Source organism: Sus scrofa, chromosome 7 (genome assembly GCF_000003025.6).
Source record: "Sus scrofa isolate TJ Tabasco breed Duroc chromosome 7, Sscrofa11.1, whole genome shotgun sequence".
Lineage (NCBI taxonomy): Eukaryota > Metazoa > Chordata > Mammalia > Artiodactyla > Suidae > Sus > Sus scrofa.
Genome location: NC_010449.5, coordinates 25,079,616 through 25,342,484, shown reverse-complemented (window position 1 = coordinate 25,342,484; position 262,869 = coordinate 25,079,616). Strand labels below are relative to the sequence as shown.

The 262,869-nt window shown below is 46.2% G+C and overlaps 9 protein-coding genes, 3 long non-coding RNA genes and 1 other non-coding gene across 51 annotated transcripts; 6 read left to right on the top strand and 7 right to left on the bottom strand.

Annotated features, from left to right (window-relative positions):
* LOC106504373 lies at positions 43,191-72,724 on the bottom strand. Its single transcript, XR_002345634.1, has 3 exons — positions 71,192-72,724; positions 68,745-68,821; positions 43,191-45,669 (listed from the first exon to the last, which is right to left on the bottom strand). It is a non-coding gene; the product is annotated as an uncharacterized LOC106504373 (long non-coding RNA).
* Positions 86,959-90,978, bottom strand: RING1 (ring finger protein 1). Its single transcript, NM_001190235.1, is given in 7 exon segments — positions 86,959-87,378; positions 87,667-87,940; positions 88,122-88,511; positions 89,420-89,635; positions 89,732-89,892; positions 90,588-90,720; positions 90,842-90,978. Coding segments are annotated over 6 exon segments (1,221 nt in total). The 5' UTR covers positions 90,666-90,720; positions 90,842-90,978; the 3' UTR covers positions 86,959-87,276.
* MIR219A (microRNA 219a) lies at positions 91,564-91,646 on the bottom strand. Its single transcript, NR_038605.1, has one exon. It is a non-coding gene; the product is annotated as a microRNA 219a (primary transcript).
* HSD17B8 (hydroxysteroid 17-beta dehydrogenase 8) lies at positions 92,699-94,908 on the bottom strand. 2 transcript variants are annotated; one of them, NM_001130730.1, is given in 9 exon segments: positions 92,699-92,892; positions 93,087-93,161; positions 93,336-93,378; positions 93,583-93,667; positions 93,780-93,865; positions 93,968-94,060; positions 94,178-94,294; positions 94,395-94,612; positions 94,800-94,865. In NM_001130730.1, coding segments are annotated over 9 exon segments (780 nt in total). In that variant the 5' UTR covers positions 94,846-94,865; the 3' UTR covers positions 92,699-92,875.
* On the bottom strand, positions 95,078-99,623 carry SLC39A7 (solute carrier family 39 member 7). Of its 3 annotated transcripts, XM_005665856.3 has the most exons (8): positions 99,370-99,623; positions 98,645-99,059; positions 98,388-98,556; positions 98,187-98,240; positions 97,890-98,054; positions 97,599-97,739; positions 97,196-97,392; positions 95,078-95,920 (listed from the first exon to the last, which is right to left on the bottom strand). In XM_005665856.3, exons 2-8 carry the CDS (start codon positions 99,053-99,055, stop codon positions 95,648-95,650), a joined length of 1,410 nt encoding a protein of 469 aa, XP_005665913.1. In that variant the 5' UTR covers positions 99,056-99,059; positions 99,370-99,623; the 3' UTR covers positions 95,078-95,647.
* RXRB (retinoid X receptor beta) lies at positions 99,643-106,480 on the top strand. Of its 4 annotated transcripts, none has more exons than XM_005665857.2 (10): positions 99,643-100,062; positions 100,741-100,988; positions 101,512-101,668; positions 102,029-102,208; positions 103,427-103,599; positions 103,971-104,100; positions 104,302-104,434; positions 104,538-104,641; positions 104,962-105,067; positions 105,207-106,480. In XM_005665857.2, the coding sequence occupies exons 1-10, from the start codon at positions 99,831-99,833 to the stop codon at positions 105,352-105,354; spliced, it is 1,611 nt and encodes a 536-aa protein (XP_005665914.1). In that variant the 5' UTR covers positions 99,643-99,830; the 3' UTR covers positions 105,355-106,480.
* On the top strand, positions 107,605-137,989 carry COL11A2 (collagen type XI alpha 2 chain). 8 transcript variants are annotated; one of them, XM_021098504.1, is made up of 66 exons: positions 107,612-107,930; positions 110,479-110,628; positions 110,777-110,987; positions 111,444-111,606; positions 113,054-113,245; positions 114,301-114,555; positions 114,801-114,863; positions 115,604-115,783; positions 118,322-118,381; positions 118,466-118,507; positions 118,996-119,058; positions 119,387-119,461; positions 120,260-120,346; positions 120,605-120,661; positions 120,827-120,880; positions 120,973-121,026; positions 121,132-121,185; positions 121,383-121,436; positions 121,637-121,690; positions 121,770-121,814; positions 121,991-122,044; positions 122,482-122,526; positions 122,702-122,755; positions 122,951-122,995; positions 123,132-123,185; positions 123,404-123,448; positions 123,669-123,722; positions 123,853-123,897; positions 124,083-124,136; positions 124,488-124,595; positions 125,619-125,672; positions 125,958-126,011; positions 126,106-126,150; positions 126,237-126,290; positions 126,389-126,433; positions 126,572-126,625; positions 126,728-126,781; positions 126,997-127,050; positions 127,438-127,545; positions 127,692-127,781; positions 127,944-127,997; positions 128,220-128,327; positions 128,480-128,587; positions 128,723-128,776; positions 128,884-128,937; positions 129,119-129,226; positions 129,443-129,496; positions 129,749-129,802; positions 130,024-130,077; positions 130,220-130,273; positions 130,875-130,982; positions 131,349-131,402; positions 131,592-131,645; positions 131,761-131,814; positions 132,417-132,470; positions 132,737-132,844; positions 132,939-132,992; positions 133,134-133,187; positions 133,410-133,517; positions 133,648-133,701; positions 134,000-134,035; positions 134,203-134,256; positions 134,348-134,615; positions 135,211-135,323; positions 135,628-135,837; positions 136,842-137,989. In XM_021098504.1, the coding sequence occupies exons 1-66, from the start codon at positions 107,849-107,851 to the stop codon at positions 136,980-136,982; spliced, it is 5,391 nt and encodes a 1,796-aa protein (XP_020954163.1). In that variant the 5' UTR covers positions 107,612-107,848; the 3' UTR covers positions 136,983-137,989. The 8 variants fall into 8 exon arrangements, with proteins under 8 accessions (XP_020954166.1, XP_020954167.1, XP_020954163.1 ...); XM_003128331.4 differs by lacking the exon at positions 114,301-114,555 and adding an exon at positions 114,064-114,141 and having other exon boundaries at positions 107,613-107,930; XM_021098506.1 differs by lacking the exon at positions 115,604-115,783.
* Positions 138,375-159,688, bottom strand: LOC106504375. Of its 2 annotated transcripts, XR_002345633.1 has the most exons (4): positions 159,516-159,688; positions 140,852-140,993; positions 139,073-139,236; positions 138,375-138,850 (listed from the first exon to the last, which is right to left on the bottom strand). It is a non-coding gene; the product is annotated as an uncharacterized LOC106504375 (long non-coding RNA). The 2 variants fall into 2 exon arrangements; XR_001297803.2 differs by having other exon boundaries at positions 138,375-139,236.
* SLA-DOA (major histocompatibility complex, class II, DO alpha) lies at positions 159,820-163,619 on the top strand. Its single transcript, NM_001185143.1, is given in 5 exon segments — positions 159,820-159,942; positions 161,074-161,322; positions 161,756-162,037; positions 162,114-162,249; positions 162,477-163,619. Coding segments are annotated over 5 exon segments (753 nt in total). The 5' UTR covers positions 159,820-159,860; the 3' UTR covers positions 162,481-163,619.
* BRD2 (bromodomain containing 2) lies at positions 179,894-245,906 on the bottom strand. 24 transcript variants are annotated; one of them, XM_021097901.1, is made up of 15 exons: positions 190,023-191,140; positions 189,825-189,905; positions 187,562-188,885; positions 185,635-185,938; positions 185,297-185,388; positions 184,852-184,989; positions 184,290-184,428; positions 183,992-184,206; positions 183,521-183,895; positions 182,907-183,035; positions 182,467-182,718; positions 182,084-182,349; positions 181,122-181,426; positions 180,757-180,879; positions 179,909-180,646 (listed from the first exon to the last, which is right to left on the bottom strand). In XM_021097901.1, exons 6-15 carry the CDS (start codon positions 184,960-184,962, stop codon positions 180,510-180,512), a joined length of 2,052 nt encoding a protein of 683 aa, XP_020953560.1. In that variant the 5' UTR covers positions 184,963-184,989; positions 185,297-185,388; positions 185,635-185,938; positions 187,562-188,885; positions 189,825-189,905; positions 190,023-191,140; the 3' UTR covers positions 179,909-180,509.
* On the top strand, positions 204,557-208,991 carry SLA-DMA (SLA-DM alpha chain). Of its 2 annotated transcripts, none has more exon segments than NM_001113705.1 (5): positions 204,557-204,699; positions 206,855-207,139; positions 207,707-207,985; positions 208,272-208,397; positions 208,762-208,991. In NM_001113705.1, coding segments are annotated over 5 exon segments (783 nt in total). In that variant the 5' UTR covers positions 204,557-204,611; the 3' UTR covers positions 208,767-208,991.
* On the top strand, positions 217,396-223,207 carry SLA-DMB (MHC class II, DM beta). The gene is made up of 6 exons (NM_001113707.1): positions 217,396-217,684; positions 218,359-218,640; positions 219,955-220,239; positions 222,186-222,302; positions 222,455-222,490; positions 222,836-223,207. Exons 1-6 carry the CDS (start codon positions 217,603-217,605, stop codon positions 222,850-222,852), a joined length of 819 nt encoding a protein of 272 aa, NP_001107179.1. The 5' UTR covers positions 217,396-217,602; the 3' UTR covers positions 222,853-223,207.
* On the top strand, positions 245,961-260,401 carry LOC110261500. Its single transcript, XR_002345632.1, has 2 exons — positions 245,961-246,359; positions 259,438-260,401. It is a non-coding gene; the product is annotated as an uncharacterized LOC110261500 (long non-coding RNA).

Below are 262,869 nucleotides of genomic sequence, written 5' to 3'. Positions count from 1 at the left end.
CTAGTCAGAACTCCTAGTATTCACCCTACCCCCACCTTCCCTTCCATCTCAGACTAGATTTGGCAAACATTCATTTCTTCAAAAGGATCAACATGTGCAAAGAGAAAAAGAAAAGAAAAACCTGCCAGGAAGAGAGGGGAAATGCTTACCACCAAATGAAAAGGCAGTCATTTTTAATTAAAAGTAAAGGTATTTTACCGTATCATTGGGATTCCCAGGCTACTGTGTATCTAAGTATGTAAGAGCAATTTAGAAGATAAAGCATTTTGCAACTGCAAGGTATAAATATTCCAAACTTCAGAGCATGTATTTATAAGTTGTATAAGTCATTGAACAGACTGAATAAATATATTCCATATGAAAGAAGTTGGGACAGGAGAAACATCCAGGGCATCACAAGAATTGTTCCTAAAGATAAGCACATTCCAAGAAGATGAATCCTCATTAAAAATCCACCTCTCACAGTATAGAGTTTGCCTGGGGTATAGACTAATACAAGTGACCTCCTGGTGGGAAACAGAGACAACAGAATGCCTGGAGAAGTACTCCCCCACTGTCATTCCTCTTGCCCATTTTTCTTTTTCCCTACAAAAAGTGGATACACTTAGCCCACGGATATATAAACCAACAACATCCAAAAGACGATTCCATTTTCCCCAGCCTTTCAAAAGAAACTAGATCTAAAAAGATGAAGCATTTGTAAATCTGTTTTGTTCTGGAAGAGTCTTTCTATTTCACTTCTGGCTCTGTTGTTCTTGTCGTCATTGTTGTTGTTACACATTGCTCCTTGAAAAAAAAATCTTAATTGAAAGATAAGACTGCAGGGGAAGACAGATACCCAATGTTAGCGGTATCTGCGCTCCTAAATTAGCTCTCAAGTTGAAAACAATCCAAAATCATGTACACAGGATCCCAAAATTCTTCAACAGAAGCTACCGTAGATTGCATTGGAAGGAGCAGGGGAAGGCGGGGGGAGGGGGGGGGGTGAGACCACGCAGGAGTCTGGAGAGTCCAGGGCAGGCAGCCCCTTCTAGAACCTTCTTGGTGAATACCTGCACAAGTGCTAAACAGAGCAGCGTCTGTGATATTAAATTGCTTTCAGTTCACGCTTTCTGAGCCCCAAACATAGCGTATACATAAACAGAGACGATGGTGTGCATAGGAGAGGCCCGGAGGCAGGCAGAATGGTGCTACAACACCACCATCTGACAGACTTGCCTGCACAAACCAGAAAGGGACTGAAATCGTGGACACGTAGCCTACACTTGCTGTCTGGTTAATAGTTGTTAAAGAAACCTTGGACACGAATAATGATAGTGATCCAAAATGTTTGAAATAAAATGGTCTTATTTTTAATGAATGGTGACATCATTGAATATCTTTAAGTGAACAGGGGATGTCAATATGCTTTGTATTATTAAATGCTCCTCAGATTGTTTTCTATTATTTCATGAGTGAGTACGCTAACAGTTGCTTACGGGAGACTAAATCAACATTCAATCATTAAAAAGTAAACACCATTAATGAAGTACTGATCTAAGGATTTATCCGGCAAAGACTCCAATTAACTAACCCCAAGACAGGTGGTAAGTCAAATTATCAGGACAGACGTTTTCTTCGTCATCCAAATGGATGGACTATTTAAAATAGGTCGGTTGACCATTCAGCAGTTACATAGTTAACCATGAAAAAATAATTTCATTTGTAGAGCACTTCATCATTTTAAAAACTCAGGAGTTCCTATTGTGGTGCAGCAGAAATGAATCCGACTAGTATCTGTGAGGATCTGGGTTCGATCCCTGGCCTCACTCAATGGGTTAAAGGATCCAGGGTTGCCTGTGAGCTGTGGTGTAGGTCACAGATGCAGCCTAGATCTGGCGTTACTGTGACTGTGGTGTAGGCCGGCAGCTGTAGCTCAAATTCAGCCCTTAGCCTAGGAACCTCCATATGCCAAGAGTGTGGCCCTAAAAAGCAAAAAAGAAAAAGATTTTTTTTTAATTAAAAAAAAAAAAACCTCATTCATAACTACTCAGCTTTTGGAATTGTTTATTCATTCAATGAGCATTTATTGACTGACCACTGTGTGACTACTATGTGCAATATGCTTCACCTTAAAAAAAAAAATGATTCTTGTCCTCACAGAGTTTACAATCACATATTATCATTTCAGTTAATTTCAGGACATAAAATTATTATTTAAAAGTGGTTGTTACTCAAGAGATATTTCCACTTTTTTCTTCAGAGTTAAGCTCGAATGTAAGCAACATAAAAGTAGGGACTGAGTTTAGTTTATTCATCAGCGTCAAGCAGTACATATTAGCAGCTCAATTAGTATTTGTTGAACAACCACCCTTTTTAACAAAGATGAACAATATTCCAGGGATTTTTTTTTTTAAACAGCGTATTCTCTGGAAACACTATAAAGATTCATCAGACCTTCATTGACAAATCGCGGTATCTCTTAAGAGATAGGCTCACTGACACTACTAAAGGTTCCTTTCATGCAGAAACTGGCCGATCGCACGCTTCATCCCATGGCTGTGAATCAAAGTGCAAATTTTTGTCAATATAAAGCAACTGTGATGACTCAGAAGGAAAAACATCATGGAATGAGTTGCATGAGCATTACAGAGTATCTTTAGTCTGTCATTACAGGGAGTACTGATTAGGTGACTGCCCACTGATTTGTTTGTTTGTTTGTATAATGATTTTTACTTTTTTCCATTATAGCTGGTTTACAGTGTTCTATCAATTTTCTACTGTAAAGCATGGTGACCCAGTTACACATACATGTATACATTCTTTTTGTCCATTGAATTAAAGTGGCCCTTGACCACTACAAAAGATGAAATTCTGTTGCTATCAGTTAATACCTCCTTGGCTTTGAACTGTAACAGTTTATTTGTTTAGTTTAGTTTGGAGTTTTGGTGCTGTTCCTATGACCCATATGGCAAGGCAAGAAGCCCTGGAATGGACCACTTTGTCTTAACAGTCATTAGCAACGAACACCACACCTGCCAAGGCTGGGGCGGGTATATACAGAGTTGAGACACACACCAGGAGGAGATGAGTCTGAAAATGCCCGGAGCAAGGGAAAAGGCATTTGATAAAACGAGTTGCAGAGTCCCAAAGTCCAAGTCTTTCAACCCACGTTTTTCCTACTTCACACTTAAGCAAATGGAGGACTCTAGAAGTACCTTACCTAATACTAACCAGCTCACAATTTGTAGGAGTCTTACAGATCAATGCAAGGCACAGCTGCTGATGTATCCCCATCATTCTCATGAACAAGTTAGTCCTCGGTGGAAAATACAGTCTACAAATGTCACCAGTCATGATATGTTCAAAACAGGACAATTCAAAGGAAATTTTAAAATTTTCTGATGCAAAGCTGCCTTGATGGCATACTATTATTTGCAATGCTTTAATTATCAGCCCTACTTTTCCATATCATTTTTTTTTTTAAGGAAACAGACACTATTTCATAGAGTCCTCATCCAAAGTTTTAGGGTAAAGCTTTAGGATAAATTTAGAGCCTAACAAATTAGCTCCAATTGTACCACAAAAACTGTCCAGCAGCAACGGAAAAACTCCCGTGTGTGTCACTCAAGACCCAATAATGTTCTGCAACATGGGAGGATACGAACTCTGTTTCTTAAGACATGCTGAGGAAATATAACTAATAATGAAGACAAGGGACAATAATTATTAATATTCAAGCGGTAAGCATACAATACTATCCTTCTAACACAAAGGTTCTGAAAGGTTACAATCACAAATGGGGAGCAGGGAGAGCATTTAAGAAATACTAATGATGTTGCTAAGAAAGTAGGTCTTCTGAGACCAGACGTTTATGTTGATCATTTTGCAATATTAGCAAATATTGAATCATGTTGTATATCTGAAGCTAATATAATGTTGTATCCAGTTATACCTCAATTAAAAAAAAAAAAACTAATGGCTGGGCCACAGAGAAGACTAATTTTAATTCTGATTAATAAGCAGACAAAGTTGAGAACCCCTAGCAAATAGTCTTGGCAACATCCAAACCACTGCACAAGAAATATGAGTAATGTTTCAGTATAACAGAGTTTCTAAATTAGAACAAGACCTTTGATTTTTTTTCTTGATTGCTGCTAAGACCCCCTGGTATGCAATAAATTGTTTAAACAAGTACATACTGTTTACCTCCAGAAAACCATTTATACACTAAGTACAGCTTATTCAGCACCTACTGTAGCAATGAATAAAACACACAGCACTTGCTCTTTCCAAATTTAGAGATCAGGTGTTTCTAGAACAATTTCCTTAGATATTTGTATTTGAATGCTAAGTTTGCCACCCCCCCTCCACCCACCCCAGGCATGAGGAAGTTCCTGGGCCAGGGATGGAACCTGCACTACAGCAGGGACCCTAACTGCTGCAGTGATGACACTGGATCCTTAACCCACTGCACCACAAGGGAACTTCTCAAATGCAAGTTCTCAGACACAAAATGCTCTTGAATCACAGAAAGAATAAGATACATTCCTCAACATGGCATCCATTTATCACACGGTCCTCTTTGCACTCATTTCCGGCTCCTTGGATTACGATGCAAGGTGTATCTCAAGGCCTGCTCCATTACATAACCTTCAAAATTCAATTTAAAAAAATAGTCATCTTAGCCCACATAGCAGGTGCCCTTCACGCCTATGCACACGTGCGTGTTTCTGAAGTTCCCGTTGGCACTGGGTCTTCCCTCCATTTTCATTTCTAGGTACTTTATTTATTCAAAAGCTATTGATTTTCTAGTCTTGATCCTTCATTCTCTTGATATCTTTGGTTCTTCCATTTTCCAATAAACTCTTTATCTCCATGTTTCCATTTTTAAAAGCCTTATCTAGAACTCTCTTTCAAGCTGTAACTGTTTTCTCTCTCACCTTTCACCACCTCTCTCTCCCTGCAGGGTAGTCCCACCCTCCCCCTCCCTAATCTCCAGTTCCTTCTTTCGTCTAGAATAGTGTATTTTCTACTACTGCAAGTTCATTAGTAAGGCAGTGATATCAAGTTGCAATATAATAATATTCTTCCCATCCGATAAATTCATTTTACTTTTAAACTGCTTCAAGAGAAATGGATGCAAATATTGTAGCTAAACAATCCAACTCTAGATCAGTGTTTTCAGATACAGATATAAATGTTTGAAACGTTCATAACTTTTTAATGTTTCTAGCCAATATGTCAAAAATAACAGTGATAATAACTCTCAATTTGCAGTGTTATAGCAAAAAACAAGAATATAACCTAAATAGCTACTGAAATTATATCCTGATGCCAGTCCACACCTAGCATAATGGATAATTATCTTTGAGTCCAAAGTATTAACTTCTTACTCTCCATGTTTTTATATTCTGACATGGGATACGTTTCTTCTAATAGGAGGCCCTAACTATATATGCAGTATGGTTTAATACTGTCTTCTAAAATGTTTTTTAAGACTTCCTAGAAAATTCTCTAGATATAATGCTTATCAATTATATGTTATCTTCCAGTTATTTTAGGGAAATAAAGTTAAGCCAAATCATCTACAATTTCTAACATAACCCAGGAATTCCTCATATGTGAATATGCTGCTTATTTACATATATTTTCAATATACTGCTCATTTACATATATATGCTTCTTAGGATATATCGGTGAAAAACTCATTAGATAAAGACCAGTCTGATAAGGTCCCTTAAACAGAGTGGTTTCAATGCAGCATTCAGGACTGCTCAAGTTTTTCAAGCACTTTCTAGATGGCGAAAGTTATTTCCGTGGAATTCTGGGGCAGTTCAGTTACCCTGAGCTTTTCCTTTCCACATCTATAGGTGCTTGATTCTATAAGAATTTGCTGGCATGATCCCTCTACCAGAATGAAGGGCTGAATTATTCATATACATGAAATCAAGACCACTTAGAAGGATGAAATCAATAACCATAGGGCAGGAGATTAGAGCTCATTGCTCTGTAGTTTATACACTGTTTTCTTTTCAAGTGCTTTCTTTTCCAGCAACCATCTGGATGCTTGAATCTTCTCCTAGGCACCCACTACCCTTCATCACTTAACACGTGCTCAGAGAATGTTGGCCAGGAAGTTAGATTTATATCTTGGTTTTGCCACTTAACTGTTCAAGTGACCTTGGAAAAGTCATTTTGGAATCATACAACTAGAGAATAAACAGGAAAGAGTCACTTTGTTGACTCTAAGTTTCTTCAGTTGTGAAGTAGGGGGGAAAAAAGGCCTTACCATGGAGCGACTGAGTCCCTTAAAATCAAGAGAATACACAAGAAAATGCTTTGTTAAAGTCAGCGCATCTCATAACTCATCATGGGCACATGGCCCCGGAGAATTCAATCTATGTAAGTTTTTCCATTGGCTGGTGCATATTGACAAAGGGAGACAATGTTTTTATTCCTGTCTAACGACTTAATGGGGAGAAAAACACTTCAGAATCGCTAAGAAAAGATCATTCTGCAAAAGAAGGTTGTTATGTCTACAAATAGACAAAGATAGACAGAGCCAGGAATTTTATGCTGTTATCTTTATGGACAATCTCCTAACATTTGAAGGACACAGAGCCTCTCTCTCCTTGGTGATATTCCCTCCTTGTTTTCTCAGCCCACCTCTATTCTGGTCTGATAGTATCTCAGTGCAGTGGCAAAAAAAAAAAAAAAAAAAAAAAATTGATTAGCTCACTGCTCCTCCACTGCAGAAGAAACTCTAAAATGCACATCTACCCCTAGATTTTCCATTAGTGTCCATGGAAGCGTGGTGAGTGAAAAGAGTTCGCTTGCTTAGCTTTAACTCAAGTAAGCAACCCTTGACCAAGGACTGGGCAAAGGGATTGTCCAACACAAATGGGCACATGTGCAGGCAGTGGAAGAGTTTACACAATTTAGAGCATTGGGTTTGGGACCAGAATTGATTCAGACAGAAGTCCCGGTACTGCCTACTTTGTTCCACTTGAGAAAGGTCATTTAGCACTTCAGCCTCAGTTACCTCATCTTAAAAAAAACGGGGGGGGGGGGGGCGCCACATTTATGACTCAGAACACTGTCACTGAGAGGTATAGTGCACTATTCTCACACCTTTACAGATTACCCAATGCACTTAGATGCTGGTGCACACTGACAGTAAACAAGGGTATTTTAATGGTGGGGTGATGAAGAGGAGCTTTAGCGTGTAGTATTTTCCAGACAAATTTTACCATTTATCTAGGGAGCTGGTGGCTGTTTTGCAAAACACATCCTAGGACTAATCTGCAACGAGCACATGTTGGGAAAGAGGTCATCTGTGTCTTGTTAAAATTAGAGAGGCAAGATAAAACAGTGATTAGGAGTCTAGGCTTGGGAAGGAGACTAAATCTGAGTCCTGGCTCCACTGTTTCACAGCTGCGTAACCAGGCTTTGCCTCAGCTTCCCAATCTATAAAATGGGGTTAATCACGGTCCCTCCCACGTAGGGTTTAATAAAGATTAAATGAGTTAATAAGTGTAAAAAGACATAACACGGGGCCTGGCACATAATAAATAATAACTGTCAGGTACTATAAGATTTCACTAGTGACCAATTCCTGGAGGACAGGACTTTCTTCTGATGTCTCACTAGACAACACCCCTCCCCACTCGCCACCACCATGTCTTACATGGAACATAAATGCTCAACAGAATGAATGTCCATTCATTTGTTGCAAAAAATGTTTATTAAGCATTTATGCATAGCTAAACAACAGCGACTATTAAACAAATCAGTAAGTATTTACATGTCTTACTCCCTGACTCACACAGCATCAAGGTCTAAGAAAAGTAGTCCACAATGGTGACTGGTCCACCCAACTGCGTTCACATTAAGAGATAAACAAAATCCAAAATGCTTCTCTCCTAAAAGGGCAGTTTCTCGTGCCCCTGTGACCTTTAGCAACATTCGCCAAGGGCAGTAGATGAGCTCTAACAAGGGAACCTAGAAAGAGGTGCTTTTAGGAGTCGTTTTCTTGAACTGTAAGGACAGTTTCACTTTTTCGAGTTGTATAAATACTTTGAGAAATATTCCATGAAAAAAACCAATCATAACACGAGTCCAAGGTATAAACATCAGTTCATGATTTAAACTCCTCTTCCTCTCAATGACCAACTGGAGACAATTTTACTGTCATTTGCATTCTTTCAATTGCGAGGCAAGGAAGCAGAAGAAAGATGAAATTAAAACTAGTCAAACCTGCTCAGTCCTAGAAATTTTTCTTAGGTTAGGTGGTAAAGGAGCTTTAAGGGAATAAGTAAAGTCATTTAAAAGACTTTGCCATTAACGCAGACAACTGAAGAATATGTTTGCTCATTTTGATAAAATCAGTTATAAAAAGTTACTTTGGTTCACCAGCTAAAAATAGCCATCATTCCAATACAGAAAGGCTGTCTTCAAAAGTCTTTTTAAAATGAAAAGTACTATGAATGGTTCATGAATTTATATATAGTATTATTTGTCAAATATAGCCAATTATAATTTTTATATATGGTAAGTGAACAGAGATAAAAATCCCCAAGTCCAAAAATGTAACCATAATAAATGGAAGAGTTTACTTTTTCCCACATTTATGAGAATAAAAATGAAAGTCTTCTGGTGTTCAGGCCAAACTCAAAACAAAATTCCTAAACTTCTGCTTGAGAATTTTGATGCCAAGCTTTAGCTAAGGCAGTAACAATCCACAGCACTGTTGCGAAGCTCTAAAAAAGGGGGTTTTATACAAACAGGCTCTGACCACCAGTGGCAACAGAAGGCGCCACCATAATTGCAGTCTTCTTAAGACATAACTTATTTCAGGCTAAGTAGGAGAGCCAATATTTTGTATTTTAATTAAGAAACCTGGACTTTGTTTATAATAATTGACTGTTAGATCAACTCTTGCCAGGATACACTTATAAAAGAGGATTTTTTTCCTCATGTAAGCTCTCATTTAAAATTTTGGAGCAGATTTAGGATTTGGGATTGAAATTATTTATTTTAGGTGCCTTCACTGTAACATTAATAGCTTAAGAATATATTCGTGGGAGTTCCCTGGTGGCCTAGCTTGGGTTAAAGATCCGTTGTTGTCATGGCTGTGGCTCTGGTTGCTGTTGTCATTCCCTGGTCCAGGAACTTCTGTATGACATGGGTGCAGCCAAAAAAAAAAAAAAAAAAAGAATATATTTGTGTATACTTTCAATCTACTTATCAATGGCCATAAATACTTATTATTTGCTTCTTAAAGAAAACTTTCAATCATAGTGATAAAAATACATTGTCTCCTATGACACAAAAGCCAAACTGTTTCCCTTTTTAACTAGTTAGACCTCAAAATAAATCAAAGCTTGCATGGTGTTATAAAATGAATCAGTCAGTATTCAAGAATGAGTAGAAAACCAAAAAGATAATAGAATAACAAATAAAATATCTTAGATGTGAAACATTTATATGATGATTTTGAAAACGTCTGTGGGGGTGCTGTTCAGATTAAAGAATTCTATACAGTAAGTCCTTTAAAGCTCCTGTTGTCAAAAAAACCCTTTTTTCTTCGCAGTCATAATTATCTTTTGGCACATGTGTTAATAATAATATTGCTTAATGTTTGTTTTAAAAGTAAATTAGAGGCAGAATACCTCTGAAAATTATACCTCTAGAAATTGAAGTTCCAAAGGAAACCAAATGGAACACTGCCACCTTTTGGTTACATAAATTGTAAAGTTGCAGAAGTTCAGGGTAGGCCTTTTTAATGAAAGTGTCTAGACATACTTTCAGCTTTTAGAAATAGTAATCCTATCTCTGTTGGTAAGAAAACATCCACCTTTATATTTCTATTGTGATCCTTTAAGTATCCTTTTAGTTTCCATTTTATAAGTTTGTCCTCAAACTCTTGAACTTTAGAACCTGGAAACAATTCTTCCTGTTTATTTTGTAAAGAAAGGCAAATAATGATCCAGTAATGAAAAACACAAAGGGACTTTTTTATACCCTAGGGCTCTTTTGTGAATATTTCTATTACTTCTCTTTACACCAAACCACACCACCACGCTACAGAGCAGGATGTTGCAATGACACCCTCAAATTCCTCAAATTACTAACTGCATTTCTTTCACCTAGAAGGATTTATGTCTTCTCACCCATAATTGTTTTATGTATACAGTTTTAAATTATAGGGTAAAAGAAATGGTACAGTAGGTGCCTAGGTGCATATAGGGTCTAATTGGTGGGTAAGAAGAAATGAAGGGCTATATATAGACATAGATTTCATTTAGAGAAGGATTTAAAATTATGTTTTTTCTAATCATGGGAACAAAAAAAAAAAGGAAAATAAAGACTGGAAGAGTAGACAGACTCAACAATATGGTTGAACAGCACATTATACTCCAATTCCTACAACCTGGCCCTCTGGCTATACAAGTAGAAGAACAGTAAATATCATACAATCAAAATAATAATAAATATATATACATAAATTTAAAGGAAAGAAAGAGAAATTCCTAGGAGCCAGCAACAAAGAAAAAACGTAGAACAAAAGCTTTCTAAAATGACTCAGTAGATGTTGAGGATGTTATTAGACTCAAGTAAGCCTCATTCCCAGGGGCCACATATTAAATGTCCATATGGGATAAGAACACAAACTTGGACATGTGTGAGGTTAGGGATAGGACCTGAGATCCCTGCAAAAATCTAGGAAAATGAAAGAGTGATTCTTGAGTGATAGAGGAGAGGGATGAACTCACTGGGAGTGTAACAGGATATTTGAGTTGGCCTGAGGGTCTAAGCAGGAAAAACAAAATTCTCCTTCAAAAACTAAAGCAAAGACTTCATCATACTAGACTATCTTCAAGGATGAGAGTAAAATCTTCAATCTAGAAATTTAAAAAAAAAAAACTAGTCCTAAACCAATTAAACAAACATGAGTACATAGCATACTCATCTTACAGTACACAGTAGTCCAAAAGGGGTGAGGGGGAGGAATCCTACTGAAGAGAAATTCAAAATCACAAATTGCAAACTGCACAAGGAAACACTCTAACAATAACAGGAGTCATCAAATAAAATAGCAAGAGGTGTCACCTATGCCAACCTGGAGGTAGTGAAACCATCTGAAGTAAACTGTTTTAAAATATGCTTAAAATGGTGAAAGAGGCAACAGAAGGAAGAGAAACCATAATAATAAACAAAAAAAAAAGCAGGACACTGATAAAAAGAATAGGATGATTTGGGAAAAAAATAGCAGAAATGTTTACAAATTATTACCAAAGTTTAAAAAAATCAATGAATGGTTTAAACAACCAACTAGACACAACTGAAGGAAAAATTAATGAACTAGAAGATTAATCTGGGAAGTTAATTCAAATGCATTACAGAAAAATAAAGTGAAAGACATATGAAAAGGAAGTGTTAAATTTCTGCAAAACATGATGGCAGGTTTTTCTTCAACAAACTTATGGTATTTGTCTCAATGTACTATTTATAAAGAGATTTCGGGAACAACCACCCTGGTGATCATCACTGTTGTGCTCTCAAATGTTGCTTAAATAATCACAGAAAAGAATTCTATGTGCAAGTTGCCAAATAGTCAAAGTGGCTTTTAAATTATTGAAGTTGGGAATTTTCTCATGTCCCACAATGTAGAAATTTGGATTCTTCAAGACAATTCTAGTTCTGGCATTAGGTACCCATGAGTATGACAGGCAGCCTCTAAAATAGGTTCCCAGTGTTAGTGCCCTAATGTAATTGCCTCCCCTTGAATGTGAGTTGCACTTATTGACTCGATTCTATGAGGAAAAGAAGTAAGGGGATCTTACTTCCAACATTATGTTGTAAAAAGACTGTGGCTCCATCTCAAGTTCTCTCTCTTTCTCACTCTGGCTCTCTCTTCTGAATCACCAGCTGTCCTGTTGTAGGACATTCCTCAGTCTATGGGGAGGGCCATGCTGTGAGAAACTGAGGCCTTCTAGAAACCACCTAAGAGTAAGCTTAGAAGCAGATCTCTCCTCTCATCCACCTCCGTCAAACTATCACATGATATCACAGCCGCCACCACCAGCTTAACTGCAGCCTTGTGGGAAAGCATGCGCTACAGGTACCTATTTATGCTGAAGTCAGATTCCTGACCCACAGAACTATGAAATAATAAATGTTTATTGTTCTAATCTTCCAAGTTTGGGGGTTATTTGTTATGCAGCAATGGTCAGTTTCTTACATGAATGAGATGCCTGTTAATTTAGGAAAAGGTTGTTACCAGTGGAGTTCCCATCATGGCTCAGTGGTTAATGAATCTGACTAGCAACCATGAGGATGCAAGTTCGATCCCTGGCCTTGCTCAGTGGGTTAAGGATCTGTTGCTGCTGTGAGCTGTGGTGTAGGTTGCAGATGTGGCTTGGATCCTGCACTGCTGTGGCTGTGGCATTTGACCCCTAGCCTGGGAACTCCATGTGCCATGGGTGTGGTCCTGAAAAAGCAAAAAAAAAAAAAAAAAAAAAAAAAGGATTTCTACCACTATCTCAGCATTCATAATGGAAGGTGAATTAATATCACCTGATAGTTCAGTTTCTAAAGAATATGGATCGGCCATCAATCAACTTTACAGACATCAACTCATCAAAAAAATGAATGTCAAAATTAATATTTTGATTTCTGATTTCTTTAAATGGCTGAGAAACAAACTATTTAGAAAAGATAATCTAATGGACATGCCATTCACTCACTCCCTGAGAAAACTTGATCTGAGGATAAGGTGTAAAAGAGCTATACCGGCTTAACAATTCTTGGTGAAAACATTGTCCATGTCTAAAAATATCCATATTAAAGCATCACATGAAATTTTTATTTTCAAACTTAATACTAGGGGGAAAATGTTTCTTCTGTAATTTCATTCATTCATTCAATAAATCTTTTATTTATTTTCTTACCATAAGTTAGTATTTAAGTTGGTACTAATGTGCCTTTTTGACTACTTTGTTGTCTTCCACTGCTCCTCTAAACACACTCATATATATGTGATTATATATAAATTTTTTTTGTCTTTTTAAGGCCGAACCTGGGTGTGTGGAAGTTCCCAGCCTAGGGGTAGAATCGGAGCTGTAGCTGCTGGCCTACACCACAGCCACAGCAATTCGGGATCCAAGCCACGTCTGCAACCTACACCACAGCTCATGGCAATGCGCCAGATCTGTAACCCACTAAGCAGGACCAGGGATCGTACCCATGTCCTCATGGATCCTAGTCAGGTTCGTTACTGCTGAGCCATGATGGGAACTCCTAAATATAATTTTATAAAAGAACATGTTATACATACACACATATGGAAATGTGATTATTTCTAATTTAAACACTTTCTACCGCAAACTTCCCTTTCTTCCACTCTCCCTTCTCTTCAGGGATATTTAATTTTATGTAATGAAAAGAAGACATCCAGTCTCCGGCCACTGGTGTCTGTCCATGCATCATTTACTGAAAAGCAGAGTCAGGTATGGCTCCTGGGGTCCTACCTGGGTCTTCTGGCGACTGGATGAGCAATGCTATCATTCATCAAGAAAAAGGATAAAGGAATAAGAGCAGGTCTCAGGAGGGATCAGAATGGAGAAGGCTATCTCTGCAGGGCTGGTGCGACAATCAAGAGGTTAACTCAAGCAGGCAGATGAGGATCTGGGGTCTGGAGCTCAGACGAAAGAGCTGAGCTAGAGTTGGTGATGTGGGACTCATCAATGTCATTCCTGGGGAAGGTAGATGCTCAATAAACACTTGTCTTAAAAGCTCTAAAAATGACAGTGAAATCGGGAATGCAAATACAGAGTAATAAGGTCTTGTTATTCTCTACTTGAACAATATAAAATTCAAACATTGAAAAAAAATGAAATAATGCCATTAGCAGCAACATGGATGGACCTAGAGATTATCGCACTAATCAAAGCAAGACAGAAAGAGAAAGACAAATGCCACATGATATCACTTTACATGGAATCTAAACTATGACACAAATCAACACATATACGAAACAAAAACAGACTCACAGACATAGAGAACAGACATGTGGTTGCCAGGGAGAGTGGGAGGGAAGGACTGGGAATTTGGGATTAGCAGACTCGAACTATTAAACACAGGATAGATAAACAGCAAGGTCCTCAAAGTCCTACTGTAGAGCACAGAGAACTATTTTCAATACCCTGTGATGAAACAGAATGGAAAAGAATATGAAAAAGAATGTGTGTATACACACACACTTCAATAAATTATTTAAAGGAAAGAAAAAAATAAGATATAATGGCTGAAAGCAGAAGGTTAGGAAACACCAATATTTGTGAAACAGGTTAAAGAAGCATTGCTCTATTTTTTATGGAAGTACAGTTGATTTATAATATTGTGTTAATTTCTGCTGTACAGCAAAATGATTCATATATATGTATATAGATACAGAGATACTGAGATACATCCATACATCCTTTAAGAAACAACAATATCATGAGGTCACAGAACCCAAGACAGCAGAGCATGCAAAAGGGTGGATTAGTTACAATTCTCAGACAGTTTCAGGAGGTCAAGCAAGATAAGAGCTAGAAATCATCTGTCATTTTAAGCCTCAGATTGATCATCAAAGACCTTTACCTAAAAAATTTTGGTGGGGCAGCCTTGATGGAAACCAGATTTCAAAGTGTATAGAAAGTAAAATAATAGAGATAATCAATGAAAACAACTATTTTATTAAAAAATCTGAGAAGTAAAAGGAAGGGGAGAGAGAGATTTGCTGCTAAAGGACTGTTTGGAGTAAAAGAAAGTTGCATGGTTGGTTGCATTTAGAATTGCAAAAAAGAATTTTTTCACTAGACGGTTTGTTTGTCTCAGATCTCTGGTGATTACCTCTTCTTCATTCTCTATCTACATCACCTCTATCAAAATCACTTGCTAAATGCTGTGAATTCTTTCTGGGTAGCAGCTTCCAAATTTGCTGATTTCATTCTCCTATCCACACCTCTCTGAAGCTTGAAGCTTTCTCAGCCTTCCTTAGTCATCTTATATAACAACTGCACATTTTTTTTTTTAACTGAAAGTATTGCTTTGGACAAATCACACACTTTCATAAACTTTTTTTTTCAACCTTTTTTTTTTTCACTGCTTTCCTATCACCTATCAAATACAGCAAATACTACTTTTATTTGTGGAGGAAAAAAACCTCAAAATTGTTGCTCAGTTCATACGATTAAGCATTTTTACAGGAGGACACCATTTTCCCATGCCATTGCCTCTGCCTAGAGATAATATCCTCTCCATTTTCTCCACTTATCCAAATTCCGCTCACATCTAAGGCTCAGTTCTGAGGTCGTCTCAACAGGGATATCTGCTTTGATCTCAAGTGGAAGCCATCCCGCTTTCCCCAGGCAATCTGGCAGTCCTGACTCTTGACAGCTTCTATCACACTTTTCACACACCATGTGTGCAAAGCGATTGGTACATTTACCCCTCCTATCAGAGAGAAAGAGCCTGAAGATAGAGAACATGGTTTGTGTATTTCTCAGCTCTCACAGAACCTTCTACAGGAGATGTTCAATAACACCAGTAAATATGATGTGGATCCATTTGTCAGCAATGCTAATGCGAGAAGAGTGAGGAAAAAGACCAGGTGCAGAAGAATAAAATATAATTATTTCACTATCCGTTTAGTAACTGCAACATTCAAACACCTCTATTACTGTTGTTACTATTTTGAAATTTCAAAGATCGTCATATGTACAAAGACTTCTATAAATGAGCTTAAAAAAGGAATTCTTCTTTTTTTCTTTTCCTTTTTTTTTTCTTTTTTTCTTTTTTTTTTTTTTCAGGGCCACGCCTGCGGCATATGTAAGTTTCCAGGCTAGGGGTCAAATAGAAGCTGCAACTGCCAGCCTATGTCACAGCCACAGCAACGCCAGATCCGACCCACGTCTATGACCTACACTGCAGCTCACAGCAATGCTGGATCCTTAACCCACGAGTGAGGCCAGGGATCGAACCCACGTCCTCATGGATATTAGTCCAGTTCATAATCTGCTGAGCCACAATGGGAACTCCAAAAAAGGAATTCAATGTACACAATAATAATGTTATTAATAGTAGGGTCTCTAATATATATTTTTTTAAAAAACCGTGGAACTGTGCACTGTGAAGGGATTCTACGCCTTCCGGGAAGTGCCGGGGTTTTATCTTGAGGGAGTGTAGTTGCAAATGAGAAGATGAAGAATAGCAGTCCCTTGGAAAGTTTTGAACTAACACATAATTCCACTTTGATTCAGAAAATAAGTTGGTAGTATTATTTTATGTCCAAAACACCTTGGATCAACACAATACGTAATAGAAACATAATAAGCCATAGGACTTCCTCAAGAATCTTACAGATTAATAAGAGCGAGAGAAAGTTGTTAACAGTGTGAGTTTATTTCTCCAGCCTCAAAGGCCCAGCACCAAACTTGAGATGTCCATGACAGGGAGTTCCTGCCATGGCTCAGCGGAAACAAATCTGACTAGCATTCATGAGGATGTAGGTTTGATCCCTGGCCTCATTCTGTGGGTTAAGGATCTGGTGTTGCCATGAGTTGTGGTGTAGGTCACAGACATGGATAGGATCTGGCATTGCTGTGGCTGTGGTACAGGTCACTGGCTATAGCTCTGATGCTTTGACCCCTAGCCTGGGAAGGGTGCAGCCCTAAAAAAGAAAAAAGATGTCCAAGGTAGTTACCAGGGATCACAGTCATGGCCCTGCTGTGTCCCCAAGTGGCTGCCATCTGGGGCAGCCATGACGACAGTGCCCTGGCCAACACAGACCAGAATCAGAAATTCCCCACTGTACAAACTGCAGCTCCAGGTCTGGCCTCTCCCTCTGTGGAGCTGGGGCCTGCCAGATGTGATGGCTGCAGCCTGGGGCAGAGGGAGAGCTGGACTGCTCCTCCCCCATCCTGCCTGCCTTTATGCTATCTCCTCCCCTCCCATCCCAAACAAATGCCCTTTAACTCGGATTTATTGTAGATCACAGCTGTCCAAAAGAAAGAGAATGCAACTCAGTGACCCAGATAGATAATTTTTAATTTTCTACTAGCTACAGTTTTAAAGGGCACCATGAAACTAGTGAAATTAATTTTAATAATACATCCATTTAACCCAATATAGCCAACACATTAGCATTTCCTCATGTTATCAAAAAAGTATTAAAAGGAGGAGTTCCCGGAGTTCCCAGAATTCCCATCGTGGTGCAGGGGAAACGAATCTGACTAGGAACCATGAGGTTGCAGGTTTGATCCCTGACCTTGCTCAGTGGGTTAAGGATCCAGCATTGCTGTGAGCTGTGGTGTAGGTCACAGCGCATCTCCGATCTGGGGTTGCTGTAGCTGTGGCATAGGCCAGCAGCTACAGCTCCGATTCAACCCCCAACGTGGGTACCTCCATATGCTATGAGTGCAGCCCTAAAAAATCAAAAAGACTAAATAAATAAATAAAAGAAGTTCCCATCGTGGCTCACTGGAAACAAATCTGACTAGCATCCATGAAGATGCAGGTTCCATCCCTGGCCTCATTCAGCGGGTTAAGGATCGGTGCTGCTGTGAGCTGTGGTGTAAGTTGCAGACAAAGCTCTGATCTGGTGTTGCTGTAGCTGTGGCATTGGCCAGCAGCTACAGCTCCAATTCAACACCTAACCTGGGAACCTCCATATGCCAAAGGTGCAGCCTTAAAAAAAAAAATATATATATATATATATATATATATATATATATGTATGTATATATACACACACACACACATAAAGGTATTTTACTCTTTTTATACTGTCTGTGAAGTATGTTTTACGGTTACAATACATTTCAACGAAGACTGCATTTCAGCCACATGTACACAGTAGCCACCATACTGCAAAGCCCAGCTACAGATATGTGATATCTATAGGGAGACTGAGGTAAGAAAAGACATTCAACACAATGCACTTGGAATGTCTGCCTTGTCCCTCCTCGACTACGGAATCCAGCAGGGGCGTGTGGTCCTCTGAGGCCTGACAGTGGGCATTATCACCTACACTTACCTTCAGCACCTGGAGAACCTAAAAAATGTGGAATATAAAAGGTGATACTGAGCATTCCTCTTATCCCTGATTCAAAAGGGAGTGTAACATTTTCCTGTTAAGCATAAAGTTTTCTTTAGATTGTCAGTATATGCTGTCTCATTTTCCTAATTTGCTAAGGTCTTTTTTTTTTTAATTTATCAAATGACTCATGTATTTCTGTTAAGAAAAGCATCTAGATGTTTCCCTTCCTTCCTTAATCTATTAATATGGCAAATTCATTAACTGACCTTCTAACTTAAGGCAAACTTGAATTTCTAGAAAATTAGAATTTCAGGAGTTCCCGTCGTAGCGCAGTGGTTAATGAATCCGACTAGGAATCATGACGTTGCGGGCTCGGTCCCTGCCCTTGCTCAGTGGGTTAAGGATCCGGCGTTGCCGTGAGCTGTGGTGTAGATTGCAGACACGGCTCAGATCCCGCGTTGCTGTGGCTCTGGCGCAGGTCGGTGGCTACAGCTCCGATTGGACCCCTAGCCTGGGAACCTCCATATGCCGCGGGGAGCAGCCCAAGAAATAGCAAAAAGACGAAAAAAAAAAAAAAAAAAATTCGAATTTCAGGGGTGGGGCATGTCTCTCTATACATATATATTTATTTATATATATAACATATATAACCTAAATTCAGTTTGCCAATATTTTTGCTTAGAATTTTTTGCATATATGTTAGGATTAGATTGACCTATAATTAACTTTTATTGTCTTTATCTAATATTGATATCAAGGTTATTTTAGTACTATAAAATGTGGAGGGAAATGTTCCCTGGTTTTCTATCATTTGGTAAGTTTTACACGACTAAAATGATCTATTCACTTCAGTCTGTAGACCTCACTTTACAAAATTGCCTAGATCTAAAGTTTTCTTTTTTGGAAAAATTAACTAATGATTCCATTACTTTAAATGTTATAAACTACTCAGATTTCCTATTTTTTATATAAAAAAATAGAAAAGACAGACTCAAATAAATGCTCTGCTAGAGATATTGACCCAACTGCTGTAGAAACAACAAATTGAGATGGCTAAAGAGAAATGGAAGAGGTTGCAGCCCTGATCTGTGGTTTGAAAGAGGAGGGGATGGGACAGAAGACTATCTCTAGTGGTTCTCTGAGGTGGGCAGGAGAAGGGGTGGAGACCTTACACAGCACATCACAGGAGCCAAGTTTCCAAAAGCATCAACTTCAACTTAGGCCATCCATTCATGGAAGAGTAAGCGGTCCAGTCTGGGTGTGCTGTGTGGGAAAATATAGACAATATGAAAAGCAAGCTGGAGATTTGAATTTCGAGCTGAAGTGTTTAGACCTGCTCTTGATAATTATACATAGGATGTCAGAATAATAGAACCGCTTCCTTATCTTTGTGCTGTGGCAGATTAGAGTTGCCTGAGGCCATTATGAATCAGCAGGTACTACACTTTCCTAGGCTACTTCTCTCAAATTTTTCTAAGCTAACAGCTCTCTTCTTTTATTGTGTTCTGAGAAGGATAACACTTGGAGTTATGTATAGTTATAACTGATAGCCAATAGTTATATCAGGTCTTGAGTGCCTTTGCCTTCTAAATTTTTATCTGAGAGATTTAGGCCACAATTAACCACTTATTTCCTTGGAAAATATGATTTTATTTCATATTATCATTTTATCAGAAAAATAATGATTTTATCTGGGAAATGAAAAACAAAGTGGAAAAGTGTAAAAATTAGAAGTTGCTTTAAAGCTGATATATCTAAATTGTTTTTCATTTTATTATGACTTCATGTTATTTCTACCCTAGCCAGTTTCTAACATTAGTTAGAAACTGTTTATGAAATATTGTCATATGTAAAGAATGAGCTCCTGGCAGACTCCTGGACCCAGGAATTTAGCAGCTTGATAACTACTGGGGGAGAGGGAGAGAGATAGAGTTTATTGACAACTAGTATGTGCCAGGCACTAAGCTAAGTGCTTTGCATGTAGAACTTTATTCATGTCCCACAATAACTCTCTGAATTAGATATTATAATTTTCTTGGGTTAATGATGTAGCTAAGTTCTAAAACATACACATTCAACCGATAATTTTAAATTTTAAAATTAACTTAAAAAATGGCATATAGGTTTTCAAAAATATTTGTTGGATAAAACAACATTTACTAACATACACAAGGTCATACACATACTACTTAACAGACACAGAATCAAACTCGAGTCTTTGATCCAAGGACCACAATCCTAAATATTGCAATATGGTTCCTAAAACACAATACTGACTCAAATGAAGGGCTTGTTGTTATTTGATAAATCTAGATTTCTTATTTGTCTGTAAACTAGTTAACTCAATACTAGGCACATAAAAACAATCAGTTGATATTGGTTATCATTACTAACATAATTAATAATTTTGACTAAGATAAGCCTACACAAAATATTAAGCAGTAAAATTTCTCTTTAAGAAATTGAATTACTCTGTTGGAATTCACCAGATGACTGTAAATTCTTCGCTGTACTTTGGAATAAAAGAGCTCTGGGGAGAAGGATCTATGTGAAATGGATACAGAGGCTTTGTGTCTGCTGCAGAGACACAGAAAGGATAAGAGCCCAGGCATTCTTAGGAAACATTCAGAGTATTTGTTTTTCTTTTCCTCAGTCTCAGATTTCCAGAGGCCCCAAACATCAGCAAAAGAAGAAGAAGGAAAAAAAAGAGTTGAAGGTAAGGTTTAGATAAACGTGACTCATTTGTTCAGAGAAAGAGTTGAATTCCAAAGAGATAATAGGAAAGAAGCAGTCCTAAGGACCAGGGCAGTCAGAGAAGAGGCCTGGGCTGGGCCAGGGTTTTGAAGAACCATGGAAGCAAGTGTCTAGTATATCAGAAGAGCCAAATAGAGATTTTGATAGCAGAGAGAGCTCATAAACCAAGAAATAATTCAGAATTGGTCAGGGAGTGCATGATAGCAGAGAAGGATACAGTCACATTTTCCAACTCAGTAGTGGTCAAACTTGAGTATTCAACATTTGGCCAAAAGACATCAAGATGCAGGATGTAAAGGTACACAAACCAAAATAAACAGTATTTAAGATAAAAATCCTTGTGGTCTTAGGAGGTGATTTTTTAAAAGGGGGCGGGGGACAAAGCACAGAAGCAAGGCTGTATCTTGGCATGACTCTCTAAGTGTCTATCAGCAGAAGAGGAAGCAAATGAGAGGTAGAAAATAAATACAGTTAATGAAGAGGAAAGATGCCACAAGCTTTGCCTTTAGGAAAAGTGACTTCAGTGCCTAATTCACAAGGAATGGTGATAAATGCAAGCAATGAAAACATTTTATGAAGAAAACTATTACTGTTAAAAACATTTAGTAGTAAAGAACTAGTAAGTAACAGCGTATCTAAAGCGAATTCATTTTTCAAAGCAATTTATTAGGGGACCCAAGGAAAAGGTCCCCTATTTAGTTAATCTTGCTCCAACTGAAATTTCAAATAGAACATTTCCCATTTGGAATAGGCTAGAAATAATCTATTCCAATAATAATAATAATAAATAAGCATCTTTCAAATGTAAGACACCTATTCATTTTTGTCCCACTTAGAAAATACCCAGGCATTGGGCTCAGCCTCCAGGGACTAATGAAGAGCAATGACCCCAGAAGCACCCCAAGCCTGTAAGGTCCTGGCCAATAGGAAGAAGCAGGTACATTTAAACTTTTCTCTAGACGCTCTTTTTTTTTTTTTTGGAGTGGGGAAGGGGGTTGAATTTGGAAGGGAACACTTTCTGAGTGGTGTTTTGTACATGTGTTAACACTAATCATTGTTGGAGCTCAAATATATTATCAATAATTTTTCCTAGTTTCAGATTACCAGGAGGATATAAAGAGAGGTATGATGCTATTTCCCGTTTCTTTATTCAAAGTCTATTGCTGCCTCCTCCAGGAACTCAGAAGTCATTTTTTTCCTGATTAATTAAACTTTAAAAAGTATTTCCTTCATTTGAATTGTCACTAAAATGCATGAAAAAGGAATCCTCCCCAGCCCAAACAGTAGGGATGGAATTTGTGACCATTACAATCAAAGAATGTTACTAGCCATCACTGGGGTTGATGTGAACTGGAGAAAAATATACGGCTAAGAACAGAACGTGCATCAGGCCAAGGAATGGAGGTGAATTTGTGACCATTTCAGACACGGTGATACTTGGTCTGAGTCTTCAAGGAAGACTTTCCTCTTTATTAGAGAATGATCTTTCTTTACCTGAAAAGGTCACTCTTTTCAACTTTGTGCTTGAGCCAAAATTGCAACAGGGAGGAGAATCAGTAAACAGACTTAGCCATTAGATAAAGGAATGGTCACAACAGATCAGCAGATTAGTTAGTTTTCCTGACTCAAAGCGGGTCTATAAGAATTGGAGAAGGTCAAGAAGGTATGGGATCATTGCACAACCATAAAAAAAAAAACAAATAAAAAACAATAAATATATTTTTCTGAAAAAAAAAAAAAAAGTATGGGAAAGAAGTTCCCAGCTTGTCCACAAAAGTTTTAAGACAAGAAAAGTCACTTCATTCCACTTTGACGACTTTTGAGAGGCTAAACTGTAGGGCATGTTTAGAAGCTTAGCGGGAAATGAAATAAAGCAAGGGGATGGGGCCAAAATGTGGAGGATCTTGCTTTCCACGCAAGAACGTTGAGTCTGTCAGGAGGGAGAGTGAAGGTTTTTTTAGTAGAGAATTTACATAACCAGCTACCTACCGATATGGAAGAGAAGTTGAAATAGGGGGACAATGAGAAGTTGAAATAGGGGAGACCAAGCAGATAAAATAATCCAGGGGAAATGTTAGGACTTGAACTAGAAGAAGGATGGAGAAGCATGGATAGTCTTTCACTAAACTGCAGAGATAGATTAAAACAATTTTAGAAATAAACAGTTTTTTTTTTAAATCTCCCTTTCGGTTGCTTTAAATTTGTGACCAAATTTCCTACCTGAGAAACTGAAACATCTTGGTCAACAGGATTTATCAAGTTTTTATGCCAACTATAAATACATTAGATGAATTCCCATATTGTTATGATAAATAAAAGGCTTTTAATCTTTTTTTTTTTTAAAAAAAGCAAATTGTTGGGAATTTTTAAAAAGTCAAAACTTCAAGTTTGGAAACTAACTGGAGAATATTCTATTCAAGGTTTGCCTGGAAAAATGGTTTGGGAGGAACTGAAAATACTGAAGGGATTTTTATTCAACTGTGGAATTTAATTAAAACACTCCCTTAGATGTCATAAACAGTGACCAACAGGATCATTACTTAATTAGACAATGTATTTCTTTAAAATGTATAGCCCACTCAATTTATGAGGGATTTCAAATATATGGTAAATGTAATTATATAATAAAATGGGGGGCAGGTGAGAAGAAAGTTAAACCCCACGAAGAAAAGAGGCTAATAAATACTACCAAAATATGGGCTTATATCCTTCTCTACCTAAGTATTTAAAATATAGTACCAGGAGTTCCTGTACTATAGTGGTTAACGAATTCTACTAGAAACCATGAGGTTTGCAGGTTCGATCCCTGGCCTTGCTCAGTGGGTTAAGGATCCAGCATTGCCGTGAGCTGTGGTGTAGGTTGCAGACATGCCTCGGAACCCCAGTTGCTGTGGCTCTGGTGTAGGCCGGCGGCTACAGCTCCAATTCGACTCCTAGCCTGGGAACCTCCATATGCCGTGGGAGCAGCCCAAGAAATGGCAAAAAAAAAAAAAAAATAGTACCAAACTTCCTGGAAGCATTAATTTTTTTAATATCAGGAAAAATTCTGCATCAGCCTTTTAATCTTAAATTCTTAAAAAGTCTACCATCAGCCATTGCATTTTGAATTCTCTATAGTCAGACTCTTTCAAACTGATATTCAGATACATCCAATTGGATCTGCAGCCTCAAGCAGCCTCTAACTCATCATCTTCCCCAGTAAACCAGTAGCCCAGATTGGGTTCTTTGAAGTGCCTGTTAACGGCGTCATTTTTCCAAAACATAATAGCCCATATACATTATCAAAATATAAGGCAATAGAGAAAAATACTGACATAAGCATTGTTAAATTATATAGACATTTTCAAATATGTTCTATACCACATACATATTATTATTTTTTAAATGGTACAATTTTTTACATACTGTCCTATGACCTACTTTATTGTTTAGATAGTATATTTTCCAAGTTCAACTATGTGGATTTATATCTTCATTTTTGGTGACTCTATTCCACTTTGCTCAATGAATTACAGATTTTTTCAAAATTTCTAACTCAAAAACAAAGCTGCAGTAAAAACCTTCACTCATACACTTCAACATGTTTGTCTGAATTGTCCTTGAGTTATCACTAAAGGTAGAATTTCTGGGAAATGATACACTATTATACTTTTGTTTTTTGTTTTTTGGGGTTTGAGGTTTTGGTTGCTTGGAGGGGGGGTAATTTTATGGCCACACAGAAGTTTCTAGGCTAGGGGTCAAATCAGAGCTGCAACTGCAGGACTATGCCACACCCACAGCAACACCGGATCCGAGCTGCATCTGCGACCTACGTGGTAGCTGGGCACAATGCTATCTAAGCAAGGCCAGGGATCAAACCCACATCCTCATGGACACTCTGTTGGGTTTTTAATCCACTAAGCCACAATGGGAACTCCTGTACTTTTGTTTTTATAGTTTCTTGAACATATTATCAAATTCCCCATTTAGAGAATTGGATAACATATCATTCTACCTACAATGAATGAAAAGTTCCTCTTTACAAAAATGTGGGTCTTTGACCAATGGTATTTTTGTTCTTTTTGCTTCTACTTGTGTGGATGTTAACTGCAAAGGCACTTTGTCTCTATGAGTCATTGTATCCTTTCTCATCATCACCATTATTGGACCTGCCTTACCCTCACCAAGGTGACTGTACACTATCCTAGCTGATCCCCAACTTCCAACTATTTACCCAAAGCATCTTACATGCTCTTTTCCTCTCTTTTTCTTTTTAATATCAGAAATCTAACAATGTTGTTTTCACATTTAAACTTCTCAGTGTCTCCCTTTGCTTAGCAAATTAAGTACAAACTCCAGTACATCACACCATTCATTAGAAATGTTTTTAAGTTAGCCTAAGGCTGTTGACACACATAGGCACATGGCAGAAAAATATCAATTCTCATGAGCAAAGCATAACCTCATTCCCCTCTTGCCCCCGCCCTGGCCTCTCCAAACACAGATACATGAAGAAACCATGGGAGAGAATCAGCATGGAGGGGGAAAAAATCAGATTTGAAATCACAACACTTCAAATATTGAAGTCTGGAACACACAAAAAATGTTCTTGGCCACATCTGTAGTATGCAGAAGTTCCTGGGCCAGGGATTGAACCTGTGCCACAGCAGTGACCCAAGCCACAGCAGTGACAATGCTGGATCCTTAACCCAATGAGCCACCAGGGAACTCCTTGAATACAAAATATTAACTTTTTTTTTTTTTTGCTTTTTAGGGCCACTTTCTTGGCATATGGAGGTTCCCAGGCTAGGGGTAAAATTAGAGCTACAGCTTCTAGCCTACACCACAGTCACAGCAACGCAGGATCCGAGCAGCGTCAGCGATCTACACCACAGCTCATGGCAATGCCAGATCCTTAACCCACTGAGTGAGGCCAGGGATCCAGGGATCAAACCCACAACCTCATGGTTCCTAATCAGATTCATTTCCACTGCGCCATGACACGAACTCCCAAAATACTAACATCTTTAAATGTTTAAAGAAATAAAAAGAAGAAATTAAAAAGTATACTCAAAACGGACCAAGTATATTTGGAAAGAACTAAATAGATTTTCTAGAAATATAAGACCACATTGTTATTAAAATTACAAAGTCAGTATGTGAAAGTAAATATTTGCAACATGTATTACTTATGAAGGTCATATATCCAAAATAAAAGAATGTCTCCTCAAATCAATGAGAGAAAGCCCAACAACTCAGTGACTTCAACAGACATTTTGCAAAAGGTGACAACCAAATGGTTAGTAACCATACGAAAATCATCAAAGGAATGAGCATTATCATTTCAACGCTATCCCACTACCCGCTTCCCAGAATTATTAGTGTTGAGTCCAGGCACTCTCATAAACTTAATGTGAAAGCATAGTTGATGTAATACTTTGGAAAACAGTTTCATATTATCTACTAAAGTCAAAGAGGATTATTAATACATGAATTCCACTACTTGGTACAAACCCAAAAGAAGTACCTGCACGCATACACTGAGAGATATGATGCGAAGGTTGATAGCATTATTTGCAATAGCTTTAAGCTAAAAATCACTCAAACGTCCACCAAAGGAATAATGTGGTTTATTCATATGATTTCATGCTATCCTGAAAATTAACCAGTTGTAGCTATGTGCAACGTTCAATGAGAAAAGACAAAGACATATACGTACTGTGTAATTACATTTATATAAAGCCTGAAAAATAAATAAGCAAAGCTTATCTCATTCCTATGAAATGAGAATTCAGAATGATGGTTATCCTTGGGGAAGGTAGAGACTGAATAGACTTCCAACGAAGCTGGGGACGAGGAAATTTCAGCCCCTCACTTGCATGGGCTGCTTCAAGGTCCTAAGGAAACCTGTTCAATGTGCCAACATGATCCTACATTTTGGTAAAATGTTTAAAAGACATACACTCGGAGTTCCTGCCATAGAACAGCGGAAATGAATCCGACTAGGAACCATGAGGTTGCGGGTTTGATCCCTGGCCTCGCTCAGTGGATTAAGCATCCGGTGGTGCCGTGAGCTGTGGTGTATGTTACAGAGGAGGCTTGGATCCTCTGTTGCTGTGGCTCTGGTGCAGGCAGGCAGCTACAGTTCTGATTTGACCCCTAACCTGGGAATCTCCATATGCCGCAGGTATGGCCCTAAAAAGACAAAAGACAAAAATAAAATAAATAAACTGCAACTGGTTAAGACAGGTGGCTCATTCCTGTCCATGTTCCCCTCTGTCACATTTGCCCTTTCACTGGATGCCTCAAGAGATGTAATGAGCATTCAAGGGAACCATCTAAAAGTTGGCTGTTCATTTGGTTTGGCTCTAGTGTCAAACCTGAGTGTCCACTGGTCCAATGTGGTTCACAAGTATTTTTGTGTACAGTTAAGTTATTGCTACCATTCCAGCACAGAACTGGCTTCTAGGCACACTTCTGCCACTCACTGTGTTGACTCCTTAGCTTTGCGACACTGTAGAGCCAGAAGTCATATGGCAATAGATGTGTATCCTACAGGGCCAGGCTCTGGAAATATTTGGGTAATAAGAAGAAACAAGGTAAAATGAACTAGTCCATGGGAACTCTTCCAATCATGATGGATAAAATTATAGGCAGAGAATTTCTCAGTGGTGCCTAGTCAAAACAGAAGTTTCCTCTAGACATGAATATACTAGATAATGCAACATAAACAATTATAAATGCACCATTAATAGGTTTTTTTCCCTTTGTGCTGGGAATTAAGAGAAATAGAATTTATTAAAATTCTCAGATGTGAGACACTGGGTAAATCCAAAGCAGAATTTAAAAGAAAAAAAGCAAAGGAAACTCACTATTAGAAACATTGTGGCCAAAATAAACAGAATTTAAAAGCAGTTAGAAATAAAAGATTACCTACAAAGGAACAAAACTAACCTTTCATCTAAAATGTTCAACAGGAACTCAGGAAACAATAAAATATTGAAATCCCTTCAAAATTAGGAAGAAATGTGTCTGGGTATCTTGGTCCACCACTGTGTTTCCAACAAAACTATTTTTCAATAACAATAGGGGGGAAAGGCTTTTCAAAATAAAACAGAATTTTATGGAAAAAAAATCTTGAGAGCGATTTGAAAGGAAAGGATTCCAGAAGGAAGATTTGAGATATAGGGAGGAATAGAGAAACTGGTAAAAGTGTAAATATATCTCAATAAACCTGCTTCTGGAAAGAAAGAAAGAGAGAAAGGGAGGAAAGAAGAAAGAAAGGAAGAAAGGAAGAAAGAAAGAAAGGAAGAAAGGAAGAAAGAAAGAAAGAAAGAAAGAAAGAAAGAGAGAGAGAGAGAGAGAGGGAGGGAGGGAGGGAGGGAGGGAGGGAGGGAGGGAGGAAGGAAGGAAGGAAGGGAGGAAGGAAGGAAGGAAAGAAGGGGAAGGAAGGAAAATAAAGGAACAAAAAAGGAAGGAAGGAAGAAAGAGAGAGAGAGGGAGGGAGGGTGGGAGGAAGGAAAGAGAGGAAAAAAAGAACTAATACTAGACAATGGTAGTCTGAGAGAGTAAAGATGATGCACTCTGCCTGGATCTCTGTTCCTCAAAATATCAAGATGATGAAAATTTTCATCTGCTTCCAGTGTTTGCCCAAATGTCATTTTCCTACCTAGAACTTTCAGACCATCCAATTTGTGGTTGTAACTTGTAATTCCAATCACCCTTTCCTTACTTGATGTTTTCTCTTCCCCAAAGCATATGTGTATGTCATTTCCTAATACATTTTACTTATTTATTATGATCACTTCATAACAATACATGATATAGTCTCCACCAGGGCATAGATCTGTGTCCATTTAGTACATTGATAAATCTTCTAGAACAGTGTGTGGCACAGACCAGGTACTCAGCAGCTAGTTTGCAGTAAATATTATAAAAAATGGTTATGATCTCATGGCTATCATCTTTGACTTTAAGCTTCTTATATGTCATTTCTCAGGAGTGTGACGTTTTAAGCATGATTAAAGTTTTATGTATTTTGCATATGGAAAGCAATTCATTTTACTTATTATTTCTCATTTTTAATGATTTCTGCTTACTCATTTCTGATTTTTATGCTTCTGAAAAGTGCCATCATATTTTCTCATTTTTTAATATTTTTAAGTTTTTATTTCAGTATTTAATTATCTGTTAGTCATTTATTTTCATGCTTGCATAGTCCTTCATCCATTACTCCTTCCAAATCCCTATTACACTATCAATAATTCATTGGAGATTTTAAACTCAGTTTATTATTGTTATTTTTCAGTGTATTTCACATTTTTAGTATTCTCATGACATTTGCATTTTGTACACAATTACAATTATTCTCATTTTTAATAACATTTATTGCTTTCAATTTTACTAGCAATGCATGTTCACTGCAGAGAACTAGCAATAAGCAATACATAAAATCATAAAATAAAAAAGAGCAATCACCTATAATCCCCACCCGCTAGATATAACTACCATTAGCATTTTGATACATTTCCTCCCAATGTCTAAATATTTTTTAATTGACCTGCAACACTGTATTAGCTCCAGGTGTAAAACATAGTGATTTGATATTTCTCTATATTGCAAAATGATCACCATGATAAGCCTGGGTACCATCTGTCATCATACAAAGATATTATAAATGACTATATTCTTCATGCTGTACATTTCACTCCCATGGCTCATTTATTCTGTAACTGGAAGTTTGTAACACTTAATCTCCCTCACCTATTTCCCTTCTCTCCCAACCCCTCCCATCTGTCAACTACATATTAGCTCTCTGTATATATGAGTCTGTTTCTGTTTTGTTATCTTTGTTCATTTGTTTTGGTAGGTGAAATCATACACTATTAGTCTCTCTGATTTATTTCACTTAGCATAATACCCTATAGATCCATCCATGTAGTCCAAATGGCAAGATATCATTCTTACTTATGGCTGAGTAAAAGTCCATTGTATGTATACATATACCACATCTTCTTTATCCATTCATCTGTGAGTAGGCATCCATTAGGTTGCACCCATGTTTTGGCTATTATAAATAATGCTACCATAAATGCTGGGATGCATATAGCTTTTCGAATTAGCATTTTTGTTCTCCTTGAAAAAGTACCCAGAAGTGGAATTTCTGGGTCTTATGGTAGTTCTATTTTTTAATTATTTGAGGAACTGTCATACTGCTTTCCATAGTGGCTCAATTTGCATCTCCACCAACAGTGCGCAAGGGTTCTCTTTTCTCTACATCCTCATCAATACCTGTTATTTGTTGTCTTTTTGATAATAACCATTCTGACATGTATGATGTGATACCTCACTGTGGATTTGATTTGCATTTCCCTGATGAGTAGTGATGTTGAGCATCTTTTCATGTTGGCAATCTCTACATCTTCTTTGGAAAAAGATAATTACAGTGATTTAAACTTCATTTTACTTTTTTGTTTCAATTTTCACTGCTTACTTTTAATAAAAAGATATGTTTACAACATAAATAAAAACCAATTCAGCTGGTAGAGAAATTCTAGATCACAAGTTTTCCCTTAAAAACATAGATGTTGTTTCGCTATCTCCTTGATTTAAAGTGTGGTGGATTTGGGGTTGAGCAAGTTTAATGTTGCTTGAAGCTGATAGATTTATTTCATCTCCTGACTGAACGCTATGGGACTGTTTCTCTGACTTCCAAATTCAAATATTTCACTAGATTTTGCCTTAATGTTAGTGCCTTTTCATTTATACTTTTCTTATTCCAAGAAAGATCTGTCAATGTGTAGATTCAAGTCTGACTCCGGCTCGCAAAATGTACTTCCTTTATTTCTTTATTCCTTACTATCTTCTTTTAAAAATTATTTTATGAAAACAACAATCTATATTCAAGTTCTACTCTCAGTTCATTTTTTTAATCCCCAACCACCAAACCTTTCATGGAAATTTTAATTGCCTTCATTAGATTGATCTCACACTATAACCTTTATACTTTATAATGTAGGTTTTTATTATGTTACTGTATGCTTAATTTTTGTAGATCACACAACTAATTTCCTTTGTGTGTCTGCCTATTTCTAAACAGGTTTTCATTCTTCCTCTATTCTTTTTATTAACTTTTGTCTTTCCTTTTAAAGTTATCTTAGAAGCACAAATCTGTAAATAAGGTAGCTGTCTCACATCTACAGCTACATGGGGTCCACGGGTCCTGCGATGCAGGTCATTTTAAATGCCTTAAAATTTTAGTAGTAAGAGCCCAAGTGGAATGTATCTTTCTCTTCCAAGAGTGGTCTCACCTTCTGAAGGAGTTTACCAGAATTCCCTATGCTAACCTACTTCATCAAAAAAAGCTTTCAAATTTGGCTCTTAGAGAGCCCATCAATCTATATACCATATCAAGCATAAATTCCTGAAATGTTATGGAAAACTTACAGTATTTTTTCCTAGTTGCCGGCATTAATTCTGGGTTTCTCTATTATTTTGTCATTCAATCATAATGTAAGAGGTAAAACTAGAAATCAATGTTTAGGTAATCGCTTTATCTGAAAGTCCTTCAAACAGATTTTCAATGAAATGTTTTGCAAAGCTGGGAAGAGTAAAGTTAAATTTACAGAGATTTCATGTCATTGATATTGATCTATTTGTCTTATCTGTGTAACTCTAGCATCAAAAAATACCACTGTCACCAAGAATCTGTTTTTTTAAGGGGTATCATCCCCCTTTTGGCTACATTTTTCACTCAAAAAATTTGGGAATTCAGCCCATCTAAATAAATAAGCTCAATCTCTCCCACTTGCCATGATGATTTTAGGAATGAGCCACACAAATATTTATTAATAGTTAACAAGCAAGTCTCACTTCTTTCACTGGTGACAAGGAAAGCAACCTCCTCAAAGTCAAGTACAGTCACTGACTACAGAATCTTCTCTCTAGGGCTCACTCTACTCTCTGTTATACAGTTTTCCAGAGGGAAGTCCCTTTCTCCCTTCTCATGGGGTCTGCTCACCATTCTGTACCTGCAGGAACACTGGACTCCTGCCACTTAGGCTGTTCCTACAACTGACATCCATCATTCTCTGCCATAGACAGACTCAAGATAATATGAGATCTTTACTTAGTTAATTAGACATCCTTCCTCCATTCAAACGTTTCCCAACATAATCCACTGAAGCTGCCTCTACCTGACAAAGCTCAGTTTTCAGCAGTTTTGTTTCAAACACCTTCACACACAAAGAATATAAAAGGACAACTGAAATTGCCTCAGATGATGTGACTTTCCATCTGGTTAGCTCCATAATCTAGTGTAATGTCATATTCCTGGATGACATTATTACTGGATAATTCTCAAAAATTATCCAGAATCCACACCATCACAGTTGTTTCCTCTACCAAAGACACAGTTAATTCCATTTTTCTTCGAAGTGCTATATCTTAAGTGTCCTTCAATGCTGCTTAGGACAGGGGAGAATGTCTTCACACCCAGGTCTAACCTTGATTCTACAAAAACATCCATTTTGATTTTTCTTCATTTATACATAACCATACAGCACTTAGGAACATTTCTTAAATTTAAAAGAAAAAAAGAATAACTTTAGCTTGAACAAAATGAATCTAATTATCATTAACTAATTATAAAGAAAAAGTCAAGGGCCCATTGAAATCCTTTCTCCCAAACGACATACACCTTCTTAAAAAGGCTAATTTTAGAAGATTTTCCATTGTATTATAAATTGAAAACGTTTATACATGCAAATAAACTGCATCAGCCTTTAATGGTAGTTTTAACTCCAACTGAACATGACGATATCTATGAGATTTAAATGGTGAAAAAATTAGTCATTATATCACATTACATGCACACAGTATCTTTATTTCTAGATAGCTTCAAACTGTAAAACTGGGTCAGAACAGAGAAAATGGGTATTATTGAACAGGAATATATAAATAGGTTTGCTGAGAGAAGTAAGCCTTACTGCTAGTACAACAGTACCAGCTGTTACTGTAATTTTCCACTCTGGTTCCTTAATATCTCATGGCAGAATGGTATTATGAAGTCCTATGCTTTCATTTTTAAGAATCTTTATCAAGGAGTTCCAGTCATGGCGCAGTGGTTAACGAATCCGACTAGGAACCATGAGGTTGCAGGTTCTATCCCTGCCCTTGCTCAGAGGGTTAACGATCCGCCGTTGCCATGAGCTGTGGTGTAGGTCGCAGACGTGGCTCGGACCCCGCGTTGCTGTGGCTGTGGTGTAGGCCAGCGGCTACAGCTCCAATTCGACCCCCCTAGCCTGGGAACCTCCATATGCTACGGGAATGACCCAAGAAATGGCAAAAAGACAAAAAAAAAAAGAATCTTTATTAAAAAGTAACAAAAGGAGTAGCTTTCAGTCCATCAGCATCAAATTCTTCATGAAAGTTCTAATCTTACAATGCTATAAAATTCTAATCTTACTTTACACTTTGATTATGTATGATATATCCTCTGCAAAATACAGAAGACATTGGGGATAGAGTCAATATACCAGTGCTGTGCTAAGAAATGTTTAAAACCAGTTTTCTGGAGGGAGAAGGGGAGGGAAGCTCTGATATAAATTGTTTGCCAATTGTTGTGGTGTAAATATTTCTGGATCTATCTTTCAGCTAGAGTTCTGGGTGCAAAATAGATGCCACTAATTAGATGTACTTGCAAAATATTTAGAATGGGAAAAGTGAGCCACAGTTTCCTCCACTGTAAAGATAAGTTGTAAGGATATGAGATATTCCTGCAAATGATCCCACTCTTCCCACTCCAGGTCACTGGATGCCCAGAGTCAATTATGACAACAGCAGGTGCAGCTCCCTAGTGTCTGGATCCCAGATTCCTAGGCTGTTCATGAATGTAGTAGTGCCCACAGCAATCCTAGAGGAAGCATGAGAAGATTCTGGTGAGTCAATTCTGTGATGCTCTGGGAGTTTTTCCTGAAGAGCATAGAATCCACGCCCTTCAGCCCCTCCACGCATTGTGTAAATCCTTAATTCCCTGTTTTAAGCTTTTTTGGCTTAAAACTTGCCACACAAAGTGGATTTTTGCTGTTGTTGTTGTTGTTGTTCCCGTTTTAGGATTTAGACAAGTTCAGGACAGATGAGGAAGACACAAGTGATATATCTTTATATTATAAAGACAATAATCTGTGGGAATGTGATAAATTAATTTGAGTAATAAAAAAAATAATCTGTGGGAAAGATGCTAATCCAAAGTAAGGGTCAATACACAAGACTGGTTCAAGACAACACATTGATTAGAGAGGATCCCAGTGATTCTCACAGAGCCTTTCTTCCCTATCACTGAGGATTGTTGTCTGAACCCAGGGAGAGAGGGAGCTACCGGCAAGCAAAGGTAAATGACTGCATCACTGAAATTCTGAGTATTACTGGTGTACACACCAGAAAGGTAGAGAAGAAGAACCTTCCGAGTTTTAGGTTACACACTGTAGCTGTAGAGTCTGTGGACCATTGGCTCTCCCGGCGCAGGAAGGGTTTTCCCAGCTCACAGGGCAGCTGCCGCTGTGCCAGCTCTTTGGCACTGAATTTTCAGTAGGGTGGTTAAATAGCATGTTTGGCAAACCCAGAAAAACCCTGTAGCCATCATATCGATGGCTTTGCTGCTTAGAGTTAGAGTGCTGGGGGGAGCAGGGTAAAGTCATCCCAAGGCAGAAAAAGAGTCTGGTATCTTTGAGAAAGAAAAGAGGCAATGAGGTCCATGCACAAATGCCCACGCATGCACACACACGCGTGTGCACACACACACACACACACAGTCACTCAGATGAGTCGCCAACAGTTTGTTTGTTTTGTTTGTTTTGGTTTGTTTTTTTGTTTTTGAGCATATGTAACCAAATCATTTCAAGAGAAAAAGAAAAAAATGGCAGATGGTTACTGGACCAAAACATCCCACTCTTAGATGGTGTTTAGCCACCTAAAGAATCCAAGTAATAGTTTTAGTATTGGGAAACACAGTCAAATAAAATATGTTTGTTAAAAATACAATCCTATAAAGAAGATGTGGAAAGTATACAATAGAATACTACAGCCATAAAAAAGAACAAAATAATGCCATTTGCAGCAACATGGATAGAACTAGAGATTTTCATACTAAGGGAAGTAAATCAGAAAGAGAAAGACAAATACCATATGATATCACTTATATGTGGAATCTAAAATATGGTACATATGAACTTATCTAAGAAACAGAAACAGACTCACAGACATAGAGAACAGACTTGTGGTTGCCAAGAGGGAAGGTGGGTGGGATGGAGTGGGAGTTTGGGATTAGCAGATGCAAACTATTATATATAGAATGGATAAACAACCAGGTCCTATTGTACAGCACAGGGAACTATACTCAATATCCTGAGATAAACCATTATGAAAAAATCTGAAAAAGAATGCACTACAGGATCACTTTGCTGTACAGCAGACATTAACACAACATTGTAAATCAACTACACCTCAATAAAATAATTTTTTAAAGTATGATTCTATACTTACGTCCAGGCTTACGTGGCCTGGTATTAAGATTATATAAAGCAGGTAATGAGTGTCCTGCGGTGATATGAATGTGTGTTATCTTCCCATCTAATCTGGCCTATAAACTCCTTCAAGTTCAGTTAAGAATTCTACACAATATCTAGCACAGTGCCTCTTCCATAATAGACAACAAGATATGTGGTAAAGGAGTGAATAACTTTTACCTTTATACATTTTCTCTTCTACCAAACACTCACACATATACAAACGCTGCCAACACCATAAATTACATTAGTTCAAGTTTGACTAGTGTCGAAATCATAACAACAGGATTTCATAAGCTCTTTGATATCAACGCTTTGTCCTGAACAAACCCAAAGAACTTTCAAATTTATCTTCCTATTTAAAATCACAATACTTGCGTCAGGTAGTAAAAGCAAGGTTGGTTAATTCCACATTACACACGAAAATTTGGTATAATATTTTAAATGATTTTTTCAATTTGTGTAGTTATTTCACTCCTGGAATAGAATTAGAGAAAAAAATTAAATAACTTGACAGTAGATTATATGCTGATTTCTCTAAAATATGCTACAGTTTGAGTGTCTACAATACTTCTGATTATGGTTTCTTTTGAAAAATATTTAGAGAGGTTAAAACGATTTTAAAGTGTGTACGTATGGATGTAGCAGAGGTCCTTTTTTCCTTTGGTAGAGTAATTAGAGTTCCCTTTTGGAAAATAAAAAACTGAGTAAATACATCAGCAATTCCAACGAGTGTCTTTAAATATTAGCTCTGCTGATTTCAAAAGAAACCAATGGTGCTGTATTTCGCCTTTATGCTCTCTAGAGAGAACAGCCTCATATAAGACATGTCTACCTTGAAGACCACCTAATGTTTTACAGCTATAATTTCTAAAGAAAAACATGACAAAAACACAGCCTAAGGCAGTACTATAAGAACAAATGTTCCTAAGTCACAATGAAAACCCTACACTTGACCAAATTTGCATTCTTTTTATATTTGCCAATAACAGTAGCCATTTAATACTGTGGGAAAATGTATATACATATATACACACATTTCTCCTTAAAATCATGTCCTAAGAAGTTCTTAAAAATAATGTTCTCTCCAAAGGGGGACTTCTGATGAGTTAGAGTCCGAGTGACAGAAAAATCTGCTAATCTCCTATCAGGCAGAGTTAAATAACAGTGCTATTAGAGACTTTGATGATTTTGGAGGAAATTTTAATAATGATATAAATCAAATGTTAGAATAATCCTCTAAGGAAACTTACTTCATTTGGGAGAAAAATAAAGTTTCACCAGTCACCATAGTGAGTTGATATTACTACAGTTGTTTTTATAAGTTGTTGCCATGACTTTTTTGACTTTGGGGCTAGATTTTACTTCAAATACAACAGATGGCAACGATTACACTTCTGTAACTTCTTTTTTTCTTGAATAACTAAACAGAGCACAATAAAATAAACAGTCTTATACACTGGAGAGTTTTATTTTGTTTCACATTTTATTAAAACTAAAAGTGAACAAAGTAACTACACCAAATATAAAGCAAGACCTCCATGTATCCCAAACTTTACCCACAAATTTTAAAATATTAAATATTCTATTTTTTACTTCTCTCATGGTTTCAAAAGGACTGAAATAAAATGGAACAAAAATATTGTAAGGAAGAACATTTGAAACGTTGACAGCTCAAATCGGAAGCAAATGTTAAAAGCCTAGGAGAAAGTTCCTCTGTATCTGTCTCACGCAATACAAAATTCAAAAAACCAGATTTTTATAGAATTAAAATCTGGAAAAAAAATCTTATAATGGAATTTTTATTCCAAAGATTTTCAAATTTATTTCTTAGTATTATATGCTATCTGTCAATAGCTTGAATTTTCCTTTTCACAACCTCTCCAAAAAAAAAAAAAAAAAGATTTGGGTAATTTTCAAAATTCAAACTAAAGCATACAAATAAAGCCAAATTTTGATTACAGTTCACAGAGCATATTTTAAATAAATTAATTCTATAAGGATTATTTAATAAAACTGGTATCATTAATGGGAAATATGTTCTAATGAATAGAGCACTAATTTAATGTCAGGGACCAGATTCCCATTTCTAGATGTTTAAAATGTTGGTATGTGTCTTTGAGTAAATAATTTAACTTTCATTCTTTATTTTCCCCATCCTGATAAATTAAGACAAATGTTGACATATTACAATTAGATAGGGACTTTAAAGCAACATAATAATATCAATGTTAAAACTATTAGTCATGATGATTTCATCGGCATAGATAAAAGTCTTTCTTAAATAGTGTATCGAATGGTTTCTCAAGTGCCAAATTGCCTTTTTAATGATCTCATCATGATTTCATCCTTTGGTTAAGAGCTTGAGAATTTGGTAAAATAAAATGTTCTGACTGAGCAATACCCAAAGTATTTGCCTATAAAATTTTTATTTTAAAAAGAAATCCTGCAAAAATTCAGCAAAATGACTAAGGAGATGAGCAAAACCAATCTTAGTAATGCTTAAAGATTTAATCCTTCTAGTAATAATCATTGAGACTACAAATTAATTAACAAATTTTTAAGTATTTCAGACCAGAAGCCACTGATCTTAGACTGAAGTTTCATATTCATGGCATGTCTCCTGACTATAAAAATAATACTTGATGACTATTTTTTTGTCTTTTTAGGGCTGTACCCATGGCATATGGAGGTTCCCAGGCTAGGGGTTGAATCAGAGCTACAGCTGCTGGCCTACACCACAGCCACAGCAACTTGGGACCCAAGCCGCATCTGCGACCTACACCACAGCTCATGGCAACACCAGATCCTTAACCCACTGAGCGGGGCCAGGGATAGAACCTGAATCTTCATGGATGCTATGCAGGTTTTTTTTCCTCTGAGCCACGATGGGAACGCCTGATGACTATTTTTCAAAAATTCATAAAAATAGAAAGAGTAAAAGAAAATAATAAGCATGAACAATGTTCCAAAACAAACTGCTACATTTTTACTGCATATTCTTTCAGGATTTTTTAATTTATTTAATTTATTTTTATTTTATTTATTTATTTCATTTCTATTTACAATAGCCAAGACATGGAAGCAAACTACATGTCCATCAACAGATGAATGGATAATGAAGATGTAGTAGATACATACAGATATATACATATACAATGGACTCATCCATTTAAAAAAGAATAAAATAATGTCATTTGTAGCAACACGGATGAAATTAAAGAGTATCAAACTAAGTGAACTAAGTCAGAAAGACAAGGACACATACCATATGATATCACTTATATATGGAATCTAAAATATGATACAAATAAAGTTATTTATAAAACAGAACCAGATACACAGACATAGAAAATAAATTTATGGCTACCAAAGGGGAAAGGGGGTGGGGGAGGAATCAGTTAGGAGTTTGAGATTAACAGATACAAACTACTATACATGAAACAGATAAACAACAAGGTCCTACTGTGTAGCACAGGGAACTCTATTCAATATCCTGTAAAAAATCATAACAGAAAAGAGCATAAAAAGGTATATCTGAATCATTTTTCTGTACACCATAAGCCAACACAACATTGTAGATCAACTATACTTCAGTTTTAAAAATTAATTTTAAAAAGAATTTTATCTTTGCATCATCACAGCATCCGGGGGGGGGCAGATTTTACTTCTAAAGGTGATCATAAATATCACATTTTTTAAAAGCTTGGAGAGCTACTGGAGGAAGATGAAAGTGTCCACTTAAATACTCCTGATATAACATTGCATAGGAACTAAGGATTGCATAGGAGCCCTTGGATGGGATTTGGAGTTAGGAAATCCAGGGTAAGTTCAGGATCCTTCTAGCTCTTATTAGACATGAGATCTTGGAAATGACACTTAGGTTCCCCTTTCCTAAGTTTCCTTAAGGTTGTGAATTAATTCAATCTTTAATCCACTCCTTCCTTGATACTTTTTAAATGTGTGTGAGAGTAGTCACAGAAGAAGATAAAACAGGTCGGGGAAACAAGGAAACTTAAACAGGGCAGAGAAAACAGAGACAAGTCCACAAACAATCTGTGGGGAAAAGCAACCTGAGAGATGGCAGAGGCAAAAAATGCAGTTGGGGAGAAAAGGGTTTCAGGAGGGACAGAGGATGTCTCTGAAAAGTCAAGACAAGAAGAACACAGAAAATCATCTGTTGTCCTTTTAGTTCATTAAAGAGAGAAGCCTGATGCAGTGGAGGTGAAAATCCTACACTACTCTTTCCTGAATCTTAAAAGGAAAGAGGAAGGATGGCATCTGTTAGCCAACTGACATCTACAGTTTTCTTCTGAAGATTGGAAGAGGATCTGGGATCTTCACTTCATTTATTAGCCAGGTCTTCCTTTATTCAAAGATTCTCCAACAGAATTTGGGAAAGGTGCCCCAACCTGCATGAAGCTCCATTTTTAAGCAGTGATGTCTATCAGACCCAGAGCTCTAAGAACACAGAAGGACAGTGGTAAACCGCCTCAAAGATACGTGACTTATTCATCTACGCAGCTCCAGAAACTGTTATCTTGCCATTTTGAGTGTTCGATAAATGCTGAGAGCTTAACGTGATCACAACTCCTTTATGTCACTGTGATCAGAAAAGCTCAAAGAAAGGGTTTGGGGTTTGTTTATTTTGTTTCCATTTTAGGCAGATGGAACTGTAACTTGCTTATATTCAGAGGAAAATGAAACAACAAAAAGAAACAAACAGGAAGAAAGGGGAGATTGCGGACAGATGGAAGATTGCCAAGGAGGTGATGGAGGATGGGATCTGGGACCCAGATAGAAGAGGAATTCTTTCCACTGAAGGGGGCGTGATGGAGATAAGGATGCCTGGAGATGCAGATAAGGGTCTACGTGACTGAGGGGGAAGAGTGGAGGAGTGGAACAGGAAGGAATCTGAAGGAGTTTCAGTCCATGAAGTAGTCAGGTTATCTGCTGAGAGGAAGGAGAGGAAGTGACACAGTCTGACTCGAGCAGAGCCTCAATGGCTTGGAGTAGCTGTTGGGGGTGATAGGCTGTTTCAGATAAGTAAGTGAAAGGACCTTCTATATTATGGAGCCAGAGAGATGCACAAACTTAGGTTCTTAAGACTATATCTGTAAAGCTGGTTACAACTGCATTTGTAACTTAAATGCAATTGTAACGAGAAATCAAGTTTATTCATTTAAATATATAAAGACTTCTAAATTGCACAAGAAAGGGAAAAACTAAAATAATAAACTCGTAAAACCAGTGTGCATACAATATAACCAAAGGAAAAATGGAAACAAATACTGGGGAAAATTCTCCAACTGCATCAGAAATCAAATTTTAAGTTAACAATGTCATCATTTCTGCCTTTCAAATCAGTAAGTTGTTTTCTTCCATAAAATTTGTCATGTGGGTGATACATGATCATCTAATAAAAGAAATATTAAAAATAAAAATGCCCCAGAGGAAAAAAATAATTCAAAATCACTTAAAATTCGAACGGGCAGAGATATTCACTGTTTAAATTTTGCTATTTTTGCTTTAAAATTTTTCCTATACGCACACATACACACATGTATAAATGCGTGCCCACATTTAGAAATACATAGAAATATCATATATATTTTCCTAAAACTTGCTTTTTTTACTTAATACACCAGAAATATCTGTGTGTTAATACCCATACAATTATTGTTAATAGACATTTACTATCCCAACATAATAAAATCTATTTAATAAAACCTCTTTGAGATATTTTAATCATTTATAATTGCTACAATTTGTTCCTGTTACAAAGAATCCTTCAAGGAACAGTTTTCTATATAACATCTTTGTGCATCTGTATAAATATTTCCTAAGGGCAATTTTTTAAACTGAAATTTCTGAGTCAGAGACTTTGCCCGTTAAACCCTGTGAAAACAACACTTTTCCTCCAGAAAAGTTAGGATAATTTCTGCCCTGAGAGCAGTGAGTACAGTTTTTCATTTCCCTACATCTATACCAACACCGGGTACCACCATTTAACTCTTGCCAACCAAGTAAATAAAATACGCTGCTACTTAATTTGCATTCCTTTAAAAACAAGAGATTGTAACTTCTTAACTTTTTTTACTGGTCATATATATTCCTTCCTTTTCTAAATTTCTAATTTTCCTATGTCTACATATGGTAAATATTTTAATTGTAATAATATTCAGTGCCAGCATCACTATACCTTTACGTTGGTAAAGTTGTAAGTTCAATAATTCTTGCCTTAGCTAGGCCTTAGCTACACCTTAACACTGTTTAATCCATTCATTAAATTTCAACGTCAAAAATAACAATAATAAAATCATGAATTCCCCACCCAGAAACAATAATTGAGACAGTCTCAAGTGGGCACCCATTCAGTGGCAAGGAAGGCAGGTAAGGAAGCAAAGAATTAAATCAGCTGGAGAATTGTCAGAGAGGAGAGCTGTGGATCTGGTGATGGGCAGATGGAAAAGGCCTGGAAGCAAAGAGCTCAGAAGCCCACCAAGCTTTTGACCAAAATGTGTTATCTAAACAGCCAAGAATCCAGATGACAGAATTCCAGTCATGGCTCAGCAGTTAATGAACCCAACTAGCCTTCCAGAGGATGTGGGTTCCATCCCTGGCCTCACTCAGAGGGTTAAGGATCCAGCGTTGCCATGAGCTGTGTTATAGGTCGCAGGCGTGCTTAGGATCCTGCGTGGCTGTGGCTGTGGCAATTGGAGGAATTGGACCTCTAGCCTAGGCACCTCCATATGTCGCTGGTACAGCCCCAAAAAGACCAAAAAAAAAAAAAAAATCCAGATGACAAAAAAAAGTAATTGATTGAGACTTAAAAGTTCCTATGGGACCCTAAATTTTCACTAGCAAGAGGCAGGTTTTTAAGGTATACAAGCACCCTTAAAACAGCCATCTCAGGCATGGGCAAGGAGGATGTAGAAAAGGAAAATCAATTCAGAGGGCAAAGCAAAGAGGCACCAAAAATACCGCATAAGAGGTTTCGTCCTAGAAAAGAGATCAGGAGACCAAGAGCTTTCCTCATCACCCCACATGGCAGCCTTTACGGAGAACTTCCTGCACAGATGCCAGCACTGGCAATGACCAGTGACTCTGAGGTCTTCCTGCCTTCCTTCCCTTTCCCAGTAAGACCTTTACTGAGTTTATCCTGTCCTGATCACTACTGTTTATCAGGTACAGGGAGCAGGGGGCGGTAAGGACCCAAAGGGACGACTTGTTATGTGAGCATGTAGCTTAAAGGATCAAGAGGAGGCACAGGTGGACCTGATGGAAAGGACCACAGAGCCCTGCGGTCCTGGGCTCTGGGCAGATGCAGTGACTACCTGGGATTCCACCCTGTCCCCTGAAGGAAAGGGTGAGTGTGTTCTGTGTTGCAGAGGGGAGCCCCCTGCTCTTTGGTGTTCAGAGGACAGACAGTGGCAGGCTTACCCAAAGACAGGCATTACCATCTATTTCCTACCCTTTCTTTAGGCATGGACTTTCTTTAAAAAGTTTTATCACCTCTTGAGACAGAAGGCAGGGCCCCCTGCCCAGGCAGGTGGGATTGATGTATGCTACTCCTAAGCATCACCCTAAATGTCTCTCTCTCTCCCTCTCTCCCTCTTTTTTTTTTTTTTTTTTTTTTTTTTTTTTTTTTTTTTTTGCTTTTTAGGCTGCACTTGCAGCATATGAAAGTTCCCAGGCTAGGGGTTGAATCAGAGCTACAGCCACCAGCTTACATCACAGCCACAGAAAGGTGAGATCCGAGCTGCATCTGCCACCTACACCACAACTGAAGGCAATGCCAGATCCCGATCCACTGAGCAAGGCCGGGGATCAAATCCACATCTTCATGGATACTAGTCGTATTCATTTCTGCTGTGCCACAATGGGAACTCCCTCACCCTAAATGTCTCTTGAACCCACTCTCCTTTCTTTTCATGGCTGGGACCAAAGGATTCTGAGATAGTCTCTTTTCTGGAAGGAGGCACAGTACCTGAGTGACTGCTGTGAAGAGAGCAGCTCCACCCACTACAGACTGCAGTGAGGAATAAACAGCTACGATTTGACACAACAGCTAATGTTCTTTACTCTGAATAATGCAAAGCAGACTGTTAGCTGCTCCCAAACTAAGTCATACCCTGTAATGAACCAAGGAAGTACATTCTACCAGAGACACTAAACTTTTAGAAGATTGTTTCTGGGGGGCAAAAGTGAGAGTAGCAAAAGGAGTAATGGACTTACAACCTTGTCCTGGAGGACCAGTCACCTGTTAAAAGCAAATGACGTGTCAGCCCTGGAGAAGGAGGAGTGAGGTGGGGAATGCAGGGGGCAGCCCTCTAACACATGGGGGGCTGTCCCAGACTGGATGTGGAACATGAGCTCATGTCTTCAGACATGCACTTTTTTCTAAAAGTTAGCCCGTGCTTTGAGAGGAAAGGCAGGTCCATGGATGATATATTGATACTGGTTGGGATACTGGTTATGATACGTAGGAGGTGACCTCAGCATCCAGGACTGCTGAGCTGGGCAGACATTAGAGAAGCCAGGCAACCAATGTAGATGCTGCTAGATTCTGGAAACTTAAGGATTTACAAAGATGGATTCAGGATACCCTGGGAGGAATCTGCACCATGATTTGATCACACGATGGGGGAGGGGAGGGGAAATTTTCAGAGACATAAAAATAAAGAAGAATTGTGGAAATTTCGTAAATCTCCTCTCAAGGATTGCTTGTGGTTTAAAGCTACAAACTCATCCATTTGGGCTCGTGGCAGCTTGTCTGCCTTATGATAAGTCCTTTACTGTGTGGAATGCCAAACAGACTAATACGGCAAGAGTTGAAATGTGCACACTCTAACTCAGATATACACACACAAAATGCACTTTTAAAACCCAAAGATGATGTCATGTGTCTCAAGTTTCCATTTCTACTCAGTAGATAAAAAAAATCTCAAATGCTTTCAAGGGACTTCGGTCCTTTTAGATTCAACAGACTCTCTGGGCTATTAGGAACTCAGGCTTTTTTCATTAGACAAACTCATTGAGTTTTTAATTATTCTCTTCCTCATTCTTCCGGTTTCCCTCCTAAGGGAACCTATGGTTTCAGAGGGTTAAGCTACCTTCCCCTGTAATCACCCTTAGTCATTTAGTCACTGCTTAGTCAATTAGTCACTGAGAATATTCTGCTGAGCTGTGCTTGGTCCCATCCGGTACATTTGGTCTCTGTGCTGGCATCAGCTGCTGAAGCCAACTGCTCCTCCACAGCCCCAAAACAAATTATCTGCAGCCCCCTCATATAATCTGGCTCTTTTAAGCACCTCTGTGTCAGCCAGCAGGGCCCAGGGAGCACAGGGAACTTCCAGGTGGCTGAGACAACACACTCAGTTTGTGAAGCTGTCAGACTACCATCTCAGGTTGATTTACTTAGACCTCTGCCTTAACCAGACTAAGGCACTGCCCTGCCTCGTCCTTCTCACATCACACTGATTAGGAGGTTGGGATGAACGTCTACATGCTACTATATATAAAATAAACAAGTAACAAAGACCTACTATATAGCTAGCACAGGGAAATCTACTCTATGCTCTGTAATAACCTCTGCGGGAAAAGAATCTGAAAAAGCATGGATATATAACTGATACATAATTGATTCCCTTTGTTGTACACTGGGAATTAACCCAACATTTTAGGTCAACCATACTCCAATAATTTTTTTTTTTTTTTTTTTTTTTTTTTTTTTTTTTTTTTAACGGCTGCGGCATTTGGAAGTTCCTAGGCTAGGGGTGGGACTGGGCCGCAACTACAGGCCTTCACCTCAGACACAGCAACATGGGATCCAAGCCACATCTGTGACCTACACCAGAGCCCATGACAACACTAGACCCTTAACCCACTGAGCGAGGCCAGGGATCAAACTCGCATCCTCGCAGTTTTAACCCACAGAGCCATAAGGGGAACTCCCAATAAAACTTAAAAAAAAAAAAAAAATACAGTGTAGAGAGCTCGAAATTTCCCAAAGTCTATCCAGAGATGAACAGCAAATTTGCTTTCCCAAGGTTTTCCTGTACCTTGTCTCCTCCCCCAGGGAGAGGAAGCACAGACCCTCACTTCTTATCCCTGACTTAATCCCCACTCTCCCTGTCTTCCTCTCCAGCCCCACCACCCCGCGGGGGATGGGATTTCCATTTTCTGTGCCTGTAAGACAATGATTTCCCTGATGGTATATTCTTCTTAGATGAAAATGAGCCTCCGTGTCAGAACAGCTTGAAGGGCTTCAGAAGAAACAAGGTAATGAACAATGAGTAAGCCCTAGAAAAAGGCAAAAAGAAAAAAAAATATTCAGATAAGAAATGTTATAGAATGTAAGCAGGCTTGGAAGTCCCCAAATAATTGATATTACCTATCTGCACTTAATGAATTATCTGCCCTTTTCCTTCACTCATCAGGATAAAACTTCCATTAACATCTCCTACTTTCTTCTGTTTCTCAGTACCTCAGAGAGACTTTTAATTACTTCCTAGAGCATATAGTCTCCAAATTACTCCCATAAGAATGTGAGTCATGTATAAAGACAAACCAGAAATAAATTCTATTTGGAGTTCCCATCATGGCTCAGTGAAAACAAATCCAACTAGTGACCACAAGGTTACGGGTTCAATCCCTGGCCTCCCTCACTGGGTTAAGGATCCAGCATTGCGTGAGCTGTGGTGTAGGTTGCAGATGCAGCTCGGATCCCGCGTTGCTGTGGCTCTGGCGTAGGCTGGCGGCTACCGCTCCGATTTGACCCCTAGCCGGGGAACCTGCATATGCCACAAGTGCAGCCCTACAAAAAAAGAGAAAGAAAAGAAAGAAAGAAAGAAATATATTCTATTAAATATTGAGACTTGTAAATTTAATTAAGCCATACTGGGGAACATAGGAAATCTTTTTAGACCATATTTGTATTGTATTATATTGTATTGCATTTTGGCCACACATTTGGCATATGGAAGCTCCCAAGCCAGGGATCAAATGCACACTACGCAGCAGTGAATGGACCCACTGCAGTGACAATGCCAGATCCTTAACCCACTGCACCACAAGGGAACTTCAAGATCACGTATTTTAAGAAGAAACAAAAACCCTGCTTTTATAACTAATGACAAAGTAATGCTCAAAATATTAACAATGATATTGACATTGATGTCTAATGCATTGAATCAAAGAACAGACCAAAATATCAGATGAGACAACACATTAGAGAGACAGAACGCTTTGCTCTACTTCATTCATGACTCCCCAAGGTTGGAAGCAACCCCTAAAATTGAACAACTTTTCTAAAATTTTCGGCAGTTTCACATCACCTTAACACTTCTTATTTTATATTTAGGTAAATATTTTTCCTTCTTCGGTTTCCATATCTTTTGAACACACAGGCCTCCTCCAAGAATACTTTAAACAACAGCTGTAAAATTCATTACAGTATCATTTATGGCTTTGAACTCAAGCCCATAAACCCAAGAAACCTAAAAGTAGACATTATTTCTTAGAAATACAGGCTTACTCCTACAAAAAGATAGGATAAGTAGCACAATCTACCATGAGATATGCCAATGATCTAAAAACAACCAAGTAAATATTTTGTCGTAGCATTGTTTTTATAAGTACCTGGTATTCTAGTTAGGGACTATTGGACCAATCAACAAGGTGTTTAATGGGCTTAGTGAAGTGCCAATTATGTGATAAAATGCACATGGTGGAAAAGCTTCTACAGACCCTCCTTCCTCCTGGACAGACACACAAATCTTGAGCTCATGCATTTGTATCTAATATTATTTACTGAATGACTGACTTGTCTTTTGCTTGTTTTTTCCTCTTTACAAAGTTAGCACATGTTTATTGTAGAAAACGCAAATAATGTAAACAGTATTGCATATCAATACATATAAAAATATGAGTATCTGCATCTCTAAAACAGGGGTTTTAATGGGACCTACTTCAAAGATAGCTGAGAAGATTTGATGAATTAAAACATATGAAGCACTTTCAACAGTCTAGAGTTTAGTAATTGTTCAATAAATGCTAACTGTGATCAATATTATCAATATTATTGTTAATATCATTACATCCAGAGTACCTAGGGTAGTTCCTAAATAAAATAGGCACTTAATAAATATTCAGTGGGGGTTGGGGAGGGAGGGTCTGGGAGTCTGACATTAGCAGATGCAAACTATTACATATTGAATGGATAAAAAACAAGGTCCTACTATATAGCACTATATTCAGTAGGAAATATAGCACTATATTCAGTATCCTGAGTACTGGAAAAGAATATTTTAAAAGAATATATATATGTGTGTGTGTGTATAACTGAATCACTTTGCTGTACAGCAAAAATTAACACAACATTGTAAATCAACTATACTTCAAGTGGAAAAAAAAATGTTCTGTGAATTCACGGTTGAATGAAAAATGGGCTGGTCATGAGCCATTTGGCTCTTTATCAATGATGACAATTCCCAAGAGTGTCAGGATGGCTCCCAGCTTGGTCCAGAATTCCAACCATCCAGAGGTCAAGTTTGAGTAATTCAGCTTCTAGCTCTGTACACTTGTGTTCTAAGACAGTTTGAGTGATTCTCAAGGCATCCAAGAAACTCAGGTTTTACTTGAATACTGTATGTTTGCCCAGGATGCATGAGAATAAACAAGGGTGCCATTCCAGCTCTGCGACCTCACAGCCCAGGCCTCGGAAGAACTGACGCCCGATGATCTGTTTCCTTATGCGTAAAATAACGGAGGTAACACAAGAGATTCAAAGTACAGGGATTGCAATGGATGTAAAAGCGAGGATTTCCTCCTTTTACGTGCATCATAGAAAGTAACAATTCTCATCCCTAAACAGGTGGGGACCAGGCAGAACCAGAATGGATCTGTTCACAGTCACACTCTGCCAAACCTCTCAACTGCCAATCAAGGGGAGGTGTCTAATTCAATCCAGTCACAAGAATACTTGATTAAACCAAGCTTCTGCGCCAGGAGGGAAGGGAAGTCTGCAGTGACAGGACACCAAGGCTCATACTGTCAGGCTGTCATCAAAATGCACCCACCTTGTCCTCAGCCTGGGCTGTCTGGAAGTGCCTTCATATCAGACCTCTGCTGACCCTGGGTCGCTGCCAAACACTCACCTCTCGGACCATCCTTCCTCTTCCTGTATGGTCATCTCTACACTGTTATATACAATCAATTTTTCCACAATTCTCTTCACAATCAACTACAGTTGACCCTTGAACAACACAGGTTTGAACTGCACTGAGTCCACTGATATGCACTTTTTTTTTGCCAAATACATACTACAGCATCACCCATGTGAGATTGGCTGAATCTGAGGATGCAGAAAGGTGTGTACAGAGGGCCAGCTGTAAAGTTATATGCAAATTTTGGACTACACAAACCCCCATGTTGTTCAAGGGTCAACCGTATTTGTTTACTGGAGATCTTCATTCTATTTTTTTAAGACATTTTATTGGAGTATAGGTGACTTACAATGTTGTATTAGTTTCAGGTGTACAGCAAAGTGAATTGGCCATACATATACATACATATCCAGTCTTTTTCAGATTCCTTCCCCCAAATAGGCTATTACAGAGTATTGTATAGATTTCCCCAGGCTATATAGTAGGTCCTTGTAATTGATCAACTTTGTATGTAGTAGTGTGTACCTATCATTCCCAACCTCTCAATTTCATTCTATTTAAACCAAACTCATCTTCACCGTCAGCCCTTCCCAATGTGCTCAGCACCTGCATTCTCTAAGGAAAATCCAGCTCCCCAGAGACAGTTCCTGCCACAGCCTCCCTGGGTGGTGACTTCCCTCCCACAACCTTGTCCGTCACTACTCCACGTTTACGTACAAAGTCTTTGCTCCTATAAAGTTTACTGCTGCTCTTCCAGTCACTTGACCAGGATAGTCCTATATTCTCCTAGATATTTTGACAGTAAATTCCTGGACTTCCTTCCTTCCCACCTGCCAAGTGCCGAGCTGGCCACACTGTAAAGGTAGATCTCCTAACTGTGCTTGGATTTACTCAGTACCCTCACTCAGTACCCTCATCCTACTATCACATCCTCCTCCCAGGGCTCCAGTTATCACCGCCATGCCCAAACTCCCAAGCCTATTTCTCTGTTCCATATGTTGTGATTCCCAGCCCCATAGATGTTTCCACTGAAACATTCTACAGGCAGCTCACATTCAAAGGCTGAGAAATGAATTTATGCAGCCCCATACCTTTAGTCCTGCATCTCAGTGACTGGCCTCACCACCACTCAGCTGCCAAGTCTAGTCAGTAAATGTCTATCATCCTGGCAGGTCCCCTCTTAGCTCACTTTCCAAATCTGAGCAGCCACCAAGCTCTGAGAACTGCATTTCTCAATTCTACCCACTTCACTGAATCACCTGACACTGCCTTAGCCTGAACTCAAATTCTCCATATGCACTGCTAGAATATCCCCACGACCAGCCTCCTTATGTCCAATCCCTTCAAACCTTTTCCCCGCAGTGCTAGGAGGATGCTAAAACTCACATTGGCTCTTTCCATTTTCCTGCTTAAAATCTCCAATGGCTCTTCTAAGTTATATAGAAAATTCCAAACTCTTTAGGATGGACTAAAAGAGTTGGCCACCTCCATCCCTCACTAGCCTCATGGATTCACTTACATCTTCCAAACATGCCAAACACTTCTCACCTCTAGACCTTCCAACAGGCTACCATGAATTCCTCTTCCTCTTCCACCAATGTCTTGCTAATTCCTGAAAGGTGTTTCAGTGTTCAGGCTGATTCAGATTTTACCTCTTCAGAAAACTTTTCCCACGGCCATCATCTTCTCCCACATCTTAGACCACTTCCCCACTCTGGGTCAGATGCCTCTCACAGCAGCCCCCTAGAATCCTGTGCTTAATTCTAGTACAGCAATACCAGATTGTAATGAAACTGTCTCTTTGGTTGTCCTTACCACAAACTCTGTCCCCTTTTCAACCTAAAGTGTCAGTTCCTTGAAGTCAGGATTTGGCTTGACTCATGTATCCTTAGCATCCAGCCTAACACTTGGTACCTAAATATTTGGTGATGAAGAAAGAACAGAGGAAAAAGGGAAGGAGGGAAGAAGGAGCCTGGGTCTCTGGAGCAGCTGGGTCTGGAGATACTCCCAGAAGTCCCTGCAGACGGATCAGACCCACACAGGCCCTGATCAAAACCATCAGGAGAGATCAGGGGCATCATCAATAGTTAGGATATGAATCAAAAAAAATCCTTTTAGGATAGCTAATTATAGGTACTTTATTGGGCAAACAGTGCTACCCCTTCTATCATGTTCACAGTGTGATAAATGCTACTCCAAGTTTCCTACATGTATTACTCAGTTCGATTCTTACAACCACCCAAGGCAAGCCACACTATTATGATATTTGTTTTGCAGAGGATGAAATGGAGGCAAGGGGGCTCAGGATGACATTGGCAGGTGAGAGTCTCACTTGGCAGCCCATACCCCTCACCTCCTCATGGCCATGCCTGGATGTATCGTTTAATGACAGTCATTCAGGTGGCATCACTATATATTACTGATGTCCACAACTCTTTGTGAAAACTGTTTTATTTATTTTTTTGTTTTCTGGCTGTGGTGTGCTTGATATAGGCATCTCAGTTTCGAGACTAAGAACTGAACCCAAGCAGTGGTGAAAGTGCCAAGCCCTAACCACTAAATCACCAAGGAACTGCCTCATATTTGTTTTATAACATGAGCAAAATAGCACACACACACAAATACACAAAATCAAAAACCAGCTTAGAATTGCAATGATGGTGAAAGAATTTTTCATACTTAGAGCAGCCAGGGCCAGGAGTTAAAGTTAGGAGTGTCTAAGAATTAAGGATGAAGTATTCAATAGGGAGCTGTGGCTGGCCCCTTCCTCGCCCACCAGCTAACAGACTAATTGTATGTTATAATTTAGAGCCCTCCAAGAGCACAGATGAATCCTCACCCATGGCTCCTCCCTGCACATGAGCCAAAGCATGAGACATCAGTACTCTTAGAAAGCCAACAAGTACACACAGCCTTTCCAAGCAGCTAGTCCAACCTCTAAGAGTCTATGTTAATTTTCCTTTAGTTCAAATTGCTTTCTTTACTGCTACAAGCAATCAAGAAGTGCTATGTAAAAGAAATGGCATTTAACCAATATTTTTACCTCCAAGTATAAGCAAGCTCATCTGATTTTTTCCCAGAACTACATTTAATGACTGATTACACGGTAAATGCTCCATTTTTATAGCAGATTTGTAAAATCTATATTGCATTAATAATTGCCTTTAAATTGTCTTTCTATAATGAATGGAAAATATTATATTCCTCAAATGTTTGTCATGTGCTTTGTAGGGAAAACTACTAAAGATTTTGGAGATTATAAAGCACTTCTTATAACTTCTCAGGGTCACCTTACACAGCCTGGTGGCTCAGTATAAACTCATCCACTGTCAGACCATTAGCAATTTTAATGGCAGATTGCATGGAATAATTTTTGAGAAAGCTTGAAATAAATCTTTAAAAATAAATACTTCTACAGGTAAATAAACATTAAATATGCAAACCGATGAAAAACAAAACTTATTTCAACTTTAAACTGTCTATCACATGGGAAGTACTACATGATTTTTGTCTGCCTCCTTTTCAGAAAACATTTTTGTTTTTTCTAAGTTGTTCTTTGGTTTCCAAAACTTTGGATTTCTCTCTCACTGCATGCACTCCTGCAAGGATCCTGTAGAGACCCATAAAAACATTCTCTTGTATCCCAGATGGCCCTCTCTTTTTGTTTTTCATTTTTTTTTTCTAGAGGCAATACTACTTAATAGCTGATGGTTAGCAGTCCCTCCACCGAGTGGACTGTTTTTGGTATTTCACAGAGTATAATTCTCCAAGGAACCATGTTTAAAGAGAAACACAATAGCTACCTACATGTATTTTAGTAGAAAACTCCATATTCGCTCAAGTCCAAATCATGTTTATTAATGAACATCCAAGAAATATTCAGTTTAGAAGCTCTACACACACACACACACACACACACACACACACACACACACACTCGCACACATTTAATCCATGACATTAATTAGGTTTGTCATTAATTTTTACATATGGAAGGATTAAGAAATAAATTTTAAACTGCGAGTTAAAACAGGGCCAGATCTTAGAAAAACCAATAATCCCAAACAGCTTCAAAGCCTGAGTCCAGGCCTGAGTAACCACAGCTCCAGTCACTGACTCTCTTTTTAATGTAGCAACAGGACAGGGCTGGCCTACAGGATTCCTCTCCCAGAGCACATCACATGACCAGCTTCACTAACCTGTTTTCTTTAATCACCCACCTGCTATCACCTATAGATGGCAGTGTAGCTAAGTGCCCACTATGGACTGACCTGTGTCCCCCCCACCCCAAATTCATATGTGGAAGTCCTTACCCCCAGGACCTCAGAATGTAACTGAATTTGAAAGTAATTAAGATAAAAGGAGGTCCCTTCAGTGGGCCCTCATCTAACAATGACCAGTGTCCTTGTAGGAAGAGGAGACTGGGATACAGACATCAGACAGCACAGAGGGAAGGGCATGTGAAAACACAGGGAGAAGATGCCATCTACAAGCCAAGGAGAGACTCAGGAGAAATCAACCCTGCCAACACCTTGATCTCAGACTTCCAACCCCCAGAACTGTGAGAAAATCCATTTATGTTGTGTAAGCTACTCAGCGTCTAGTATTTTGTTATGGCAGCCTGAGCAGAATGACACTGAAATAAATCTGTTTGACTGGATTCCCAGAGCATCACATAACAAGTCTCATTACCTATTTTCACCTACCCAGCTAGTCATCTGCAAAAGGCAACAAAGTTAAGCCGGACTTGAGTCCAGAGCACACGTACAGCTTCAAACAATAGGAGCTAACTGATTAAGAGGAATCCACAAAATATTTTTGAAAATCAAAGACTGGGCTCTCTCTTCAGTAGTTAAGAATTTCACATAACCCCATATGAAGAGAAAAAATAGTAAAATAATTCATCGTATTTCCAGTGAGAATATTGTCAACAGTAATACTGGCAACACCTCCATTTTCATCTATGTTTTCTGTTTCTTACAGATTATTTGTTCTTAGTCTTGATGAGTACCTTGTGTGAGAGAGTCTCTTGTTTTAACAGTGCCTTCTAGCTCCCCATGTGTCTACTGCAATCCCGTCAATAACTGAGATGACTGTTCTGATAACTCTGTATTTGCAATGGAAACTTCAACTCTTCAATTACTAAGAAAATATCTTCATAATTGTACGGGATCAGAAAAGCTGTTTTAGCACTGTAAAGTCAAATCCATCTCATTTACTCATATACAGTTGCTTAGCATAACCTATTCCCAAGATCATGAAAAGAAAGTCCATTAAATACTCAGTGCTTTCCAAGGCAGAGTGAAAAGTGGTTCAGTGAATCGTGAGAGACCCCTAGTGGCCTTTTCAGGTATTATGAGAAATCCATCACTGAGATAACACTTTGTATCCCCTGGTGCTTGTTAGCATTTGTGTTAACCAAGGGATACCAAGCACCAGGGGATACAAAGTGTTATCTCAGTGATGGATTTCTCATAATACTGGTAAATGCCACTAGGGGCCTGGTGCTTGTTAGCATTTGTGTTAATCAAAGGCACTTGAAACCCACAGCAAATATAATACTTAATGGAGACAAGGTGAAAGCCTTCCGGCTAAAATCTGGAACAAGACAAGGATGCCTACTCTCACCACTTTTACTCAACAGAGTATTGGAAGTCCTAGCCACAGCAATCAGACAAACCAAAGAAATAAAAGGTATCCAAATTGGAAGAGGTAAAATTTTCACTGTATGCAGATGACACGATACTATATACAGAAAACCCTAAGGACTCCACACAAAAACTACTCAAACTGATCAACGAATTCAGCAAAGTAGCAAGATATAAGATTAACATTCAGAAATAAGGGAGTTCCCGTCATGGCTCAGTGGTTAACGAATCCTTCTAGGAACCATGAGCTTTCAGGTTCGATCCCTGGCCTTGCTCAGTGGGTAAAGGATCTGGCATTGCCGTGAGCTGTGGTGTAGGTCACAGACACGGCTCAGATACTGCATTGCTGTGGCTCTGGTGTAGGCCAGTGGCTACAGCTCCAATTAGACCCCTAACCTGGGAACCTCCATAAGCTGCAGAAGCAGCCCTAGAAAAGGCAAAAAGAAAAAAAAAAGAAAGAAAGAAAGAAAAGAAAAGAAAAAGAAAAAAAGAAATCAGTTGCATTTCTCTATACTAAAAATAAAATATTAGAAAAGGAATGTAAAAACACAATATCTTTTAAAATCACACCCCAAAAAATTAAATGCCTAGGAATAAACCTGACCAAGGAGGTGAAAGACTATAAAATATTAATCAAGGAAATTAAAGAGGATTCAAAGAAATGGAATGATATCCCATGCTCCTGGGTTGGAAGAATTAGCATCATAAAAATGGCCATACTACCCAAAGCAATCTACAGATTCAATGCAACCCCTATCAAATTACCCATGACATTTTTCACAGAACTGGAACAAACAATCCAAAGATTTATATGGAACCATAAAAGACTCATAATTGTCACAGCAATCCTGAAGAACAAAAACCAAGCAGTACTTCAGGCAATATTTCAAAGCTACAGTAATCAAGACAGTGTGGTACTGGTATCAAAACAGACATACAGACCAATGGAACAGAACAGAGAACATAGAAATAAACTCAGACACCTACAGTCAATTAATCTTCAACAAAGGAGGCAAGAATATAAAATGGGGAAAAGACAGTCTTTTCAATAAGTGGTGCGGGAAAATTGGACAGCTGCATGTAAATCAATGAAGCTAGAACACACCCTCACACCATGCACAAAAATAAACTCAAAATGGCTTAAAGACTTAAACGTAAGACAAGATACCTAGAAGAGAACACAGACAGAACATTCTCTGACATCAACCACACAAATGTTTTCTTAGGTCGCTCTCCCAAGGCAACAGAAATAAAAGCAAAAATAAACCAATGGGGCCTAATCAAACTGACAAGCTTTTGCACAGCAAAGGAAACCATTAAAAAAAAAAAAGACACCTACAGAATGGAAGAAAATAGTTTCAAATGATGCAGCTGACAAGGGCTTAATCTCTAAAATATACAAACAACTTATACAGCAAAAAACAACTTAACAGCAAAAAAACCAACAACCTAATTGAAAAAATGGGCAAAAGACCTGACTAGACATTTCTTCTCCAAAGAAGATATACAGATGGCCAACAAGCACATGAAAAAATTCTCAACATCCCTGATTATTAGAGAAATGCACATCAAAACTACTATGAGGTACAACTTCTCACCTGTCAGAATGGCCATCATTAACAAGCCAACAAGTAACAAATGCTGGAGAAGTTGTGGAGAAAAGAGAACCCTCCTACACTGTTGGTGGGACTGTAAATTAATACAACCACTATGGAAAACAGTATGGAAGTAACTCAGAAAACTAAATATAGAACTACTATACGACCCAGTAATCCCACTCTTGGGCATATATCCAGACAAAACTTTCCTTGAAAAAGACACATGCACCCATATGTTCATTGCAGCACTATTCACAATAACCAAGACATGGAAACAACCTAAATGTCCATCGACAGATAAATGGATTAAGAAGATGTGTTATATATACACAATGGAATACTACTCAGCCATAAAAAAGAACAAAATAATGTCATTTGCAGCAACATGGATGGAACTAGAGACTCATACTAAGCGAAGTAAGTGAGGAAGAGAAAGATAAATATCACGTGATATCACTAATATCTGGAATCTAATATATGGCACGGATAAGTGAACTGTTTACAAGTAAGAGGCTCACCAGTGACACCAGATTAAATGCAAGGGAATTTATAGAAAGGATGCAGGAACCTCTCACAACTCTAAGAGTAGGACTAGAATCAGCGTCTTAGATACAACTGGAACCTGTCATCTGAATGCAGTCAACCTGTCCGTCCATCTCTTTGCTTGGTCCCTCTCTGGCCATCTCTTTCACTTCTTCCCTCTCTATTCACTTCTCCAGCCCAGACAAAAGAAAACAAAACCACTGAGGGTTTGGGATGGAAATGCTATTAAATTTGATTGTGATGGTCATTATACAACTACCAAAAAAAAAGCAAGGAGTCTATAAAAACTTTTTTTTTTTTCATTTTAGGGCTACTCCTGCGGCATATGGAAGTTCCCAGGCTAGGGCTTGAATCGGAGCTGCAGCTGCCAGCCTAAGCCACAACAACACCAAATGTGAGTGAGGCCTGTGTCCTACACCACAGCTCATCGCAAGAGGGGATCCTTAACCCACTCAGTGGGGATCAAACCTGCGTCCTCATGTTTGCTAGTCGGGTTCGTTACCACGGAGCCACAAAAGGAACTCCAGAAACATTTGCTTTTTAGGTCCGCACTAGCAGCATGTGGAGGTTCCCAGGCTACAGCTGCCGACCTAAACCCCAGCCAAAGCAATATGGGATCAGAGCAGCGTCTGGGACGCTGCTCACAGTAAGGCCGGATCCTTAACCCACTGAGCAAGGTCAGGTATCGAACCCACAACCTCATAGTTCCTAGTTGGATTCGCAGAAACAACATTGTAAATGTTGTAAATGTTGCACTTTTTCACTATGTTTGGAAAACCTGTTTTGATGGGTCCTTAGTCTTCTAGTGGAGTATCAGCAGAGGAAGCTGCAAGTCTTAGAAGAAAATAAAAAGCAGACATTCTCAATGGAGTCTATTCAGTAGAAGAATGAATGAATGAACAAACGAACAAATGAATAGTCGTCAGTACCAAAATATTATCACAGCCTGAGACTACAAGAACATAGAAAAGAACCAATGTTGATTCTCTGTGTCAGATGGCTGTGAAGTGTTACTGCAGTCAATTAATTTGGCAAACGATATATTATCAATATGGTGGGGGAAAAATCGTTAGTAGTGGGAAGTGCCAGAAATACTAAACAAACCCAAATCCCATTCATAAACAATGATGTGATGGGAAAGCTGAATTGCATAAAAATTTTTAAAGTGTGAACATTCTCGTTCTTTCCAAAACAAGCTGACAGGAAAGTGTGAGGTGAGGCCAAGGGATAGAGCCGCTGCCCTGGCGGCCCTGGGGAGGAGCCTGACAATTTTGGTGCTTCTTTCTTGTGAGCTCTGAGTCAGGGACGAGAGGGGGTGAGGGGTGACTCACCAGGCCTGGGTTCGCTGGGTGTCACGGGTGGACGCTCAAGTCCGAGATGGCAGCGCAGCCAGGACAGAACCGACAGATAGGTCTGCAGCTGGGAGTTTCCGGGAACCCGTTTGCAGGCGCCCACGAAACTGCGCAGGCGCACACGATACCATCGGGTCCTCTGCTTTGGGTACCACACGGTTCTCCGCGTCCCGGCCCAGGGTGTGTGCTCACCTCCTACACAGATGCACGCGTGCCACGTATAGAGGCGCCCGCTTCCGGTTGTTGCCTCATTTAGACAATAAGGCCCACGTAGAGCAGCCAACTGTGTTTTGCTCAGGGGGTGAATGAGGAATCTCTCACATACAAACCCAGCCTGGATATACTTGGAGCACTGATAAAACACGCATATCTGCCCAATATTCATATTCATTGGGAGTCTGGCCCTGAGTTCCTTTTAAGAGTTATCTGCAGTCTGTAAAGTCATCTTTCCTCAGTAAAACATACCAATCAGGCAGACCTGGGGCTCTGGGTAAGAATAGGCCTGTATCGACGGCAAACAAACAGTAGGGACTTTTTGGTGTGATGGAAATGCTTCAAAAATGGATTGTGCTCATGGCTGTGCTGTAATTTTACTAAAAATCATTGTGCACTTAAAACAGGTAAATTTTATAGTATGCACATTATCTCAATAAAGCTGTTTAAAAATCTTTTTAAAGGCTGACAGATTTTTTTTTTAACATGTACTGGTTAGACGACAATATTGGAACATTGGAAAACAGAGCAAAAATCCCCTTTCTGTTAGCCATCTAATAAGTTTTAGACATTGCCACTGTTTTCCCCTACCAAAAAGAATTAGCCAGATTGGGAGTTACCTTTATGACTCAGTGGTAGCAAACCCAAGTAGCATCCACGAGGACCAGAAGGTTTGATCCCTGGCCCTGCTCAGTGGGCTAAAAATCCAACATTGCCGTGAGCTGTGGTGTAGGTCGCAGACACGGCTTGGACACTGTGTTGCTGTGGCTGTGGTGCAGGCTGGCAGCTGCAGCTCTGATTAGAACCCTAACCTGGGAGCTTCCATATGACGTGGGTACAGCCCTAAAAAAGACAAAAATAAAATAAAACAATAAAAAAAATTTTTTAATTAAAAAAAAAAAAAGAATTAGCCAGATTGGATATGGATTTCATTCCTCTCTCTGTCACAAATCTTTGAGGAATGCCTTCTAGAAGTTTTCTGAAGAATTAAAACAATATCTCAGCATCATCCTATCACCTGCCACATAGGTGTTTCGTAAACATTTGCTGACGTTGTGAATCTCCTCTGCTTACTTTCTCAACTCTCTGACAGCAAACTCTGCAGTTTTGAAAGTGGAAAAAGAAGGGAGTGACTAGTGAAATGTAAAGAGCAGAAATGAGAGGGTTTATATGATTCTGAAAGTGAGAGAATTCTATATTAAAATTCTAGATGGTTATGGGGTGGATACTTGGTCTGCACTTTAGAATAAATTAGGTTTCCCTGGCGGCACTGACTTCATAGGATGGGTATCTATAGGTGTGGATGATTCGACAGCAGCTGAGTGATTCCCTGGCCCTCTATGTCACCTAGAACAAGCAAACATTCAAACTACAGCATTGTGTCAGCAGAGATCAAATCATCAGGAAATTTCATGAAATAGCATCAGTTCTTTCAACCATTGACAGCCTGATAATCTCCAAGAATTTCTAGAAAGTATCTAAGGTAATGAAACAACCTCTGGGAAATTTCCAAAGACCAGCCTGCTAACTCACCCTCATCCTAATGAAATATAGGTGAGACATCTGCAAGGTGACCCAAAAAAAATGCCATCACTTGGTTAGCGTTTTCCATTTCTCCTGTGTATTCCTAGATTGAATGTGATCAGACGAAAATGTACCTCTCTCCACCCCTCCTCCCCCTTCTCTTAGAGTTCTTGCTAAAACTTCTGCTTCTCCTCCTTGTCTTCCACACAATGGTCTCTTTAAGCAAATAATCTCTCGCTTATCCAAGAAAAATCCTGGATTATGATTTGCATTTTCCTTGTTTTTACTGAATAATAGGATTGAGGTCTTACAAATCCTTCTAGTTTTTCCTGTATGGTTGAAGCGTTATTAATGGGGGCATGATTTGTTTATGTAGAGATAGATTTCACTCCATTTCTCCGTCTCTATTTCATCTGGAAACTGGGAATTCAATAACCTTTCTCTGACTAAAGCTTACATGGGTCTACCAACACAATTCAAAGCAGGAATTAGGTTTAAAGATCCTATATAATAAATTTTAGTTCTCAGTTTCCAAATCCCATGAACCACCCAAATAAACTTTAGATGATGTGCTCAAATGTTCCCTTTCTGGGTATTTATTTTAAATGAACAAGAGCTAATGTGTTCTGTTATACTTGATTAATGCCCAATTAAGCACTTCAAATTATAAATACCCATGGGTTAATTTTCCTTATAAAATAAGGTATATAGTCTCAGTCAATGTTTTCCATGGATTTTTATCTTTGAAGTATATTATCAAATTGCACATTTTTACGAAGATGCCCTTGAGCTGCTACATTTCCATTACCAAGTCAGAGATGAAGTCACCATTAACACTCAGCTTAAACTCTCGGCTTCCACAAACATACCGATTACTCATTTTTATTTTGCCTTCTCTCAATGTGCTGCTGCTTTATTCTTCTTCAAGGGGGATTTTAAACGATTTTCATTCCACTCACCATATCCACTCAACACTCACAATATTGTACTGACAATCTAGTGGGCTTAGGGTATCGTCTTTAGTTGCTTTGTTTTCCTATGTAAACATAAGAATTCAGGGCAAGTTGATTTATTTGATAATATATTTTAAGTGCCTTAATAATTTAAGCTGCTATTTTCACTTCATTTTGAACTAATCCCAAATGAATCAGGCCCACATTCAAACATTCATCTTGTATATTAGGACTCAGGAAAGGTGTTATTTAAGAAGACTGCCACTATCTCTTACCTTGATAACAAAAAAAAAAAAAGGCAGATAATGTTCTCAAATGACTGAATTAAATCTTTTGAATGTAGATGTAGATTTAATTAATACACTAGGATACCTACCATGCCCTTGAGTGATTTGTTAATGGATTTAGATTTCATCTAAGTATTATAATCAAAGCTAAACTCACTCATTTATAAAGTCACATGATTTAATTACTAAATTAGGAACTTTATTACATACAATTTCATACCAAAGGGTCTTCTAAAATTCCTACCCTTTTTTTTTTGACTCTGTACATTCTTTTAAAACTCCTTTCTAAATGTTAAAACAATACTTTTATCATTTTAATAAACATATGTTGTAGAATTGGCTTTTGAGATAGTTTCTGCAATTAAATCCAGCCTGTTTCAGTTCTCCAGAGTCCATCTGCAAGAACACGTTATAAGACCAAAGTCAATAAAACTAATGAAGTTATAAAGGAACTCTACTCGTTTTCTAGAACTTGCATAACAAATTACCATCAACTTACTGGCTTAAAACAAGAGAAATTAGTTCTCTCACAGTTCTGGAGGCAGAGAGGGCCACTGCCTCTAAAGTTTCTAGGGAAGAATCCTTCTCTGTTTCTTCCAGCTTCTGGTAGCTCTGGCATGCCATGGCTTGTAGCGAGTGGTATCATTTCGGTCTCAACTCCTGTCTTCACATCTTCATGGTCTTCTTTCTGTCTCTTCTCCTTTCCTGTCTTTTTTTTTTTTTTTTTTTTCATTTTATGGTCTCACCCACTGCATATGGAAATTCCCGGGCCAGGGATTGAATCTGAGTTACCACAGCTGCAGTCTACACTGCACTTGTGGCAACATCAGATCCTTTAACCCACTGCGCTGGGAGGGGGATGGAACCCACACCTCTGCACAGCCCAGAGTCGCTGCAGTCAGATTCCCAACCCACGGCACCAAGGGGGAAACTCTGCATCTGTTTCTTTTACTTTAACCCTTGTAGTCTATTGCTTTTGCTACAAGTTAATCACTAAAGGGATATTGTCTATAGCTTAAAGTATACATAATAGCCCATCTCCTGGAACCCTGCCTCCCATGCCTGAGCCTTCAGCTAAAACGCTTTTGTTCAGCTCATGGGAAATGTCTTGACCAGGACCACCTGGGAATGGCTGCATCCCCTCTGGAGTTTGGCCGGGTCCAGGAAATACTTGCAACAACTTACTATCTTTTTTACTTTAACTCCTCACCTCTCCCTCTTTGTTCTGTGAAAGAAACCAGCACCCAAACCTGGGTGAGATGGTCCTTTGGAACACTAGTCCACTATCTTCTCCGTCTGCTGCCTTTCTGAGCGGCTGCTCTTCCTTGCCCTAACAACCCATCTCTCAATGTATCGGCGTGTCGTGCGACAAGCAGTATGAGCTTGGACTCAGTTACACTACAAGTGCACATGAAGAGCCTGGAGGTACAAGGGCAGAACTGAGAGCATTCCTTTTTTTTTTTTTTTTTTTTTTTTCTTGTCTTTTTAGGGCCACACCTGTGGCATATGGAAGTTCCCAGGCTAGGGGTCAAGTCGGAGCCGCAGCTGCCAGCCTAGGCCACAGCCACAGCCACAGCAACTCAGATCCTAGCCATGCCTGCAACCTACAACACTGCTCACGAAGCAAGGCCGGGGATCGAACCTGCTTGCTCATGGATACTTGTCGGGTTTGTTACCACTCAGCCACAACAGGAACTCCCAGAACTGAGAGCATTTCAGATCACAAACATGTCAAAGAGAGATGGGCATCCTAGCAGAAGAAAGACTATCTGAAAGAACATAACAGATTCGAGGAATGTTGAATAAATCCCTGTACCCAAGGATAGGAGAGCAACACAAATTGAAGCCAAAAAGCCAGACAGGAAAGGTTTTGAATTAATTTCAGCTTCACCCTAAAGTGGTAGAGTACCACTGAAGGATTTTTAAAAGATATTCTCTTTTTAATATTACTTATGTAGTGTACATAAAGTAATGTCTAAAAATACATCCCTTAGCCCCTAGAGCCATCTTCCAGAAAGGATTCTTATATATCCTTCCTATGAAGAGGTCGCATAAAATATAAATTCAGAGTAAACACTAATAGGAGTTCCTGCTGTGACAGAGCGGAAACAAATCCGACTAGGAACCATGAGGTTGTGGGTTCTATCCCTGGCCTCTCTCAGTGCATTAAGGATCCAGCACTGCCATCAGCTGTGGTGTAGGTTGCAGCTGTAGCTCCAATTCAGCCCCTAGCCTGGGAACCTCCATATGCCATGGGTGAGGCCCTAAAAAAAAAAAAAAAAAACAGAGTAAACACTAATATAGATTGTATATGCCAGATGCTGTCCAAAGTAAGGCATATTAACCCATTTAATCCTTACAACAACCTTATTAAGGAGTTACTGTTATCATTTCCATTTTACAAAGAAGAAATTGTGGCCCAGAAAGACTAACCAAGTTGCCCAGGATCATGAAACTAATAAGTGGTAGAGTTAAGCTTTGGACCCAACAAGTACAGCTCAACAATCTATGCCATTAACATGTTACATTGTCTCCAATATATGAGTTGTATGTGTGTATGCAAAAAACAGGAAATAAGTATTCTAACACAAATGACTCCCACGCTTACATCTCCCTCTGTACCTTGTTCTTTCAATTAGTAATATACCCTGAAAGTAGTTCCTTGTCAACACATTCTTTTTTTTTTTTTGTCTTTTTGTTGTTGTTGTTGTTGTTGCTATTTCTTGGGCCGCTCCCGCGGCATATGGAGGTTCCCAGGCTAGGGGTCGAATCGGAGCTGTAACCACCGGCCTACGCCAGAGCCACAGCAACGAGGGATCCGAGCCGAGTCTGCAACCTACACCACAGCTCACGGCAACGCCGGATCGTTAACCCACTGAGCAAGGGCAGGGACCGAACCCGCAACCTCATGGTTCCTAGTCGGATTCGTTAACCACTGCGCCACGACGGGAACTCCTGTCAACACATTTTGATCCACTTTATTCGTCAGGACTGCACAGAATTCCTTTATGTTGACATTCCAAACTGTACCTAAAAGTATCTATATTGATGAATATTAACATTCATTACAGGTTTGAGTCTCAGAAATAATGCCGCAATACAATAACAGCAGAGGGACTGTTCAAAGAAAATATTTATTTTTAATATTAAAAATAGGACACAGAGGGGGAGGGAGTGGGATGGACTGGGAGTTTCGGGTTAGTAGATGCAAACTACTGCATTTGGAGTGGATAAGCAATGAGATCCTGATGTATAGCACAGGGAACTCTATCTAGTCACTTATGATGGAGCATAAAGGAGGATAATGTGAGAAAAAGAATGATGGAGGATAGGAGTTCCCGTCGTGGCGCAGTGGTTAACGAATCCGACTAGGAACCATGAGGTTGCGGGTTCGGTCCCTGCCCTTGCTCAGTGGGTTAACGATCCGGCGTTGCCGTGAGCTGTGGTGTAGGTTGCAGACTCGGCTCGGATCCCGCGTTGCTGTGGCTCTGGTGTAGGCCGGTGGCTACAGCTCCGATTGGACCCCTAGCCTGGGAACCTCCATATGCCGCGGGAGCGGCCCAAGAAATAGCAACAACAACAACAACAAAAAAAAAAAAAAAGACAAAAGACAAAAAGAATGATGGAGGATAATACATATGTATGACTGGGTCACTTTGCTGTAGAGCAGAAATTGACAGAACACCGTAAATCAACTATAATAAAAAAAAAATTTTAGGAGTCCTCATCATATGTGAAATCTAAAATACAGTACAGGAGTTCCCGTCGTGGCGCAGTGGTTAACGAATCCGACTAGGAACCATGAGGTTGCAGGTTCGATCCCTGGCCTCGCTCAGTGGATTAAGGATCCAGCTGTGGTGTAGTTCACATAAGTGGCTTGGATCTGGTGTTGCTGCAGCTCTGGCATAGCAACAGCTCCGATTGGACCCCTAGCCTGGGAACCTCCATATGCTGCAGGTGTGGTCCTAAAAAGACCAAAAAAAATTTTTTTAATTAAAAAAAATATATATAAGGCACAGAGAGTTCCCATTGTGGCTCAGCAGGTTAAGAACCTGACGTAGTGTCTGTGAGGATGTGTTTAATCCCTGTCCTCTCAGTGGGTTAAGGATCTGACGTTGCTGCAAGCTGTGGCATAGGTCACAGATACAACTTGGGTCCAGGGTTGTCATGGCTGTGGCGTTGGACTGTTGCTGCAGCTCTGATTCAACCCCTAACACGGGAACTGCCATATGCCACAGGTGTAAATGTAGAAAGAAAAAAATTAGGGCACAGTTACCTACCATAAAGAGAGAAGTTCAGTGGCCCTCCCATAACTGTACCCCCACATTCCTGCCAATGGTGAGTTTTTAATCAAATTTTGCTTTCAAATTTTTTTGCCCATCTGATACATAAAAAGTGACACCTACGTTTTTTTTTAAATAGCCTGATGTGACAAAACATGCTTTGGAAAGATCATGCCTAGACAGTGCAGAGGTTAGCTTGTACTGTCAAGACTTGAGGCAGAAAGGACAGGTAGGGGAAAATTAGACAGACTGTGTAAGAAACAAGCATGACTTAACCCAGAGCAGTGCCTTGACTGCTTTAGGAGGAATAAACAAGAGGAGAAGCCCTCTCAGAAAGTCCAGCTGCCAAAGTAGGTCAATAGACCTTGGTTCATGATATTTAATATCGTGCGAAAGAGGAGAGAGAGAAAGAAAGGATTCAAGAATATCTCTGAGGTTTATGAGTTAGGAAGCCATGAAGACTATAAAGAAAATAACCGGGAGTTCCCGTCGTGGCACAGTGGTTAACTAATCCGACTAGGAACCATGAGGTTGCAGGTTCGAACCCTGCCCTTGCTCAGTGGGTTAACGATCCGGCGTTGCCGTGAGCTGTGGTGTAGGTTGCAGACGCGGCTCGGATCCCGAGTTGCTGTGGCTCTGGCGTAGGCCGTGGCTGCAGCTCCCATTCAACCCCTAACCTGGGAACCTCCATATATCGCAGGAGCGGCCCAAGAAATAGCAAAAAGACGAAAAAAAAAAAAAGAAAGAAAATAACCATCCTAGGAAACACAGAAGAAGGCAAAGATTTGGGGGCATGCCAGAGGAAATGGGATGACAAAAAGTCCCTTACAAATCTAAGGCTTCATTATTGACTTAGAGTAACTACCTTCGTCTGTGGCAGGAGCTATCAGAATATTGAGTGTCACTTAATGAATCATTGACGTTTGCAGCAATATGAAAGCTCTTAAATCAAATCATCCAGCAGTTTGACAAAACCAACGGTACTCTGCCAGAGCATTCTTTTTAGTATTCTGCCATCTAGTGAATAACAGTCATTTATGCAACTTGGCCGATAAAGGGCTTCTTCAGAACAAAGAAACTAGAATTTTATGTCTTCTCCTCATATATCTTTTCAGTGTCCACATCATAAAAAAAAATTAAAAAAAATTTTTAAAAAAACCTGAAAATGTCTCACATTTTTGGCAAAATCTAACCTCATAGTAACTATTAAATTCCTTTTTTTTTTTTTTTTTTTTTTTGCTTTTTTTTTTTAGGGCCGATCAGGCAGCATATGGAGGTTCCCAGGCTAAGGGTCGAAGCAGAGCTGCAGCTGCTGGTCTATGCCACAGTCACAGCAATGCCAGAGCCAAGCTGCTTCTGTGACCTACACCACAGTTCAGGGCAATGCTGGATCCCTAATTCACTCATCGAGGCCAGGAATCTAACCTGCATCCTCATGGATCCTAGTCAGATTTATTTCCACTAGCCAAAACTCCAAAATTCTTTTTTTTAATTTAATTTTTATTGTTTCTTGGAGTATAGTTGATTTACTATGTTGTGTCAGTATCAGGTGTACAGCAAAGTGATTCAGTTTTATATATACATATATTTTTATATAATCTTTTTTAGATTCTTTTCCCAGGTTATTACGGAATACTGAGTAGAGTTCCCTGTGCTCTGCAGAAGGTCTCTGTTGATTATCTATCAAATTCTTAAACATAGAGCAAAGAATGAAAGCATAGAACCTATCAGCTTAATCCCAAAATTTGACTTTGGACTCTTCTTGAAAATGCACATCATTAAAGTCATTAGGAAAGTTATTTCGACATTCTCTTACATTAATGCCATCCCCACCCATCGTTAAAAATGACAACAAAAGCACAAAAACAAAGCAAAACCTTTATTCATTAGCAACTGTCTTCTCTGTAATAAGTATAGTAAAGTAAACAATTTTCTTCCATTCATTGAGCTACACTTAATAATATTAACAAAAATTTATCATCTGAGGAGTTCCCGTTGTGGTGCAGCAGAAGCAAATCCAACTAGGAACCATGAGGTTTCAGGCTCCATCCCTGACCTCGCTCAGTGGATTAAGGGTGTGATGTTGCCGTGAGCTGTGGCATAGGCCGGCAGCTATATCTCTGACTGGACTCCTAGCCTGGGAAGCTCCAAATGATGCGGGTGCAGCCCTAAAAAGCAAAAAAAAAAAAAAAAAAAAAAAAAAAAAAAATTATCATCTAAAAAATTATCCTACATAACATACTAGAGATTGTATTTGAATGTTGTATATATATTACAAAAAATTTTCTTTATATTTCTATGAAAGCTTAGCTGATTTCTCCTGAGTTGATTGCTTATTTTGTACAACAAATGTATTTGTGTGTTGCCATTATTATACTTTACACATAAACTAATTTTAATTATTTTTTGCTAGCCAATCTCCCCAAAGGGCCTATGAATTTCTTTTGTGGGGGTGGGGGCCACACCTGAAGCATATGGAAGTTTCCAGACTAGAGGGTCAAAATGGAGCTGAAGCTTCCAGCCTATGCCAAAGCCACAGCAAAGCCAGATCCAGGCCATACCTCCAACCTCTGCTGAAGCTTGCAAAAACAACAGATCGTTAACCCACTAAGCAACGTCAGGGATCGAACCCACGTCCTCACAGATACTATGTGGGTTTCTTAATCCACTGAACCACAGTGGGAACTCCTGAATTTCTTGGTTGAAGAGACTATGTGATATACAGTTCTATATCCCCTCTAACTCTCATGATGTGTAGAGTACTGATCAGTTTTCAATAAATGTTAATGAATGAATGATTTTAAATGATTGAAAAATCTGATGGCGAAGTTTGAAGTTTTATTAATTTTAATTCCCATTATCTTAATTGGTAATTTAAAATAAGCAATCACTACACGCCACCTTCTTCACGAAGCCTAGAAAAAACAGACTGCACATATCGTCTGAGTACCCACAGGGCACCAAAACAGAGATGTCCAGTCATTAGAGTTTCTATCAGGTAGACAAAAACCCTCCTTTGAAATTTGTCCTCATAGGTCATGGCACTATTCCCAGGCTTGTCAACTTCTTTCCCTCGCCAGGCCTCTGGGGTCCATCTGTTGAACTTGAATGCTGGAATGCTCTCAAAGTGAGCATGCCTTATGGATATCTTTATTCTGCATGACTATATGCCAGAAGGATATATAATCTTGAGCTACTTCAGATCATCAACTGAAATTGTTCCCAAGAGAGTGTTTTATTGTCTTATGGGTGATTATGGATAAACTTCAAAATTATGAACTTTGTCCTAAGAATTTAATTTCTACTAGTAATGTGCATTGGTTGCAAGTCCTCTTAATCCATCTACATTTTAACCTCTAATTTTACTCTAGCCAAGCTAATTCCAAGATGTTTAGATAAGGGCCCCATCTGTTTTTGTGGGGTTTTTTAATTTACCAATTTCTATTCCTTTGGGCAACTGTTTTCTTTTTTTTTTTTTTTTTTTTTAACTTTAGCACCTCTGCTTTTAAAACACAAACCTGGGGAGTTCCCGTCGGGGCTCAGTGGTTAACGAATCCGACTAGGAACCATGAGGTTGCGGGTTCAATCCCTGCCCTTGATCAGTGGGTTAAGGATCTGGCATTGCCGTGAGCTGTGGTGTAGTGGCAGACGCAGCTCGGATCCCACGTTGCTGTGGCTCTGGCGTAGGCCAGCGGCTGCAGCTCGGATTCAACCCCTAGCCTGGGAACCTCCATATGCTGTGGGAGCAGCCCAAGAAATGGCAAAAAGACAAAAAATAAAAATAAAAATAGAATAAAATAAAACACAAACCTGAGTACTTTTGAGGGGTCATTAATTGCATTTGTGTTTTTCGCAGGGCATCATCCCCATCTATGGTGGCATGGAAGCTGCAGAAAAAGAAAAAAATTGCTATTACTATTAAGAAACTTAGTCTATTTTAAAATGTATGCCTGACCTCTATAATATACATTTTCCATACCTTCTGTCTCTTGGACAGTTGTGTGTCTCGGAAAACTTAGAGACGACAGAAATAATCTTCCTGTTCAGATCAACGCATCTTGACTGGGGAGCCCAGAAGGAATTAACCACACTCCACTTTTCCCCTTCTGGCCTTCTCTCCTTCTTTTTCTTCTCCTTTTTTTCTTTTTTCTTTTTAGGGCCAGCGGTAGAGCATATGGAAGTTCCTAGGCTAGGGGTTGAATCAGAGCTACAGCTACCAGCCTACACCACAGCCACAGCAAGGAGAGATCCAAGCCACATCTGTGAGCTACACCACAGCTCATGACAATGCTGGATCCTCGACCCAATGAGCAAGGCCAGGAATCGAACCTGCATCCTCACAGACACTAGTCAGATTCTTTTCCACTGCACACTACGGGAACTCCTCTCCTTCTCTTTCACAATGGCTTTTCCTCAAGAGACATACAGTTTCTGCTCCATCAAGCAGTGATGTTACACCAAGCTGGGGTGGGTAGGGAATGGAGCTACAGTCATCAAACTCTAACTATAGATAACAACTTAAATTTAGAATGAAATACTAGAAAATGCCATTTGGCCCCTGATACCAGCCATACTTGGGAATCTAAACTAAATTTTATCTGTAATAAATACATTGACATATTGATAGGCCTTTGCTGGATACATGTCTTGGTTCTCAATTTTTCTTCTGCAACTTGGGGGTAAATTGTGTAACTGAGTATTAGACCTTCAGATGCCAATATATGTTGTTAATAATTCTTTCCCTTTTTTCAGCTATTGCTACTAACCTGGCTCTTCTTTTCGTCATTTTCATGAGGTACCTGATCTGTGAAATACATTGCTTCTATTATGATTGTCAATAGAAAAAGCCTGAAAATTTGCAAACAGAACCAATCAGCATATACAGTTGGCCCTCTGTACCTACAGTTTCAGTATTTGCAGATTCAACCAACAATGGGTCAGAAATATTTTTTAGGAGTTCCTGTTGTGGCTAAGTGGGTTAAGAACCTTACTAGTGAGTTCCTGCTGTGACTCAGCAGAAACAAATCTGACTAGTGTCCATGAGGATGCAGGTTCAATCCCTGACCTTGCCCAGTGGGTTAAGGATCTGGCATTGCCATGAGCTGTGGTCTAGGTCGCAGACACAACTTGGATCTGACATTGCTATGGCTCTAGTGGAGGCTGGTGGCTGTAGCTGCAATTCAACCCCTAGTCTGAGAATCTCCATATGCCGCAGGTGCAGCCCTAAAAAAAGGCAGGAAAAAAAAAAAACCCAACTGGTATCCTTGAAGATGTGGTTCGATCCCTGGCCTTGCTCAGTTAAGGATCTGGTTAAGGATCTGGTTAAGGATCTGGTGTTGCTTGTGGCTGTGGCTTAGGCCGGCAGTTGCAGCTTTGATTTGACCCCTAGCCTGGGAAATTCCATTTGCTGCAGGTGCAGCCCTAAAAAAAAAAGAAGAAGAAGATTCCAGAAAGCTCCAAAAAGCAAAATTTGGAATTTGCTGTTCAGGCAACTCTATACATAATACTTACATTGTATTTACAATTATTTACATAGCATTTACATTGTATTAGGTATCATAAGTAATCTGGAGTATGTGGGAGGGTATGTGTGTGTTAAATGCAAATACGACACTATTTTATATAAGGGATTGAGCATCTGAAGTGCTTGGTATCCTCTGGGGTCCTGGAACCAATTTCCTCACAGATACTAAGGGACTGTAAGAGGAAAATAAAAAGGCTCACAGAGGATTTAAAAAAAAAAAAAAGGGCAGAAAAGGAGAATATTTAAAATAATTATATAAAAAAGTAACTAATTTTTTGTTTGTTTTTTGTCTTTTTAGGGCTGCACCCGAGGCATATGGAAGTTCCCAGGCTAGGGGTCTAATCAGAGCTACAGCCACCAGCTTACACCACAGCCACAGCAACGCAAGATCCAAGCCGTGTCTTCAGCCCATATCACAGCTCCCGGCAACACCAGATCCTTAACTCACTGAGCAAGGCCAGGGATCGAACCCGCAACCTCATGGTTCCTCATCAGATTCGTTTCTGCTGTGCCATGACGGGAACTCCCTCAGTAACTGTAATTTTTTAAAAGATTGATACTTCATACTTGAGTCAAAAGGGTCATAATAATGTGGGAGTGAACACATTAAAAAGAAAAAGTCTTCTCTTTCAGAAAAACCTGAGATAAAAGACCTCTCTTGGGAGGACCTTGAGAACATGGAAGAATTCATGGATTTAATGAATCCATCGGTTCTAAGGATCCTAAATTATACCTGGCTTTACAGACTCCAGAAGGAACGGTTCAGTCAAGCCGCTGCCTCAAGGCTTCTTGGATGAACAGGGCTTGTGCAGCAGTCCAAAGATGATCTCTATTATCCAAGCGTTCTGCAGACAGAAGACATCTGCATGCCATAGAATCAGGCTTAACACGGAGTCAGTAGGTGAGCCCAGACAAGATCTTTTTCTCTTTCAAGTCACATATTGAGGATTTAATAGCGAAAATGCGAGATGCCAGAATGACTGAGAAACAAAATCTGAGAATTAAGGAGCTCATCATCAGTCTTGCGTGTTGTTTCAACGCTGGCCCATTCTATCAATGACCAGAATTCTTGAGGGGAGCTGTAACCGAGCAGCACCCTGCCATGTCTGCTGTCTCTTATTTGTGGAAAGACTTTAGCCTCCTAGGCTTTCCCTGAGTTCCAAGGAGAAAATTTAATCAGAGAAGGGAGCAAATGCAGAAACAAAGGAAAACAACTTCCTTTGTCTTACTTGCTTCTACTCAAGCAAGACAAAGTAATGATAATTTAAGCATAAAACAAAGGCAAGGACCTTAAGTTCCCCTTAAAGTCTATAGATAATATTCTGAGCCAAATATTCTGAGATAATATTCTGAGCTATTTTGCAGATACCGAAACCCCCACCAGGTGGAAAAAGTTAAATGCATACTGACCACAAACACGCAGAGCCCAGACTGGGTGGAACCAGAAGGTTGATATTGTTGATTCCTGATTACCTCATCACCAACTGATCCAAGAATTGGATGTGAGCTAATCATGTACCCCACAACCCTCTCCCTCACCCTGTCTTTAAAAACCTTTCCCTGAAAGCCATTGGGGAGTTTGGGTCTTGTGAGCAATCGCCTCCCATTCTCCTTTTGTGGCGCCCTGAAATAAATGTTGACCTTTCCTTCACCACAGCCCAGTGTCAGTAGATTGGATTTACTGTGCATAGATGCTCAATCCCTTATATAAAGCCCAAGTTTGGTTCTGTAACAGAGGACGGTATCTCACTGGCCACAGCTGATCCTGTAGAAGAATGCTGTGTAAGACCCACTTGAGATTGTAAGACAAACCCAAAGGATGTCATGAAACCAAACCAGTCGCCTAGAAAAGGTGAGACTAGTTTCCCACGATGGAACTAAAAAAGCCAACTGAGGGGGCTTTGCCTACAAGTATCCACAAAAGGTACGCCTACAGACTCAGAGGATTAGCTACAAAGAAGATCCACCAAGTCTTAGAGCCCTCGATGGTGTAGCTATCTCAGATACCACTGGCTGCGTGACTGGCCAACATCAGCCTGACCTGACTGCTGTGAAGAGCCCTGAGAGTCGACAATGATTGCTTCTGAGACAAGGAATCGGGAAGGGTAAGGAAGGTTAGGAACCTGTCGTGTGTGTGTGTGTGTGTGTGTGTGTGTGTTGTGATGAGGTTTTAGATATGGCTTTTTATGTAAAACATCTGATTTTAAACTTAGAAAATGGAGACCATCGATAAAAAATAAGTGAAATACAAAAGAAAATTTTTTAAAAATTTAAAAATATAAAAAATAAGTGAGGGGAGTTCCCGTCGTGGCGCAGTGGTTAACGAATCCAACTAGGAACCATGAGGTTGCAGGTTCGGCCCCTGGCCTCGCTCAGTGGGTTAAGGATCCGGCGTTGCTGTGAGCTGTGGTGTAGGTTGCAGATACGGCTCGGATCCCGAGTTGCTGTGGCTCTGGCGTAGGCCAGTGGCTACAGCTCTGATTCGCCCCCTAGCCTGGGAACCTCCATATGCCGTGGGAGCAACCCAAAGAAATAGCAAAAAGACAAAAAATAAATAAATAAATAATAAAATAAATAAAAAAATAAAAAGCCTTTAAAAAAATAAGTGAAATACAAATACAAACAAAAATTTATATGACCATTTTATATTAGCATAAATTAATATGATCCCTACATTAGCAACATCAGTATCACTCAGGAACCTGTTAGAAATCCACCTTCTTACTCTCCATCCAAGACCTGCTGCATTAGAAACTCAGGCCAGGGGGTGCCAATCAGGGGGTGCCTCCAGATGATTCTGATAAACACCAGTGTTTGAGAACCACGAACAAGATGATAAAGAGATAGATTAACCTCTAAGCTATTTTTTAAAGAATCTTGTTCACAGTTTATGTAAGAAACAAATGTTGGGAATTTAAAGTAAAAGAAGTCAAAAACCTTCTATAGTCACACGATACTGATCCATTAGATATTAGGTGAGAGTTGAAAAGTCACTTGGTTATTATTGACATCGTGAAGTTTTTATGAAGCTAGAATATTTTTCAAATTCTAAACGCACTCTAAATAGGAAATAATAAAAAGCATTATATTGTGTTATATTGTATTATTTATTATTTTGGCTCATCTACTCTCATAAGGAAGTCTGCTAAATCTTCCAAGGTGTACCTAATGGAACTAAACTAAATGAGGGGAAAAAATCAAGTAAAAATCAAGTACAAATGCCTTGAGTTTGAGAAGAAAATGCCAGGCTTAAGAACATACATGAGCTCCCACTCTGGCTCAGTGGGTTAAGGATCCATTGTTGCTGCAGCTGTAGCATAGGTCATAGCTCTGGCTGGGATTCTGGCTCTGGCCAGGGAACTTCCACATGCCACAGGTACAGCTGGGGAAAAAAAAAAAAAAAAAAAAAGCAGAAGAACATACAGCAGGAAGCAGAAGACAGCTGGATAGAACCACATACTTAGTTCCATGAACAAACCAAGTTCAATCAGAAGTCTCAGATATCCAACCTCTAGCTCACAAAATGAATGAAATTTGTCTGAATAATTGCACTTTACTGATGATGGAACTTGCTACTGATTCTGAATCTAAAGGCATATCTGCTAAGAAAGGAAATGGATGGAGAAGGAATAAATTCAGCCAACTAGCAGAACATGGGTGTGAGAAAACTGAAAATGATGGATGTCTCACAGATATTCATCTCAGATATCTCGCAGCCCCCCCCAAAAAAAAAGCAAAAAAAAAAAAGAGAGAGAGAGAGAGAGAAAGAAAGAAAAGAAAAAAGAAATAGAGGGTAAATTTCAGACTATGAAAAGATCCTACAGACACCATATCCCTCCCTCTGAAGAAAATCTATGCCAAAGGCTCACCACCACCTCTCACAGCTCTTGAGTGGGTGGCACAGGAAACCTGCCAGTTTCCATTCCAGCTCAGGTACCTTGACTACTTGATAAATGATCTAAAACTAAGTGCCATAAAAATATAAATGCTCTTCAATAAATTTTAAGCAAGAAGAAGAGAAGTATCCCCCTATGTTTTTACTAACATGTTATTAGCCTGTTTCTAAGGACAGCTGATCTAAAGAAAGATCGTGTGAATGAATCGGATAGCTTTTAAAATAAATATGTTGTCCTCAAGACAAAAGGCATAAGTAATTATAATTCTTTGAAGAACACAAAAACTAGGTGATAATTACAGGAACGCCCCCAACAGGAAGGAAGGGAATAAGAGAGAAAGAAGTAGAAAGAAAAACACTTTCAGATTTAGAGAGAAGAAAACATCTGTATGAAGGGCTGAGAGGAGAACGGGTTGCACCTCTTCCTTTCAACACCGCATCTAAAGGACCTGATCCATTGAAGATAGAGAAAAAGGATGTGTGTGTACACACACACACACATACATACATGTAGTTATATATATATATATATACACCCACACACATATATACACACACATATACATATATATGTATGACTGGGTCACTGCTGTACAGCAGAAAATGGCATAACCTTGTAAATCAACTCTACTCTAATTTTTTTAAAAAAGGGACCTGATCCATAAGGTGACAACCAACCTTGCCCTTCCCCCCCCAGTGCAAGCCGTGGAACATGGACCTCGACTTGAACAGAGACATGGAAAATTTCCTACAAAATCTGAATAACGGACAAATAAGTGCTATGAATATGCTTAATCATTCAAATCGCTGGTACGGTCACCACTTTTTTATATTTTGTCGTCTTTTCTGACAGTATTTTTCTGAGCATAACCATACTGGGATCATGCTGTGCTTTTGTGTGTATGATAGCAGTTACACACCTTTTTTAAGTTTTTTTAAATGCATACAATTTTTAAAGGTTACACTCCATTTAAAGCTATTACAAAATACAGGCTATATTCGCCATGTTGTACAATGTATCCTTGTCGCCTGTCTCATACCCAATAAGATCTCCTGCTGCGTTACCTCTGTGTTACCCTCCCCTCAACTGGTAACCAACCACTAGTTTGTTCTCCATGCCTGTGAGTCTGCTTCTTTTTTTAGTATTCACTACTTCCTTGCATTTTTTTAGATTCCAACAGATAAGTGATGTCATACAGTATTTGGTTTTCTCTGACTTATTTCACTTAACATAATGCCCTCCAAGTCCAATCATGTTGCTGCAAATGGCAAAATTTATTTTTCATGGCGGTGGCTGTGATGTAGGCTGGCAGCTGTAGCTCCAATTGACCCTCTAGCCTGGGAACTTCCATATGTGGCCCTGAAAAAGCAAAAAAAAAAAAAAATATATATATATATATATATATATATATATATTATACTCCATTTAAAGTTATTACGAAAGTCTTTTTCTTTTCTTTTCTTTTTTTCTTTTTCTTTTTTTTTTTTTTTTGGCTTTGCTTTTTAGGTCCACACCCGCAGCATAGCTGCCGGCCATAGCCACAGCCACAGCAATGCCAGATCTGAGCCGCATTTGCAGCCTACACCACAGCTCATGGCAATGCTGAGACCTTAACCCACAGAGTGAGGCCAGGGATCAAACCTGTGTCCTCATGGATACTAATCAGATTCATTTCCACTGAACCACAATGGGAACTCCGAAAGTCTTATTCTTTTGAAAGTGAAACTGTCAACCAGAATTGTGCAGAGAAGACAGGATGGAAATGAAATCGTCAATAGAAATGACAACAGAAACTATTCTCTAAGTAAGTATAATGGAAAAAGTGGTCTTTCTGCCTTACTAATATGTCCTCAGAAGCCAGAAGTCTGCTGAAAATATGAGCCCTGTAAAAGATGACCTACAGGAGCTGGGAAAGGAGAAATGTAGGCCATCCCAGACCATAAATTATAACTTTACCCACAAGATAAGATTTATTAATGACTTTTTAGAGAGGAAGAACTAGTTGGCTGGAGAATCCAAGGTAAAGGATTTCTAGAGGATAGGTGTGTACGTGGAACTAAGTTACTACAGTAAAATCTGAACTACCATTTGTCAAGATTCCTCGTCTCTGAAATCAAATTTTTTTTGTCTTTCTCTCACTCCCAAAGCACATATCCACTGAGCAATTCGTATATGGACACTCTGGGCAAAATGATAATGGTGAGAATGGGTCATAAATACACCAATAGCCTTGAAATGCTGCATTTTTAATACCAAAAAAAATTTATTGTGACTGTCTCTAACTTTGGAGAGTGGGGTTTCCTGTGTCATTTATCTTCCTATTTTGACCTTTTTAAAATTACCGTGTCTTAATAATAACTTTTGTATTATAATACCTTTCGTATTCATAGTTTAAAATGTTCCCATCACTTAGGCAGAGCATTCCAGTTTCTTAACCACTTTTTCATATTTATTTTTTCTGATAAATCTTAAAACTGAAAACGTTTTTCTGCCCTAATCTCTTGGAATTTGTTCTGGGATTCTCTGAAGGGGAGGGGGGGGGCGTTGTTTGCTTGTTGCTTTTTAGGGTCACACTTGCGGCATATGGAAGTTCCCGGGCTAGGGGTCAAATCGGAGCTATAGCTGCCGGCCACAGCCACAGCGGGATCCAAGTCGCATGTGCGACCCACACGAGTGTTCATGGCAACACTAGATCCTTAACCCACCCAGCGAGGCCAGGGACTGAGCCTGCGTCCTCATGGATACTAGTCGTGTTCATTGCCACCAAACCACAGCAAGAACTCCTGATGAGTGTTTTAAAAACTCCACTAAGTGGTTGTTTCGCATGATTTTTTTTTTTTTTTTTTTTTTTTTTTTTTTTTTTTTTTGTCTTTTTGCCATTTCTTGGGCTGCTCCCGAGGCATATGGAGGTTCCCAGGCTAGGGGTCGAATCGGAGCTGTAGCTACCGGCCTATACCACAGCCACAGCAACGTGGGATCCGAGCTGCGTCTGCTACCTACACCACAGCTCACGGCAATGCCGGGTCCTTAACCCACTGAGCAAGACCAGGGATCGAACCCGTAACCTCATGGTTCCTAGTCGGATACGTTAACCACTGCGCCACGACGGAACTCCTATTTTAACGTAATTTCGACAACTCTAGGATCTTTGTCAAGAAAACAGTAGTAAATGGGAAAATAAGCATAATGAGAAAATTCAAAATGTCACAAATCTCATCAGCAGAGACCCATGGAACTTTCTGAGGAATCTTAAACTGAAAAAAGTACTGCATTTTAACCACCAGAGGGCAGTGCGTTCTAAATAATGGCCCACAGCGATTTTTGAGAGGAAGCCTATTACCCATTTATCTTGAAGATCAAATTTATGTTAGAACAACATAACTACAAGTTTCCTTTAAATTCTATAATAATTACAAAACTTAATTCTGATTTAAGCAGTATAACACTTATTTAGCTTATTTATGGAAAAATAGTCACCAGCGTGTTTTCCATATTAATATCCCAGGTGTCCCTGCACTGGACACATTGGGGAAAGATGCCCATGAAACAGGAAGCTGCTGAATTTGAATGGGAACCCAGTGAAGAAAGGAACTGCCCTGTCCACCAGCTGCTTTTCAGGACATGCATAGGGCCCATTTTATAGTAACAACTCAATAAATACTTGATGAAAAAAACTAAATGACCATTGTTTCAGCCCTACTCAACTAGTACTCCCTTTGGACAAGTGGGACTCTTGGCCTGGGCCCTGCACTTTAAAGCCCTACATTACACCGCCCATCAGGCTAGGACCACCCTCCCCACTTCCCAGGTCCAGGGAACATGGATTCCTCTTTGGCCTCATGCTCTGGATGTCTCAGAATCAGCGAACCTAGCAAAATCACTAGGGTGCAGGTCCAGGGCCTGTGTGGCCTTCTTCTCTGAAGCCCTTCTCTTCCCAGGGCACAGCCAGCTGTGGGCCTGGATACCGCAGCCACAAGGGCTAGTTAATCAGAAGATATTCCTTTGGAATGTGGACAGAGTTTCAATGTGCAGTCAAGGATTTCTGGATGAAGGAAACTGAAGGAGAATTTTGTCTCTTCATTCCTTGTATTTCTGAATTGCATAAGTTGTGAAAAATCATGTATTAATTGTATATTTTTTAGAACACAAAGTGAAAGTTATAGGTAGGAAGTAGAACCAGTTTGACTCAGTGATAGAATAGATATAGACGGTGAAAAGCTATGAGTGACTTTGGGGACTTGGGAACTAACTGAATGACAACATCATCAAATGAAATTAGGAATTCGAGAAGAGCAAGGGATTTGGGGATATGGCGTGACAATGGTAAGTTCCATGAGGAACAAGTTGCATCGGGATCTGTGTAACATTCTTGGGTAAATATCTGGAAAGCAGTCAGAAGTTCTAGTGGCGTCTCAGGGGGAGGGTTTAGACTCATCATGAATTTAGAGACATCTGTATAGAGCTGACCATACAAGCAAAGAGCCCATCCAGGAGAAGGGTAAATGTGCAAAGAGAATAAGGCCAAACTTATTCCCACTCACTACGGGAAGTGGTGGGTGTACAAGCAATAACTGCATTATAGTTTCAACTTTTCTGTAAGGTTGAAACTTTTCTTATGAAAAGTTGGGGGAAAATTCACTCGATAGCTTAGGGGACCTCACCTATCGCAACACAACATTTATTCGACAACACCTAGGCACCTCTGTCACTTGGGATCTGGCCCTCAGCTCTAGCACAACCTGAAACCCTGAACATCTGCTCTCATAAGGAGCACTGTTCAGGCCCCAGGGAAATGCCTCTGCAATCCCTTGCTCTGTATCCCGGAAACAAAAGATGACTACAACCAAATCCTGTGAACGTCTGAGGTTGTGCCTCTGCCAGATTCCAAAGCATACACTGTTTTGGAGTGTAAGGAGAATTTAAGCAGTTAGAAACTCTTAGGTAAAAGAAAATACAACTTAACTAATTCATTACATAACTCTCAGATACCATGATACAGTATCATCTCTCTGTAGTGTTGCTTTTTCTTGCTTCTTTTTGTGGTCTAGGAGCATGGACTCTGCTGCATTCACAGCAGTTGCAAATGGTAGTTGAGGAACATTTTGCAATATTAAATGATTCTTACTACTCTTGAACTCGTATGTGTGTAGGTCTAGACATCACTTGTGAAGTAGGGTGTTGATTATATCGGTAAGTGGATGAATACTGAATACCATGGGAATAGTTTGATGTCCATAAAACTATTTAATAACGTGTTTAAGTAAAAAATCAACTTCAATTAATTTTATTGGAAGTGTTAATGTTTATTCATTACCATTTGTATCTTGCCTAATTTTAATAGGTAATTTTGAATATTTTAGAAGAAAACAACTGGTAAAGATATTAGAAGGATTTTAAGGGGTTTTTTTTACATTTATATATTTTGATGAAAATAAATACATTTAAATTTTGCAAACTTTGACTATAATTATATTTTTTCCTTTTAATTCTTTTTTTCTTTTTAGGACCATATCTGCACGGCATGTGGAAATTTCTGGGCTAGGGGTCGAATCAGAGCTGCAGCTGCCAGACTACACTACAACCACAGCAATGCCAGATCTGAGCCACACCTGTGACCTACATGGCAGCCTGCAGCAACACCAGATCCTTAACACAATGAGCGAGGCCAGGGATTGAACCCACATCCTCAGAGAGACCAGTTTCTGTAAGCCACTGAGCCACAATGGGAACTCCTATATTTATTTTTTAATCCTAGATCATTGAGAATGAGACACATTGAGAACATGATAGAAACAGAAACTATCAATGTGGAACCAAAGAAACAGCTGAAAATAAAAAAGAAATACAATAACTTCAAGGAAGCAAACTACTTAAGAGTTTAGAGGCCACATACAGAAAAGAAACAGAGGCCACATTGTTTTGACCAGTAATTAAATCAACAAAGAATGTGAACTTACACAGATTTTATCCAAACTCTTCAAATTGTAGATGTGATAAAATAATTCTCTGCCTCATTTTTTTTTCTTTTCTTTTCTTTTCTTTTCTTTTTTTTTTTTTTTTTTTTTTAGCTTTTTAGGGCTGCACCCGCAGTTCCCAGGCTAGGGGTCAAATCTGACCTGTAGCCACTGGCCACAGCCACAACCACACCAGACCCTAGCCACATCTGCAACCTACACCACAGCTCAGCAACACTGGATCCTCAACCCACTGAGCAAGGGCTAGGATCCAACCTGCTTTTCCACTGAGCCACAACGGGAGCTCCCATTTTCTCTTTTCTTTTTCAGCCCCACTCGTGGTATATGGAAGTTCCCAGGCCAGGGATCAAATCTGAGCCACAGCTGTGACCTACACCACAGCTGTGGCAATGCTGGGTCCTTAACCTACTGCCAGGGATCAAACTTTATGGCCACAGAGACAACACCAGGTCCTTAAGCCCTGTACCACATTGGGAACTCCTGCCTCATCTTCAAATGGATAGCCAATTAACCCCAGAGAAGTTAAGAAAGAGTTCATCCTTTTCCACTGATTTGTAGTTACTTTCGTCATACACTATGTTCTCACATCTTTGAAGGTCTGATTTCATGAAGTTCTAGTCCATACCAGCTGTCTATTGGTCCATGTGCCAGGACTGCCCTACTTTCATCACTCTAGCTTGAATAAACTGGCATACAGTGAAACTCCACTATTCCTCCACTTCAAATTCATTCTGACTTTTTTTGGCCATTTACCCTTCCACGAGAATTTTAAGAACAGCTTATTAGGTGCCATAAAATAACTTTTTGGGGTTTTGATTAGAACCCTATTGAATTTAGAGATTTGAGAAAAATTATTAGCTTTCCATTGAATTTTCCTCTTCGTGAGCGTGGCATATCTCTCCTTTCTTTTTGCCTTCTTTTCATGTTCTCCAACAGAGACTTATATTCTCCATAAAGATCATGCACATATTTTGCTATATTTATTCCTAAATATCTCATAGTTTCTGTTGCTATTACAAATGGTGTTTTCTTAAAACAAAATCTATTTGTTTACTGCCATGGGATAGGCATACTGATTTTGAATATATCTTTCCCCCCAGAAAGGGGTGTGTTAGTTTAATTACTTGTAGACTCTCATAAATTTTCTTTGTAAATAATCAATCATCTATGCATAGCGATGGCTTTATTTTTTACTTTTCTTACTGTACCAATTCAGACCCTCCCCCCAGCACAAGTTGAATAGAAACAGTGAAAACTAGTATCCTTGTATTAACATTGGAAGTTTGTTTGTTTTGCTTTTGGGGGCCACATCTGTGGCATATGGTGATTCCCAGGCTAGGGGTGGAATTGGAGATGCAGCTGCTGGCCTATACCACAGCCACAACAATGCAGGCTCGTTAACCCATTGAGCAAGGACAGGGATCAAACCTGCATCTTCACGGATACTAGACTGGTTCATTACCACTGAGCCACAATGGGAACACCCTGGAGGTTATTTTCTATTCCTAGTTAGCTAGATGTTTTTCAAATCATTAGTGTTAAACTTTATCCAGTGCATTCTCTGTACCTTTTACAACAACCATATTTTTTCCTTTTAATATGGCAAAGTTGTAAATATCATTAATAGATTTTTTTTTAAGCAGACCATCCTTGCATTCCTGGAAAAAACCCTGCATGGTCACACATACATGCATGTATACATACACACATTTGCACAAAATCCACTGGATTCACTTTGCTAATATTTCATTTAAGATATTTAGCCTTACAAGTGTGATTGGTCCTCTTTTTCCATTGTCCAGGATAGCTTATATAAATAAATAATTCCTGCAAGAGCTGGCAGAATAACACAAACTATAAAATCATTTGGGTAGTGTGTGGGTGTGTCATTCAATTGATTAGAATTTACAGATCTGTCGGGTTTTCTATTTCTTTTTGAGTCAGCTTTGGTTGCCTTTCATCTAAGTTCCCCCTTTCTTCAGGACTAAGATCTCTTCTGTCCCTGGAGGCTGGTAAAACAGCCCTTAGGTAACAGAACTTGTTCCTTCCCAGTTCCCTCCTAGTAACCACAGCCACAGCCAGTGCATCCTCCAGCTTTCGGTTTCCTCTTTGTTTCTAGTACCTGGGGTTTTACTTTTGAGAACTTAGTCATATGTTTACGTTTTTCATATTTTATACAGTATTTCTAGGTGATGGTGCGTTCAGATTTTCTAATGCCTCTATCTTGCTTGATTCTGAAGTTGTTCTCATTTTATCATTAAGAAGGCTAGGGATCAGAGTGGTTTCATAGCCAGTTGAAGGCCACAGTGGCCTTTTACCTAGTTATTGAACCCAGATATTCTGGTTCTGCATTCTGTACTGTGGCCACATTATTCATGCTGCCTTCTGAAGCCAATGAGGCAAAACCAGGAAGGGCCCTTAGAGACTCAGAGAGGGAAGGGGTCTCATACTTAGGCAAGATGGAGGAGGCTGTGATGAAGGCACAACTGTGGAGATGGCAGAGGCCAGGTAATACGGAAGAACAAATGGTGTTGAGAAAATGACAGGTCGGACTTCAGGGCTTCAGCTGCTGGAGGGAGAATCATGACCTGAATCCTGAGGTCCGGAAATGTGTCTTCCCTTCCCCCAGATCCTGGCACATGCATCATTCAACCAACATTTGAACTCCATATTCATGGAGTGTTCAATTCTCCGTCCAGGGAATGGCAGGAGTGAGCATCCGCAGTCATGGTTCCTGCCCTCAGGGAGCTTACTTTCTATGGGGATCCAGACATCAATCGAATAATCCCTAACAGGAGTTCCCCTCGTGGCACAGCGGAAACGAATCTGACTAGGAACCGCGAGGTTGCAGGTTCCATCTCTGACCTCACTCAGTGGGTTCAGGATCTGGGGTTGCCTTGAGCTGTGGTGTAGGTCCCAGAGGTGGCTTGAATCTGGGGTTGCTGTGGCTGTGGTGTAGGCTGGGCAGCAACAGCTCTCATTAGACCCCTAGCCTGGGAACCTCCATATGCCACCGGTGCGGCCCTAAAAGGACAAAAGACAATAATAATAATAATAGTAATAATAATTCCCAAGAAACTCAGACCTGTGGCCGCACCCAGTGCCCCTGAGGAAGAGCACATCTTGGTGTGGGAACTCAAAAGAGGAGATCTGACCCGAAAGGAAGGTCTAGGTACCTTCCCTGATGAAGGAGCTGAGATCTGATGAAGAGAAGTAGCCTTTCAGGCCCAGAGCCCAGCCTGCACGAAGGCTCAAGCGCTGGCGGGGGGCGGGGAGCAGGGGGCGAGGGGCGGAGGGCAGGGGGCGAGGGGCGGAGGGCAGGGAGCGCCACGCAGCGGAAGTGGAGCTCTAGCGGTGAGCATCCGCGGTGAGGCGGGAAGAACCGCTGGGCCACACCTCACAGGGTTTAGAGGCCAGGTTAAGGACTTGGGTCTTTAACCTAAGGTCGGTGGGAAAGCATTGAATGTGTTTCCGCAGGGTGCCTGAACCGATCAGATCTCCATATTAAAAAAAAAAAAAAAAAAAAAAAAGGTCTCTCTTAAACTCTTAAACTCGGTGTGTGTGCCGCTTGGACCGGAGGCCTTTCCCAGCCTCTCCAGCCATCGCAAGGACGCAGAGAAGAGCCAGATGGTCCAGGTGGTGGGTGGACCGGGGAGGGAGAGGGCTGGAGAATTATGATGGAGACTTGAGAGATATGATAGTGGATACACCTGATGGATGGTAGGTAGATGATGGATTCAGCATGGAGATTCTCACCGTGAACAGCCCAGATCAAATCTTTTGAAGGCAGGGGCCACATCACATGCCTGTTAGTGGTCCCCAGGTCCTAGAACAGTCCTGACACGTGGTGGACTCAACACATATTTCCTGAAAGGGTAAAACTGACCAGCAGTCTCCAAGTGATCCTTTTGACTCTAAGGTTCTTTAATTCCTTTCTGCATGGGGCAATAACCAGCCTCCTGGATGCACCACAGAGAGAAATATGCCAAGTTCTAAAGAGTCTACCTTATCCTTTACCACTGCACTTAGATGCATGATCTGCTATGGTTTAGGGAGCAAGAAGCCGGAGAGAGAGGCTTCCCTCCATCCCTTGGCCCCCACACCTGTTCCCTTCTTCCCCTCCCATCCACCCCAGCCTGGTGGCACCTCCAGGTGAAGTTTTTCCTAACCATCCTATGGCAGCTAGTGATTCCCCTGACACCCCTCCTTCAGGAGACACTTGGCATTCACCCTCTAAGGACAAGAGCATCTATTGCAGTGGTTCTGGGCCTTGGCCCACGTCACATTCACAAAGAGGGCTTGTTAAAACACAACTGCGGACCCCCACCTCAGTTCTTACACAAGTTCTCATGGTTTGTATGTTTCCAGGTGGAGATCTGGACCCCAATCTGCCCAAGTCTAGCGTCAACTTTTCTTACTCCACCTTGCTCCTCTGGGTTGTTATTTTCCTACGAGTATCCTGTTCCTCAACAAAACAGTCAAGGAGTTCCCATCAGGGCTCAGCGGTAATGAACCCGACTAGCATCCATGAGGACTCGGGTTCGATCCCTGACCTCGCTCAGTGGGTTAAGGATCCAGCTTTGCCATGAGCTGTGGTGTGGGTCACAGACTCGGCTCAGATCTGGTGTGGCTGTGGCTGTGGTGTAGGCCAGCAGCTACAGCTCAGATTGGACCCCTAGCCTGGGAACTTCCATATGCTGTGGGTGTGGCCCTAAAAGGACAAAAAAAAAAAAAAGTCAAGTTCCCTTCTGCAAATGTTGTTTCTCATTCAGTTAAGCCCATAAGTGTAGGTTTAACTGACAGGGGCTGAAGGACTTGGGGAAATAACCCAGGGGAGCAGGGAGTGGAACAGACACACCCCCAACACCTTCTTCTTCCGCCAGGAAGGAAAATGCCTGGGCAGGTCGGGTAGTCAGTTTGTCTTTGTTGTGGGTCAGGGAGACGTACCTGGGGCAACAGTTCTGTGTGTCGACTCACTTGGTGTCACCTCAATAAACAGGCATGTCTCCAAAATTCACCGTCTTGGGGACAGAGGAGGGCGACAGAGCACTGGCAGCAGAGAAGGGCCCTAGAAGTGTGAGAAACGGCATGGCGGGCAGGGTGGGGTGGAGGTGTGGACTGGGGCTCTAGGAGGGGAGAAAAGCGGGGCCAGGACCTGCAGGCGGTTCCGGGGTGAAGCAAGAGGCCAGGGGAACAGGCAGAAGAGGCTGCCTAGTCGGGTAGGGCTGGCCAGAATGGGGATCGTGGGGAGCTGGGGTAGGGAGGGTGGGGGAGTCCGCTCCTGGCAGCCCCTGGAACCAGAAGAGAAGCCGAGTTCATTCCAGACTCTTCACAGCTTCCACCTCGGTATCTTCCCCCTACTCCTCCGCATCTGTTTTTCTCCCTTGGAAACTCCAGGAGTCACGCCCACCTTCCTCCCGCCCTCACATCCCGGGAGCGTCACCCCCCTGGATACCTGGGGTGGGAGAGAAGGGGAGTCAGGATCTGGGCTCCAGGGAGGCGGGTGTAGAAAGGGATGAAGTGGCTGTTGTCTACTTCTGCAGGATGAGAGGTCTGGGGTGAGCGCCCGGTCACCGTGTCTGCGGTCTTTGTGGGCTGGAGGGTACCCCCCTGCATGCATCCGTGGGACTGAGGGTGATAGCAGGGGGGAACAAAAGAGAGAAACGCCAAGCGCGGAGTGGGGTGCCCTCCGGTGGACTGTCAGAACCGGATGCCGACTCCTCCGCCAAGAGGGCAGAGGCTGAGTGAGCCTGAGGAATTTGGGGCGGATGGGGTCGGGGGCTCGAAGGGCAAAGGAAACAGGAAGTGAGGGGCAGAAAGGGGGGGGACGCCGGCGGGAGGCAGCATCAGTCCCTTCGGGAGACGCGATTCCTCCCCAACCCCGCAGTGCACAGCGGGCCCGGGACGCGGCGCGTAGCTGTGGGCCCCTGACCTCCGACCCCTTCGAGGAACTCGAGACGGGAGGCCGCGAGGGCTTCACTCGACGTTCCCACCCCTCTGCTCTCAGCCGCTGCCTGGACAAGCGCAGAACGACAACTCCCGCGCGCGCGCGGCCCTCCCTCCACCCGACCCGGGCTTGGAGGGGACCCGCTCACTCAGTTCTGGGAACTGTAGTCCCCGCCCCGGCCTCCTTCACGGGGAGGCTGCCCGGGGGGCCGGGATGTCTGGGAGCCCTCCCCACCGCCGCGCCTTTTCTTTCGAGCTTTAGATAAACCAGGTTCTCGCAGGGCAGGGAGGAGGTATTACACCCTTCCAAACACCACGGGCCGGTCGTGTATACAAACATGCCTTACTCTCTCGAGCCACTTTCCTGCTCTCCCCGGCGTATTGAAACCCGGGATCTCAGCGTGGGCATTCAGGTCGTAGGGGGGCAAGTTTGGAGCCTGACTTCACACGTCTCTGCTCCTCATCGGGTCTCCCCTAGCTTCACAGAGCGTTCCTTCCTATTTAGTTACGTATGTGATGATTTGAAGTTTCAGAAAACCGGGATCTACACACCATGAATAAAAGTTGATATTTCCTCCCCATTTCCAAGGCTGACTATATATGATTTCTACGGTTCCCTCCCCAATCTTTTTTTCCCCCTTTCCTTCTAGTATACCCCAGATAAAGAGACACAGAAGCACAAGTTTCAAAGAGGAAAAAAGCAAATTCGTTGTTGGCGGGAGGTATGAAGGGGAAGGCTCTTCACCCTCCCCACCATCGTGTATGGATAGGTAGTTGGGGGCAATAGAAAAGGCAGTAGATGGGGGTGCAGGCCCCACGCTGTACAATATAGAAGAATCTGATATAGATACTTTGTATAAAAGCCACTTGTTCTCATTTGTGTCCTCTTGCTGGCTGGCCGGGCTGGGGGGGGACTGGGGTGGGGCAAAAAAGCTGGGGTCGTGGGCCAGGATACAGGGACACCCCCATGGTCCCCATCCTCTGGCTGTCCCCTTGTGGGGTCACTTTGGATCCTTGGTGGGGGCATAGCAGAGCTCCAGTGGTCGGGACACCTTCCAGAACTTCTCATTTACCAGCTCCAGGGTCAGCGAGCCATTCAGTGTCTAGGGAAGGGGCGGAAGGGAGAGGAGCAGGGCAAGGAAAAGTACATTGGGAAAGATGGTAAAGGAAACGAACGGGAGGGGGAAAGGGACCAGGGGAAGAGAAAGACAAAAGGAATGAATGCGGCAAAGCAGGGGCATGGATGATGGGGAAAAAAGGACAGAGAAGGGGAAGGGAGATGGGAGATTTAAGAGCGAGAAGAGGGTTGGTCTGTTAGGAGGTCAGGTTCCCAGGGCCGAAAGCCCAGGCCACCCTGGTCTCCCGGCTGGCAGCTGCCCTCAGACTCTCACCGTGAAAGCTCCGCCCCCAGGGGCGATGTAGATGGTGTACTGCTTTTCGCTGACACCCTCCAGACTGGGCAAGGCAGGCTCCTCAGGGCCGTCACCTCCTCCGGCACCCCCGCCCTCCCCACCACCCCCATCAGGTCCTCCGGCATCAGAGGCGCCCCCTCCAGGCCCTCCTGGCTCCCCAGCCTCTTGCTGCTGCCTCCGTTCAAGGGCAATGCGAAGGGCCAAGTACTTGGAAAGATGGTCCACTGTGGCATTCCCAGTTGTCTTCACATACCTGGGGTAGGGAAGAGGGCAGGTTTAGGGCACAGGAAGACTCAAATGGAGAAGGGAAGCAGGGGTTTCCACAAGGGCCTCTGGGTTAGGGGCTCTTTCTGGGTTTGGGCAAAGGCCATTTCTGACGGAAGATTATGCGACCTTTGGTTTCGCAGGAGTCTGGGGAAAGACAAGGCTCTCACCTAGTCTGGCAGTATTCTCCCTTCTCCACGAGCAGGGGGTGGGGCCGGAACACGAGCTCAATTTCTCCACCTGGCTCTGGGGGACTGGGAGCCCCAGGAGGGCTTGGGGGACCCAGGGTTCCCCCTCCCAGGGTCCCTCCCCGGTCACCAGAGTCTTCAGAACCGGCACCCCCACCCACCCCACCAGTGCCACCTCCCCCTGTCCCCACACTGCTCCCCCCTGCACCCCCTCCACGGGGTCGCTTGGGAGCAGGGCCCGGGGCAGAGTCAGGGGCAGAGTCTGAGCTCACATCCTCTCCATCCCCCTCTCCCTCCCCAGGCTCTCCTTCCCCTCCACTCATCGTTGTGGTCTGATCTGACCCAGGCATTGGCCGCCTCACACGCTGGGCCCTGTGGAAGCAAGGGGTTGAGGTTAGAAAGTACCAAGGATAAGGGGTTTAGACTTTAGACTTCAGGGAACTCTTAATGACACTACCTAACAATTACTAAATACTAACTACATGCTAAGCACCCTGCTAAGTGTGTTGCACTGGTGCCTCACATTATACAAATCCTAAGGACACAAGTAGTTGCATCTTCTCTCTTTTATGGCTGAGGAAACTGAGGCTTGGGAGAGGTTAAATAACTTGCTCAAGATCACAGTCCCTTTGCCTCTCAGAGTGTGGTCCAAGAACCAGTACCAGACGCTTGTAGAAACGAAGACTCTCAGGCCCAACCCCTGACCTACTGAATCAGAACTTGCACTTTTAACAAGACTCTCTGGTAATTTGGATACACATTAAAGATTGGGTGATGCTGACCTAGGAAGTGATTTAATGCCCAGCAGTGCAAGCCTAGAGTTTACGCTCAAAAACCACTCGACCGGAGTTCCCACTGTGGCACATCAGGATCAGCGGCATCTCTGGAGCGCCAGGACAAAGCAGGTTGGATCCCTGGCGGAGCACAGTGAGTTAAAGGATCCTGCATTGCCGCAGCTGTAGCTGCAGCGTAGTTGGCAACTGTGGTTCAGATCTGATCCCTGGCCCAGGAACTCCATATGCCACTGGTGAAGCCAAAAAATAAGTAGATAAATAAAATTCAGCTTAAAAAAAAATCACTCTACTGTTCCAACTTTTAAAAAGTTAGAATAGTACCAGCTGCTAACCAAGATACTGCAATTTACATCTATGACTTCCAGGCGTGACAGACTGCAGGCAGCATCAGGAATGCTAAGGCTTAGAAGCAGAGACAGCGCCAGGAGTCTGACCTACAGATCTGTCCCACCCACCCTGCAGCCGCCTTTCTCCTCGCCCCCGAACCTGTGCATGGCCTGCATGCGCAGCCCCTCCTCAATGCTGGAGCTCAGTGCCTGCTGGTTGTGCAGGCGGCTGAGGCGGATGAGCACCCTGTCTTGGTGGGCCTCGTATTCCTCCCGGCTGGGATAGATCTTAGAGATCAGGGCATCAAAGTTGGGGTCTGGCCGCAGAGACCTCTTGGATACCAGCTTCTTTCGGCAGGTAGGGCACTCCTTGTTCCTAGAGGGGGAGAAAGGAAACCCTATGTAGTCACCAGGACATTGAGGGCCCAACTCTGTACCTCTCACCCCACCTCAAACATGTCCCTCCTGTTACCCGCTCCGCAAGGCCGTGACAATGCAGTCAGAGCAGAATCGGTGGAGGCACTCCTTGGTGGTCATCGTATTCTTCAGCATGTCCAGGCAGATGGGGCACATGAGTTCTGAATGCAGTGACCGAGGGGAAACTGCAATCTCTGTGCCATCCATGATGGCTTCCTGGAGGCATCAATGAGCAGAAAGGTAGTGGTGGGTTGGGGAGAAAAGGTTTTAGAAACAAGTGGTCCATGAAATTTGGAGGTTTGAGAAATACAGTGAGATGGCAGAATCTGGTTGCCCCATGTTGGCCTCTTGAGGAAGATAAGAATTCTGAGTAGGAGCTTTGGAATAGGAGGATCTAAGGTTTGGTGATTGGCACAGATTTTCAATCTGGGGAAGACTTTGTCAATAGGATCTCTAAAGTATGGTCCTGGTAACACTTATATCAAAATCCCCTAGAGTGCATGTTAAAAAATGCAGAATCTGGGGTCCCATCCCAGTACTGGATCAGAATGTTAGTGGCAGATGACAGCAAGCCGGGAATTCCATTTTTAATAAACTCCCAAGATGAGTCTTAAATGCCCTGACCTATGATGCTGAACTGAGAAAGAGGGAAAGGTAATTTCTGTTTACTGTCTTTCAAATGAAGACAGTAATACTTGCTCTACCTCTCTGGCCCGTGTGTTTTGAGGATGAAATGAGATAAAGGTGAAAGGCGCTTTAAAAGATTAAGGTGATTCAAAGGTAGGGCCAGGGAGTGTGAAACCGGGCAGGGTCAGAACGGGGCCAAAAAAATTTCAAAAGAGGCTGTGAGAGGAGCATCTGTGGATAGAGGGGGGAACGGGAGTATGCTGTAAGGGGAGAATCCCTGTCACCTGCGGGGTCCGGTGCAGCTCGTACAGACTCAGTTCCCACGTTTTGCTGGCATTCTGGGCATTCGCCGGCGTCGTCATGGTGACCGGGCACAGACCCCCCACCAGGGCTCCACCACCGAAGAGGAGATGTAGACTGGGTAGTGGGGGAAGGGGGAAGGGGAGGGAGAGGGTTAGGGGGGCCGCCCCCGGCGCAGACCCCGCCCTCCCGAGGCTGCCCCCTCCACTCCCCACCCCGCGCCGGCGCAGCCCCTCACCCGGCTCCAGCCGTCCGCGCTCCCGCTGCCGCAGCGCCTCTCCTGGGGCCCGGGCTCCCCGGCCGAGTTCGCTCGGTCTGCAGCCGCTGCTCAGACAGCAGGTCCCGCCGCCGCCGCCGCCATGGCCCGGGCGCTAGGGCCCTACGTCACTTCCGCCTGCCCCTCCACTCCACTCCACCCCACCCCCCCGCCTGCGGAGACGTCACCCGCCAGTCGCGGCGCGGGTGGGACGCGACGTGGACGCCCGGGTTCCCCCGCCCCCCTGAGGAGCCGGCGTCCCCGGAGTCCCGCACCACGTGGGGACCGCGGTCTCGGTCCCCGAGCCAGCACCGTCACGCGGCCAACTTTTGCCACCCTTCCCTTCCCAAGGTCCCCACTCGGGGCCTCTGCTCCGGAGTCCGGAGGGCGGGGCCTGGGATCGCTCGGACCCCGGGAGGGGATGGAGGGAATTGGAAAAGGGGCCACCTCCCCCACGCCGCGTCCCCTGCCGGCTCTTGGGGAGCGGCTCCCTTCTTCCCCGAACACAACTTCTCCATAACCCCAGCCCGGGATTCCGGAGATAAGGAGCCTCTGCCAAGGAACCTCTGCCGCTACAGCCAGTCTTGTGAACGCAACTATGTCCCTATGTGTCCGGGATTCCCCTTACCGCCCAGGGGACTTGCTCCACCCTCCGCTTTGGCTCTGCCTAGACTCTCCGACCCGCTCTCCCCTCGAGGTTTGGGGGCGACGGCTCGGGACGTCCAGACTCAACTCTCGGCCAGAGCTATAGACTCGAGAATTGCGTTTGGACAATCAAGAGCCGCGGCCCGGGGCGGGGGAGGGAGGCGCACGGGAGGTACGGGGGAATGGAGACACCATGCGGAAGCAGGGACACACACACTCAACACACACACACACACACACACACACACACACACACACAAGATGGGGCCCCAGTCGGGGAGGGGGTGTGCGCGTGTGGGGAGGGGGTTGGTGGCACAAGGGGCCGAATGTCTGAAGTGGGAAGCGGGCAGAAACCTCCTCCAGGACTTTCCAGTAAAGGAAGGGGACGGGGAGAAAAGAGAAGAGGAAAGGGCAGAGCGATCCCCATTGAGGGCAGGGGATGAGAGGGATCCGGGGGGGAAAAGAGACCGGGATGGGCGTCCTGTCTCCTCCAGCCTGAGCTGAGGCTCCCAGACTTGGGCTGCAACTGCCAGGGGGTGGCCTGTTTCTGGGACAAGGCAGCAGTGGGTCCCCTCGCCCCCTCTCCCAGTTCCCCCCTACTTCCCTGTCCTCTCCTTCAGTCCGTGGCCAGTCCTTATGTGGGCTCCAGAGTCGATTAGCGCGGACCCCCTCCCCTTCCTCCTCCTCCTCCCAACCCCCTCCCTTCTGCTCTCCTCCAGCCCTTTTCATCGGCTGGTCCATTCCCCTAATCCTGGCCCCCTCCCCTAATCCCCCCCCATCCGACCCCCGGCCGGCTGCAGCTATTGTAAGGTGGAGAGAAAAGGGAGGGGGGCACTCAGAGAAAGGAGAGGGGTGGGGGAGGGCCACCTGTTCCAAGACCCCCTTCCAAGGCTAGACTGGACACCAGGATGGGGCCATGAACGAATCACCCTTGGGGACCACAAGGACCCAGGGTATTGGGGGGGGGAGGGACTGGGGCTGCAGAATCAGTGGAAGGGGGTGGTGCAGAGACCCCTCCCTCCAAAAGACCCAGAGTGTCACGCACACACAGTGACACACACTCTCTCCTCTCACACCCGGCGGCGGGGGTTGCCCTGGGAGACCAGGCAGTGAAAGGGAACAATCCTTCCCGAAAGGGAAAGGAGGGGGAGGTGGGGAAGGGTCTGAGGACTTGGACACAAGAAGAACCGGAGGTGGCAGGGAAGAGGATTTGGAATTTATTAGGGTCACAAGCACCCCTGCCTCCCATATTCAGCATTCTTGAGCCATACACTGCCACCCCTTTTGTAGCCTGGGAACTCAGAGTCCTCATCAGCAGGAGGCCGGGCAGAATGGTGGGGGAGTGAGCAGAGTCCAGGGTCCTTGAGGCAGTTACATGAAAAGACCTCCTAGGAGGGGCAGAAACATTTGGACAGATGTATAGGTGGAGACAAATGGCCTGGGGGGAGGGAGCTCCCACTTCTGTCCCTGGCCTGTGGGAACTTCTGCCCTTCCCTCAGTGGCTCCAGACTCCTCTCACTTGCTTTCTCATATCATCTGGGTCCCACTCCCCTGCCTCCTCTTCCCCATGATGGCCTCATACCAGTGACTTCGACTGATGCCCCTGTGATGTATCCACTGTCCTCAGATGCCAAGAACGCGACCACATCGGCCACATCTATGGGAAGGGTGGGGAGAGGGCAGAATCCTACTCACTCTCATAGACCCAAAGTAGCCATCACCTCCCACCAGAATCACCCTCTTGCCTAAACATCAAGCCTGGCAAGAACCTCTTGGATACCAAAAATTTGGGGATCTTTTCATTCAGGCCCCCTCTGCACTCAGTGCTCACCCTCAGGGTCCCCCAGATGTCCCATCGGGATCATTCCAACCACCTGTAAGGAAACACTCATATGTGAGTGAAAGTTTCTTTCATAGGTTTTTTGGTAGACTGAGTCTATGACTCTGTTTTTTGGTCTTCATTCCTCATACGCTTATTGAGTATCTACTGTTTGCTCCCCACTGTGCACAGCATTCTCTCTGAACCCCAGACAGATTGGGTCTCTGAATGATTCTGCCCTCCACCCGTGGTCTCCTACCTTGTCCAGCACTTTCTGTGGCACTTTCTGTGCCATGGGTGTTTTAATGAACCCTGGGAGGACAGAGTTACAGCGGATCCTGTATCTGTGGAAAGGAGAGTGGCTGCTGACTTCAAAGAGGACAGAACACGGACCCCTCCCTGAGACCCTCTACATGCCTCAGCAAAACCTCCCGTGCCCCCAGGTGCCTGACCAACCGTCCGAGCTCCCGGGCTACAGCCTGGGTCAGCCCAATCACTCCAGCCTTGGATGCTGCGTAGTTTGTCTGTCCCATGTTTCCCACCTATAGGTGAGCCAGAGATGTGGGATGAGTCAGGGGTCCCAAGGAAGGGCTCTCCTCTCTGTGCCCACTTGGCTGGCTGATGCCATCCCCACACAACCTGACCTTCCCTATGATGCTACTGATGTTGATGATGGAGCCAGGACAGCCACTGGACACCAGGGCTTGGGCTGCAGCCTGAGTGACTAGAAAGATGCCCTGAGGGGGAGGGGCAGAAAATAACAAGGCAGAAAGGATCAGCCGGGGTGACAGTCCCCCAACTCCCCCCATCCCCAGGCTAGAGGACCCAGAAGTCACAGGTTCAGAGGTCACCACCTTGAGGTTGACAGCTATGACTTTGTCCCAGTCATCTTCAGACATGCGGAGCAGAAATTCATCCCTGGTGATGCCCGCACAAGACACAACGACAGATGGCGGGCGAAAAAAGTAGGCCTATAGAAGGGTAAGGTTACACACCAGAAAACCTTGCAGAGCCAAGAGCAGTGGAGGCAACGTTAGGGCTTTAAAGGGGGCAAAGTCGTCTCGCTTTCACCTGCACTTGCTCCAGCAGGCGCCTGGCGGTCTCTGCCTCGGACACGTCAGCCTGAAAGGCAGCATGGGCCCCGCTGGGTGCCCCCTTCTCACTCCCCGGCCCTCCCAGCAGCTGCACCGTCTCCTGTGCCGCTGCCCCGTCCAGGTCGCAAGCGGCCACGGCGGCACCCTCAGCAGCTAAGCGCACACTGACCGCTCGGCCGATGCCGCTACCTGCACCTGAGGTGGGAGAGAACACCCGAGGAGGGAGGGAGGGAGGCATGGGCAGGGGTCAGAGGTCAACAGGGCGCGAAGTTAGTAAAATTTAGACCAGAGGCCAGAGGTCACAGTGACTCTAGCGTCCGAGGGCGCAACCCCGATATCACTCTGGCACCCTACCCCGCCCGGGAAGCGGACTCCCCCCAACCTGTGACCAGGGCCAGAGCGGAGCGGAGCCGGAGCTGAGACGCCATGGTGAGCCGCGCATGGGCGGTCGCCTCAGCACTGAGCCAATCCGAGAGCACAGGGGGCGTATCAAGACCAAAACCCGTCCAATCCAAGCCCGGCCAGCATTAGGGCACCGGCGGCCACCTCCGCGAGCGGACCTCCAACCGCGGGGGCGTGGCCAAACCCCAGGGCTCCCGGGACCAGGGCAGCCGGGAGAAGAGGGGGCCCCCTTTACCCCCCAAAAAGACAAAGAATGCGTGTGGAGCGGAAGATCCGAGGACTTTATTTCCGTTCACCACCCCTCCTCCCCAATCCAAACATTGATATAAAAGAATAGAAACAAAAAAATCAGGCCATGAGATTAACAACTAGCCCCCCCCCCCACAATCACTCCCAAATCAGGACACACAATTGACATTTATCCCTGACTTCTCCTGCTGTCCCTTTTGTCTAGGGCCCGGGTCTTCCCTGAAGTCTTCTTCACCAACAGGTGGGAGAGAGGTAGACCTTGGAGAAGCCTGTGTGGCAGCTTGGTCCCCTGTGAACAGGTGGGGGTGGGAGACAAGCGCTAGGCTGCCATAACTCTTCTCTCTTCCAACCTTCTTCATGGTTCCACTTAGCATCCCAGACCCAACTGTGGTCCCACTGGGCTGGTCAACCCCAGCTCTAGAGCCAAATCTTGAAGATCTTTAAGCCAAAGTCACCACTTCCCTAGGATACAACTCCTTCCTCTGGCAGATATCGGAGGTCAGGGCCCCCAACCTCCAGACCCCTAACCTGAAGGGCTTAGGACTTTGGGGCTGGAGTGGGGGTGGTTTACCCTGCCTCTCACTCGAGGTGGGCAATCAGCACCATCATGACCACTCCCCCCAGCAGCCCCAACACCTCCAGAAGTGACTGCAATGGTGATGCCTCCCTCAACAGCTCAGGCAAGACCGAAACCGTTGCTACATAGATAAAGCCACCTGCAGTGAATGGCAGAACCCAGCCAGGACCTGTGCCACCTGCAACTTCACTGCCCGCTGCCCCTCCTTCGGTTAGGAGGGCAAAGGCTGTGCCTGCCAGTGCCCCTACTGCCGTCAGAAGTTGTAGACGCATCGCCTGGTGGGCAGAAAAGAGAGAGAAAAGCACTCACTAACATCTAGAGGTTATCAGTGGTTTAGACAAGGCTGGAGAGGTATAGGTGTACATGGATACAGCGCATGTCTTTGGAAACCAAAGAGTAGGCAAAAAGGGGGGCATCTAGAATAGACACTTTCCATTCAGATGGCGTATGGACCACAGTTCAAGAAATACTGAGGAGTTCCCGTCATGGCGCAGTGGTTAACGAATCCGACTAGAAACCATGAGGTTGCGGGTTCGGTCCCTGCCCTTGCTCAGTGGGTTAACGATCCAGCGTTGCCGTGAGCTGTGGTGTAGGTTGCAGACGCGGCTCGGATCCCGCGTTGCTGTGGCTCTGGCATGGGCCTGTGGCTGCAGCTCGGATTCAACCCCTAGCCTGGGAACCTCCATATGCCGTGGGAGCGGCCCAGGAAATAGCAACAACAACAACAACAAAAAGACAAAAGACAAAAAAAAAAAAGAAATACTGAGCTACAAGACGAAATAGAACTTTTCATCCCTCATTTATAGAAGTTCGGTTGCCAACAATACTTCAGAGATGCTGAGTTCAGTTCCAGAACACCACGATAAAGTAAATATCACAAAAGTGAATATCACGATAAAGCAAGTTATGTGAGTTTTTTCGGCTTCCAGTGCATATAAGTTATATTTACACTATACTGCAGTCTAGTAAGTGTGCAGCAGCATTATGTCCACCATATACACAGCTTAATTAAAAATTACTTTATGGAATTTCTGCTGTGGCACAGTGGGTTAAGAATCTGACTGTAGCAGCTTGGGTCGCCGCAAAGGTAAGGGTTCGATCCCCAGCCTGGGAACTACCATTGCCACGGCCGCAGCCATTAAAGAAAAAAAAAAAAAAGAAGGTACTAAAAAATTCTAATCTTCATCTGAGCTTTCAACAAGTTACAATCTTTTTGCCGTTATGACATCAAAGATCACTGATCACAGATGAACATACCAAATGAGATAAAAATGAAAAGGTTTGAAATATTGCAAGAATTACCAAACTGTGACACAGAGACATGAAATGAATAAGTGCTGATGGAAAAAAATGGCGTCAACAGACTTATTCAACACAGGGTTGTCACAAGTTTGTAAAAAACACAATATCTGTTAAGTACAATAAAGAAGCACAATCAAACTAGGTAGGCCTGTAGTACAACTTGCTTGGAACTAATGGGTGGCAGTCTGAGTTTGGGCTGGGTGAGCAGGGGGTAAAGGGCTTGAGACAACCATGTCTGGTACACCAACCTGCTTTTTGCTGCAGCCAGACTGGACCAAGATGGCAAAGTCCCCCACTTCATGGGGCACTTCATGTAGCAGCACAGTCATCGTGGTCAGGATCCCGAGCCCCCGACCTCCTCGAAATGAAGCACCAATAGCTAGACCATCCGTGAAGTTGTGTGCCAGGTCAGCAGCCAGATTCAGATACCCTGACACACGCAAGTCTTGTACAGGAGAAAAGAAAGATGAAACAATCAGAGGCACTCCTCAACCCTAGTCCGAACCCTAGTCAGCCATTATCACATCTCCCCCAAGAGACCACTTCATGCCCAGCCCCAGTGTTTCCAGACACCTGCCATTACCCACAGCCCTTTTCCATGTAACTCGTGATGATGCCCCTTGTCCAAGTGTATGCAACCCTGGCCCTCACCTGACCCTGCTTTTTCCTCTCCAGAATGCTGAGGTCTCACTGGCCCATCTTTGGGCCTTGTGCTCCCTCCTCTTCTCTTCCTCGATGCCCCTGCTTCCTTTTCTTCTTCCTCTGAGCTCTGCTTTTCCTTTGAAGGACACTCTGAGGGGAAAAGAGGAGCTGGTAAGAGTGGGGAATGGAGACCTACCAATATGTCCTCAAAAGGGGAGTCCCCTCCCACCCAGGAGCCATAAAATGAGCAGATTCAGAGGTAGGCAAGACGGTTTTCATTAAAGTATTTCCTAGGCTCACCCTGTCTTCCATGTCCATGACCTCCATGCGTGTGACCGTGAGCATGTCCATGTCCGTGACTGTGTTCATGTCCTCCTTTCACGTGTCTCACAAATTTCTCCACCACAAGAAAGGCGACAATTCCACTGAGGACCCACAGTCCCACAGACAGAATGGGGCCCTGGCCTGGGGATGGACACATTGAGACATTAAGAGAAATATAGATTCCAGACTCTTCCTCCCCAAGTAGAGGAGAACAGGGAGGGACAGACCTTCCCTAGCACCCCAAACCATTATCTCCATCCTCCCCTTCCTTACCACTGTGGGAATGTCCGTGTCCGGGCTGCTCCAGAGGGTGGTGAGAATGGGGTTCTGGAAGAAGTGGGGGAAAAGGTTAGATAAGGGAATATCCCACACAAAAGGTGTGTATTGGGGGGACACTAGAAGGTCAGGGATCACAAAGAGGAAAGAACCCTCTCATTCAAAGAATAAAACACTCTAAGATTTGAGGTCACTTACCCAGAGCATGAGGAATGAGGTGCAGGAAGGCATCTCCCAAGAGCCCACCCGAAGCAAAACTCAGCAGGATCTGGAGCAGAGAGCGGTGCCGAGGTGAGTTGGACTCCACCGGGATAAGGAAGAGGACGAAAAATGGAGCTGCAGAGATGAGCACTGTGGCCCCTAGTGCCTAGTGAGGGAAAGTCAGGGGTCAAGAGGTGTGGGACTTCCCAACAATCCAGAACTCGCCCCCCTCTGCCCCATCCCGGGGGACTCACATAGGCCCAGAGAGTGACAGTGTCCAAGTCCTGCTTGATGCCTGGAGCCCCAGATTCCCCATAGCCTCCATGGCTGTGCTCATGGTCATGTCCGTGTCCTGGGTGGTAGAGGCTCTCATGGGAGTCGCCATGAATATGGCCATGGTGCAAATCCTCATGTGAATGTCCATGATCGTGACCGTGGGTATGCCCATGCCAGATGCTCTCATGAGTATGGCCATGGCCATGGGCATGGCTGTGTCCATGGTGGAAATCCTCATGTGAATGCCTGTGGCTGTGGCCATGCAAGTCCTCCTGCAGGTCTTCGTACAGGTCGCCATGACCCCCGTGTCCGGCCACTAGCAGCCCCAAGGCTGCCCACGTCAGCAGTCCCACGGCCACCCTGTGGGGGGCCCCCAGGCCTCTGGCCATCACGCTGACCAGAGGGACACAGACAATGACTCCACTTGACCCTCAACTGTATACCTATACAGGGTCCGCTTTACTCCGATAGCGCCCTCTGTCCACGTCTATGGACCGCTTCCCCGTCCCATTCTGTCCCCACCCACATTGTCCCCAAGATTCGTTTTCTTTATCCCGAACCCCTTCCCGGATGTAGGGCCCCCGGGATACCGCTCTAGGCTTTGATCCTCCACTCTTGGACTCTCTGGGCCCTCGTCTCTATGGCCCACTAGTTGAGAAAAAAGGCTTGGAAAGGACAGCAGAGAAAAGCGGGCTATTCTCACCGGCTCCGGGATCCTCTCCTTTCCCGGTTTGCTCGGACGTGGCAGTCCCACCTCCAGCTCCCGCGAGAACAGGGAATTCGGTTCTACCTTGGTCCCAATACTTTACCAATATGGCCGCATCCCGGTAGCTATGAAGCGCGCCTGTCCTGGCGCGCACGCGCGAGTGTGGAGGTTATTTGAGGGGATGCTGGGCGAGGCCGCTTAACAGGCTGGAGGAGACCGCCTCCTCGGTTTCCAACTAGACGAGGGGGCGGGAACTAGCGCGGAGACTTCCCGTCTATACCAAGATGGCTGCCACATCGGCGCTGTCATTTGGGTACAGAGCAGAGCGAAGCGCTTAATTTGACTCGGTTCAGGCCAAAGTCTTTTTCTCTGGGGCTTCCTCGTGCTAGCCGAATTCCCCGATCAGTTCTTGAGAATCCCTGGTACCCTCTCGGCATCCCTACACTCAGCCAGGAATCATGTCTTGGGCGGCTCGCCCGCCCTTCCTCCCCCAGCGGCATGCCGCAGGGCAGTGTGGGCCGGTGGGGGTGCGAAAAGAAATGCATTGTGGGGTCGCGTCCCGGTGGCGGCGGCGGCGGCCCTGGCTGGATCCCGCAGCGGCGGCGGCGGCAGCGGCAGCCGGAGAACAACAAACCCCGGAGCCGGAGCCGGGGCAGGCTGGACGGGACGGGATGGGCGACAGCGGGCGGGGTGAGTGTCCTAACAGACGGACAGGCAAGGCAGTGACCGCGTTATCAGCAGCCCCTACCCCCCCTCCCCTGATGCTCTTTCCCAGGCGCTCCCGCCCCCTTGTTTGTAAACACGCGTCCCCTCCCTCCCGAGGGCCTTAGCGCCCTCCCCCCGGGGCGGGGCGGGGAAGGGGAGCTTCCGCCGTCCGAGGGGTGGCCGGCCGCTTGAGGCCTTACACTCCTGAGATCCCAGGAGTGGGACAGTAGACCTTGAGCTTGAGGATTCTGGACGTTTGAAGGCAGATTCTGCGTCCTAGGAGGGGTCTCTTCCGCCTGTCTCTTTTCCCTGCTTGGTTTGGCTCCAAACTGGGAATGGAGGTGCTGACTGGTCCACACCACGTGCTGCCCCACCCACACGAGATGCCCCAGGCCTGGGGTGACCAAATGCATTGCTTGGAACGTGCCTCACCTGAACTGTCCTCTTCTTTGGCAACCCCTTCCTCTCACCACAGTTAGGAGTTAAGCCGTTGTTTGACAGCAGGGTACCTCTGAACTTAGGAAGGGGTGGGTGGGGTGGGGTGGGGTGGGGGTGCGGTGGGGGATCAGAGAAAGAATTAAAAGTCTCCGGTTGGATGATCGAAGACTCATTTTCTCTTTTTGTCTCTCCTGTCTGTGTCTGCCTGTGTGTACCCCTCCCCAGACTCCCGAAGCCCAGACAGTTCCTCCCCAAATCCCCTTCCCCAGGGGGCCGCTCCCCCTTCTCCTCCTGGGCCACCCCTACCACCTTCAGCAGCTGCATCCCTTGGAGGCTCTGGGGCCCCACCCCCACCCCCGATGCCACCCCCCCCACTGGGCTCCCCCTTTCCAGTCATCAGCTCTTCCATGGGGTCCCCTGGTCTGCCCCCTCCAGCTCCCCCAGGATTCTCCGGGCCTGTCAGCAGTCCCCAGGTGAGAGGTTGTGACCCACTTCCTGCCTCTCCACTTTCATTTCCTGTTTTCCTGTGACTCCACATCCTTGAGTGAACTTCCCCATGGCCCCTTGACCTGCCAGGCCTGAAGTCCTTTCGAGACCCCTTGCCCTTCCTGAAGTGACTGATCGTTCAGTACATGCCTCCTCCCCGACCCTATAAAAGAACCCAGGTGTTCTTGATGTCCCTTTCCATCTATTAGTGATTGTTTTTTTTTTTTTTTTTTTTTTTTTTTTTTTGCCCTTTTTGTCCCAGCTGCCCTTCTGAGATACAAGCCTTCGGGGCCATTGTGTTGCACAATTTCAGGGGGACCTTTATATCTCATCCTCTTTGGGGTTGTGCTCATTGGGGGTGGCCCTTCATGGGCACTGCAGTGTCAATAATGCCCTTTGTAGTGTGCAATGCAGGGCCCTGCCTAGTGGTAGGGAGTGATTTCTGTCACCTCTGAAAAATTATCCTTCCCAATGAGTCTTCCTGTGACTTCCCTATTTCCCCCATCCCAGATTAACTCAACAGTGTCGCTCCCTGGGGGTGGGTCTGGCCCCCCTGAAGATGTGAAGCCACCAGTCTTAGGGGTCCGGGGCCTGCACTGTCCACCCCCTCCAGGTGGCCCTGGGGCTGGCAAACGGCTATGTGCAATCTGCGGGGACCGAAGCTCAGGTATGAGACTCAGAGGACCAGGAGGGAGGAAGAAAGAGTGTTCCACATACCATCACCTGTGGGATTCCCAGGGGCCACTGAGGTTGCATTAGAGCAAGTGAGCTGGGGAGCTCTGATGAGAGTTAAAGAACCTGCAGCTCAGATTTGGGATGTGGAGTGGTCAGAGGGAGGAGGGGGCTGGTGTAGGGTTTTGAACATAAGAAGAGTGAGGCTGGATCATCCCTCACATCCTGGTTCCCCATCTCTCTACTTGGCAAACAAAGAGCAGACTTAAACTAGATTTGCTGGGGGGAGGGTGGCAAGCATGTTTGTGGTGCAGGGTCTACACACAGTCTTATTGCTCTTCCTCTCCCATTGTAGGCAAACACTACGGGGTTTACAGCTGTGAGGGCTGCAAAGGCTTCTTCAAGCGCACCATCCGTAAGGACCTGACCTACTCGTGCCGGGACAACAAGGACTGCACGGTGGACAAGCGCCAGCGGAACCGCTGTCAGTACTGCCGCTATCAGAAGTGCCTGGCCACAGGCATGAAGCGGGAGGGTAAGGGCCTCCTCACGTAGGCCTCCCAGTCTGCCCAGTGGGAGAGGAGGCAGGAGGTAGAGGGAAGACCTCAGCACAGACTGTATCTCAGGAAGGCCGGACTCTTCTTTCTCTCCTCCAGAGGGCGGTGTTTGATTTTTCTCTGCTCCTCTCTTCAGCTCTCCTCCCTGGGACCCTGGTCTGGTCCCTTGAGTTTCCTTCTTAATGCTTCTGCCCCTGTGACCTGCACCTCCAGCGCCTCCCTGGTCTGGTGCTAGGCTAGGATCACTTCTCCTTCCCCACCTCGCTCACCTTCTCTAACCTAAAGAGTTCTTCCTCTCTGACCCAGGGCATCCACTCTGGTCTCCATCTCCCTGTTCCCTGTGTTCTCTCCTGCAAACTCTAGGATTCTGCCCTCTTAAGCTACAGCCTTTACTGAAGACGTCAGGGCTTCTTTCCCTCTTTTAAATCTCTAGCTTATCTTCTGAAATCTGATTCTGGAATTCTTTTTTTTTTTTGTCTTTTTTGTTGTTGTTGTTTTGTTTTGTTTTTTAGGGCCACACCTGTGGCATATGGAGGCTCCCAGGCTAGGGGTCCAATCAGAACTGTAGCCACTGGCCTACGCCAGAGCCACAGCCATGTGGGATCCAAGCCGCGTCTGCAACCTACACCACAGCTCACAGCAACGCCAGATCCTTAACCCACTGAGCGAGGCCAGGGATTGAACCCACATCTTCATGGATACCAGTCAGATTCGATTCCACTGAGCCACAATGGGAACTCCAAATTCATTATCTTTAAAAATGGGGACAGAACATTGTAAATCAACTATAATAGAAAAAATAAAAATCTTTTAAAAAAATAAAAAAGACCAGAAAACAAAGAAAAATATAAAAATGGGGAGAAGCGCCCACAGGGTTGTTATAATAATTGAGTGAATGTTAATGTGTGCCTAGTTTGTTTCTTAGTGTGAAGTAGACCCTCAATTTAAATGTTAGGTTTCTCCCTTATTCCTGTACCCACCCTTTTACTTCTCCTTCTTGGTTTATTTATCTGTCCTTTTATGATGCTTGCTTCTAGACTGCCCCACGTCTGCTGTTGTTTCAAGTGACTTTTGCAATTTCTATAAATATCTCCTAAAGGCCATGAGACCTTGATAAGGCCCTAAGGACGTTTTGGAATCTCCTCATAACTGGCTGCTGACTTTCCACTTTTTTCTCCTTCCTTCTTCCCCCGCAGCGGTACAGGAGGAGCGCCAGCGAGGGAAGGACAAGGACGGGGATGGGGAGGGGGCTGGGGGAGCCCCTGAGGAGATGCCCGTGGACAGGATCCTGGAGGCAGAGCTTGCCGTGGAGCAGAAGAGTGACCAGGGCGTTGAGGGTCCTGGGGGAACCGGGGGTAGCGGCAGCAGCGTGAGTGGTGGAGTCAGTCTACTCTTCCTCCTGATGGGGTGGGGGGGGCCGGGTCTAGGTCCGCTCTCTCTCCCCCTCCCCCGCCTTCCCTTTACAACCCACTTAACACTCCCCGGGACTGGAAGTCCTCCAAGCAGGGTCTCTCAAACCTCCCAGGTGGGTGTGGTAGCATCCTCTGTCCCTGCTCCCCAGACAACCCACTTGCAGAACCGCAGGCAAGTCCCAGATAAATCACTGTTTTCATGAATGCCAGAGAGAAGGACTTGCTTCAGATGGGGCTCATAAGGAGTGGGTGTCAACAGCCTCTTAAGTGAGGGGGCTCCCAGTGTACTTGCAAACCTTCCGTGACTCTCACCCCTCATCCCCCGCAGCCGAATGACCCTGTGACTAACATCTGTCAGGCAGCTGACAAACAGCTCTTCACACTTGTTGAGTGGGCGAAGAGGATCCCACACTTCTCCTCCTTGCCTCTGGATGACCAGGTCATACTGCTACGGGCAGGTCAGTGGCCTTGGACCCCTTGGACCTCTTGTCCTTTGACCCCTCTCGGACCTCCCAACCTTCAGAGACTCCAGTGGCCTTACCTTGCCAATTCGGGGAGCCGATCTCATTGACCTTGCCACCTCCTCTTCTCTTCCCCTGATATGCTTTGAATCCCGTGGCCTGATCCCCGGCTCCTGACCCTCGCTGCCCCCCACCCAGGCTGGAACGAGCTCCTCATTGCCTCCTTCTCTCACCGGTCCATTGACGTCCGGGATGGCATCCTCCTCGCCACAGGTCTTCACGTGCACCGCAACTCAGCCCATTCGGCAGGCGTGGGAGCCATCTTTGACCGGTCAGTGGCCCTCGGCTAGGCTGGCCTCTAGGTAGAGGGGGTGGGGCTATAGGCTGGTCCGTGTCCAAGGCTGGCTGAGCTGTGACCTTTGAGTGACCTGCAGGTCCCTCTCCAGGGTGCTGACAGAGCTAGTGTCCAAAATGCGTGACATGAGGATGGACAAGACAGAACTTGGCTGCCTGAGGGCAATCATTCTGTTCAATCCAGGTAAGAGGAAGATCACCCCTGTCTCTCAAGACCAAGGCAGCCTTGGAGCCTCCTCTTCTTCGGAGACTCCTAAGTTACCCAGCTATCCCCCTCAGTAAGACCCTCTACCTCAAAAGCTCCCAGCTGACAAGAAACCCCCGTCCCCACTGATAAGATTCTCTTTCTGACCCCATCCCACAAACCCACTGCGCCCTGCCTCCCTTGCCAGGCGTCTGCTGAAGGGCATGTAGGTGGGGCCCAAAAAGGGACATCAGGTGGGTCACAGGACCATGTTTGTCCTGATCTGATTTGTCTTCCTTTCTCTTCCCCTGCCATCCCAGATGCCAAGGGCCTCTCCAACCCCAGTGAGGTTGAGGTCCTGCGGGAGAAAGTGTACGCGTCACTGGAGACCTATTGCAAACAGAAGTACCCTGAGCAGCAGGGACGGTGAGAAGCAGCTGTGGGTCTGAGGGGTTGTGAGAACTGAGGCTCCCGCAGGACCTGGAGTGGGTGGGTGGGGCATAATGTTATGTTCAGGGCCCAAGTGCCTCCAGCTCTCACTCCGCTTCTCCCCTCCCCTCCTCAGGTTCGCCAAGCTGCTGCTGCGTCTTCCTGCTCTCAGGTCCATAGGCCTTAAGTGTCTAGAGCATCTGTTTTTCTTCAAGCTCATTGGCGACACCCCCATCGACACCTTCCTCATGGAGATGCTTGAGGCTCCCCACCAGCTGGCCTGAGCCCACACCCAGACGTGGTGTTCCTCACGCTTGAGGAGGGCACATCAGAGAGGGACTCCGAGCGTTGGGGCAGGGTGGGGAGGGGCGGTGTTCCCAGGATCTGGTGGGGTGAGCAGTACAGGGCAGAACCGAGACCTCCACGTGGGGTGGTGGGTCTGTAAATCCTCCAAGGGTTTGCTTGACATCCCAAGCCAGAGAGCACCCCCCATCACTGCGAGGACTGGACCTGGCCCTGCAGTGGCCTCGAGTCTCTGCATTCGTCTGGGTCTGCCATGCTTTGGGGTACTTTCTCACCCCCTGCCTGAAAAGACCTCTCCTTCCCCCAGCACAAAGCACTGGTCGTGCTCCCAGGACCTTGCTTCCTTCCCATCTTGCCTCACTTAGCCCCCCATCTGAAGAGTGGAAATGGGAACTCCCCCAGAGATGGATATTGGGGGGCAGGCCCCCCAGACTGATGGACATGGGAGTAAGGCTCTGACAGGCCTTCCTCTAACCAAGCCTGGCAGATGGGGGCTTGGTTAGAGGAAGAAGGGGAGGGGGGTGCTGCTGTTGTCTCCTGTCCAGAGTCCCCTCTCACACTTCACCTCCTTCTGCAGTCAGACTGAAAAATAAAAAGGTGGTGGTGGTTAAGGGGAGGGTGGAGATGTAGGAACCCATCTGCTATTTTTAATTTCCTCTGAGGATAGAGACTTGCAGTTAGACTCAAAGAAGTACTGTACTTTCCCAGGTTGACTAAGAAATGCCAGTGGTGGAGGTGGTATTTGGGAAAGGCAGGGCCCTGAGATGTCTGTCCCTGGGGCTCTTCAGCACTGGCCTTGCCCCCCCCCCCAGCCCCTCCTGTCTAACTTTGGGAAGGGGCCTGGGCTGTGATGGCAGGGCAGGGGTGCTCCGGTGAGTAGTCCTCACGCCCTAACCGTCACAGCTCTGCCCCCAGCCCTGGGCGCACACAGTGTAGGCCGCGAACACAGGATCCTGGCCTGAGACTTGAGGGGGGTTGGCCCGCCAGCAGAGACGGGCTGCAGGGGATGCATGATTTTTGCCCTGCAGCTCTTCTCTCCGGGGTTCCTTTCCCCTCTCTTTCACTCACTTAAAAGTCGCTTTCAAATTAAAATCGCTGTTTTCAGGACTGAGGCGTCTGTATTGGGGTTGGGGGCTAGCGCTGCCTCGGGCCGCGTGGTGGGGTGGCGGGTATCCGGTCGGAGCTTCGAAGGGCTCCCTTCACGCCGCCGAAGTTCCCTGGGGCCTGAGAGGCGGGCGCAGGGTGGGGGACACAAGGCGCGCTTTGTCGCGGAGGGGGGGAAGGATGTGCCAGGCTGGGGGCGGGGCCGGCCGGAGGAGGAAGGGGGGCGGCGGACTCTCAAAGGCGCCTTGTTCGCTTGCGCCCTCCAAGCGCCAGCGGGCGGCGGCGCCTCAGCTCGCTCTGGTCTTCCCTCCAGCCGCGCCGCGGGCTCCGGGCAGACCCGGCGCCGTGCCCGTTCGTGGGGGCGCACTGGGCGCTGAGCGCCCGGCCTCCTCAGGCGTTGCCCGCCTGGAGGCGGCCTCTCGTCCCCGAGTGACCCCATGTCCCCGGACTCTGCCAACCAGCGTCGACGGCCCCCTCACCTCTCCACTGGCTGCCTTTCCACCTGGGCTCCCGGGCGCCCTTGCGTCGTTCCCCCTTTCATCTCCTGGGACCTGATTAGCCTGTTTGTGGGTCTCTGACCGCCCGCCACCCCCGCCCCACCGCGCTCCCCGCGACCGTCGAGTTGCAGGTCTTCTCCAGTCTCTATCTATAGCCTTGTCTATAAATACCCCGCCTCGGGCCCGCTCTGTAATTACCCCGGGCGGGGCGAGGGGAAATAATTATGGAGACTTGATGGGGTGAGGGGAGGTAGCGACCCCCAGGCCCGCCTCTCCCCTCCCACTGTGCCCTAAATCCCGCCCAGGACTCTGCTCTAAGGGGGCTCTGGGCCCCCAAGGGGGAGGAACCGGGAGGGAGGTTGTGACTGAACGTCTCGGTCCCCCCAAAAGCGAAGGAGACTGGAGAAGAGCTATTGGGGTTCCCGAAAAGAGAATCCTAGGCTTCAGACCACTGAGTGCCTGCAAGAAGCAGAGAGGGCGGTCCGAGGGTCAGCGAGGGAGGGTTCCCTTTCGCACCCTGCACCACCGCCACCACCAGGTGGAGATTGAGGGTGGGGTTCCTCTTCGGTGCCTGTGGGCGGGAGGTTGGAGGAGGAGGCTGGGCCGGGGGCGGGAGCGGGGTGGGGGCTCTGGGCCGCTGGGGTGGCCGGGGACACACAGGAGCGGCGGCCACCGAGGAGGGAGCAGCGCCGGAGCCCCGACGGCGCCTCGCTGCATGGAGCTGAGCGACTGAGAGCTGTCGCCACCCGACAGCTTCTGACTTCTTTCGGGACCCCGGCGTCCAAGCCCGCTCACCCTCTCTTGTCAGCCTCAGGGCGTCCAACGGCTCCGGCGGCCCCTGGGTCCCTGGGACCTGGCGTTCCGGGCGCCAGCCATGGAGCGGTGCAGCCGCTGCCATCGCCTCCTCCTGCTTGTACCGCTGGTGCTTGGGCTGAGCGCGGCCCCGGCCTGGGCAGGTAAGGGGAGTCCCAACCCCTGGGTCAGGCTGGAGCTCCACATACCTCCGGACAGGGGACAGCTGATGCCTGAGGAGTGAGGGTAGCGTCGGAGTCAGAGAATGGGATTTGAGGGGTCAAGAGTCTGGGCTGGAGGGCAAGACATCTGGGTTCCTTGGAGCCAGAGTGGGGATCTCTTTCCCTCCTTGAAGTGATTAAGGGAAGGCAGATAAAGCTGAATGGTGGAGGATCAATCACCTGAGCGGGGTGAGTGGGGCTGGATGCTGGGGTCCTCCAGCAGGGTCTGAGTGGTCCAGCCTGTGCTGGAGTCAGGGCTAGATGCCAGTGTCGATGGGTGAAGGTTACACATTTGTTTTCTGGTCTTTCTGTCTGCATCTCTGAGCTTGAGAGGGGAGCATCCTTGGGTCACAACAGAGAAGGAAGGGATGCCTGGACCATTTGTCCCACTGGCTTCCCCAACAGGATCCCCTTCCCCCCTCCCTGTGCCCTCGACGCTGCCACGCGGCTGGCTCTGGGGAGCATTGGGGCTGGCTGCCAGCAGGACGGCCGCTGGACAGGCCAGGATCAGGTGTCTGAGGCAGGAGCCAGCTCTTTGCATTCCTGCCCCACCCCTCCCCCTCCGGCCAGCCAGGCTCCCCTTGGGACCCGGGCATCCACCGTCCCAGTCTTTTCCTTCTTTTTCCCAGGATCCAGAAGTCCTAGCTCCTAGGAAAGGGGATTTGACATCGCAGAGGAGTCTGGGAGTACCTGGGTACTAGGCAGACTGGAACAAGTCCACCAACCCCTGGAAACACTGGGGGGGGTGATTTGCATATAATTTGAATATTCATTTCTTCTCTGCTCAGGAGAGAAAATGGTCAGAAAGCCACATAAAGAATTTAGATTCGATTACAGAAGAAAGACCTTTCAAGATAGGAGGAGCATGAAGCTCAGGGACAGAAAAGTGAAGCGTGGGATGTCTGAGGACTCCAGGAATCTTTTTTAGGGAGAAAAGCGCTCCTTTAACATGGAGGCAGGGAGATGGCTGAGATGTTATTTGGGTGCTGAGTGGGTAGAGTCGGTCTCCGTGGGGAAATGAGTTAGTGTGGGATTCATGAGAGGAAAGGATGGGGCCTTTGAGGGGCCAGAGGTAGAACGATGAGGGTGACAGGGCCACCAGTGGGGACACTGGGACGGACTGAGGCCAGTGACAGTGCGGCACATACATGGCTTGAAGTGGAAGATGAGTGGGCAGACCTGCGGGTAGTCGTCTATAGGATGGAACTGCACTTTCCTGGGGTTTGGTGGAGGTGGGGGCCTCCGAGGTCTCCTTGGCCTGGGGTCTCTGTGAGTCTCTGTGTCTCTGTCTCACTTACCCTTCGTCTCTCAAAGCAGTCCTTGTGTGTTGGTGTTTGCAGAGCTGCCACACGCGGGGGCCAGGCTAGGGCAGGGAGGTGGGAGGGGGCAAGGCCGTGGTTTCCCGGCTTCTGGACTCAAAGGGCCTTTTCTCTGCCTGCCCGCCCCACCTCACCCACCCCACCCAGCTCTGCTCTCCTGATCACTCCAGCCCCTGCCCTGCCCCACACTTCTATGAAAGTTTTGCTGGAACTTTCTTTGGGATGTCTCCAATCTGGAGCTGATGGTGTGAGAAGTATGTGTCCTGGGGAGAAGGTGAGGGAGAGGTGACCCTCGGCAGCTGAGTTCTGCGTGCACAGCGCTAGTGGCCTGAGTCGTCTTTGGATCCTGGGAGGTGGGGGTGGGGTGGGGCAGGGTCGCAGTTCCAGGTGTGGGGAGCTTGCCTGGATTTTGGGCAAGGACTCTGATGGGATCCACAGATGTGTGGCTTGGGGCCCTGGACCTGCTCCGGCTCCGCGTGGCAGCTGAGCTCCCCTCTCGCCCCCGCCCTCCTAACCCATCTCCCAAGCCCAGGACCCAGGCCGCTGGTGTGACTCTTTCTTGTATCTCCTTCCCCTCCATCATCCCCACCTCCCCAAATGGGAAGAGCAACAGCTTGAAGCCTTCTCCCCATAGAGCTGCCTCTCTGCTCCCTCCTGGTGGCCCCCCTGCACCTCCCGTGGCCAGGATGATCGTTTGCCCAGATGTTGTTTATGCTGGAGACTCGGGACAGAGGCCAGAGACTAAAAGATACGGAAGGGGAGTAAGAGAGAGAAAAGGAAAGATGTGTCAGGGAAATGAAGGAAGACAGAAGAGACGGGAGAGAGAAGGACCAACAGATACAGAGCCAGAGGAATGGGGAGGCAGGTGGAGAGATGAGAGCGAGACTAAGAGAGAATATAGACAGATTCATAGGCTGAAAGATGGAGAGAGGGAGAGAGGCTGGGAGGAAGGGGTCCAGGGTGGCCCCAGCCGAGTCCAGGGTCAGCCCTGCCTTTTTCCAGGTGACCTTCGTTTCCCATCCATTCAGGCCCGTTCAAGAGCAAGTAAGGGAGAGGTAACTTATCTTCCAGGGAGTTTGAGCCCCAGGAAGCTGAGCTCTAGGCCCAGGTGCCCCTTCTTTGGGCCCTCCTGAGACCACGTCCCTCCCCTTGACCTACGTGGACTCCTCCAGGTGCATCGCCCGTGGATGTGCTTCGGGCCCTGAGGTTCCCCTCCCTCCCTGATGGCGTCCGGAGGACGAGGGGCATCTGTCCTGCTGATGTGGCCTACCGAGTGTCTCGCCCTGCCCAGCTCAGTGCACCCACCCGCCAGCTCTTCCCAGGTATGGGTAATGTGCTGGAGTAATGAGAGCTGGGGGCAGAGGGCAGGGGGGGGGGGGTTCGGGCTGGGATCAGACACCAGAAGGGAAGGGCTTTACAGCTCGCTTTGCCTCTCATTCCACCTGTGTGTGTCTCTCTCTTGGGTACCAGGAGGCTTTCCCAAAGATTTCTCTCTATTGACTGCTGTCCGGACCCGCCCTGGCCTCCAGGCTCCGCTCCTGACTCTCTATAGTGCCCAGGGTGTCCGACAGCTGGGCCTGGAGCTCGGCCGACCCATCCGTTTCCTGTATGAGGACCAGACAGGACGGCCTCAGCCCCCAGCTCAGCCCGTCTTCCGAGGCCTCAGCCTAGCAGATGGCAAGTAAGTCACTTTGCTCCTCTGGGCTGTCTGGCCTATTCTTTCAGGAGCTCCCTTCTGGTCCCCCGCCCCTGGAACCCCCACTCCCTAATCTAGGAAACCCTGCCCGCCCTTTGGGCCACAACTCACTTACCTGCTGCCCAAACTCCAGTCACTTCTAGCGCAGAGTTTGGGCTTTAGAGTTTAAATGCTTGCAGATAGCTTGTGCCTCGGGCAACTTATTGACTTTTTGGAGCCACAGTTTCTATGTCTAAAAAGTATGGATAATAGACAGGTGAGCATCCGATGGGAAATGATTGCATCATGCCTGGTGCCTTGGAAGCACGCGGTGAATGGGGGCTACTGTGGTTACTCCCCTTGTTATCAGTGATTTGTTAGCCCTTCCATCAGCTGCTCCCCAGCCCTCCTGACTTGCCCCACTTCAGTCAGTCATTTGAACCTCTCCCCCCACATGACCAGGTGGCACCGTGTAGCTGTGGCTGTGAAGGGCCAGTCTGTCACTCTCATCCTTGACTGCAAGAAGCGTGTCACCCGGCCCCTCCCCCGAAGTGCTCATCCAGTGTTGGACACCCATGGAGTGATCATCTTTGGTGCTCGTATCCTGGATGAAGAAGTCTTTGAGGTAACCAGTGCTCTCAGGGAAAGGCAGGATTGCGGGGGGTCCTGTATCTTGTGTCCACGCCCTTGCTGACCTCAGGACTCCATCCGCCTATGTCCTGACCCTTCTCTTTTCCTCTCATAAATTTATATTTCCGTCTCCTATTTTCAGGGCTAATTTTTTTTTTTTTGGTAGGAGAACTAGGTACCCACTTATATGGCAGGATTGTCCACAGTCACTTACTCTGTCGCTTGGTTTTCATTAGTCTGCCCACCCGTCCAACCATTCACTCACATCTTCCCACCTGCGCAGCCGCTCCTTTAAACCATCCGTCTATTCATCTGTATTCCGAGCATCCATCCTCTCTAGCCCATCCCCGTATCTATTCACTCCTCCCTCCACCCACCTACCCCGTCTACCCATGCAAGCCATTCACCCGCCCAGCTCTTCACCCACCCGCTCTCCATCCAAGCCTTATATTCGCTTCCATCCATCTCCCTACACACTCTTTCTATCTACTCTGAGCCTCTCATTTTTCTACCCACCCGTCCACCCATACATACATACATACATTCACCATCTGTCAACCCTCCTGCTCAGACAAGCGTTTGAGCCCCTGTTCAGTCAGCCAGCCGGCCAGCTGTCCATTTACCCATCCAGTCAGTCAACATTTTCTGAAAACCTGCTGGCCCAATGCCAGAGGGAACACAGAAGTATACTATAAGGTCTCTTTCATTCCAAGGAGCTACCAAGTCTGCTCTGGAGATGAGTAGTATCCCCAAACTAAAAGGCAGTGCAGGGTGTGCTAGGCACCACGTGTAAATGCCATTGGAAATCAGAAGTGGCCCCCCTCCCCTATTGCTAGAGGTCCTGAGAATTCTCATTGTCACTATCAGTGGAAGGCCAAAGCAGCTAAGGTTGGGCCACTGTCTCCAGAAGCCCCTATGAACAGGTTCATGCATGACTACATGGGTGGGGTATAGGCTAAGAGTTGAATTTAGAGTTGGAAGGCTTGAATTCTACTCCTTTTCTTGGGGTGGGGGGGCACACCTGCAGCATGTGGAGGCTCCCAGGCTAGGGGTCAAATCGCAGCTACAGCTGCCAGCCTATACTACAACCACAGCCACTCCAGATCCAAGCCACATTTGCCATTGAATTTTACGCCTGATTCTACCACTTCGAGTGGCCTTGGGCCAGTCATTGTCTCTTTGAATTTTTATGAACGGACTGTGCTTGGAAAACGGGCATCAAGATCCTTGTCCTGCTTTCCCAGTTGTTGTGAAGGTTCAATGGGATTATGAGAGAAGGTCCTTTGAAAACGGAAAAGAACTGCGCGCCTGGAGGGTAGATAATGACCTTCTCCAGTCTCACCTCAGATGGACTCCTACCCTGCGTCCCAGACCATATCCTTTGTCTCCCAGAAGCCCTCTCTGCCTCCCTCCACCGGTGTTCCTTCCTCTTGTATTTGTAGGGTGATGTCCAGGAGCTTGTCATCATTCCGGGGGTGCAAGCTGCCTACGAATCCTGTGAACAGAAGGAGCTGGATTGTGAGGGGGGTTGGAGGGAGACACCTCTGAAACAACAGTCTCACAGAACCCAGAGATCTCCGAAGCAGCAACCACCGAGACTACACAGGCCGCAAAACCAGGAGCCCCAGCGACAGGTGAGGGAGCTGGGCGAGCCCCAAACTGCAGCACACCCCAGGGAGGGAAGACACGCACACATCTCCCCAGGGGAACTTCCCCCGGTGTCCCAGAGCTCCCCAGCCTACTTTGGCCTCCTGTCCTCCCCTCCCCCGGGCCCCTCCCCAGCCATACCCTCTATTTCCCATCACCCACGCACCCCCAGTCCTCATTCATCAACCTTTTTATTTTCATTTAAAAATAAAAAGAGTCATTATGAAGAATTCATGGCTGGGAGCTGTGTCCCCTCCTTGTGTCTCCTCCTCTGCTAGTCTTCCTGGAACTGTGTCCTTGGATTTTCCACTGAATTAAGAGATTGGGAGATGGTGGGCATGGGGCTGAGGCTTGGGGACAAAAGATGGGAGAGCAGGGGCAGGGAGAGCCAGAACCGGGGAGTAAGCAGAAGTGGTGAGCCCCGGGAGTAGCAGCAGTGGGGAAGGGGTAGAGGGCAGAGGGAGTCCCGAGGGGGGAGTGAAGCTCTGCAGGTGTCAAGGTGGGGGGCCTGCCTCTGGCCCCTGCACTCAGCGGTGTTGGATAAGAGGCTGCGGTGGGGGGACGGGAATGAGGAGACTCAGGTGAGTCCTGATAGTTAGAGGGACAGATAGGATCTGGGGTCAGTGGTCTGAAGACTGGAGAGTCAATCTCTTAATCATGTCTGCTTCTGTCCCACATGGGGGACCCATTCCCCCCATCTCTCTCCTAATCCCCCTTTCATCCCCAACTCCCAACACCACCTCCTCCCCCCGCCTTCCCCCCACCCCCTTCCCACCTCCTCCCGCCACCCCTTCCCTAACCCCAGTCCACTGAGTCTCTCTACTATGACTACGAGCCCCCCTATTACGATGTGATGACTACGGGGACGACCCCTGATTATCAGGTAAACTTGAGGGACCCCTTCCTCTCTCCTGTTCCTCCCACCACCCCTTGCAAACATCTATGACACCTTCGCCCCCTCCAAACACGTAGGAAGAGCCACCTTATACAGAGATTAAGGGTGTTTCCTCACTGCCCCCTCCCTCGTGTCTCTCTGCTGCAGCGGCCTCCAAGACCCCACCACAGGGCTCCCCCTTCCCCCAGGGGGCGTCGGACCCCTCCCCGAAAGCCTACCCCACCTGCCAAGAGGTCAGCGGCCCGGCAGGCGTCCCCCTCACCAGACTGGAGGTCCTCTCGAATTGGTGGAGGTCCTGGCCCCGCGCGGAGCCAGCCTCCCCTCTCCCGGCGCCCAGCTCGGCGGGCAGCTCCCCCCACTGCCCGGGGCCCCCCCAGGACCAGAGGCAGCGGTTACCGGCAGGTAGAACGGGGGCATCCAGATCTCTGCCCCCAAAGCCCTCTGACCTTGGAGATTCACTCTCCCCAAACGGTCCCCCCTCCAAAGGGGCTGCAAGATCTGAGATTTCCTCCACCCCCCAGCACAGACAGACCCTGCCCTCTGGGGGCGGGAGGGGGGGACGAGGTGCTGCTTTGCCTCCCCTTCCACTAACCACTCTCCTTCCTTCCGCCCCCTGCTCCTCTCTTCTCCCTTCCCCTTGGGGTTAGGACCCCACCCCAGGTGGAGAGGAAGGAATTCTGGAGTCAAGCCCCTTGCCACCCCCTGAGGAGGTAACTCCATCCCCCACCCTCACCCCAGCTGGGGGTGGTGGGTGTTTGCGACCCACTCCCCTTGCCCCATGTCGGCCGGAGGGCTCTTGGTCGTATCCATTCACAGCCTTCTGTCTTCTGGTCACTCCAGACCTAGCCGTCTGCTTGTCTGTCTCAGTACAGCCATTGTCATTCAGTGTCTATCCATTCACAGCCTTCTGTCTTCTGGTCACTCCAGACCTAGCCGTCTGCTTGTCTGTCTCAGTACAGCCATTGTCATTCAGTGTCCACGTCTCCTGCCATCGCTCTGTGATTCTGGAGTCACCTCTTTTCCCTGTTGGTGTCAAATGGTTTTCCTTTGTCACAGTCTGTTCCCAGGAGCCATTTTTCTGTCCAATGCTGTCACTTTTTCTCTTCTCTCTTTCTTTCCATCCCTTTCTTGGGTCATTCTCTGGACCCTTTTGTCTATCATGATTTCTGTGGACTGTCCGCTCTGTGTCCAGCCCTCCGGCCACCCATCTTGTTACCCATCATCCCGTCCAACCAGGCCCACTGGCTGGCTTCCCTCCTCATTTGGGGTGTTTGATGGCCATCTCCCATCTAGACAACCATTCCCCTTGCTCTTCTTGGGAGGAAAGCTCCAGTCCCCGTTTTCCTCAGCATCCTCAGGACTAGACGTTGTCACAGCCTGGGGTCCAGGGAGAACCTCCTCTGGGCCCTAATGCCCCCGTCTACCCCTCTCCCTCCCCACCCCCGGGAAGGAGCAGACAGATCTCCAGGTCCCCTCCACAGCCGACAGGTTCCTGACAGAGGAATATGGGGAGGGTGGCACAGAGCCCCCAACAGGGCCCTACGATTACACCTATGGCTATGGGGACGATTATCGTGAGGAGACGGAACTTGGCCCTGCCCTCTCTGCGGAGACAGCCCACTCAGGAGCCGTAAGTGAAAGGAGCTCCTCTTCCAACCTTGACCTCCAGCAGGAGCCACAAGAATTGCTTCCTGCTGTTTTGGATTGCTGTCTGTGAGCTACTTCCCATTGGTGGTTTGCCACTTTTCTGTTCACTGAGATGTATCTGTTGCTTGAAAAGGTTCCTTCATGCCTTCCTGTGCCAAATGTCTTACCCTATGACTCCTTATGGAGACTTCTGTCCAGGGCAAGTGATTTCTTTCTCTTAATCCTGTGACCACTTCCTGTCTCTCTGGTCACTTCCTGTCTCCATCAAGCTGGATTTCACAAAGTGTTTGGTCCATAAACCCCTATCTTGTGTTGGTGTTCAGCCGTCTCCACCATTTCTTCTTGGTTAAAACAATTTCTTATCCACGTTGCTGCCAAATGGTCTAAGCTCCTCTGTCACATTGTCGAACCTAACGTTTCTAGCTTCCTGTCTGTCCCCTCCTGTCTTGGGCCGCTCCCACGGCATATGGAGGTTCCCAGGCTGGGGGTCAAATCGGAGCTGTAGCCACCAGCCTACACCACAGCCACAGCAATGCGGGATCTAAGCCACGTCTGCAACTTACATCGCAGCTCAGGGCAACGCTGGATACTTAACCCACTGAGCAAGGCCAGGGATCGAACCTGCAACCTCAGGATTCCTAGTCAGATTCGTTTAACCACTGTGCCACGACGGGAACTCCCACAGCGTTTGTTCTGGGAACTGTGTCAGGCTGGACTGGAAGGGACTTATTATTTGTGTTGCGGCTCTAGTTTTTCATGCTGTCTTCTCTGCTGATAAGAAGGCCCTTCTTGTGTGTCTCATAAAGTTTCCATTAAGGGCCTAGATATTTATCACGGCCACTTGCTGTCTGTACTAGCCTTGCTGTTTGTGTTCTCTGGAGGGATCGCCTTTCGTTGTCACGATCCATTTCCAGGAGTCACCTTCGTCTGTTGGGTGAGTTGCTTCTCTCTCTTGGTCGTGGGAGCCATGTCGTTGTTGACCAGCCACCTCTCGGCTGCTTCCTGTGTGTCCAGCCACTTCCTGTTTATCCGGTTCGTTTTCTGGCCATCTTGGCCGTGTTTCATTTTTCTTGGCCCTGGTATCATTCTTGCTTCCAAGTGTTTGTCCCTTTGTGCAGTCTCCCGGCGTTGTGTCCCGTGTTTTTAAGCCCTCCCTGTCAGTGGGGATGCTTCCTGTCCACGTCCCTTCCTCTTCTGCCTGCCCTGCACTGAGCGCTGCCCGCTCCACCTGCCCCCTCATCCCACCCCCTTCTCTAATATCACCACCTCAACTCGCTGCTGCCTTCCCCTCATGGCTGCTTTCTGGAAATTTAGGGTGGATCTGGGATATGGGAGAGTTTGGAAATTGATCACTTTTGTGGTCAGGATGGAGGTAGAGGGGGGCATTTTGAAGATCTCCATTGGGAGTGTGGGGGGGCTGCTGGTGAGTGTCCCCCATTCTCCCTCTCCGTGTCCTGGCTGTGGCCCCAGGGCTGGGGGTGGGTGTCTGCGTGGAAGTGTGGAAGAGAGGCTCCTGGTGGGCTTGACGTGTAGATGAGGAATGGAGAAAAGCGTGTAGAGTCCTTTGCTGGAGAGGAACTCAGAGCACCTGGGAGGCTTGGTTCTGGGGCTTGAGTAACTGTGCCCAAGAGCTGCTTTTTTCCAAACACCAAGTCCAAGTGTGGGCCATCAGTGGGGACTGCTCTCCACATCTACTTCAAGTATGAACATTGAACCTCTGGGGAGTATCAAACTTATGAACCCCTTGAAATGTTAAGTACCTTTCTATGCTGTAAGGGCATATATTTTTTCTTTTCTGGGGGAAGACTCCATAGATTACATCAGAATCTCATAGGGATGCATGACCTGCCCCCTAAGCCCGAGTAAAAATCTATTCACAATCTTAGATTCTTATTTGGTGAGTTGGGGTAAAAGTGAGGAAGTTAGAGTTCCCACTGGGGCTCAGCAGATTAAGAACCCGACATAGTGTCCGGGAGGATTCAGGTTTGATCCCTGGCCTTGCTCAGTGCGTTAAGGATCCAGTGTTGCCAGCTTAGGTCGCAGAAGCAGCTCGGATCCCCCGTGGCTGTGGCTGTGGCTGTGGCTGTGGCATAGGCAGCTGCAGCTCCAATTTGACCCCTAGGCTGGGGATTTCCATGTGCCACAGGTGCGGCCTTGAAAAAATTAAATTAATTAATTAATTAAAAAGTGAGGAAGTCAGTGTTTTCTTAAGAGTCCAAGGGAGTTTGGGGGATAAGGTGCAGTCCTCCAGAAGAGGCGTGGGAAAGTTGAGGGGGTCGAATCCCAGGAAAGAAGTTTGCAGGGAGGTGAGGAGATTGTGTATCGGTGGTGAGACTGGGAATTGAGGGGCAGGAGCCCTGAGGTCTCCCTCCATAGGGTGGTCTCGGAGGAGGGCTGGGGGCTTAGCGGGTAGGGTCAGGGCGGTCTCCAGAGGACCTGAGACGGCCAGTGGGATGGAGGTGGTCCTGGTACCTTGGCTGCTCACGGGCCCCACTGGGGGTTACATGTGTGTCTCCCTCAGGCTGCCCGTGGACCCCGGGGGCTGAAGGGAGAGAAGGGGGAGCCTGCGGTGCTGGAACCTGTAAGTCACTCTGGTCACTGAAGAGGGGAAGGAGGCGGGGGTGCTGGCCCTATAGCCTCTGACTTTTAACCTTTAACTCCACAGGGCATGCTGGTGGAGGGACCCCCTGGTCCAGAAGGCCCCGCGGTGAGTTCTAGCGGTGACCCCTTCGCTGCCATCCTTTGCTTCCTGCATACTTGCCCATGCCCCCCACCCCCCACGTGCCCAGCCTCCTCTCAGAACTCTGGAACGTCCTTCCAATCGAAGCTTCCCAGAGCCCCAGTTCTCTTCTGCAGAGACCACCCCTCAGCCCCATACCCCTTTTCTATCTTTTTTTTTTTTTTTGCTTTGTTTTCAGGGCTGCACCTGAGGCATATGAGGTTCCAAGGCTAGGGGTCCAGTTGGAGCTACAGCTGCCAGCCTACACCACAGCCACAGCAACACCAGATCTGAGCCACATCTGTGACCTACACCACAGCTCACGGCAACGCTGGATCCTTAACCCACTGAGCGAAGCCAGGGATTGAACCTGCAACCTCGTGGTTCTTAGATTCGCTTCCACTGCGCCACAACAGGAACTCCCCCCTTTTCTGTCTGAGTGCCCACACCTGACCCCCTTCTCATTTGTTGTCCAGGGATTGACTGGTCCCCGTGGTATCCAAGGCAACCCCGGCCCCGTTGGAGACCCGGGCGAGAGGGTATGAGAACATCCTTTGGGGCAGGGAGAGGGCTGCTGAGGAGTCTCGGGCGCCCAATGGGGGTGCCATTCTCAGGAATTTCTCACTAGCTGGGTGATTAATGAGTGAGGGGCCGTTGTGCCCCCAGCACCCAGAAAAGAGGGCAGACTCTGGTTGGGGAGGGAAGTGGTCTGGTGTCTCACAGCCGTTTTTCTCCATGGGGTGTGGGGAGAGCTTGGGAAAGATGTAGGGAAGTCTACATTTATTTTGTCGAGGAAGAATTCAGAAGGATGCCAGGACCTAACAACACCATGTCATCCTATCCTTCTCCTTTTCTCCCCCACTCTAGGGCCCCCCTGGCCGAGCAGGGCTCCCCGGATCAGATGGGGCCCCTGGCCCCCCTGGCACATCTCTCATGCTCCCAGTGAGTCGTCTTCTGAGCTTTGGGATGGGTTCATGGGGAGGGCAGGGGTTGTGTTGTGTCACCAGGAACTAGAGGGTCAGAAAAGCTAAGGAGGAGTCCCTTTCAATCAGTCAAAGAGATTGATCTTTGTTTTGTTTGTTTGTTTATAACTTTTTGTTTTTTGGAGTTTTTTTTTTTTTTTTTTTTTTTTTTTTTTTTTTTTTTTTTTTGCCTTTTTGCCTTTTTGCCTTTTCTAGGGCCGCACCCACAGCATATGGAGGTTCCCAGGCTAGGGGTCTAATTGGAGCTGTAGCTGCCGGCCTACGCCAGAGCCACAGCAACGTGGGATCTGAGCTGTGTCTGTGACCTACACCACAGCTCACGGCAACGCCAGATCCTTTACCCACTGAGCAAGGCCAGGGATCGAACCCACAACCTCATGATTCCTAGTTGCATTCGTTAACCACTGCGCCATGACGGGAACACCCAAGGAGATTGATCTTTGGGATGAAGTTCTGAGGGCCTTATTAAGTGACTGAGAACCAAAGTGGATCATCTAGAATTGGGCAGAAAATCCCCAGTTTTGGCAGGTCTAGAAGCAAAGAGGAGTCTTTAGGGAGGAAGAGGCTGGAGAGTTGGGGAGGGGGATAGGTGTCAAGTTTCTGAAAACCTCTAAGTGATTATCTGGATGCCATGGGAGATGCTAGAGGGGGCACGGGGGAGGTTGGGAGATGGGGCAGAGATACTGGCTGAACCTCTGGCTGAGAGGGTCCCGCGGGTTTCCTGGGAGAACCTGGACCTTCTCTCCTCGCCCTGCAGTTCCGGTTTGGCAGTGGAGCGGGTGACAAGGGCCCGGTGGTGGCGGCCCAGGAGGCTCAGGCCCAGGCAATTCTGCAGCAGGCACGGGTGAGTGGGGAGGGGGGTCTTGGTGTGGGGAGGGGGCCTGGGGCGAAGGGAAGACGCTGGGAGGAGTTGGAAGGAGAGGCTGGTGTGAATGCAGGGCAGGGGGAGGTCTGGGGTGTTTGGGGGTTGAGAGGGAACTTGGGGAGCATATAGGACCGAGGAATAAAGGTCAGGAGGGCGAAGGTGAATTTGGAAGGTGGTCTGGGGTGCGCGTTCTCTGGCTGCCTCTTCATCAGCTCTGCGTCCCCCCTGCTCCCCCAGCTGGCGCTCCGCGGACCCCCTGGCCCCATGGGATACACGGGCCGCCCCGGACCCTTGGTGAGTGAGTGGATGCTGGGATAGGGGATCCTTTATTTGCGTGGGGGCATATGGAGAGTTCTGGAAAAGGACCAAGTTGAAAATTATTTCGCTTCTTTGGGGAGGACTTTGAGGCCACCGACAGGTGTGTCCTCCATCAGAGCCGCCCTCTCTCCTCTCTCACAGGGTCAGCCTGGGAGCCCTGGCCTGAAAGGAGAATCTGGAGACCTAGGACCTCAGGTGACACCCCCCACCCGCCCGCCTGATCCCCAGCCCAGGGCCCCGCCCCTATCTGTGCCCACTCACCCTACCCCCGCATCTCTCCCTCACAGGGCCCCAGAGGACCTCAGGGCCTGACGGGCCCTCCGGGCAAGGCTGGGCGAAGGGTGAGTGAGCCGGGGTAGAAGGTGGGTGGGTGGGAGATGGGAGACAGGGCACGGGGTGTGGAGGACTGTGGCCTGTGGGCTCTGACACTTCCTCTGCGCCCTCAGGGCCGGGCGGGTGCTGATGGAGCCCGAGGGATGCCCGGGGAACCTGGAGTGAAGGTAAGGCCTGGACTCCTCTCTGACGCCCCCACCCCTCCATAGCTCCCAGCCCCTCCTGAGCTCATTTGTTTTCTGAGCATAACTGAGTCCCTCCCACCCCGGCTTCCTCCACGAAGCAGCCCATCCATACTCTGGACACAAGAGGGAGGGGTGGGAAGGGGGCTGGGACCTCACTCGGCTGCCTCTCTTCTCCCTAGGGTGACCGTGGTTTTGATGGACTCCCAGGGCTACCTGGGGAGAAGGGACACAGGGTGAGTATATCACAGGGTGAGTATATTGGGGGGACAGGGCGGGGTGGGAGGCAGGTCTTCCATGGAGGGGAGGGGAGGTGGGGTCTCAAGGCAAGGGAAGGAGGCTGGGGGTCCCAGCAGGCAACTGGTTAATGGAGATGGTCGGGGCCTGCCTGTGTCAGGGGCTCTGCAGCCCCCTTACCTGTCTGCCCATTTTCCAGGGTGATACCGGTGCCCAGGGCCTTCCTGGGCCCCCTGGTGAGGATGGAGAGAGGGTAAGTAGTGGGGGGTGGGGGGCTTGGTGTCGGGGAGCTCTGGGAGGTGAGGGGTCTTCATCGTGTCCTCCTCCTCCAGGGAGATGATGGCGAGATTGGGCCTCGGGGGCTGCCTGGAGAGTCCGTGAGTGTCAAGGGGGTTGGGGTGGGGGGGGTGCCTGGAGGGTTGGTGTGGAGGTGGCTCTGGTGGGGGGGTGGAGTGGGGGGGCTCTGGGGATGTCAGAGGGGGGACCTGGGCATGAGAAGGGACAAATTTTCTCTCACCCACGTGTGTCCTACCTTGCTCTCACCTGAACACAGGGACCTCGAGGTCTCCTTGGCCCCAAAGGCCCACCTGGGATTCCTGGACCCCCAGTAAGTGACTGTCCCTGACCTCTGACCCTGCCCACTGCAAACCTCCCTGCTTCCCTCCCTCCCCCACCTCTAGCTCCTCCTCCCTCCCCCAGCCCCTCCCCCCTCCCCCAAGCTCCTCCTCCCTGACCCCCCAGCCCCCCTTCAGCCTCACCCCTGGGTGCCCTGGCAGGGCCGTTTGGTACAGTGCACCAAAGGCTCTGAGCAGAGCCAAAGGGAAAAAAATCCTCAAGAGAAACAAAACAAACCCCCACAAACCCACAGACCCACGCCCTGTGGCTCTGGGCCGGCTGTGTTTTCTTAGGTTTGGATGAACTGGAGGTCTGACCGCTGTGTGCCTGCCCCACCCGCCCTCCTCCGGGCCGGCCTCGCAAAGACCTCTGGTCCCTCCAAGGCCCAGGCCCGCCTCCCAGCCTGCTCACGCCCCTCTCATGTTTCAGGGAGTCCGAGGCATGGATGGTCCCCACGGCCCCAAAGGAAGCTTGGTGAGTGATGGGCATGGAGACCCCACCTGACCCTTAGCCCCAGGGTCTCTGCCCAGGTCCTGTTCCCTTTGCCACCATTGCGAGCCCCATGCCTGTCCCTCTGGGACTCGGCTCTCTGCCCTGTTCGTTCCATTACCATCTCCTTCTGACCCCTGGCCGGGTTGTCTGTTTCTAGGGCCCCCAGGGAGAGCCAGGACCTCCTGGACAACAGGGCACTCCTGGGACCCAGGTGAGTGTCATGTCCACCCCTCCCCAACTTCAGTGACTTCTCCTGGGGGCCAGACCCAGAGGGGGTAGGAAATTAAGGGTCTCAATTTCCTCAGTTAAGGGTCTCGCGGCTTATGCTCTGCCTGGGGATGTTGGCTGGGGGGAGAGTGGCCCCCCCCCGGGGGGGTCCCCTGTGACGTCTCTCTCCCATGTCTAGGGTCTCCCTGGGCCCCAAGGTGCCGTTGGCCCTCATGGAGAGAAGGTAAGTGACTAAGTGATCCAGGGGACAGTGCAGATGCCAAGGGGGTTGTCGGGAGGGCCCCCGATGTCTGGCTGAGATCTAGCCACGTTCAGACCTGACCCCTCTGGTGATCCCAAGCCTCCTCATCTGCCTGCAGGGCCCTCAAGGGAAACCAGGCCTCCCCGGCATGCCCGGCTCAGACGGACCTCCGGTGAGTGGGCCCCCACCTGCGAATTCACATTCCCCTTGACCCTCCACCCCAGAAAATGACCTCCAGTGAGTATCCATACCGTGCACCCCTTGCACTGGAGGTCAATCCTGGGGCCTACCCATGGTCGGTCCACTTAATTAGGCCCCAGGGGCATTTGGGTTGAAGAAGTGTAGGGAGGGGTACCCGGAGGTGACACACTCTCCTTCTCCCACCCCCAGGGTCACCCTGGCAAAGAAGGTCCCCCTGGAACCAAAGGAAACCAGGTGAGATCTTCCTGCCTCCTTTCATCCCAGCCCAGACCCTGGGCCTCCCATCTTTGGGGTTTCCTTGTCTCATCACGCGGCTCTGACAGTCTTCTTGGTCCCATGCCCTGTCACCCTGTCCAGGCTCCAATGTTGTCACTTCCATTTTTCCCACCCCCTGGAGCCCCTGACAGTGACACCCTGAGCCCCCTGTTATCGATGCCTCTCTTTCCTCTTCCAGGGTCCATCTGGTCCTCAGGGTCCTCTGGGATACCCAGGACCTCGAGGTGTCAAGGTAATGGACCACCGGGCTGGGAGATAAAGGCTGAGGTCAGAGGAGCCAGCTGGGGCCCCAGGAGCGCTCTCCTTCCAGCCCCGCCTCCCCCTTGATCTCTCTGTCTCTCTCTCCCCTCCTCTAATTCTAGGGTGTGGACGGGATTCGAGGTCTGAAAGGTCACAAGGGTGAAAAGGTGAGCCATGGGCCCCTGGCTTCCTGGGGCCTCCACCCTACCCCACACCAACCTTTCTGCCCATCCCTTCCGCACACCCTGCCTCCAGCTCCCGAAATGCACCCCTCCACCCACAGTCTCCGAAATCCCTCATTTTAACCCCCGAGCCTCCATCACGTGGCCTCCTCTGTCCCCATCTTTCTCAGGGCGAGGATGGCTTTCCTGGGTTCAAAGGTGACATGGGTGTGAAAGGTGACAGGGTGAGTAGAAACCCCCGCACTGCCCCCCCCACTCTAGATGCTAATGAGCCTCCCTTTTGGAGCCCCCAGTTCCCAGCCTGTTCCCTCGATACCCTTGACCCCTCATCTCCAGTGCTGGGCTCCTGTAGGGCCTGATCCTAGCAGGAGCAGGGCCCCGCAGTCTGAGTTCTACTGGCTCACCAGCCACAGCACTCTCCCTGCCCTGTGGGGCTCCCTGTCCTGCAGTAGCTTCTGGGACCCCCCACCAGCCCCACTCAGCCTCCCGGGGGCCTGCCTATCCTCTCAGGACTCAGCCCCCACCCCCACCACCGTCCCTGTCCAACCCCCTCACCTGCCCACCCTCTCACCCAGGGCGAGGTTGGAGTCCCAGGTTCCAGGGGAGAGGATGGTCCTGAGGGGCCAAAGGGACGCACTGGACCCACCGGAGACCCTGGGCCCCCCGGGCTCATGGGCGAGAAGGTGACAGGGGATGAGCAATCGGTGTCTGCGCGCTCGAGGGTGTGGCGGGGACGAGGGCCAGGGCTCTGGGATTAGGGTGGGTGTGGGGGTGCCAACAGCTGAGGTCAGCAAGTCAGTGGAAGATGATCATGCAGCAATTATGCTCTTCCCTGTGTGTACGGTGCCTCCTAGACACAAGTGGGTTGAGGGGGGCTACGTAAGAAGTCAAGGAAAAGTCCCCGCCATGAAGTTGACAACAGGTTGATGGGGACCAGGCCTAGAGGCCATGGCAGGGTACCTGCTGGTACAAAGCAGAGTGAAGATGTGTCCAGACTCAGAGCAGTAGGGGTTCTGAGAAGGGAGAGAGAGCAGGTGGGCTCTGACCTCTTCAGAACTAACGCTCACCAAGCCCCCACCATATGCCAGCTCTGTGTTAACTTGTCCTATGGATTCTGTGCTGGAGGCGCTGCTACAGTCCTGTTTGGCAGAGGCATCAGGAGGTGGAGATGCTAGTTAATCACCTGGCCTCTGAGGGGGCAGAGCCAGGGTTTGAGCCCAAGAAGTCAGGCTGCAGAATCCCTGCTCCCAACTGCAGCCGCACAGCCACCTTAGCAAGACGGTTCCCAAAGCCGCAGGAGGCGGGGAGCTGGGGAGGCGCAGAGCTGAGCCCAGGGGCCGAGGTGGTGTGGAGGCTTCACGGGACTGGTCTTGGTGGAGAGAGTGTGTGCTGGGAAGATGGGGCTGAGGCTGACAGGCAGGCAGGGCCTAGAGCCCAGCGCCTGCAGGACTGGATGGAGTGCAGACTTGAAGACACAGGGGAGGCGAGATTCGAGTCCTAGAGTTCGGGAAGATCCACCCTCAGAAAGGAGAGAGGACCCAGGCCAGGCAGCCCGTGGGGTGGGAAGTGAGGGGCCAGCGACTGGGGGTTTGGTGGGGAGCGCTGCTGGGTAGGGGCTGGCTCCCGTCTCTGAGGGCTGGCATCTCCGGGGGCAGAGTGGCCTCTGTGACTCCTCTCGCTCCTAATTGCTCCCTGTCCCTCCACAGGGCAAGCTGGGTGTTCCCGGTCTGCCTGGCTACCCCGGACGCCAGGGTCCCAAGGTGATTCCATGCCCCATTCGTGCCCCTCCTCCTTTTCCTGACCCCTAGTTTCCGGAAGCACAGACTGACAGAGCAGTGGGGGGACCCTAGGGAGCCTTCAGCCCACCCCCATTCTACAGATGAGGAAACAGAGGCCCAGAAAGCACCAGGGTTTGTCCACCTAGTTCCTGGCAGAGCCCGGGTCTCCCACACTGCTGCCTCCATCCCTCTCCTGACCCCTCGGCCCTTCTCAGGCCCTCCCCATCCATGACTTCTCAATTTTTCCCCCTTCTCCATCCTCGCCAGGGGTCTCTGGGATTTCCTGGTTTCCCTGGAGCCAGTGGTGAGAAGGGAGCCCGGGTAAGCTGGGGAAGGGAGGGTGGGGAGGGAGGGGCGGCTCTGTGGGGTGTCAGGCCCTGGGTGACACGTGCTGTCTCTGCTTCATTCCCCCCAGGGCCTCTCGGGGAAACCCGGGCCTCGGGGAGAACGTGGCCCCACGGTGAGTGCAGGGGGGGAGACGAGCCTCTCCAGGTCCAAGGGGGCTGCTTTGGGATTTTTCTGACCACTCCCTTCTCTCCCCTCTAGGGTCCACGGGGTCAGCGGGGACCCCGAGGCGCCACTGGGAAGTCTGGAGCCAAGGTTAGTGGTCTTGGCAGAGCCAAGCCCAGCTCCCCTCAGCTCCTCTGGCCTCAGGGATGCTCGAAAGCAACTCCTCTCACTTTCTGTTTCCCCCACAGGGAACATCTGGTGGTGATGGTCCCCACGGGCCCCCCGGAGAGAGGGTGAGTATGGCTGGAGCGCCCCAGGGACCTGAGCACAGCCAGGTCCCTCTCACCCGGGGAGGAAGCTGTGTCCCTTGCCCCACGCCTGCCCCTGCCCCCCAACCCTGTTCTCCTGACTCAACCCAGCTCTGCCTCTAGGGTCTCCCTGGACCTCAGGGCCCCAACGGATTTCCTGGCCCCAAAGGACCTCCGGTAAGCTGACCTCTGACCTCGGACTCACCTTGGTCCCATGAGTCCTTCTTCTCCATCCCCCTTCCCAGCCTAGAGTTCACCTGACATCTGAACCATTTCTAGGGCCCCCCTGGGAAGGACGGGCTGCCGGGACACCCGGGCCAGAGAGGAGAAGTGGTAAGTGGTGCCCCAGCCCCTGGGACCCTCATTCCAGAGCCACCTGTAAGGTCCACCAGGAAGGTCCTGACAGAGGGCAGCGCATCCTTGTGCTGCTCAGACCACAGCCAAGGATCGGCGGTGACCCTACCCCTCCTTCGGGAGCCTGGGTCCACCCCACAGTGTCCCTGCCTGACCATGTGTTCTGACCACTCTCTCCTTTCTTCCTCGCTCAGGGTTTCCAAGGAAAGACTGGCCCCCCGGGCCCCCCGGGAGTGGTGGGACCCCAGGTAGGTCTGCCTCCTGGAGAGAAAGGACCCTGGACTCTGGAGTTAGTCTCTCTGCCTCTCTTCTCCCTTCTTCCAACCCCCTGCCCTTCTTTGCCCCACCTGGAACCCCGGGGCTGGGGTGAATGGTACGGACTGGGATTTGGAGGCAGGATTCCAGATTTCAGTCTGATTCCTGGACCAGTTCGCATCTTCTCACATCTTGGAGAAGAAGAAGTTCCCAGCAGGGACACAAGGTGGTGTGGTTACTCCACACTGGGGAATAAAACCAGCACAAAGGCCCAGGAGAGCCCCAGGAATTTCCCAGAGGGGTTCTAGAGCAGAGTATTTTAAAGGGGGCCAGAGTGAGGTGGAGGGTCTGAGATTGGAGTCTCTCTGCCTCTTTCCCAGGGAGCCGCAGGAGAAACCGGGCCCATGGGTGAGCGAGGTCACCCAGGCCCCCCGGGCCCTCCTGGAGAGCAAGGACTGACTGGAACAGCTGGAAAAGAAGGAACGAAGGTCAGTAAGGGGTCTAGCAGAGGGGAACTTGGGGAACCAGGGTTGGGGTGCTGAAGGGAAGAGGCAGTTGCAGATTTGAGAGGGCTGAGATTCACCTGCCCCATTGGGGAGCATGGCTGTGGCTCATCACCTCTGTTTCCTTTTAGGGGGACCCCGGTCCCCCTGGAGCCCCAGGAAAGGATGGTCCTGCTGGTCTGAGGGGCTTCCCAGGAGAGAGGGGCCTTCCTGGCACTGCGGTGAGTGTGACCCCAACCCCACTGCCCATAACAAGTCATCACATCCTGTCACCCCTCAGTGTCGCTCTTTCTCCTATCTCCCCGACCCTCATCCTGGACCCCTATGCCTGTGACATCCCACCTGGCCATCTCATGTCTATTGCCTCGATCTCTGGTTCATAGGGTGGACCTGGTTTGAAGGGAAATGAAGGTCCAGCTGGTCCCCCCGGCCCTGCGGTGAGTCTGGGGTCCCTGGGAGGTAGGGGGGGAGGAACGAGGAACAAGGGTGGATGAGAGGCATCTGGATTTAGGCGGTGCTGGGACCTGGGCAGAGGGGGTCTAGGGTCAGCCAGAGGGCATCTGATTTGGGACCTTCTGCTGAGGTCACGGTCAGGGGTCCTTTGTGTGGGTGGGCTGTGGTCTCCTCCGTGGGTGTCTGACTCTTATCTCCTATCTCAGGGCTCTCCTGGGGAGCGAGGTGCAGCAGGATCTGGGGGACCCATTGGCCCCCCAGGGCGCCCGGGACCACAGGGCCCTCCTGGAGCAGCAGGAGAGAAAGGCGTCCCGGTGAGCGTTCGGTCCCTGGGGAGATGCTGGGAGATGTCTGGGAGCTGATGAGTTACAGGGCATGGGGTGGGGGGTGGGAGGAGGGTTCTCCTAGGGACATTTGAGGGTGAAGGCCGTCTCCGGTTCACGACTCCTTTCTCCATTTCCCACAGGGGGAGAAAGGCCCCATCGGTCCTACTGGCCGCGATGGGGTGCAGGGTCCAGTGGGGCTTCCTGGTCCTGCTGGACCCCCAGGCGTGGCAGGAGAGGATGGAGACAAGGTGAGGGAGCCCGCAGACCCTGGGCTCGATCTTCTTTCCGGATGAGATGGCCGATGTGGGCCTGGCCCCCAATCCCTGTCTTATTGTCCCCCCACCGCAGCCACTGCTTTCTCTGATGTCTCCTTCTCCTCCCAGGGTGAGGTGGGCGACCCTGGACAGAAGGGCGCTAAAGGGAACAAGGGCGAGCATGTAAGTGTCCACTCCCTTAACTCCTCACCCACAGCCTTTAACCTCATCCCTACCTGGTCTCTCCCCTTGTCTTGGTATCTCTGACTCCGTGTCCCCCCCTCCCCCAGGGCCCTCCTGGACCCCCTGGACCCCTTGGTCCTGTGGGGCAGCCTGGAGCAGCGGTGAGTGACCCATGTCCTGCCTGCAGCTCCTAGTCTGTCCTCAGTTCCCCTCTGCCCTTGGCCATGGGGGCGGGAGAGGAGGTCTCTGGGCCTGGTGCCCAGCTCAGTGTGGGGCTTGTAGATAGAAAACACCTAACCCACGGCCATCTCTGTGTCCTTGTCCTTGGCCCCTCCACCTCAGGGGGCAGATGGGGAGCCCGGTGCTCGGGGTCCCCAGGGGCACTTTGGTGCCAAAGGTGACGAAGGAACAAGAGGATTCAATGGGCCTCCAGGACCCATTGGTCTGCAGGTGAGTTGGGGGTGGAGACGGGGGCTGAGAGGTGGGGTCACGATGGCGCTGATGACTGCCCAGCCCCCCACCAGCCCCCGGGAGGTGGGGACAGAGGACTGGGTTGGGGGGCCTGTGGGGTCTGAGGGGGAGGGAACTGGGGAGTCCAACTGCCTAGGGCTCTGCTTCGGGTGGCTTGGTCACCTGAGTCTGTGCCGTGTTTACCCACCTGTGCAGGGTTTGCCAGGCCCCTCAGGGGAGAAGGGAGAGACAGGAGACGTGGGCCCTATGGTGAGTGGGACCCCATTGATGAGGTGTGACCCCGACAGATTCCTGCCCCATCTGCTGGTCACCCCCCCATCCACCAGGCCCCATCCCAGCAGGCTGCTGCACTGGCCCCACAGCTCCCAGCACGCTGTTCCCGCCTGGCTGCCTCCCTCCCCAAACCCCCCCAGCAGCCCGCCTTGCCTGCCCTCCTCCATTCATGGGCCTGCAGGGCCCTCTCACTTCCTTCCTGTCTCCTGTGTACTTGTTTCTCTCCAGGGACCACCGGGCCCCCCAGGACCTCGAGGCCCAGCTGGACCCAACGGAGCTGATGTGAGTGCTCTTGGCCCCTTGTCCCTTCAGATCAGTGTGGATGTCCCCTGCCTCCCTTTCTCCAGACTGTAAGCCCTCATCTAGATGCCAAGAGAAGCCGCTGGACCCTGGGAAGGCCTCCCACTGTCTCACTGCTGTGACCTCAGGCCCTTGTCCAGGCCCCACCCCCACAGGGCATCCACTCCCCTAAGCAATGATCTCTATTTCTGTTCTTCTTCCAGGGTCCTCAAGGCCCCTCAGGAGGTGTTGGGAACCTGGGTCCCCCTGGAGAGAAGGTACCGGAAAGGGGCCCATGGATGGTCCAGGGGGAATGAGGGTTGGACTTCTGCCACTGTCGGGGGGAGGGGCAAAAAGCCAGGTGAGGGATATCAGGTTTGGGGGTGGGGGGAGGAGGGTTTTGACCCAGTGTCCTTGCAGGGGGAGCCAGGAGAGTCGGGATCTCCGGGAGTCCAGGGCGAGCCCGGTGTCAAGGTGAGTGGTAGCTCTGAGGCCCTGCTCCCCAATCCCCTTCACCCCTCCCCCACTCTTCCTGTGACCTCCTGGAGCTGGAAGTCCTTCAAAACCCAAGTCTGGGGAGTTCCTGTTGTGGCTTAGCAGTAATGAAGCTAACTAATAGCCACAAGGACACAGGTTCCATCTCTAGTCCCCATCAGTGGGTTAAGGATCCAGCATTGCCATGAGCTGTGGTGTAGGTCATAGATGCAGCTTGGATCCCAAGTTGCTGTGGCTGTGGTGTAGGCAGGCAGCTGCAGCTCTGATTAGACCCCTAGCCTGGGAACCTCCAAATGCCATGGGTATAGCCGTAAGAGGACAAAACATAAACAAAACAAAAAAAAACCCGGCAGTCTCTGCTCTTGGCCATTCTCTTTGGGGGCCGGTCCCCAGATCTGAGGGAGCCCTGCCCCCCTTTTCCTTGAAGGGAAGAAGGGCCAGGGACTCCTCCATGGGCTTGATTTTCTGTGTGCTCCCCAATGTCACCAAGGGCACAAGGGGGAGGCTGAAGGGGTCTTGGAAGCAGGGGCTGCCCCCTCAATCTTCAACACCTCATCTGTACCCTCCACTCATCTTCCAGGGTCCCCGCGGCGAGCGTGGGGAGAAAGGAGAGTCGGGGCAGCCTGGAGAGGTGGGACCACCAGGGCCTAAAGGCCCCACGGGAGACGATGGTCCCAAAGGAAACCCCGTGAGTTTGGGGGGAGGGGCTATGAGGGGGCCCCGGGAATGGGAGACCTGGAGTGTGTGAGTGGGAGGCTCTCGGCGTGTGGGGGATGCCTGGGAGGAAGGCTTTGGGAATGGGGTCCCTAGGGAGGGGTGTACAGGGTCTAGGACCCAAAGAGAGAGGAAGTAAGAGCAGCTCTCCAGTTAATCACCTGAAAGCATTTGAGGGGCTCCAGTGCAGGCAGGGGCAGGAGTGGTGCAGGAGAGCCTCTTCTTAGGGTGGTGGCCACTGCCTGCAGAGGGGAGCATGTGGCATGTGCCCGTGGGGTCTGCTGGCTCTGCATGAGCTTAAGGGGGCGTGACCCTGACCCTCAGTTTCCCTCTGGATTAGGGTCCTGTTGGTTTTCCTGGTGACCCTGGGCCTCCTGGAGAAGCTGGCCCCCGGGTGAGTATCACTCGGGGAGGGGAAGGGGCGAGGGGTGATCTGCAGCACAGGGCCTCTGAGTGGCTGAGGGGCCTGGGCATGGGAACCGGGGGGTGTGGCAGGCCAGGTGGAAGGATGGGAGGATGGGCAGTTTTGGGGTGATGCCAACCAGATGAAGGGCCCCCCTCTGACCCTGCTTCATCCCTGCAGGGCCAGGATGGCGCTAAGGGGGACCGTGGAGAGGACGGAGAGCCAGGACAGCCTGTGAGTGACCAGCAACCCCTCCCCCACCACTGAGCACAGGCCCTCAGATGGGTGTCCCCTCTAAGATGCCTCGCACCTGAGGGGTCCCTCACCCACCCTCTTCCTCCCTCTGTAGGGATCCCCTGGTCCCACTGGGGAGAACGGACCTCCTGGACCACTTGGAAAGCGGGTAAGCGAGGCGGACCCCGGGGGGCTTGGGGGCAGTCCTTGGGCAGGCTGGGTGGAGGTTGGGGCAATGGCGGGAGGGAGGGAGGGAGGTGCCTGGTGTCCAGGTTGCCCTTGGGTTGGGGTGTGTTATGTGTGTGAGCACCTGTTTATCAGTGCGCCGTGTATATGTGGGCATATTTGTTTCTGAGTTTGGTGTGTGTGTTCTGTACATTCTGGCCAGGGGTGGTGGTGTCTACCAGCCAATTGGAGGGAGGGGTGCTGGCTTACCTGCTGAGCCAGGGGTTAACCCTTTAGTTGCTGGAGTAGGAGGTGGAGCACTAGGTGGTGTGTGGGCCAGAGGCTCTTCACCAAATGCACAGAACTACTTGGTGTTTTAACAGCTGGCACCGCTGTAAAAGCTCTCACATCTCTGAGTTGGCCTCTGTGATTGTACCTGTGCCTGCATGTGTGAGTGTACATGCGTATACATGCGTGTGTGTGTGTGTGTGTGTGTGTGTGTGTGTCTGTGCGCGCGCACACCAGCAGGGCAGGAAGGCGAAGGGAGGTGAGCCTGGCTGCTCACTGCCGCCTGCATGCCTCCCCCGTGTCCCCCGCCTGCTGCAGGGTCCTGCCGGTACCCCTGGCCCTGAGGGGCGACAAGGAGAGAAAGGCGCCAAGGTGAGGATGGCGCCCTGGATGCTGGAACATTCCTCCCACCTGCCCGCCCCTCTTGCTCCTCCCGGTCCTGTCTCCAGACGCCTACCCCACGTCCACTTCTTCCACGTCGAGCCCCCCTGTGGGAACGGGGGTCCCTACACTTCTTCCTGCCCTGGGGCCCCGGGGGTTTGACCCTCCACCCTGCCTCACCCCATCCACCTTGGACCCCTGCCCCGACCCCCGCCCCTCCTCTGCCCTTTAGGACATGTTTCTTGTGTGTTTTTCAGGGGGATCCCGGTGCTGTGGGCGCCCCGGGAAAGACAGGCCCCGTGGGTCCTGCAGGCCCGGCAGGAAAACCTGGTCCTGATGGTCTGCGGGGGCTCCCGGGCTCAGTGGTAAGTCACGGAGTGGAGGGGCCTTGCTGGGGGTGGGGAGGGGCATGGGTCGGGGACACTCCTTCTGACATCTGTGGTCCCCTCAAATCTGTAGGGTCAGCAAGGCCGTCCTGGGGCCACGGGCCAGGCCGGGCCTCCAGGTCCTGTGGTGAGTGACTGTGGTTGGGTAGGGTGAGGGGGGCACCCTGGGGCAGGGGGCAGCGAGCTGGCGCCCTGGAGGGGGTGGGAAGTGGTGGGGAGAGAGTGGTCCCACTTCCCCTGGAGAGGGTGACCTCCTGTCTCCCCACAGGGACCCCCAGGGCTTCCTGGTCTCCGGGGCGATACTGGGGCCAAGGGAGAGAAGGTGAGTGACAGCATGTGGCCAGGTGTCCCTCCCTTCAGCCTCACCCCTGATACTTCTGGGGACCCCTGTGCTCTTGGGGGGGCCCTAGGGAGGGCTGTGGCACCCCCACTCTTTCCTCAGACCCGTGCCCAAGTCCCTCTCTTGTCCTCTGGGCTCTGACCCCTGTGGTTCTCCTTCTCCCCATTCATGCGTCCCCCCCCGACCACCTGTCCCCTTTTCCAGGGTCACCCAGGTCTCATCGGGCTGATCGGCCCCCCTGGGGAGCAGGGAGAGAAGGGCGATCGAGGACTTCCTGGGCCTCAGGGATCCACTGGACAGAAGGGAGAGACAGTGAGTAGAGAGCGTGCTCCTGGGAGGTCTGGGCTGAGGGACGCATGCTGGGGGTGGAGACCCAGCTGCAGGGTGGGGGGCGGGAGGGGAGGAGGAGGATGCCACTGAACCGGCCCCCTCCCCTTCCTAGGGCATCCCAGGAGCATCTGGCCCTATTGGTCCTGGAGGGCCCCCCGGCCTCCCTGTGAGTACCCCCATCTGTTCCTCCACTAAAGCCTCTAAACCCCACCGCTTCCCCCTCCATAATCCCCCCAGTGGTTTCCATGGCAACCACCAGCCTAATAAGCCTAGACCCCAGTGTTCCCCATATGTTCTTGCACCTGCAGTGTTTCTACCCCTACCCTCCCGGGGCCTCCCAAATGTCCCCATGTTCCCTCGTGCCTGCTCCTCCTGTGGTAGCCCCGTGACCCTGCCTCTCCAGTTCCTCCCAGTCCCAATGTTCCCCTGTGGTGACCCCCTCCTCCTTGTTCCTCATTTCACAGGGACCTGCTGGCCCCAAAGGAGCCAAAGGAGCCACGGTGAGTGACCCCCAGCCAGCTCTGACCTCGCCCCGTCCCCACAGTGGGACTCGACCCCGTCTCTCCAAGACAAACATCCTCCCCCTCACCCCCTGCCCCCGGACACTGACCGTGATCTCGTGCTTGACCTCCTGACCCTTCCATGACCTCATTTACTCCTTCGGCAGGGCCCGGCCGGACCCAAGGGAGAGAAGGGCGTCCAGGGCCCTCCAGGCCACCCAGTGAGTTACAAGTCATGGTCCCTCCCTGTCTGGGTGGTCTCGGCTTCACCCTCATACCGACCTCACCCTCACCTCCTGTCCCTCCCCTCAGGGCCCCCCAGGCGAGGTGATCCAGCCCCTGCCCATCCAGATGCCCAAGAAGACGCGGCGCTCAGTGGACGGCAGCCGTCTGATGCAGGAAGATGAGGCCATGCCGACTGGGGGTGCCCCGGGCAGTCCCGGGGGGCTGGAGGAGATCTTTGGCTCACTGGACTCCCTTCGGGAGGAGATTGAGCAGATGAGGCGGCCCACGGGGACCCAGGACAGCCCAGCTCGCACCTGCCAGGACCTGAAGCTCTGCCATCCAGAGCTCCCTGACGGTCAGTCAGCCTCCTGGACAAGGCCTGCTGCCACCAGCGTGGATGTGAACAAGCAGAGTGGATGCCAGGGGTCTCGGGGAACATGTTGGGTAGGGGTGAGGGGTGAGGGGCTTGGAACAGCAGCTCTTTACCAATCGGCTCAGAAATATTTCAATATTTAGCAACAGATGTGGTTGGTCCTAGGAGGCTTATCAGCTCCTTATCTGCCCTGTCTACAGGAACAGACAAACATACACTCACGTACACACACGCTTGTGTTGACACACACGGACACGTGTGCAAACCCACAACCACACCTTGTTCCAATACAAGGGTGTCAGCGCTCCTCCCTCCTTCCATCGGGAGCCTGGGGTGCTGCTGGGGGAGGGGCATCAGAGATGGGGGGAAGGAGATGATGGGGGGGAGGGGAGATGATGGGGGGGTGGGAGATGACGAGGGAAACAGGAGTGGGCCAGGCTGGGCCTCCAGGAACAGAGGACAGGGAGGCTGTGAGTCTGCGGGGACGGCTGGTGGGAGCAGTGGGAGGGACGTGGGGAAAGAGCCTCTTGGAGCTGGGACCTCAGGCCCTGACCCTCTTCTCCTCGTCCCTGGACAGGAGAGTACTGGGTGGACCCCAACCAGGGCTGTGCCCGCGATGCCTTCCGGGTTTTCTGCAACTTTACTGCAGGAGGGGAAACCTGTGTGACGCCCAGGGATGACGTCACGCAGGTGAGAGCTGGCCCCCCCAGAGGAGCCCCCATCCGGACCCAGGGGCTTCGGAGTTCACAAGTTCCCTTGACCCTGCAGATCCAGCTGACCCTCCATCCCTCGACTCCGATTCCCCTCGCCCTCCCCACCTTGTCCCCTGCCCTTGACAACCCAGGACAAACGTTTGCCTTCCCTTCAGCCCAGGCCTCTGGCTCCCACTCTGGCCCCTGGTTTCTCCCCCAGCCCTTTCCCCCCACCTTCCCCTGCTCAGGACGCAGGCCCAGCCGCCCTGTCCCCACCCCTGACCCAGCCTCTCTCCTGCCAGTTCTCCTACGTGGACTCCGAAGGCTCCCCGGTGGGTGTGGTCCAGCTCACCTTCCTGCGGCTGCTCAGCGTCTCTGCCCACCAGGATGTGTCCTACCCGTGCTCCTCCGGGGAGGATCAGGATGGCCCCCTGAAGCTCCGGGGGGCCAACGAGGATGAGCTGAGTCCAGAGACCAGCCCCTATGTCAAGGAATTCAGGGACGGCTGTCAGGTGGGAACGGGGGCAGCTGGATAGGGGTGCATCCTGGACTTGGGCAGGAGGAAGGCAGTGGAAAGACCCTTGGGTATGGGCGGGAGCACCCCGGGAGAGCAGGAGCCCAGTCTCCTGAGCCTCCTGGTCAGATATGCCTGCGGGAGCTCAGACGGGGTTGGGGGGACATGGAAGGTGGGGTTCATGAAAGCGGCTAAGCACATTTACACAGGTTGTCCAGCAGAGGCACACGGGGGTGGAAACACCGTCCCCTCTCGATGAAGGCACAGGGGTATAGGGACACCGCCAATCCATACATTCATCCCCAGAGTTTCCTGAGGAGGGTCACATAGGTACACACACACGGAATCACATCAGCTATCATCACACAGTTACACCCACAAATTTACTTACATACACCCCCACGGAGTCACATAGACTCACGCAACTGCTACAGACATGATCTCAAAGACAAACCCAGGAGTTCCCGTCGTGGCTCAGTGGTTAACAAATCCAACTAGGAACCATGAGGTTGTGGGTTCGATCCCTGGCCTTGCTCAGGATCTGGTGTTGCCGTCAGCTGTGGTGTAGGTTGCAGTCATGGCTTGGATCTGGCTTTGATGTGGCTGTGGCATAGGCTGGCAGCTACAGCTCTGATTGGATCCCTAGCCTGGGAACCTCCATATGACATGTGTAAGGCCCTAAAAAGACAAAAAGCAAAAAAAAAAAAAAAAAAAAAAAAAAAAGACAAACCCAAAGCTGCACAGACTGACTCAGGGTGCATGAGTGTGTGCATGCATACACAGGCACGGGCACACACACATATATACAGCCTTCTCAGCTTTTCCCAATCCTGACTCTCTGGAATAAAATTTAGCAAAGTCTGAACATGTGACATGGATGAAGGGAACAGCATCTCAGGGTGCTCAGAGGAGAGGCAAGCCTGGGCCTGAAGTTGGGGGGTCCACAGGCCATATGTGTCTCCCCCACACTCACCCTTCTCTCTCTTGTGTCTCCCTCTCAAGACACAGCAAGGCCGGACGGTGCTAGAAGTTCGAACACCTGTGCTGGAGCAGCTGCCAGTGCTGGACGCCTCCTTCTCAGACCTGGGGGCACCCCCGAGGCGGGGAGGGGTGCTGCTGGGGCCTGTCTGCTTCATGGGCTAGGACCTCCTCCTCTGTCTGACCCTGTCCGTCGAAACCAGGCCCACCTGGAATCCCACAGCCTCCGCTCTGTGCCACCTCGCAGGAGGGCTCCTCACCACCTAGGGGGCCTTGGGCCAGGGCACCGAGGGCCCCCTGGTCAGGGGCAGTCCCGGGGAGGGGTGCACTGGGGGCTCACTGCCCTCCCACCTGGAGCCTGTGCCCTGTTCGACAGCTGAGACCCTTATTTAAAAATTTACCTCCCAATCACCCCAAACAAGTGGAAGAGAAGAGAAAGGACACTGTGTATTTTGTATTTAAAAGTAATTATATTAATTATTTAAAGAGTGGAAAACAAAATAACAAAAAAGATAAAGAGAGAAATGCCAACAAAGACCAGCGGACTTTGGAGACAGGGCTCTCCTGGGTGAGCCCCGGCACCCTCATCCTTGCCTCAGGGCCTTCCTCAGTGACGGTGGGGGGTTGGGGGCTGAGCCCCACCTCCCTCGCACCCCACCTGCAGCACCCACTGTGAACGCTGGAATATATAGTCTCCTTTGTCTCAGGGCTCTGCCTCTCTCTGCCCAGGGTGGGGCTCTCTCATCTCTACCTACCAGGCATTTGGCTCCCTGACCCATGTACCTGCTGTCTCTCACTTGGTCGGGGGCTTGCGGCAAGTGCCTGCTCCTTGGGGACCTGGCCACACCCCCAGGGGAGTCATGGAATAGGGAAGGGTGTGTGCAGGGCCTGGGTTCATTCAGAGACTGTTAAAATATTGAAACATTGACACTCTTCCATAGTAGGTGGGAAATCGCCATGGCCCTGAGTCCCCTCCCCACCCCCAAGTATCCCACTGCCACCCTGGCCACCCTGCCCCTCCCTCGGGCACCCCTTCATGTTCCCTGATCCTGCAGTAAAAGGTTAATGTGTGGCATATGGATGGAAGGCACTCCCAGGACCTTGTCTACACTATGACCTGCGTCCATTCTAACTGATGGTTAAAAAATGTGATTGTCCCCTCCTGGGGTGTATGTGTGTGGCACTTGTGTTGTTATTTCAATCCCCACCTCAACCCTCATTCAACAACACCCCTTCTTCCCGGCTGAGCTGCTACCAGACATGGATGACTTAATCCTTATTCCCTAGAGGTCCTGTCCAGTTGGGGTGTCAGGGCACAGAGAGAGTTCCTAAAGCCTGGCTGACAAGTACAGAATGTCAAACAGACACCTAGTGATGCCAGGTGAGGGCCCAGGGTTCTGCCAGAGCTGGTGCTGGATTGGTTCAGTGTGAGGGTGTGCCTGCCCTCTCCGATTTCACTTCCAATGCAACCACTCCCCCTTCTCTAGGTACCTTGGGGCTGGAAGGAGCTTAGATGCTTAGTTTGAACTCTTTGCAAATGAGGAGACTGAGTCTCACTTTCATGAAAACATTTACTACACCTGTACCTTTGGTACAGTCTTACCTGACTGTCATAAAAAGCCACGGCTGTGGCTGCAGCTAGGGCTCCATCATGCTTGTGTGTTAGCATCTACATTATTCTAGGCTTTGGGTCCTGTCAAGATTCACAATCATCGGAATTCCCTTGTGTCTCAGCGGGTTAAGGACCCAGCGCTGTCACTGCTGTGGCTCAGGTTTGATCCCTGGCCCAGGAGCTCCCTCATGCCATGGCGAACCCCTCCCCGCAAAAAAAGCACAATCCTTGCCTCCTCTCCCCCGACTCCGTGCCGCCCCCACCCCCTCCTTCCTGCGGTCCTTCCCGGGGCTTATTCAGGGCTCTGGGTCAGGTGTTCCTTCGGTTCAGGGCTGGCCGCACAGCCGGGCATCGGTAACCGGCCTCTCGCAGCTCCCAGGGCTTCCCATCCTCACTCAGCACTTCCTGGCTCCTGCCCGTCCTGGCAGTAGATTAAAACGTATTTCAGGCTCTCCTCCGCATCGCGACGCCTCTTTCCTTGATGGACGCCTGGCTGAGGGCGCGGGAGGTGGACGGGTCTGCGAGCCTGTGCACGCGTGCGTGCCCCGGTTTCTCATCTGCAAACTCCCGGGGGCAGGCCGGGGGAAGGGCTGCCTTGCACTCTCCACCCGGCAGGCAGCGCCCCCGCCCCTCTTCCGGGTACCTCTTAATCCAGGCGGATCCCAGACTTCACCGTCTTGATCTTCCCGGTCCCCAAGGACAAAGTCCTAATGTTTGAAATCCTGAAGCGTTGGAGCTCATTCAGTTTCGACCCCAAGGAGCTCTCCAACCGGGATCTAGAAGCCGGGTCTCGCAAAGACAAGTGGGCTGGAAAACCCAACACAGGTGCAAACCCTTTATCACGCGCCGGCGCCGCCGGCTCCGCGCAGCTCCCCTGCCTCTGCTGCCCCCTGGTGCTGGCGCGAGACCTCGTCCCTGGCTAAGCAGCAAGCGAAATGCTTCGGATCCCTAGGACATCCCTGAACCCCTGCCCCTCTCTCGTCACCCACTGAACCCCCACTCCTACACCCTCATCCCAGGAGGGGGCCGAATGGCACGGAAGCCCCTGGACCTCGTCTGTTTGGGGTCAGGCTATGGCCCGGGTTTCTGGGATCAGCCACGCCCTCTCATCCATTTCAACAGCTTCAGACACCCCCACCTCCAGCCCCCTCCCAGGCCTCAGCCGAAGAGAAGGTCAGCCCTAAATAGACGCTCCCCACTCTTCTCACCCTCACGCACTCCCAGCTCAGGCGGGCGAGAGCTGAGGTTTCTCCGGAGCTCTCTCTGCAATTGGAGCCAAACCCGCAGAGGTCGCCCTCAGAGCACAAAGGGGAGTGTCCCCAAAGGTCACTTTTGGTCAGATGCTCTGAGCTCAGAGGGCTTTTCTCCGTGCAAACAATACCATGCATTTACTCAAATAACATTTATACTTGGCGGTTAGGTCCCCAGGCCAATCCACAAAAGCCTATTTAACTAATAGGCCAAGCAACCCCATCTAACAGTTTTATGAGCAAGTCTGTGCCAAGTTGCAGCTGACGACGCCAGGACGTGTCCCACCCCTCCAGCAAGCTGGGGCCTGCCTCTAAGGAAAGATGAGTGGAGTTCAAAGGCTGCGCGCCAGAGGTGGAAGTTTGGGGGTGGGGCTGGGCGTGAGCAGTGCAAGTGTTAGGCATTTGGACACGTGGGTGCTGGCAGGGGCTCTCGTGGCTTGTGGGTAGTGAATGCTTCTAGATGGAGTGGGGAGGAGAAAAAGGAGAGAGAAACAGATTTGGGGGAGTGACTTTGGGTTTGGTTGGGTCAGAACATAAATTCTTGTAGGAGGGGCTGTATTCTGGAGTGTCTTGGCTGCCTCTCAAAGGAGTTTTATTTGAACCTAATAAGGAATAGGGAGTCACTGATGGTGTTTGGAAAAGTAGGTGCTTTGATGGAGTTGGGTGCTGGCAAGGCCCCACCCAGGTTGGAGGAGGGTGTGAAGGACAGCACAGGCTCAAACACACCACAGGTTGGGAGGTTTAGGAGGGCAGGACTTGAAGGGAGACAGGCAATGAAATTATAGTTCTATTTCTGTGGGGGTGGGTCCCTTAGCCTGTCACATCTTGGAGCTGCTTCTTAGCCTTGAGCTGATAATTGTTGGCTTCTGTGACCTATGGTCAAAAAACAACGTGTGGAGTTCCGGTTGTGGTGCAGCAGAAGCAAATCTGACTAGTAACCATGAGGTTTCAGGTTCTATCCCTGGCCTCGCTCAGTGGGTTAAGGATCCAGTGTTGCCATGAGCTGTGGTGTAGGTCGCTGACAAGGCTCGGATCTGGCATTGCTTTGGCTGTGGTGTAGGCTGGCAGCTATAGCTCCGATTTGACCCCAAGCCTGGGAACCTCCATATGCCGCAGGTGCGGCCCTAAAAAGCAAAACAAAACAACTTGTAAAGTTCAGACCACTTAGATACCTGTACTTGGGAGTGCTACATATTCCAGAAGGCCATGGGCCTTCTCTTGTTCATCTTTTTCTTATCTCTGTCTCCTCTTGGTTATCAAGTCGGTGAACTGTGGCACCAGTGGGTGAATTCTTACACATTTTCTTTGGCGAAGCTATAAGCACATTATTTTGGTTATAGCTGTTGTTTTGTTCATGTTGCTATCAGAGATGACATTCATCAGCAAAGAAAAGCTGCCTTAGATATACCTGAACCCACTTAACTGTAGACATGCCCAGTATCATTTCACTGTGTCTTTCTAGAGCAATTTCATGGCTCTTGCAAATGCTTTGAAGATATTAAATTTTCATACCCAGCAGGCATGAATACAACATGGGATACTGCAAAGTACAATGGGCACTGAATTGTCTTATTGATTTTTACCACTAATAAATCTATACCTTGTCCTTTCTGAAATCTTTGGTGATGGCGCCACATTCAACAGATGCGACCCGGCTCACTCAACAGTGTCTGGGATTCCTTCTCCATCCCATCAGTCACAGTTTCTGGGGCTCACAGAATCTCATGTGCTCTTTACCAGCAGGCACCGTGGACGTGTATGATGTTGGATAAAGCACCATGTAAGGTGTGGTCACCAGGAAGATAAAGAGCAGTGAGAGAGCTGCTAGAGGGGGTCCCGCCCTGGGACCGGAGGAATCCATTCCATCGTGGTCTCTGATGCTTGAAGGGATATGCACTTTGAGAGCTCCAGTTTATATCTCCATGAGTCTGCTCTTATTATATTTGGCTCTGAACCAGAGATGCTGAGAGTTCCCTGGTGGCCCAGCGATTAAGAACTTGGTGTTGTCACTGCTGTGGCTAGGGTTCAATCCCTGGCCAGGGAACTTCCATATGATGTAGGAGAGCCCCCCAAAATTAATTTTTAAAAAATAAATTAGTAAAAAATAAAAATCAAAAACCTCGGAGTTCCCATTGTGGCTCAGCGGGTTAAGAACACAACTAGTATCCGTGAAGAAACGGGTTCTATCCCTGGCCTTGCTCGGTGGGTGAAGGATCCGATGTTGCCACCAGCTGTGGCATATATCACAGATGCGGTTCGGATCTGGTGTGGCTGTGTCTGTGGTGCAGGCCAGCAGCTGTAGCTCCGATTCAACCCCTAGCCCGGGAAACCTCCATATGCCAAGGGTGCAGCCCTGAAAAGACCAAAACAAACAAACAAACAAAAAACAAGACAAAATTCCTATAGCCCTTTTAAAAAAAGAGAGAAAGATGTTGTACATATTGGTTAGAATTAAGTTGAGCTGTGAGAAACAGTAAACATTGAGAACAATAGTGATTTAACCAAGATAGACTTTTCATGTCTTCTTTACACAGAACCCAGGGCATGTATGGTGTTTCATGGTGTCGAGTGTCGGGCGTTTTCCCTCTTCTTGCTCCACCAGCCTCGACGTGGCTCCTCCCTCTCAGGTCCAATCTGACTGCCTGAGCTTTCACATTTGCATTCCAATCAGCTGGAAGGAGGACGGGAAAGGAACCACCGCCCTCTTTTTTTGTTTTGTTTTGTTTTTTGTCTTTCTGCTATTTCTTGGGCCGCTCCCACAGCATATGGAGGTTCCCAGGCTAGGGGTCCAATTGGAGCTGTATCCACCGGCCTATGCCAGAGCCACAGCAATGCGGGATCTGAGCCACGTCTGCAACCGACACCGCAGCTCAGGGCAACGCCGGATCCTTAACCCACTGAGCAAGGGCAGGGACCACAGCCCTCTTTTAAGGCCATTTTCTAGCAGCTGCACACAGCCCTTCTGCTGAATAGTGCATTGGACAGAACTTAGATGTGGCCGCATAGAACTGGAAAGTAAGATGGGAAACTCGTACTTATTCTAGAAATCCATGTGTCCAGATAAAATGGAAAGTTCTATTAAGGAACTGGGGGATTATGGATATTGGGGAACAGTTCTCTGCATGCCATGTCTCTGAATTACTTCCCGGGAAAGATCCAGAAATGAAAGATTCTGCAGTGGTGCTTTTACCAATAAGGCAGCCCCATAATTTCCATAAAAATCAATTGTTTAAGAACATATTTTTGCCCCAATGGGAGGAAGTTCCGATGTAATCTACCCACTAGGGCTGGCCTAAAGACCAACATCTGTAGGCAAAGCATTAAGCAGAAATTTGAAAACAAAGAAGCTGTCTATTCTGTTTTGCTGGCAAACCTCCCCCTAGGGATTTCTTGAAGTTTTTGTAGGCTGTTTGGGGCACCTGGAGCTTGTGCCTGTTGCCACAGAGGCATAATTTCCTCTGTGACTCCTCCATGAGTGACCTCTAATGGTGCGCCTGGTGCTGAGTCTCTGAGATGGTCATTGACCTTGTTGGAGCATCAGTAGAATAGTTACAATATGCATCACCCCAAGATGATTTTTTTCTTTCTTGTCTTTTGCCTTTTCTAGGGCCGCACCCTTGGCATATGGAGGTTCCCAGGCTAGGAGTCACATCGCAGCTATAGCTGCCGACCTACCCCACAGCCACAGCAACGAGGGATTGGAGCCGAATATGCGAACTACACCACAGCTCACAGCAACGCTGGATCCTTAACTCACTGAGCAAGGCCAGGGATCAAACCCCTGTCCTCGGGGATGCTAGTCAGGTTTGTTAACCACTGAGCCACAATGGGAGCTCCCCAAGATGACTTTAATTAGAAAAATGTCAACCAGTTAAATTTTCAGTGAGATGAGCCATGTTGGTATGCATTCAAAACTCATATCCTTAAACTCGATATGAGTCCATATGGTCGATACACCTCTTTGGTTTCCAGAGCAGTGCTGTCCAATGGAACTTCCTGTGACGATGGAAATCTACACCTGTGTGATCCAATTTGGTGGCCACAAGCCACATGTGGCTATTCAGCACTTGAAACGTGGTTAGTGCACCTAAAGAATTTTATTTTTGATTTTTAGTTTTAATTGAGCTAAATAGCCACATGGAGCTGGGATTACCCCAGCAGAGAGCTTTTAAGTCATCTCACCTTAAACCATTCATATTCAGGGATCCATATGAATTCAGGTCCATTTTTAGTAATATGATGAAGAGATCCAAATTTAATACAGATGTGAAATATGCAGTTTTTAGAGTTCATCTCTGTCCTTTTTTTCGGTAGGGAGATTCAAGGGCAAAGACTCTTGCCTGATCTCAGGCAGAATTTTTCTCTTCCAAAATTTACTGACATTTTGATGGTTTTATGGTCCATTCCCTTTAAATCATAAAATCAATAAGGGAATGCAGAACTTTGGGGAGCAGCTGCTTTAAAAAAAAAAAAAATCAGGTTGAAGTTCCCCTTGTGGCTCAGTGGTAATGAACCTGACTAGTATCCAAGAAGATGCAGGTTCGATTCCTGGCCTCCCTCTTGGGTTAAGGATCCAGTGTTGCCGTGATCTGTGGTGTAGGTCACAGATACAGCTCAGATCCTGAGTTTCTATGGCTGTGGCATCAGCCGGCAGCCATAGCTCTGATTCATCCCCCAGCCTGGGAACTTCCATATGCCTCAGGTGTGGCCCTAAAAAAAGAAAAAAAAAAAAAAGGAATAAAAAAAAAAGAAAGGAGAAAATACACAAAAATAGTCAATATCGAGAATTATAAAAATATGCAGTTCCTATTGTGGCTCAATGGAAACGAATCTGACTGGGATCCATGAGAACCAGACTCAATCCCTGGCCTCACTAAGGGGTTAAGGATCTGGCATTGCTGCGGCGTAGGCCACAGTTCTGACTCGACTCCTAGCCTGGGAACCTCCAAATGCCACCAGAGCAATCCTAAAAAGACAAAAATAATAATAATAATGAAAATGTTTTAAAAAAATCAGGTCAACTGAGATAGAGTTCACACACAGTAAACGTCATCCTATGGGGTTTGACAAGCGTATTCCTTGTGTAATCACCATCACAATCAAAATAAAGCCTATTTCTACCACCCCCGTAAAATTCTGCCTAGACATGATTGTTTTCAAGTCACCCCTGGTTAATGTGTCATCAGTGTAATAAGCAATTTTAATATACTGGCATTGGATTTAGGCCATCTCTTTAAATTCTGCTCTATTGGATTATGCCTCAGGGTGGAAGAAATTATTGTGGTAATATTGTGAATGTGACGGGCTGGGGCAGCCAAGCGAAAGCCAAATGGTGGTGAACATGGTTTATTGATGTTGCAAAGAATATATCAACCAGATGGACGCATACTTGCTGATCAAGGATTGATTTAGAAAGATCTTTTACTGAGGAAATAATAGCAGCTAACCACATTTTATTTGTTTATTTATTTATTTAGTCTTTTTGCCTTTTCTAGGGCCGCACCCGCGGCACATGGAGGTTCCCAGGCTAGGGGTCTAATCGGAGTCATAGCCACCGGTCTACACCAGAGCCACAGCAACGAGAGATCCGAGCCACGTCTGCAACCTACACCACAGCTCACGGCAACGCCGGATCCTTAACCCACTGAGCGAGGCCAGGGATCGAACCCGAAACCTCATGGTTCCTAGTCGGATTCAGTAACCACTGCACCATGATGGGAACTCCATCCACATTTTATTTTTAACAATTAGATAAGTTAAATATATATAAAAGACTTAGAATAGTCCCTGGCTTCTTGTAAACACTATATAAGAATTAGCCGTTATTCTTTTTTTAAATAATTGATATTTTTAATACTATGTTAGTTTCAGGTGTACAACATAGTGACCCAGGTGTTTATTTTCTTCTTATTGTATTCCATTATAGGTGTTTCTTTTTTTTTAGGAGAAAATGTTTATTTTATTTGCTCTGAGAATACAGGAATTTCTTCAAATTACCTCCTTCCTCTCCTCTTCTAAGATGTGCTGAGCCAGATGGAATTATGGCTGAGCTGCCCTCTCTCTCTTGATCTTGTACATATTCTTTTTTTGTTTTATTGTTATTTCCCCTATACAATTTTTTTTCTACTGTACAGCATGGTGACCCAGTTACACATACACGTATACCTTCTTTTTTCTCCCATTATCATGCTCTGTCATAAGTGACCAGACATGGTCCTCAGTGCTACTCAGCACATTATAGGTCATCATACACTATTGAATATAATTCCCCGTGTTATACAGTAATCCTTATTGCTTATCTATATTACATATAGTAGTTTGTTAATTCCATACTCCTAATTTGTCCCTTCCTCTCTCTCCCCTTTGGTCATCAGAAGTTTTTTTTCTGTGTCTATTTTGCACATAGATTCATTTGTATAATTGTTAAGCGATAGCATATAATCTTTGTCTTTCTCTGTCTGACTTTACTAAGTATAATATTTTCTTTCTTCTTCTTTTTTTTTTTTTTTTTGCTTTTTTTTAGGGCCACCCCTGCGGCACATGGAGGTTCCTAGGCTAGGGGTCCATCCCGAGCTGTGGCTGCTGGCCTACTCCACAGCCACAGCAACACAGGATCCGAGCCACATCTGCAACCTACACCATAGCTCAAGGCAACACCAGATCTTTAACCCACTCAGTGAGGCCAGAGATGGAACCTGCGTCTTCATGGATACTATACTAGTCAGATTCATTTCCTCTGAGCCACAATGGGTACTCCTTCATTCTTTTTTTGATGACTGAGTAATACTGAAAATTAGCTATTCTTCTTCTTCTTCTTCTTTTTTTTTTTTTTTTTTTTTTTGCTTTTTAGGGCTGCACCAGTGGCATATGGAGGTTCACAGGCTAGGGGTTAATCAAAGCTGTAGCTGCTGGCCTACACCACAGCCACAGCAACACAGGATCTGAGTGGTGTCTGCAACCTATACCACAGCTCACTGCAACGCCAGATCCTTAACTCACTAAGTGAGGTCAGGGATCAAACCTTCGTCCTCATGGATGCTAGTCAGATTTGTTTCCACTGAGCCACGACAGGAACTTCCTAAGTATGATATTTTCTAAGTTCACCCACACTGCTGAAAATGGCAATATTTCAATCTTTTTTTTTTTTAATTTTTCTTTTAGGCCTGCACCCAAGCACATGGAAGTTCCCAGGCTAGGAGTACTGCAGCTGCCGGCCATAGCTCATGGTAACACCGATCCTTAACCCCTGATCGAGGCCAGGGATCGAACCTGTGTCCTCATGGATGCTAGTCAAGTTCATTACCGCTGAGCAATGTCAGGAACTCTGAGAATTAGCTATTATTCTTAATACTGCTATAATTCACAATCAACTTCCAAGATTCACCTATCTTTTGACTGGCCAAAATGAGTCGTTGTTAAAGGGTTCTCTCGGTGGGATAGATTATCTCAATTTTCTCCAACTATTTTGTTGTAATTTTTATTTTACATGCTGCGCTGGAGACTTGGTGCTCTTTCATATTTACATTTTTTTTGGTAGGGAAATAGAATTCCAGAGGTTCAAAGTGGGAGTTTTCCATTTCCCAGAATCCCAGTACCAAATTCAAATAACATACCCAGAGGCAGGAGAAACCACCACAGAAACTTTTCTGGTTTTCTATAACCTCCTTTCATGTTATCATAACCTATCCACTTAGTTACTTTTTCCTCCACACGCCCAGATAGTCAAAATAGGCTGGTTAGGTTTCCTAATTAAAAGCTGCTATTGAGCCTGTGTCCCAAAGTTCCTCGAATTCTGCCATGTTGTCATTTGTCCAAAGTGTTTTACTAGGGTGTCGTGTTTCCAGACAGATCTAACCTGTAACAGATCTGAGGGAAGGACATTGGAGCTATTTGTGTTGTCCTGTGAGACGCTCTGCCCTGATCTTTAGGGAAAAGCCCTTTAAAATCAGAGTGAGAATCAAAGGAGATGTGTTGAAGTGCCCTCTTTTCGTGTGCACTGAGAGAGATGGGTTCTCAAAGCTTATAAGCCCTTTATCTTGGTGATTCCCTTTGGCTCTGTTCCCAGGACTCTTCAACTGCATGATTTGAGGGGCTGCCAAGATTATTGCTACGGCTGGAGCTCCTGTATCTGCTAAAACTGGACTGGTTTTGACGCTTCCTTAGCCTCTTTTGTAATTTCATTAGTTGGTCTGTTGTGATCATCGAGACTTTGTCTTTCTCTGACTTTTTTAAACATAGTATTTTCCGGGTCCACACACATTGCTGAAAAAGGCAGTTTTTTTTTTTTTCATTCTTTCTTTATTTTTATTTTTTTAATTTGGCTTTTTAGGGCCATACCTGCGGCATATGGAGGGTCCCAGGCTAGGGGTCTGGTCAGAGCCACAGCAACGGGGGATCTGAGCCGCATCTGCCACCTATGCTGCAGCTGGAGGCAAAGCTGGATTCTTAATCCCCTGAGCGAGGCCATCGATCAAACCGGCCTTCTCATGCATACTAGTTGGGCTCTTAACCCGCTGAGCCACAGCCACAGCAAGAACTCCCCCTTCGCTGTCTTCTTAAATTCTTTTTCATTTCTCAGTTTTCTAGCAGCTTGTCCTACAGATGGTCCTGCCTCCATTACAGGCTCCTAAGGGAGGGCCTGTATTTGTTTAGAGAAACATCGTAGACTCTACTCTGCCTGTCCAATGTGGTAGCCACTAGTCACATGTGGCCACAATAATTTACCTTTAATTAATTTAGAATTAAATGTAAAAAAGTTCACCCCTTGGTTTACCAGTGCTCAAGAGTACATGTGGCCATCTGTACTCTGTTGGGCAGCTCAGATATAAATATTTCCATCAAAGCAGAAAGTTCTAGCAAGGCGGTGCCGCTCTGGGGATCTGTACTAGTATAGTTACTAGTACTCTCTACTTAGGTAGACCCTCTTCTTTCCAAAGTTAATGCTGAAGGGTTGCCTTCTGTTGGTATGTTTCCTTTTTTTTTTTTTTTTTTTTTTTTTTTTTTCCACAGTTGAGCCTGTGGCATATGGAAGTTCCTGGGCTAGAGGTCAAATCAGAGCTGCAGCTGCCGGCCTATGCACACAGCCACATATGTGCATAAGCCACAGCACCGACGACACAGGATCAGAGCTGCATCTGCAATCGACGCCGCAACTTGCAGCATCTCTGGATCTTTAACCCACTGAGCTAGGCCAGGGATGGAATCCAACTCCTCAGAGACAACGTCGGGTCCTTAATCTGCTTAATGGGAATTTCTATTGGTATGTTTCCTTATATTCAATCGTTTAAAAATACAGTTAGAGGAGTTCCCATCGTGGCGCCATGGAAACAAATCCGACTAGGAACTATGAGCTTGCAGGTTTGATGCCTGGCCTCGGATCAGTGGGTTAAGGATCCGGCGTTGTTGTGAACTGTGGTGCAGGTCACAGACGCAGCTCGGATCTGGCGTTGCTGTGGCTGCGGCGTAGGCCGACAGCTACAGCTCCGATTCGACCCCTAGCCTGAGAACCTCCATATGCCGGGAGTGTAGCCCTAGAAAGCAAAACAAAACAAACAAACAAAAAATGATTAGAGTTTGATGCCAGAGCAGTGATTAGCATTTTTTTCATGGCTGCTGTCAAAGGCACAGCCAAACCACAGAAGCGATGGTGCTTCCAAAGCCTCTACATTTGGCCATATTTATTTTGATTTTTGTATGTCTAACCTTTTCTCTGACTTATTTTGTTAAGAATGTTGGACTATTCACAAATCATTGACAAATTCCCTTATTTCTTCACCCAAGTCTAAATTCCACTGATGACCACTAGGTGGAGATGGGATCCTATTTCATATTCTTTGGCTGTAAGGAACACTTAAAATTCAGGTTCTTGGTGATGGATAATCTGATGTTTTCCTCAAAAATCCTGAAACATTTCTCATAAAAATTTAAAACCACCTCACGGTTTTAATTTCCTACAGTTGCCCAATAAAAAATGGGAAGAAAAGAAGTACTAAACTGTTTACCTTCTATGTTTCCTTATGATAATTCTCTACCTGCAAGAGGGCAAGCTTCAAAACCTGATTTGATGGTTAAAATTCTGCATTAATCCACAGCTTTATGACTCTACTCTGATGATACCATATTAGGAGGAATTCTTGGCCAAACAGAAAAACAGGGAGAACTTCTTTTTGTCAAACCCTATATTAATCTATTGGTTCTGCTTCATAAGCAGAGGATGAAAGGTTCAGCACTCCAAGATAACAGTTAAAATGGCTTTTGGAGTTCCCTGGTGGTTCAGGGGGTTAAGGATCCAGCTTTGTGACTGCCATGACACAGGTTGCTGCTATGGCGCACGGGTTTGATCCCTGGCCCTGGGATCTTCCACATGCTGTGGGCACCGCCCCCCACCACCCCGCCAAAAAAGGCTTTTAAACTAAGTTCCTTCTAGTTATGACTCAAGATAGTATTAAATTAACCACTAGGCATTATGAACACTGGTTTCACAGTCCTCTGCTGCCAAGGTTTGTTTCTTTCCTCTCAAAATCCCCAATCACAAAGCCTCACTCATCTTAGCAGGGCCGTCAATGAGATGATTATTCACAGTCAAACTCCTTGGTTGTGAAATTCTTTGTGTACAAAGTGGACTTTTTTTTTTTAAAAAACCAAGATGGATAACAGTGAATATATCAAATTACAACTTCTGGAGTTCCTGTTGTGGTGCAGTGGAAACGAATCCCACTTGTAACCATGAGGTTGAGGGTTTAATCCCTGGCCTCGATCAGTGGGTTAAGGGTCTGGTGTTGCCATGAGCTATGGTGTAGGTCACAGATGCAGCTTGGATCTGGCATTGCTGTGGCTATGGCATAGCTCTGTAGCAGCTGTAGCTCTGATTAGACCCCTAACCTGGGAACCTCCATATGCCACAGGTAAACCCCTAAAAAGAAAAAAAAAAAATTACAACTTCTCTTTCACATCTGGGGCAGGGATCAGACCTGTGCCATAGCAGTGACCTGAGCCACAACAATGACAAGGCTGGATACTTTAACTGCCAGACCACCAGAGAACTCCTGGTCTATGTCTGCTTTTATGTTAGTATAGTACTGTTTTTATTACTGTAGCTTTGTAATATATTTTGATGTTACGAAGTGTGATACCTCCAGTTTTGTTCCTCTTACTTTGGCTATTAAGACTTCTGTCATTCCTTATAAATTTTAGCATTAAAAAAATTTCTGTAAAGAATGCCATTGGTATTTTGAAAGAGATGGCATGGAATCTGTAAGCCACTTTGGAGAGTATGACCATTTTAACAATATCAATTTTTCCAATCCATGAATATGGGTGTCTTTTCACTTATCTGTGTCTCCTCTGCTTTATTTCATCAGTTTTATAGTTTTCAGTGTAAAAGTCTCTCATCTCTTTGGTTAAGTTTATTTCTAAGTATTTCATACTTTTTGTTGCTATTGTGAGTATGATTGTTAGCAACATTTAAAAATTGTTAAGGAGTTTGTGAAACTCTTGAAAATGTCTGAAATTTCTAGATCAGAGCTTGAAAACTTTCTCTCTCCCTCCCACTCTGTCTCTCATACACACACACACACACACACACACACACACACACACACACACACACGGCAGCCCATGGCGTGTGGAGGTTCCCAGGCCAGAGATCAAATCCGAGCCACAGCTTCGACATACACAATGGATCCTTTAACCTACAGCAATCGGATTCTTAACCCACTGCACCACAGCAGGAACTCTGGAGTTTGAACACTTCTGATGTCACATAAATCATCTTTCCAGGACATATTAAGGATATGTAATTACTGTAGGATATAAGGAAGGCAATGAGAGCAGTGTCATAAGAACGTCCACAGACCAGCTGTGTGACCTTGAGCAAGTAAAGCAATGTCTCAGAGTCTCAACTATTTTACCTATAAAAAAGGATTCTTTTTTCTTACCTTCAATGACTCCTGCTAAAATTAAGTAGGATGATATAAATAAGACCTAGAACCTAGGGCCTCGCTCACTGGAGGTTAGAGTCCTGGGTTCCCTTGTCAAGCATGATGGGTTAGATTAACACGGAGCCAAAAGAAACACAAAGGACAGAGCCCCAGTTTGTTCAGAAGTGGCTCAAAGGAGCTGCCCTTGGGGCATGGCCTTAATGCTTGAAAAGGAGCTTTTATTAACTTAATACCGATAGTTTCTTTCTTTGCACCTTTTCTTTCACTTGGGAAAGGGAGATAGAAGAAACAGAGTAAACAAGAGTTGAAATTCCCAGGCTTCTGCTGCTACCCAGGTGGTGTGATAGGGCCGAGTCCCAGGGTTTAAATATCAGGATGGTGAATGTCAAGAACAATGGATTTTTCAAGGCTGTTAGAGCCGCAGATCTGCTGCCTCCTCTGGTCGGATGTCTCCTTTCTACACAGTTTTCTTTAGGACCCAATAGTCACTACTGTCTTCTCAACAATTTCAGCTTCACCAGGTCTTCTGCTCTGTTGCAAGTTGAGGAAGCCCTGAGAAGCTGGAAGCCTGAGAAGGCAACTGAGGCAGCTTCCCAGCCCCGCAGATCCAAGTCCCCGGGACTCCACATCACACTGAGCAATGAGCTCCTCAGCTTCAAAACCGGTCAGAGAGCTCCAGGCCATCCTCTCCCTGCCATGAGTCTCTCTCACATGGCAGGGGGACCCCATCTTTTCTCTTACTAATCTGAATCCGTTGGCCTCTGCACCTCACCCCACCCCTTCCCGTCACCCACCACCCTGCTCACCATTCCCCCCAGAGGAGCCTCCAGCCCCAATTTCCAATGTATCCATAGCAATGCCCACCACCACCCCTGCTCCCCAGAGCAGCTTCTCCAGCGCTCATCCTGCACTACTGCCTTTCTCACTTCCTATAGGACACGGTCCTGCCTCCCCCGCCACTTCCACAGCCCCTTCCTGCTCTCTGATTCAAGCTTCTCCATTTCTTCTCTCATCTGTGGACACGAGATCTACACCTGAGCTGCCCTTGTTCAAGTCTCTGCTCGTTTGAGTGAGAAATGTCTCAAGAATTTACCCCCCCACTTCTATCTGAGAAAGGGGTGTGATGGGATGGCATTTGAGAGGAAGAATTTGAGAGTTTTGGTTGCTTATCACCACCGGAAGTTAGGGAGGGAACCTGGGAGAAGCAGATTCTCAGAAAGAAGTAGAGCTGGTTTTATGGATGCAGTTGGGGAGGTTGGGGAATTACTTTTTCCTCTTTTTTTTTTTTTTTTTTTTTGGCTGCCCAATGGCATACAGAAGTTCCCAGGCCAGGGATTAGAACCTCTGCCACAACTGTGACAACACCAGATCTTTTACCCCACTGTGCCCGGCCAGGGATTGAACCTGCATCCTGGGGCTGCAGAGACGCCGGTGATCCCATTGGGCCACAGGGGGAACTCCAGTTGGGGAATTTTAACATAAACAACCTCACCGATCCTCTCACACCTGGTTTTGGGGTTGAACTGAAATTAGAAGAGGCCATTTCCTGTTTCCCGCTTCCTCGCAGAACCTATCCTGATGTGCTCTGGTCTGGTTCCCGATATGGGGGGACAATCAGCTGCTGGCCTTAACCCACCCCCCCACACCCCACCCCCCTCCTCAGACCATCACTGTTCCTGGAATGGGGTTCCTGTGTGGTTCTGTTGAAGGGACCTCTCCTTGGAGCACTGATCCTACAGCGTGACCTTGGGATCTGCATTGTCCAGGATGTTGTTTCAGCAACATTTCGATGCTGAAATGTTCTCTTGATGTCCCCTCTGTGAGAACCGTGTCCCTCAAGAGTCGTTTCAGACCACCAGCTACCATTGTGCCGAACAGACACATGCCCGGCTCTCTTTCTCTCTCTGGTGGGAATAGTGGCCCCTGGACAACATCGAAGCCCCAAAGCCTTACTAAGACAGTGGGCCCACCCAGGAGAGCCCACCAGGGTCATTCCCCTGAGCCAGGACCTCCGAGAGCAGCAGCTCTGCCCTTACTGGGCTGTCTCTGCCCTGAGCCAAAGGGGAGCTCAGCATCTCTTAAGGACATCATCACAACTGCCACCAGTGACCTGCAGGACCACCATCCTGCCACTGGGAAAGGCCGGGGCCAAGAGAATTGCAGTCAGAGCAGCTCTCAGTCCATGGGCCTCCCTCCAAACATAAGAGGTAACACGCCTGGACCGCCTCCTATAACCCCAAGGTGTGGCCAGATTCCAAAAAAGAAAGCAATAAGCAGGAATTATCGCTCTCCAAGCAGAAGTCTGGCATAAAGCACATGATTCTTCAGAGTGTAAAATTCACTGAAGACAAAATAAGAAGAGGGATTCTCATTTTGAGCAATTGAGTGACTCAGAGGGTTTGGGGTTTTTGATTGATTGTTTGGTTGGTTTTCCTTGCCCTGAAATAGATCCCAGAAATGTCATTCCCCCTCCACGGTGACCGCCAGTTCCTCCGGCAGGGATGTGGCCTGAGACAGAGCAAGTCCAAAGTGGTGTTAAAGACCTCCAGCGGGTAGACTGTCCACACAGGATTCTGAATTGGTTCTGGGAGCTGCACGAGCCATCACGCAGTGTGACTGATGTGTGTTTTCTCCTTGCGAGAGTCTGCTGGACCTCAGAGGTATAAACGTATAAAGAATGGAATGAGGGTCTCTCAGTTTTGTTTTGCTTGTTTCTTTTTATAGCTGCACCCTCAGCATATGGGAGTTCTCAGGCTAGGGCTTGAATCAGAGCTGCAGCTGAAGCCTACGCCACAGCCGCTGCAATGCTGGATCCAAGCCTCATCTAGGACCTGCACCACAGCTTGGGGCAACTCAGGACCCTTAACCCACTGAGCGAGGCCAGGGATCTAACCTGCATCCTCATGAATACTAGTCGGGTTCTTAACCCACTGAGCCACAACAGGGATTCCTTCTCTCAGATTTAATACCAAATAAGCCGTGGAAAAGTAAGTGCACGTGGAAAAGTAAGTGCCGTGGAAAAGTAAGCACTTGTCTTTTCTGGGCCAGTTTCTTTACTTTTTTTGGCAGCCGGGGCGGGGGGTTGGGGGGGTGCTGCACCCTCAGCACATGGAAGTTCCCAGACCAGGGATCAAACCCGTGCTGCTGCAGAGACAACACCGGATCCTTAACCTGCTACACCACAGCGGGAACTCCTAGTTTCTTTACTTTTGAAATGGTGATGGTAGCACCTGCCTTCTCAGGTGCTCCTCTGTGAGGGGAAATGAGAGCATAACATATAAAATGCCTTAGAAACAAATATCAGAGAGTTTTTGAAGTAGTTAAATAAATGTTTGATTAATTGAATAAAAGCATCTATTCAACTTAGGTTTGCTCTTGGGAACAGAATGCATTATATTAAAGTGGTCAGACACAGGTTAAGAATGATATTTCCTGGCTGTGAAGCCCCCTTTCTGCTACATCCCACCTTTTTTTTTTTTTTAACCTGAAGTGACTTAAAGTCTTCTAATGTAGAATGGAGACTATCACGGAGCCTATAATCGTTTAATAATAATAATAATATCTGGGAGTTCCCGTCGTGGCACAGTGGTTAACGAATCCGACTAGAAACCACGAGGTTTCGGGTTCGATCCCTGCCCTTGCTCAGTGGGTTAAGGATCCGGTGTTGCTGTGAGCTGTAGTGTAGGTTACAGACGAGGCTCGGATCCCTCGTTGCTGTGGCTCTGGCATAGGCCGGTGGCTGCAGCTCCGATTCAATCCCTAGCCTGGGAACCTCCATATGCCGCAGGAAGCGGCCCTAAAAAAGACAACAACAAAAAAATGTCCATTCATTTGAAAATAATAATAATAATAATATCTGGTCCTACAAGGATACTAAGGTCTTATGATAGAGGGGTGGGAGGACAATTCAGTATTGCTTCTTCTTTTTTTGTTTGTTTGTTTTTTTATTATTATTCTTTTTCCCTTATTCTTCTTATTTTTTTTTAGGGTCACATCTATGTCATATGGAATTTCCCGGGCTAGGGGTCCAATTAGAGCTATAGCTGCTCTATAGCCATAGCCCCAGCAACACAGGATCTGAGCCGCATCCACAACCTATACCACAGTTCACAGCAACACCGGATCCTTAGCCCACTGAGCAAGATCAGGGATTGAAGCCACGGCCTCATAGATACTAGTCAGGTTCGTTTCCACTGAGCCATGATGGGAACTCCTAATATTGCTTCTACAAGAGTTGTGTTACCTTGGGGACAGTTACCTAATCTCTGTGGTCAGTTTCCTAATACACAAAATAATGCTGTACCTGGGGGCGTGAAGATTCATTGAGTTAATGGAGAAATTGTAAGTCCTCGATAAATATGCTTATTATTGTGTTCATCCTTTGTACATTCTAGAACAACATATATAAGAGAGGAATGATTTGTTTTCGAAATGTGGTTAGACGGACCCAACTGCAGTTTTATCAGGACAGGGGCCTTTGGAAAGGGGTTCTTCCCAATTCAAGGCAGCATATGAAATTTCCCAGGCTAGGGGCTGAATCCGAGCTACAGCTGCTGGCCTATGCCACAGCCACAGCAAAGTGGGATGCAAGCATCATCTGAGACCTACACCACAGCCACAGCAATGCAGGATCGCTGACCCACTGAGCAAGGCCAGGGATCAAACCCGCATCCTCATGGATACTAGTTGTATTTGTTTCCGCTGCACCAAAACAGCAACTCCCTCTCTTAGTTTTCGATTTCTCCCTGTGGTTTTGACTTTTATATCTTTCTAGAAATGTATACATTTTATCTAAAATTTCAGGCTTATTGGCATAGAGTTGATTATAACAAGTGTTTTCATTTAAAAATGTCTGTATATAAACAAACGAACGAAGTCTGTATATTTAATTCTTTCTCCTTTTCATTCCTGATCTATGACAGTCTTGCCAGAGGGGTCATCAGCCTTTTTAAACTTCTTTTTGAAGCAATTTTTTTTTTTTTTTGTCTTTTTAGGGCCACACCTACAGTATATGGAGGCTCCCAGGCTAGGGGTCCAATCAGAGCTGTAGCCGCTGGCCTATGCCACAGCCACAGCAACACAGGATCCAAGCCACGTCTGCGACCTATACCATAGCTCACCGAAACACCGGATCCTTAACCCACTGGGCGAGGCCAGGGATTGAACCCAAAACCTCACGGTTCCTAGTCGGATTCATTTCCGCTGGGCCGTAATGGGAACTCCTGAAGCAAAATTTGATTTGTTTATCCCTATTTTTCTTTTTCTACTTCCCTAATTCTTCCCTGTCTTTATTATTATTTTTGTAATTACTTAATGAATTTTATTACATTTATAGGTGTGCCACAATCATCACAACAAAATTTTACAGCATTTCCATCCCAAACCCTCAGTGCATCCCCCGACCCCCACAACCTGTCTCATTTGGAACCCATAAGTTTTTCAAAGTCCGGGAGTCAGTGTCTGTTCTGCAAAGTTCATTGTTTTTCATTTTTTCATTTTCTAGTTCCCCAATTCTTCCCTGTCTTTATTATTTAGTTTAGTTTTTTTTTCTTTGTTGTTTTGTTTTTTTGCTTTTACGGTTTATCTAATTTTCCATTCTCTTAATGGTAATAATTACCTCATTTGCTTTAAGGCTTTATGTTCCTAAGAAATTTGTTTAAAAGCTAGATGTTTCCTTTTAGGCACTGCTTTTACATATATATATATATATATTTTACAAATATATATATATATATTTTTTTTTTTTTTTTTTTTTTTTTTTAGGGCTGCACCCTGTGGAGGTTCCCAGGGGCCTACAGCTGCCGGCCTACACCACAGCCACAGCAACTTGGGATCCAAGCCGTGGCTGCAACCTACACCACAGCTCACGGCAGCACTGGATCCTTAACCCACTGAGCGAGGCCAAGGATCAAACCTGTGTCCTCACGGATGCTAGTCAGATTCGTTTCAGCTGAGCTACGACAGGAATTCCTAGGTACTACTTTTACTACATAGGTTTTCATGGAGAACTTAATCCTCCATTATTTATATTTTCTTTCTTTTTTATTCTTTTTTTTTTTTTTTTTTTTTTTTGTCTTTTTGTCTTTTTGCCTTTTCTAGGTCCGCTCCCTCGGCATATGGAGATTCCCAGGCTAGGGGTCGAATCAGAGCTGTAGCCACCAGCCTACGCCAGAGCCACAGCAATGAGGGATCCGAGCCGTGTCTGCAACCTACACCACAGCCCTCGGCAATGCCGGATCCTCAATCCACTGAGCAAGGCCAGGGATCGAACCCGCAACCCCATGGTTCCTAGTCGGATTCATTAACCACTGAGCCACGACAGGAACTCCTATTTATATTTTCATCCCCATGTTTGTTTAATTGCATATTTTGGATACATGGAATTAATTTCTTTCCTTTTTTTCTTGGCCATGCCTGTGGCATGTGGAAGTTCCCAGGTAATTTCCCCCACCCCTCCCCACACAGCAGCTAGCTGTGGGATCTCAGTTCCCAGACCAGGGATTGAAGCCAGGCTGCAGTGATGAAAGTGCTGAGCCCTGACCATTAGGCCACCAGGGAACTCCCTCAATATCTTCTTTTACACCATGTCATACTGTATCGTAGCCACTATTCTGATATCCCCACCCCCACCTGCCAGGCTTTCCTCTCTTCCTCCCATCTTCTTTCAGGGGCCCCTGCGAGCACCTTTGGAGTCCCCAGTGTGTGAGCTGGTTTTATGGTGTCTGAATCCCAATTGCGGATCAAGGCCCTCTCTCTCCCTCAGGGTCCAGAGAAAAATATGGGGATACTGATGAGCATGTGTCTCAATTTGGGGGATTTTTCTTTTCTTTTTTTTTTTTTTTTTAGCACATCTGTAGTTATACAATGATCATCACAATCCAGTTTGGGGGATTTTAACATAAACTACTTCACATGGGCTTGGTGGTGAGTTAGAACTAGAAATTAGGTGCTATGAGAATTTGATACAGGAACCTGTGTGTGTTCATCACATTACATTACGTATACAGGGCGGCTGGAGGAGAAGGCCATTTCCTGTTTCTCACTTCCCCTCTGGCCCTTCCCGATTCACAAGCCAAAATAATAACTCCCTCCCTTTAAGGAGTACTACCACCTCAAAAGAAAAACAACAGGCCCACATGTGTCCTTAAAAGAAGAGGTATTAGTGAATATAGACTAGCCACTTAAAACGAGCATGGAAAATCCATTTACGAAAAAATAAGATAAGCTCTTATACGAAAAAACGAATAGGGCATATAGGGAAAACTATGTAGAAGTTCTAGGTGTGGGAGTTCCTGCTGTGGCTCAGCAGTTATGAACCTGACATAGTGTCCGTGAGGATTTGGGTTTGATCCCTGGCCTCCATCAGTGGGTTAAGGATCTGACGTTGCCACAAGCTGCAGTCCAGGGCGCAAATGGGGCTAGGATCCGGGTGTTGCTATGGCCATGGCTTAGGCCAGCAGCTGTAGCTCTGATTCGACCCGTAGCACAGGAACTTCCATATGCTGCCAGTGCAGCCGTAGAAAAGAAATAAAGAACAGAAGAAAAAAATTAGAGTACAATGTGAAATATTGCAAATATTGACAACATTCCAAGCCATAAAGCAAGTCTTGATAAGTTTCTAAGATGTATCACACTGACAAGATTCTTGGATTATAATGCAGTTGAATTAGAAGTTAAGAAAAACCTCGTACATTTTAAAAAATCCCTATATATTTTGTCATTTAAAGGTTTGGAGGATTTTTACTGGATATTGTGTATCCAGCAGTTCCCTTTAAAGTTACCAAGTAAATAAAGTTGATCTTATTTTTTTAACTCAAAATTTGTCCACAGAAACTTAAAGAGGAATAGGAGTCTTCACACCAAGGATCAGGAAGAAAGAGGATTTGTTCGAGCCTACCTGCCAGGTGCTCTGATGCCTTTTCTCTCCCTTCAGAAGGTCTCTTCTCGGGGGTTGTGGTATCAGTTGATTCAAGCCCCTCCCATCCCTGTTGACTCTTCTGTGGGCCAAGCCTCCCTGGCACAAGTGGGTACAATGAATTCTCCCATCTTCTCACCCAGGCTCTTTACTGCTTTACCCAGCAACAGCTCTGCTAACTCAGAGAATTTCTCTGATTGGCTGAATACGGCAGGGGTCTCCCCCACCCCAGTCTCCGTTTTCTTCCTCCTTTGCTTTCTTCCTTTACCCGCCCCCCCGCAACGCACACACCAACCAAGACTTATTTGGTTAAAACACCAGAGGGCCATGGTCCTCCATGGGGGGCTGGTCCTGGGACTCCACATCTTGATGACCCTCCTGAGTCCCCAGAAAGCTGGGGCCATCAAGGGTAAGTGCTGAGAGTGCTGGGCGAGGAGAGCAGATTTAGGGCGACAGGTTACAGGGTTACAAGCCAGATAGGACAGAGCGTGAACTCTTCCTCTGGTTTATGGGTAACTGCCTTTACCAAGAGATCCCCCATCCCTCTCACCTCTATCAAGTCTGCCCTGGACCTAAAATACAGGTGCAGCTCAGCCCAGCCACACGAGCCTCACGTTCAGGCTTTTGCAAGTTCAAGTGGCTCCTCATTCCTCCCTCCTTTCTGAGACTCAAGCCTCCATCCTACTGCTGCCCAGCACCCTGATTTCTCTACCACTTCCTGGCTTGGAGCCTGTGCCCATCCAAGTCCAGTTCTCCTGCCGAATTTATCACCATGTCGATAGGTAGCTCTTTATTCCTTTATCCCGCTCTAGACATGAGCTCCTTGTCTGTGGGGTCTACAGCTGGTTTGTCTGTATTTCCTTGGGGCTCAGAGTAGTCCCTTATCGACTATGGCACAAATAATTTCATAGAATTAAAAAGCAATCTTGCTGATTAACACCTAACCCCTAATTTCTAGCAAACTGAGCCTCAGTTATGGGAAGAGGCACGTTTGATCATGAGGCTCTGAGACAGAAGAGGTAGGACTTGAACCTTGAACTTCCGACTCCTTTTCCATCGCTCTCTGCAATACCTCGGGCTGCCTTTTTCTGTCCCTTTGGTCTCTGGGTCACAAATCTTAATTCTCACTCCTGCATGTTTTCCTTCGCACCCACCTACACGGCATCTCTGGGCCCACAGCTCCCTTGATGCTCCTATCCGGAATTATTTTCTCCTCATCCCACCCTTGTACCCTTTCATCTCACACACAGGACCCAGTAGCACAGCCAGAGGAGGATGCTCACAGCCAAGGTGTAGCTCTGGGAATCCCAAGCGTGAGTTTGGGCAGCCTCTGGTCTCCCAGCCAGTATGCCAGGCTGCTCCCATGCCTCTGTGTTTCCCTCCACCCCCTCCTTTCCACCCCCAGCAACACGTCCACTCTGCAAGGACTAACTCAGTGTCAGAAGAGGACTCTGCGCTCCGTGCAGAAACTCAACACGTCTCATGTCCCGAGACCGACATTTTTCTTTTCTCCCCCTGACCCTGAACTCACCCGACACAGCTGACCACATGGGCTCCTATGGACCAGCCTTCTACCAGTCCTATGACGGCTCGGGTCAGTTCACCTACGATTTCGATGGGGAGCAGCTCTTCTCCGTGGACCTGAAGAAGAGGGAGGCTGTGTGGCGTCTGCCTGAATTCAGCAACTTCGCCGACTTTGACCCGCAGAATGGGCTGAGAGGCATTGCACTGATCAGAGCCCATCTGGATGTCTTGGTGGAGCGCTCCAACCATACCAGAGCCACCAATGGTATGGATGGGGCCCTTCCGCTGTGCCCTCTCCCCGGCAGGCAGGGGAGGCCCAGAGAAGCCCCCTCCCCACCTCACAGACCTCTATTCGCTCCGGGGCACCACTCCCAGAATCTGTGACTGTTGTGCTCAGCCCCTTTCTTTCCCAGGAAGGTTCTAGATCTTCTCACATTCGCTCAGCAGCCTCTTCCCCTTGAGGAAGGACCCCTCCCACCCGGGCTGCCCCTCAGGGACCTGGTAGATAAGGAGGCCCTGGTGCCCCCTCCGCCCTCAATCTCTTCTCCCTCCCGCCCCCCAGCACCTGCCCCGTAGTCCCCATCCCAGATGGTTCCCTGCCCACAGAAGCCTAGAGAGGGAAACATCCCTCAACCCCAGCCCTAAAAAGGCCCAGCCATACGATAAAGCTCTGGGATTCTGGGCCCTGTTCCTCCTAGTGCCTCCAAGGGTGACCATCCTCCCCAAGTCCCCTGTGGCGCTGGGCCAGCCCAACGTCCTCATCTGCATCGTGGACAACATCTTCCCCCCTGTCATCAATATCACTTGGCTGCACAACGGCCAGACGGTCACCGAGGGGGTGACCCAGACCAGCTTCTATGCCCAGCCCGACCACTCGTTCCGGAAGTTCCACTACCTGACCTTCGTGCCCTCGGCAGGCGACTTCTATGACTGCAAAGTGGAGCACTGGGGCCTGGACGAGCCGCTCTTTACGCACTGGGGTACGGAGCCCACCCTTCCCAGAACCCCCGTTGGGAATGCCTTTGCGGTGCCTCTGACCCTCTGTTTCTCTCCCAGAGCCCCAGGTGACTATGCCGCTGCCAGACACCACAGAGACCCTGGTCTGTGCCCTCGGCCTGGCGCTTGGCCTGGTGGGCTTCCTCGTGGGCGTCACCCTTATCATCACAGGCAGACGCCGGTCCAGCTCCCCCAGGTGCAGAGACCTGGGAGTCTCTTGGGAGGAAAGCGGGTGCCTCAGCCCAGGATGAGGGTGGAGGATAAGAGATTCTGTGGGGAGGAGCCAGGTCACCGACGAGTGGTCTCCAGGGAATAGAAGAGCAGAGGGGAGGGGAGGGGGTCCGTTCTGAGGGAGGGGGTCAGGGATGGGATCCCAGAATTGTGAGCTTAAACAGCTTGCTCATATGGTTTTTGCTACTTTAGGTAATGATCCTTCTGAGAGGCTGGGATGTGAGAGAGACCCTCCGCCCCAGCTTCCTCGCAAGTTTCTGACAGCCCGGAATACTTGGCTCCACCATCCACCAAGTGCATCCTGGCAGAGCTGCCTTTCAGTGGCATCAACCTGTAGCCTAGACGCCTCCTCCTTTTTTGGCCCCAGTACTCATGGCAGGACTTCTGGGGGAGCACCAACTAGCTCCCCTCCCCACCTCCAATATGCACTCTTGCTCCATCCAAAGTCCCCTGCTAGCTGCAGTAAAATTTTAAACAGTGTTTGTACTGTATGCATTTTGCCGGGTCTTGGTGAGCTCTCCCAGGGTGTCAGGGATGCTGGGATCTGGAGGAGGGGATTCAGGGTGACGATCGCTGAGCCTGACCAGTGTGCTGGGGGTTATGCCGTCATTCCCAGGCCAGTCCAGCTATGTCTTGCTCCCTTTGACTCATCACGTGGGTCTCCTTGTGCATGACTTGTGAACAGGCCATTTCTCATGACACGTACGTCCTGAGTTCAGATTTGTCCCAAAGGGATGTAGAGTCCTGCACGGCACCAGGAGAGGAAAGGTTTGTGCCAGTTCCATTCTTGTCCCGATTTTCTCTGCAATGAAGAGGCCATTGGTATCCAGCCATAATCTACAAGGTGTCTCCCAGTCACCACTTAAAATCACCACTTAAAAACAGGAGTTCTCTTGTTGCGCAGCAGGTTAGGGGTCTTGGTTGTCATGGCCGCGGCAGGGATCAGTCTCTGGTCTGGGAATTTCCACATGCTGTGTACAAGGGCGACCAAAAAAACAAAAACAAAAACAAAATTTTTTTAAATTAAGTGGAAATGCAAGTGACTGCCCACACTTGGGAAAGTGCCCATCTCGGTCCAAAGTACTGTGACCAGGGGACCAGGATCCTACAGAGCAAGCATGGCAGCTGGGCACCCACCTCTGAGGTGAGGAGCCAGGTCGTTGTCAGAGGAAGAAGAGGTTCTGAGAAGACACAAGATATGTCTGTCCCCAGCGTGCCCTGATCTCTGCTGATCTTTTACTTAAAAGTTAACAGGATGCATTCTTGGAACGGTGTTTCTCCGATCTCTGTCTTGGTGTTTAATAAAATCATAAAAGTGTCCCCTTTCGACCAGAAGCTTCTTTTTTCCACTATGCATACATTACCCAGAAGCTACTGGAAGCAAAAAACATGCAAGGACGATGGAGCAATTCCAGATCTTTCAGGTTCGTATAGCTGCCCTCACACTCACATTGTTTTCTTCTAGTCTTAAAGTAAATTGCCTCAAACTTTAAAAACAAAATTAAAAAAAAAAAAAGCCAGGCCACACCTGTGGCATGTGGAAGTTCCACCCCAGGCTAGGGGGTTAAAGCAGAGCTGCAGCTTCTGGCTGACACCACAGCCACAGCAACTCAGGATCCGAGCAGCATCTGTGACCTACACCACAGCTCAGAGCAACGCCAGATCCTTAACCCACTGAGCAAGGCCGGGGATGGAACGCACATCCTCCTGAATACTAGTCAGGTTCGTAACCTGCTGAGCCACAAGGGGAACTCCCCAAAACCTTTCTTTTTGCATTCTTTTTTTTTTTAACATGCAGCCTGGTATGTAGCAGTTTGATGTGGGATTTCAGTTCCCAGAACAGAGATTGAACACAGGCCGCACAGGTGAAAGTGTCAAATTCTAACCACTAGACAACCAGGGATCTCCCTTGTCCTCCCACATTCTTTTTTTTTTTTTTTTTTTTTTTTTTTAGGGCCACACCCTCGGCATATGGAAGTTCCCAGACTAGGGGTCAAATCAGAGCTATGGCTGCCGGCCTATACCACAGCCACAGAAACAAAGGATCTGAGCTTCATCTGTGACCTACACCATAGCTCACAGCAATGCCAGATGGCTGACCTGCTGAGCAAGGCCAGGGATGGAACCCACAGCCTCATGGATACTACTTGGATTCATTTCCACTGCACTATGATTGGAACTCCTGCTTTGGCATTCTTGATTTGACTTCTTTCAGTCTCTTTTAGAATAGATGTTCAGGAGTTCCCACTGCGGCTCAGTGGTAATGAACCCAACGAGTGTCCATGAGGATGAGGGTTCCATCCCTGGCCTTGCTCAGTGGGTTAAGGATCCAGCATTACTGAGAGCTGGGCCCTAAAAAAAGAAAAAGAAAATAGACGTTCAATAGTCACCTCCTCTTCTATATTTTCAAACTCTTCTTTGCAAGTCCTTACTACAGATAATAAACATATCATCTAGATCATATACTGAGAACATTAAATCCCCTGTCTGTCCTATAACCCACCCCCCCCAACTCCTGCAAGCTTCTCACAGTCACTCTCTCTATAAGAGGATTCTCCATGGGCTGTCTCCAGATCCCCTCTGCCAATCCACTCTCTTTCTTACAATTTTATCTTTAACAAAGTTATTTTATACACATAATTTATCTTTTTACTACTTTTTTTTTTTTAGGACTGCACCTATGGCATGTAGAAGTTTCCAGACTAGGGGTTAAATCGGAGCTGTAGCTGCCGGGCTGTGACACAGTCACGCAGGATCCGAGCCACATCTGCAACCTACAGTACAGCTCAGGGCAATGCCAGATCCTTAACCCACTGAGTGGAGACCAGGGTTCGAACCCGGCTTCTCATGGATCCTAGTCGGCTTCGTTACCGCCGCGTCATGACAGGAACTCCCATTTGCACCTATTGTTAATGAAACACAAGTTGTCTCATAATACAGCCAGCTCCACACTGTACAGTCAGGTATTCTGTCAATTTTAGTTTCGGATAAAACTCCTAGAACATTTGGTCTGCTTCAGCCTTAACTCGCTGCCCTTGATGAGACTGTGCCCTGCTGGGACCACCCCTTGCCATCCTCGTCAGGATTTACCCGTCCTCACCCTTCGTGTTGGACCTCCTGTCTTCTTGTATCCAACTAGACCACCAGTTTAGGAATTACCCGGGAGATGTTACTGCTCCCAACCATGTCATTCATGAGGCTCCCCCTTTCAGACTTTCTTTCTCATTTAGAATAGTCTCTAAATTCCCGACTGGCCAAGGCTCTCCAACCTCACCCTCCTCCTCTCTTGCTTCCTTCATTAAGCCACAGCCAACTCATCACCCACCCATAACTTCTGTGTTAAAAATTCAGGGGCTCTCCCCATCAGCTCTACTAAACAACCCGCGCCCCGCCACAGACCCCCACGCCCCCCACTTCCCTACCCGCCATCCCTCCTGATCACATGACCCTATGTAAGTTTAAGGACAGCAGCCTTTCCCACAAGGGAGCCCTTCCTGTCAGGCTTTCTCTCCTTCTTCCACCTCCTGGGTCACGGCTGCTCCCAATGACGTGGCTCCACCCCTAAGTTTGACTCGATCCCAAGTGGAGGCTCCAAGCCTGAGGAAACCTGTCTCCTGAGGAGAGTCCTTGGCGTCTCTGCCCCCTGAAAGCCTTCTGCTGCCTCATCCCCAGAGCCCCAGCCACTCCTGAGACCTGGTGGGACACTCAGTGGTCTTGCATCCCTTCCCTCGGGCCTGCAGCATCCAGCTCCGCTCCAGACACAAGTTGGTACCATGATGTCTGGAAGACGGCAGTTACTCAATAAATGTTTAAACACCGGACTGACTGAAGAGTAAAATGTAGTCCACTCAGCTCTCAAATTCCTTGAAGACATGCCCAAATAAAGAAAAATTTTAGAAACTTTCTGCTCTCACTGGCCCTATTGCTTTTATTATCATTATCTTTCATGTATTGAGCACTTCCAGTGGGTCAAGTACCAAAGACAGTTGTCAAATCTGTTAGTCTGCACACTTACCATGAAGTGCACCTGCTGAGTCCCAAACTGTTCCATGAAACTCGAACTTCTGAAGAATGCGAATAACTTAATCAAAGACAAATCAATACAAGCAATATTTTCCTTCTAAAACATAGTTTAATATGGAGAAGGAAATGCCAAACATATGTATGTCATTTTTTTATAGAGTAATCTGCTTTTCAAAAGCGATATGCCATGTTTGGTAATAGCAAATATTGGAAACGTGTTCAGTAAGAATGGAATTGTTGAAAGAGCGATGGTGCATCCTCACAGTGGAGAAACATAAAGCTGTTAGAAAGAATGTGGAGCTCTTTGAACTGATATGCAGGGATTCCCCAGGACGTGGTAGAAAATGCAAGATACAAAAGAATGTAGCATGCGCTACTTTTTTTTTTTTTTGTCTTTTTGCCATTTTCTTGGGCCACTCCCTCAGCATATGGAGGTTCCCAGGCTAGGGTCGAATGGGAGCTGTAGCCATCAGGGCCACAGCAACGAGGGATCCAAGCCGAGTCTGCAACCCATACCACAGCTCACGGCAACGCCGGATTGTTAACCCACTGAGCGAGGCCAGGGATCAAACCTGCAACCTCATGGTTCCTAGTCGGATTCATTAACCACTGAGCCACGACGGGAACTCCAGCATGTGCTACTTTTGAGGTTAAAAAAAATTTTTTTTGTAGTTTGCAAAAAGCTACACTGAAAAGATAAGCCAAAAATTGTTTTTCTAACAAGAAGGGGGGCGGGGGTGGGGTTAGAGCCGAGGAATGGGTTCGGGACAACGAGGATAAAAGTGAGTATTGTCTTTTGCAATATATAAATGCTGTACAATTTTTATAAACATTGAACAAAAGAAACCATAAAATTTAAAACAAACAGAAACAACCAAACCGGGAGGAGAAAAGAATTAACTCATATTAGCAAACAGTACTATAATAGTCTCAGTGGGCTATATTCTAAGAATAAAAAGCACTGTTTAAAGTGTTGAGGGTTATTCAGTAGTTTTATCATTAATAGTAATATTGAATTATTATTTTGAAAATAGGTTATATATATTATAGGATAAAGCAACTCAGTAATTACCAGTGTAATGTATTTGGGAACCACGATTTTTGTTTATAAAAAGGAATGAAAAAAGTAGCTAAATTAAAACACTAATATTAAATTTGAATTGGAAATATCAACTTTAATGATAAATATATATGTGTATATATGTATACACACACATATATGTGTACAAATATATTCTATTATATATGTAGATACATGGAAACCACAATAAATGAAAAAAAAACAATGGAAGCAGTGGTACTTCAGGAGCAATGGGCATCCCTTGAGCACAGATTGTGGTTTCTTACTACCATTACCCAATGAAAGCACTTTTTTTCGTGTGTGTGTCTTTTTGCCTTTTCTAGGGCCGCTCCCATGGCATATGGAGGTTCCCAGGCTAGGGGTCTAATCGGAGCTGTAGCCACCGGTCTACACCAGAGCCACAGCAACGAGGGATCTGAGCCGTGTCAGCAACCTACACCATAGCCCACGGCAATGCTGGATCCTTAACCCACTGAGCAAGGACAGGGATCGAACCCGCAACCTCATGGTTCCTAGTCGGATTCGTTAACCACTGAGCCACGATGGGAACTCCTGAAAGCACTTCTTAGAGAAGTGACCTATCTCAGGTCTGGGCCTGGGAAAGTCCAAAGCGAGCTTGTTTCAGAAAACAAGAAAGTGCTGAGGAAAAATAAATATTGTAAAAATGGCCATACTACCCAAAGCAATCTACAGATTCAATGCAATCCCTATCAAATTACCCAGGATATTTTTCACAGAACTAGAACAAACAATCCAAACATTTATATGGAACCACAAAAGACCCAGAATCGTCAAAGCAATCCTGAGAAACAAAAACCAAGCAGGAGGCATAACTCTCCCAGACTTCAAGAAATACTACAAAGCCACAGTCATCAGAACAGTGTGGTACTGGTATCAAAACAGACAGACAGACCAATGGAACAGAATAGAGAATCCGGAAATAAACCCTGACACCTATGGTCAATTAATCTTTGACAAGGGAGGCAAGAACATAAAATGGGAAAAAGAAAGTCTATTCAGCAAGCATTGCTGGGAAACCTGGACAGCTGCATGCAAAGCAATGAAACTAGAACACACCCTCACACCATGCACAAAAATAAACTCAAAATGGCTGAAAGACTTAAATATACGACAGGACACCATCAAACTTCTAGAAGAGAACATAGGCAAAACACCCTCTGACATCAACATCATGAATATTTTCTCAGGTCAGTCTCCCAAAGCAATAGAAATTAGAGCAAAAATAAACTCATGGGACCTAATCAAACTGAAAAGCTTTTGCACAGCAAAGGAAACCCAAAAGAAAACAAAAAGACAACTTACAGAATGGGAGAAAATAGTTTTGAATGATGCAACGGACAAGGGCTTAATCTCTAGAATATATAAGCAACTTATACAACTCAACAGCAAAAAAGCCAATCAATCAATGGAAAAATGGGCAAAAGACCTGAATAAACATTTCTCCAAAGATATACAGATGGCCAGCAAACACATGAAAAAAATGCTCAACATCATTGATTATAAGAGAAATGCAAATCAAAACTACCATGAGATACCACCTCACACCAGTCAGAATGGCCATCATTAATAAATCCACAAATAACAAGTGCTGGAGGGGCTGTGGAGAAAAGGGAACCCTCCTGCACTGTTGGTGGGAATGTAAACTGGTACAGCCACTATGGAGAACAGTTTGGAGATACCTTAGAAATCTATACATAGAACTTCCATATGACCCCACAATCCCACTCTTGGGCATATATCCGGACAAAACTCTACTTAAAAGAGACACATGCACCCGCATGTTCATTGCAGCACTATTCACAATAGCCAGGACATGGAAACAACCCAAATGTCCATCCCCAGATGATTGGGGGGAGTTCCCATCGTGGCGCAGTGGTTAACGAATCCGACTAGGAACCATGAGGTTGCGGGTTCGATCCCTGCCCTTGCTCAGTGGGTTAATGATCCGGCGTTGCCGTGAGGTGTGCTCTAGGTTGCAGACGCGGCTTGGATCCCGCGTTGCTGTGGGCTCTGGTGTAGGCCAGCGGCTGCAGCTCGGATTCAACCCCTAGCCTGGGAACCTCCATATGCCGCGGGAGCGGCCCAAGAAATAGTTAAAAAGACACAAAACAAAAACAAAAACAAAACCAGATGATTGGATTCAGAAGATGTGGTATATATACACAATGGAATACTACTCAGCCATAAAAAATGACATAATGCCATTTGCAGCAACATGGATGGAAATAGAGAATCTCATACTGAGTGAAATGAGCCAGAAAGACAAAGACAAATACCATATGATATCACTTATAACTGGAATCTAACCAGCACAAATGAACATCTCCTCAGAAAAGAAAATCATGGACTTGGAGAAAAGACTTGTGGCTGCCTGATGGGACGGGGAGGGAGTGAGAGGGATCGGGAGCTTGGGCTTATCAGACACAACTTAGAATAGATTTACAAGGAGATCCTGCTGAGTAGCATTGAGAAATTTGTCTGGATACTCATGTTGCAACAGAACAAAGGGTGGGGAAAAAAATGTAATTGTAATGTATACATGTAAGGATAACTTGATCCCCTTGCTGTACAGTGGGAAAAAAAAAAAAAAGAAAGTGCTCAAAGACTACCAGAGCCATGTCAAAAGAAAAAAGCAGGAGTTCCCATTGTGGCTCAGTGTAAAAAAACCCCACTAGTATCCACGAGGATGTGGGTTCAATCCCTGACCTACCCATGATCCAGTGTTGCCTCGAGCTGCAGTGTAGGTAGCAGATGCAGCTCAGACAGATCTGGCATTGCTGTGGCTGTGGTGTAGGCAGGCAGCTGCAGCTCGGATTCGACCCCTAGCCTAGGGACTTCCACACACGGCAGGAAAAAAAAAAAAAAAGAAAAGAAAAGAAAAAAGGAAAAGCAGCCAGCAAGAAGGGGTTCCCATTGGCCAAATTTGGAAAAATTTGAGCATCAAAAATATTTTCTATACACCACCTAAATATATTGATTGTATAAAAATCCATGAGTCCTTAATGATAATCAAATCAAGATAAAACCAAAAAGCAACAACAACACTTTCCTATCACCGCTGGATATGCTACTCTATTCCTAACAAAGAAAATTGGTACCGAAAGCAAACAAGCATATATCCTGACTTTTCAGAAGGTCTCTATAGTTCTCCTGATGAGAAAATTTCTTCCTTTCAGATGACTGCCAGGTAGGACATAAGAGAATTATAAAGTCAGCATTTTGTAACCCTAACAAGATAGTTAATTAAGGGAACGCATCAAGAAGTTAGGAGAACAGGTAGTGGGAAACTAGAATCACACCATGCCAAAGCATCACGCCCAGAGAGTGTGAACCCACCCATCCAACGTGGCCTCGCCAATAATGAGATGACAAGACAGTCATCATATGCTGCTGCTGCTTTTTTTTTTTTTTTTTTTTCTTTTTCAGCCGCACCCAAGGCATATGGAAGTTCCCAGGCCAGGGGTCGAATCCAAGCCATAGCTGCAGCAATGCCAGATCCTTAACCTGCTGTGCCCAGTGGGAACTCCCATCCTGTGATGCTTGGTGAGATGAAAAAATATGAAGATGGTTTGTAATTTTGTACTTTTACTTATGTTTGAGATGTTTGTTGTCAATTTCAATCAGAAAACAGAGAAGAGCAATAAAGACTACTAAGAATTGGGGTTTTTTTAAATAAGGTACAAAGTTTCCAAAATCTTACAAAACCATGTACTTTTTATTCCTGATCTATCATGTCTCTCACCCTTTTTTTTGTCCTTACACAGTCTGTACAGGCTGAGCTATCCCCCTCCCCCACTTTCCTTTCATGGCCCCTGTGCACCTGGTCACAGCCCCATCTCCTTCACATCCACCTGCTACAGCCTGGTTCCCATAGGCCTCTTGCTTCATAAAGGTCCAGTCACAAAGCCAAGCCTGAAGGAAGGTTAGGAGGGATGGCAGGTGTGAATTGTCACCATTCAGATATTACTCAGTGATATCACTGAGTGAAAATCCCTCAAAGCAAATACTTGCCACTCAGCCTGGTTCCTCTTCACCAGCAAAAGTCATCACTGGGAATTCCCTCACCTGTACTTATGGAACAAGGTCATTTCATTTCTTCTTTTGCGTCTTCACACTTCCTAATATTTCTTCAGCTAAGATCAATTTGGTTGGGCTCAATGAAAAAAATTAGTCTTCTACAGCAGGGTGACATCTTCGGCAGAAGCTACATTAAGAAAAATATTGATAGGAGTTCCCGTCGTGGCTCAGTGGTTAATGAACCTGACTAGTATCCATGAGATCTCAGATTCCATCCCTGGCCTTGCTCAGTGGGTTAAAGATCTGGCATTGGCATGAGCTGTGGTGTAGGTCACAGAAGAAACTCGGATCCTGAGTTGCTGAGGCTGCTACAGCTCCAATTCTACCCCTAGCCTGGGAACCTCCATATGCTGCTGCAGGAAAAGAAAAAGACAAAAAAAAAAAAAAGATATTGATAGATCAATAGATGATAGACACATAGATATAGACAGACAGATGTGTGTGTGTGTGTGTGTGTGTACCTCCAGCCTTATTCTCCAGTTCCGGTTGGGTGGAGTTAACAATATCTGAATTTTTTTTTTCTAAACTTCCCTTCTGAATTCCTTTTTTGCTTATACCTAGAATATAAACAGAAACATGAGCATGAAAGAAAGAATATAAACCTTGAAATCAGCATTACCCTGTCTCATCAGCTCTGATTTTATGCACATTAAGTTAGTTTCCTTGGGAGTTCCCGTCGTGGCACAGCAGAAATGAATCTGACTAGGAACCACAAGGTTGTGGGTTCGATCCCTGGCCTTGCTCAGTGGGTTAAGGATCCAGCGTTGCTGTGAGCTGTGGTGTAGGTCACAGACGTGGCTCAGATCTGGTGTTGCTGTGGCTCTGGTATAGGCTGGCAGCGTAGGTCCAATTAGACCCCTAGCCTGGGAACCTCCACATGCCGCAGATGTGGCCCTAAAAAGACAAAAGACAAAAAAAAAAGTGGTTTCCTCATCTCTAAAATAGGAATAATCAGACACATGTGATAGGGATATTACATGGACTAGAGATCACTATGAAAAGTGCTATGAAGTGTTCCCTGGTGGCTTAGCTGGTTAAGGATCCAGCGTTGTCATTGCTGTGGTTCAGATCACTGTTGTGGCGTGGGTTCAGTCCCTGGCCAGGAAACTTCCACATGCTGCGGGCATGGCTGAACACACACACACACACACAAGTGCACATGACAATGCCTGGCAGATAACCCAGTAAGGGTCAGTAGGTGTCAGTCTCCTGGCTGTCCCCTTCTCACTCGGCTTCCCCGGAACCTGCAGAAACAAGGTCCTTTCTGTTTCGTTTTCCACCTCCCTCCGAAGCAGGCCTGCACCACTGCTCCCACCCAAAACTGCTCTCTGAACTTGCCTCTCAACCTCAAGCATCTCCTTCAGTTGCTCATCATTCTTTCCTGCACTGGGTTATTCCTTCTGGCCAAACCCCAGGTTAAACGGCAGTGGGGCGCTGCAAGGTCTATTCGTGAGATGAAAGGAAACAATGAAAGTGCGTAGTACCGGGGATCCGCCTGAGGGGCGGGAGATGGATTCAAGAACAGCATATCAGTGGGCTGGGTCATTGTGGAGTCCGGTCCAGAATGGGATGCAGAATTTAAGGGGACATCTAGACAAAAGTTCATGGCCAGTATCAGCACCAGGGCACTGACTAAGCCCCAGGGAACTGGGGGCCAAGTTAGGAGAGTTCCTTATAGAAGACAGAAGGGGCAACCAGGTACCCACGCGGGAGCCAAAGACATAGGGGCTTGGGTGGCGCTTGTTCTTTCTCAAATCCAGATCGTAGAACACTGCGTCGCGGTAACCATGGATCTGGGAGAAGAGCCATCTCCACTTCCCATCCAAGAGCACTGAGGTTCACTCTGCTAGAGATACAGGACTTCCTGACCACGTATAACTTTCATCCTGTTAATAATTTTTCAGATTTCATTTCCCTGGGGTTACTTAGTACATTGAGTTAAACTTAGTACGTTGAGTTAAAGGCATACAAGCAAACTTAGAAAACTGCCTTTTTTTTTTTTTAAGGAAGAGGAAAAAAAAGGACAAAATTATGAAATTATCTCCTTTTGTATAACAACTCTGGATGAGAAGCAAAAACTAGGCAGGAGGTCGGCTAACAATCATTTTTGGAGGAGCTCAGTGTCTTGTGTCTCTACCACCTACCTTTATGGGGAAGCCACATTTTTTTTGTCTTTTAGGGGCATATCCGAGACATATGGAGGTTCCCAGCCTAGGGGTTGAATAGCAGCTGTAGCCACTAGCTTACACCACAGCCACAGCAACACCAGACCCGAGCCGCATCTGCAACCCACACTGCAGCTTATGGCAACGCCAGATCATTAACACACTGAGCGAGGCCAGGGATCGAACCTGCATCCTCAGGGATACTAGTTAGATTCGTTTCCACTGAGCCATGATGGGAACTCCCAGGAAGCCAGTTCTAATACATACATTGCAGAGACAGAAGAGGAGAAAGTAGTCATGGATTAGCTGCTGTTAACACTTTCAGAGTTCCCGTCATGGCTCACTGGTTAAAGACTCTGACTAGGAACCATGAGGTTTGTGGGTTCGATCCCTGGCCTTGCTCAGTGGGTTAAGGATCCGGCATTGCCATGAGCTGTGGCGTAGGTTGCAGACTCGACTTGGATCCCGCGTTGCTGTGGCTCTGGTGTAGGCCGGCAGCTACAGCTTTGATTTGACCCTTAGCCTGGGAACCTCCATATGCCACAGGAGCGGCCCTAGAAAAGGCAAAAAGACAAAAAAAATTTTTTTCATAGTCTCAGAAATTATAATGGCAACTGACTCTGAGGTCTGATGGTTACAGCTGATGGCACTTTAGTCACACTCTTTTCAAACAAACACCTGGCAAAAATTCTTACTGGTGAAAAATAAATCCCTTTCCTCCTCCAACCTCCAATCAAATATTAGCTTACCTGACAAGATCAAGAGTGTCCTCATTTGGCAAACACATGTGAGAAGCATTTTACTATGTATAAATATTTATTTGCTGTACAGAGGCACAAAAATGCTTGGTTTGGCAAGGATGCTGGGCTCATCTTCCTTTTACAAGGAGCTATTCTTATCTTGGTCACCTCAAGTTAAGGTGAAGCCTCATTGGAGAAGACAAGCCCAGGAAAGGAGGTTTACTGGCATGGTAGGGTGGCGGCAGGGCATGAGGAAGCAGGAGATCGAAGGACCCCTGAGACAAAGTGTATAACTGGAAAAACATGGTCTTTGAAACCAATGATTTAGGCCAAGTTGATATACGATTCCGCACCTCTGCTTTTTCTTCTCTTCTTTCTTTTTAGGGCCGCACCTGTGGCATAAGGACGTTCCCAGGCTAGGGATCGAATCAGAGCCATAGCCACTGGCCTGCGCCACAGCCACAGCAACATGGGATTCGAGCCGCATCTGCGACCTATGCCACAGCTTGCGGCAACGCCAGATCCTTAACCCACTGAGCGAGGCCAGGGATCAAACCCACAACCTCGTGGGTCCTAGTTGAATTCTTAACCCCCTGAGCCACAACGGGACTCCTCTGTTTGCTCTTCCATTGAGCGGGTATGACAGAATGTAATGCTCAGGAGTTGAATGCTATCAGAATCGTGAGTTGAAGTGTGTGACATGACAAGCATAGGTCCCCAACAATAAAGCCTGGTGTACATTAGCTCTGTCTTCCTACGTGTCCAAAGTGGTGATAATGTCCCCTGCTCACAAGGCAACCACCCATCCCAATTTTCCCAGGATGTTCCCAGTTTAACCACCAAAGGTCTCACATCCCGGAAAGCTCCTCCAGGGCCAACGCTGGGTGGTTGTTTACCCCACACTTACCTCACTTTGATGATATGCCCCTTTCAAACCTCAGCCCCAGGCCTGCCCAGCCCTAAGTCAGGGCTGATGAAACTCCTTTTGGGATCTGTGCTGGGGCCCCGGAATGGGTGTAAGTGTGTCATCTCCGTTTATACTTATATTTAAACCAATTCCAGGCACCGGGCAGGTTAAGGGCATAAAGAATAAGACACAGCCCCTACCTCACAAAGGAGCTGGGGGAGACAGGTATGTACATGGGGACAAAATTAAGGAGGAGGTGAAGTGTGAACTGAAATGCAAAGCCATCAGTCTAATTGTGTGGGGAGGGGAGGGTGGTTCCTCCAAGGTTAGTGAGCAGAAGAGCCATACAGACAGCCATTGTGATGGGCGCAGTCACAATGCTAGACACTCCTGCTGGAGTCTGGAGACAGGGGAGTGGTTGAAGGAGAGGGTCTGGGACACAGTTGGAAGCTCAAGGACATTCCTTGGAAGATGTATGTGGATGTGTCACAGCGGATGGGGGGAGAGTCAGGAAAGTCTTCGTAGCAGAGGTAACAAGTTGTTCTTGGAGATTAGACAGGATTTGCTGATGGAGGAAAGAGTTTATTCCGGGCAGAGAGAACAGCGTGTGCAAAGGTCCTGTGGCAATAAGCAGTATGGGAGCATCTGGGACGGCCTCTCTTTTGCTCCGAGTTGAGCACAGAGTTCAAGGAAGGGTGAATGAAGGATATAACCTTATGGGGGTAACAAAGGCTAGAGAGGGGCCCTGTAGGCCTTGCAAAGGAGTTCAGACCCTAAAGGTAATAAGCAATATGACCAGGTTTATTTTGCTACAGGGTCTCTCTGGCAGCAACAGTGTGAGGAGTGGATTCGATAGAAATAGGATTGTGCCTAGAAGACTAGGACAAAGCGAGTGGTGACAGTCCAGCCTAAGGGGGCACTGAGAGGAGAGAGCCACAAGGAAGGCTCAGCAGGTCTCAATGGCTCAGCAAAGAAGGGAGAGCGAAGGGGGAGAACTGTGGGCAGATCACCAGCCTCTGGCTCAAAGGACTGGCAGAGTAATGGTGCATGAGTAACACTGGCTCTGCTACTCATCTACCATAGAACTGTTACTGAATGGTTCTGAGCCTCGGCTTCCTCATCTGTAAAATGGTGATGAGATTATTATGAGGACTTTTTTTTTTTTTTTTTGTCTTTTTAGGGCAGCACCTGTGGCATAGAGAGGTTCCCAGGCTAGAGGTCAAACTGGAACTACAGCTGCCAGTCTACACCACAGCCACAGCAGCACCAGATCCGAGCCTCATCTGCGACCTACACCACGGCTCAATGCCACGCCAGATCCTTAACCTACGGAGCGAAGCCAGGGATTGAACCCAAGTCCACATGGATACCAGTCAGATTCGTTTCCACTGAGCCACAACGGGAATTCCGAGGACTTATAGACATTCATACGTGTCTGACACATTAATGAGCTCTGTATGAGTATTGTTACATAAATGGATCTCAGAGGGACATGCTTGGGGAAAAGATGGGCTCCTTACTGGACGCATATCGAGTGCCAGGGTTTGGTAACGAACCTGACTAGTATCCATGAGGACGTGGGTTCAATCTCTGGCCTTGACCGGTAGGTTAAGGATCTGGCGTTGCCATGAGCCGTGGTGTAGGTCACAGATGTGGCTCAGATCCCGTGTTGCTGTGACCATGTTTGTAGGCTGGCAGCTGCAACTCCGATTGGACCCCTAGCCTGGGGACTTCTATATGCCACAGGTGCGGCCCAAAAAGCAAAAAAGAAAACAGACTTGGAACTTGGGAGCAAGGTCTAGACAGAGGTGGATTTTGTGAGTGGGAGTTGCCTCCAACTGTGTAAGAAGTAGTGTGCAAATAATGAGAAGAGGACCAAGGAAGATAACATGAGGGGCAAGAACATCTCATGGGAGGCTGAGGCAGAGGCTGAGAAGAGGCAGAGACAGAAGGTGACCAAGAGAGGCTGTATAAAAAAGGATGAGAGGAGTTCCCACCATGGCTCAGTGGTTAACGAATCCGACTAGGAACCATGAGGTTGAGGGTTCGATCCCTGGCCTTGCTCAATGGGTTAAGGATTCGGCATTGCCATGAGCCGTGGTGTAGGTCACAAATGGGGCTTGGATCCTGCATTGCTGTGGCCCTGGTGTAGACCTGCAGCTACAGCTCAGATTCGACCCTTAGCCAAGGAACCTCCATATGCCTCAGGAGCAGTCCTAAAAAAGACCAAAAAAAAAAAAAAAAAAAAAAAAGGATGAGAGCTAGGAAGCCATGGTATCGAAGAATCAGGGGAAGCCACAGCAAATGATTCAGAGGTAAAGGGAGATAAGGGACAGTGAAGGTTTGTATTTTAAGAGCTGATGTACAGGAAAAGAAGAATCTAAAAATGGGAGGGGCACAAAAATATCTCGAATAGATTCAGGACTTCGTGGATAACATGCTCACCAGGTGGCGCCAAAGACCCTCCCTGGTTATTAAGATGGGCCTCAGAACTCCTGCCCCTTAGGCAAGCCTAGCCCAGTTACATTCAAACTTGAATGCCACCTCAGCCCTGTGGTGTTCCTTTAGTCAAGGAACAATCAAAGTTCCACTACTGGAAAGCTCTGGGACTCTGAGCGATATAGATATATATTCACATACAACTCTGCTCTTCCTCTGGTATGTGGAGATAAGAACCTTTGGGGAGTTCTCTCATGACTCAGTGGGTTAAGGATCTAGTGTTGTCATTGCTGTGGCTCTAGTTCAATCCCTGGCCTGGGTAGGGCAAAAAACAAAACGCAGCCAAAAAAACCTTCAGAGGATAGTGCCATCCATTTTATTCCCTGCATGGTGTTCAAATCTATCCACATCTGCACTTTGCCCTGTCTCCATTCCAAACCACTATCCTCACACCTAGCGCTGCAGTCGCTTTCTAAATTGTCACTCTGCATCCATTCTCAATGGCCCCCTAACCCAACAGTGATTCTCCCTAATGCAATTTCTTCCAAGTAGGTGTGACTCCCAGCTCCCCACCAGCCCACAGTATTGGAATTCTAGTGGAATAGTTCTGGAGCCAGATTGCTCGGTTCAAATCCCACTTCCGGTACTCACTGGCTGTTGCAACTTTGGGCAAGTTCCTTTAACTTGTCTCATTTCTCGACCTGCTAAATGGAAGTAAGACTTACCTCAGAGGACTATAATGAGGACCAAATGAGTTTACAGGTTGTTTTTAGTACAGTGCTTTAGTACATAGCAAGTGCTCAATAAATGACAACTGTTATTAAAGGCTGCAGGTTAAAAATTCAAATTCCTATTGTGGCCTAAATAACATCCTCGATTGAGCTCTTCCCGACTTTCTGGTCTTCTTTGAAGCGTGTACCCTCTCATGCCTGCTGTCTCAGCAACCTTTTCTCGGGCAGTTAGCATCACTGTTTCTTTGGCTGAGTGTTCACTCCCATCCTTCCTGAAACACTACTCATCCTTCTGAGATGTCTGAACAGTTCTCAAAAACCTCGCAGATGGAAACCTTCCTCTCCAAATTCTTTACAGATCTTTGCATAGTCCGCTGCTCGAACTTGAGTTTTTATTTAAAACTATGATTTGTTGCCTAGTGACACAACTTTCCCTACTCCCTGCATGTAAACCACGGTGACAGATCTGCTAGTGTCGATCTTGCAGAACTTGAACTAGGGTGATGATCCAGGAAGGGGAAAAGCAGACCACGGAGACTTCAGATCAGCTCCCTTCTACCACTGCCACGTCTCCTTCCCAGCTCTCCAGCAGTCCCTTTCTCACTGCCCAGGGAGTCCTCTGCTATATTACTTTTGGCAAGCCTCCGAGAATAACTCCAAATTAACTCCAACCAGCTTCAGTCCTTGCCCAGGCCCCAATTTAAGACTTCAGGTAGAATCCCAAATCACAAGTTTTTAAAAATCTGAGTCCAAGTATGTGACAAGCAACTGAGGATCACCGTTGGGGTCCAATTTCGCTTTCAAAATTACCATTTTCCCCCTTACACCGTTTCTGGCACTGTAGCAAAATAAACCATTTGCTTTAAACCCCTACTCCCCAGCCTTCATTTAAAAATTCAGTTTTCAAGTTCCCGTCATGGCACAGTGGAAACAAATCCAACTAGGAACCAAGAGTTTGTGAATTCGATCTCTGGCCTTGCTCAGTAGGTTAAGGATCCTGCATTGCTGTGGCTGTGGCGTAGGTCCCCCTAGCCTGGGAACCTCCATATGCCATGCCTAAGGAAAAAAACTACAAAACAGTAGGCACAACTGCCTTAAGGCAGATGCCCAATGCAAAAACCATGGCTCTTGGCTACCTCCTATCCCTTTCACATCTTGCTTAAGTTAAGGCATGAATAAACCACAAGGTTTTTGTTTTTCTTCATGTAAGTGAGAATAAACTGTGAACCTTGAAAGGTTTATTTTGGAAGATTCACCCTTCCAGAGGGCAGATTTTTTAATCATTTCTTACTTTACAGAGGGCAGCGTTTTCATCACACCAACAGCCTACTGACTTTAAACACCTCAGAAATGCTTTCCTCAAAATTCTCAATTGTATCACATTCCTGTTGAAGCACTACAAAAAATGTAATTAAGATAATGAACTCAAAACTTGAATAATATTTTCTTTATTTACAAGTTAGAATCAACAGACAAAGAAAAGACAATCCAGGGGGACTGAATGGGGAGATGACTAAACCCCCAGGAGCCCCAAATTGGAGCAGAAGGAAAAGGGAAAAAGAGTAGAAAAAAAAAAGTCAACGTAAAAAAAGAGTTCCCCCTTCCTCCCTCCCCATGGAAGCCGAGGGGACCATGGCCCCACCCCCTCAGCCTTACCTAGCTTAAAATAAATTAGAACAAAACAACCTCAAAACAGGGCCCTCACAAGTGAACAGGGCAGCTACGGCCTCAGGTAACCCCTTATCAGGGCCTTTGCCCAGTCCCACCCTGTACCCCTGCCCCACCTCAGTCATTTCGAATGGGAGCCCTATGCCCAAGAGGTCACTTTCAATGGGGCTGGGAACTCAGTCTTATTTTGTCCATTTATGTCCCTCCTTCAGAAATTGTCCCTGCATCCCTCCCCCTGCAGAGCCAGCTCTCCTACAGTGGGGGGAGGGGGGGTGAGATGAGGAAGTGTCACAGCAAAGGGAGGGAAGGGGTGGGGCAGGGTGGTCTAGGGGTCCGGTCCTGCGGAGCCTCCTGCCCCATCTGGCCTGGCCCCTTAGCCTGAGTCTGAATCACTGGTGTCTGAAGAAGAGGAAGATGAAGAGGAGGAGCTGGAATCTGAGCTGGAACTGGAAGCGCTGAGGCGTGACACTGCTACCTGCTGTGCCGATGATGTCTCTGTTTTCTCACTCGCTGCAGAACAAAGTTGAGGTTGAAAGATGTTTAAGTCTGATTTCCATTTCTCAAAAAAAGACAGTCAAGAGGGAGAATATAGTGAATTCAGTGGCTTACAAGACACCCACCTTTCTTGGGGGGCTTTTTGGTGGAGTTGAGCTGCCCACTAACATCCTGTAAGCGCTTTTCTAGTTCCCGCTTCTTCTCCAAAGCCAGTTCCTCCTTTGTCTTTCCCACAGGTTTCTTAATAGCTAGAAAAAGAGCAACAGGATTTTAAGACAACCAGAAGCACCTGAGTTTTTCTGCCCCACATTGTTGCCATATTCCTTTAATGAACACTGGGAAGCAAGCAACTAATCATCCAACCTCCATCATCCCAGGAGCTGACAATCACAAGTGCTTCAAGGAATACCCCCCCATCTTTTGTCTAAATTGTCCTCAGAACCTCATGAGGATCTGCCGAATTAACTGGTGGACCTCTTTTCATACTCACTATAGGGCTTCCGAGGTTTCTTTCGTAGGCAGGAAAGGACATAGCGTTCAAGCTCTCTAAGCGTGGATGGCTTGAGCGTTTCAAAATCAATCTCAATTTCTTCTGGATTTGAGTCACGTAAAGAGGGCTCCCTGGCTTGGATTATGTGTACAACTCGGCCTAGCTTCTCCCCAGGCAACTTGTTGATGTCTAGGCTCAGCTGCCGCTTTTCATCATAACTCATGGGCCTGCTTTCCTCCTCCTCCTCTGAATCATAACCTGCAGGCAGGGTAGGTGGGGCTGTCTTTGTGGCCTTTTTGGGGAGTCTATGAGCAAAAAAAAAAAAAAAAAAAAAAAAAAAGAGTCAGTTGTGGGAGCATCGACAAGTTCTTACTGTTCAACCCAGTGATCTGGATTTTCTGCCTGAAGCACAACTATTTTTCCATCAGGTGAGTCAGAGGTGGGCCTCTGGGACACTCAATCAGGGAAGCAGAGCTTCTTACATGCCAAACATCTTACATTAATTTGGGGCCTTGAAAACCAAGTAAATACCCTGGCACAGATCTACTTTTTTTGCTCCCTAAAGCATAACTTGCCCTAAACCACAGAAATCATACCAAAAAAGTATCGATTAATTGGTTTAGAGAACAATCAGGCAAACTATGGCCCAACAAACAAATCTGGCCTGCCACCTGTTTCTGTAAATAGAAACATGAGTGGAACACATGAGTAGAAACATGAGTGGAACACAGCCACACTCATGTTTACATATCCACCCATGGCTGCTTTCATAGTACACTGTCTGAGTGAAGCAGCTTTGAGAAACTTTCAAAGTTTATTTCATCATCAGGCCATTTATAGAAAAAAATCCTTTGGTCCCTGGTTTAGAGAAAACTTTGTAAGGAGTGGGAGAAATCATCCTCCCCTAGAGAGATTATAGAAATACCCAAGCTGTCTTTGCTTCCTACCCTGTTGGAACTCACTTGGTGCCACTTCCTCCAGAAGGTCCAAAGCCAGGAGGACCCAATGTAGCAGCACTGCCACCCCCACTGCCACTTGCTTTCTTGGACTTCTTGGGTTGAGATGGGCGGGGTGCCCGAGGCCCTTTGTCATCTTCATCACCCCCAGCTCGGCCTCGATGCTTCTCTGCCTTCCGTTTCTTCTTTTTCTCTTTTTTTTCCCTCTTCCGCTTGGGCTTTGATATTGGGCCTTGGGACAGCGCAGCCAGTTGTTCATGTACTGCTCGAAGCTAGAGAAGCAAAAGCATTATGTGAAAGGGGAAAGATAAGTAAGTCAATAAAAACTCAAGCAATGAAAAAATTTAGGGCAAAAATAGACCATGAACCTTACTCAGTAAAGATATTACCTGTTCTTGCAGTTCAGCCAAGCGATGAGCTCTTTCTTCCTCAGAGTCAGAGCTTTCACTCTCTTCTTCCTCCTCTTCCTCCTCCTCATCTTCCTCCTCCTCCTCCTCAGAAGAGCTCTCACTGCTACTTTCCTCACTAGAGGACTCTGAAGACGACTTGGCCAAGCCAGGAGGCAAGGCAGTCGAGACTGGTAAAGGACCTGGTTCTAGCGGTTCATCTGGCATCTTGGCATAACGGAACTCAAACACATCCTAGAAAAGGGACAGGCAGACTCAAATCCATGCTAGTGGACAGTGCCCTGATCACAACAGACCATTTTTGATGGCTTCAATTTACAACTGTACAGTTTAGGAAATCCTCATATTGAGGTTGTGCAACAGGTGACAAAACTTCTCTCCCCAGACCCATTTATTCTTTAAACTCCAACCCTGACACTCACCTGTAACTTTCGCGCCATGGCCACAACATCGTGGTCTGGAGGATTATACTTATAACAGTTGGAAAACATAAGCCGCACGTCAGCAGCAAACTCCTGTGCATCTCGGTAATCACGATTCTCCATCTTCCGCTGCAGAAGGAGGCAGCATCAGAAGCTGCACAGGCAGGGAGACTCACCTTTCCCTGCCAGCCCCAGACACCGCAAGAATAGCCCTCTCTGAGAGCACAGTGGGGGTGACCTTAACGATCTATGCCCTGGGGTTCAAGTTTGAAGTCAAAGGAATTTGGGTAGGTTGAAGAAACATATATGTCTAGAAAAAAAAATCATTTCTAAGTGAAAGGGGAGGGTGGATGGCCTCTCACTATCCCACCCCTTAACCTCCCTACTCTTAACTCCCAACAGAGGTAGAACTTAATTGGAAATGAGCAGTGATGCTCTGAACACAAAACCCATCACAGGAACTATAGACTCTTAACAAGAACTTCACTTTCTGCCCTGTTACTATTTTGTAAAAGTAAAATACCAAGATTGCTGTGTACCCATTAAGTGACTTTTATTGATCCCTAGGTTCTAATCACTGCCTGAGTATCCCATCTGCCCCATGCAGTGGGTACCTTGACAGTGCTGAGGTCCATGGGGTGCTTAATGATGTCATGGTAGTCATGCAGGCCAAGAGCAGAAGCGTCCACTGGTTTATAGAAAGGCCAGGCATAAGCAGCATGCTTCTTCGAAAGCAACTCCTTCAAGATGCCATTGCAATGTTTCAATTGTTCTGACAACTTTCCTTTCTTGGAGCTCTGGTGTTGCTGCTGAGAGTCAGGCAAGTCTTTGCGTGGGGGCTTGATGGGACGGCCACTCTCTCTACGCATAGGGGGAAGCCGTGCTGCCTTAGGCTCAAGACCCCCGGGAGGGCTAGCTGGGGAGCCAGGAGCCAGAATGGCTGTAGGTGTAGGGGTGGTAGTATCTGCTTTTCGCTTTACCCCTTTTTTCTGCAGAGAAAAACAAGATGGGAGCCTTTTATCCTGTGTCCACCTCATTGAAAGCCTTTCCTCCTCATTGCCCCCAAAATATCCACAGATGTATACCTTGGCAAGGGGCTGGGCTGGGGGAGCTGCAGAGACAGCAAGGAGCGGGGGTCCAGCGGAGTGCAAGGACTTGAGAAGGGGCGAAGAGATGACCGATGGGTGGGGAATGTTGAGGACAGTGGTAGGTATCTCGGGTGGTGGAGTATACAAGGTTGTGTGAGACACAGAAGAGACTGCAGGCACCTGATGGGCACTGGTGATACTGCCCTGGAGTGCTAGGGGAGGAGGAAAAAACAGTTTAGTTTGATTATCTTTCTTATCTTTTGGGCTCCATTAGCAAAACTCCTATTCTTCCTACCTGCCAATTTGGCCCCCTTCTTGTGGCTGTTCTTAGGGATAGTCACCACGAGTTCTTGTTCCTCTTGTGGCATTGACGCCACTTTCTGTAGGAAGATCTTTTCCAGCGTTTGTGCCATCAGGACAATATCATCAGTGGGCTACAAAAATCAAACAAAAAGTTTCAAATGTCAGCACAAGAGGCAAATCATTTTCCTCTGAAGAATTCCTACCTCTACACATCACCACCCCCTCATACAACTATTAACAAATACTGAAAATTATCTATGTTGTGCCACCAAATATCCTTCTCTCCCATTTCTGTCCTTCAAAATGCAACAAAGGGATAAAGTTCAGAAGAAAGAGCTGATAAAAAAATAGTTTCTGCTCTACCCAGGTCTCTGGAGAGTTTTGAGAAATAGGGCCATCAGCCACAAGTATGAAGAGTGTTCTATTTAAAAAAAAAATCTCCGTAACTCTGGATCTCTGAAGCCACATCACTGTTTTCAGTGCTACCTTTTGGAACTCAGATTTTCTAGATCCTAACCACTCTGAAACTCTGCAGTGAAGGACTTAAAACTCACCTTGTTGTAGATGTAACAGTTAGTGAACATGGTATTGAAATCTTGCATACACTCTGATGCAGCCCAATAATAGTTGTTTTCAAGTCTTCTCTTAATAGTACCCATATCCATTGGCTGCTTTATAATTTTGTGATAATCCTAAAAAAAAAAAAAAAAAAAAAGAGAGAGAGAAAAGAAAAATAGTAGGTCAGAACCACAGAATGACAAATGCTTTCTAACCTAAGCAAACTACTGACCCCAACACACACACAGACATACACACACCCGCCCTATGCATCAAAGAAATAGTTTCCTAAACTGCGGCCCCAATTAAAAAACTAAGGGACAGAAAAAAAAATATGTGGAACAGATTTCTTATGACCCACACATAGGGAGGCATCTACTGCCTTTCTCTAACCACCCACCTCCCACCCACTCTGGACAGTTCCCCGTCCTGTGACATTACCTCTGGGGCTGGCTATCCATGGGCTGCATGAGGGAGAGGAAGAAGCTAAGAATTTTGGCCACCGTGGTCCTCTCCCAACCTGGGGTGGGAATCTGTAAAATGGAGCCAGGGCACAAAAGTTAAGGAAGGACACATGGAGGGCACAATGAGAGATGCCAAGATAGCAAGCGGTTGGATTAATCACAAAGGACCAAGAATCCAGCAATCTGGTGGCTATCTCTACAGGGTAGAGACGGAAATTCCCTAGGGGCCGCAGCACCTATACTAGGCAGCCCACTTCCACTCACACACATTCTTCTCCATTTCTATACCTCCCCCACTCCAATCTCTCTACTCACCGGCAGACCCAGTTTGACAGCATCCACAGGCTGCCGGAAGGGCCACGCGAACTGATGCTTCCACAAAGCCTTCATCACCACCTTGTGTAGGTACTGTAGCTGGTTGGTAACCCGTCCTGGCTTTTTGGGATTCGACACCTCTGGAGGTGGTGGGTTGGCAGGGGTTAGTTGCAAAGCCGGCACTGAGGCCATTGTAGGGCTCTCAAATCCCTCATACAACAGAGAGGGCTTTCGAATCCTTTTCCCAGGCGCTGCTGCCTCTGGGCCCAGCCCCAGTAACCCTGCATTCCCCTCCCCAGGGAGCCTGTGAAGACAGAAAACAACATTAAAAGTAGCAACCTTGTGGAAAGCGGTAGAATATGCAATTTACACTAATTCACACTATTTACCCTCAATAAATCCATGCATGGAACCTAATTAAAAGCAGTCAAGATTATGAAACTGGATCTTAACCAGAACCAGTATCCAAACAATCCTTCAAGCTTTTGTTCCTGTACCTCCTCCCACCTTTTCTTTATTTTACTATACCCACCTAGGCCCTACATTCTGAAGTCTGATGGGCTCTTTCATCTGTTTGGTAAATTTAAAGTGAGAAAGCCAAGGTAGTTTCTCATAAAGCACAGCCATCAGAAAAATCAGTCTTATGGGGATGAGGCTTAAGCAAAAAGGGTGGAGCTGAGAAACTCAAGCCCCAAGCTTCCTCCTCACTAGGGGCTTGGTGGTTGCCATGGTGGTTGAGCCTAAAGGAAGCAGGTGAAAAAAGGAAACAGAATAGGAAAATTGCATAAAACGCTGATGTGACTGACACCTCAGACTCCATCTGCACAGAAATGATCAGCATTCTCCACAAGCTCTGAATAGTTAACTCTAAAACAAAAACAAAACTAAAAATCTACAACAGAAAACCACACCAACTCAAGTTTATTTAAAAAAAAAAAAAAAAAAAGAGTATTTAACAGACTTCGCAGCCTGGAATATCCGAAGCTGCCAGCCCTCAGAAATTGATTATTCGCAAATTCTGTCTCCTTCAAGAGACTCAAAAAATAAAGCTGTCCAAATAGTCAAGGTCAGCAAGTTACCTCAAAGTGGTATAAACTGCCCCCCACCCCTGCCAAAAACTGCAATGCAACTAGCAATTCCCACTGTAGCATCAACTCTTGAAATCAAAGGCCAGGTAACAGTGCAAGTTTACACCCCTTCTGGTGCTCAAGACCAAGTGTTTCTCAGGGCCTAAGACTGTAAGACGTTACACGGAGATCTCATTGTTTACATCCGCAGAACTGGACCAGAGGATCCCTAGCTCCACCCTTCTACCCTGAATGAAACACTCGAAGGTATTTTTTAAAAATTCTCTACAACAAAGCACACACCTCTCAACACAAAACTGTACCAGTCACCGAAAGACAAGAATCTAATGACCTAACCTACACATTAGAAACCTATAGACTCAAAAACTGATCCTTCTGCCCTACTCTGGGAATACCCATCGTCAGTCTCCGAAGCTCCATCACCATGACAACCCTGTAAGGCACTAGATGTGACCACGAACCCTCCCCAAAAAGGCCTGTGACGATCCGTCGCTAGACACCAGACCCACCACCTGCAAGACCTGCTGCCCAATCAATGTCGTCCTTCCATCGTTCTGTCGACAACCTTGGCCTACCCGACTCGGCTAATATCACGCCACAGCAAGAAAACTAACGAGTAAATTGACAACCTGTGCTCCCTCCATACGCGGTATCTGGACCGCTACCACGGTTCCCAAACCGTCGCTCAACCCCTCCGCGAGCCCAGAGCGCCAACAGTTACACCACGAAACAGCAATTGGTCCCAGCCGATTCCGTACTACCTCCGAACCCGGAGTCCCACACCCGCGTGCCGCAGCCCCCCAACGTCCCCTTCCCATACGCGGCTCGCACGGACGTACTTGCTGTGGGGAGTCACGTTTTGCAGCATCTTGACCGCGGGGAACCGGCGCTGCCCTCAGCCGCGTAAAGTCCGGGTGGCCTCGGTTCCCCTTACCTCCCAGTCCAGCATAACCCGGGAAGCGAGGGGGGGCGGGGGCCGTTGCCCTTGGCCCTCCAGGCGACAACCCCCACCCGGCCGGGCCGGCGAGAAAGCAGTCTTCTCCGCTGTTTCTGGGAGAACTCCCGGCAGCTTGGCGCGCTCCGCAGGAGGCGGACAGCGAGAAAATGGCGGCGGTCTTAGCAGAAGCGGGCGAGCGAAGGGGGACGGACTCTTCAAACCCCAGGACGGCCCCCGATCCCAGACACCGTCGTCAATACCGCCCGCTGTTGGTCTGCAAGGATCCCCTCTTCCTGCTGGGACCGACCGGGGCAGACGAGGTCCCGTTTCGATCTCGGATGGAGGCGGATGAACACGAAAAGTGGTTTAGGGAGCCGCCGCCTCCATCTTTGAAATCCTCTTGAGGGCGGAGTAGAGGGGGTGGACAGACTCCGAGGATTGGGCGGGGCCCGAAAAAGGGGAGCTTCGGGGGCTTCTATAGGGTCTGTACTGTCCGCCGGGACCGGTCATAGGCCGAGACGAAGGCCATTTCCAAGCGGATGGACGTGGATTGTAATGGCGGCCCCGGACGACTTCAAGGCTCTGTGTAAGTAGGCAGAATCCTCCAGCTCGTTCTAGAGGCTGCTCCACTCCAGCGCGAAATGGCGCCGCCGAGCCCCGCGCCAGCCCTTTATATATAGGCAAGGGGGAGGAGCTTCGCCGCTCATGCGCGCCACCGTGCTCGAGATTTCCCCCACCCCCTCCGCGCGCGCACGCTCGCTCACGCGCGTGAGGAAGCAAAGTCGAAGGGGGAGGAACAGCTCTCCGCGGGAGCGTTTCCTATTGGTCCGCTGAAGCGATGACGTCACAAGCCTCATTTCCAAAGCGTCAGTCACCAGGCAGAAGAGTGCCGCATAGACCCACAGGGAAGCGGCAACCTGCCACATCTTTGAACCAATTGGCTGCGCTGTGGTTCGACAAGTCCCGGGAAAGAGGGAGGTCGGCAGGGGTGCAGCACCCTCTCCTCGCCTCCCCTTCCAACAAAGTCTTCCCAGGCGTCCGATCCCAGTGCGACTGGCGATTGCCAAGCTCGGGCAGGTCGTGCCATTCGTATCTCCTCCATTGGCCAGACCGGCAGGACTGGAGGAGGCCGCGTGGGCGTAGCCAGCCTGGCCCGCCGGGGTGTGGCCACAGGACGCCCGCGAGTTGTTGTTCTCGGCAGTGAGGAGGCCGCCGCAGTGAAGAATCTGAAATGAGGAAGAAGACGCCATTTTAGAAGCCACGGCCTGCCACTCTGGCAAACAGCTAAAGGCTCCCCAACGCAGCGAAAGGAGGCATCTAACGTTCTTGCGCGCCACAATCAAAAACACACGGTTGCCAGTACCTCCCCTTCCTTCCCCAGGTCAAGCAACCAAAAAACAAAGGCAAACCGCTCCTCAGAACCCACCACCTGTGAATTCTTAAAAGGCAACCCAAGTTCCAAAAACTTGAACCCCAAACACTTTTCCAATCCCTTCCACCATACCTTGAGTTACCAACACAAATATCTGCCTACCCGAAAAAACCGAGGCAACTCTGAGATGGTAGCAAAATCTCCAAACACAACCATGTAACCTATAAAATGAAACCCACCTCACCCCCAAACTTCATTCCGGTACCACGCTCTCAGCGGAAAAAAACAGGTCCTGCTAGGGGCGAATCAGCGTGAACACCCTCCCCCTCCTGGCGAGCTCGGACCTTTCCCCACGCTCTCCGCCCTCCCCCCACCCCGAAGGCAGGCCCGCACCCCCGCACTTAGGATCCTTGCGTCGCGGGAGTGGAAGCCCCCCCCCCCCGGCCGGGGTCCGGAGTCCTCCCCACGGAGCGGCTGGTCCATCGGTCAGCGCCAGGGAGGAGGGCGAGCGGAGGAGGCGGCGGCTGCGGCTCAGACTAGCCCTCCCCCTCCTCTCCCTTCCTCCCCTCCCCCCCGGGCCGTCCGCCTCCGAGGAGGGGCAGGAGCCATTTTGGGAGCTCAATTTCGCCCCCTCCCCCCGGCCCACTCAACTAAATCTTTCCCACAATCTGGTAATCTGAATGGGGTTACAGACTACGTATGAATAAAGAGCCAGAGCACAAGGTCAGGATCTCTAAAGCCACCTCTGGGGCTCCCCCGCCCCCTTGCCGGAGAACGAAAGAATGTCTCCCACCTGGGCTTCAGTGGGGGGGCCTCCCTGCTTCTCCACGTCCCCTTTTCTGGCTACCAAGCAAGAAAGTAAGACTATGCACATCTGAGAAAGGAAATTAATATCGGTCAATGAATGTAAGAGCCCCACCCTCACCCTAGAGCTTCGTGAGGGCCGAGGTCCTTTAACTCCAACCTTATCACCCACCCCTGTAGCCCTAACCTCGGTTACTGCGTTTAAAATGGCCGTCAACCTCCCGTCGTCTTGACCACTCGAGTCGGGCAAGCCCTGCGGGGGGAAGAGCGCACAGGGAAAGCGGACTCTCTCCTCACTTTGCCTCCCCGCCCCCACCTCCGATCAGGCCTCGGCCCCCAAAGCACAGCCGAGCCCGCCGGGGAGGCTGCAGCAGGGCAAGCAATGACACAGCAACTTTGCAGAGGCCTTCTCCCCTCCCCCATTCCCCTCCCCCTAGTGGCCCAGCCTCCTCAATCTGCTTTTCTCCACCCGGGGCCTTGCAAATCTGCCCTGAGGCCCATCAGGGGACCGATCAGGGAAGAAAAATTTAGGAGGTCGAGAGAATACGGAGCCTTAGAAAGGGAAAGGGCAGCCAGACATTACTCTGGCTTATTTCCCTGCATTCCGGAAAATCACTGCTCTCCGCTCCCTTCCAATCCTCCCTTCCCCCACATGAGTCACAGGGGAGGCCACTGCTACTCAGTAATTTGGAAAAGTAACTCTTCCCTCCTTTCCGTTCCCTCCCCCGCAGTACACAAGGAGAGATCTGTTCAGGAATGGGGGAGGGGGTGAAAGAGGCAAAAGACGCCACCCTGGAGAAACCCGAAACCTTTGGAGCTGTGAAATCATTCCAGGTCCTGAGACTCGCTCTCTCCTGTCCCAAGCCACGATTTCCAACCCTTCTCAAGACCCACGTTGGTCCTGGTTTCTGCTCCCCAGGGGACCCCCGAGTTTTCAGCCAGCAAGCCCTCCCCAGTTTGGGGTAGACCCATGCTCAACTAAGACCCCACCAGGGCAACGAAGGCTCCGGAGGCCAGGTCCACGTGAATGCACACAAATTCGATAAAGGACTCGAAGCGTAACCTCCACCATGCCATGTGATGACTGCCATCTCCCTACCGCTGACACAAAGGAAGCACAGAAATGCTCCTTCCAGTCTATGGGGAGAAAGGGAGTGGGCGCCTGGGAACAATCTCAGTTCACAACCTGGGTTGTCAACTCTAAGTATTTACATCTACGGGTAGGAGCTAGTCACCACTCCCACTCCTCAGCCCACTAGGTCACCCCTCCCTCCGGCCACCAAAAGGATCCCTTCTCACCTGGCTCCAGGCTCCTGCACCCCCAAGGGACGAATGGAATGGGGGGAGGGGGAACACACCACCCCCACGCCCCTTTGCCCTCCAATTGGTATGGAGACAGAGGTTGGCCATTCCCCTCCCCCAACGAGGGCCCTCTCCTGCTCGCCCCCCTCCATGCTCCCATTGGCTGTAAACTGTTTGAAGGACAAATCTTCCCATCCTTAGGATTCTTCTCTGAACCCCAAGAAAATCATCCTCCCGGACTCCCCATCATTGGTTAGGCACTTAAATGACTGGCAACATCCCCGCCCCGCAAGGGCCCCTTCTCACCTCGATCCTGGAACCTTCCAGGGGGGCTCCAGTGTTCCCCTCGGCTTGGTGCGGGGGGAGGATGTAATCCGGGGTGTCACCCCCCCGGAAACCGAGGTTGTGTTGGGGGAGGGGGCGTTGCCCCCAGCCCCTCCCTTCCCGACCGAGCTGGGGGGTGGGGAGAGCATCGGGACCGCGCGGCCACGTCAGCTGCACCCAGATTGGCTGACCCAGGTCATGTGCCAGCCGCCCCCCCTCCCCCCGCCACGGGGGCCAGTTTTCCGAAGGTTCCTGAGGGTCGCGCCAAGGGGCCAAAGGAGCCTCAAGGCCCAGACCTTTCCTCACAGACCTAGAGTACTCTAATACCGCCGATTCTCCATATCCCCGGCTTCCTAGCTCGCTGTCGTCGACCCTGTCCCCCCCACTCGCCTCTCCGTACGGGTTCAGCATGGCTGCCGCAGCCCGGGAACCCACACAGCGCAGGCGCAAGGGTGCGACCGACTTGGGGGGGAAGGGAAAGTAGAGCCCGAGGCAGCGGGGGAGAGCAGTAGTGCGCAGGCGTCAGGGCGGGCGCCGCAGCTCCCGCGGCGGGGCTCAGTGCGCGCGCAGTGGGTGGGGCGGAAGCAGGCACCGCGCGCGGACCTCCCGCCTCAGCGGCCCCTCCTCCACTGCCGGCGGCCTCCTGGACTTGGTTCCTTTTCCACAGGTGTAAGGTGCAGCTTGGGACGCCCTGGCCGGAGTCCAGCGGAAACGCGCGCTGCCCAGCTGTTGTCAGTGGAGGAAAATGGGGCCTGGACCTGGAGTTTTAAGGGTTTGCAGGATGGGGTGTAGTGTGGTTCCACGTCGGGAGACGGAGTTTTATCACCACCCTCGTCATGCCTGCGGCGGGGAGATGAGGCGCGGGAGGTTGATGTGGGCATTTTGTTTGACCTGTTTGTCTTAGGCTACTTTATAACTTCTCATTTCCCCCGAATCTACGAAGACTTCGTTGAGACCTGCCAGTGCTTGGACTCCTCTGCCTTCTGCAAAACCTAACACTTTTACTTTTTTTCTGGACTTGCCTCCACCGTTTAAAACTTCTGCTTTTTCTAAGGCTTTACCCTTTGCTCGGTCTTGAAACCCATAAAAATCTGATCCAGTGATGGTTGCCAGCTAAAGCAGATCTTTTATTGTTCATAGGCAATACTCCCTCCCTTGATCCTCAGAATGTGGTTCAGATTTTTTACTTTTAATTCATAACGCCCACTCTCCACAAACGGAACATTACAGAAAGGCCAACTTGCAGAACTCTTGGCTTTCCGACTGGGACATGTCTGTGTTCCTTTACCATTGTACCAGAAGTCCCCTCCAGCTTAAGGAAATTTTTCTTTTTTGACCTGGTCACATTTAGGTATTAGTCTGAAGCTATCCTCCATTTTTCTCCCAATTGGCATTTTTAACTTCTTCCTTTTATGGGTTTCCCAGCCTAAAAACAAGGAAAGAAAGGAAATAACCTTATCGATATTGCATCCCCTTGTACACTCTTATTTACCTCTCAGCTCCCCTGCACAGTCACGACCTGAAACCATCCCCTTTGTACTCTTTTTTACCTCTCAGCTCTCCTGCACAGTTAAGACCTGAAACGGTCTTAATTTTCCTCTCTCAACCTCGTCCCCATTCTTCAGCTCGTTTCTTCTACTACTGAAGCTGTCCTAGCAAAGGTCACCAAAGACCTCCTAATTGGCAAATCAGGAAGCACCAGTTCTCATCTTATTTGACCTCTCTGAAGTATTTGACATTTGATCATGCTTCCTGAAATTCTCTACAGGCTTGATTTCTGTGACCAGTTTGTACTTATTTCTTTTCTTGCTTGTCCAACTTTTCCTCTGGTCTCTTTCGTGGACTCTTCTTTAGCCCCTGTGGATGTTTGCCAGAATTTTGCCTCACTTCTAGTTCTTTTCATCTTCCCTGTATAATCTCACTCATTGGGTCAAAGCTTCTCAAATCTTTTTCTTTAGACAACTCTCCAGAGCTGAACTCACCACTAAATTTTACTGCTTGGATAACCCTCAGGAGTTCAAAATTGATACAATATGTATACACTCTAGACCTGTTCCTTCTATATTATCCTAGTTGATGACAGCTATTCAGTTATAAAGCCTAGAATCTGGGAGCCATTCCTGATTTCTTTTTCTCACAACTTTACATTCCCTAGACTTCACATTTTGCCTGTAATATTGCCATGGCTCACACTCTGTCCTAGTCTTACCACCAGAGCTCTATCAATAGCTTCCTGATTCCACTATCTCTAAAGTTGCACTGTCCAATATGGTAGCCACTAGCCACTTGGGGCTGTTTAAATTAGCATTAAATATGGCTTTAAATTTAGTTCATTGGATGCATTGGCCACATTTTAAGTTCTCAGTAGCTGCCTGTGGCTCAAGGCTGTCACACTGGACAGCACAAATTATAGAACATTTCCATCATTGAAGAAAGTTCTGTTGAACAGTGTTGCTGTAGATTTTCCTCTCTACCTCACAACAGTACCGCCAGGAACCAACTTTCCAAAATACAACTCTGGCCATATGCTACTGTTTAAGCGCTGTATTAATTCCTCATTGCCTGTTGTGATCAAGTCCAAATTCCTGTGCTTGCCAGAAAGGTCTGCCTACCTGTCCAGCCTCATGTCTAGCCACTTCCTCTTGAGCCCTGTACTCCAGCTGTATTAAAATGTTCCCCAGATGTACCATTTTGTTTTACGCCTCTGTCTTTTACACATTCTGCTCACTATGCAGAATAGGCTTTTCCCCAGTCCACCTAAGCCCAAATACCATCATCTGAAAAGCCTACTCTCGCCTTTCAAATTGAGTCGACTGCTCATTCTTTGGTGTCCATTTATCTTATGATTGCACTTTGATCATAAGCTTTTTTTTTTTTTGGCCGTGCCCACAGCATGTGGAAGTTCCTAGGCCAGGGATTGAATGCACACCACAGTAGCAACCTGAGCCACTGCAGTAACAACACGTGACCCTTAACCTACTGAGCCACAGGAGAACTCTCTGTTACAGTCTTTTTTCCTTTATTTTACTTTATTGTATTTTATTTTATTTATTTATTTTTGTCTTTTTAGGGTCATACCTGTGGTATATGGAATTTCCCAGGCTAGGGGTCGAATTGCCACCAGCCTACACCACAACTACAGCAACATAGGACCCAAACTACATCTGCGACCTATACCACAGCTCATGGCAACGCCGGATCCTTAACCCACTGAGCAAAGCCAGGAATTGAACTCATGTCCTCATGGATACCAGTTGGGTTCATTACTGCTGAACCACCATGGGAACTCCTGTTAGATTCTTTCTTAAAAAGAAAAAATATCCCCAGCTCCTGGCTCAGTACCTGGACAATGTGAGGTGTTCCCAAAGTGAACAAATGTTGAAGGAAATTGATGTTTAAGCATGTGACTTGGGTAAGATTGTAATGTATATGTATTATGGGGTGCCATTCAAGGTTTTTGGGAAATAATCATAGACAAAATAATTACTGTCAGATAAATATTTGAGACACTGGAGTAGTGTGAGAAAAGACAATCAGAACAGCACAGGTTATTTTCACAGAAAGCATTGCGATCCAGTCTGGTCCGAGTAGCATATAAGCTATAAGAAGTAGAGCAAGAGAAGACGGGAAAGTAAGTTTATTTGAAGCAGTATTACAACGGCTTCCCAGTGCTGTTAAGTTTGGACCTAGAGAGGAGCCACTGAATGTTTTTGAACAATGGCTTGATTGGAATTATATCATGTGATGGGAGTTCTCTTCACATCGTCAGTCGTCAGTCGCTATCACTATACCTGTTAATCAATGTCAAATAAAAGTGTCAGGAGTTAGAAGGAGATGACCCTGGTGATAGCTAACATTTTTGAGTTCCTGAAATGTCTCAGGCCCTACTATAAGTGCTTTACATGTATTAACTCTTCTAATCTTTGTAACCTTATTAGATAGATGCTGTTGTTATCACCCCCATTTTTCAAAGGAAGCAACTGAAGCAAGAGATGTTAAATAATTTACCCACAGTCAGCACAGTGTAGTAAGTGTCCAGAGCTGGGATTTGAACCCAGGCAGTCTGCCCCTGGATGGTAGGGTATGTATGCTATTCTGTTTGTTAGGCACAGCAGGTATTTTAAGATCTAGGGTTGAAGTTGGAGAAGAGATTAGTAGAGGTGGATGTGGGAGTCATCTTTGAGGTGTAATTTGAAGCAGTCATGCAGGTAGGTGAGATAAGGGAGGGAGGATGGAACTACTTAGGTGTGGGTTAAAGTGTGGGTTAAGGATTGAATCTTGGGTTTGATCCTCACTCGGAAGCAAGAATAAAAAATGAAAAACACCAATGAAAGAGCATCAAACAAAGAGGAGTAGAACAACAAAATAGGGGGAAGCCGAAAGAAGAGAGGGCTCCCATGAGAGGACTTCACATTTATTGAAGGAATGACTAATCAGCAGTTTTTAGACTTGTTTTTGCCATGGACTTCTTCGGCAATTTGGTAGAGCCTTTGGACCTTGTCTGACAATAATATTTGTAAGAGCATAAATAAAATACACAGTTTTCAAAATATTTAAAGAAATGTGTGATGACCTACTAATATGTGCTTCCTTATTAATATTTGTGTTTTTTAACTATTAAATGATTTCTTGGCAGATCTAACAACCCTTAACTGTGAAGGAAATATTTTGAGATATGTGTGATATGAAAATATTAACTGATGATGATTTCTCTTGAGGACCAGGTGATAGGTTCTGTTAGTACTACAAAGACTTGTTCTCGGGAGTTCCCGTCGTGGCGCAGTGGTTAACGAATCCGACTAGGAACCATGAGGTTGCGGGTTCGGTCCCTGCCCTTGCTCAGTGGGTTAACGATCCGGTGTTGCCGTGAGCTGTGGTGTAGGTTGCAGACGCGGCTCGGATCCTGCGTTGCTGTGGCTCTGGCGTAGGCCGGTGGCTACAGCTCCGATTGGACCCCTAGCCTGGGAACCTCCATATGCCGCCGGAGCGGCCCAAGAAATAGCAACAACAACAACAAAAGACAAAAAGACAAAAAAAAAAAAAAAAAAAAGACTTGTTCTCTACCTTCATTAAATTTCAGTTAGTTAGTTAGATGTTCTTAAAGATCAGGATTCCCTTGCAGCACAGTAGGTAAAGTATCCGGCATTGTCACTGCAGTGGCCTGGGTTGCTGCTGTGGCACAAGTTTGATCCCTGGCCCAGGAACTTCCACATGCTGCAGGCATGGCCAAATAAATTAATTAATTAAATAAACATGGCTGTTTTTATTCCATCTAATAAGTTCATGGACCCCCGAATTTTATGGCATTTGGCCTGCAGGTTAAAAACCCCTGTTCTGGTTGAAAGATCCTGCAGATAGGTGCGGAGAGAATGAAAACATGGGAAAAACTCCCTAATGTAATTGGGGATCATTACTGTTATCAGAGGGAATCTCTCTAGTCTGGTGATAGAATTCAGAGTATGGGGAACCTGAAAACCTAGGTTCAAGTGATTTGCACTGAATTTTGTAGCAAGGCAAAGAGCTAGCTTTATAGGAAGATTTACCTGGCTGCAGTGGGCACCACAGATTGGCTTTGGAGAGACTGGAAGTAGGTCAACTAGAACCTAAGCACACATTCAAGCATGAAATGAAAAGGAATAAAGTCACCACAGCATTAGAACTAATTGTACTAGAAAAGAACACAAACCTCACTGTGGTTCACAAGGTTCCACGTGGTCTCACTTCTTCCTGCCTCTGAGTCTCATATGCTGTCCTCTCTTGTTCACTAAATAGGCACCAGCCACACTGCTCTTTTTCACCTTCTGGAAGGAGCCGGCCACTTGCCTGCTTCAGGGCCTTATTCTTCTTCCTACTCTGCCTGCCTAACTCCTACTCCCCCTTCAGATCCCACCTCCGTATCACTAGGTTCCCCATTTCAGTTAGTCTCCCTTAGGGATCTCCGTTCTTTTCCTTCATAGTACATTTTATTTTATTTATTTCTTGGCCACACCCACGGTATGTGGAAGTTCCCAGGCCAGGGACTGAACTTATGCCACAGCAGTGCCCCAAGCTGCTGCAGTGACAGCATTAGATCCTTAACCTGCTGCACCACAAGAGAGCACCCATAGTACCTATTATAACCTTCTGTAGGTTTAGATGTTAAATGTCTCTATTTTCATTAGATTATAAGTTTGATGTTAGGTGTCTGGTCCTCAGCATACTGCCAGGTATATAGAGGGGTAATCAATAGATATTTGCTAAATAAATATATGAATGAACCTCTTTGAGCCACAGATGTCTTATTTCCATAAGGGGAATAATAAACCTTGTAAAGTAGTTGACAGGCTTGCTATATTCTAATGATGTAGCTAAAAGGGAAGAATGAGGGAGCCAGCTACTTGCTGAGAGGCTGAGCTGGGCAAGAAGGTAGAAGTGGGAGCTGGATGGCCAGGTTTACTCTGAAGTAGGGTGTGGCAGGGAGCGGGAAGGAGATGGGAAGAGTTGGGGGTGGGGGGATGCACCAAGAAGGCAGTGGCAGTGAAGGTGTTTGTAGGGTAGCCCACAGACATGGTAAGATTTGCTGTTGAAACATCCCTGCTAGATGGGGCAATCTATCATTCATCTAATGCTTGAGGCCTCTCCCAGGCCCAGCTTCAGCACCTACTAACAAACAGCCCATTTATTCATTCAATGAGTAGTCACTTGCTGGTGGGCCTTCTTGGCAGACGCTAAACATGTAAAAAAAGAACTGGACAAGATCCCTTGAGACCTTGTAGTAGGAGTGAGGTGACTTTGAAGAAGATGTAAACAGGATAATAATAGAATAAAAATGATGGTAGGAGTTCCCCTGTGGCACAGCAGTTTAAGGATCCAGCAATGACACTGCAGTGGCTCAGGTTGCTGCTGTGGCATGGATTTGATTCCTAGCCCAGGAACGTCCATATGCCACAGGCACAGGAAAAAAAAAAAAAAGATAATGGGAGGCTGGTGCAATGGGAACATACTGAAGAGGCCACTCATCTCCACTCTGGGTTCCAAGACTTCCTGAAGGAGGTGAGATTTCCTCTCAAAGGATATACAGAGATAAGTTAAGTGGTCCAGATCACTGAGGATCATGCTGAGGAAAGCAGACTGCAGAGAACTATTGAAAGGTTTTCATACAGAAGTGTGATGTGATCAACTGTGCCTAATAAAGAGATCCCCTTGGCAGCACTGGAAAATAAGAATAAGAGTGGAGACAGATCAAATGTAAGAAAATTTCAGGGAGTTCCCTGGTGGTCTAGTGGTTAGGATTTGGCACTTTCGCCATGGCAGCCCAGGTGATCCCTAGTCTGGGAACTGAGATCCCACATCAGATACATATATGCATGTATATAGTTGCAGTACCAGGAAAAGACAAGCAAACTAATGAGGGCCTGAACCAGTGGGAATGGAAGACAGACTCAAGAGATATGGAAGATGTAGAATTCATAGGACTTGGTCAAACCTTGAGTGAGAAGGTTTGAGGAAGATGAAGTATCAAGGTGGACTCCCATATTTGTGACTCATCTGATTGGATGGACCGTCAGTTTACACATTGGAGTCTTGAATATGGGAGCTGGAACGTGCTGGGAAGAGCAGGTAGTGTGTTTCATTTTGTAAATTCTGAGATAGAAGGACATTCAGTATAGTAATTTCTGAACTTAATTTGCCTAAGAATTCATTATTGGACATTCAACAGGAGTTCATGAGACATAAACTCATAAATAGAAAACTCACTAAATTTTTTAAAATGAAGGCACAGTTTGGAATTCTCTGGTGGCTCAGCATGTTAGGGATGTTATCACTGATGTGGCATGGGATCAACACCTAACCCCAGAACTTCCACATGCCATGGGTGAGGCCAAAAAAATCTGGCATTTAATTGGGAAATGTTTTTTTTTTTCTTTTGTCTTTTTGCCTTTTCTAAGGCCCCTCCCTTGGCATGTGGAGATTCCCAGGCTAGGGGTCTAATCGGAGCCGTAGCCACTGGCCTAAACCAGAGCCACAGCAACATGGAATCTGAGCCTCGTCTGTGACCTACACCACAGCTCACAGCAATGCCAGATCCTTAACCCACTGAGCAAGACCAGGGAAGGAACCCGCAACTTCATGGTTCCTAGTCGGATTCGTTAACCACTGCGCCACAACGGGAACTCCTAATTGGGAAATGTTGTCTGAGCATTAATGCACAGACTGAAACTCATGTTTATGCCTCAGGCGATCTAATGCAATTGTCTGGGATGTCATATGTTCAGGATAGCTGTATCAACGCGGTTGTTTGGTTTGTGATAGTCCTCCCTTCTCTGGGAATAGCTCTGATACACAGAAGTGCTGTTGTGCCTGACCACTGTCATTGATCCAGAAGTACACACGGAAGTCAGATCGTCTCTCCCAGCAATGTGAAACGTGAAAGATAGGGGCAGGAGGCCTTTGAAGGAGAGGCACATTAATGGGCAACTCAATCCCTGTTGCTAAGGCCCCAGTGGATCCCTTTCCTGAGACAAGCTTATTCCACTCTTCCTTTGATTTTGTGAGCCAGCTCAGTATCTATCCAAGAAACTGATCTTTTCTTTTTCTTTTTCTTTTTTTTTTCCCTAGGGCCGCTCCCACGGCATATGGAGGTTCCCAGGCTAGGGGTCAAATCGGAGCTGCAGCCCCCGGTCTACGCCAGAGCCCACAGCAACGCAGGATCTGAGTCTCGTCTGCAACCTACACCACAGCTCATGGCAACGCCGGATCATTAACCCACTGAGCAAGGCCAGGGATCGAACCTGCAACCTCATAGTTCCTAGTCGGATTCGTTAACCACTGCGCCACGACGGGAACTCTTTCTTTTCTTTTCTTTTTTTTTTTTTTAATGGCCATAACTGTGGCATATGGAAGTACCCAGGCTAGGGGCTGAATCAGAGCTGCAGCCGCAGACCTATGCCATAGTCACGGCAATGACAACACCAGATCCAAACCACATCTGCAACCAATGCCACAGTTTGAGGCAACGCTGGATCCTTAAAATACTTAACCCACTGAGTGAGGCCAGGGATTGAGCCTGAATCCTCACAGGGACAACAGCCACAGCCACAGTAGGAATGCCATAAATCACCCCTTTAAAAGTTAAGTTAGGAGTTCCCATTGTGGCTCTGTGGGTTAAGAGTCTGACTAATATCCATGAGGATATAGGTTCAATTCCTGGCCTAGCTCAGTGGGTTAAGGATCAGGCATTGCCGTAAACAACAGTGTAGGTTGTGGATTTCACTTGGATCCAGTGTTGCTGTGGCTGGGGCAGAGGCCTGCAGCTGCAGCTCTGATTTGACCCCTAGCCTGGGAACTTCCATATGTCGCAGATGTGACCCTTAAAAAAAGGGGCGGGGGGGGGGAGTTAAGTTAGTCAGAAGTGGTTTCTGTTGCTTGCAACCAAAATAGCCTTATTAAACATGATACATTATTGCACAATAAAATTACTATGTAAATGTGTTTGGTGTTTTATTACATCTGTGCTGAAATAAATTTTAAAATAAAAAAATTGCTACTATCAGATTTACATTTTCAAAAACGTCTTGAGGGATACTGCTTTGTGGGGAATACGGTTTGACAACTGCTATTGCTCAACATCCAGGTGGAGATGCACATAGACAAGGTCCTACCGTATAGCACAGAGAACTATTCAATGTCCTGATAAACCACACAGAACTTTTTTTATTATTATTTTAGGGCTGTACCTGCAGCATATGGAAGTTCCTGGGCTAGGGGTTGAATCAGAGCTGCAGCTGCCAGCTTACACCACAGCAACACCAGATCCATCTGAGACCTGCCGTAATGCCAGATCCTTAACCCACTGAGGGAGGCCAGGGAACGAACCTGCAACCTCATGGTTCCTAGTCGGATTCGTTTCCACTGCGCCATGATGGGAACTCCCGGTTTACAGTGTCTTACAGAAAAAGTTTGCTCACCCTGGTTTAGAACTCTAGGTGGCTGTGTGCCATCTCTTTCCCCCGACAGTTCTGATGATGTCCATAAACTTGCTTTCTACTTCCCTTAGGGGCTGAATCTTCCCACGTCAGGAACTGCGGTGGGTTACCCCACAAAGGATGGGACATAAGGAAAATGTTCTCCTGATTTTTTGGAGTGTAGGACAATAGTTTCCAAGCCTACCCCAGCCCTGGCGTCCTGCCAGCCCTGCCACGTGCACACTCACACTCAAGTACACATAGGCACTCTTCAGCATTTCAGAACTCACGGCCTGTGGTGGGGCTGGTGTTGTTTGGGGCTGTTACTGCTGCTGTTGTTTGTTTCTCAAAAGGGAGTATGGATTTTGAAAGGACCATATGCATCTAGGGGCATTTCTAAGATTACTTTGTTGCCACATTCGATGGTTCTCACTGCCCCTTCCCCCACCCCTTCTGTCTGTCATCTTCTCTATACACTGACAGTTTCTTCTTCACCTCCCACAGACTTCTCAGCCCACTGCAATCTGGAGTCGACTCCCACGACAACACAGAAAGTGCTCTCAATACAGCCGTCAACCATCTCATAATTACCAGATCTAAGGACACTTTCTAGAACTCCCCTGAGTTATGAGCAGCATGGGATGATGCTGATCTTGCCCGTCTTCGTAGAACACCTCAATTTCCCTGAATCCGCTGCTTCTTTGTTCTTCTCTTAGCTCTCTGGATGCTCCAAGTGCCACCAGAGTCTTGGAAATTAGTGCATTTCAGTGACCTGGTCATTATCTAGTGCCAGTGCCACACCCACCCTCTTCTACTGTGTTCTGGACGGCTCAGCCTAGGTGTCTACGAGGTGTGCATTTGCCAGTCTTCCTGGCCAGTTGGCTTCCTGTTAGAGCCTCCCAATGGAAGATCAGAGGGCAGGAGAAACCAAGGAGAGCTTCCTGCTTTAGTTTCTAACAGACGGGCGGCTCCTGGAAGAGATAGCAGCAGCAAGAATGGGTGTTTCTGGACACCAGCTTCGTAGGCAAAGGCAGTCCCTTCTCCATGATCCAGTCTTGATGGAGATGCCACCTTTTTGGTAGACCCCGAAGTGACTGTGACACTGTCTCCTCCATGTCGACAGAAAGTGCAGACATGGAGTCCAGCCCAAGGGCAACAGCAACTTCTGATTTGCAAGTATTCCTCTTTCCTATTTGCACCTCCAGCCTCTCTCTTTTCCCCCTCTTGCATTTCTTGCTTTTGAACACCTTTGTAAGTTAAATTCCCTCAGTCTGAAATACCAAGAATGATCCCACATTCCTGACCGGATCCTGGAGCATAAGTGGTAGGAGGTTGGGGTATGAAGCCAACCAGGCTTATGTCCTCGTGTCACTTCACGCTCCCTGTGCACAGTCTACATGGGTGATCTTATCCAGGGTCTCTGCTTTACCATTTGGGCCAAAGGCTCCCAAATTAAGATTTGCAGCCCACACCTGAGATCCATGCCCACCTACCTCATGGCTCCTGGTGGATGTCACAGTGGCACCTCATCTTCAACACTAAGCTGAACTTATTCTCTTCTTCATCAAACCTGCTTCTATGACATCCTTTTCTATTTCAAGTCAGTCAATCACTGATCACCCACCCAGCCCTCCAAGCTGAAAAAACTTTGCTGTTATCTCTCCTGGACCTCTCCACATCTAATCAGCAGCCAAGCCCTTTCGATTAGACGTCCTAATTACATCAATATTCAACTCCCTCCATTGCCTCTGTTCATATCCTAATTCAGGCTCTTATGTCTCACCTAAATTATTGCCATGCAACTACCAGAGGGCAGTGTGTATATATGGGTGTGTGCAAATTTTAATTTTGATGTAACATGCATCAAAATTACCACACATGGACTCTTGACCAGCAGTTTTGCCTCAATTTCAGGCTCCATTCCATTTTTGAAATATCAGGACAATCTTCCCAAAATGTTAAAAATGATTGTGTCACTCCTCATTTTTAATATGTCTGTCATCTGCTAGACAGCCTCCCAAGGAGGCTGTAACTCCTTGGGAGTTCTCTTGGTGGCTCAGCAGTTAACAAACCTGACTAGGACCCATGAGGATGCAGGTTCGATCCCTGGTTTCACTCAGTGGGTTAAGGACCCCCAGTTGCTGTGGCTGTGGTGTAGGCCAGCAGCTGTAGCTCTGATTCGCCCCCTAGCCTGGAAACTTGACATGCTGCAGGTGCAGCCCTAAAAAGCAAAACAAAAGCAAAAACAAAACACCCTCGTTGTAGCCTAACAGAGCCTATGTGATCTGGCTCCTGCCTAAGTTCCTAGCTTATCAGTCCCCCCTGGTCCCCTGCCAGTTACCAAACAGGGACTCATGAGCAGCCTCTGCAAAGTTCACATCCAACTATACAAGAGGTCTCCAAAGGAAGGAGCTATGAATGCCTTTGACCTTCACGCATTTGCCTACCCCTTTGCTCTGGAATGCTTTTCTCTTCCCTCATGTGCTGCTGGTCTGTTTTTCCTTCAAGCTCTTAGAGGCCTCCCTGATTATGTCCCACCTCTTCCTCCACGGTCATAAAATCACAACTTCCAGAACACCTGGCTCATTCCTATTTGAATACATTACATTGTGTCTAATTACGTATCCAGCCATCCCATCCCACCCCCACTGCCACTTAGACTCTAAACTCTTTGAAGGCAGGGATGTGCCTTCATCTTTGCATTTCTAGCACTGAGCCTGATACCTAACACTTGTTAAATGTGCCGTATATGTCTGCAGAGTGAAGAGAGCTAAAGCCTGAGGAAGAAGAATCTTTGTGAGAAAGAGTGGGGACTGGGAGGGAGAGGCAGAGTCTGAAGAGCCCTGAGGGGTTTCTGTGGGAAACGAGCTTTCCCAGTTCAGCGTTTGGCCACGGGGCGGTGCTGCTCTGAATGACAGCCTGATACCAAGGAAGGATCCCCACCAGGAGGCAGACATTCCTCCTCTGCCTACCCAGCCCAGCCACACACCCCACTCTGGCCTGGTAAGAGAGCCAAGTCTTAAAGAGGTTGCTTGCTTTAGGTGTCTCCCCAGCAACTAATGATGTTCACCCCTATGCTCTCCTGTGATTGGCTTAGTGAGAACGGCAAGGGCAGTTATGGGAAGTGAGCTGGTGAACCATGATCTGGGAAGGGACCTGGGGGACCTGGGTTAGCTAGTTAGTAGCTCCTAACCCACTGTGAGGATATGGATCATGAGCTGAGCCAGGGAGCTGCACTGCTACGGCTGCTACACCTTCTGTGGCTGCTGCCCCACTCCTGGACTGCCCCCGAAGGTATGACGGCACCTGCCCTTTGCTTCTCTCCTGATTGCCTGAGAGCCTAGGGAGGCAACCCAGGGTATCTGCAAAGGAACCTTGTGTTTGTAAGCAGTGTGTGTGTTATAAGAGAGTGGAAACGGTAGCAGAATGGGGGAAGAGAGCTCTGGTGGATGCATGGCCAACGATATCAGAGGCAATTCATATGTCCCATTTAAGACAATCTCTTCAAGCAGAGCTTTTTTTTTTTTTTTTTTTTTTTTTTTTTTTTTTTTTTGCTTTTCAGGGCTGCACCGGCATATGGAAATTCCCAGGTTAGGAGATTGAACTGGAGCTGTAGCTGCCAGCCTACACCACAGCCACAACCACACAAGATTCTTAACCCACTGATCAAGGCCAGGGATTGAATCTGCAGCCGCATGGACTAGTTGGATTCTTAACCCGCTGAGCCACAAGGGGAACTCCTAAAGCAGAGATTATTACATCCATTTTATAGATGAAGAAAATGAGACTTAGCGTGTAAGTAACTTGTGCAAGTTTACACAGTTGGAAAGTGGGAGAGCTGGGATTTGAACAAAACAAGTTATTTCCACTGTTCCTGCTTAGGAGTCTGCTCTGCACTCTGTCATCAATTCACCCTTGGTTTTTAAAAACGCTTTTGACTTTATTGGTCCTTAGTTTCCTTCTCTGAAAAGGATGGGGCAGAATGGAGAATAATCTGGAAGATCCCTCTTACTTGAACTATCATTCTGGGTATTGGATTTTGAGTAGAAGATTTCCTGCTGGCCAGGAGTTGCAAAGAATGGGAATTATTGGGAGTTCCTTTTGTGGCTCAGTGGCAATGAACCTGACTAGGATCCATGAGGACACAGGTTCAATCCCTGGCCTCGCCCAGTGGGTTAAGCATCTGGGCATTGCCGAGAGCTGTGGTGTAGGTCGCAGATAAGGCTCATATCCCACGTTGCTGTGGCTGTGCTGTAGGCTGGCAGCTGCAGCTCCAATTGGACCCCTAGCCTGCAAGGTTTGCAGGGTTGAGGGAAGGGAAGATATTTTCAGAGAGGCCTAGTGTTAATGAAGTGGCTGAAAAGAAGCCTGGAGACTGACTTTTCAGTCTACCATGTGTGTCTGAGGATAGGATGGGGACAGTGTCACCTAGGGCTTAGGGAGGCCAAGCCATTCTTCACTCACCCAGGTGAAGACTGGGGAACCCACCCAGCCCCTTCACACGTCAGTACGATGGCCTCCTGGAAATTAGACTAAGGCCTTCCTTTTGGGAGAGTGTAGCCCTGTGCCAGGATGCATGGTTTGGGGAGCAGAATGCAGGCTAGATTTCAGCTGCCTTTTACCTCCTTGGCTGGGTGCCTTTGTGCACAAAGCACAACCAACATTGTGACTCTGAATCTGTCACTTTAGGCAGGAGAGCTTTTTTGCTTTTCTCAACTTTAGACAGTTGGCCTTTGTGTGTGTGTGTGTGTGTGTGTGTGTTTTAGGGCAGCGTATGGAAGTTCCCAGGCTAGGGATCAAATCAGAGCTGCACCTACCAGCCTACACCACAGCCACAGCAACGCCTGATCCAATGTGCATCTGCTATCTACACCACAGCTCATGGCAACGTGGGATCCTTAACCCACTGAGCAAGGCCAGGGATCAACCCTCATCCTCATGTATACTAGGCGGGTTCTTAACCCACTGAGCCACAATTGGAACTCCTGATAGCTGGCCCTTTATAGGCTAGGGAAGTCTGGAGAGACCCCTTAATTTTCTTTCTTTCTTTCTTTTTTTTTTTTTTTTTTTTTTTTGTCTTTTTGTCTTTTCTTGAGCCGCTTCAGCGGCATATGGAGGTTCCCAGGCTAGGGGTCGAATCGGAGCTGTGGCCGCCAGCCTACACCAGGGCCACAGCAACGTGGGATCCGAGCAGCATCTGAAACCTACACCACAGCTCACGGCAACACCAGATCCTTAACCCACCGAGCAAGGCCAGGGATCGAACCCACAATCTCATGTTTCCTAGTCGGATTCGTTAACCACTGCGCCACAACGGGAACTCTGAGACCCCGTGATTTTCTTTATCGTCCCCATTGGGAGGGAGAGCCTAGGTGACAGACACAGGAGGGGTTATGACCCACCTCTACTGGCTCCCACCTCTCTAAACCCCACCCTGTCTCTCTTGCAGCTCCTGCTCCAGGGTGGAGGGATGAGCTGCAAAACCACACGTTCCAGTACACAATGTACTGCCAGGATGGGAATCCCGAAGTGGGACTCTCCGAGGTCTATGATGGGGACCAGCTTTTCTCCTTCAACTTTTCCCAGAACATCCGAGTGCCTCGCCTGCCTGAATTTGCGGACTGGGCTCACCAGATTGAAGACACTCCTGCCATTTTCTTTGACAAAGGATTCTGCCGAGAGATGATCGAAAAAGTTGGCCCACTGTTTGAAGGGAAAATCCCAGTGTCTAGAGGTCAGGGGTTTTGGGGGGGGATGAGGGGGTGAGTGGGCTTCACTCTTCACCTGAATTATACACTGAATTACTCCCCTTCTCATCAGCTCCCCATCTCTCAGGCTTTCTGCTCCCCCCACCCCGGGACCTTGATATTTCTGCCACTCATGGTTTGCCCTCTATTTTTGTTGTGGGGCAAAAGACAAGACCCTAGGAACTTGTCTTCCTCGAAACTATTTATTGAACTCGATGAATTCAATAGGGACCCCTGGATGTCTACCGAGTATCATTAGCCCTTGTGCTACAACGCTTAGCAAGATGGGAGGGGAGCATGGAAGTGTCTGAGGATGTGCCTGCGTTTTAATGGGAAGACAGCACTGATCCGACACCAAAGTGAGGTCTAGATAGGAAGTGCGGCAGGAAGTAGCCGGGAGGAAGACCTTCTCAGAGCCTGCATCATCTCTCCTCCCCAAAGCCCATGCCCTTTGACCCAGTCTCTGCCCTCCCTTCCGTATGCTGCGTCCCCTCCACACAGGGATGTCGCCTAAGCTCCTGGCGTCTTTCCCTCACACCTCAATCCCTTCGCAGGGTTACCCATCGCTGAGGTGTTCACGCTGAAGCCCCTGGAGTTTGGCAAACCCAACACACTGGTCTGTTTTGTCAGTAACCTTTTCCCACCCGCACTGACGGTGACCTGGGAGCATCACTCTGCTCCTGTGGAAGGAATCGGGCCCACTTTCGTCTCCGCCACGGATGACCTCAGCTTCCAGGCCTTTTCTTATTTAAACTTCACACCGACACCCTCTGACCTTTTCTCTTGCGTCGTGACTCATGAGCTCGACGGCTACGTAGCAATCTCTTACTGGGGTGAGACCCTTCTTTCCTGGAAAATTGGTTTCTTGGGGGGGGGGGCAAAAAAGACCCACGGGGGGGCTTCTTTTTCCACTCGGCCCTTGTTTCTCCCTCTGAGCCCACCTCAACTTTCCATGCCTCAGTTTCTCCCTCTGAGCCCACCTCAACTTTCCATGCCTCAGTTTCTCCCTCTGAGCCCACCTCAACTTTCCATGCCTCAGTTTCTCCCTTGTCATCCTAGACACCCACCACTCACGGCTTCCCCCGGGCCTCCAGGCTGACCTCCTCCCGCTTTTTCCAGTGCCCCAGAATGCGCTGCCCTCAGACCTCCTTGAGAACGTGCTGTGTGGCGTGGCCTTTGGCCTGGGTGTGCTGGGAATCATTGTTGGCTTAGTCCTCATCATCTACTCTCGGAAGCCTTGCTCAGGTGGTACCTCAGGGCATCTGGGGGTGTGGAGACAAAGGCGCATGCGCGGAGGGAGGGGCGCAGGACTATCCTGCAACATGGGGAGCACCCCCACCGAGCCTTGGACCCTTGGGTGGCGAGGCCTGTCTCGGGCACCGTGGGACATCCTCTTAGTTGAGGTCTCAGTGCCACACACCCCGTTATAGATCACAAGAGTGGCTCTGAGCGGGAGAGGAGTGACGGTGGGAGGTGCAGGCAGGACGCCGGGAGTTGATGGGGAGTCAAGGAGAGATCAACTTCTGTGGGGTGTGTTGCAGGCTGGGAGGGGCCTTTGAGGAAGAGGAGGACCCACTGAAGGGTCTCCTCCATCCTTCTCTCTCCTCAGCCTGATTCTCCCTGACCAGAGTCCGGTGCCAGCAGCTGCAGTCATCCAAGCAGGAGGCATTCAGCTTTCTCACCTCCTGCCTAGGATCTCTCCTTCTCAGAGCAGAAGTCCTTGGGACGCTGCGCGCGCCTGCTCTGCTCTCCGTGGTACTGGATCCAGGGGACCCCCGAGTGGCCTTCCTATCCCTACGACATCACTGCCATGTCAAGGCAATAAATCTCATTTTTTAATATCGGTGTGGCTCTTTTTTAATTCATTATATTTATTTCTGGATGTTTTAACTTGAGTAGGTTGTCATTTCCAATCCAGTATGCCCTAACCTGAACACAGCTTTGCCCTCCTTAGGGAGAGAAATGGGAAAACCCCTACTCCTCAGCCGACTCCCCTGCTCTGGTCTCAGCCCAACAGGATGGCTTTCACTCCTATCAGTTTGTGCAAAATATGGGAGAAGTGAAAGCAGAACCACTTTCTGATAATCTGCTCGCAAAATGGTGGAAGAAGCTGCTCCAGAGGTTTTTTTGCCCTTTACTGTTTATGAAAATGTTTACGCCTAGTCTAGGCTGCCTTAAGAAATATATAACTGGGGAGTTCCCACTGTGGCTCAGCGGGTTATGAACCTGACTAGTATCCATGAGGATGCAGTTTCGATCCCTAGCCTCACTCAGTGGGTTAAGGATCTGGCGTTGCCGTGGCTATGGTATAGGCTGGCAGCTGCAGCTCCCATTCTGACCCCTAGCCTCCTAGGAACTTTTTTAAAGGCCGCAGATCCGGCCCTTAAAAATATATATATGTGTGTGTGTCTGTGTGTGTAAAACTGCCTCATATATGTGTGTGTGTGTGTGTGTGTGTGTAAAACTGCCTTCAACCTTCACCATAGTTGGGAAAACAAGAGCTCAAAAGTGGGAAAAATAAGGGTTCAGATGTTAGTCTGAATTCAGTCATACTCATTTCTTGAAAACAGTAATAACCAAGCTCCTGACGTGAAGTGTGAGCATCCTGGAAGGACCCAGAATTCACGTGTCCTTCCAAACGATTTGTTCTTTGGTCTGAGAACTGCTGTCCTGGTGGGGCAGGGCAGGGAGGTGGTGAGGGCAGGGGGCACCTGACAAGTGGTAGTAACTTATTTGCATATGCTTTGTTTCTTGCTTTCTGTGGAGTCAGAAGTTGTTTTGGAGGAGAGGGTGGCATGAAGATTATGAGAGAAATTAGCCTCGTATTGGTGAAAGGGTCTCCATGCTTTGTTTTGGATCTGAATCTAATCTCAGGGAAAATATCCACTTGTTCCCAGGACTTGGCACCTCCTCCGAACCATCTCATTTCTAAGAGCAGCATGTGTGCTGGTTAAGAGTATGGGCTTCGGAAACACACCGCTGGGAATTCAACCGTGACTGTCACTTTTTAGCTGTGTGCCCTCGGGCAAGTTACAGAACTTTTCTGTGCCTTGGTAGCATTTTCTGTAAAAGGGTGACGATAATGGTGCTGAAGAAATATGTTGTTAAGGAGTTCCCGTCGTGGCTCAGTGGTTAACGAATCCAATTAGGAACCATGAGGTTGCAGGTTTGATCCCTGGTCTTGCTCAGTGGGTTAAGGATCTGGCGTTGCCATGAGCTGTGGTGTAGGTCGCAGATGTGGCTTGGATCCCGAGTTGCTGTGGCTCTGGCGTAGGCCGGCAGCTATAGCTCTGATTCGACCCCTAGCCTGGGAACCTCCATGTGCTGCAGGAGAGGCCCTAGAAAAGGCAAAAAGACAAAAAAAAAAAAAAAAAAAAAGAAGTTTGTTGTTAAGCTTAAGTAACATCTTGTAGAATGTGTGGAACAGTGTTTGGCACGTAGAAAAGGCACTCAGTAACTTAGCAAGGATTTTCATGAGGGAACTTAGCAGCATCACTAACTTCTCTTCTGGAAACAACTTTTTTTTTTTTTTGTCTTTTCTAGGGCCACACCTGCGGCATATGGAGGTTCCCAGGCTAGAGGTCTAATCGGAGCTATAGCCGCCGGCCTACGCCAGAGCCACAGCAACACGGGATCTGAGCCGCGTCTGCAACCTACACCACAGCTCATGGCAATGCCAGATCGTTTATCCACTGAGCGAGGCCAGGGAATCGGCAATGAACCTGCAACCTCATGGTTCCCAATTGGATTCGTTAACCACTGCACCACGACGGGAACTCCTTGGAAACAACTTTGAATCTACCTTCAATCCCCCTGAGATTTTTCTCTTTTTCTTTTCCCTTTACTATTCTACATCTGTCTCTGCTTTCTAGTTCTTCCTGATTTTGATTTCTCTCTCTCCATTTTCCAACTTATCCAGAAATTTCCTGCCAGTCAAGACTTAAAATCGCTTTTATTATGCTGTGTCACATCACCTCTCTGGGCCTCAAACTCCTCATCTGTAAAATGATGGGCTTGGTTAGGTGCTCTCTGATCAAGCATTTTATGTTATTGTTACTTATAACAGTGGAGAAACATTCAAAACCCTTTCTAGTCTGGTGCCCCCATCCTTTTTTTTTTAGGCCATACCTGCAGCACATGGAGGTTCCCAGGCTAGGGGTTGAACTGGAGCTGCAGCCACAGCCACAGCCCTAGCAATGCAGGATCACAGCCAAGTCTTCCACCTACACCGCAGCTCACAGCAACATTGCATCCTTAATCCACTGAGGCCAGAGATCAAACCCGCATCTTCATGGATACTAATCAGATTTGTTACTGCTGAGCCATGATGGGAACTCCATCCTTGCCCCCCCCCAACCCCACTTCTAATTAAAAAATATGACCCACTCTTTCCAGCAGGAATCCTGTTCTTGGATGAATCAGTGTCCACCATTCTTCCTGGGTAGTAAGTATCATGTCTGTCTTCCCTTTAGGGAATCTGCCCAGATTTTTTTCCTCTTACTGGAATGCCTTCTTTATTCTGCTCAACTTATTCCATCTTAACCAATTCCGTAGATCCAAACCCAGCCCCACCTTTGCCATGAACCTCTTTCTGATCCTCCAGCCCTAACAGAGCCTTACGGAACTCTTCCGAGACTTACACCCTCCCAGATATGCTGCCTTGTTTTGTGTGCGAATTTTTTTTTTTCACAACTAGTTGGTAATTTCAGTAATTCAGGGACCATAACAGTTTACACTCTCACCAACACAGCAAAGTAGTTCTCACCTTGCAAAGTAGTTCTATTCAAAGTAGTTCTCTTTATTGTCACTAATACTTGAAAGTATTTGACTTTCAAATAATACGGTGGATGTAAAGTTGGTATCACGTTTTGCCTTTTTCTCATTACTAGTGAGGCTGGATATCTTCTACATTTCTCTCTCTCTCTCTCTCTCTGTGATTTGCTGATTTATATCTTTTACCCATCTTAAACTTTGTTTTTTTTTTTCTTGTGAATTTGTGGGGATTTCTGATAGATTCTATATGGTAATTTTATGTCAGTATACATATTGTAAACACCTCCTTTCACTTTTGCTGTTCATCAATTAAATTTGTATACAGTTCCTCCCCAAATAGAATTATTTCATTTTGACAATTAGAACCCTCATGGTTTGTGCTTTTATAATCTTTAGAAATCCTTTCAAACCACAAGGCAGTAAAGTTAAAATTCTTGAGGGAACATAAAGTCATAAAGTGATTCTCTATTTTCTCAATGAGGACATTTTAAAAGTGTTTTTTCTTTTCTTTTTTTCTGGCCACATCCTCAGCATGTGGAAGTTCCCTGGCCAGGGATGGAAATGGCCTCACAGGGGTGACCAGAGCCACTGCAGAGACAATACTGGATAGTTAACTCCTATTTTAATAGGTTTTTGACCAGCTCAAGATATAGTTTTAGGTAGACAGAGTTATAAAGAAGTTGTCAAATGTTTGCTAACTGCCTTTATTTAGTTATTGACTCACAAATTTAAAATAACATTTTATAGCTTAATATGTTAATATAGGCAAATTGCTATTTCCACTCTCATATTTCATAAAACAATTTTTATTCTCATTCTTCTCGTGTATTTATTTTTGTATTATGCTAATGACTTCTGAATTCTTTTGTTTATTTAAAAAATAAATCAATTTATTTAAACCAAAAAAAAAAAAAACAAGAAAAACCACACCCAACATTTCTCCCACCTCCTGCACCCTGTCTCTGGCAACCATGAATCTGTTCTCTGTTTCTATAAGCTTCGCTTTTCTGGGTCTGTTTTGGTTTTGGTTTTGGTTTTAGCATTCCACATATAAAAAGATCACACAGTATCTTTCTTTCTCTACCTGACTTATTTCACATCACAGAATGCCCTCGTCTTTCACCCATGTGGGATCCGAGCCGTATCTGCGACTTACACCACAGCTCACAGCAACTCTGGATCCTTAACCCACTGAGTGAGGCCAGGGATCAAACCCTCGTCCTCACGGATGCTAGTTGGGGTCACTAACCACTGAGCCACGATGGGAACTCTAGGAGTATGTGGTCTTGAAAAAACATTGAAAGGAGTCACAAGTGTGGTCTCATGCTCTTGGTTTTAAATTACGAATGATAGACAGATTGGATAATTTTTGAGTTTACAAAATGGAGACTTGAGTTAAAATGATCTGTCCAGAAGAGGAACCCGAGAATGTACAGGGAGCAATGCTAGGAAGAGGTATATTGTATTGTCATGATCATACTCAGAAAAAGCATTAGACTGCATTGGTGACTTTCTTCCATGTGCAATGCCAATGACGTTCCTGTAGCTGGGTTTTATTTTAGCCAGTCCAGGTACCTGATAGACCCCCAACAGCACCTGTAACATCGCCAGGCTTGTGCAGTTACAGGTCAAGACCACAGTGCCAACTGCCTTCCTCTTTTCCCACTTGAATCCAGCCCACCTCCAGACTCCCCCAAGGGAGAGGACATCCTGTCATACCCATAACCACAATGACTTCTCGTTCCTCTTTTAAGTCCACTGGCCTTATCGCGTACTTGCTTTAACATAAACTCTTTTCTTTCGAGATGTTTGTTCTCACTCTCCCACCAACCTCTAAGTGAACGACATGGGGCAGAGAAGACATCTCTTACTCTTGGGATTCCCTGTAAAACTTTGCACAAAGACACCGTGGTTTGTCCACTTCTGGCCTATGGTGGCCGGGCTAGAGGGAGCGGCAGCAGGCAAGGAGAGGACTCACTCTTTGGGCCTTTCTGTCGTGGCAGTAAAGGAGGGACAGCACATGGGAAGCTGGCGGGAATTCCCAAGCATCTCCAGCCCTGGTGCTACATAAATAGTTATCCCATCAGCAGCAATGGACAGGACAATTGAAATACACTTTGGGGTCGACTGGAAGGTGGGGGTGTGCTGGTGAGGATAGAGCTGTCTGTTAAAAAAAGTAGGGTTAGGAGGAAGAGGGGAAGGAAGAAACTGCTTCGCTGAGCACAGGTCTCCGGGTTTTTCTGTCCTACTCGATTCTACCATTCACCCTCAGTTTTCTCATTAATAGAGAAGTGAAATCTTCTGCATTTCCTGCTGTTGCCTTCTGGAAGGTTTCACATCTCCTTTGGCCGCCAGAGCAGAGATCCAGACACGAGAGGGAACTCGCTGAGCCTCAGCCACACTGTGTCATGTGCCAGAGCCGGCTTTTGCAGGCATGGAAAAGGATCCCATGACCTGATTCCTGTGAGGTTAGGCTCCCCGCCTACCTGGGCGGGGAGGGAGGAGAGGTGGAAGGGGGAAGTGTGCCTGTGTGCAGGAGAATTCACACCCTTCTGAAACTGTCAAAAGAGAAAGTGGAAGAGACTCTGGGTCCAAGAGCAGAAGGAACTCTGAGAATCGGAAACATAAGACTTAGAAGGAGGGGATGGCTCTTCCCTTTTTCCTTTTCTCAGTGGAGGTAGCCACTAGCTACCTTTATGTGGCTTATCTCAATCCCAGGATGTCGTGAGTGTGTGTGTATGTGTGTGTGTGTGTGTTTACCTGGAGACCTTGATTGTGACTCTTTGGACCTGTTCTCAAAATTGTAATATGAGGACAATTAACATATCTTTTAAGATTAAGTGATGAAACTAACACAACAATATAAATCAACTAACCTCCAATACAATTTTTGTTTGTTTATTTTTTGGGCACACCTGCGGCATGAGGAAATTCATCTGCCAGGGATTGGACCTGTGCCACCGCAGTGACAACACCAGATCCTTAACCCACTGAGCCACCAGGGAATTCCTCCAACAAGAATTTTTAAAAGGAAACTTAAAAAAAAGAAATTTGACTATTTTTATATAACAACTATAGCATACAGTTACATTTAAGTGTAACATTTGACTTTGAGCATTTGTCTCCCATCCAGAAAATCAGAGGACACATTTTCTGAGACAATAAGAAGGGAAGGAGTTCCCTTCATGGCTCACTGGTTAAAGAATCCGACTAGGAACCATGAGGTTGCGGGTTCGATCCCTGCCCTTGCTCAGTGGGTTAAGGATCTGGTGTTGCCACGAGCTGTGGTGTAGGTCGCAGATGCGGCTCAGATCTGGCATTGCTGTGGCTCTGACGTAGGCTGGTGGCTACAGCTCCAACTGGACCCCTAGCCTGGGAACCTCCATATGCCACGGGGGTGGCCCTAGAAAAGACAAAAAAAAAGAAGGGAAGAAGGTGTCAGAAGTCAAATCTGAGAGCGAAAACATACTGTCAGTCTTCCACTCTTCTAACCTTTTCTGTACCAAATCTAATTAACGTAAATTAATAAATATTATTATTAACAAAACTATAGTTTCTTTAAAGGTGAACAGAATATTAAATGAGAGAGCATGTAAAGGGTCTACTGAGCACAGTATCTGCCACAAAGTAGAAGCTTAACAAATTTTGGACTCCCCTCCCCCATTTTCTGCCCATTCAACACATTTGATGGTTCATTTAGAGAAGTTAAAACACAGAACAGTCTTATAACCAAGTGGGATTGAGAGTAGGATGCTGGGAAACATGGGCAGAGGATCAGTTAAGCTCTACTAGTCACACAAACCAAGTCTTTCGCTTCTGATATTGATCTATATTTTCATTTTTGGTACAGGCTTTTTTTTTTTTTTCCTCCTCTTCCTTTTTTCTTCATAAATATCAGACTCTCTTGGGGTCAGGGACTTTGGAGACAGTGTCAAGGGATTCCCTCCTAAGTACTCTTTCATTTAGCTCACTATGTTTTTTTTCTTTTAGGGCTGCACCCTTGACATATGGGAGCTTCTGGGCTAGGGGTTGAATCAGAGCTGCAGCTGTCAGCCTACGCCACAGCCACACCAGATCCGCTGCAGCTGGTAGCAACAACCACCCACTGAGCAAGGCCAGGGATTGAAACCATAGCCTCATGGATACTAGTCGGGTTCTTAACCCACTGAGCCACAACAGAAACTCCTAGCTCACTATTAAGTCAAGTTCAAGAGCTTTCAGAAACAAAGGTGAGAAGAGGCATCCTGGTATCCTGTTAGGGAGCACAGAGAAGCCAATTTGGGTTTTTAATTTGTGATGGAAAAGCCTAACAATTGTACAGTTCACAATAAGAATGAATTGCTATTTAAAAACTGTCTTTTCAGGGGAAGAAAAGTAGAGAAGCATTATCTCCTTTTTTCTAGCGCCTTTTTAAGGCAGGGACCTACCCCAGGACAGATGGGATCTGCGGGGGAAACACACAGGGGAGTTTTGAGTTTTGAGTTTGGGGGAGACAAGCGAGCTTTGGGCACTGGCCCATCACCAGCTTTTTATATTTTTTAGGGCTGCACTCATGGTATATGATATGACTCCAGGCTAGGAGTCCAATCAGAGCTACAGCTGCTGGCCTATGCCACAGTCACCTAAACGCGGGGATCCAAGCCACATCTGCGACCTACACCACACACCGCCCATGGCAAAACCAGATCCTCACTCCACTGAGCGAGGCCAGGGATCGACCCTGATTTCTCATGGATACTAGTCGGGTTTGTTACTGCTGAGCCGTGACAGACTCCATCACTAGTGCTATTTATCAAGGCGTTTATGCGGAGTTACCCTTGGCTCTGCCTTGAAATGGTTTGGAGGATAGGAGGGTGGGGTTTCTGGCTCCAGCAAAACAGAAAGGGGAAAATGAAGCTTGGCCGGATAGCACAGAAGCCACTGAAGTGCAAGGAGGGATTTTTTTTTCAGGGCTGTGGTCCTGAGCTTTAAGGTAGAACGGCTTCTCTTATTCTGCAGTCTTGCCTTGAGGCCAGATAACTGCACTCTCTCTGTGTCATCTTCCTTCTTAGCAGCCCTGCCTCTGCCTCCCACCCCAGGAGGGCCCCTCATCCTCCTGTTTTCTGGGTGACAGGACAGACAGGACAGACCAAGGGTTAGTGACCAAGGGTTAAGCTCCCAAGTAACTTCCCTTAAAGGAGCAAGAGAGGTTATCTAGTCCCAGTCTTTGGGGAGGACGTTGAGAAGAAACACTTTAAAAAGTGAGCAGTCCGGCTACACACATCCTGAGAATGTGGGTTTATTCTCTTCAGTGATCTAAAGAAACCCACCTAGGCTGGTTGCTCTGTCGTAAAAGACTTGAGAGACTAGGAGTTGTTTCAAGCCTAGGGCAGGATGAGATTTACCTAGTAACTGATGATGCTGGGCTGAGGCACTCCGCGATTGGTCTCTACCCTTGTTCCCGCCTACCTCGCCAAGCTGACAATTCTCAGTCTGGGACGCGGATTGAGGCGAGTTTGTAAGGGACCAGTTTAGTATCAAAGGGCTTAGTAGCTCCAAATCACTCATTCAGAGAGCACCAAAGGACCAGGACAACACCATATTCCCGCTCAGTGTTTGGAGATCATCTATCCAGGCTGGGACTTCTGGGGGCAGGCAAGGACCCAGGGCCCCTGGAAGAGCGGGTCCAGGGGACCGGATGCCCTGTATCTCCCCGGAGCAGAGCATGAGTGCCCTCCTGCAGCTGCTCCTGGGCCTCAGCCTGGGCTGCACCGGAGCAGGTAAGGATTTTACCTCTTTGGGACCCTCCCCGCCTCTGCTCCTTTTGGGTAACGGGGTTCAGTTTTGGACTCAGACACCCCTCCCCAATGAATTTGTCTCCCTATCACATACCCCTTACATAGGCCTTTGCACTGTACCTTTGTAGCAATTTTAGTAGTAATTAAGCTGTATAACTGCATGTGTAATAGATAATCTCCTGCAGGAAGGCCAGCAGTGACAATATCTGTCCTGTTCACTGCTGCACCGCCAACTCCTAGCACAGTGCCTGGCACATCACGAGTGCTTCCTAAATACATGTGGCATGATATTTAATAATACATCTGGCACAAAACAAGGCTGACTCTTTCCTTTGACTTTTTTTCCCCCCTCACTCAATAATTTGCCTTATCAAAGGTCTTCTCCTGGGTAAATCGTCCTGTTTAAACATGCAAGAATTTTGAGCCACTTCTGTGCCATACTTAGTCTCACATGTAGAGGAAATGGGATAGACAAGCTTCTCTGCTAGTACCGTATAGTCCCTTCATTGAGACTCTCAGAGACTCCAGTACCCAACCTTGGTCTGCAGGTGCTGCCTCAGCTGGGAAACCTGTGTCGCACTCACTGAGTGTAACAGAGGCTTGGGGTCCCTGCAGAGGACTATGACCTAAGCTCCCCCTTTCTCTGGCTCCTATAGGTGGCTTTGTGGCCCACGTGGAAAGCACCTGTCTGTTGGATGATGAGGGGACTCCACAGGATTTCACGTATTGCATCTCCTTCAACAAGGACTTGCTGACCTGTTGGGATCCCCAGGAGACCCGTATGGTCCCTTGTGAATTTGGAGCGCTGAATGCGTTGGCCACATATTTCTCTGTTTACCTCAACCAGCAGGAAAAACTGCTCCAGCGCTTGTCCAATGGGCTCCAGAACTGTGCCACACACACCCAACCCTTCTGGAAATCACTGACCCACAGGACACGTAAGGAGAGAGGGGAGCCGAGGGCTGTTAGGAAGCACGGTTAGGAGAGGGGAGGCCAGGAAGGATTCCCTCAGCTGGCAGAGGGTTTGAGATTTAGGTAGGAGGGAGGCAGAAAATGTGAAGACCTGGGATGTAGAAAAAGGGAGGGTTGACCCTTTAGGGGAAACTAGATGGTTGACGAAGGTAGGGCAAGGATGAAGAGCAGGAGGTGATGTTTGAGCCAGTGAGGTGCTAAGTGCAGAAAGTAAAGCATGCTTTCCTTCTAGTTAGGGCATCTCAAGAAGCAGATCCAAAAAAACAACCCCCGCCTCAAATGAAACAAACAAAACAGATGCAGATCCAAGTTCAACCAAGGGTTGAACTGTCAGAATAACCAGAATGGCTTTTCCCCAAATGTTCCTGCCTCTGTATTCCAGGTTCTGATGTTCCAGGTGTGGGAGGGGCCCAGGCCCAGGAATATTTGGAGATTTGGAATCTCCTCCCAGGAGATTCGGATGCATACTCTTCACCCTTAGTCACTTGCATTGAGAATTACTTGAAAGTGATAAAAAAGAAAACTTGAAATTCTCTTGTCCCTTAAGATGTGGTATTGTGCCTTAAGATGTGATTTCTCAGAATTCCCTGGGGAAGGTGCTTGTAAAAATGCAAGCTCTTGAGTACCGCTGCAGCTCAAGTGAAAATATCTGGGGTTGCAGGCTAGGGAATCTGCATTTTAACACAATATCTTGGATTTTTATTTAAGATCTTGTTTGAAAAACAACAAAGCAAGCAGAAGGATCATCTAGAAGAATAAACTATTAAAAGATGGCAGTATTAACCATCTCATTAATTTGGACTATCCTAATCCAAGTTTAAGAGAGTTAGTCTTGAGTTAGTCTTGTTTCCTTAAACTATGCAAGGGGGAAAGAGCTTTATTTAGCACTCTAATGTGTTAAATGCAATTTGAGGACAAGAGTGTCTTCCTACTTTTGCTAACCCCAACCTAGAACGCTGGACAATTAGCTTATGTACTTGAAATAAACACAGTGACTTTTGAAAACAGCTTGCAGTTCAGACCCGGCTTCTGCTTACTGTGATTGAACATAATTTTGGAGGAGAAAAGAAAGGAAGCAGCAGTAATGGAATGGGAGGAAAGAAAGAGCCGAGTGAGAGTTTATTCTGACTCATTTTCCACCAGTTGTGGGGTGGAATGAGGTGGCGGTGGGGAGGGTCAGTTGGCAAAAGTCTGCAAAGAATTGAAGTGGGAAAGAAACCAGGCTGGAGGAAAAGCCGGAGTGTTGCCCTTCTTCATGACGATGCTTTCCTCCCTTGCAGAGCCGCCGTCTGTGCAAGTGGCCAAAACCACTCCTTTTAACACGAGGGAGTCTGTGATGCTGGCCTGCTATGTGTGGGGCTTCTATCCAGCTGATGTGATCATCACGTGGAGGAAGAATGGGCAGCCAGTCCTTCCTCATGGCAAGGCCCATATGATCACCCAGCCCAACGGAGACTGGACATACCAGACCGTCTCCCATTTGGCTACAACCCCCTCTTACGGGGACACCTACACCTGTGTGGTGGAGCACATTGGGGTTCCTGAGCCCATCCTTCAGGACTGGAGTAAGTGGGTGGCACAGGGGAGGAATCAGCATCACAACCGAGAATGAATGCAAGTCGGTGGTTGCAAATAGAACACCAATACTTCGGCAGAAGGAATGTGATGTAGGAAGGGCCACGGTTTATGGTAGAGCAGGAAGGAGATGCTGAGAAGGAGGAGTCTGGGGGACTTATGGAGGGTTTGTGTCCAGAGGCGGGACAAGGGGATGTAGAAATGAAAAGGGTTAGTTATCGTTGCTGTTGCTATGGTGTTGTGGTTGATGTTATGTGCTTGTCTGAGGGTGGGTGGGGAGCATGACTGTCCTCAAAAGAGGATGTAGATTTTGGAACCACATTTTCAGAACACGCAGTGATGCAATGTTCTAGGATCCTCGGATTTCAACTATTCTCTTGTCAGGTCAGGAATGGGAATTGCATGAAGAAAGGGGACTCTCTCTTGGTGTGGGGGCAGCAATGAATTTGGAGCGCACTGTCAGGGAGGAAAAAGCCAGACTGGCAGAAACTTTGGTGTGCCTGCTTGGGGGCTAGGGCACAAGGTGCTGATCACTGCTGTTTGAACCCCAGGATTGAAAGTAGTTAAAGGAAATGAGAAAAGTTGCCTGTGGGTTTGGGGATCCTTGGGAGAGAGAAAGAGGAAGAAATGAGAAAGAGGGAGGGTGCAAAAGGCTAGGGGGAGAAAAAAAGGAGTTTCTGTCCTGGCTCAGTCCTGACTATCCATGAGGACGCGGGTTTGATCCCTGTCCTCTATCAGGGGGTTAAGGATCTGATGTTGCCGTGAACTGTGATGTTGGTCACAGATTCGGCTCAGATTTGGTGTGGCTGTGGCTACGGCTGTGGCCAGCAGCTACAGCTCACATTAAACCCCTAGCCTAGGGACCTCCATGTGCCTTGGGTGTGGCCCTAAAAAGACAAAAGAAAAAAAAAAAAAACAAAGCCTAGGAAACAGGATCTCAGGCCTCCCTCTGTGGGACGTGTTCTGTCTTGCTGGGAAGCTGAGAAGGGCCTGAGGGGCAGGGAGAGGATCCCACAGGCTCACCTGAGCTGTCCCAGGAAATTCTCCTTCACATCAGGAACAGGGAGTGGCCTTTGGTGATGGTATGTTCCCTTTAGTGGAAAGAAATTAGGGGGGCAGAGGGCAGGATTCGGAGTAGGACCAGCTCCCAGAGGTGGGGGCTGTGGAGGGAGGTGGAGACAGATTCTGGAAGAGCACATGGCAAAACTGGATGTGGACAGGCAGGAGACACAGGTACTCTGATAACTCACGGAATGGAACCCTCGGAAGTTAGGATGGGGGAAAGCCAATTTAATAGGAAAATGCTCAGAGCAGTCAAGAGAGCAGATATGGTCTCTGTGGGCAAATGGAGAGAGGAACAAAGAACTCTATTCTTCGGTGCGGGTGCCTTTGGGGTGAAGGAAGAAAAGAAGAAGCTTTAAGGAGTTCCCGTTGTGGTGCAGCAGAGACTAATCCGACTAGGAACTATGAGGCTGCGGGTTTGATCCCTGGCCTCGCTCAGTGGGCTAAGGATCTGGCATTGCCATGAGCTGTGGTGCAGGCCGCAGACACAGCTTGGATCCTGTGGTGCTGTGGCTGTGGTGTAGGCCAGCAAATGTAGCTCCGATTTGATCCCTAGCCTGGGAACTTCCATATGCCGAGAGTGTGGCCCTAAAAAGCGGGGGGTGGGGGGGGGAGATGCTTGGAGAGGCCCCATCGTGTTAGAGAGGAGCTGGCAGGGAGGTTACCAGCCCTGGGGAGGGCGGTTCCCTGCCGTTACTCTAGGCTAGAGATCCACGGGATGGGGGTTTTGAGGAAAGCCATCTCCGTGGCACTGGATTGGTGTGAGCCAGACTTGGAGCAAGCGTCTGGGAACCTGCTAAGTGGAGGTCACAGTAAATGAAGTCACCTGGGAATGAGCACAGAAATTGGTTCTAGGAAGTTGTTATCTTTGCAGCTTCTGGGCTGTCCCCAGTGCAGACAGTGAAGATTTCTGTGTCTGTGGCGACTCTGGGCCTGGGCCTCATCATCTTCTCCCTTGGTTTGCTCAGCTGCCAGAGATCTGTTGCCCCAGGTGAGTGATGCTCCCGTGCGCCCCATCCCAGTCTCGGCTCACTGTCTGTCTGTGACTGGTTCTCCCATTGCTACCCTGTCTGCTGCAAATAACACCCGATATTTTCATCCACAAAGACTGTCCTCTACTCAAATATTTTTTTCTTCTCCTAGGCTACATTTTCCTCCCGGGGACCACTTATCCAGAAGGTAACGTCTCTGTTGGTCTGTTTGGTCCCTCGGAGGGGGGAAGAGTTAGAGGGAGTCAGCGCTGGGTCCAGCTAATGGTGTATACGTAGGGGTGTGCTTCCCCTGGGGTTTAGCTAAGAGCATGACTCAAGCTGCCATTGTTGGGACTAGCAGGAGAGAGGAGAGCCTGCACCCTCCCCTTCAACGCAACGGAGGGTCTGAAGGTGGCTCCTTATTATTAGTGTTGGGTAAGCTAGAATTTTCAGTATTACTGTATTCAGGGGTCTGGCATGGATGGTTATAGGGACAAATGATGGCGTCAAGTTGGTTTGGAGCTTTACTCTCTCCTTTTTATTTCTTCTGCAGGTCAGCACATTTCCTAGAGGCGGAGTCCTGCCACTTCCACTCCCTGTGAGAAGGCAATTTGGTCTCGTATGGATGCTGCTGTGCCCTTGGCTGACATCCTCAGACCCTCCACAGTTTCTTGGGTCCTCTGGTTTCTCTCTTCAGTTCTTTAAAATTTGCAGTTCCCCCTATGTAAACCTTAACCACTTGCGGGAACCATTCCTGGGAATATTCTGTGACCTAGTTATTGTACATAGCTGGAGCCCAAGGCTATGCACCTGAGGGGAATATCATTTGGGGAGGAAGGGCGAAGGCCCTCTTGGGGGTTCCCCTGTGCCACAGAGGGCAGTGAGTCGCCGGTAACCATCTCTGAGGAATAAACTCTGGTGGAAATCTGGTGTTTCCATGCTTTTTCCTGAGCCATGGGGGAGGGACTACTGGCAGAGTTAGGGGCTGGGCTTCATTCTCTCCTACTTGGGTAAAGGATTCAGTGTTTCTTCCCATTTTCCCATCTAAACATGACAGAATTGGGGGTATTTTTCTGATTTATAATTCTTAAGAAGACATTAAATGGTGGTGGAACAAGGGAGGAAGGTCCCTGGAGGTCTACTGGTTAGGACAGTGTACTTTCACTGCTGCAGCCGGGGTTCGATCTCTGGTCTGGAAAGCTGAGATCCCACATGGAGCCACTGCATGCAACACCAGAACCAAAACACAAAAACTAAAAAACTGTGGTGGGGTGGAGTCACAGAGTAAGAGATAAGTAGGAGATTAACAGTTTACTTAGCTCAGCAGGGATCTTAATGAAAATTAAATGAGTTCATACTTGTAAAGGGCTAAGAACATGACCTGGCACGCTGCCACACTGCGAGCCCACAGTAGTGATATCAACTCTTATCAGTTACTGAACTTTCTGGGCCAGGCATTCTACCAGGTATCATTTTACAGGCATCATTTCATCTGATCCTCATCACGGCTCTGAAGCAGACCCTTAGTCAGGATTCTGGGGGCAGAGCCTAACTTCAGCTCTGAGTTCTGGGCAGTTATTTTCTTCATCTCCTAGGTGGGAACGGGACCATAGCTCAGGGCTTCTTATGACAGAGGCACCGGGCTAAGTGCTTTGTGTTGTATCTCATTCACTCTGCACCACAACCCGCTGTTGGAACAGACTGCCTTCCCCCAAGTCATGGGTGAAAGTGAGCGTCAGAGAGGCTGGATAACTCGCCCAAGGTCGAAGAGCAAGTTCTCTACAGGATGTTCGTCTACCTGAGCTGGAAGTAACTAGGCTGCTTTACTCGAAGGACCCTCCTGCTGGTGAGCACCCCGCTCTTTAGAGCCCCCCTTCTATTTTCTCGCACAAACCGAAGGGGCATCCAAGGCGAGGGGCTGGATGGCACACCGCAGGAGAGGCGCTGATTGTTCCCAGGGAAGGGCGACACCTGCTGGCCACGGAAAACAGAGCTGTGGAATTGTCTGGAATTAAGGGTTGGACACTGGACTTCAGCAAAACAAACAATCAAAACACACACGCGCCCACACATGGAAACAAAAACCAGACATGAATACAAGTCCTGGAGGAGTTTCCCCTAACAGAATTGTGGAGGGAGAACAAGGGGTTAAGGATGCGTGCCTGTGTGTGGGTGTCTGTCTGGAAAGCATAAGATCAGAATCTGATGAGCTGTGGAGGGGGGTCAGAAGACAGACTGTGGGTGGCCTCCTCCCACGTGCACCTCTGCATGGTTGTCTGGGTGGGTGTTTGGAGGGGTGGTCACAGGGTTGGGAGCCTTCATCCTCACATGGTTTCTATGCAGATGGGGACCTGGAGAAGGGTGGGCAAGGCTCTGTTCATACAGACTTGATACCCAAAGTGGGTGCTCAGACAATAACCCGATTTCCACCACATCCCTGGTTTCCTCAGAAGCATGCTTGTGATCAGGGCATCTCTTCTGGACGCAGTTTAGTGAAGAAGTCAATGGGAGGGAAAATGCTCAGGAGTTCAAGAGGGCTGTTGTCTGAGCAGGGCCATATAAGGTAGGAAGATGTGGAGTGCTGACCAGTAAGCTCGGGCTCAGCAAATAATCTCTACAGATTTTATCAGTTTTATGTTTGGTCTTTTAACGTTTGTATATAGCATTCAATTAATTAGCTTGTATGTCATGAAAATAATCTTCCACCTCTACTCCACTCTGTGCTTGCTTTAAGAACTTGCTGTTTGAGGTCTTGTCATATTGTTTCATTTTCACTTTTCCATTTGCTATTCTTGTTTTTGTTTGATTTGTCCAATCCTTCTGCTAATTCCTTCTGAAATTCTAGTCTCCTCTGGGGTGGAGCTTTGGGTCTTGGGGGTGCCTGGTGAATTTTGAAGGAGACGCTGCACCTCCAAAGGGTCTGGGTCTGGTCTGAGCAGGGAGAATCCAAGCAACAGGACCCCAGGGGGAGGGGGAGAGGGTCAGCTAATTGGAGAGCTTCCTGTCCCCTTCTGGAGAGCCCGTACAACCTTTTCTCTGCCCGAAACTTGGAGGTTTTTGTTTTCTGTCCCCTTCCAGATAGAGAGTAGAAAAACCGCCACATGAGTCTCCTGGGATCCGGGAGGCCAGATTACAAGAGAGAGAAAAGGGAGGATGTGTCTGTTGTTACACAGGCGAGTGAGGGGCACCTGGAAGGAAGGCAGAATGTAAGGTAATGATGGGCCACCTCCAGGACTGTGCGAGGAGAGTAGAACGTTACACATGACAAAATGCCAAGAAGGGGTGTGTTTGTGTTTGTGTGTGTGAGAGAGAGACAGTTGGGCTTTGGGGTTATTTCTAATCTAAGTGGCACAGTTGGTTCTCTCCTCTCAAGGTCTTGTTTTAAAAATTGAACTTGCAAGAAATGGCAAAAAACAAAAAACAAAAAAAGGGGGGGGGAGTTCCCGTCGTGGTGCAATGGTTAACGACTCCGACTCCGACTAGGAACCATGAAGTTGCAGGTTCGATCCCTGGCCTTGCTCAGTGGGTTAGGGATCCGGTGTTGCCGTGAGCTGTGGTGTAGGTCGCAGATGTGGCTTGGATCCCACGTTGCTGTGGCTCTGCTGTAGGCTGGTGGCTACAGCTCTGATTTGACCCCTAGCCTGGGAACCTCCATATGCTGTGGGAGCAGCCCTAGAAAAGACAAAAAGACAAAAAAAAAAAAAAAAAAATTGAACTTGAAGTTGGAACTGTCTTTAAAGGTCATCTAGTCCAACTCCCCACCCATAAAGGACACTCATCTTGAGAGGAACAGACAGGGATCAGCATTTCATCTTGTGGTTTATTTAGGAAAATTATTTTTAGACCTTCTCAGGTAGAGTAAAGTAAAACTAGGCGAATCAGATGACAGATGAGGGTGGCGTCAACTCCATCCCCACCTTGATCTTGGCTGGAGTGTCTGCTATTCCCAAGAGTCCTCATCCTTGGAGCAGGGCATGGGGGGGGGGTCCCTTCTTGACGCATCCTGCCACCCACCCCTTGGCCAGACCAGTCCCTAGGGGCTGCAGAGTGGAGAGGCCCCAAACTCAAAGAGGCTGCTCCCAGACAGGGGGCACCGGCTCTCCTGACCCTTCCTCTGCTGCTTTTCCATTGCATCTGAGGCTGCCAAGAGCCCCTGGCCAGATGGGCCTGGGGCAGTGAATGAAGAAATAAATGACTTTCATTGCATCAGGGCCTCCACAGAAAACAGGTGGCACACTTAAACCTAGATGGTTCAAGAAGGGTCTATTTACAAGGAAGTATTTACAAGGAAGAGGGTGGCAAAGGGTAGAGTAACCAGGAGCCAGCAGCTACTGAGCCGTCACAACCCCAGGGGATGGGAAGGGCTCTCAGAACTCCATAGGAAGGCAGGTCCCCGCCTTGCAATTGCCCTTCGTCAAGGGACACCACCAGCCTGCGGTGACTTTGCAGGGAGGGAGCCACAGGAATGCAAAGCCTGACCTCACTCTCCTCCCAAGCGGGAGAAAGCCAGGGAGCTAGGAAGCCTGTGACATCGCGGAGGTCAGTGCCCGCCCCGGGGCAGAGGCCAGGGTGGAGAAGAGCTGAGAGCAGACCAGAAGGCAGAGGGAGGACAGTCAACACGTCCACAATCGGCAGGAAAGAAGCCAAGGTTAGGGGGTGGGAGTGGGGTGGGGTGGGGTTGAAAGATGCAAAGCTTGGGCTTCCTCTGGCCTCGGATGAGACCTCGGCAGCAAGAGGCAGAACAAGTTTGTATTTTCCTGCTGGGGGACCTGGGGGAACATTCATTGCCAATTCTCCCTCTCTACCTGCCCCTATAGTTTCTGTAGCTTGTTCTGAATCTTTCTTTTTTCCATATATATGTTATGGTAAATTTATTGAGTTCCTCAAAATTAAACTCGAATTTTGATCAAGGCTATGCTGATTCTATAAAGCCGCGTGGGGCTAATTGGTTTCTTTTTACTATGAGTCATCCCCCACAAAAGCAGAGGGTATTTCCCCACTTATTCAAATGATGTATTTGCTCTTTATGATGTTTTTTTATTTATCTATTTTTGGCCATTGCACCCAAGGGAACTCCCTTTATTATTATTATTCAAATTCACTTTTTCACAGTGACCTGGGTATAATCGGCTTTTGTTGCAATTTTGATTGCTATCTTCTTGTAATTTTATTTTCAAATCAGTTATTTCTGGCTGAGAGAAATATAACCATTTAAAAAAATTGTGTTAAAAATCAATATAAAAATTTACTGCTTTAAATATACCTTTCAGTAGTGTTAAGCATATTTATTGTTGTGCAATGAACATCTACGATTTTTTCATCATGCAAAATTGAATCTTTGTACCCATTAAACACAACCCTCTATTTCCCTCTCTCTCCAGCTTCCTTAGGTTTCACTGAATTTGACTCTTCAACACCTCACATAAGTGTAATCACACAGTATTTGTCTTTTTTCACTCAGCACAATGTCCTTAAAGTTCATTGATGTTGTTGCATATGACAGGATTTCCTTCCTTTTAAAAACGGATTAATGTTCCATTGTATGTATAGACTACATATTGTTTAAATATTCATCCCACAGTGGGCATTTTGTTGCTTCCATCTCTTGGCTATTGTGCATATGGGTGTGACTAAGGGTGTGCAAATATCTGTTCAAATCCCTTGTGTTTTTAACATTAGCCACCCTAATGGTGGTATTTCATCACTGTGGTTCTGATTTGCATTCTCTAATGATCAGTGAGGTTGAACATGCTTACTGGCCATTTATAGATCATCTGGAGAGACATGTCTATTCAAGTTCTTTGCCTTTTTTTTTTTTTTTTTTGGCTGCTCGCTCCTGCAGCATGTGGAAGGGCCTGCACCAGAGATCAAACCCGAGCCACAGTAGCAACCCAAGCCTCTACAGTGATAATGCTGGATCCTTAACTCACTTCGCCATAAGGGAATGCCTTTATTTCCATTTTAATTCAATGTAATGTATTTTGAAAATTTCACTTGAGACTTGCTTTTTTTTTTTTTTTTTTTTTTGTCTTTTTGCCTTTTCTAGGGCCGCTCCCTGGCATATGGAGGTTCCCAGGCTAGGGGTCTAATCGGAGCTGTAGCTACTGGCCTACCCCAGAGCCACAGCAACGCGGGATCCGAGCTGCATCTGCGACCTACATCGCAGCTCACGGCATTGCCGGATCCTTAACCCACTGAGCAAGGGCAGGGATCGAACCCACAACCTCATGGTTCCTAGTTGGATTCGTTAACCACTGAGCCAGGATGGGAACTCCCGAGACTTATTTTTTGACTCTTACTCTTTGGTTATTTTAAAATGACTCCTTAGTTTCCAAGTATTTGGAGATGTTTCCATTATCATTCTGTTAGTGATTTTTAGTTTGATTCAATTGTGGCCAAAGAACACACTGTATGATTTCCATTATTTTATTTATTTATTTATCTATTTATTTGCTTTTTAGGGCTGCACCTGCAACATATGGAAGTTCCCAGGCTAGGGGTCGAATTAGAGCTACAGGTACCAGCCTATGCCATGGCCACAACAATGCAGGTTTGCGACCTACACCAAAGTTCACAGCAATCCCGGATCCCCAATCCACTGATCAAGGCCAGGGATCGAACCCACATCCTCATGGATACTAGTCGGATTCATTTCCACTGTGCCACAACAGAAACTCCCCAATATTTTAACTTTATCAAAAATATTTGTTTTAGGGCCCCAAGTATATTCCATCTTGATATATGTTCCATGGGCATGTGAAAAGAATGTGTATTTTGCTGTTGTTGGAGGAATAGTTGATAAATGTGGATTAGATCCTATTGGTTGATGGTACTGAGTTCTATTATATCTTTATTGATTTTCTGTCTAGTTGTTCTATTAATTTTTGAGAGTTGTGTTGAAGTCTACAACTATCATTGCGGATTTATTCATTTCTCCTTAGTTTTATTAGTTTTTGCTTCACGTATTTTGCAGCTCTGTTGTTTTATGGATAAATATTTAGGATTGCTATGTCGTTTTTGGTAGACTGGTGCCTTTTATCTTACAAAATGTCCCAATCTGTCTCTGATAATTTCCTTTACTCTGAAGTTTACTTTATCTGATAATTGTAAACTCATTCATGTTTCTGCTGATAAATGATCACATGACATATATTTCCCCATTCTTTTAATTTTAACCTATCTGTACAGGCATACCACAAAGATATTGCGGGTTCAGTTCCAGATCACTGCACTAACGAGAATATCACAATAAAGCAAGTCACATAACTTTGGGGGGGTTCTCAGTGCATATAAATTTATATTTACACTATACTATAGTCTACTGAGTGGATGATAACATTGTGTCTAACAGAACAAAGTACATACCTTAATTTAAAAATAATGCTGTTGGAAAAATGGTGCTGATAGACTTGCTCAATGCAAGGTTGCCACAGATCTTGAATTTGTAAAAAACACAGTATCTGCGAAGTGCAATAAAGTGAAGTGCAATAAAACAAGGTATGACTATTTGAACTGCGTTTCTTGTAGTTAGCATATCTTTGATTCACTTCTTCAAAATCAACGCTACCAATCTCTTTTAATTGATGTATTTAGACTATTTACATGTAATGTAATTACTGGAATCTGTATTCGTCTACTGGAGCTGCCAGAACAAAATAAAATAGATTGGATGGCTTAAACAACAGAAATTAATTTTATTATAGTTCTGGAGGCTGGCAGTCTGAGATTAGGGTGCCAGCATGATTGATTTCTGGTGAGAGCTTCCTTCCTGGCTTGTTGATGGCTATCTTCTTCTTTCTATGGATGGGATGGTCATTCCTCAGGTCCTGGCGTCCTACATGGTCTGCCTTCTTATCTCTACCTTTCAGAGTCATCTTATGTTTGTCTTATATAAAATGCCTGGGGTTTTCAGTTGCATTTAATGGGAGAAACAGGGAGATTTCTATAAAGTCTATTCCATCTTCCCAGAAGCAGAACTCCTTGTTGTAGTTTTGTGTGTGTGTGTGTGTGTGTGTGTGTGTTTTGGCTGTCCCCATGGCATGTGGAAGTTCCCAGGCCAGGGGCTGAACCTGAGCGACAACAGCAACCTTAGCCATTGCAGTGACAACCCTGGATCCTTAACCTGCTGAGCCACCAGGGAACTCCTGCTGTAGGTTTTTGAGTACAACCTTCACTAAATTAAGTAAGTGTCCCTTTATTATTAGGTTTCTGAGTTTTTTTTTTTGGTCTTTTTTTTTGCTATTTCTTGGGCCGATCCCGCAGCATATGGAGGTTCCCAGGCTAGAGGTCCAATTGGAGCTGTAGCCACCGGCCTACACCAGAGCCACAGCAACGCAGGATCCGAGCCGCGTCTGCAACCTACACCACAGCTCACGGCAACGCCGGATCCCTAACCCACTGAGCAAGGGCAGGGATCGAACCCACGACCTCATGGTTCCCAGTCGGATTCGTTAACCACTGCACCACGACGGGAACTCCCTGAGTTTTTTTTTAATAAAAAATCATAAATAGGGAGTTCCCATCGTGGCTCTGTAGTTAACGAATCCGACTAGTAACCAGGAGTCTATGGGTTCGATCCCTGGCCTTGCTCAGTGGGTTAACGATCCGGTGTTGCCGTGAGCTGTGGTGTAGGTTGCAGACTCGGCTTGGATCCTGCGTTGCTGTGGCTCTGGCGTAGGCTGGCAGCTACAGCTCCGATTCAACCCCTAGCCTGGGAACCTCCATATGCTGCAGGAGTGGCCCTAGAAAAGGCAGAAAAGACAAAAAAAAAAAAAAAAATCATAAATAGATGTTGAAATTTTAAAAATAATTTTGCAACACTGATTTATTTCATTATATCTATTTTCCCCCCTAATCTCCTAATATAGTGGATTACATTGAGAGTGTTTTTTGTTTTGTTTTGTTGCTTTTTTTGGCCGCACCCTCAGCATACAGAAATTCAGCAACACCAGATTCCCATTGTACAGGGCTGGGATGGAACCAGAGACAAGGTGGATCATTAACCCACTGCATCACAGTGGGAATTCCTTTCAAGAGGTTTTTTTTGATGTGAAACATCTTTGCATTCTTGGAATAAGCTCTATTTGATCGGAGTTCCTGTTGTGGCACAGTGGAAGTGAATCCCACTAGGAACCATGATCTTGCAGGTTTCATCCCTGGCCTTGCTCAGTGGGTTAAGGATCCAGCATTGCCATGAACTGTGGTGTAGGTCACAGACACGGCTCGGATCCAGTGTTGCTGTGGCTGTGGCATAGGCCAGCAGCTGTAGCTCTGATTCGACCCCTTGCCTGGGAACCTCCACATGCTGCTTGTGCGGCCCTAAAAAGCCAAAAAAAAAAAAAAAAGAAAAGAAAAGAAAAAAAAGAAAAGAAGGAAAGAACATATTAACTGTTGGTTTTATTTAGTTAATATTTTACTTAGGGTGTTGTATTTACTTTTATAAAGCATGGACACAGAATTTGCTTTTTTAATATTTCCTTATTTATTTTTTGCAATAAAAATTCCTCTGTACAATGAGCTGGGCAGATTTTGTTCTCTATTCTTTTTTTTTCTGGAACAACATATATATGTATCTTTTCAAAGGCCAGCTTTTGTTGTCATTAATTCTTTTATTGCTTTTAGTTTTCTCTTTCATTGATCTCTATCCTTATCTTTATAATTTCCTTTCTTCTTTCCTTGGGTTTGTTTTTTTCCTCTTTTTTTAAAAAATTATTATTATTTTTCTAGTGGCCCCACCCATGGCATATGGAAGTTCCTGCACCAGGGATTGAATCAAAGCCGCTGCTGTGGCAACTTGGATCCCTTAACCCCCTACTCTCATCCCCGGGCTGCTGCAGTCAGATTCTTAGCCCACTGTGTCACAGTGGGAACTCCTGATCTTTTTCTCTTTACCTAACTTTTGGGCTGAATGCTTAGCTCATCTTATTTACATCTCTGTTTTTTGTTTTTTTTGTTTTTTTTTTTTTTCAGTTTCCTGATAAGTATAGTTAAAGGTAAAAACATTTCCTCTTAGTTCTACTTTAATCATATCTAACACATTTTCATATGTATGATTTTAATTTTTATTCAGTTCTAATTATTATTTATAATTTTTATTTTAACTTGAGTGTTATTTATGAAAAAATTAAACACTTTATTTTGAAATAATTTCAAACTTAGAGAAGTTATAAGAATAGTACAAAGAATTCCCAAGTACACTTTGCCCAGGTTCAACAATTTTAAACATTTTTTTCTGTTTGCTTTCTTTTTCTTTCTGTTTCTGCCCCTCTAATTTTTTTTCCTAATGATTTTTGAGCAAGTTGCAAACACACACCCCTTTACTGCTACATATTTCAGTGTATTTCCTAAGAGCAAGAATATTCTTTTACATAAACAGAGGAGAACGATAATATTTGACATTTAACTTTCTTATAATACTATTATTTAGTTCACAGCACGTATTGAAATTTTTCTCATTTTCCTAATAAAGATCCTTGTAGTCCCTCACCTGCAACCTTCTGCTCTGCAATCCAGGGTCAGTTGAGTTCAATAAATATTTATTAGCATTTATACATACAAGAGTAAAAGAAGTAAGATGCCAGCATTCCCTGAAAGAGCATATACTCCAATTATGTAGCTAAGACTAAACACACATTTGAACCATCGTGGTCCAACCTAAAAAAAAGCAGGGCATTCCCGTCATGGCTCAGTGGTAATGAACTTGACTAGTATCCATGAGGATGCAGGTTCCACCCCTGCCCTTGCTCAGTGGGTTAAGGATCCAGGGTTGCCATGAGCTGTGGTGTAGGTCACAGATGTGGCTTGGATCCTGAATTACTGTGGCTGTGGTGTAGGCAGGCAGCTACAGCTCCGATTCAACCCCTAGCCTGGGAACTTTCATATGTCTTGGGTGTGGTTCTAAAAAGATTTTTTAAAAAAAGCGTAAAACCCTTATTATGGTCTAAATAGCTACATCATTCTCTCCTCAAAATTCGCATGTTGAAACCCTAATGCCTAATGTGATGGTATCAGGAGGTGGAGCCTCTGGAAGGTGCTTAGGTTGTGAGGGTGGAGCCCTCACAAAAGTGCTTAACGCTCCTATAAAAGAGACCCTGGGGAACTCCCCCGCTCCTACCATTTCAGGACACGGTGAGGAGGCATGAGCTCTGAATCAGGAACAGGGCTTCCACCCGTATGAGACCATGCTGGCACTTTGAGCTTGGACCTCCCAGCCCCCAGAACTGTGAGAAACACATTCGTGGAATTCCCACTGTGGCTCAGTGGATTAAGAACCCAACTCGTATCCGTGAGGATGCAGGTTTGATCCCTGGCTTCAGTCAGTGGGTTAGGGCTCTGGTGTTGCCACAAGCTGAGGTATAGGTCACAGACGTGACCTGGATCTGGCATCGCTGTGGCTGTGGCCAGCCGCCCTAGCTCTGAATCCACCCCAGCCTGGGAATTTCCATATGCCTCAGGTGCGGCCCTAAAAAGGTTGAAAAAAAAAGAAATACGTTTCTGTTGTTTGTAAGCCACCCAGTCGCTTGCATTTTGTGATGGCTGCCTGAATGAAGTAAGACAGCCCTCTCAGTAAAAAAAGTACTCGGGGGGGGGAGTACTTGAGCACTTATGCATCTATCTATCTATGCATGTTTATTTATTCATAAATTATCATAGTTTGTCCACATGTCCTAGCAATATGATGTGGTTATACACACTATAACAGGCACAAGTAGAGAATGCTTAAATTGCCAAATAAATAAAAATAGAAATTTTAATATATCCTTCCCACACCCCCAAAGGATCTTTTTGTGCATTCCTGCAGTGTACTTCCCCTTCATACTGGAAACCAGTGCTTTAGAAAACAATTCGGGATGGTGTTAAGTTTTACGCTAGACAAAAAGTACTTTAGAGAGAGGAGTTCTCGTTGTGGGGCAGTGGAAATGAATCTGACTAGAAACCATGAGGTTGTGGGTTTGATCCGCAGCCACAAACAGTAGGTAAAGGATCTGGCATTGCCGTGAGTTGTGGTGTAGGTTGCAGACATGGCTCGGATCCTGCATTGCTGTGGTTGTGGTGTAGGCTGGCAGCTGTAGCTGCAATTTGACCCCTAGCCTGGCAACTGGGAAACTCCATATGCTACAAGTGCAGCCCTAAAAAGCAAAAAAAAAAAAAAAAAAAAAAAAAAAAGGACTTTAGAGAGAAATAAGAGCAAACCTAGACTGCCAGAACTGGCGAATGAAATGAATAAAACTCAGGATATAAAATATACTCCAAGGTGTTCCCGTCGTGGTTCCGTGGTTAACGAATCTGACTAGGAACCATGAGGTTGTGGGTTCGATCCCTGGCCTTCCTCAGTGGGTTAAGGATCTGGCATTGCTGTGGCTGTGGTGTAGGCCGGAAGCTGTAGCTCCAATTAGACCTCTAGCCTGGGAACCTCCATATGCTGTGGATGTGGCCCTAAAAAGCAAAATAATAATAATAATAATAATAATTTTAAAAAATTAAAAAAAATAAAATATACTCCAAAAGTAGATCAAATAATCTGCTTCAGTATATGCTGTAGGCTCTTAAGAGGGAAGCTCAGAGAACAAGGATGCAAATGAGGAACAGAGGGGAAAGAAACACAAGATAGAGATTTTGTCTTCCTGCCCTCGCTGGAGTCTGTGCTGACATCTACAGGCCACCATTCGCCAGTGAGTTTACTTCAGGATTGTACAGGGTATATGCATTTCTATGTCTATTGGGAAAAAAAGTGATACTTTCAAAAGTTGAGTTATTTATATGTTCACTTATTTCTGTTTGTCAAGGACTCCTGATGCTGGAAACATTTCTCTTTATTGCTTTGCGGATCGGCTGTGTTCCTGAAAGTCTTGCATCATCTTTTAAATATGAATCATTTTTTTAATGAAAAAACATATGTAAACAATTTGAAGGAAGAGAGTGAGTTATAGGAAGAAGTGTAAATCACTGACCAGAACATTTTACATAAATAATGCATATTGACTACAGATACAAATTCATTGCCCCCCATATGCACGTTTTCAACAAGAGGTCCATGCATGGTTAGCACCTTTGAGAATGAAGCTGAGGACACAGAGGGAGAGCAAGGCAGAATCCAAAGCTTGGCAACAAGAATAAGCAGAAAATCAGTATTTTAGACTGTGCTGAGCAAGAGGGGGTGGCCTCAGCTTAAGGCAGAGAGAAGCTGTTGGAAGGACAATCTATCTATCTATCTATCTATCTATCTAGATATCTATCTATCTATCTATCTATCTATCTTTGTCTTTTCTAGGGCCCCACCCAAGGCATATGGAGGTTCCCAGGCTAGGGGTCGGAATCGGAGCTGTCGTCTCCAGCTTACCCCAGAGTCACAGCAATGCCAGATCTGAGCCACGTCCGAGAACTACACCACAACTCATGGCAACACCGGATCCTTAACCCAATGAGCGAGGCCAAGGATTGAACCCGAAACCTCATGGTTCCTAGTCGGATTTGTTAACCACTGGGCCACGATGACGGGAACTCCTGGAAGGACAATTTAAATTCTCTGCTTGTCTCTCCTCACGCCACCCTCCACTCCCCTCCCCTTCCTAAAACCACTGCTTTGGTTTTTTCCTTGCCGGCAAGAATGTTAGTGGATGAGAGGAAAGAAGGCAGCATTGAGGTGAATGCTTTGGGCGTTTAGCCCTATCCTCTCCCCATCCAGATCCAGGGGTTTGCGGATTACAACCTTGCAAAATTGCCTTCTTGGGAGTTCCCGCTGTGTTGCAGGGGAAACGAATCCATGAGGTGGCGGGTTTGATCCCTGGCCTCGCTCAGTGGGTTGGGGAATCCTTCCTTGCTGTGGCCCAGGCCAGGAGCTGTAGCTCTGATTTGACCCCAAGCCTGGGAACTTCCATATGTTGCCATGAGCTCGGCCCTAAGAAACAAAAAACAAACAAACAACAAAAGTACCTTCTCTCTACGTTATACCCCCTAAGGATGTAGGAGTGAAACACTGAGAGAGTTGTTTCTTGCTGAGCTGTTGCAAAGTAGAGTGATCATTCCAGTTGGTAGGGTCTGCGTGCCCCGTACCCTACTCCCCACATCCAGACAGCCTGAACTACCCTAGCCTGACACAGACTGTGGTCCCAAGACCAAAGAGCCAGTAATTCACAGGTTACATGAACTCACAGGCCAAATGAACCAGACTCCTGAGGAATGCCTGGGCCACAAAAGATAAACCATGAACTGGACAAAAGAAATGAAGCACAGTATTAACACAGATAGTTAAATAATTTTAAATAAATATGATAGGCTATAATAAAGAAAGGAAGGAAGGAAGAGAGAAGAAAAGAGAAAGAACAAGTCTAAGTTACCCTGACAACTAATTATAAACAAGGCTGCAATGAACATCTTTTTTTTTTTTGTTCTTTTTAGGGCCATGCTCATGGCATATAGAAGTTCCCAGGCTAGGGGTCAAATCGGAGCTGGCCTACACCATAGCCACAGCAACATCAGACCCAAGCCGCATATTTGATCCACGCCACAGCTCATGGCAATGCCGGGTCCTTTAGCCCACTAATCAAGGCTAGGGATTGAACCACATCCTCATGGATACTAGTCGGATTCATTTCTGTTGGGCCACGACAGGAACTCCTAGAAGTCATTATTTTTAAATCCCAAAGTTTGTCCTGCTTCTATACAGAAACGCATCAAGAATTAAGTTTATCTTGTTTTGCAACAATATTAAAAATATTTTTCAAAAACATTTTTAATTTTCTAAATTTTATATGAAACGCATTGTTTTATTTTTATTTTATTTTATTTTTTTGTCTTTTTGCTATTTCTTTGGGCCGCTCCCGCAGCATATGGAGGTTCCCAGGCTAGGGGTCGAATCGGAGCTGCAGCCACCGGCCTACGCCAGAGCCATGGCAACGCGCGAGATCCGAGCCGCGTCTGCAACCTACACCACAGCTCATGGCAACGCCGGATCGTTAACCCACTGAGCAAGGGCAGGGACCGAACCCGCAACCTCATGGTTCCTAGTCGGATTCGTTAACCACTGTGCCACGACGGGAACTCTGAAACGCATTGTTTTAAAATTGAATTTCATTCTAAAATTAAGGACATTTTATTTATAATACATTTTCTTGTATTTAAGGATGGAGTGTTGGCTTAAAAAAGGGAGATGAGAATACCCATTTTCTCATCTATGTCTGTTGCCTGTGTCTGAAAAAATATGAAACTGTCATATCAGCAAGTTCTTTAACTTATGTAAAGGAAGAAAATGTTTCAATGAAGCTGGGAAAAACTGTAAATATAAAAAATGTCAAAAGGTATCTTTCCTTCACCTTTATAGATGATAATAATTGACCTTATTGTGTCCTATGAAATAGAACATTTTCAAAAATGAATATGGTTCTGGAGTTCCTGTTGTGGCTCAGCAGAAATGAATCTGACTAGCATCCATGAGGACGCAGGTTCAATCTCTGGCTTCGCTCAGTGGGTTAAGGATCTGGTGTTGTCTTGAGCTGGGGTATAGGTAGCAGACTCGGTTCAGAAAGTGCATTGCTGTGGCTGTGGTGTAGGCTGGCAGCTACAGCTCCAATTGGGCCCCAGATGCAGCCCTAAAAAGACCAAAAAATAAAATAAAAAGAAAGAAAGCACAGTACTGCCACTTTCCAACCATACAGTAACTTGTTAAATGAAAGATCTGATTTAACTGCAAACATAAAAACTGAGTTAATATCTTATCTGAAAAATGATACCTTTCCCTTACAAATGGACTGATCTGTAAGTATGATTAGACCTGCCGTTTCACTTGCACTCAATTGGTATCAGCAGAAGTTAATCACTGAAGATATTTTATGTAAATGTTTGCCACGAACACTGAGGTGCTGAAAACAGTAACTTATGAGGTGCTGAAAACAGTAACTTATGAGGTGCTGAAAATATTAACAATGTTGCATAACCTTTTCTGAATCTCAGGGCTTCTCCTGCAAGAATGTGTTGACATTGTACTGATGGTGCAAAAACAACAATGGATAACAGAACTGGTGCTTTAGCATGAATCAGGCTAACAGCATCGAACTGTATTAGTAGTCACTGAATTCTCTATCACCACACAGTCGTGGTTTCTAAGACGTCAGTGGCACTAGAGAATGTCCTTGATGAAGCAGCAAAATTACAATTTTTATTATATCTCCATTCTTGAGTATATCTTAGGAAATATTCTGTGTGATGAAATGAGAAGGACCCATAAAGCATTTCTGTCACATAATACAGTGGTTGTCTCCAGGAAAAACACGGAGCTGCAAGCTGAACTAGCCACTTTTTTCATAGAATAGATTTTTTTTCCCCTTAGAAAAATAAACGACGGATAGAAAACTTGGATAGTTGACATACATTTTCTCAAGAACGAACGGGTCACTTCAAGGAAAGCAACTAAAAGGCATCTGTTGCCAATGATAAAATTTAAGCTTTCAAATGAAAACTAGGATTCTGGGAAACTCGTGTCTGCCACTGTGGGATATTTAAGAACACGTTTCTTTCCTTCTTTTTGCTTTTTAGGGACACACTTGCGGCCCATGGAAGTTCCCAGACCAGGGGTCAAATCGGCCACAGCCACAGCCACAGCAACACGGGATCCATGCCAGATCTGCAACCTATGCAGCAGTTTGTGGCAATGCCTGATCCTTCACCCACTGAGGAAGGACAGGGATCGAAGCCACATCCTCATGGACACTATGTTGGGTTCTTAACCCACTGAGTTAACGGATATTTCTAGTGACCAATGCACAATGTTACAGAATCATGCAAAGGTAAAAGATCCTTTCAAAGTGCGAGACAGGCTAATAGATTTCAAAGACTTCCTGTCATTTATGCCTTGAACCTGAAACTTTAAACTCATCCTACATTCTCACCTCTCCCTGGATTCCCTTCATTTTATTTCTCGACACTTAGTGTAAATTCCATATCCCAGACAGCTTAAGTACATTCTCTCATCCTTAGCGCGATTTCCAATGCCTTCATTCAGAACTTCGGTGATTTTGCGTGTTTCAGAACACGTCAAATCTCTAACACAGTGTCTGAGGGCTTTATCTGGCCACCGCCCACTCCCGCTGTTTCTCTGTTTCACTTTATTCTCCAGTAAGCTGATCTGATGATAGCTCTTTATAAAAAACATGCTGATTCATGACCCCATGCCTTTACATTCATGTGTTTTCTTCTGCCTGGAATGTGTCCCCCTCCTTCTGCTTACTTGGAAAATTCCAAGTTCCATCTATCAACATTCCATTCAGATGTCTCTTTCTCCAGGCAGTGTTTCTTGACCAACTCATATTAATAAGAGTTAATTACTTTATTGTTCTGGGTTGCTTTGCATTTTTTTTCCTGTTGCAGTGTACTTATGATTCGGTAACTGTTGGCTTTCTGTAGAATTCTTGTTACAGATCTTTTGCTTTGAAGATGTTTACCTATAGTGAGCAATCCCTTTAGAAGCAGGTCTTGTTTTCTAATATATATATATATTCTTCTGTCCCTAAAATGCTTTTGTATTAAGAAACGGGAAAATATAATTCTGGTTTAATGGCCTCTGTGTCTCTGTTAAGTTATAAAATAAAAATCAAGGAAATGCAGACCAAAAATTAGTGGTTATAAAAAGACTTCAAAGACCCCTCGGCATTAAGAATTTAAACCAGTGGTACTTAGAGAATTACTCAGTAAGTTAAATTCAAGAGAACTTAATTTTAATCTAATTATATTTAATAATCCTAGTCTGGGTAAACACTTTCATAAATCAAATTATTTTGTGTATTTTGAGTTTAAAATGCATCCCTGCTTTGGAGCATCTGCTGTGGCACAGTGCATTAAGAATCTGACTGTAGCGGCTTGAGTCACTTCGGAGGTATAGGTGTGATTCCCAGCCTGGCGCAGTGGGTTAAAGGATCCAGCATTGCCCCAGCTGCTTAACTTACTGATGATCTAATATCGTCTCTTCATTTTGATGTTGATTTCCACTAAGTAAATTAAATTGTGTTTTTAAAAGCAGAAATCCACTTATGAATAAACACAAAACAAAATGTTCCCAAATGCAGTCTTTGATGTAATGCCCTAAACTTTAGAAATTCAGGTTCATTTATTTGGGGTTAATTTCTCCCTGTCGGATGTTGACACATTGTTCTATATCTGTCAAATGCATAATTATAAAATAAATCATTATTTGACAACGAAATGAAATTATACACACGCATTAGTTTAAAGTGTCCATCTCTTTGCCATACTTTTTAAACACTCTCAGATGATATAAAAAATGGAAAAAGATCTTTATTCAGAACCTACTAAATTTTCATTTTCAATTTTGTGAGTTGGTTTCTTTCTAACCCCATTTTCATCTAATTAGAGTTTCACAAATAAGATGCCTGCAAGTGAAAGGCTAACAGGTATAATTATTGTTTCATAAGAATTTGTAAAGTCTTTTTGGTATTAAGAAAGTGATACAAATTAATGTATGTCTAAAAACATTTTTATGGAGTTCCCGTCGTGGAGCACTGGTTAATGAATCCAACTAGGAACCATGAGGTTTTGGGTTCGATCCCTGGCCTTGCTCAGTGGTTTTAAGGATCCAGCGTTGCCGTGCCATGAGCTTCAGTGTAGGTCGCAGATGCGGCTCAGATCCCGTGTTGCTGTGGGTCTGGCATAGGCTGGTTGGTACAGCTCCGATTAGACCCCTAGCCTGGGAATCTCCATATGCTGCGGGAGCGGCCCTAGGCAAAAAGACAAATAAATAAATAAATAAATAAAAATAAAAAAATAAAAACACTTTTGCAAATCAAGTAGCCTCTAATTCTTTGCTTTAACAAAATTAAAGAAAAACTCTACATTTTAGTTGTGAGATTATTAAAAATAGTATTTAATAATAGCTTACTTCGTGAGTTTTTGGCATATAACTAAGAAGACACTTTTAAAATTGGGTGAAGTTGCTACAACAAAATTCTCTCCAGTCTCATACTTACTATATTTCCATACTTGTACATGTGAAAAACAAAATTCTTTAGTTATTTTATGCTAATTTTTAAAATTAATACAAATCATATAGAACCTAGCCTCAGAATAAATAACTTTTCATCAACATGAAGTTGGGAAAATAAAACTTCAATCCATCTTAATAATAGACCTTTTTTTTTTTTTTTAAGGGTCGCACATGAGGCACATGGAAGTTGTTCCTAGGCTAGGCTGAATTGGAGCTACAGCTGCAAGCCTACACCACAGCCACAGCAACATCAAGATCAAGCCGCTTCTGTGACCTACACCACAGCCACGGCAATGCTGGGATCCTTAACTCACTGATCGAAACCAGGGATTGAATCCACAACCTCATGGATCCTAGTCCGGTTTTGTTATCGCTGAGCCATGACAAGAACTCCAGAGATACATTTCCAATTAAATTTTACTTGCAAACACTTTATTTTTTTACTTTTTCTTTTGCTTTTTAGGGCTGTACCCATGGCATATGGAAGTTCCCAGGTTAGGGGTTGAATCAGAGCTATAGCTGCCAGCCTACACCACAGCCACAGCAACACCAGATCAGAACCTTCAACCTTCACTGCAGCTCATGGCAACATCAGATCCTTAACCCACTGAGCAAGGTCAGGGATCAAACCTGCATCCTCATGGATACTAGTCAGGTTCTTAATCTGCTGAGCCACAATGGGAACTTCCCAAAATTTAATTTTTAAATATTTTTATTTACTAACATCGATATTATTTATATTGTTTTGATTGACTGTGTATCTCTAATAATTGTAACATTATCTTAACCCATATGACTTTTTACACTTTTAGAACAGGAAATAAAAATTCATTTTTTTTTCTTTTTAGGTCATATGTAAGTTCCCAGGTTAGGGGTGGAATTGGAGCTGCCGCTGCTGGCCTACACCACAGCCATAGCAATGCCAGATCCTTAACCCACTGAGCAAGGCCAGGGATGGAACCCTTGTCCTCATGCATACTAGTTGGGTTTGTTACTGCTGAGCCACAACGAGAACTCCAAAAATTCATTTTAAGAAGGTGTTTTGCTGCAAAGAAACCTAATATCTGGATCAAGAAAAGATTTCCAAGAACAAAAATGTATGACATTAGGATGCAGCCAGGGTGGAGAACTCAAAAACAATTCTATGGGGGAGTAAAATGAAAATATGAATTCAAAAGGAAAAGAAGGAGCAAACTAAAATTTCAACTGTTGAGGAAGGGGTTGCTTGTGAGTTTTAAAAATTAATGATGGTTTGGAGTTTGTGGCACAGTGGAAACGAATCCGACTAGGAACCATGAGGTTGCAGGTTCGATCCCCGGCCTCGCTCAGTGGGCTAAGGCTCTGGCATTGCCCTGAGCTGTGGTGCAGGTCGCAGATGCAGCTCGGATCTGGTGTTGCTGTGGCTCTGGCGTAGGCTGGTGGCTACAGCTCTGATTAGACCCCTAGCCTGGGAACCTCCATATGCCGTGGGTGCAGCCCTAAAAAGACAAAAGACAAAAGACAAAAAAAAAAAAAATTAATGATGGGTGTCAAAACATTACAGTATTTGGATTCCATTGGCCATGTGACAGTTTTTTTTTTTTTTTTTTTTGTCTTTTTGCTATGTCTTGGGCCGCTCCCGAGGCATATGGAGGTTCCCAGGCTAAGGGTCAAATTGGAGCTGTAGCCACCAGCCTGCGCCAGAGCCACAGCAACTCGGGATCTGAGCCGAGTCTGCAACCTACACTGCAGCTCACGGCAACGCCAGATCGTTAACCCACTGAGCAAGGGCAGGGACCGAACCCGCAACCTCATGGTTCCTAGTCGGATTCGTTAACCACTGCGCCACGACGGGAACTCCGCCATGTGACAGTTATTACCAGTTTCACTTAAAACTGGAAATTTTATTCTTTGCAACTGTTTGGATCCATGCTGAGAGTTCAGGTCAACGGAAGCCTGTGGCAAAGGCAGAAAGTACTTCACAATTCTTTTAGGAGAGATGTGAAGGGAAGGCCACTGAGTAATTCTTCCTCCTTCTTGTGTTACCTTCATAGAAACACATACAACTGGAGAAGAGAATCTAGGTGCCAGCAGAGACAGAAAGGAGTGGACCATTTTTAGAGTTCCATGCTGGGAAGCCCACCCATACTGAGAACAGAAGCAGTAAGCAAGAAACACTAGTCTTGGGACCACTGACATTCTGGACAGCCTTGCTCACACCCCAAATCACCAAACCCCAAAGCTCCCTTGAGCTCTTTAACTTTCAGCAACTCTTGGACACAATACAGAACCAATTCTTCCTCTCCCTTGTAATGGAACCCCTCCCCCTGATTTACCTGATGATGAAGATACTGCCCTCTTTGATTACCTGTGAAGAGAATATGACCTGTGGGAGGTGGAGGTGGAGGTTGTGAGGTCCTAGAGAAAATCTTTGGTCTTACTTTCGATGTAGCATAAAAATGTAAATATCAGACCCATGGTAGATTCTGGAAACAATGGGGTGGGGGGGAGAGGACACATGCACTGCTAGGAGTCTGTCCTACAGCAGTGGCTTTCTTCCAATGAACCCTACAACACACACATCTGGGGACCACACCAAGTTTCTTCGACTCCAACTTTTCTCCTCATAGACGCTTGAGGTTGATGTTCCCTTTGACTATTCAACACACCATTTGTAGCAACATCTACATACACTTATACATGCTCACCTAGAGGGGTTTTTTGGTTTGTTTTTGTTTTTTGTCAAGCCTGGGACCTGGTTTCTTCCCACTGAATCACTAGTGAGACTCTTGAGAAATGCAAGAAGAGAATTCTTGGAGTGGAACTCAAGAGATAAGGAAATCATGGCCTGGGTGCCTGGATGCCCTTCTGGTGGCTCTCCAGGCTCCTGGCTCAGTTTCCTCAGCTCCTATTACAAATAAGCAGGGGAGATCCAAATGCAGACCAGGCATGTGGAGTGCAGCCCACAGAGACTGGCCATGCCTGCTAGAAGCTGGGCATTGGGCACTGCGACTTCTGGAAAACCAGTCCTGCTGATTCTGTAGTTCTCCACTTTGACGGCTTCTCAGACTGACCAGGAGGCTGAGTTTTCACCAACCTCTTGCCTTACAGGTTTGACACAGGCAGCTGCAGGAATTCACTTGCATCTGCTGGCCCTCTGGGTGGTGGCTTGTCACACCCTCTGCCTACCAGGCTGATGAGACCTGCCTGCCTGAGGTCATGCTCCCTTCCATCCTCTACAGCACATCTCTGGCCCCAGTGTAAGAGTGGTGGGATATTGTGTAACCTCACTACTTAAGAGTGGAAAACCCACATGTCAAGGTGAAGAGGCCTGGTGTCCTCACTCTCTTTCTGCTCAAGCTTGTCACCTATTTTTTTTTTTTTTTTTTTTTTTTGTCTTTTTTGCCTTTTCTTAAGCCGCTCCTGCGGCCAATAGAGGTTCCCAGGCTAGGGGTCTAATCGGAGCTGTAGCCACCAGCCTTCCCCAGAGCCACAGCAAGTCCAAGCCACGTCTGCGACCCACACCACAGTTCACCCCAACGCCAGATCTTTAACCCCCTGAGCAAGGTCAGGGATGGAACCTGCAACCTCATGGTTTTTAGTCGGATTCGTTAACCACTGCACAACAACCGGAACTCCGTTTGTCATCTATTTTATCCACTCTAATAACAGGAGCAACAAGGAAGAGCAGGCCAACAATTATTCCACGATAATTACAAGGAGGTAGGAAGATAGCTTTGAAGAAGGGGAGAGGAAGTGGGTTATGATTCTCCCTTGGCTGGAACCCTGGTCCTGCTTAAGGCACTGAAGATGGTTCCTGAGTTCCCTGGTCTGATAGACCATTCCCTTCCCCACATATTCCTCCGTACCCCACCCCAGGCTGAAAGACACGGATATGAGGCCCAGGGGGTGATGTCTGAGAGAGAAAATGTCTGTCGCACAAACTAAGACGACCTCGAGTTACAGATCCAAACAAATGTAGTGACAACTGAAGGGCTGAATGTACCACTCAAGTATTCGGGGACCCTCCGCAAGGAGATGGTTTCCTTTAAAGACCCGGTTTCCTTTAAAGACCCCGCCAGGATGGGATTACTTAGGGTACACCTCCCACAAATAAAGGGTTTAAAGGTCTGGGCAGACCTCGTCCCTCCCTCGTCGTCCATCCCTTGTTAGGGACGAGACCCAATCTCATTGCCCTTCCCAACCTCACTCCAGGGTTCCAAGGAGGGAGCGAGAGAGGAACCTAGACGGCTGCATCCCTTCCTCACTATCCCAGGTTGAGTGATCCCTGGGGAACAAAATCGCCGTCCCAAATCTTACCTCGCAAGGGCGTCTCCTGCGCGTTCTTCAGGTATTTGCGGAGCTACCTGATCCCCTCTCCCTCCAGGCAGGCGCTCCGGACTTTGCAATAGGCATCTCCCTTGAAGCCTGGTGGGGGAGGGGTTTCGAGCCGCAGTGTCGCTTCTGTTCAGTCTCTAGGCCCGGGTGCAAGCATTTTCACCAGAGCTGCTGCGGGGGGTGGGGGTGGGCGGAGAAGCTAGGCTCATCAAGTGACCCTCTGCGAACCGCCGCACTGGAAAAAATGCCCCCTGGGCATCCGCCTCCAGGGTCGCAGCGGGAGCCCTCTGGCCCCACCCACCTCAGGGCCAGAAGCTATGATTGGCTCGCTGGAACGCCAATCAGAGCTCGGCGCTCTGGGGCCGGAGAAACGCGGCACCACCCTCCGGCTATAACAGCTGCTGGGTTCTTCTCTGAGCTCCGCCAGGGTAGCGGGTTCCTAAAAGTCCCTCTGAGGGTTCCGCGGTGACCTGATGTCCAGCCCTCAGTCGCCGCCCCCAGGATTCTCCCAGCTTGTCTGCGCTGATTCCGGGGCTCCGCTTCCCTTCCGCCAGGTTCAGCCCGCGAGCTCGGCCCTCCCACCTGTGAGGTGCCTGGTGCCCAGGCGGGGATGAGGGCGGCGGACCGAAACCCGGACCGAGAGTCCCCGAGCCTCGCCACCTGACCGCACCTCTCCAGGACTCTGGGCCCGGCTTCTTGTAAACTACCCGCTCCTCATAGACCCTGAACGGCTGCCAGCCGGAGAGTTATTCAACTGCAGGGAGGAAAGGTGAGCAAGGTGGGCGAAGGAGAGAGAGGAACAAAAGAAGGCAGAACGAAGGCAGGGTTGGAAGAGGGCGGGGGCAGAAGGTTGCTGAGGAAGGAGAGTGTTAACTGCATGGCCTTTTCCTATTCAAGGGTAGTAGTTCCACGTCCTTTGGCTTCTCACCTCAGTTCTCCGTTCACCTGCTCGCCTCTGCGGCAGGGCCCCTGAAAGGAGTGGCAGGGGGATTTCTAGTAGCGTTATCGGGTTCCCAGATGCCACAGCGTGAAAGAGGAACTTAGAATGGACCTGGACTTGTGCTTTTTGGGAGTTTTTTTTTTTTTTAATTACATAATCAACTTCATTATTAGTCATTGATCTATTCAGATTTTCTGTTTCCTCAGGATTCAGTCTTGGAAGATTGTATGTTTCTAAGAATTTATCAGTTTCTTCTGTTGTCTAATTTATTGGCATATAATTGTTCATAGTGTTTCCGTGCGTACTTTTATATTTCTGTTGTGGTGTCAGTTGTAATTTCTCCACTTTTCTTATTTATTTGGCCCCCCTCTTTTTTTTTTTTTTTGAGTCTGGCTAGATATTTGTCAGTTTTGTTTATGTTTTCAAAGAACCAATTTGTAGTTTTATAAGTCTTTCTTTATTGGCCATGCCCATGGCATATGGAAGTTCCTGGGCCAGGGATTGAACCTGCACCACCGCAGTGTCAATGCAGGATCCTTAACCCACTGTGCCACAAGCGAGCTCCTTGTCTTGTTTTGTCTTTCTATTCTTTCTCTCTCTCTCTCTCTTTTTTTTTTTTTTTTTTTTTTTTCCCTTTTTAGGGACTCACTGGCGGCATATAGAAGTTCCCAGGCTAGGGGTCAAATGGGAGCAATAGCTGCCAGCCTGCGCCACAGCCACAGCAACATGGATCTGGGCTGCATCTACAACACACCACAGCTCATGGCAACACTGGCAAGGCCTAGGATCAAACCGGTATCTTCATGGGTACTAGTCAGGTTTGTTACCCCCTGGGACACAACTGGGAACTACTAATCTTTTCTATTTTTAAGTCTATTTCAATTATTTCTGTTCTGATCTTTATTATTTCCTTTCTTTTGCTAACTTTGGGTTTTATTCTTTTTCTACTTCCTTTAGGCTTAAGAGTAGATTGCTTATTTGAGCTTTTTCTTGTTTCTTGAGATTGCTATAAACTTTCCCCTTAGAACTGCCTTTTTCTGTGTCCATAGATTTTTTTTCTTTCTTTTTTTTTTTTTTTCTTTTTTTGTCTTCTTAGGGCCACACCCGTGGCATATGGAGGTGCCCAGGCTAGAGGTTGAATTGGAGCTGTAACCGATGGCCTACACCACTGTCACAGCAGTGTAGGAGCCAAGCAGCATCCATGACCTACACTGCAGCTCACAGCAATGCTGGATCCTTAACCCACTGAGTGGGGTCAGAGATTTAACCTGCATCCTCATGGATACTATTTGGGTTTGTTAACTACTGAACCATGATAGGAACTCCTTGTCCCGTAGATTTTGGACAGTTGTTTTTCTGTGTTCATTTGCCTCAAGATATTTTTTTGGGGAGTTCCCGTCGTGGCGCAGTGGTTAACGAATCCGACTAGGAACCATGAGGTTGCGGGTTCGGTCCCTGCCCTTGCTCAGTGGGTTAACGATCCGGCGTTGCCGTGAGCTGTGGTGTAGGTTGCAGACGCGGCTCGGATCCTGCGTTGCTGTGGCTCTGGCGTAAGCTGGTGGCTGCAGCTCCGATTCAACCCCTAGCCTGGGAACCTCCATATGCCGCGGGAGCGGCCCAAGAAATAGCAAAAAGACCAAAAAAAAAAAAAAAAAAAAAAAAATTTAAATAAAAAAAAAAATAAAAAAAAAAAAGATATTTTTTTGATTTCTTCTTGGATTTCCTTAGTGACCCAATAGTTGGTTAGTAGATGTTGTTTAGTGTCTACGTATTTGTGGGGTTTTTTGCAGTTTTTTCTCGTTTTTGATTTCTTGTTTTTGATTACTGTGGTCCAAAAAGATACTTGATATGATTTCAGCCTTTCTAAATTTGTTAAGACTTGTTTTGTGTCCTAATATCTGATCTATTCTAGAGAATGTCCCATGGGTACTTGAAAAAAATGTGTATTCTACTGCTTTTGGATGGAACGGGCAAAGCAATTGAGTAGAGACATAGGGGGTCATTGATGCAGATGGATCAAGCATATTGGAGATTAGATAAGGATGCTGCAGCCTATTTGTGGTTGCTACTCCTTCAGAATATGCATCCTCTTATCCAGGGTAACTTAAGGAGAGGGATGTGTGCAGATCCAGTGTATATACTGCAATTTCACTTCACCTAAGGGAGAAGAGTGTATATCTTTATATTAGCAATGTGTCTCTTCTCAGGGTTCCATCATACCAACCATAACGCACCCCCACTGTTCAATTTCAGTAGTAAATAGTATATCTCAGGCCAGTTTTCAGAAAAGCAGGTTATAAGAGAACAAAGCCAGAAAATCATTGCTCAAAAGAGCATACACCTATCATCTTATGTTCATGAAGCAACTGAACCTTAGACTGATTTTTTTTTTTTTTTTAGGCTGATAAATATGTGTAACTACAAATGGGCTACAGCATTTGATTCTCAGCTTAATGAGTATTTCCCTTTGCCCATGGGGGTGGAGGGATGGTTCAGGCTAATATTGATTGTGATTCTCTACTACCACCTAGTGGAGATTCATTCACTAAAAGCCCTATTCCTTATTTAAAATTTCCACAGTAAATGTCTTGTTATAAAAGGTTCAAACCATATAGAAGAGTGTAGCGTAAAAGGTCTCTGTCACTCCCTCCTTTCTCATTCCACTCTGTTTCCCAGAGGCTGTGTATTGTGGCACGTATCCCGCTAGGACATTTCACGTGCTTTTACTTAGGTGTATGATGGGAGAACTTCTAACACATGAACTGAAGGTTGTTTTGTCTTTCTGGTACAGAGATAGATAAGGCATTTTCCCTTCATGCCTTGGGTGACTATAGCAAAACAATGATGATCAAAAGGTTAAACTTTTTTTTTTTTTTTTTTTGTCTTTTTGCCATTTCTTGGGCCGCTCCCGCGGCATATGGAGGTTCCCAGGCTAGGGGTCCAATCGAAGCTGTAGCCCCAGCCTACGCCAGAGCCACAGCAACGCAGGATCCAAGCCGCGTCTGCAACCTACACCACAGCTCACGGCAACGTCGGATCCTTAACCACTGAGCAAGGGCAGGGATTGAACCCGCAGCCTCACTGGTTCCTAGTCGGATTTGTTAACCGCTCACTGCGCCACGACGGGAACTCCAAGTTTAAGCTCTTGAATTTAAAATTTACTTTTGAAGACCATGGTAGAAGCAAGATGAACAAAAGGCATTGGATGAACATTTGTAAATATCCGAAGTCGGTGCTTATTCTGTAAATAGTAGATGTGGGAAGGACTCTTGATGAAGTTAGAGCTTGTTTTCTTGCTCGCTCTAACTTCAAGTTGACAGAATCCCTGGGCTGAGGAGAAAGTGTCAGGAACTGGTCTGGGAGCCTTGTACCCTGTAATCCTTCTAAACTGTGTCTCGGATGTTTTTGTTTAAATAATTTGAATTTGAAAAAAACTGATCTGGGAGTTCCCCTTGTGGCGCAGTGGAAAGGAACCACGAGGTTGCAGGTTCAATCCCTGGCCTCCTTAAGTGTGTTAAGGATCTGGCATTGCCGTGAGCTGTGGTGTAGGTTGCAGACTCGGCCCAGATATGGCGTGGCTGTGGCTGTGGTGTAGGCCAGCATCTGTAGCTCCGATTAGACCCCTAGCCTGGGAACTTCCATACTCCATGGGTGCAGTCCTAAAAAGACAAAAGACAAAAAGAAAAGAAAAGAAAAAACTGATCTACTAAATTAGGGGGCAAAAAAGGAAACAGTATATTTATACTTTACAATTTTTTTAAATTAAGGTATAGTTGATTTACAATGTTCTGTCAATTTCTGCTGTACAGCAAAGTGACCCAGTCATTCATATACATATATGAATATATATATATTCTTTTCCTCATATTATCTTACATCAGTGATTGGATACAGTTCCCTGTGCTATACAGCAGGACCCCATTGCTTATCCATTCTATGGAATAGTTTGCATCTGCTAACTCCAAATTCCCAGTCCCCGCCACTCCCTTGGCAGCCGCAAGTCTATTCTCTGCGTCTGTGAGTCTGGATAGCACATTTGATTGTGCTATCCTTGACATATGACCTATTTGGTTTTCTGTTGCTAAAGCTTACAAACTGCACAGCTGAAACATTCGATCTTTTTATGGTTTTCAATCAACTTTATTGAGGTGTACTTTAAATCATACAAATTGAAGCGTTTTAAAGTATCAGCTTGATGAGTTTTGAGGGATGCATACACAGTGTAACCACCACCCCAATTGATACATAGAACATTTTTCCTGTCTCAGAAAGTTCCCTCTTGCCTTTTTGCAATCAGTCCTCCCGACTCCAGACACTAATTTGATTTCTATCACCTTAACTTGATTTTTGGGGAAGAAAGGGATTTGTTCCCCATCTTCAGATTCACTTTGCTGTCTCAATTTCTGGGAAGCAAACCTAAATTTGAACATATGCATTTAATCTAATTAACACAGGACATACATTTGTATTTTTAAAAACTATTTGCTCTTGTGAACTTTAGACAATGCTGCAAATCATTTGACTTGATTATTCCACTTACTCTCTTGGTAAAAATTTAAAATTTCACCTCTGAAAAAGTCTAAGATCGATAGTGATTACGTTCATCTCTGTCGTCTCAACCTGAATGATTTTATAACTTTGGACCAATTTAAATTGAGTTAATAAATAACTTTTGATTACCTGCAAAATTCTCAGAAGGAATAGTAATTCATAGAGACCAAGAAAGAAATACTGAATCATCAGCTATTATGTATAAACTTGTCCATCTTTACTTTCTGCCAAAACTCAAATTAAGATGGTAAACTCTGGAGTTCCCGTCGTGGCGCAGGGGAAATGAATCTGACTAGGAGCCATGAGGTTGTGGGTTCGATGCCTGGCCTTGCTCACTGGGTTAAGGATCCGGCATTGCTGTGAGCTGTGGTATAGGTCACAGACGTGGCTCGGATGTCACGTTGCTGTGGCTGTGGTGTAGGCTGGCAGCTGTAGCTCCGATTCAACCGCTAGCCTGGGAACCTCCATGTGCAGTGGGTGTGCCCTAAAAAGACCAAAAAAAAAAAAAAAAAAAAGAAAAAAAGAAAAAGATTGTAAATTCAATGTGGTACACACATTTGTATGTTATAGTAAAATTAGTTTTACTTTACTTTATTCTATTTTTTCAATGGCCATAACCATAGCATACAGAAGTTTCCTGGCCAGGGATTAAATTTGATCCACAGCAGCCACAATGCCAGATCTTTTAACCCACTGCACCAGCAGAAATCGAAACTGTCTCAGCGGCAGTGATCCAAGCCGCTGAAGTCAAATTCTTAAACCATGGCAGGAACTCCTAATTATATTTTAAATTAGCACAACATTGTAAATCAACTATGATACAAAAATAAAAAAGATTAATCATATTTTAAAGCTGAAGTTTAAAGATTTAAATAATATTGTCATTTAACTATGTACATATTTCTGTAGATTTAAAACATACATGATGAATTAAAATTATTAAGCAAAAAAAAAAAGAGGACTTTTTAAAATTTGGTCTTGGAATATTCAGTGGGCTCTTAAAATGAGGTATAAAAAGTGATTTCCCCCCCTCAGTGTTATCAGCTCAGCTAGCAGCGAATTCTTATCAGAATACTCTCTCTCAATATCCTGATATATTTGACTGCTTTGTGCTGATATCTTTGTGTTCTAAAATAATTTTTAAAACAAATAGTAAAACCCCTTTGATTTATGAGAGACCTAACACTTCTTATAATTATGTTACTTTGCTTACTTTTATTTTAAAATGTTTTATTGTCACTTTGATTATTGGGATAGCAAACGATATAACAATTGCAGACTCTCAGGTCTTTAGGATTCTTTGGAAAGTTATTTTTGTTGTTGCCTTCCTGAAACCTAGCCCTGAATTGAAAATACTAAAACTGTCGGAGTTCCCGTCATGGCTCAGTGATTCACGAATCTGACTAGGAACCATGAGGTTGCGGGTTCGATCCTTGGCCTTGCTCAGTGGGTTAAGGATCTGGCGTTGCCGTGAACTGTGGTGTAGGTTGCAGACGCGGCTCAGATCCCGAGTTGCTGTGGCTGTGGTGTAGGCCGGTGGCTACAGCTCCGATTGGACCCCTATCCTGGGAACCTTCATGTGCCGTGGGAGCAGCCCAAGAAATGGCGAAAAGACAAATAAATAAATAAAACTGTCAAGCTATCGTTTACACTAAAAAAAACCCCATTTTCCCACTAGGTAGCCACTATCCATTTGACCACTAGGTAGCACCAAAGGCTTAATCTTTCACCATATAAAATGAAGGAAGCTGGCCATAATTAGGTGCATTTGGCATGCTTTATACACTTTAATTCTGTATTATCAAAGGAGCTACCCTGTGTATCAACCCCACAATGTGGAAAAAGCTGACACCGCCCCCCAACTCAGTCTTTCTTTGATTAATTTTGTCCAGGTAAAAATATTATCAATGTGTGTTTTAACAATCATTTTTTTTTGTTTCAGGAAGGGTAAAAGCATACTCATATTCATATTCCCAGTCTTTCATGGTGATTTTAATACACTAATTTAATTAATTAATTCATAAATACACTAATTTTATTTATTTATTTATTTATTTTTGTCTTTTTTCCCTTTTTTAGGGCCGCTCCCGTGGCATATGGAGGTTTCCAGGCTAGGGGTGGAATCGGAGCTGTAGCCACTGGCCTACACCAGAGCCACAGCAACGTGGGATCCGAGCCGTGTCTGCGATCTACACCACAGCCCACGGCAACGCCGGATCCTTAACCCATGGATCGAGGTTAGGGATCGAACGCACAACCTCATGGTTCCTAGTCGGATTCGTTAACCACTGTGCCACGACGGGAACTCTGACACTAGTTTTAAAGAAGATTTTGTCTCTAGGTTTAAAATACCTTTGTGAATTGGTAGGAATCCTAACCGCACTTTACAGGCTGGGTTAGAAGACTGTGGAAAGTTGCTATTGCCCCTCATCCCATCCAGATTGTGTACTTACTTACCTTTGCAGTCATGACTAGTAAGTCTTTGCAAAATCATGAGATTTCTAGGTTCTTCTCCTCTATTCTAATACTGTTGGTTACTGTGATACATTAAACAGAGCCATCCTGTCCTGTTACCAACAGATGTTTCCTGCTGTTCTCTCATACTTGCCCCAAGCCCTCTGCTATTAGCTATCATCAAAAACTGAGTCTTCTGAGAGACACAACAGAAAAGGACAACCTCTGAAGCTCAGTGGCAATGATCACCAGCCTGATATTGCAAAAAAGAGAATTATGAGAACAACCTTACCAGTTTGAGCTGACATTGCCAAACTATGCTGGGGGACTTGAAGACTGGCATTTATAGGACTGTTTTAATACAGAAGCAGATGAAGTCATTAATGTACTCTGCTAGCTCAAGATCAGTGGAACAAGAAATAAGACTGGAGGAGTTCTCGTCGTGGGTCAGTGGTTAACGAATCCGACTGGGAACCATGAGGTTGCGGGTTCGATCCCTGGCCTCGCTCAGTGGGTTGGGGATCAAACATTGCCATGAGCTGTGGTGTAGGTCGCAGATGCGGCTTGGATCCCTCGTTGCTGTGGCTCTGGCGTAGGCTGGTGGCTATAGCTCCAATTCGACCTCTAGCCTTGGAACTTCCATATGCTGCGAGAGCGGCCCTAGAAAAGGCAAAAAGAAAAAAAAAAAAAAAAAGAAAGAAAGAAATAAGACTGGATAAAACTGTTAACCAATATTTAATTATGGTATTTGTTTTAGAATATTGTTTTACATGTTCCATTTTCTGATGAGCACATGAGCAAACCATTTTATTTTCTTTTTATCTAGCTTTCTAATCCTCACCTTTAGCCTATCTTGTGGAAACTAAAACCAAATATTCTTTGAATGGGTCTTATTCCAATGGAACCTCAAAATTCAGGAAAAAAAATAGTCCTATAGTAAATTTAAAAATAGATGGTAGACTATAAAGTTTAAAGACTCAAGGAGTTTCCTGGTGGCTCAGTGGTGGGTTAAGGAGCCAGCATTGTCACTGCTGTGGGTTTGGTCAATGCCATGGTGCAGGTTTGACCCTTGGCCCAAAAACTTCCACATGCTATGGGTGTGGCAAAAAATATTTTTTTTAATACTCAAGAAAAATGAAATATAATGATGATCCAATTAATTGGAATTTTGAAAAATGCTTTTACAATTTTTAAGCTTAGAAAAATCGAAGCCAAATTGAGTCAAATTTTGCTTTTTATTACTACCACACCTCTACAATCAAAACTTTTTGTAGACATCAATGGTAGAATATATGATAATCCTGTAGAAAATCTGATATGTAATTCTTCTCTTCAAATACCATGCAAGTGCGTTCATGGCTTGCTTTAGGTTTTTATGTCAGTATAGAGATATGCAGTGGTTCACATCTCCAAAGCTGGAATAATGAGCATGCCATAAATATCACATTTAAAGGAAAATCTCATTTAACTGGGTATAAGTCACTAATAAGAGAAAGGACTGGAGTTTGTATTTGGAAACAAGAGCTACAAAATCCTCTCAGTACTCTGGTTCCTGGTTTATTAAGGGCCCACCTGACAGGTAGAAAAGGATATTATTTCTTACAAGCCAGGATCACTGATAGACTTTGGGCATCTCAGAGAAAATGGGACTCCATTCACAGTTAAAGGCACTACAAGCAAAGCTCTGAGAAACTGAATTGGGGGACGGTTCTTGGAATTAGGGAGCTGATAAGTGGCAGTAAAATTATTTCTGGTTATCACAGGAGTAATTGAAACTATGATGTTAAGAGCTAAAGTTTTCCGGGTAGATGTTGACACTCTAGTCGTAATATCATAAGAGCTTTGTTTTGTTAACTACACAACAAGGAGATCGTCACATATTAATCCTAAAACAGGCCAAATAAAAGAGCCTGTCAAATTAGGAGTTCCCATCGTGGCTCAGCGGTTAGCGAACCCAAATAGCATTCATGAAGACACGGGTTGCATCCCTGGCCTCGCTTCGTGGGTTAGGGATCCACCGTTGCCATGAGCTGTGGTGTAGGTCGCAGATGTGGCTCAGATCTGGCATTGCTGTGGTTCTGTCGAAGGCAGGCAGGCTACAGTTCCGATTAGATCCCTAGCCTGGGAACCTCCATATGCCACGAGTGTGGCCCTAAAAGACAAAAAGACTAAGAAAAAAAAAAAAAAGGAGCCTATCGAATTAATGATAATGAATTAGAATGTTTCTGGAAAATCTTCTTTGGTCAGTTCTGTACCTTGCAGGTAGGAATTGTGTAGGACAAATGTCTCAAGTATTGGGAAAAAGGCAAAAATTTGCTTTCTTGATTAATTAATATCATACTTGAACATTTTCTTATAATCCTGCCTGATCAAAATCCAAGTGTTTTAGGGATTGTAACTTGACTAAAAAGGATCTGGTTGGCCCTGTACTATTAGAGGTTAATCTGCAGAAAGTTGATAAGCTATGATGGCTTTACTTTTACCCTGCTAAAGAAGATAAGTCCAAGGCTATGATTTTATTGCTCTGTAGTACATTAACTATTTTTAATCTCTATCACAGCAACTGTTCCCGACTATATAATCTTTGTTTTACAAACACTCAGAATCCTTAGTGAGTTTGATGAAGTTTTGAAGAGTCTAACAAATACATTTCTCATAGAATTAGGAGTGAAAATGTTGAAACAATATGGGAGGCTCATTATAAACAGAAAAGCATCACTTCTCTGTTCTGCAAGAACAAGCCTCAAACCGAAGCATTGCTGCTTCTAAGAGCAGCATTTTGCTCTGTCATTAGGAGCTGGATTTTACTGCAACCACCACTGAAGATACTTCTAAGCCACTTCTGTTGCAGGAACTTCACCTTTTTTTTTTTTTTTTTTAAACCACTTCTTCCCCCAAAGCCAGTTGCTTTTTCTGTCATCTCTGCCAGTGAAAAGATCCCCATTTCCTCCTGTTGCTCAGTTTTTAATTGAAGTCTCAGGTGTATGAACTTGACTGGTGAGACTTAGGTCTGGAACTGGTGCCCTAGCTTCAAAGAGAGCTGGGGGAAGTGGGTTTTCTGAATTACATTATGAGAAGCAGGACTCATAGAGGAGAATTGTACAGTATTCTAACGGTGTTTAAATCTGATGGGACACACTCACCAGTGTCCTGACATGAAATGTGAGGTGCCCTGTGGGGTGGCTCCTGTAAATCAGTGCTTCGGTTCATGGGCTACATCAGTGGTTCTTAAAGTCCAGTTAACCCACAGACTCAAAAGAAACAACGAAATGATTGTATTTGTTTTAAGCCACAAAATTTAGCAGTGGTTTGCTCTATAGCAATAGATAACTGAAATGTATATTGTGTTTGGTTTCTTCAGGCAATATTATTTCTATGACATTTATCCATGTTGTTGCATTGTTGGTAGTTCACTAAAATGCATTGCTTATATAGTATTCTGTTGGATCAACATACTACATTTTATTTATCCACTTACTGTTGAGGATCTATTTTGTTAAGCCATTTGAAACAATTTGTGGACATTATGACATTTTACCATGAAAAAGTTTGGTGTGTGTTTTTTAAGGATAAAGACATTTTGGTGTTCTCCCTGTGGCACAGTGGGTTAAAGATCTGGTGTTGCCTGTGGCATAGGTTGCAGCTGCTGCTTAGATTTGATCCCTGGCCTAGGAACTTCTATATGTGCCACACAGACACACAGACAGACACACAGACACAGACACACACAGACACACAGACACACAGACACACACACACACACACACACACACACGAGAATAAGGACATTTCTCCTACAAAACCCGAATAACATCATCACCTCAAAAATACTTAACATTGGGAGTTCCCGTCGTGGTGCAGTGGTTAACGAATCTGACTAGGAACCATGAGGTTGCGGGTTCGGTCCCTGCCCTTGCTCAGTGGGTTAACGATCCGGTGTTGCCGTGAGCTGTGGTGTAGGTTGCAGACGCGGCTCGGATCCCGCGTTGCTGTGGCTCTGGCGTAGGCCGGTGGCTACAGCTCCGATTAGACCCCTAGCCTGGGAACCTCCATATGCTGCGGGAGTGGCCCAAGAAATAGCAAAAAGACGAAACAAACAAACAAACAAACAAACAAAAAACCCTTAACATTGATACAATATTATCAAACATACAGTCCATGTTCAAATTTCCTCTATAGTCCCAATAATGCCCAATAGTAACAGTTCTTTATTCTAAGATGCTAAATTTTGGCGTCATTGTTATGCAGCCGTAGGTAACTAACGCAGAGGGCATGACACTACAGGCAGAAAGTGAATTCAGTGGGTCTGCTTCTTCCAGTTAAGCTGTTCAGGGTGATGTGGTGATTCCTACTTCTCGGACTTCTCCATGTCTGTTCACGTGTCCCCATTTAATATCTCAGGGTTCAGATCCATCCCAAGCAGTGGTCTTACCCTTAGTGGAATAGACCCCACGGGCTTATGGAATTAATAGTTCTATAGCCTCACAACCTGTTACATAAGACACTAGGTTTGGCTCTTATCTCTATCTGTGTTGCGTTGTAGAAGAGAAGGTACCCTTTAAAACTGCTCTAGTGGTTTTTTAAAGTTTGCAATCATGTCTTGAGCTTGGATGGAAAGCTGTTGATTATCCTTTGTTTCTTTGTATGCCCTATAGGGCAGCCTGAATCAGCCAGCTTATGAAGGTGGTGACAAAAACCTTAACTGAATCACCCAGCATTTGTCTGATCCTGGTCCTAATCTAAAACCTTGTTTCCTGTTACCTCAGATGTGAGGTCCCTCTGACACTTCGGTGATGGTTCAGCTGTTCTGATTGGCTAGTACTAAGTCCGTTTCCCCCCGCCACCCCCTTAACACCCCTGCCCCATGTTTCTTAAAGTTTCACTTTGAGTCGTGAGATGGCTAGTTTTGTGTCACCCGGCTATGGTACCCAGGTCCAGTCTAGACATTACTGCGAAGGTATTTTTTTCAGATAAGATTAACATTTAAACATTTAGATTTAGTTAAGTAAAGCAGATTACCCTCCATAATGTGAGTGGACTTTCTAAGCAGCTGAAAGCCTTAAGAGAAAAAGAATGAAGTTGTCTAAGAGGAAACTGCTTCCACACTGTCTTTGGACTTGAGCTACCACATCAGCTCTTCCTAGATCTCTGGCCTTCCCTAGAGATTTTGAACTTGCCAGCTCTCACATGAGTCAGTTACTTAAAGTAGATCTCCCTTGATAGATAGATAGATATAGATATAGATATGTCTCCTGTTGGCTCTGATTCTGTAGAAAACCCTGACAAATATATTTCCTAGAGAAGGCTGTTTCCCAGATAAATCCACTTTTTTTTCCATGTCAATGCAGTTTTAGAAAATTGATTCTCCACACTCTGTCACTGAGTTTTTGAGTGTACAAGCTCTGTATTACACATACATAGACTACATACAACGCTGTCCTAAACATTTTTGGTTGACTATTGCTGAACCAGTTTCCAATGCTTCTGAATAAGCCCAGTGGAGTGAAAATATTTTTCTTCTTACCATATATGTTCATCATCAGAGAGTTAAGAATTTGGTAAGGAGGACTGAAGATAATCCATATATCTTAGCTTATTATATAAAATAGAACATGTTTATTAGATTCTAAAAAATTATTATAAAAATAATATGTATGCATTGGAAAGAGATGCTGCAAATGTAGGAAGAAATCTAAGTATTCTTAATCCCTACTCTCCCGTTTTAAATCCTGACCTCCCATCTGAATACTTTTATTATATTCTCTGTTTAACTGGATGGAAAAAAAAGGGGGAATTATTTAATATTTGTCATGGAAGTACATAGGAAATTGTTCTCGGAACAATATATATATGTCATATGTGTGTATTTGTTGCTTTCCTTTTTTCTTTCTTTCTTTTTTAGGGCTGCATGTGGAAGTTACTGGGTGAGGGGTTGAGTCGGAGCTGCACCTGCGGCTTACACCACAGCCACAGCCGCAGCCACAACAACATGAGATCTGCCCCAGCTTGTGGCAACACCGGATCCTTAACCCACTGAGAGGGGCCAGGGATTGAACCTGGGTCCTCATGGATACCAGTCAGGTTCGTTACCACTGAGCCACAAGAGGAACTTCTAAAATGATGTTTTTTAAATGAAACTTCTGAATCTTGTGCCTGATTTCATTTCTTTCTTTGTTTTCGCTACCCCATAGCTCAGAGCCATTTTTTTTTTTTTTAACTCATCTACAGCTGGCTGATAAACAAGTCCTGTTACACTGGCTCTCTGGGGGGGAAAAAAAAAACCAAAAAAGTTCTGGCATGTAGCATTGTTGGTTTCTGTAGTATAAATATTTCCATCATGGTCAATGTCAAGCTACCAATAGTTAACAACTGCCTTTCAAAATTCCCGAATGTGGAGTTCTCGTCTTGGTGCAGTGGAAATGAATCCAACCAGGAACCATCCCTGGCCTCGCTCAGTGGGTTAAGGATCTGGTGTTGCCTTGAGCAGCTCAGATCCTGTATTGCTGTGGCTGTGGCATAGACCAGCAGCTATTGCTCTGACTGGACCCTTAGTCTTAGAACTTCCATATGCCATGGGTGTGGGCCTAAAAAGCAAATAAATAAATAAATAAAAATTTCCTGAATGTCTTACAAATTGCTCTTGTTAGGCGGCACAGGACAGCTCCAGCATATCACTTTTTTTTTTTTTTAAATGATATTCATACCCCTTGGCTTCATTATTTCTTATTTTTATTTTCTCTTTGTTCCAATTTCTTTTTCTTCTTTTTAAATTGTGCCTGCCCCTATAAGCTGCATTAAGTCCTTTTTGGAATGAGGAGCACAAGAACGCAATTCTTTGGCTAATAAAGAAAACGATGGCCATCTAATTTCTTTTCTTTTCCTTTTTTTTTTTTTTTTTTTTTTAGCCACCTTGTTGCATATGGAGTTCCTCAGCCAGAGATCAGATCCCAGCTGTAGTTGCAACCTATGCCACAGCTATGGCAGTGCTCCATACTTAATCCACCGTGCTGGGGCCAGGGAATCGAACCTGCATCCTGGCACTGCAGAGACACCAAAGATCCTGTTGCATCACATCAGGAACTCTGCCATCTAATTTGCTGGAGTTCCCTCTGTGGCCCAGCCGAAATGAATCTGACTAGCATCCATGAGGATGGGGTTCAATTCCTGGCCTCGCTCAGTGGGCTAAGGATCTGGTATTGCTGTGGCTGTGGCTATGGTGTAGGCTGGCAGTTGCAGCTCTGATTCAACCCCTAGCCTGGGGACTTCCATGTGCCATGGTGTGGCCCTAAAAAGCAAAAAATAAAACAATAGGAGTTCCCATCGTGGCACAGTGGTTAACGAATCCGACTAGGAACTATGAGGTTGTGGGTTCGATCCCTGGCCTTGCTCAGTGGCTTAAGGATCTGGCGTTGCCATGAGCTGTGGTGTAGGTAGCAGATGCGGCTCGGATCCCGCGTTGCTGTGGCTCTGGTGTAGGCTGGTGGCTACAGCTCCAATTGGACCCCTAGCCTGGGAACCTCCATATGCTGAGGGAGCAGCCCTAGAAAAGGCAAAAAGACCAAAATAAATAAATAAATAAGTAAACCAATAAAAATAAAGTAAAATAAAATGTCTAAATCTTGGGAGTTCTCCAGTGGCCTAGGAGTTAAGAATGTAGGTTGTCACCACGGTGGCTTGGGTTTGATCCCTGGCCTGGGAATTTCTGCATGCTGTGGGCACAGACAGAAAAAAAAAAAAAAAAAAAAAAAAAAAAAAAAGGTTTAAATTTTACTTCTGTTCTCAAAGTCTCTGCTGTGCTGTTACGGATTCGAGGAACACGCATGTGCAGCTCAGGGGGCACCCCGGTCGTCACAAGGGTTCACACCTAGAATCAGGGAATCCCCTTCTCCAGCTCTCACTTGGGAGATACCCCTCCACACTCCTGCCCACAGGGGCCCCTTTTCTTAGTTCCTCTGGCCATAGCAATGGTCTTTTTCTCTGAGAGTCAACTCAGCAGGGCTGCTCCACAATTGATATTTGACTTCAGGACAGAGCCGTGAGAGGAAAGAAGAAAAAACTGAACACTCCATTCCCCGCAATTCCAGCTTTGCCCCTCCAAGTTTTGACCCTCTCCACAATCCACCTGCTTTTGCTGATTTTTTGGAGTTGTTTAGTACTTGCTTTTGTCTATTCCCCAGAGTTTCGTTGTGATCAGTGAGAGATATAGGCTCTTAAGTTATGTTAAACTTCAAGATAATTTAAATATCATGACTAGAAAGAACTCAAGGCTCTCGTAATGTTAAATTATTTTTCTGCAAACCAAATACACACTCTCAAGGACATAAGAGTGTTTTAGGGTATTTTGAATGTGTATGTTTAGCCTGGGATGTTAGAAAAGCAAACAGAAGCTTCCTGGGTAGCCTACTAGAATTTCTGTTAAATACATTTCCCAAGCGCTCACTTACGAGCAAAACGGCATTGAATGTCAAAGCTGTAAACCCCCTTAGAAGTCACTCAACGCCTTCATTTGACAGAAGAGAAAATGAGGGCTCCGAGAAGGGAACTCATTTGTCCTGTCGCTCAGGAAGACCATGCCAAAGACAGGACCAGAACTCAGCTTGTTCAATACAGTTACTCAAGTATCTAGTAACAGCTTCCTAAGTGTCAAATCATAGTCTGAATTAACTAGTGCAGATTTCAAGGAGGAGAGGAGGGAGCTCGTGTTGTAGCATAGCAGGTTAAGAACCCGACTGGTATCTGTGAGGATGCAGGTTCAATCCCTGGCCTCACTCAGTGAGATAAGAATCCTGCATTGCTTCAAGCTGCAGCGTAGGTCACAGATGTGGCTTGGATCTGGCATTGCTGTGGCTGTGGTTGTGGCTGGCACCTGTAGCTCCGATTTGATCCCTAGCCAGGGAATGTCCATATGCTACAGAGGCAGCTGATTAAAAAAAAAAAAATACACAGAGACACATATTAATCAAACTAACCAAAATTAAAGACAAAGAGAAAATCTTGAAAGCAGCTAGGGAAAAGAAACAAGTAACATACAAGGGAACCCCAATAAGGTTATCGGCAGATTTTTCAGCAGAAACTCTGCAGGCCAGAAGGGAGTGGCATGATATACTTAACGTGATGAAAAGAAAACACCTCCAACCAAGATTATTTTACCCAGCAAGGCTCTCATTCAGATTTGAAGGGGAAATCAAAACCTTCACAGATAAGCAAAAGTTGAGAGAATTCAGCAACACTAAACCAGCCTTACAACAAATACTAAAGGAACTTCTCTAGGCAGAAAAGAAAAGACAGCAACAGGAAACAAAAATTCCACAAATGACAAGGCTCACCAGTAAAG

Excerpts from the sequence above, each read along its gene's own strand:
- HSD17B8 (XM_005665854.3), bottom strand. The coding sequence starts at position 94,845 with ATGGCGTCTCAGCTCCGGCTCCGCTCCGCTCTGGCCCTGGTCACAG. Across the intron at positions 93,866-93,967 it reads TCAGTAGCATCATAGGGAAG|GTGGGAAACATGGGACAGAC; the intron begins GTCAGGTTGTGT and ends GCTCACCTATAG. Across the intron at positions 93,668-93,779 it reads GTAGCCCGGGAGCTCGGACG|ATACAGGATCCGCTGTAACT; the intron begins GTTGGTCAGGCA and ends TCCTTTCCACAG.
- SLC39A7 (XM_005665856.3), bottom strand. The coding sequence starts at position 99,055 with ATGGCCAGAGGCCTGGGGGCCCCCCACAGGGTGGCCGTGGGACTGCTG. Across the intron at positions 98,557-98,644 it reads CTGTCACTCTCTGGGCCTAT|GCACTAGGGGCCACAGTGCT; the intron begins GTGAGTCCCCCG and ends TTCCCTCACTAG. Across the intron at positions 98,055-98,186 it reads ACACGGACATTCCCACAGTG|GCCAGGGCCCCATTCTGTCT; the intron begins GTAAGGAAGGGG and ends GTCCATCCCCAG.
- RXRB (XM_005665857.2), top strand. The coding sequence starts at position 99,831 with ATGTCTTGGGCGGCTCGCCCGCCCTTCCTCCCCCAGCGGCATGCCGCA. Across the intron at positions 104,101-104,301 it reads GGTCATACTGCTACGGGCAG|GCTGGAACGAGCTCCTCATT; the intron begins GTCAGTGGCCTT and ends CCCCCCACCCAG. Across the intron at positions 104,642-104,961 it reads AATCATTCTGTTCAATCCAG|ATGCCAAGGGCCTCTCCAAC; the intron begins GTAAGAGGAAGA and ends CTGCCATCCCAG.
- COL11A2 (XM_021098504.1), top strand. The coding sequence starts at position 107,849 with ATGGAGCGGTGCAGCCGCTGCCATCGCCTCCTCCTGCTTGTACCGCTG. Across the intron at positions 115,784-118,321 it reads AGACAGCCCACTCAGGAGCC|GCTGCCCGTGGACCCCGGGG; the intron begins GTAAGTGAAAGG and ends TGTCTCCCTCAG. Across the intron at positions 121,027-121,131 it reads CGGGCAAGGCTGGGCGAAGG|GGCCGGGCGGGTGCTGATGG; the intron begins GTGAGTGAGCCG and ends CTGCGCCCTCAG.
- BRD2 (XM_021097894.1), bottom strand. The coding sequence starts at position 187,590 with ATGCTGCAAAACGTGACTCCCCACAGCAA. Across the intron at positions 182,719-182,906 it reads CCATGGCGCGAAAGTTACAG|GATGTGTTTGAGTTCCGTTA; the intron begins GTGAGTGTCAGG and ends TCCCTTTTCTAG. Across the intron at positions 180,880-181,121 it reads GAAACCTCGGAAGCCCTATA|CTATTAAGAAACCTGTGGGA; the intron begins GTGAGTATGAAA and ends CTCTTTTTCTAG.
- SLA-DMB (NM_001113707.1), top strand. The coding sequence starts at position 217,603 with ATGCCCTGTATCTCCCCGGAGCAGAGCATGAGTGCCCTCCTGCAGCTG. Across the intron at positions 218,641-219,954 it reads ATCACTGACCCACAGGACAC|AGCCGCCGTCTGTGCAAGTG; the intron begins GTAAGGAGAGAG and ends CCTCCCTTGCAG. Across the intron at positions 220,240-222,185 it reads GCCCATCCTTCAGGACTGGA|CTTCTGGGCTGTCCCCAGTG; the intron begins GTAAGTGGGTGG and ends TTATCTTTGCAG.